The sequence below is a fragment of the Nomascus leucogenys genome, chromosome 7b, assembly GCF_006542625.1.
Source record: "Nomascus leucogenys isolate Asia chromosome 7b, Asia_NLE_v1, whole genome shotgun sequence".
Classification (NCBI taxonomy): Eukaryota; Metazoa; Chordata; class Mammalia; order Primates; family Hylobatidae; genus Nomascus; species Nomascus leucogenys.
Genome location: NC_044387.1, coordinates 30,621,826 through 30,910,183, shown reverse-complemented (window position 1 = coordinate 30,910,183; position 288,358 = coordinate 30,621,826). Strand labels below are relative to the sequence as shown.

The 288,358-nt window shown below is 34.9% G+C and overlaps 1 protein-coding gene across 3 annotated transcripts; it reads left to right on the top strand.

Annotated features, from left to right (window-relative positions):
- The first annotated feature begins 80,352 nt into the window (after positions 1–80,352).
- FAT4 (FAT atypical cadherin 4) lies at positions 80,353–255,422 on the top strand. Of its 3 annotated transcripts, none has more exons than XM_030815731.1 (17): positions 80,353–85,707; positions 162,632–162,763; positions 171,009–171,270; positions 172,570–172,920; positions 178,993–179,915; positions 180,556–180,730; positions 198,283–198,463; positions 210,361–210,605; positions 212,519–216,868; positions 227,607–227,711; positions 232,470–232,777; positions 240,442–240,527; positions 241,423–241,602; positions 242,219–242,343; positions 243,999–244,216; positions 249,843–250,104; positions 252,400–255,422. In XM_030815731.1, exons 1-17 carry the CDS (start codon positions 80,533–80,535, stop codon positions 254,265–254,267), a joined length of 14,946 nt encoding a protein of 4,981 aa, XP_030671591.1. In that variant the 5' UTR covers positions 80,353–80,532; the 3' UTR covers positions 254,268–255,422. The 3 variants fall into 3 exon arrangements, with proteins under 3 accessions (XP_030671591.1, XP_012363096.2, XP_030671590.1); XM_012507642.2 differs by having other exon boundaries at positions 210,355–210,605; positions 252,403–255,422; XM_030815730.1 differs by having other exon boundaries at positions 210,355–210,605.
- Positions 255,423–288,358: the final 32,936 nt, after the last annotated feature.

The following is a 288,358-nucleotide window of genomic DNA, read 5'->3' as shown; positions in this document are numbered from 1 at the left end:
TGCTACGATTCAGTTTAATTCTGCAACTTCCTACCTGGAGTTGGAATCAGATCACCCAAGGGCTCAGTCCCACAAGATTGCCCTCACAAGATGCCCATTGCAAGTCTCAGGTTATGGCTTGTACTTCTGACCAAAAATGTGCATGATTTTAGAGACAGGAAGAGACACATTTCTAATTGCCATTTATTTACCTATGTCTATTTGCAACAAATTGTTCCTAAAACACTATCATCTTCACATTTAGTATCAAGGTGTTCCAGTTATCTATTTTGTATAATAAACCATCCCAAACTTAGAAGCTTGCATGACAATTTCCCACTTAAATGAAAGGGCAGTGCTGAAGTGCCAGACAATGAAATCCCTCTTAGTTGACCACACCACTTTCTAAAATGAGAAAACTATGTTTATATATTACCAAATGTGTCAAATAGAGAATGGCGAATGGTTCACTTGGTGCATCAGTCATTCTGAAGTAAGAATATTAAGTTTTTAATGACCAGAGTAAGTGGTAGAATTAGTCCTTTTTTCTCCTTCTTTGGGAAATGAGAGGTTATCAATGATACTTAAGTGAAAAGCATGTAAGTTTCCATTCATGTTCATGTTGTGAAGGGTAGAAAATTTTGGAAGCTTTTTCTAATGCCTCTTAATCCTTGGATTTGGACCCTTCTGAAAGAGAGTGATAAACTCTACAGTTGAACAGCATGGAATGCACCAGGAGGAATGTAACAGTTCACTCACCATGACCCTAGGATAATTACATGGTCAGTGGCTTGTTCAGAGATGAGAATGGTGAACACTGTGAAACTTTATGGCATTATGAAACCGCTTTCCCAATTCAACTCTAGAACGTTACGAACTTGGCCTCTCAAAGTTTCGATTTATTTACTTTTATAAATGGAGATAGAAATAATAATATAGTTGATGACACAGAGCATGTAAAAGAGCTTGATGTAATGGCTAGAAAAGAGTTTACACTAAATAAGTAGTTATAGGAGTAACTAACTAGATCTTCTTAAAAAGGTCTTTCTCTTAAAGAAATACTTATATTAACAGGTTGTGAGTTGAAGACCTAGCAAATATCCACCAAGGTACACCAAAGGAAATAAATTAATTTTTTTAAAGTTTCTTACTAAGCTAACATTTATTGAATGCTTTTTTTATGCCAAACGGTGCACTCAGTGAATAAAACAAATATCTTGCCCTTTTGTAGCTTTCAATTAGAAAGAAGATAATAAGTAACCAATAAATGAGTTATAAATGCCCAAATTCTAGGAAGGCCGCTGATACTCCTGAAAGCATAATAGAAGGAGGCTATATTTACTATCTTTACTTTCCTCATTCAATGAGGAAAAAGTAAATAAGTAATCAATAAATTGCTTATAAATGCCCAAATGCACTGAAAGACACTGATACTCCTGAAAGAGTAATAGAAAGAGGCTATTCTACTAATCAAGATTATTCTTGGTTACTAAGCATAATCAAGGAATATCTCTGAAGAGGTGATATTTAAGCTGTGTCCAGCAATATAACAATCGCCTAACTGTAGTTAGTTAAATAAAAGCCCTTAAAATAACAGCAATTATATATACAAAGTCCCCAAAAAGAGACACAGCTAGGACATTCAAGAAGTAAATGAGGCCCATGTAGCTGGAAGGTGGAGAGAGGGAAACTGATATGAGACTGGGCAAATGAGAATGGGTCAGGCCATACAGGTTCCTATACGCCAATATTATAAATTCAGATTTTCTCTGAAAGAAAATAGGAAGCCACTGAAAAATTTTAATAGAGTATGCTGTCTCCAATTTCTGTATATTTGTGTGTGTATGGGTGTGAGTGTGTGAATATTATTTTATAATTGTTTAAAGATCGACTTGAATAAGTAATAGAGGAAGAAGGTGGAGACAAGAAGAAGTAACTAGGGTCACCCTGGAGAAGACAGAAAGAAATGTACAGATGTGAGATATATTTTAGCGAAAGAATTGACAGACTTGATGGATTAGATGTGGGGGTTAAAATAAAAAGAAGAACTAAACAGAGAGGATGATAGTAATATATCCTCAAGTACACTTGATGAGGATTTATGGGAAAAGCAGAAATTCTGTTTTAGGATTTTAATTTTGAGACCTTAGCCTGACATCCAAGTGAAAATTTCTAGTGCACAATGATCTGAATCCGGACTGCAGATATACATTTGGAATCATCAAACCACAGACAGTGTCCAAAAGCACGGAATTAGGAGAGCTCCCCACAGGACAGGGTATGCAGTGGAGTAGAGAGACCTGGAACTGAGTCCTGAGAAACTGCTGTATTGGGCCAAGGGGAAAGGCTCACAGGAGGAGTGGCCAGAGAGTTGGAAGAAAAACTGGAAGGAAATGGTGTCATGGAATCTGAAAGAGGATTTTGTGTTCCAGTAGGACAGTATGGTGAATCTGGCCAAATGCTGTCAGGAGACCAAGAAGCATGAGGATGAAAGAGAAACATACTCTGGCAGCATGCAAAGCAGTCGTGACAAATTCAAGTCATGGAGGAATCCAGATGGACTCTCATGTGGCTCAGGCTCATGTTAGTGACCCAATTAAAGATATAATCAAGCTGCCAAAAGCCATTAATTACAAGTCTTGAAATACATTTATATAAGAATATTAAAGGATATCCAAGTCATAACCCCAAAGTAAAAAGTCCTTAACCTCTCATATTCTCTCCTTTTTCATCCTCTCACACATCAGAACTTTCTTACGTCCTCCAAATCCCCACATTTGCTCCTTACTTTCTATCTCCATTATTTTCTGAATTCTAAAGTATAAAATTAAAAATCTCAGATTTTTTGTTGGATTTTTTAGTGGTTTTGTTTGTTTTACTTTTCCTACGCTTTGATTTTATTCTCTTTTTTTTTTTTTTTGTAATAAGCAAAGGTCTGGGAAATAACCCAGCAAACAAAAATACCACAGTCTTTCAAATGATCTCTATGGCATTATCTTTCTCTGCCTACATTTTCTACTTTCTGTCACCAAAATCTTGAGACTTAGGCTGGCAAGAGCAGACCTTTCCTTACAAAACAATGAGAGGATGGTGGAATGAAGAGCTAGGGTGCAAAGCAAAAATTAACATCAGAATGCAGAAGGTGGAAGATGGGAAATGGAAAAGGTGTAAATATGTGTATGTTAATAAATGTTGTTCCTTGTCACAGACCATCACAGAGATTTATCATTCATAGTGATCCACCTAGCAAAAAGCACCAATGTCAACGTGTCTTAAAAGAGCCACCTTATTTGCCAAATTCAATGAGAGAGAAGAAATATATGACATTTTTAAAATAACTCATTCCAATGGAGATCAAAAAATAGCTTGTTACAAGAATACTTGTACAGTTAAGAAAGAGGGGTACATTTAGGCAGTGTTGCACCAACTCAAAAGTTAGATATAAAGCATTTAAAATATACTACCAAAGAAAAGCATCCTGAGATTTGGTTTTTGCTTTCAGGTATGCTCAAGAATGTTAAAATTCTCAGAGGCAATGAGAAGCCACGCTTCCTTGGAATGTGATCCACTGCCATAAAAAAATGAGGTTTACTCACAGGACTCCAGAACACCAGCCTCTAAACACCAACTAATTATCAAAAATAGTAAGTGGAGTAAACAGTGCATAATTATTAACTTAAACTCACATTGTATTAAATTTCCTATTTTGACACTTCATTAGAAATATCATATTGGCCAAACCACAGATCTAAAATATTTATAGTTTGACTTTTCTCATTCTAAAAATAGGACAATTAAGACATTACAAATCAGTGTCTTGACTAAGGAAATGAATTTGTTAGACTGGAAAACTGTTGCAAATGTTCAGCTATTCCTTAATGTAATAAAACAAAATTGACTGGTGAAAAAGAAAAGCTGAAACACTGAAATTTTAGATGATGATTACATTCATATAGTTTTTATAAATAGTCCTCTGGAAAGTCGGGGAGGTCTGGATTTGATATTCTTCTCCACATTATGAGAAAAATAGAAAATAAAGCAGCCCTATGGATAATCCAGATATTGAATTAGACAGTCAAACAGTTTTAAATATTTATCACTGATATATTTCATAAATATATTTTCTAAGATATTACAGAGAAAAAGATGTACAAAACAGATGGAAAGATTAAGAATTTCAACAAAGAATTAAAATCTATAAAAATAAATAAATGAGCATCGTAGAACAGAAAAATACAGGCCGGGTGCAGTGGCTCATGCCTGTAATCCCAGCCCTTTGGGAGGCCGGGGCGGGCGGATCACAAGGAGATCGAGACCATCCTGGCTAACACGGTGAAACCCCGTCTCCACTAAAAAATACAAAAAAATTAGCTGGGAGTGGTGGCAGGGGCCTGTAGTCCCAGCTACTCGGGAGGATGAGGTAGGAGAATGGCGTGAACCCGGGAGGCGGAGCTTGCAGTGAGCCGAGATTGCGCCACTGCACTCCAGCCTGGGCGACAGAGCGAGACTCCGAGGCTCCGTCTCAAAACAAACAAACAAACAAACAAACAAAAAAAGCAACAACAACAACAAAAGGAACTGAAAAAGAAAATTAACAACAACGGAGGAGTTTAAAAGAAGACTAAACAAACGGAAGACAGAATTAGCAAACCTATTAACACGTTGTAAGAAAAGGTTTAAAGCATGGAGAAAAAGTTAGAAATGATTAATCTTAAGAGAAGTAATATGGGACTCAGTCAAATGATCTAAAAACATTTAATTGGAATTCCAGGAGACGAGAAGAAAGAAAAATGGGAAAGAAACAATACTTGAAGGAATAAATGCAAAAATGTTTCAAAATTGATGTAAGACATTTGGTAAACGTGAATGTGACATTTGGTCGATATGAATCCAGAAGTTCTGCAAATACCAAACACCAAACAAAAAAAATACATAGAAAGCAAGTCCTGGTATATTATAGTCAAACTTATAAAGTTAATTGAAAAGAAAAGAAAATTAAAAGAGCTTTGAGAAAAAAAATCAAATTCAAAGGATCAATAGTAAGAGTGACAATTGATTTTTCCAGAAACAGTGTGAAAGCTTAAGAAAATGTAATATTGGTATTAAAGTGCTGAGAGAAAAGAAAATAACTAGTCTTAAAATCTATAGCCAGCAAAAATAGCCCTCAAAATTTAGGCAAAATAAAGATGTCTTCAGGCAAGCACAAGGTCAGGCAATTCATCAGCCAAAGACCTGCAGCAGTAGTAGTAAGGGAAGTTGTTCAGGCTGCATGCCAATGAACCCAGAAGAAAACACAAAACTTCAAGAGGGCAATGGTGAGCTGGTGCACATGAGTCATGGCTAAAGAACGATTGAAGATGGAGGAAAAGGGTCAAGAGCTAGGAATCTGGATGACCTCTGAAAAAGGCAAAGAAATAGATTGTATCTTGCATACTCCCAAAAGAAATGAAGTCCAGTCCACAACCCTGGCAGACTTCTAATCCACAAAATTGTGTGATAATGATTTGTGGATTTTTTAAATGAATTCTGTGGTAATTGGTTAGAGCAGCAAATAAAAAGTAATATGGAAATGCAAATTAAAATAAGATGAGATATTAAATACCTATCAGAACTGCTATAACAAAGTTTTAGCAAAACTGTGCACCTAAAACTGTTACAATGTTGGTAAGAGTATAAAAATGATACTTTTGTTATTGAAAACAGCTTGGCATTGATATTCTAAAGCTAACGTACATCCACCTTATGACTTAGCATTTCATTAATGAGCATATATATACCCATGAAAATAAATAAATGTGCTCACAAAAAGATACATATATGAATGTCTGTATGAATTGTTTATAATAGCCTCAAACTGAGGACAACTTAAAGCTCATCAACAGAAGAATGATTAGGAAGGGAGGTATGCTCACACAGTGGAAAACTGTGGAAAACGAATGAACTTCTGATGTACACAATAGTATAATCACACAGATACTATATTGAGAAAGAAATCAGACAATAATGGTTACATGCTATATCAGAAGTTAGAATAGTGGTTCATTCTGAGGTGGTTAAATACCGGGAAGGTGCATACTAGAAACTTATGAATTCTTTATCTTTCAATAAGTGAAGTTTACACCATTACTCTGTGTGTGTGTGTGTGTCTTTATCCATATGTGTGCAGTAAAATCAAGGTGAAAACCTAAGATCAGAGTACTTTATGCTCCTTTATGTATTTTATTCTTCAATGAAAATACAATAGTACATTTCCTGTGGAATTTTAAGTTATGTAGAAATAAAATAAATGACCACAATAGCACAAAACATGAAAGACATGAACCTAAGTATGTAATTATTAAGTTGAGTACAAATAAGCTAAACAATTGAATAATATTAAGCATTTTTTAATGTTTAGAACATTTAATTGGAATTTCAGAAGAAGAGAAAAGTTATATATAAACACATATCACATAAAAACTACTTACAGCCAAAAAATTCTCATCATCATTACAAAGTTGAAGATTAGTGCTTTATTTTAGTAGTTTAGCAGGAAAATGTTAAATGGTATTCTCCCAGACAAAGAATACAGAATTAAAACAAGAAGACAGAGTTTTGCTTCAAAAGGATCATTGAAGTGGAAATCAAAGTTCTATAAAGTGGTAATTTTAGCTAGGCTTCCATTATACTTCTATGCCTTAAAATACTTTTGCATATCCGATCTGGCTTAAGTGAATTGTTTTCATTGGCCTAACTTTTGAAATATTAATTTTTCTTAAATTAATCTTATTAGGATATGACAAAATTACCCCCACCTAATTTCAAATATCTCTCCTGAATGAATATTAAGTTTATCGTAAATTACTTTGAGAGAATTATACTTTTGACATATAAAGTCAGGCTACATGCTTGGCTATAAGAAGGGGCTTTTTTTCCTGTCAGTCAACCATGGAAATGACAAGTATTCAGACAGCAACTGAAAGATACAAGTCAGGTTTTATACTGGTGTGAAGGGAACCCATTTTTCATTCATGGCTTTGTCTCTGGTATCTAGATTTTGAGGGTATGATCAGCACAAAGTGCAAGAGGAAAGGCATAAAATTAAATCATCTTAATGTTCTTGCATATTTCAGAAACTGGTAAAAATACTAATATAAGATAACGCTTGATTAATCCAACCCTAGAGAATTCCTATCTGCTCCTCCCACCCTTGCCATATGACTCTTCCATCCCAGCATTATGCTCAGCAACACTTTCTACTTCCCACTGATTTTATCTCAGCTTGATGATGCTCACTCTTGTTCCTCCCAACACTGGAACCTAAAACCCAAATACGTCGGTGTTTCATCTCCTCTCCACAAATTTTTCTCCCAGACTCTTCAGTTGGCTTTTTGGATTCCAGTTTTCTCACAGGCGTCTTTGACTCAGGGCTTTAACTCTGGCATCACTGCTTTTCTCAGTTCAGGACTCCCAATTTCAGCCCAGCAAGCCCCTATGGATTCCTGATAAAACTCCAATCTTTGGAGCAAAAAAAAAAAAAGTTATTGATAGCAGGAAGTAGCTGTTTAATGACTTAATATGGTGCATGCAACCTCAAACAGGTGAGAATTTATTTTTGATAATTTGTCTTTTCCACTTCAATGGAAGCCTCTTCAGGGCAGCACCCTCGTCTGTGTTTTTTGCTGTTATATCTTCAGTTAGTAGAACAAGGCCTGGCACAGAGTAAGCACTTGAAATCTTATTTGATGCAAAACTTCAGAATGATTATTTCCACGTTATACTTACTATCCACAGACAAGTTCAATAGCTGGCTTGAGTCCTCAAAGCAAAGTTTGGACTAGAAATCATATTTCCCAGGTCACCTATGGAGCAGCCCCTATATCCTTCCAGGAATGTCCTTCTAGTTCTAGGATCAGAATATGTGGTGGAAAATAAGACAAAATCCCCATCATTGCTGAGCTTGCATAAGCAGTTGGTGGACAAATACGTATACAATAAACTGTCAGGTAGTCACATGTTTTGGGAAGAAAAACAACATGGGAAAGACAATAACAGAACCAAGGCTGTGTTATTATAGGGTGGTTAGGGAAGCAATGGGCCAGGGCTCTCTGTATTTGTTCCCAAACTGGCCAAATATCAGTACCTGTAGCCGATGTCAACCAGTTAACAATTAAACTATTATTTTTAATTGAATCTGAAATATAATGACTTCATTAAGAAATCTGTTCTATCTTAAGGCATATGCCAGTAGAACTGGGTTTTAGCTTTGACCTCATTTATACAAATCCAAATGTACATGAATAAAAGTTAAAAGTGGTAATTAATAAGCTTCACTAAAAATATTAATTTTAAAAAATATTTATATAGCATTTTATATAGAATGATTGGTGAATGAAGTTTAAATCTACAAAAATTATGTACATGTAAGAACCATTATATTGTGAAAGAAAAATGCATAATACTGTAGTGGCTTTTTAGATACCATTCAGTTTGCACTAAAAAAGATGATTTATTTAAAGCATCTTTTACAAAATTAAGGGTAAGTAGCAGAAAATTATTGACCATAAAGCTAAAAGGGACCTCAAGAGATTAAATGGCGGGTCCATTGTTGTAAAGGTCTGAAAGGCTTAGCAACATGCTCAAGGTGACAGATGGCCTGTAAGTTGGTGAATCATTGAAAGAAGAGGGACATAGAACCCACATCTCCTCCTTTTTACTGCAGTCTTAGAACATGGGTAATTCAATGCCAGCTGCATCCGTTGGCTGAAAATTTTAATTTGAGATGTAATGAAAATTACTGCAAATGGCTAAGAAATGTGCATTCCTAAAGGTTTTTCATTTGTTTTGTTGTGTAGTGTTGTGTTTTTGTATTGTTTTGGCTTTGTCTGAATAATTATAAGAAGTTCTGCTTCTTCGTCTCTTCAAGGGCATGATGTTCAGGTGGTGCCTGCTTTAGATTCACATCCTTTTTTCTCCTTGTATTGTTCAAATTCAATTCAATTCAAGTCTGCATCTTTTCATGAGTAAGCAGCCTTGCTTATCAAAATAGCTCAGTGCTATACTGAAAAAATGCTAATGCACATTACTCATAGAGAATTAGTATGTTTATTGTTTTAAAATCAAACTGATCTTTTAAAAATAGGATTCTATTCTTTTTTTAAAGCAAAAGTAAAAAGTTTAGGAGTTAAAATGAAGTTAGACTACACTTTTAGATGTTATAACATTTCCATGGATGCTTTATTGTGTTAATATGTGGAATTTTTTCAAACAAAAATAATTTTTGTAGCACTGTTTGTGAACTAGAATATACAAATGCAAAAGATCTTCACTTACTTAAAATATTAGACATTTTTTTTAAATTTACAAAATCTCGGAAGTTAACTAAGTGTACACTAAAAATATTCCTAAATTTTGCTTTGACAGAATATTTGCATACCATGTGAAACATTTCCTGTCAAGCTACTCTTACTGAAAACTCAGAGATCCATTTTCTGCCTCTGAAATAGTCACTTGGCTCTGCCTTGTGGCAGAGAAAGAAGGGGTTTCAGATGGAATGGCTGAGTACGCATCAACTCCTCCCCTCCACTGGCCCCATCTCTGAGTGTCACGTCTCAGAGCTTTGAGAAAATAATGCACCATTGTCCACAGTTAGAAAATTGAGGATCTAGCCCAGTGAAGGAGCAGGGCATTAGAGCTTAAGGAATTGTGCTCACACATATGAGCACCCTATTAATTAAATGCCTCTATGATGAGATTCAGGAAGGGGAAGGGAAAAGTGGGTCAAACAAATCTCTCCTGAGGAGCTACTCTCCTGTGAATTTTGTTACTTTCTTTGTTATTTAGCATAGTAATAAAAATTATTCAATATCATACAAGGCAGCTAATAAATATCTTTAATTTGTTTAATTAGGCAATTTTTCCAATATTTATAGAGTAATTTAACAAGCACAATCTTTAAGAGTGATCAAAACTAACTTTTTCTTTGTTCATTCTACTTTTCTATATAGCTAGTGTTTCACACCTGATCACCACCAAATTGATAGCTGCAAGATTACGTCTCCTATCCTTTTAAGAGTGGAATGTTAGCTGTTGATAAGTTAGCTGGCAGACCTTATCAATTTGACCTAAAAGTATCTGTAACCATATGACAGGAACTCCAGCTGACTGATAGCTGACTGACTATATGGTTTTAGAAGCAAGTGCTTCAATTATTTCTTTTGTTTTCAGAAGCTCATGCAAAATTTGATATTCACAGCTGTTAGGCATCAATTTGGTTAAGCAATTTCACCACACACACAAAAAAGCGAACTGATTTCAGATTATTGCCAGATCATGCTTGGTAGTGTTGAAAAGGAGTCAAGTGTAAGTGCTACAGAAGTAGCCATGGCCCAGGTGGGCTATAAGGTTTCAGTAAGTCAGGCCAGACTCCTGTCTGCTGGTACAGCTTGATAGCATCTAGGAATTCCCACTAGTGGAGTAAGTATGGTATCCATGGATTTTTTTCCTCCATCGGTATGACTATCCTGAAGCAGACAGCTGATAAAAGAATTACAAGATTGAAACTAATACATGTTTACTGAGAAACTAAATCAAAATTCTATTTACAATATAAATAAAGTCAAGACTGTATTGCACTGATGTGATTATTAGGCATTTTATGCCTGTTTCAAAATATCTAATGTACTCCATAAATATATACACCTACTATGTACCCATAAAATTAAAAATTAATTTACAAAAACAAATAATGAGAAAAAATTAAAAGAATGTGCATTGTAATATAAAACATATATATAAGCATTGTTTTTACAGATGGGGGGAAAAAAGCCATGTATATGGAGAAGCCATGTATATAGAGAGCCTGGATACAAAGCAAGATTATTGAGAAAGCAATTTTTATTATTTTAATTGCATCACTTTAAATATCACTCTTGGAGTATTAGTTAGAACTACAGAAATGGAATAATTGTACGAGAAAATCATCCTAGCCACATAAAAGGGTAGAAAGTCATAATGACAGACAACAAAAAGCAGGGGAATTGTAACACATTCTTTTGTGTTACAATGAGAATTCTTGTCAATAACTCTTCAAGAATTAGGTCAGTTTTGGGAATTCATCTCTGTTCAACTATATGTGTGGTAGATTTGTTCTATAAAAGATTTATTGCTGTAATTAGATTAAATATGCTTAAAGCAATCAGTATAACTCAAATTCAAAACATTGCATCTTTTTAAAGTTGAAACATGAATTTAGATGAAAGCTTTACCAAAAAGATTTCTACAAACACATTGTTTTGCTTTTCTTTAGCATGTGTTCTATACCCTTAGGAGACAAGATTTCCCTTTTCATTATTTTCTGTCGTGTTGTTACACAGAAATTTTCATGCGCTATCACCACCATTCCCACATGTTTATGGACATAAATGTTTTTCTTGTGATTTCACTCCTATCCCATTTTAAACATATATGATGCTGGTTGTATTTTATTTTATTTTATTTTATTTATTTATTTTGAGACGGAGTCTCGCTCTGTTCCCCGGGCTGGAGTGCGGTGGTGCGATCTCGGCTCACTGCGAACTCCGCCTCCTGGGTTCACGCCATTCTCCTGCCTCGGTCTCCCGAGTAGCTGGGACTACAGGCGTCCATGCCTGGCTAATTTTTTGTATTTTTAGTAGAGACAGGGTTTCAACGTGTTAGCCAGGATGGTCTCAATCTCCTGACCTCGTGATCCACTCACCTCGGCCTCCCAAAGTGCTGGGATTACAGGCGTGAGCCACTGCGCCTGGCCAATGCTGGTTATATTTTAATATTAGCTTACACTTGTTTGCTTTTACCTCTGCCAACAACTTTTCTGTTTTAGCAAAGTGAGCATTTTCTAGTTCTCTATATTGCTTTTCTTCAGCTACGTACCTACTATCGTAAGGCGAAGTAAGACTATTCAGAAACCTCACAGAATATAGACTCCCATACTTCTATTTGGTGAGTCACATGTTTTGAAGGCAGAGTAATAATCATAAAAAATAAAAGAGTACCTAGCTGGACTTCAAGGAACCGAAAATTAGGAGAGTAAGTTATGTGAGCATTTCAGTTTTCTAACTGTGAATCTTACATGACTTACATGTAAAATGAGGAAGAGTAAAAGATAATTTCTAAAGCCTTTTCCACATCTAAATTGTTGGCTATCATTAACTCAACGAACATTTATTTGTACACAGCATGATTATGAGCTACAGAATTTAAAGAGAAATAAGATATGGTCCTGCCTTCACTAGTATAGATGAAATAGATACAGATATATATATCAATATATATATGGTTTTGCCTTCTCCCTACTAGTATTCTAACGGATATACACTCTCTTTTTTCTTTATTAACAGATAAATAATTATCTTCAACGTTGCAATGTGTATTGCCAATTTGTTTTGTTTCGTTTTGAGACAGGGTCTTAATCTGTTGCACAGGCTGGAGTGCAGTGATGCAAACATGGCTCACTGAAGCCTTGACCTCCTGGGCTCAGATGATTCTCTCACCTTAGCCTCCCAGGTAGCTGGGACTATAGGTGTGCACCACCATGCCTGGCTAACTTTTAGTATTTTTAGTAGGGATGGGGTTTTACCATGTTGCCAGGCTTGTCTTGAACTCCTAGGTTCAAGTGATCTACCCAAAGCAGCCTCCCAAAGTTCTGGGATTACAGGTGCCAAAAATTCTTAATTCCCAAATCCTTCTTTCTCCTATTGATGACTTTATGGCATGATTCTGAGCAATAAGATCTAAGGTGAAGTCTCCCAGCTGCATTATTTTTGTAAGAAATATATATATTTTTCATGTTAAAGAGTGACAGGTCCAACTAGCAAATACTGCAACTTGGAATCCACTTGCAGGAAGATGGAATTGATGTTTGGAGATAAAGCATTTATCTTGTGACCATGAATAGGGAGTTAGATGGAGTCTGACTTTACTAGAAGCTGACCCAGCACTGATCTACCTATATTTGAGACTTCTTGTTATGTATAAAATATAAGCTTACATATGGTAAGGACACTATAGATTCTATTTCTGTTATTTTTAGATTAAGCAATCATAACTGATATATTTCCTGTTATATATTTGTCAAGTAGTAGTTCATGTTCAGTGTTGAACACCATATTGGTATCAGTAGATTATTTAGAAACTTAAAGTCAAAATATGTGTTCATAATTTTTATGCTCTCACTGAGTTAATAGCTTTTTATCTCTTTAGTATTCTCTCCTGATTTTGTTCTAGTTGCTGTCATATTATTTCTGATACTGTTTTTCATTCAATATTCATTTTAGAATTTCTAATTATTTTATCAAAGAACTTTCAAAGGCTCTTTCTTATCAAATAACTCTCTTAACAAAATTTGGTTTAACTCTACATTAGAGAGTTCTTTGTTATTGAAGAACTCTTCAGAGAGAATCGTTATGTTATTTACATGTTTATCAAATACTATGTCTGTTTTTCAAGGGACAGATGACACTGTAATCTCTTGCACTTTATGTTGCCAATCCCTTTTTGATTTTATGATTTAGTACTATTTACCTCACAAATCCACTTGTTTTGTTTAGCATTTCAATTTACTCTTCATTCTAATCAAGGAATTATTCATATATTTTGACTTTTATTTCCTTGTACTTTATTTCCAGCCTTTGTAATCTTTGGTTTTTATTTTTCTGTATTGCTATTCCTTCTTTGTGTAACTGTCATCTGTGTTCTCATTGCCCTTTGAAATGATCTTTATTAACTGATTGTCTGCATGTGTGGTCTCATTTTTCAATTTGACATTTGGTATTATTCTTACTATGCATGTTGTGTTTTAAGACAACAGACAAGCAGAATGCACATGAACGTTCTCCATGGTTTATGTGCTAGGGAGGGCACTCTTCTCCACTAAGTACTCTTGGTGGGTAGCACATATGCTAAAAAGAATTGTGGTTTTCTATTTTAGAAATATCCCTAAGAAGTATTTATAAGACAGATGATCTATGTTACATGTGGCTAATAAGCTAGGGATTATGTTAAATATTGGGATGCATATAACTTTTCTGAGAACTATAATAAAATTCACTGAAATTTCTTAGTATATTTCTAAAGTATAGCTATTGATACAAACTGAGTATGAAGCAACAATTTAGAAAATTATTAAAACTTATTTTATACTGTATACACATTAACTTTTTAATTTAACAAAATTTATTTACAAATTTTAGTGTGTTTTGTAATACAATTTAGTACATCTCTGGTACTATGTGAAACTCTGCAGGTCAAAGGGCAAGCAAGACAGACGAGGTCCCAGTCTTTATGACACTTAAGTTTGTGTGTTATGCCTAAAGTAATATGTTGTGACTGGTCTAATTCAAGAATTGCAAGCTACAATTCACATGCTAAATCCCACATGTCATTTGCTATTTTGTAAATAAGTTTAATTGAAACACAGCCATGCCAATTAATTGATAAATTGTCCATAACTGCTTTGATGCTATAATGGCAGAGTTGACCACTGGGACAGATACCTTACAGTTGAAAAATATTTAGTATCTGATCCTTTAATGAGAAAGTTTGCTGATCTCGGTCTAATTGATCATATTAGTAATTAAATGACAATAGCAGTAACTTTTTAGCTGTTTGTAGCACGCTGTTTGCATGTGTGGAAGCAATGGATATTGACAAGTGTAGTCAATCAAAAGTCATGCCAGTTTGTAGAGAGTCTTTATTTGACTCTGCCACTACTGCATTAATATGCTCATAACCCTCCATCAAACATACAATATCATAACCCCAAGAATCAAAGATTCATATCATCAATTTTATTATCTTCCCATTTCAGTAGAGACATAATACCATAACTAACATAATATCTTATAGTTATTACATCCAGTACTCAAAAGAAATACTCAGTAAGGTACGTGCCTCAGTGAACCACATTAGAATTCATTCTCTTAAATGCTGCAATGACTTTGAGGAGTCCTACTTGTAAAGGTAAGAATACTTGAAGATCTATTCCAATGTTTTTGGCTGAGCAAATTTGCTCATGTTTATGAGACCTTATAGATTCTAGTTGTAAACTATGATTGACAGAAAACAGCTCATTTACAGAATAAATTCTAAATTCCCCCACATTCTTAGGAAATTCATAGTCTAAAGCATCTTCTCCCTTCTGCTAGTGATTAGATATTTGAATAGTGCTGGTAAATCCTCACAGTTGTTCTATCAACTGCTAATTTATTTTTAAGGCTGAATTTTTTTGATCAGAAGCATAAAGAAAATAATCAATTATTCCCCATTGTGAATTAATTATAGATGTAGCAGTGGTAGAGAATAAAGATTCATTGTGACATATCAATATCTGCTTTCAAAGGAAAGTATGCTTCTACCATTATTTAATCTTTTTTTCACATCAGAATTCCAGGTAAATCAACATGCAATTGTAAAAAACAAAAAAACAAAAAACTCACAAAACAAAACAAAACTTGCCCAGGATTAAAAAAGGATACAGTTTCATCATTAAATAACAATTGAAAAAGAGCTGTCCCAAAGCAACAGATCTGAAGTTTACCCACACTTCTTTAAAAGAAAGAAATGCCTGGTAAAATACTTCTGAATATATTTGCGAATACAAAGAGACATTAACTCTGCACAAATATGTTGGAATAGCTTAAAGTGAAATATGAAAAATGTCTTCTTTAAGTCAGAATGTTGCAATTGTTTTTTATTATTTAAAAGTCTACATTCTTCCTGTGCATAAGATAGTGTGTGTGAATGCTGTATAATTACTCTGAACCACAAAAGCATCATAAAAATTGATATAAGGAGAATGACGAAAAGAGTAGATAATGTTGACTGACTTTTCCAAGCAGACTTCTAGATGTCTAACCTATGTAATAATTTATGTTGTTAAGACAGTATTATTTGTCTAACACTTTCATCTTGACATTTTTAACATCAGAAAAAAATTAAAGGAATGGATATTCAGAAAGAATAAATACAAATATTTGTGGTTAGTATATAGTAGACCCAATGATAGAATATGTCTAATTCTAATACCCATATCTTTCCTTCATAGCGTGATGTTTCTTTAAGTTAATTTAACATTTTTGAATTAATACATACCTCTGTACCTATATGAATGAAAAATAAATTTGTCTCCATGTACTTGCATAAATACATGGGCAATGTTCATGAAAAGAATGATGGCCACATCTGAAGTGTATTTTCAGATACATCTTCCTCTCTGAATGAGGTAGACAAGTGTAATCTTCAAAGTTTCTGACAATTACAAAGGTCTACAGTTTCCCAAAAAATTAAATTGAAAAGTTGAAATTGTTAATTCAAGAAGTAGAATTTTGGAATTTTTACTAAACGTAGAAACTCTGTACAAATATATAGTGATAAATTTGTATAATCAAATATACATTCTGTTTACCAGTATGTGTTAATTCTACCTATAATTTCAGGAAAGCTTCTCAATAATAGTTTTTAACTTTTTTTTTCAAAATGAATGAAGGTAAGAAGCTTGACATGAACAGCCCAATGTCATGTAACTAATATTTGAAATGTGGTATTAGATCCTATGATATACTCTCACCAGAAAAAATGATAAATTGGTTTGGATTCAGACAATAACTTAGAGTTATCAATTCCAGTATTAGAGTCATTCTCTAAAGTTTATTTTTAAACTTTTTGTCCTAATGAAATGTATTATGCATGTGATTTCCTGTATTACATGAAAAAAAAACATAAGAAATAAAATATAGTGCCAGTCTTTGAGGATTTCGAATCCATAGTGTGATGGAAAATGAATTCTTATACTTTCATGGTGATAAAGACCCATGTCTCATACTAAAATTTATTTTTAAATTATATTCATTGACTTCTGGGTTTTATAGACACTTAGAAATCCAGTTGTGAAGTTAGCTTTCTAAATCTGTAATTTCTGGTAAAGGGTGATGCTATAAATACTAAAGAAGATTGTAAGATAAATAGTAAGGTAAATAAAGCATTTTTTTCGGAATGCCATTATTATAAGTAATAATTTTAAATCATCTTCTGTTGAAAAAAATGAGTATTGTGAATAAAATAGTTTTAAGAAACTACTACTAGCTTTCAACAAAGGAATACCTAAGAGAAAAATTGAAGATATATCACAAATTAAAACAAGAAACAATTTAAGTGGCAGTATAGCTTATAACATATATAAAATCATGGATAGAGTTTATAAATGCAATTTATTTTTGACACATAGTATTAGATATAATTTTAAAAATCAAAATATAACATTCTTATATATTAGAGACTTTGAAAGACCACTAAATTTTAAAATAATTATATTTAATAAAATTTATATTTTGAGGTTGTGAGCCAAATTTGTTCACAAATTGGGCACTGGGTAAAAGCTTATTAAATGAATGAAAATGTAATGGGACAGACTGGAAAAACAAAAACAAAAATAAACCGAGTCTGCCAAACAAACTTAATATTGCCTACAAGAAATTAGAAGAAACGCAATCAGAGGAAATATAAAGAGTTTTCTTTATCTTGCTTTTACAGCATTGCCATCTGTCATCCATTCTTCTTGTCCTTTGGAGGTTGAGGAATGAGCCATAAAAATATTAAATTAAATTAAAACCACTTCATATTAAAATCAATGGATGACTGTTTGAACAGGCACTCTGCCATTGAGCCTAAACATTCCTGCATGTTCTTGCTGGGTATTCTAAAAATGCAAAGTCCTAACTGCTATTTGAGCCATCTTCCAGGGTTGTGATGATGGTGACCAACCTTGAGAAGAAGTAGCATCTGCCCCTGGACAGAAAGCAGGCTTGTTCCCACTTGCTATAAAAGCAATACATTCACCAACCTCAATGTTTCTCTGCTGCGGTACAATCCATTGCATGTATAAACACCCTGGGTCTGGAGGACAGAGGAAACTGGTATAAACATGAAGCTCTGGCTACTACATTTGCTGCGAGTAATATAGTCCTTTGTCTCCATTATAGGAGTTTTTTTGTTTTTTATGAGCATATATAAAACAGTTCCAGGCTAATTTTTTAACTTACAAGTAGGGTAAAATCTCAGACGCTGTGTAGATCTAAACAATGACATCACTATCAAAATGTGTGTGTGCATGTGTGTACACACATAATTCTCTATATATTTTTATATGTACATACACAAACATATATCCTATATCTACTACTTTTTTTAGTCAACTGTTGTAACATTATGCTAATGGTATGAAATCTTGTGCCATTTACTTAAGCCCTCTGTGCCCCCCACTATACGTTGAGAATATCATTGATAGATAACTCATAGGGTTGTTATATGAATTAAATGCTATAATGAGTGGGGTTTTCTTGGAACAATGTTTGGCACGCAATAGCTTTAATTATTCTTTCTTATCTTTGATTACTATTAACATATTTTATAATTCATCATTTTGCAAAGACATTTCACTGACAGTAGGTTTGTGATCTTTCTATAACTATAAACAGAGACTTTGAGCAAAATAAATATCAATCTGTAGAATAACATCTACATTTGTATATAAATATAGTGACTCAATTTTTAAAAGAAAATTTCACTTTGTTTTAAGATTACTCAAAAATCATTTTAAAACATTTCAAGTAGGCAGACTGCCTAAAAAACAATACATGACCTCCTTCTATTTCTAAAATTGATCAGTTTTGAAGTTACTCAGATATAGTATTTAAAGACTTTCATAATTGTGAAATATATTTAAAAGACAACAGTGGCCTCTAGTGATGCAAAAACTAAAATAACAGGATGGAGACAATCCAAAGAAAAATAAACTTAAATGGTTTACTGACATTTTTAGCTCCATTGATGAGAGATTAATATTGTCTTTCACAGAAAGCACCCCTTTTTCAAAAATGACTTTGTAAACACTTAACATTAACATGCATGCTATTTAAGCCAAACAGAAACTGACACCTTGACTTTTATGGTTTATAAGGAACTACAGATGCATAGATAGCCAAATCATACATCATCACAAGAATGGTAATTTACTTTTCAAACATGTTTAATGAGCAATGAATTAGAACTTTCTTATAAATACTAGTACAGACGGTCCTCAATTTGTGATAGTTTAATTTACGGTTTTTGAATTTATGTTGGTGCCAAAGAAATATACAGTCAGTAGAAGCCACACTTTGTTTGAATTTTGAAATTTGATCTTTTCCTGGGTTAGTGATAAGAGTGATATGTTCTTGAGGTGCTGGGTCAGATCATCTAACATAAAGCCTATTTTATAATAAAGTGTTGAATATCTTGAAATTTTCTTTCTTTCTCATGTGAGTTTGACTGATATGAGAGCTCTTACATTCAGCTAACAGATTCGTGAATTCTGACTTCCAAGCACCTAATCTAATTGTATTGTGAATTCTAAACATTATCACAAATTTTGAAACAAGACGAGAATCTGTTGCACCCACAGAATTTAAAAAGATAATATAAAACAAAAGAGAAGTCCCAATTTACTTTGAATACTGTGGAAATAATTCTTACATAAGAAAGAAATTGGACTACTTAAAATTTGAAGGAACTATTTCTAATCCAGTAATTCAAACTGAAATCATTTTCCGTCAATAATGTTTTATTTGATGGAAACAAGTAATGTTTTAATGATGATTCAAGTAACCATCACAAAATGTCGTCACAAGAATTAATACGAATTACTAGATAAATGCATTTAGATAGATGTGATGCTGTCTTTTGAAAAAATGTAAAATCTGAAAAGCAATTCTGAAGAACAATTATCAATGTATGAGCAAGTAAGTATCAGTTAACATAGACGTTAATGAAGCATAAATTTACATTATGCTCCAAAGACAGGTTGGTAGGCAAGTTAGTAAACAGAAACGCTATATTGCATCTAGAATGAAGTTGAAGAATTTGTCGTTTCTGAATTATCAATGATTTTTTCATGAATCAGAAAGGATGTCTAGAAATATTTTTCAAATTACATATATATATTTAAAAACTATGTATACAAAGTAAGTGTTTAGTTGTAGTTGGAAGATAAACTCTAAACTCAGATTGCTTAAATTTTGTGTGTGTGTGAACATAAGATTTTATTTCTCTTGAATAAATACTTACGTGTACAGTACTAGGATGTGTGGAAAGCATATTCTTAATTAGAAACTATCAAACTGTTTTCTAAAATGACTTACCATACTTCTTTCCCATCAACAAGTTAATGAAATGAAATATTGTTATTTCTTTTTTTTTTCTAGCTCATTGAGAAATGTGGTTTATTTTGTCATTTACTTTGCTTCTTAATGCCCTGTTTTCTCCCCCACTCCGCTTTACTGAGGTATGATTGGTATATTAAAAACTGCACATAAATAATGTATATAGTTTGATGAGTTTGGATATATGTATATGCTAGTGCTGCCATCACCACAATCAAGGAAATAATGGGTATAAAGTTACAACTACACAAGATGAGTGAAATCCAGGTTGCTTGATTTTGAATCCTTGTTCTGCCACTTGGTAATTTTGGTATATTACCATCATTGTCTCAAATTCTTCACCTATAAAATGAGAATACAGATAATAGATTTTTAGTGAGGATTAAATGGGTTTATAAAAGAATCAGCCTATGTAAATATTAACTATGATCATATTACTATAGAGAAGATTAATGAGAAAGAAAAGCAAAGGGATTACCTCTAACTAAAAAAAACTCTTACGCAGCAAAAGGAACCGAATAAAGAGACAACTCATATAACAGGAGAAAATACTTGCAAACCATGCATCTGAAAAGAGGTTAATATTTAAAATATATGAGAATTAACTCAATAGCAAGAAAACTAATAAGCTGATTTAAAAATGGGCAAATAACCTGAATAGGCATTTTTCAAAAGAAGATACATAAATGGCCAGCAAGTATATAAAAAATGTTCATTATCACTAATCATCAGGGCAGTGCAAATTAAAGTCCTAATGAGATATCACCTCATACTTGTTAGGATGGATATTATCAAAAAGATAAGTGATAACAAGTGTTGGTGAAGATGTGGAGAAAACGGAAACCTTGTGCACTTTTGGTAGGAATGTAAATCAGTACAGTCATTATGAAAACAGTGTGAAGGTTCCTCAAAAAACTAAAAATAAAATTACCTTATGATCCAGCAATCCAACTCTGAGTACGTATCCAAAACAAAGGAAAGTTGTATGCACCCTCACATTCATTGCAGCATAAATCGTCAAAATAGCCAAGATATGAAAATCAAAGTGTCCATTAATAGATAAATAAAGAAAACGTGATATGTACAAATACTGGAGTATTATTCAGCCTTTTAGAAAATCCTGTTATTTTCAAGAACATGGATTAATCTGGAGGGCATTCTGTTAAGTGTAATAAACCAGGCACAGAAAGAGAAATACCACATGATCTTACTTATATGTGGAATCTAAAAAAAAAAATATTGAACTCATATAAGTAGAGAGTAAAAAGGTAGTTACCAGGGCCTAGGAGAGGGGTTAGTGAATTGGGAATATATTGGTCAAAGGATATAAAATTTCAGCTAGAAAGGAGAGATAAGTTTAAGAGACCTATTGTACAGCATGATGACAATAGTTAATAACAATCTATTATATAGTTGAAAATCACTGACAGAGTAGATTTTACATGCTCTTACCACATGAAAAAGTATGTGAGTATAATTAATTAGCTTGATTTAGTCATTCCACAATGTATACATATTTTGAAGCATCCTGTTTTGCACAATAAATATATACAATTTGTATTTGCCAATTTGAAATAAATAAATAGCAAAGGAAACACATCCACAACTTTTAGGTGGAAAATAACTAGACTAAACAATAGTTAGCCTCATTAATGATTTTTTTTTATTTTTTTCAAAAACAAATAAAATTTACTTTTCACTCACTATTTTTTCAAAAACAAATTCTTCAATTTTTATCAATTATTTTTAAGAGAGTAAAAATAATTTTTTTCTGTAACACTATTTTTAGCTAGACGTAAGTTTATATAGCCTAAACTTTTTTTGGTAGTTGTTATAATAAATATTTATTGGAGATGTTCTATGAGCCAATCAATACTGTGCTAGGAGCTAAATAGGTAAATGAAATATTAAATAGAATATGTTTAGTGCATTGGTCTTCATTCACCTGGAATGCGTGAATACAGACTGCTGACTCTTAGCCCCAGAATTTCTAACGTCTGTGGGGAAGTTCAAGATTTTCCATTGCTAGCAAGTTATGAGGTAATCCTGATTCTGTTGTTCTTGGGAAAACAGTTTGAGAACAGCTAGTTGAGTACACTACAGTGTTGGAGTTTAGCAAGGATGCTGTAAGATAGACTCCAAACCCAGGCTTGATGGACAAGTTAGGAAAGGATCCCTAATAGATTAGGACCTGTACACTGAATCTTGAAGAATGGTGAACGAAGCCAAGTAAAGTCAGACAAATTTTACTGTTGCAGGAGATGAACTTTAATAGACCACTAATCCAGATCGAACCAAGTCTTTCACTAAGCTGGGGATTTTATTCACTTAAAAAATAGCATTTACCCTTTTCGGTTTCAATGAAGTTGAAAGAATGCATTATAGACTTAAGTAGAAATTTGACCTCATAAACCTCCACTAAGCTGGGATAATTTTGCTCTCAAGGAAAATTTAGTGCTCAACTATTCTTAAGAGTTGTAGTTCCAAAGGGGTTTAAAAAAGGGTTTTAAAAGACACTTAGGTAGAAATTTGATCTTTTTTTTCTTTTTTCTGAGAAGGAGTCTTGCTCTGTGGCCAACGCTGGAGTGCAGTGGCGCAATTTTGGCTCACTGCAACCTCCGCCTCCCCGATTCAAGCAGTTCTCTGCCTCAGCCTCCTGAGTAGCTGGGATTACAGGCACCCACCACCATGCATGGCCAATTTTTTGTGTTTTTAGTAGAGACGGGGTTTCACTATCTTGGCCAGGATGGTCTTGAACTCCTGACCTCGTGATCCACCTGCCTAGGCCTCCCAAAGTGCTGGGATTACAGGCGTGAGTCACCTATAATCCCAGACCATATCGCCGGACTATAATTTGATCTTAAAAGCGGATTTTATGTTTTCAAATAATAATTTACTGTACTTCCTTAAACCAAAACAATATTCAACACAGTATTATTAATAAATTAATTAAATCAACCATTTTCCTATATGTTTCAGCAATAGAATGTGTAGCCCATGTGCAAATCACTAAGGCAAAATATACAGTGATAACTTTGCAAGATACCTGAGAACTGGAAATTATAAAGAAGAAAATCAAGATTGGCAAACATTTTAAAAATTTCTTAAATAAGTTAAGAATATCTGGAGCAGTTTGTATGAAGACCTCCCAACAGGAAGAACAATTACATATTTTTCATGAGATCAGAGGCAGGAAATAATAAAGAAAATGTGCTTGTATTAGAGTACACATGGTGGAGAACTGAGGAAGATAAGTTCAAACATGTCATTAGGAACAGTATCTTTTCTTCCTATCTGGCTTCTACTCATCCTTCAAGACCAAATTTAAATCTGACTTTATGAAGTCTGCAATTATTTAAAACTCAGAGTTAAGGATGTTATAAAATACATACATATAATTCACTCAAAAAGTATTTATTGGGGATTTCTATAGGTAAAGCATGACTCTGGGTGCTTAGATATGTGAAAAAACAGAGCAAACAAAATCCCCTCCTTCCAGGAAATTATGTGCTATTTGGTGAGAAAAGTTAACAAACAATAAATATTTTAAAAAGTAAATTAATCTAGGTGTGGTAGCTCATGCCTGCAATCCCAATGCTTTGGGAGGCAAAGGTGGGAGGGTAACTTGAGGCCATGAGTTTGGGACCAGCCTGAGCAACATATCAAGACCTGTTTCTACAACAACAAAAATGTAATTTATGTAGTTGGACATTTATAAGTTTAAGAAATAATAAATGTAAAACAAATAGAATAAGTATGGAATGTCAAAAATAGAGTGGGATAGGCTAAGGGAAAAGTGTAGACAAACCATCTGGCCGTATTCTATTTTGTGCTTGAATCTCTGAGGAATTCATCTCAAATATTTTATTTAAAAATGAATGACTAAATGGATATAGTATTATATTCCATTTCTGGAACATGCCTGATTCTGTCCCAGGTTTACTCCTTTAACTGTTCTTTGCTCTAATCTAAATTGTTCTCTCCTCTCATCTAAGTATCTGCCCAATAATATCATTATTTTGCTCCATCAAGTTCAAGTTAAGACATGGAGCTTATACTTGTTATAACATGAAGCAAACCCTTTCTCTCTGAACATTCATACTTCATTGTCTGTGGGAGTTGTTTTCAACACTTTTCCTCATGTATCTTAAATGCAAATGTTTTCAAATGACCCAATTGCATATTATTTATTGTGTTTGAGGCTTTAATATGCTAAAATCTTGAAGGTGCATATTTGATCATCAAATTTGTGGAAAACGTTTGCTACATAATGTAATTGGTAGAGCCACTTCTCACTTTCAAACTAATCAACCAAATTAGAGTTACATTCTGTAAAAGAAAAATAGATTCTTTTTTTTTTCTTCAATTAGGAGATATTTTAACAGGCTCCCCCTCCCTCCTATCTGCACAGCATTCTCATTTTACTTCAACTTTCTCATATAGGAAATAGAAACCATATTATCTACTCATGAGTTTGCCACCTAAGTGAAATATATTTCTGCCTTACTCAATATTCTTTGGTTATGTCTCTATAAACACTCCCTCGAGAAAAAAAAAAATATACCCTTTTGTTTGTTTTTTGATGTCTGAGGAAATGTACCCTGGTAAGAGTCTAGATCAATGAATGGTATGTTTTTATTATGCAGAAAGGAAGATCTACTTTTCTGAAAGGGATAATGAGGTGAAAGAAAGCAAAGTATAGGCAAGTTCTTTTAAATAAATATATTTTAAGGAGGACAGATAGAAATTGAAAAAACACTTACTTGCTCAAGTACTCCTTAGAATATCTTTGTGTAGCACTAAAGGTACCACCTTGCGAAGAGCACTGATTTATGGCATTCCTAATAAATGACAACATAATTTGTAATCCAGAACTTGCCTGAGAAAGAGTCAGAATTGATTGTACTAGGAGAACTGGTGTAAGCCAGGACTGCCTCCTGTAAACTAGGGCATATGGTCACCCTGTGTATTTATGTACACTCTCTTTAACGGTAGCTCTATAAATGGTATATTTTATCTCTACAACTAAATTATAAATTGCGGAGGACAATATATTACTTTGTATTTTTAAATATAATATAATATACGATATATTATATAATATTACATAAATATTATCATATATAATTATATTATAATATAATATAATTACTTATATATGAGTTGTTTATATGCAACATTATGTCATATAATTTATTATGTTATAATTACTTATATATAACATAATTTTATTTATATATAATATATAATAAAATACTGTACCTAATAGTTGCAAGGTTGTAGCTTTATAACATACTAACCTTTCCAGATAATATGAGGCCTAACCATATTTAAAATATCTAAAAAGATGTGTAAAGACCTATAGGAGGGAATGTCAGATGCCATAGCCATGTACATAATCAGGGCAACATTCTTGTTCCTAAAATGATAAGAAATGTCTCTTCTGATGTGATTTCTAAAATGTTATTAAGTTTGTGTGATACCTATCTTAAATCATTAAGTCCCTATAGGTTCCCTGAGATAGTGCAATGTAGCATACAGTATTAAATAGGAATATTTAATGGTCAGTAATGTCCATAGCAGTTCCATGTGTTAAAAATGCTAGAAACACAATAAGAGATGTCATACAAACAAAAGAGGTTATAATGATAATCATTCATTATAGCAAATTGTCATTGTTGGGCACAGGTTTTCAAAAATCTTTTAATTACTTGGTTTTAAATAACACTTTTTAAATGTTGTATATGTGAACATATTTTAATGGATATATCATTTGTCTTTGATCATATTTTTCAACTCTTTGAGCCTGCTATTCAAAGAAATTAGAACAGAGAAGAGCCTACATATTCATAGGAATATATTCTTTTTGCAAATTATGTCATAGTTATTTAAGTATATTTATAAGATTACTTTATAACCAATAATTATTTTAAGCAAGACATACTAATGAAGTATTAATCACTTTTATACATTTTATACATGCAATTCATAATCAATAATTTATTCTATAATCAAGTAAAGAATATATTCTTGAATTTACTCTTAAATTATATGATATAACGTTGCATATAAAGAACTCATATATATTTAAAAATATATTCAGGAAGACTGGATTAATGAGAATTCTTTATATTTGGGGATTATGTTTTAATTTTATGTTTACATATGTATATTTATAAAGATATACTATTAAGAAAACTATATCTATAAAAAGGATATGTTTATGACCATTTTCTTGAAATGTATTCTTGTAAATACATTATTGAGCACACTCTGGGACATTTTCAAAACCAGGGCCGTGAATGTCAACTCAAAAATGATATTCCAAACTGTAATTTTTGAGGATTAAAAAAAAATTGTGTAGGAAATCTTCATGATCAATAAAATATTCTTCAGTTAATATTTTTGTCCCTCAGTCTCTACCTCTCTCTGCTCCACAGTCTCCATTATCTCCTATTCCCCGGCTAACAGGAGTTGTAGAGATATGGGACACAGGCAGGTTGAATATATTTTTCCTATTGACATATTTTAAAAATATGTTCTTTAAGGACATATCATTATTCTTAAATGAAGCATGGTTAAGAATATGAAGAATATTATGGAATATGAAAGAATCTTATAAATACATTTTCCTCTTAAACAATAATATAATAATGAATTACATATTTACAAAAGCATCATATTTAATTTTCTAGGGTTCAGTTTTGCATTTTCAGTCTCTAAATTTCTTCTCTTTGTTCTCAGTTTTCAGTTTCAGCATTAAAGAACTGGGGCAGAGGAAAATATTTCATCAAATGCTGATCGAAAAATAAAATGGAAATATTCAAAGGACTTAAATAATTAGAGGATTCAAAAATTAGAGGATTCAACTAAATAATTAGAGGCTTTGGTAAAGTGGTCATTGGTTAATTTGATTTGGGGGACTTGGTTATTTGCATTATAGTATATGTTTAACTAGATTAATTCAACACTACCCGAGGTAGCCTTGATAACCTCATTTAGTTCTAGGGTCCAATTCTTAGTTTCATAAAAATGACTTCCCAAAAAGAGAGGAGAAGGCCAAGAACTGAGCTTTAACAATGGCCCAGAAGAATCCGTATGTCAAAAGGAACTTGCGTTTATTCTTACAGATTCTGTCCAACACTAAGAGTCTCTGATTCTATCACAATTTTCTTATTTTCTATCAAACACAAATTTTTATTTTTAAATGATCCAAAAATTCCCTATTTATTTGATTAATATGTCTTCCTTTTATTAATATAAAGGTGTTATATTACACGTGTATAATGTGTATATTACGCATATTATACATGGTCAATATTAAAGAAAAAATATTCTCGACATGTCAAAAAGATTTCTTCACTAAAAGTAAAATCTTCCAAGTGTTAGAATGACTCTGAACAAACTATGCTAGATAAAAACAAAAGTTTCAGCATGAATTGTTCATAAATCTGAATTAAAAAATGGTTAAATAGGGTAATAAGTGTACTAAATACCCAAGATTAATATCTGTTAATTAATATCTACCAATCTTTTTACTTGGGAATCTGAGATGCTTACATTTTTCTTGATTTTTATGCAGTGATTAGTCTAAGGCTTTCTAAAAGATTTATACAAATTCACTTGAAATATGTCTGAAATTTAAAAAGTTATCAAAATAATGTCCTCAAAAAACAGTAGGGACTATATTCTTTCTTTTCACTGAGCAAGTCTAGTGCTGTCATAGCAAATGATTATTCTCTTTGCTAAAAGATACTCTTGAGACCACTATTGCCGGTTTACAATTTTGTCATGTGTTAACCTTTCTAAAAGAACTGGAGCAAGAATTTTCTCTTTAGAGTGAAAAAGAAAACAAACAAACACATACATACTTCATATTACAAACATGCCCTGATTTGACTCATTCTTTTTTTAAAATATGTTGTCTAGAAGCCTGAGCAGGCAAAATGTAGGCATTATTCATAAACAGTTGTCTCATAAATTTTTATAACCTTTTGTTTTAATCTCCAGAAACTCATTTCTTTTAATACTTAAATGAAACAATTAACACTCATTTTAAAAAAAAACCTTATTGGCATGTAAATTCTTATCTATTAAAAGGATGATCTGATATTTTACACATCAGTATTATGAAAAAAAAGAATAAATATTTTATATCTATTTTTAAGTCCATAATTTAGACATGTGATACTAATATACAAGCTGCAACTAGTTTCTCCACAGAATAAAGAAAATCAGCACATACTTCTTGATTGACCTAAAGAAAAAGAGAGTTTTTATTAAAGTATTTTGTCAAAATATTATTGCTGTTAAGTCTTTGCTACAGTATTAAAACCATACTTCTTAAAACTCTAGGGAAATATAATGCAGAAAGGCTTTAGTATATTTCATAGCAGAAGTTGAGTTTGTCTTTAGAGTTGTAGCTGCAGTTGTTATTTACATAGTATGTTCTGGTTTGAGGTTTTCCGTTTTTACTTCTAATATTTTATCCTTTGCTGTAGGTCAGCTTGATTTCTAGGCAGTTGCTCTGATTTTCTGGTATTTAACAGATATAAAATATCTTGTTATCTCTTCATGAATGCCAACATTTGTCTACACAATTGTTTGAACATCTTTATTACGTAAAATACATTTCCCTGGACATAGTAGTCAGATAACAGAAGTTTGGCAGATATAAACACTACCCCTAAGGAACATATTCATCTGAAGGAAAAAGAAACATACATACATAAATTTAGTTCTGTAAAAAGCAGAACTTCTGATGTACTATTGTGTACATCAGAAGTTCATTTGTGGATGACATAAATGGGTGCTGGCAGCAGTGGTGGTGGATGAAGCACAACTGTCTTCAGGCCCCTGGATGGTGCACATAGGCACCAGTGGAGGTGGGTGGGGCAAATCTATTCCCAGGCCCATAGATAACATCCACAGGTGCTGGCAATGGCAGCAGCAGGTGGGGAAACCCTTTTAGTTGCTCAGGTGGTATGCACAGGCAATGGCGGTGGTGGGCAGGATGTGTCAATCTCCAAGCCTCCAGACCACGTGCACCAGGGCCAGTGGTGACTAAGGCAGGATTGTCCTCCAAAAGGTTACTTTTAAAACATTAATTATGATACGAAGAACCTTGTTCTAATCATTTTTAACATTGATTATACTGGAATATCCTATAGGAATTTTATACTCCATTTGTTTCTCACTGTCTGCCTTCTAAAAATGCCCATGTTAAACCTTATGTAGGTACCCCATTAACTGGCAATGCCTGCCAGTTAATGGACTCACTAAAGATTTGATAAATTCGTGAATAAAAAAATAATAGTGTTTTAAATTTCTGTAAGACATTTTTACAGTCATTTTCTGAGATTAAAACACAATCACAATAACTCTTTGATAACAATAGGAAAGTTTCAAATAAGTTAAGCAGCTTGAAAAAAAAATAACACTCAAATGTGGCAGAATTTGGAATAAAATAAAGTTTTCTTGTTTCAAAGCTATGCTTTTAACTATTTCATCATTTATATTAAAACATGAATGTTAACAGATAACCCCTTCATTTATTCATTTAGAAAGCATAACTTGATTTTTTGTTGCTTGTTAGCTTAAATACAATGTAAAAATCTAAAACCATGCTGAAACACTACATAGACTGATGAATTAGAATGGGCAAAAATGTGAAACATTCACTTGAAATTATTACATATAATAGATAAATACCAAATGCATGTACATACATGAGCATGAACTCTAAATTCCATCTTTCTTGACTTATAGCCATTTTCACAGGAAATCAAAGGCAATGACAGATCCCTTTGAGCCAGAAGTTGACATCTTTGGTTTTAGTCTCCCATGTAGTATTTAATGATAATGTGGACAAAAATAGATGGATTTGATTTTTCACAGAGAAATTATTTCACTGTACACAGTAGGATAATGCAAAGAACTACTGCTTTATTTTCATGACTAGTACATATGAATCATAATCAGTTCTTTGACTTCCTTCAAAGAGGCTGAAATCAATCCAAGGATGCAAACTTCCCTTATTTCACAATATTCGTGATAGATGTGTGACCAGCAGACACCCCTGTGCTTGTTTCTACATGTGGGAAGACTGCAGCACATCCATTAGCCAGTCGTTTCTTCTTGCTACTTCCATATATTGGCAGAACAGAATATTCCCACGCTGGTTTTCTTCAGATGACCCGGTAAATCTTTCAGCTCATCTTTAAAGCTCCCTCACACCACCTGGGTGTATAGAATGCCTGCTTGTGGTGCGTACATGTCAGGATTTGATAAAGAAGCTGAATGTGGCTCTGTGCCTGGTTTGCATCATAGAGTCACAAAAAAGGTTGCATAAAATCACCCATCTGCAGACTGTTTACTTGCCTGAAGTGTCATGCCACTTCCGAGATTCCGGGGTTCCAGAGAGCTCCATGGCATTTTGAACTGACTTCCTCTCTGCTTCATCCAAGACAGCATTTTTTTGTGCATTTTTTACATATATTTTATATTAACACACTTTTTAAAAGCCAGGAAATTATAAATATCTATAATCTCTTCTGCAAATCTAACATTAACTAATTTGGAGATAAAACCTAGCCTGGCCAGACATGAGACTTTACAAAATCTCTATTTATTTTATTTGGTGTGACTATGCATTCAGGTCCCTGTGCAAATATTAATGTGTTTGATTAGGCTGTGCCACCAAAGACATAGTTGGAAATGCTATAACAACATGCAGCACACGCATCATATTATCATTCAAAAAACCCTGAATTTCAAAACATCTAGTCCCAAGAGTTTCTGGTAAGGTCATGTAAACCTATAAATATATCCTGAGTTGTATCTTTATGTACTGAACTGGAAAATTACTGCTATATTAGATTTTTAAAAATTTTTTTAAAGCATGGCATAATTCCATTTAAAATTAATACATATATGAGTTTGTGTGCATAGGGTGTGTGTTTACATGTAAGTATCAATGTAGAGATAACTAGAAATATGTGCTATTTTCTTGTATAGTCAATTTTACATTATTTTATGCAAATCAGCATCTTCATATGTAAACATATAAACTTTTCTTGAGAATTTGTATTAGGTAGGGAGGACACAGGGGGAGGAGGTAGTTACATAACATTCTTTTCTTTTTCTTTTTTTTTTTTTTTGAGACAGGATCTCACTCTGTCACCCAGGCTGCAGTGCAGTGACATGATAACGGATCACTGAAGCTTCAGTTTCCCAGGCTCAAGCAATCTTCCCCCCTCAGCCTCACAAGCAGCTGGGACTACAGGTGAGCACCATCACATCTGGCTACAAAAAATTTTTGCATTTTTACATTCTTTACTACAAATATAATTATGTCTAATTCTGCTACTTCTTGTGAAAAAAGGCAAGGCCTTTGTCTCTCCAGCGTGCTTGAGCTGGGCTGCCTTCTCAACTGCTTTGTCCCCTTGGCTCCAGGAGGCCCCAGGTGGTTGAGAATAACAAATGAGGATGAAAAGAGACTCTATTCAGTAAATGTTGCTGAGATAACTGACTAGCCATATGCAGAAGATTGATACTTGACCCATTTCTGTCGCCATATACAAAAATTAATTCAAGATGGATTAAATACTTAAATGATAGACCTGAAACTGTAAGAACCCTGGAAGAAAATCTGGGAAATATCATTCTGGACATTGGCCTTAGCAAAGAATTTATGACTAAGCCCCCAAAAGCAATTGCAACAAAAACGAAAATTAAGCAGTCAGACCTAATTAAACTAAAGGGTTTCTGCCCAGAAAAATAAACTACCAACAGAGTAAACAGACAACCTACAGAAAGGAAAAAATATTCCCAAACTTTGCATCTGACAAAGGTCTAATATCCAGAATCTATAAGGTACTTAAGCACTTCAATAACCAAAAGACAAATAATCCCATTAAAAATAAGGACAAATTATATTAACAGACATTTCTCAAAAGAGGACATATATGTGGCTAAGAAATATATGAAAAAATGCTTATCATCACTAGTTGATATGGTTTGGCTCTGTGTCCCCAACCAAATATCATGTGGAATTATAAATCCCAATGTTGGTGGAGGGACATGGTGGGAGGTCAGCAAGGGCAGATTTCCCCTTACTGTTCTTGTGATAGTTATCACAAGATCTGGTTGTTTAAAAGTATGTAGCACTTCCCCCTTTGCTGTCTCTTTCCTGCTCTGCCATGTTAAGACGTGCTTGCTTCCCTTTCACCTTCCACCATGATTAAAAGTTTCCTGAGGTCTCCTGTACAGCCTGCGGAACTGTGAGTCAATTAAACCTCTTTTCTTCATAAATCACCTAGTCTCAGGTAGTGCTTTATAGCAGTGTGAGAACAGACTGATACACTAATCATCAAAACCACAATGAGATAACATCTCACATCAGTCAGAATGGCCATTATTAAAAGATCAAAAAATAACAGATGCTGGTGAGGTAGCAGAGAAAAGAGAAGACTTATACACTGCTGGTGGGGATGTAAATTAGTTTAGCCACCATGGAAAGCAGTGTGAAGATTTCCCAAAGAGCTTAAAACAGAACTACTATTCAACCCAGAAATTCCACTATTGGTTATACAACCAAAGGAGAATAAATTGTTCTACCAAAAAAATACATGCATTTCTATGTTCATTGCAACACTATTCACAATAGCAAAGACATAGAATTAACCAAGATGCACGTCCATGCTGGACTCAATAAAGAAAATGTGGTACATATACACCATAGAATACTATGCTGCCATAATCACGTCCTTTGCAGCAATATGGATACAACTAGAGGCCATTATTCTAAGGTAACTAAAGCAGGAACAGCAAACGAAATATCACGTTTTCACTTATAAAAGGGAACTAAACATTTAATACACATGGACACAAAGATGGGAAAAATAGACACTGGGGACTGCTTGAGAAAGGAGGGTAAGAGTGGGGCATGAGTTGAAAGGCGATTAGGTACTATGCTCACTACCTTGGTAATGAGATTATTTATACATCAAGCCTTAGTGGCAGGCAATTTATCCATGTAAGAAACTTGCAAACATACCCCCGAACCTAAAATAAAATTAGAAAAGAAAAATATAAATAAATAAAAATTTAAAAGTTAAAATAAATTGTTAAAAAATTATTAAGCATTTACTATAAGGCACACATTAGAATAATCATTTGCAATGATATATGTATTTAATAGAAATGCAATCCCTTGAATTGAATTTAATACACTTTTTCTTTCTGAATTTTTTAAAGGTGATCAAAAAGCATAGGACTTAATACACATGCTAGAAATTTCCATTTTTACTGCTTAAAATTATAAAATTGATTATTTTACGCTATACTAAAAAGATTCTATTTTAAATGTAACCAATTTTCTTTAGTTTATTTAGTACAAAGTATGCTTAAATAAATATAATATGTAGCAATTTTTAAGAATCAGCTTTTGTGGTATAGGAGGAGCCCTAATTTGTTACATTTGTCCATTGTTTCTGTATAAATACTCCCACTGTGGCTGATTTCAACTGACCAGCATGATACCCTAAACACAGGATTGCAATGAAATATGCACAATTGCTCTTGGGAGCCATTGTCAGTTGGCTCTAGTGCCCCTCCAAGGGAACTCAGTAATCCAAGATATAGCGAAGTTAATTTTGAATATTTTAATTTTAAAATTTTTATTTATTATATTTTTCTTTTCTAATTTATACTAAGGCTTGATGGATAAATAATCTCATCACTAAGGTAGTGAGCATAGTACCTAATAGCCTTCCAACTCATGCCCCACTCTTACCCTCCTTTCTCAAGCAGTCACCAGTGTCTGTTGTTCCCATCTCCCTTACTAAAGAGTGAACTCAGACCCTTCTTGCTCTCTGGCTTTTTCATGCTCTATTGGCCTTTCAGCTTTTGCCATGGGATAATGCACCAAGAAGACCCTTAGAAGATACAGAACTTCTTCAGCCTTGAACTTCTCAGCCTCCAGAACTTTAATTAATAAATTTCTTTTCTTTATAAATTACCTAGGGATTCCAGCTTTTTGGCTGCAGATCCTCGGAACTGTCAGTCTGTATAATTGCACTGGCAAACTCATTATTATCTGTCTATCTATTTATCTATCTATCTATCCATCTATCTATCTCTATCCATTCATTCTATTGGCTATTGGCTCTGTTTTTTCACTGGAGAACCTAATAATAAAATGTTAGTAATATTTATTTTGTTTGAAGGACATTAATCTAAAAGATTAAAATGAAGATGAAATCCAAAGTCCTTACTATGAACTGCAAGGTCCTATACGATTCATCTCCTATCACTCCATTAGCTCTCTGACTTCATCTCTACTCCTTTTCCTCCTGTTGACTACATTCCAGTCACACTGGCTTCTTTGTTGTTCCTTGAACATGCCAGACACACTCCAGCTTCAGGACCTTTGCACTTTTACCAGATATTGACAGATCAGATATCTGATATTCCCCCAGATAACTACAGGAGAAACTCTCTTGACTGCTTCTTCAGGTAATTTTTCAAATGTCCTTTCTTTAGTAAGGCCCTTTCTGACCCATCTATTAATTATTCAAATAGACTAACTGAAAGCCAACTTATTTAAGTGTAATACCCCACCAACACTTTCTATCATTTTCACTGCTTTGGGTTTTTTCTCCTTAGCAATTAGTTGTGTCTAATATATTAGAATCATATATATATATATATATATATCCTTTATAATATAGTCATACTTATATTCATATATATATATATAATATATAATCTATATATCCTTTATAATATATGACATATAATCGTATATATATCCTTTAGTAGGTGAATGAATTAGTAAACTGTGGTAGATCTAGAAAATAAAATATCATGCAGTGCTCTAAAGAAATGAGCTAATAAGTCATGAAAGAACATAGAAAAAACTTAAATGCATATTACTGAATGAAAGAAGACAATCTGAAAAGGTTACATACAGTATGATTCTAACTATATGACATTTGGTAAAGTCAAAACTATGGAGACAGTGAAAAAGTCTGCGGTTGTCAAGAATTAGGGGGAGGAGAGGAACACATAGGCAGAGCACAGAGAATATTCGGGGTAGTAAAAGTATTCTGTATGATGCTACAGTGGGGAAGACATGCCATTATACATTTTTCAAAACCCATAGACTCTACAACACTGTACAATACAGAGATTGAACCCTAATGTGAACTATAGACTCTGGGTGACCCTGTTGTGTCAATATAGGCTCCCTGATTGTAACAAGTGTAGTACTGTGGGGCAGAATGTTTATGCAGGGAGGTTGTGAGTGTGTAGGGGCAGTGAGTACATGGAAATTTTCTGTAATTTCTGTTTAATATTTCTGCAAACCTGAAACTGTTCTATTAAATATAATTTATTAATTATAGAGACCATTGAGAAGCTGTCAACTGAGATATCATTCTAATTTCAAATATACTGTTACAAAGATTGTTCTCTATTTTTTCTTTTCATCTCATTTTCTATTCTAACAAATCAAAATTATTTCTAAGCCTCTGGTATAGTCTTTTAGTATATTGATAGTAACATTATAGGTAGAACCATTCAGTTCTCTTCAAATTTTCCCATAATTTTTTCACAACTCATCTATGTGGTATATAGCTCAGTAATTTAAACAGAGTAAATATTTATTAAACTACTGATTGATTTTATAAGACACTATATACATAACATATTCACTAAATTTATTGCTTGAAACTAAATTACAAGTTAATATCCAAGAGTATTCCATATCTTGTGGTGATCTTGCCTTAGGAAGTACACCTTTCAAATATTAAATTTAAAAATAAATGTTTATCATTATAATCATTTATCTAAAGAGTTCCTTATTGTTTTAAAACAGACTCTAAGGAGGGTATTTGTTTACATTTTCTAGGTCTCACTTGTAAAATTTAGTATCACCAACTCCAAATTTGCATTACATGATTTTTAAAGATACTGCTAGTTATAAAATGATATAATGATACAATAATGGAGCATATAATATTCATTTAATTTTAATTAAACAGTTGTGAAATAATGATGTAGTTTAAGGACACTGTACCAAAATTCAGAATTTGTAAATTCCAGAGTCAGTTCTTCCACTTACTAGATTTAAGGTTTTGAGGTACCACTTTCCTTTTCTTTGTTAAAGGTGCCTCCTGTGTGGGTTAAATTAGGTTATTTCTCAGATGTCTCCTAAGGTTAATACTTAATTATTATAGTTTAAGAGTATCAACATTTCTAAATAGTCACCTGCAAACTGTCAAAATATCAACTGCCCAACACAATAATGTGTATTCACTAAGTTCATACAATCCCAAAGTTTTATACAAGGCTTTTTTCTTTTTCTTTTACACCTTTCCAGAATTTACAAAGTCAGCCTGCAACAATGTAAAAACAATACCACAAATGTTTAAAGTGCCTTATAGTTTGCTTGCTTGCTTTATTTGCCTTGCTATGGGTCTCATTTTTCAATCACAGATGAAACCTAAGCCTTCTATTCCTGGTTTACTATCATTATTTGCTAAATGTTACCTTTGAAGATTTTGCTGATTCATTTTGGAAACCCTGAGGAATTAAGAATTAGGGAAATAAAAACATGGTTTATATGAAGATGTTTTCTTTTGTTTTTAAGAACATTTGATCTTTAAAAATCTATAATAATTTTAAATCTATAAACAAAGAGAAATAACTCCTTGACAGTGAAATAAAATGTTTATAGAAAATGTTCTATGTCTAACATGAAATATAACTGAATGGACGTAAACAGGGTCTCTTACTCATGTATTTCTTATCAAAAGCCTATAGTTGGCATCCTTATTGGACATAATGTTACTAGACAATAGACTAAAAAAATAAAAGGATATGGACTCTTGTCATAAATAAGACATCATCTAACTGGTTTATGGAGGCATTTTAAAAAGTTTAATAACAATACTATGAGATCAAAGAAAAAATGAATATTAAGTGCTGAATGAGTATTGTAGATATTGTATAATTTTAGGCATTATGTGGAAAAAGAAACTTTTCAGATGTCTAGGCCTAGGTCCTTTAGAAAGGAAACCAGGAGGTTTAGATTAAATGACGACCTTTTATTTGGGAGGCACAGTCCCAGAAAATTAAGGATGATGAAAAAAATTTAAAAAAAGAACAAGGCATAGAAAGATGAAATGCTGTATACTGTGATATGAAGCATTACTGTACCAGCCCCTTCTTCAAGGCAACCCCTGAAGGGACACTGCAGGTAGCTCACAGGCAGATTCATGCAGCACAAGTAACATTGCTAAAAGGGTCATGAGGTGTATCCTCTTCAGAGGAGTATACAAGCAAGAGAAAAGTTGTGGGATGTATCTCCTATTTCCCAGTGGTCAAGGTACCTCAGAAAACAACTTCCCATAATTCTGTGTTCATCATGGCTCTCCTGAGGCTGCTCCACTCATAGGAGTGTATTTCATCCAAGTCTGCAAGAAAGGTATGAGCCAACTGGGATGGCCTGCCAATCAAAAGAGAGGAAAAAGTATGTCATTAAAGAAAGAAGTTTAAGAATACAACAGGTTTGAAAGATCAGATAAAATTTATGGGCTTCAATTTGGGCTTTAAAAAGGGGTAGAATTTTAATGATTAAAGAGAAGAAAGAATGATCTTGGTAAGAAAAACACTGTAAGTAAAGTCAGAAAGAAAGAAATGTAGAGTGGACCCTTCAACAACACAGAGGTTAGGAGCATGGACTCCCCTCACAGTCAAAAAATCTGAGAATAAGTTTTGACTTCCCCAAAACTTAACTACTTATGGTCTGTTGTTTACCAGAAGCCTTATTTATACCATAAATAGTCTATTAACACATATGTTGTATATTATATGCTGTATTCTTACAATGAAGTAAGCTAGAGAAATGAAATTCTTTAAAGAAAACCATAAATAAGACAAAATGTATTTCCTCCTTATTAAGTGGAAGTGGATTGTCACTATTTTCAGTTGAGTGGGCTGAGAAGGAGGAGAAGGAGGGGTTGATCTTGCTGTCTCAGGGGTGGCAGAGGCATAAGGAATATCTGTATATAAGTTGACCTGCATAATATGAACCTATGGTGTTTGTGAGTGAGCTGTACATGGTTGTAAAAAGACAGGCTAGAGTAGACAGCTTTTGGAGAAAAATATAATTAGGTGGAGGATTTGATAGAAATTTTGGACAGTACTGATTGTTAGAACAAAAACATTTGCTCTTGACTTAGGCCAGGGAGGCATTGCTAATTCCTAAGGAAGCTAGGCATGTGACAAATGTAGGATATTTGGAGTATCAATTTGACCTCAATTGGATGTGACCAGGTTGAGGAATGACAGCATGGTTGCAGAAGAATAATGAAATGTGATGTTTTTAACTACTGTTTATTAAATGTACTTATTGTGATAGTGTATTAAGCACTTAATGATAACATTATATGTTTTCTCATTTAATCCTATACAATTTAATATGTGAGACAATTTTGTTATTATTCTTTCATAAAGGAAATGAAAATTAAACTTAAAAAATTATGTAACTTGCCCAAGGTCACACAGATAATACTGGTCCCATCATTACAGGGGATCAGATAATACTAATCCCATCCTGAATTCAAACCTAGACCTACTATAAGATTTATATTTTAACTCTGACATTAGTGATCTAAAATTTGTTTTATTGCACATCACTTCCATTTTGATAAAATGCAAATATGTATTGCGTTAGGTTTAGATATGACATTTCCATAGTAATAGAATTTCACCATAGTTCCAAATGCTGAGATCAATGTAATTAACCCTCAAAATGAAACTTTCCTGTTCTAATGTGAGATAGTAGACTACCTACTCAGAACATTGTGAATCTGTTTCTGTCAGCATTAGCCCATTACCCACACCGAGCCTAGGAAGAGAAGACAAGGGGTGAATCTAAAGTTGAATTCTGACAAGCCCTTTATGGAATGCCTTGCCCAGTTTCCTACCTACTCCACAGTGGAAAGAAGTGTGGTATTCCTCTTCACCGAAGACAGAGTAAGATGCAGAGACTGATGTGTGTGCTCTGAAATTTCATTAAGAGGCAAATAAAGAGGTTGTTTCTATAGTGAGTGTTCCCTAGAGTGAGCTGCACTTCCACCTACAGAGGGCCAAATTTATGCTCTCATCTCCATGCATTATCTATGGACACCTGGATGAAAGCAAGCATCCTTGAATAGGATGCATAAACACATTTTCCTGACCTGAAGGAAGTGACCTCAGCAGAGACAGTGTGAAAGTGAACATTGAGTGCAATAGTGGGCTGGGGGGTTCTAAGTGGACAGCTGGCAAAGGCAGCACCACAGAGAGGACCTAAGCTGGAAGCCCAAAGCACAGGGTCTCTTGGGAACTCAGAGAAGGAGGAGGCTTTGGCCATCAGTCACCTTTGATTACATTTGGGCCACTCAGGACTTTTTCTGTCCTTCACTGCTGCTCCTTCACATTCTCCAAACCTGAAGGAGATGGAGTAGCACAAATAGGGTAGAATGAAGGAAAGAGAAGTTGAACCACAATCTGTTCACTGCACTGTCAGTATGCACATTTGAGGCAGCCCCAAGGTGAAGACTGAGAAATGCTTTAAATTAGAAGAACTCCAATATTAGACTGGAGTAGACCTGAAACTACCCAAACCTCTACAACTCATCAAGCTTGTATCCAAATTACTGAGGAGATAGTAGACTGCATATGGTGTTAGGAAATGAGCAGATGTGAAAAAGAATAAAGCTGCTTTCTGCTAGCACTCCTCAGACATAAGTGCTTTTATACAGTAACTAATATGTTTATTTGCTTAAGTTGCAGTTGCTTCTCTAGTGACTTTAATACCTAAAAACATATTATAAAACAAATCATACACATCTTCAAAGGATAAAATTAAAATTAATAGAAGTTCTAACACTGTACTCCCAACTTTCAAAGTTAACTTCTTGTAATAATCACTGTATAAGACAATGAGTTTGAATTGGGTGGGTGAGTGCAATGAGAGAGAAAGACGTGATTGTTCGACACACATGTATGGAAGAAGTGACAGCTGGTTAGAGAAAATAAATTTGATTAGCAAATGGCCAAATCTAGACTAGCAGTAGACTACCACAACATATTAGGAGATCTAATCACATGATATTTGATACTTGAATAAATATTAAAAGAAAGCAACATATTTTTAAAAATACATAAAAGTGAATTTTTAGTAAAGTATGTTAACGGAAAGAAGACAAACATTTTACATTCTAGGGCAGATGTCGCCAATCCCCAGGCCACAGACCACTATCCATCCATGGCCTGTTAGGAACCGGGACACACAGAAGGAGGTGAGCCATGAGTGAGTGAGCAAAGCTTCATCTGTGTTTACAGCCACTCCCCATTGCTCGCATTACCACCTAAGCTACATCTTCTGTCAGATCAGTGGCGGCATTAGGTTCTCATAAGACTGTGGACACTATTGTGAACTGTGCATGTGAGGGATCTAGGTTGCACACTCCTTATGAGAATCTGCTGCCTGGTGACCTGAGGCAGAACTGAGGAAGTGATGCCAGTGCTGGGGAGCGGCTGCAAATAGAAGTTAACATTGGCAGAGAGGTTTGACTGCACAGAGACCATAATAAATCAACTGCCGTTAGACTCATACCAAAACCCTCTCAGTGAGTGACAAGTGACAATTAAGCTGCCTCTGGTGCAGGCTTTAAGTCAGAATCCGACACTTATTTTAGTCAGCATGTGGCCCACCCATTATTTTATTTACCATTTTCTCCTGCACCTCTTTACTGCACTGCGCACTTGTCTCAGACACAGCTTTGGTAAGCCCACAAGCTACCCATAGCTAAAATGAGTAAAAAATAAATGTCACTGGAGAGCTTGTTTGAAAAATGGCAAAGACCCAATGAGGAGACAGCAGAAGACTGTAAGACTGCCAACAATGACAACAAAAAAGTTTCATGTAAAGGAAAATACCAAGAGTTCTACTTAAATTACAGGTTCATTGCAACAGGTGATTCACGTTCTCCAAGTTCACTTTGTATAATATATAGTGACAGGCTATCCAACGAAGCCATGAAAGCTTCAAAACTGCTTTGCCACAAGAAGACCAAGCACCCTGCACTTAAACACAAGCCTTTGGAGTTTTTCAGAAGAGAAAAAAACATGGACACAAAGAACAGAAGCAATTATTGAAGGACACTGCTCCATCCAATGTGTCTGCCCTGACAGCATCATTCTTAGCTGCATTGCTAAAGCTAATAAGTCCTCTACTGTTGGTCAAGAGTTGATCCTGCCGCTGCTAAGAACATTTGTTGTGAACTTTTAAAAGAAGCTCCAATTTAAAAGGTGGCATATGTTCAAATGTTCCTCTTTTGGCTGGCACCATAACTAGACAAATTGATTAAATAGCAGAGGATACTGAGGCACAATTGTTAGAGAGGACTAAGTCACCATGGTACACCATCCAGGTTGGCAAGTCTACCAATGTTGACAAAAGGCAACAATGCTTGTTTTTGTGGGATACCTTTTTCAGAAGGATGTGCATGAGGATATATTATGTGCACTTTTATTGCCAACAAACACCACAGATGAAGAACTGTTCACGTCTTTGAATGATTACACATCAGGAAAACTGAATTGGTCATTTTGTATTGGTATATGCATGGATGGAGTAGTTGCCATGACTGGACGGCTTTCTGGTTTCACTACTCGGGTCAAAGAGGTCACTTCTGAATGTGAATCCACACACTGTGTCATCTATAGAGAAATGCTGGCTAACTGAAAAATGTCACCTGAACTTAACAACGTTTTGCAAGATGTGATTTAAATTATCAACCACATTAAAGTACATGCCCTTAACTCATATCTGTTCACACAGTTCTGTGCAGAACATACACACCTATTATACACAGAAGGGAGACAGCTTTCTAAAGGTAGATCACCAGCCAGAATTTTTCAGTTATGAAAGCCACTTCAGAGATTTCTTTTAGAAAAACAGTCAGCACTGGTAGCACATTTTAGTGGCACAGAATAAGCTGCAAAATTTGCTTACTCATGTGACATATTCAACCTGCTCAACAAACTCAATGTGTCACTTCAGGGGAGAATGACAACTGTGTTCAAGTTGGCAGATAAAGTGGCTGCATGCAAAGCCAAACTGGAATTATGTGGGCAATGAGTGAACATCAGGATTTCTGAAATGTCTCAAACTTTAGCAGAGATTTGGAAAGAGAATGAGCCAGGGTCGTCTTCTTTCTTCCAGCTGGTGCGTGATCACCTATCTCAACTTTCAAAAGAATTTGAGCATTACTTTGCAAGCACAAAAGACCCCGGAACGGGAAGGAATGGATCTGCGACCCAGTTGTGAATAAGCCAGGTGAATCAACTTTGACCCTGCTAGAAGAGGATCAACTGCTGGAGATCACAAATGATGGTGGCCTTAAAAGTATGTTTAAGACAACTTCAAATCTCTATACTCTCTGGTTTAAAGTCAAGGTGGAATGTCCTGAGATTGCCACAAAACGACTGAAAGGCCTGCTTTCATTTCCAGCATCCTATCTTTGTGAAGAAGGGTTTTCAGCAGTGACAGCAACCAAAACGAAATTACAGAATAGACAAGACATAAACAACACACTTCGGGTGACACTATCTCCCATCACCCCCAGATGGGACCTTCTAGTTGTAGCAAAATAAGCTCAAGTCTCCCACTGATTCTATATTATGGTGAGTTGTATAATTTCATTATATATTACAATGTAATAATAATAAAGTGCACGATAAATGTAATGTGCTTGAAACATCCCCAAACCATTTCTCACCAACCTCTGGTCCTTGGAAAAATTCTCTTCTATGAAACCAGTCCCTGGTGCCAATAAGGTTGGGGACTGCTACTCTAGGCTATTTTATTTTCAGTTTTCAGTGATAATTTGTTAAATGCTAGAACCATAGGTAAAATGATGTGGTCTTTATACATACACCTTAATTCATCTGTGCCACATAATTAGTTTTTAGAGTTTCACTTATAGGAGATATTTTTCTTATTTTATATAATTATTTGAAATATAGGAATTGTTATATTTTGTTTCATTGTGCTGTAGATAACATGTATGAAAGTGCTATATCAACTTCTGCCATATCTCCTGTTTTCAATCTCTCATATTTTCTAGTAACTTTCCCTAAATGGTACTGAGAGGTGACAACGTGCTAGCAGCCCTGGCTCGCTCTCTGTGCCTGCTCGCCTCAGCATCCACTCAGGCCATGCTCAAGGAGCCCTGCAGCTCACCACTGCGCTGTGGGGGCCCCCCTCTGGGCTGGCTGAGGCTGGAGCCGGCTCCCTCTGCTTGCAGGGAGGTGTGGAGGGAGAGGCACGGGCGGAACCGGGGCTGCGCGCCAGGCTCACGGGCCAGCATGAGTTCCAGGTGGGCGTGGCTCAGTGGGTCCCGCACTTGGAGCAGCCTGCTGGTGTCGCCGGCCTGGGGCAGTGAGGGGCTTAATACTCGCCTGGGCAGGGCTCGGGACCTGCAGCCCTCCATGCCCGCCCCGGCCCCCTAAACCCCCCCAAACCACCTCTTTCCCCCACTGTGGGCTCCCACGCCCCCGAAGCCTCTCCAACATGCGCTGCCCCCTGCTCCACGGTCCCTGGTCCCAGCGATGCCCAAGGGCTGAGGAGTGCAGGCCGGCGGCACAGGACTGGTGGGCAGCTCCGCCAGACGCCCTGGAGGGCGTGAGATCCATTAGGAGAAGCCAGCTGGGCTCCTAAGTCAGGTGGGGACTTGGAGAACTTTTATGTCTAGCTAAAGGTTTGTAAATGCACCAATCAGCACTTTGTGTCTAGCTCAAGGTTTGTAAATGCACCAGTCAGCACCCTGTGACTAGCTCAAGGTTTGTAAACACACCAATCAGTGCTCTGTGTCTAGCTAATCTAGTGGGGACTTGGAGAACTTTTCTGTCTAGCTAAAGGATTGTAAATGCACCAATCAGCACTCTGTGTCTAGCTAAATGATTGTAAATGCACCAATCAGTGCTCTATGTCTAGCTAATCTAGTGGGGACTTGGAAAACTTTTCTGTCTAGCTAAAGGATTGTAAACGCACCAATCATCACTCTGTCTAGCTAAATGTTTGTAAATGCACCAATCAGCACTCTGTCAAAACGGACCAATCAGCTCTCTGCAAAATGGGCCAATCAGCTCTCTGTAAAATGGACCAATCAGCAGGATGTGGGTGAGGTCAGATAGGGGAATAAAAGCAACTCCCCAGCCCACAGCGCCTGCTGGGGTCACCTTCCACACTGTGGAGGCTTTGTTGTTTTGCTCTTAGCAGTAAATTTTGTTGCTGCTGACTCTTTGGGTCCCTGCTGCCTTTATGAGTTGTAACACTCACTGTGAAGGTCTGTGGCTTTATTCTTGAACTCAGTGAGACCAAGAATCCACAAATTCCGGACACAATGCTATTATCACTAGACCGTAATTTGTGTATTTTTTCAAGTTACACACATAGACACACATTCACAGCACTTCCTAGTTACTAAAATGTAATATAGTCTTACAGATGTTTTTTGTATGAATAAATGGATAAGTAAATGTATGAAGAAGGGAAGAAATAAACAAATCTATTTATATTCAACTCTGTAATGAGCTAGTAACCATTTTAATTTGAATTACTTGACTTTCGTTCATGTCCTTCTCTGGTTCAATAAGAAAAGCTGAAGAAGATGTGTAATTTCAACTGGTAGTCTCGTTTCTTTTTTTTTTTTTTTTTCCGAGACGGAGTCTCTGTTACCCAGGCTGGAGTGCAGTGGCGCAATCGCAGCTTACTGCAAGCTCTGTCTCCCAGGTTCAAGTGATTCTCCTGCCTCAGCCTCCCAAGTAGCTGGGACTACAGACAGGCACCACTACACCCAGCTAATTTTTTGTATTTTTAGTAGAGATGGGGTTTCACCATGTTAGCCAGGATGGTCTTGATCTCCTGACCTTGTGATCCCACGCCTCGGCCTCCCAAAGTGTTGCTATTACAGGTGTGAGCCACTGTGCCCGGCCCTAAATGGTCATTCTTTTTGTGGCTCTTTCCTCCATAACTTCTCACCCCAACAACTATCATCTTTTACCCCTTATATTCAATTCTGAGAAAAATAATTTTAAATACTAGTTCCATGTGCAAATATTCCTCTGCATCTCTCTTTCTGCCCTGGGAGCATTGTGTGGAAGTGGAGAATAGTGAGAATTTGATACAGTGATATTTTTTCAACCTTTTTTCTTTTTTTTTTTTACCCTGGACACATGACTATCTGTATGCTACAACTCTCTGTTTGAAGAATTCTCACAGTGCCATGCTCATTCCTTGTTGTTTCCAGATGTAGTATTACCCAGATCACTCTTCTTTCAGCTGCTGTGAGTGTGTGTGTATGAATGTGTGTGTTCATGGAGATTTCCCTGCGGAAGGCGTATGAACAAAGAAAAGAAGGATGGAAGGACACCTAGGAAGCGAAAGGAATATGTGCTGGTTTACAGTTTCCAGGTATACTGCACTATTCCCAAAATTTTGCAAATTAAATTTACTCTGTGCTTATGTTTTCCCCAGTTTTCAAATATAAAGGATAAGCTTAATGACCATTGTTTACATTTCTTTTGTTAATGATAAGGGATAGTAATCATAACAACAGTGCGTGTTGCATGTTTCTTATGTGCAAGTCCTCTGCCACGTGCTCTGCAGGCATATTCAGTTCTCACAGGAAACCTCTGGAGGAACTGGTTTTATTATTTGCACCTTACAGAAAAGAAAATAGAGGCAACGAACATTAAGAATTGCCCAAGTCATTCAAGAAAGTAAGTAGTGAAGCCAACAAAGAAGCTACAAACTTTTACCCGTGGGACCACGATATTCATGTTCTTAATAGATTTTTCCAGTTACTAAGAACTTTTTTTCACTTAGTCAAAAAGAAGAGGTTCAGAAGAGAAAAGCTATCCAGTGGGAAGAAAGTTGTGTCCTCTTCCACCCTATAGAGCAATCTTTGAGGCATAAGAAAGAGCTCTTCATTGATGTCAAAATAGAATTCTTAGTACATAAAATTCTAAGTTTATGTTTTGAGACTATAAACGTGTAAAATATAGTGCCTATCCTGGATTTAATTTTGTAAACTTTTGGCTTTTACAAATCGCTTAAAATAAAATGACGAAGAGTTTTTAAGAAACACTGTCCTTGTTTGGTTGAAGTCTGCCACCATGTGGCCACTTTGGAAAATAACATTTTTAGAAGTGACTTCGTAAGAATTTAGATCTAGAAGGATATACAATATGCAAATATTGTATTGTATTATTTCATAATAGCCGAATTTAATCAATGTAGACAGCCTGTTTGTGGTAACGGTATTATTACACAAAGCATTGCACATGAGTCATTTATTTTCACTACCAGCTTTTGAGGTAGAAATGTAAGATCTCTCAGTCTACAAGTACTATTTTTTAACCTTTCATGAAGTACTGACCTGAACAGGAATCTTTAGATTCTAGGTGGGATTCCAATGTCAACTAGCTGTATCTCTACAACATCATATGACTATGATATGATAGTGAGAGGTGACAGCTTGCTGGCATTCCTCACAGCCCTCCCTCGCTCTCGGCGCCTCCTCTGCCTGGGCTCCCACTTTGGCGGCACTTGAGGAGCCCTTCAGCCCACCGCTGCCCTGTGAGAGCCCCTTTCTGGGCTGGCCAAGGCCGGAGCCGGCTCCCTCAGCTTGCAGGGAGATGTGGAGGGAGAAGCGCGAGCGGGAACCGGGGCTGCGCGGGGCGCAGCTGGAGTTCCGGGTGGGCGTGGACTTGGCGGGCGCCGCACTCAGAGCAGCCTGCCCGCCAGCCCTGTCGGCCCCGGGCAATGAAGGGCTTAGCACCTGGGCCAGAGGCTGCGGAGGGTGTACTGGGTCCCCCAGCAGTGCCAGCCCACCGGCGCTGCGCTCGATTTCTCGCCGGACCTTAGCTGCCTAACTGCGGGGCAGGGCTTGGGACCTGCAGCCCGCCATACCTGAGCCTCCCACTCCCTCCGTGGACTCCTGTGCGGCCGAGCCTCCCCCATGAGCGCAGCCCCCTGCTCCACGGCACCCAGTACCATCGACCACCCAAGGGCTGAGGAGTGCGGGCACACGGTGAGAGACTGGCAGGCAGCTCCACCTGCAGCCCCCGTGCGGGATCCACTGGGTGAAGCCAGCTGGGCTCTTGAGTCTGGTGGGGACGTGGAGAACCTTTATCTCTAGCTCAGGGATTGTAAATACACCAATCAGCACCCTGTGTCTAGGTCAGGGTTTGTGAATGCACCAATCGACACTCTGTATCTAGCTAATCTGGTGGGGACGTGGAGAACCTTTGTGTCTAGCTCAGGGGTTGTAAACGCACCAATCAGTTCCCTGTCAAAACAGACCACTCGGCTCTACCAATCAGCAGGATGTGGGTGGGGCCAGATAAGAGAATAACAGCAGGCTGCCCGAGCCAGCAGTGGCAACCTGCTAGGGTCCCCTTCCCCACTGTGGAAGCTTTGTTCTTTAGCTCTTTGCAATAAATCTTGCTACTGCTCACTGTTTGGGTCCACGCTGCCTTTATGAGCTGTAACACTCACCGGGAAGGTCTGCAGCTTCACTCCTGAAGCCAATGAGACCACAAACCCACCGGGAGGAACGAACAACTCCAGACGCACCGCCTTAAGAGCTGTAACACTCACCTCGAAGGTCTGCAGCTTCACTCCTGAGCCAGCGAGACCACGAACCCACCAGAAGGAAGAAACTCCGAACACATCTGAACATCAGAAGAAACAAGCTCTGGACATGCTGCCTTTAAGAACTGTAACACTCACCGCGAGGGTATGCAGCTTCATTCTTGAAGTCAGTGAGACCAAGAACCCACCAATTCCGGACACAGTAAGTTTGGATTTTAAGCCCAGTTCAGTCTGCCACTGCAACTGGACATATTAGGACGTAAACATGTTTTCCTTGCTTGAAGTTTGTAAGCTATTTTAGTATATCAATTATATTTGTCAAACAACTAAAATCTAAGCTTAACTTTGCACTAAGTTGACATCAAATTAATAGTAGAACTAGTAGTGGTATAGTATAGACTTGGTAGTGACAGGCAAATATTCTTGTGATAGTTAATTTTAGGTGTCAACTTGACTGGATTAGATAATTCCTGGAGGGAAGGTATTTCCAGAAGAAATTAGCATGTTAATCTGAGTGGATTAAGTGGCAAAGATCTGCTGTCAATGTGGGCAGACACTATTCAATCAGCTGGGGGCTTAGCTAAAACAAAACCAGAAAAGGCAATTAGGTCTCTCTTTCAAAGAGCTGAGATATAGTCTTCTTCTCCTGTCTTGGACATCAAAACTTTAGGTTCACCAGCCGTGGGATTCTAGGACTTACACCAATATCCACGCCCCCTGCCACCTCCAGATTCTCAGGCTTTCGGTCTTAAACAGAGAGCTCACCATCAGGTTCCTTAGCTCTGAGGCCTTCAGACTTGTACTGAGCCATGATACTAGCATCCCAGGGTCTCCATACCAGGGCTGGTCATGGGACTTCTCAATCCCCATAATTGCACGAGCTAATTCCTTTAATAAAATCCCCCTCATGTATCTATGTCTATACCTATATCTATTAATATCTCTCTCTATATCTGTATCCTATTGATTCTGTCTCTTTGGAAAACCCTGGATTGATAGAATTAATATCTTGTTAAGAATTGGTGCCTAAGGATTTCAAAATTGTTTTTTCCACATTATGTGAAAGGAAACAAAACAAAACAAAAAATAACACCTTTGATACAGTTTGGCTCTGTGTCTCCACTGAAATATCATTTCCAATTGTAATTCTCACCTGTCAGGGGAGAGGTCTGGTGGGAGGTGATTGAATCATGGGGGTGGACATCCCCCTTGCTGGTCTCCTGATAGTGAGTGAGTTCTCACAGGATCTGGTGGTTTAAAAGTGTGTGGTAGTTTCTCTCTCTCTCTCTCTCTCTCCTGTCAATATGTAAGATGTGCCTTGCTTTCCCTTCCGCCATCTGTGTAAGTTTCCTGAGGCCTCTCCAGTCATGTGAACTGTGAATCAATTAGACCTCTTTGTAAATCTCCCAGTCTCAGGTAGTTCTTTATAGCAGTGTGAAAACTGACAAATACAATCTTCTATAAATTTGTCAACAAATATGTAATGTATGCCTGTTTGTTTTATAAACTTCCTACTGTAAGGAGATGAGAAATTATCCCTACGTACTAAAGTACCACTAATTTTATGAAATAGCAGTCTATAACAACACACTTTGATTAAACTTTATTACTATTAAGATTGATATTTTTGGCCAGGAGCAGTGGCTCACGCCTGTAATCCCAGCACTTTGGGAGGCTGAGGCGGTTGGATCACGAGGTCAGGAGATCGAGACTATCCTGGCTAACACGGTGAAACCCTGCCTCTACTAAAAATACAAAAAATTAGCCGGGCATGGTGGTGGGCGTCTGTAGTCCCAGCTACTCGGGAGGCTGAGGTAGGAGAATGTCGTGAAACCAGGAGGCAGAGCTTGCAGTGAGGCGAGATGGCGCCACTGCACTCCAGCCTGGGCGACAGAGTGAGACTCCATCTCAAAAAAAAAAAAAAGGTTTATATTTTTGATCCCCATCAAGTTTTATAAGATGTGGTTGCCAATTTCTTTTATTATTATTATTATTATTATTATTGTACTTTAAGTTTTAGGGTACATGTGCACAATGTGCAGGTTTGTTACATATGTATCCATGTGCCATGTTGGTGTGCCACACCCATTAACTCGGCATTTAGCATTAGGTGTATCTCCTAATGCTACCCCAACCCCCTCCCCACAACAGTCCCCGGAGTGTGATGTTCCCCTTCCTGTGTCCATGTGTTCTCATTGTTCAATTCCCACCTATGAGTGAGAACATGCGGTGTTTGGTTTTTTGACCTTGCGATAGTTTACTGAGAATGATGATTTCCAGTTTCATTCATGTCCCTACAAAGGACATGAACTCATCATTTTTTATGGCTGCATAGTATTCCATGGTGTATATGTGCCACATTTTCTTAATCCATTCTATCATTGTTGGACATTTGGGTTGGTTCCAAGTCTCTGCTATTGTGAATAGTGCTGTAATAGACATACGTGTGCATGTGTCTTTATAGCAACATGATTTATAATCCTTTGGGTATATACCCAGTAATGGGATGGCTGGATCAAATGGTATTTCTAGTTCTAGATCCCTGTCAATAAATTAGGTATTGATGTAAGCTCACTGCAACCTCCGCCTGCTGGGTTCAAGTAGTTCTCCTGCCTCAGCCTCCTGAGTAGCTGGGCTTACAAGCATCCACCACCACGCCCAGCTAATGTTTTGTATTTTTAGTAGAGATGGGGTTTCACCATGTTGGCCAGGCTAGTGTCAAACTCCTGACCTCAGGTGTTTCATCCAACGTGGCCTCCCAAAGTGCTGGGATTATAGGCGTGAGCCACCACACCCGGCCATATTATTCACTTTTCATTGCAAAATCATTTCAATTGTCAGATAATTTAGGTAAAGTATCAGTTAGGGGAAAGCAATTTACTATTCCACATAATTCTTCTTACTTCTTTTTCATAATGTTATATAAGAAAGAAAGAATGAACAACCACCATCTTTCACTTCCCCTAAAAATTATAGGTAGAGGAAAGTCGAAAACTTTTAAAATAAGAGTCTAGAGATGTTTTGTGTAATCCTGTCCTAAAAACATTGCTGCAATAACTGTGGACTATATCTGCAAAGCAAAAACAAGGAAACTTTGTTACATAATTTTCACAAGTCAAAACAAATCACTAAATTTGAGCCTGCTCTTCTGATTTTATCTTTCTCTAATATTTTAAAAGTCTATGATATACAGCAATCCCCCCTTATGTGTGATTTTGCTTTCTGTGGCTTCAGTTATCCATGTTCAACTCTGGTTTGAAAATATTAAATAAAAAACTCCAGAAATAAACAATTCATCAGTTTTAAACTGCATGCTTTTCTGAGTAGTGCGATGGAATCTCACACTGTCCTGCTTCATCCCACTCTGTCCAGCCCAGGTCCGGAATCATCCCTTTGTCCAGCATATTCATACTACACTACCCACCTGTTAGTCATTTAGCAGCAACTTTTCACTATCATATATATATATATATATATATATATATATATATATTTAGCAGCAACTTTTCACTATCATATATATATATATATATAAAGATGGTATACATAGGGTTGGATACTTTCCAAGGTTTCAGACATGCATCAGGAATCTTGGAACTTGCCTCTGTAGATAAGGGGGAAACTACTGTACCTTCAAAAGTTTAAGGTACAGCGCTACATGTGCTGTACTCAGGATTTAAGTCAATTTGGCACTAAAGAGATCCATTACTCGAACTTTTTAAAATTAAAAATATCTATTAATGTTGCATCTCTGCTTCTATTTAGTATATACTGCAATCTTCTGTAACTATTTGCAGCCATCTTAGGAAAGAGATCTTGACAGCTGCTTAAAACTGCAGGTAAAGTAGGCTTTAGATAATTTAGGTGTAGAAAATACAACCAGTAATAATGTTCCTTGAGTTTTTTCAGTTGACAAATGTTTGTTGAATATTTACTACCAGGTAGGTTTTTTTCTAAGAACACATAGAACTTCAGTGAGTCAAGGGTTCTTACACACATGAAGCTTACATTCTAGAGGATCAGACACTTTATGATCAAGTAAACAAATAACCAGCATAGCTTCAGGTAGTGACTAGTGCACTGAAGAAAATTAAGCAAAATACTCTAATAGTGAGTGACTGTTGGAAGGCAACATTAAATATAGAAATTGGACAAGAAATTTCTGAGAAGGGGACATCTAGCTGGGCTTATATAAGAAAGAATGAGCCATGCAAACACCTGAAAAAAGATCATTGAACCAAAAAGAATTAGAAAGTGAGGAGGTCCCATGGGGAAATCTAATTTGAATTTTTTTTAGAAGGCAGGGTAATGGAATCGAGTAAGTGATAATGACAGAGTTGGCTTAATGTAAAACATTTTTGTTTGCTTTAACAAAAAAAAAATGGCGTTTTTTGTTTTTGTTCTGTTTTTGTTTGTTTGTTTGTTTTGTCTTTACTGGTCACTTGGTCAGTTGTTCTAAGAAATTTGGTGCTGAAAAACTGGACTGTAACTTATTAAAGATGATGTAGATCAGTAAATCTCAAAGTGCTTCTCAAAGTATTTCTGAAACTTGAATTTACATAGTATTATGTAAAAAATGAAGTTTCCAGTTCAGTAATACCAATATTCAAGAGGTGGGTCCAGAATTTTCTTTTTTAAAAAATTTTGGGTCAGGGGGTACATGTGCAGGTTTGATACGTGGATATATTGTATAGTGCTGAGGTTTGGACTTTGATTGAACATAACATCCAAATAGTGCACATAGTACCCAATTGGTAGTTTTTCAACCCTTGCTTATCTCCTTCCCTCCCCTCTTTGGGAGTATCCAGTGTCTATTATTGACATTTTTATGTCTGTATGTAACCATTGTTTAGCTCCTCCATATAAATGAGAACATGAAGTATTTAAATTTCTGTTTCTGCATTAATTCACTTTGGATAATGCCCTCCAGGGGTACCCGTGCTGCTGCAAAGGGCATAATTTTATTCTTTTTGTGACTGCATAGTATTCCATGGTATATAAGTAGCTTCTTTTCTTTATCCAGTCCACCATTGATGGACACCTATGTTGATTCCATGTCATTACTATTGTGAATAGTGCTGTGATAAACATATGAGTGCAGGTGTCTTTTTGGTAGAATGATTTATTTTCCTTAGTAATAATCATAGTAATGAGATGGATAGGTCAAATGGTAGTTCTGTTTTTAGGTCTTTGGGGAATCTCCAAACTGCTTTCCTCAGGGGCTGAAGCAGTTTACATTCCCCCCAACAATGTATAAGTGTTCCTGTTTCTCCACATCCTTACAAACGTGTTATTTTTTCACTTTTTAATAATAGCCATTCTGACTGATATGAGATGGTATTTCACTGTTGTTTTAATTTGCATTTCTGTAATGATTAGCGATATTGAGCATATTTTTATACGTTTGTTGGCTGAGTGTATGCCTTTTGAGAAGTGCCTATTTTTGTCATTTGCCTACATTTTAATTTTTTTTTTAATTTAAGTTCCTTATAGATTCTGGATAGTTGTCCTTTGTCAGATGCAGTTTTCAAATATTTTCTCCCATTCTGTAGGTTGTCTGTTTATTCTGTTGATAGTTTCTTTTGCTGTGCAAAAGCTCTTTAGTGTAATGAGATCCCACTTGTCTATTATTGTTCTTGTTGCCATTGCTTTTGAGGTCTGGAAGAAGGAAGAAAAATCTTCCAAACATTGGCCTAGGCAAATAACTTATGACTAAGTTTTCTTCTAAGATTTTTGTCTTAAAAGGAAACTTATAACTAAGTTTCTTTCTATGATTTTTATTTTTCTTCTAAGATTATAACTAGGTTTTCTTCTAAGATTTTTATCATTTGAAGTCTTACATTTATGTCTTTGATCCATCTTGAGTTAATTTTTGTATATGGTGACAGGTAAGAGTTCAGTTTCATTCCTCTACAAATGGCTAGCCATCTATCCAAGCACCATTTATTAAATAGGATGTCCTTTCCTCATTGTTTATTTTTGTTGACTTTGTCAAAGATCAGTTGGCTGTAGGTGTGGAGCATGGTTTCTGGGTTCTCCATTATGCTCCATTGATTATGTGTCTATTTTTATACCAGTACCCTGCTGTTTTGTTTCCTATAGCCTTATAGTATAGTTTGAAGTCAAATAATAGTACCTCTAGCTTTGTTCTTTTTGCTCAGGGTTGCTTTGGCTATTTGGGCTCTTTTATGGTTCCGTATGAATTTTTTAATAGTTTTTTTCTAATTCTGTGAAAAATGACATTGGTAATTTCATAAGGATTGTGTTGAATCTGGGGACAATGGACATTCTAATGACATTGATTCTTCCAATCCATGAGCATGGAATGTTTTGCCATTTGTTTGTGTTATCTATAATACTTTTCAGCAGTGTTTTATAGTTCTCCTTGAAGAGACCTTTTGCTTCCTTGAAAAGACCTTTCACTTCCTTGATTAGATATATTCTTAGGTAGTTTATTATTTTTTTGTGTGGCTATTGTACATAGGATTACATTCTTGATTTTGTTCTCAGCTTGAACATTATTGATGTATAGAAAATGCTACTGATTTTTGTGCATTTGTTTCGCATCTTGAAACTTTACTAAAGTCATATATTAGATTTAGGAGTGTGTTGGAGGAATCCTCATGGCTTTCCGTGTATAGAAACACATAATCAACAAACAGAGATAATTTGACTTGCTTTTTCCTATTTGGACGCCTTTTGTTTCTTTCTCTTTGCTGATTGCTCTGGATAGGTCATCCATTATTATGTTGAATAGGAGTGTTGAAAGTGAACACTCTTGTCATATTTCACTTCTTAGGAGGAATTCTTCCAACTTCTGTCCATTTAGCACAATGTTGGCTGTGGGTTTGTCATAGATAGCTCTTATTATTTTGAAGTATGTTCTTTTAATGCCTATATGGTTGAAGGTTTTTAATCACGAAGGAATATTGGATTTGATTACATACTTTTCCTGTGTCTATTGAGATGATCATATGGTTTTTGTTTTTAATTTTGTTTACATGATGAATCACATTTATTGATATGCATATGTTGAACTAACCTTGCATCCCAAGAATAAAGACTGCTTGATTTTGGTGAATTATCTTTTCGATATGCTGCTGGATTTGCTTTGCTGGTATTTTATTGAGGATATTTTCATCTATGCTCATCAGATATATAGGCTTGTAGGTTTTTGTTGTTGTTGTTGTTGTTGTTGTTGTTGTTGTTGTGTCCTTGCCAGATTTGGGTATCAAAGTAATACTGGTTTGTAGAAAGAGTTAGGGAGGAATCCCTACTCCTTGATTTTTTGGAATAGTTTCAGTAGTATTGGTACCAGGTTTTCTTTGTAGGTCTGGTAGAATTTGGCTGTGAAGCTTTCTGGTCCAGGGCTTTCTGTGATTGGTAACTTTTTTTTATTACTGATTCAATTTTGTAACTTATTGTTGGTCTGTTCAGAGTTTCATTTTCTTTCTGGTTCAATCTTGGGAGGTTGTATGTTTCCAGAAATTTATTCATTTCCTCTAGATTTTCTAGTTTGTTTGTATACAGATGTTCACAGTAGTCTCTGAGAATTTTTTATATTTCTGTGTGATCAGTTGTAATGTCACCTTTGTCATTTCTGATTGTGATTGTTTGTAACTTCTTTCTTTTTTCTTTGTGAATGCAGCTAATGGTCTATTGATCTTGTTTATCCTTTCAAAGAAACCAACTTTGTTTCATTGATCCTTTGTATGTTTTTTTTCCCAATTTCCTTTAGTTCTGCTCTAATTTTAGTTATTTCTTTTTTTCTGCTAGCTTTGAGTTTCATTTGTCTTGTTTTTGTAGTTTGTTATGTTGTTAGCTTGATATGTTTCTAACTTCTTGATGTAGGCTTTTAGCTCTATAAACTCTCCTCTTAACATTGATTTGGCCATATCCCAATATCCCAAAGGTTTTGGTATGTTGTGTTTTTATTTTCATTTGTTTCAAATTTTTTTGATTTCTGTGTTAATTTTGTTGTTTACCCAAAAGTCATTCAGGAGTGAGTTATTTAGTTTCCATGTATTTGTGTAGTTTTGAGAGTTCCTCTTGGTATTGACTTCTATTTTTATTCCACTCTTATATGACAAGATGATTCGTAAGATTTTTATTTTCTTGAATTTATTGAGACTTGCTTTATGACTGAACGTGTGGTCAGTCTTAGAGTATGTTCCATGGGCAGATGAGAAGAAAGTATTTTCTGTGGTCTTTGGGTGGAGTATTCTGTAGATGTCTATTATGTTCCCTTGGTAAAATATCAAATTTAAGTCCAGAATTTGTTTTGAACTTTTCTGCCTCTGTCTAATGTTGTCAGGGGGGTGTTGAAGTCACCCACTATTATTGTATGGCTGTCTGTCTCATCTCTTAAGTCTAGTAGTAATTGTTTTATAAATCTGGGTACTCCAGTGTTGGCTGCATGTGTATTTAGGATAATTAAATCTTATCGTTTAATTGAGCCATTTATGCTCAACTTTAATATTGATGTGTGAGGTTTTCATTCAGTAATAGTGTTGTTCTCTAGTTGCTTTGTAGTCTCAATTGTGTAGTTGTTCTATGAGATCTATGGGCTTTTTACCTATATCATGGGAGTGGGTTAGTCATCTCACAAGTGGGCTGCTGATAAAAGTATAAAGATTAGGCCTCTTTCTCTCTGTCTCAAGCACACATTTCCTCATCATGTGGTGTCATCTGCCATATTATGATGCATCAAGAAGGCCCTCACCACAAATGTATACCCTCAACTTTGGACTTTCTAGCCTCTAGAACAACTAGCTAAATAAATCTTATTTCATAAATTACCCAGTCTGTGGTATTCTATGATAGCAGTAGGAAACAGACTAAGACACTGGTATAAATGCAATTATGGTACAGATATTTTGGAATACAATTTGATAATTTAGTATACAAGCAAACACACTCTTCTAATACAATCCAGCAATCATACTCCCTGAGTTTATACAAAAGAGTTAAAACTTATCTCCACATAAAAACCTGTGCATGATGTCTGTAACAGCTTTTTTTTCATAATTTCCAAAACTTGGAAGCAACCAATATGTCCTTCAGTAGGTGAATGGATAAGTAAACTGTGGTACATCCAGACAATGGAATATTATTCAATGCTAAAAAGAGATGATCTATTAAGCCATGAAAAGACAACCAGAAAATGGAACATCATTTAATTATAAAAATATATGAGATAATAAGCCATGAAAGAACGTAGAAAAAATTTAAAAGCATGTTACTGAGTGACATACCCTGAAAACGTATATACTGTATGACTATGATTCCAACTGTTTGACATTCTAGGAAAAACGAGAGAGACAGTAAAAAGATTTGTGATTGTCAGGTGTTAAGGGGAAAGGGAGGATGAGTAGGCAGAACATAAAGGAATTTGGGGACAGTGAAACTATTCTGTATGATACTATAATGGTGGATGTATGTCAAAACCCATAGAATATATAACACCAAGAGTGAACCCTACTGTAACCTACACACTTTGGTGGACAATGGTATGTCAATGTAGATTCATGGGTTGTAACCAATTTACCACTCTGGTGGAGGATATTAATAATGGAGGAGGCTATGCATGTGTGAGGGCAGGGAGTATATGTGAGATCTGTTTCTTTCTGATTTGCTGTGAACCTAAAACTGCTCTAAAAGGTTGTTTATTTAAAAGAAAAAAAAAGCTCAAAAAACAACAGATGCTGGCAAAGTTAGGGAGAAATAGGAACACCTTTACACTGTTGGTGGAAATGTAAATTAGTTCAACCATTGTGGAAGACAGTGTGGTGATTAGTTAATGATCTAGAACCAGAAATACCATTTGCTCCAGCAATCTCATTACTGGGTATATATGCAAAGGAATGTAAATCATTCTGTTATAAAGATACATGCACGTGTATATTCATTGCAGCACCACTGTTCACAACAGCAAAGACATGGAATCAACCACAATGCTCATCAATGATAGACTCTATAAACAAAATGTGGTGCGTATACACCGTGGAATACTATGCAGCCTTAAAAAGGAATGAGGTCATGTCCTTTGCAGGGACATGGATGGAGCTGGAAGCTCTTATCCTCAACAAACTAACACAGGAGCAGAAAACCAAACACATCTTCTCATTTATAAGTGACAGCTGAACAATGAGAACGCATAGACAGAGGGAAGGGAACAACACACACTGGGGCTTGTTGGGAGGTGAGGCAGAGGGAGAGCATTAGGAAAATTAGCTAATGCATGCTTGGCTTAATACCTAGGTGATGTGTTGATAGATGTAGCAAACCACTGTGGCACACATTTCGCTGTGTAACAAACCTGCACATCTTGCACATGTACCCCAGAACATTAAAAAAAAAAAAGTCAATGACTTGAAAAGCACATTAAAGAGTTAGATGAGTGGCCAGACATGGTGGCTTATGCCTGTAATCCCAGCACTTTGGGAAGCCTAGGTGGGCAGATCATCTGAGGTCAGGAGTTCGAGACCAGCCTGGCCAACATAGTGAAACCCCCAACTCTAGTAAAATAGAAAAAAAAATTGCTGAGTGTGGTGGTGAGCGCCTATAAACCCAGCTACTTGGGAGGCTGAGGTAGGAGAATCGCTTGAACCCAGGAGGAGGAGCTTGCAGTGAGCGGAGATAGTGCCACTGCACTCCAGCCTGGGCAACAAGAGTGAAACTCTGTCTCACTAAATTTTAAAAATTAAAACGATACAACTGAATTCAAGTGCGAACATTTTTTGATATGAAAATAAAACATTTGTAATAGAAATTTGAGGAACAATTTCAATATTAACTATAAACTAGTTGATAGGAAATTATTAATATTTTTGGTCTGAAAATATATTTTGGTTATGTATGAGAATACCCTACATAGACATTTAGGCATTTGCTCTTAATTCAAAGAATTAAAGTTTTAAGATGTTTCCAAGTTATTTGCAACTAAATCAGATAAATTATAACATATTCATAAATGGAATGCAAATATTTTAAAATATCAAGAATTATTGAATGTCAGTAAGTGAGGAGTAAACAGATATTCATCGTGTGAAATTGTTTATAGTAAGAACTTGGAAAAAAACAAACAATAAGATGAAGCATTAATATGGAACAGTTATTTTTAGTGGTGGAATTTATTTTTACTTTTCAGCACTGTTCATTTTTATCATACTTTTAAATTAGCATTCAATCACTTTAAATTTAGTTTATCTTCATTCAACATATTAGTCATTCAACATTTTAATACTTTTTCCCTTCTACCATAAATACACAATAAATAATTTGCTTTGAAACGATGATGAATCAGTGCTCTCATTTTTTCTCATGCAACTAAAATATGCTTCAGTGATACTAATTTGTAAATCAATATGACAGGAGACTACAGGTAGATCCTAAAATAATTCTCCCCTTCAACATGGGTTTCTATTCTTTGGAATGTTAGCTAGATAATGACCTTAAAGACCTTCTAACAAAAATTATGCATTACTTACAGAGATGTTACCAAAACCTGTTGTTAGAATTAAAAAACAAACATGGAAAAAAATGATTCTAATAATTGTCTGCATAGTTTGACTCTTCAGGCAGACCTTTGTCAGGTCAGCTTTAATTAGACCAGAATCCAGCAGGAAATTACGTGGTGCACCAGGTTTATCATTGCTTAAGTTGCTGTTGTCATCTTTATTTGAGGCTGTCTTCAGCCAGGCTTTCCCCATAACAAGCCAGCAACAAAAGCATCTTTTAAAATAACTTTTTAAACATTTTGAAGTTGTTTCAGATTTTCAGAAAAATTGTGACACTAGTTCAGATTGTTCAAATGCAGCCTACACCCAGCTTCTGATATTTTTAACATTTACGTTACTATGGTATATTTGTTGCAATTAATGAAACGATATTGATATATTATCATTAACTGAAGTCCATACTTTATTCAGTTTTCCTAAGATTTAATCTAAAGTCCTTTTCTGTTCCAGGATCCCACACAGAATATCATGTTACATTTAGTCATCATCATGTTTCTTTATATTTCTTTGACTGTAACAGTTTATCAGAATTTTCTTATTTTTCATGAGCTTGGCAAAAGTACTGGTGAATTACTTTGCAGAATGTTTCTGGATTTGGAATTGTCTAATGTTGTTCCTATTATTAGAGTGGGGTTATGGGTTTTTTGGCAGAAGACCACAGAGGTCAGGTGTTATTTTATCACATCTTATCAAGAACAAATGCCATCGACATGAGTTTTTGGTTAACTCTTTTGGATTTTTCACATATTCATGTCAATTATAAAGAATGATGATTTCATTTTTTTCTTCCCAATCTGTATATCTTTTATTTCCTTTTCTTACGTTATTAAATAAGTTAGGGCTTATATAATATATTGAATATGAAGTAGGGAGAGAGGACATTCTGGTTTTGCTCCTGATCTCAGAGACATATCCAGTTTCTTATACTTAAATATAATACAGTCTGTAGGCTTTTTATCTTTATTCTTTATCAAACTAAGGAAGTTCTTCTTCATTAGTTTGCTGGGACTTTTTATCATTAATGGGTGATGCATTCTGTCAATTACTTTATCTGCATCAATTGATAGGAATATATAATTTTCCTTCTTTATCCTGTTGATATGTTGGATTACATTGAGGGATTTTTTTTGTAGATCAAGCGTTGCTAGTACTATTTTAGTAGGAATAAGTCTTACTTGGTAATAGTGTATAAATCACATTGTTGGATTTGATTTGATAATATTTTGTTGAGGATTTTTGTGTTTGAGCTTATTAAAAATATTGGTTTGGAGCTTTTTCTGCCTTGCAATGTCTTTATCCAGTTTCATGGGTGCCTAACAACTCACAGTGTCAATTAAAATGCTAGTGTGAAATTAAATAACAAAGAGGTGCTCTCTGAATGAAAAATACATTTATTTGGGAGTAGAACATTTCAATGGAAATAACTTCTGCTGTAGTATACTATGTGCACATTTAGGTAAGTAAATTGAAACCTTTACCTTAATCAACAACTATAAAAAAGACTCATATCCCAATTATGTAAAATCATCTATCACATGCGCCTTTACCATCAACATTTTTTTATTATTTATGGTTATTATTTTTATAATTTCAGCATTTATTTTAGGTTCAGGGGTACATATGCAGGTTTGTTATCTTGGTGTGTTGCATGATGTTGAGGTTTAAGGTACAATTGATCCTGTCATCCAGGTAGTGAGCATAGTGACCAGTAGGCAGGTTTTCAATCCTTGCCTGCCCCTGCCCTCTGGTAGTCCTCAGTGTCTATTGCTGCCAACTTCATGTCTCCGTGTATTGAATGTTTAGCTCCTACATGTAATTGACAGCATGTGGTATTTGGTTTTCTGTTTCTGTGTTAATTTTCTGAGAAAAATGACCTCCAGCTGCATCCATGTTGTTGCAAAGGACATGATTTCGTTTTTTGTCATGGGTAGTATTCCATGGTATATATGTACCGCATTTTCTTTATGCAGTCCACTCCTGATGGGCACTTTGGTTGATTCCATGTCTTTACTATTGTGAAAAGTGTTGTGATAAACGTACAAGTATATGTGTCTTTTTGGTAGAATTATTTATTTTCCTTTGGATATATTCCCAGTAACAGGATTTCTGGCTCATTTTGCTTTAAGTTATTTGAGAAGTCTCCAAACTGCTTTCCACAATGGCTAAACTAATTTACATTTCCACCAACAGTACATTAGTGTTCTCTTTTCTCGGCAGCCTTGCCAGTATCTGATGTTTTTTGACTTTTTAATAGCCATTCTGACTGGTGTGAGACGGTATCTAGCAGGTTTTTTTTGTTTTTATTTTTGTTTTTTTCTTTGAGACAGAATCTGGCTCTGTTGCCCAGGCTGGAGTGCAGTAGTGCATTTCAGCTCACTGCAACCTCTGCCTCCTGGGTTCAAGTAATTCTCGTGCCTCAGCCTCCCAAGTGGCTGAGATTACAGATACGCACCACCATACCCGGCTAGTGTTTTGTATTTTTAGTAGAGACAGGGTTTCGCCATGTTGGCCTGGCTAGTCTCAAACTTCTGACCTCATGAGATCCACCTGCCTTGGCCTCCTAAAGTGCTGGGATTACAGGCACGAGCCACTGTGCCCAGCCTAGTATCTAGTAGTTTTGATTTGCATTTCTGTGATAATTCACGATGACAAGCGTGTCTTTCATTTGTGTTTTGCCACTTGTATGTCTTCTTTTGAAAAGTATATGTTCATGTATTTTGCCCACTTTTTAATAGGGTTGATTTTTGTTTGTTGAATTGTGTAAGTTCCTTTCATATCCTAGATATTAGACCTTTGTCAGTTTATAGTTTACAAATATTTTCTCCTATTCTGTAGGTTATCTGTTTACTTAGTTGATGATTTCCTTTGCTGTGCAGAAGCACAGAAGCAGACATGCTTACAGTGGTATTTTTTTGTGAAAGGCTGCAGTGGCCTCTGTGCAAAGTTAAGATTTTTGCAGAGTCTTTTACAATACTTTTTGTTAATAGGCATATAAGCATAAGAATCTTCTCTTCATAACCTTTCCTGGCTCTGTCAGGTTTTTAAAAATTCCATGTTGATTCTGAAAATTTTCACACTAGAAAGACTCAAATAACTTAGAATAACTGTCATACTCACACTTAATGGTTTATTACAGTAAAAAGGATACAGATTAAAATCAGCAAAGGAAAAACATGAATGGAAGAAGTCCAGGAGAAACAAGGTAGAAGCTTCCATGTTTCCTCTCCCAATGAAGTCATGTAGAGAATACTTAATTCTCCCAACGATGATGTTTGATAACACATGAAATTTTGTCAACAAGGTAGTTCACTTGAGCCTTGATGTCCAGGGATTTTATTGGAAGGTGAGATATGTAGGCATGCAGCCCCTGTATGACTACTTAGTCTCCAGCCCCTGAGAGGCCAGTCTTATACAATGTGGCCCTGGACATCAGGCATATAAAAACAAACATTTACCATAAATTATAATAGTAAAATAAACCATCTGCCCAAACTCATACAGCATAGCCCAGGACTTCTACATCCAATCATACTCTTATCAGACAGGCTCAGAAATTATCTCCCAGTATCTGACAACAACCTGTCCTCCTGAAGACAATCCTTTCTTTGGAATGTGCAAGGTTTGGGCAGTTCTGGCTTGCTGAGTTAACCCTTTACTGAACAGATGTTAGGGTAATACTGTTCTCATTGAATGTGTTAGTGTTCCTCTGCTTTTATCTTGTAAAAGATACTATGGAGAATTAATATTGTTTCTTTTAAAAATATTTCTTATAATTGACCAATAAAATTGTCTGGCTGTAGTGACTTCTTTTTTTGGAAGAATATCGATTATCAATTTTATTTCTTTAATAGATATAGGCCTATTCAGATTATTATTTTCCTTTTATAAATTCTAGTACTTTGTGTCTTTCAGGGAGTTGTTCTATTTTATCTAAGTTGTTGAATGCATGGACATAGAGAGGCCAGGTATTATTTAATTATCCTTTAATGTCCACTGGATCAATATTAGTGAACTCTATTTTATTTCTGATATTGGCAATTTGTGTTCTCCCTTTTTTACTTGTTTATTGTGATTTATCAGTTTTATCTTTTCCAAAATAACAACTTTTGATTATGTTGATATTCTCTATTGCCTTTCTTTTTTCAATTTTGCTGATTACTGTGCTAAATTATATTATTTATTTCCTTCTACTTTCTTTAGTTATGAGTTGGTTCTCTTTAGTTTCTTAAAGTGGAAACTTAAGTTACTGGTTATAACTTTCTTATTTTCTTTTTTGTTGTTGTGCTCAACTTTTATTTTTTTAATTTTATTTATTTATTTTTTAATTTTTTATTATCATGCTTTATGTTCTGGAGTACATGTGCAGAATGTGCAGTTTTGTTACATAGGTATACATGTGCCATGGTGGTTTGCTGCACCCATCAACCCATCACCTACATGATGTTAATGTTATAATATATTGTTTGTTATATAATGTTATATACATTATTCTCTAAGAAGTTATTTTACTGCATCCCACAAATTATGTTTAGTTAAATTTTTATTTCTTTCAAAATGCTTTGAGTTTCTTCTGAGACACTTCTTTTATCTATCTCTTATTTTAAAAGTATTGTTCAATTACCAAATATTTGAAGATTTTCCAGCTATCTTTCTGTTATTGATTTCTAGCTTAATTCCATTGTGGTCAGAAAACAAACTTTGTATAACTTATATTATTTTAAATATGTTAAGGTGTATTTAACAACCAAGAATAAGGTCTATTTTTTGTTCAAAGTGAGCTTGGGAAGAATGTTTTGCAACTGTTGTTGAATAGATTTTGTAAATATCAACTAGAGTAAGTTGAATGTGTTGTTCAAGCAAACTATCCTTAGTGTTATTATGCTTCTCAGATTTATCAATCAGTAAAAGAGGACTATTAAAGTCTCTAATTACAATTGTTTTAGCAACAGTTTGTCTATTGTTCCTTTCAATTTGTCAGTTTTTGCTTAGGATTGTTACATCTTCTTAAAGAATTAATCCCTTTATTGTTATATAATGTCTCTCATAATTCTTCCTAATTTTCTTTGTTTTGAAGTCAGCTCCCTCTGAAATTAATGTAGCTGCTCTGTTTTAAAACAATTAGTATCAGCATTGTATACATTTCTCCAGTCTTTTAAACTTTCTGAGTATTTACTATTTTAAGGTTTTCTATTAAAAACACATAATTTTATGTGTTCTCTCTGTCTTTCAACTGGTGCATTTTGATGACTCTTGCTTGGAGATTACTGATAAGTTGAATTAATATCTACTATATATAACTTTTAAATAATTCTTGCATGTTGTTTTTTCTCTCATTTTTTTTCTGATTTCTCTTGATTTCCTTAGGCATTTTATATGATTTAGTTTTCTCTCCTCTATTAGCATATCAATTATACTACTTTTTAAAATGTTAGTGGGTTCCACAGTGTTTGTAATATATATTTTAAACTGATGTAAGTCACTTTCAAGTAACTCATTACCACTTCCTGTGTAGTATAGGTTTGTTTAATATTCTCAATTCCTTAATGCATCCTTTATGACATTTTCTTTACTCGTTTCACATATCCTTATGCTATACTTATCCAATACACTATTACTATTATCACAGCTCTATATCACCATCCATTGAATAAATGAATATATATGTGTGTGTATATATATATGAATCTGAAAAGAAGCCTATATCCAATGTACCTCCAGTACAGATAGCAAAAGAAAGCACTTAATTCTAAGAGCTCTTTAGTGGAATTAGGATTAGAATTTATCAAGCACAAAACTGGGTTATCAATGATAACAAAATATTGAAATCAAGCAAGATTGTCACAAACTTTAGCAAAATTATTAAAGACATAAAAATTGGCTTTAAATCTGTATAATATATCATCTCAATCAACCTTCTTAATAGCATCAATTTAGTGTCTTGAATTATGTAATTGTATGATAAATGTAATCATCAAAAAGCGATTAAAAACTAAGGACAGACTTATCATTTGCGAGAAGTAGTCTACCATGAGGCATTAACCATCATATCTATGAAGCAAAGATGAAGCACAGATTATCAAAGCAAAGATGGTTATTTTAAACCATATTGTTATTATAAAGAAAATCCTTAAAAAAGAAAAAACAAGTCCTAGACCTACTGGGGATAAGAGAGATAGTTTGGTCTATTCCCTTAAAATGTGTGATGTAAACCTGTTACTATCAATCTGCTGATGAAGTAGCAACAGAAACATTTTTATAAAATTAAATTCATTTTTTTCTTTTTGAGTCAGAGTTTCTCTCTGTGGCCCAGGCTGGAGTGCAGTGGCATGATCTCAGCTCACAACAACTTCTGCCTCCTGGGTTCAAGCGATTCTTCTGCCTCAGCCTCCGCAGTAGCTGGGACTACAGGCATGCGCCACTATGCCCAGCTAACTTTTTTGTATTTTTAGTAGAGACTGGGTTTTGCCATGTTGGCCAGGCTGGTCTCTAACGCTTGATGTCTAGTGATCTGCCAGTCTCGGACTCCTAAAGTGCTGGATGAGCCACAGCGATTCAAACGTAATGTATATATTCCCAAAAGAATCAGGTGATATAACAATAAGTACAGTAGTATTTAATGCCTATAGTAATGTTCAGTGACGTATTTGCTTTTACTAAGAGTACATGACATTAGAATTTCCTGAAGTGAATTATTGAATTTAAGATGATAAAACCTTTATTAGCTGTGACTATCTATACAGGCTTATATTCAACTTTATATGATTTTGCTGTTTTCTTAGCACTTAATTTTATTAATGTATTGTCCTGTTTGAATCTACTCCATGGGAATTTATTTAAACTTAGTTTAAAATAAATGCACTATTCATCCTTTCTTTTATATAACCATATTATCGCATTTAACTTTACCTATAAATATATATTTACTTTATATTATTTTTCTTGTTTTCCTCCAAAGTTTGTAGGAAATTACTATTTATCTCAAAATTCTATCTATCCAACTATTCAGTGTTGCTTTTACATGAATACAGTTATGTTTCCTTCCATAAAAATTGAAACTATATTTTCAAAATTTCCTCTCTCTCTCTCTCTATATATATATGTTTATACACAATTAACAGCATTTAACTTTTATCTAGAACTTTTTCTAATTAAATTAAGATGTGTCTCATACACTGGCAGGCAGCAATCAACTCAGTTAACATGTGAGTTGATTTCTCTCATTTTACAAATGAAGAAAAATTCATTACAAATTTATTCATGGAATACTGAAATTACTTTCATGTAACCTTATAGAGAATAGGAAACAGGGTCAGGTTTAGATCCAAAGACTGTCAGATTCCAAAACTGATCTTTGTTTAATAGCGTAAATTAAGAGTCTTAACTACAATAATATCCTATCTGTGATTTCTTATACTATTTTAGTTCAGCATTTTTTCATAAATATTGTCACTTTTTTTTTCCTGAGATGGATTCTCACTCTGTTGCCCAAGCTGAAGTGCAATGGCACAATCTCAGCTCACTGCAACCTCTGCCTTCCGGGTCCGAGCAATTCTCCTGCCTCAGCCTCCTGAGTAGCTAGGATTACAGGCGGGTGCCACCACGCCTGGCTAGTTTTTTTTATTTTTAGTAGAAATGGGATTTCACCATGTTGGCCAGGCTGGTCTTGAACTCCTGACCTCGTGATCCACCTGCCTTGGCCTTCCAAAGTACTGGGATTACAGGCGTGAGCCACCGTACCCAGCCATCACTTTTTGTTTGTTTATTCAGAAACATCTCCTTGTACAAACAGCATTTGAACTGAAAACTGTTCTATTTTTCTATGCTTTACTTTGTGTTTACTGTTTACCTGTACATTTCTGGGAGTTCATAAGCAAGGTGGAGAGGAAGGGGTTAATATGTTCTGCCTCTCAGGAATTACTACCCACAACCAAAATCATAGCTTAGTTTCTTCTCAAAACACATGTTTGCCATTTTTAATCACAGACTTGGTGATTAAGAATGGAATGAAAAAGAGACATGACTAAGGAGCAATTCAAATAAACAAAGAATTAAGATGCTGTGATATGTTTACAAAGACTAGAAACATTGCACTATTCCAACTAAGTAGTACAGATAATGCACTCTTTCTTTTAACAAGGGTTATGAGCACCATAAAATATCAAAAAATGTTTAAGTACTACAGAGATCCTCTGCTAGTTTTCCTTTGTCTTCCAGCATATGCTACGTTAAGGTTTTTCTTTATTTCAGTGTGTGTGTGTTCACTATTTCTGACTCAGATGCTTGTCTTTACTAAAGAGAATCTATCTTGTGTTCGAACAGTGTCATGTTAATCAAATCTTGATGAATTATACTTGTCATATAGGACTATTCACTTACATCACTTTCTATTCAAAAGGAAAATATGCAATGTAATAGAGTCTGATACCAATCACAAAATTTCTCCTTTATTTGAAAGAGAAATGAAAATGGAATAACTGTCTTCACCTATGATTGTATCAGTCAAGATCCAGTTGCAGAAACTATAAGGCAGTATAGTTGTTTCAAAAAGGACACTTACTACAGGTAATCAAGTGATTTCTAAATTATTGGAAATGCTATAGAAATAGTAATACCTCACCGTGGGCACTGTGACTTCTGCCATAGTCAGCAAGGTGAAAAAATTGGAGGCCTTCACTGGAATAATTAACTTCACTGACACACCAGAGTAACTGATCCAGGGATGAGGAATTTGCTGTAGCTGCAAATGGTGTGACTGTGGCTTCTCAACACGTGGACAGGCCACTGGCATACCAGGATGGACATGCATCCATGGCTCTGTCGGCCAGCAGAGAAACAGCTAACACAATAGGAAGTCAGCCTCCGCAGTATGTTTGCCTGAGAAGTTCTAAGCAGAGGAACATTACATGAAGAAACATGGATGAGAGAGTGTTTCGGAAAAACAAACAAACAAACACCTCTAAAATGCACATTAAAAGAGAGCTGTAAGATTTCAATGGAGGTTGAACGTCAAGGCACAGTATTGAATATTTTAAAAGTTCTCATTTCTTGTACCATTCAAAATCCTCTTCTGAGCCCCCTGAAATCAACACCATTACATTTCAAATGCTGTTTCAGACTATGGAGTCTAAGTCATCTGTTATTGCTGTTTTTTTCTAATACGTTTTTTAAATTTTAGGCAACTTATAAGGTATGACATTGAGTAAACATTCATTGAATACTATCTGAGTGCCAAGAAACACGCTAGACACAGAAAAAAACAAAATTAATCATTTATTTTCCTGGCTCCTGTGGTGTTATGTCAATTGTTACAAGGTATGTACAAATTTAAAAGAAAGAGAGATATTCACAAAGGAAACCAAATAGATTTAACAACAATGCAGCAATGACCAAAAAAAAAAAATCTCTGAGACTTCAAATGATTAAAAGGGCAAAGACATGAATAATTTATGAGAAAAAGAAATACCAGTAGCTAATATAAAAAATATAGTAGAAATTCATGTTAAAAGAAGGCACCTCTTTTAGCTCCCTTAAATGGGTCAGGATTTAAGACATTTTACACTTAAATGTGTGTGTCTCTCCTTTTTGCTGAAAAAAGAACCCTGATATACTTCTGTTTCTATTATATATTGGTACATCATTTATGGAAAGCAGCTTAACACTGTGTAATAAGGGTGATTAAATGTTTACATTCTTTTCCAAATTTCTGTAATCTGACTAAATATTATACAAGTTATATCTTTTGTTCACCCCTCTATTCTCTGTAATATTAAAGTACTGGACATATATTTACCTTTCAATACATTTTGTTGAATGATTGAATGACGATTATCAAAGCATTATCTATAATAGCAAAATAACCTAGAAAAATCCTGAATGTCAGCATCAAAGGAACAATTACTTTTTGGCTTATTTTTGTGGCAAAATGTTACATAGCCAATAAAAGAATATTGATGTCAAATTATTATAATGACAAGAGAATGCTCATTAAATACTAATACAAAATAGTCTTACAGTAGTCTATACTTCATTATATCAAGTAAGTTTAAAATTAAAAATTAAAAAAGATAAAATGTTAGCTGTCAGTAAAGGTGATTACAGTTCCTAGATGCAGCTCTTCTGGTAGAAACTCTCCCATTGATAATGAAAGTTGTAGTACAAATAGTTCTGTATTTTCAAAATTTGTTTATAAATTAAAAATCTGGTGAACCTAGACTATTCTCCTTAACACTCCTCTGGCATGACAGATACACATATTGCATATAAGTTAAAGCCATTTATTGTTCCTTTTCTCTTTATATTCTAGCATGAAATGCAATGTCAGGTTTATTTTATGTTTTGAATAGGATATACACAGTCTTTGATCACTACTCTTGTTAGTATATTTTAAGTTTGAGATAAGCAGGATACATATATCTAATAAAGATTAAAATATGACTAACTCGACATATATTTCAACAAAATGTTAGCTTGTCACAAAACAGTTGTTGGACTGAGAAGTTCCTCCAAATTATAGTAGGTAATTACTAGTTTGTGGCAAATGCCACAATATTCAGAGACCTAGTCTCACATGTACTATTGCAATTTCCATTCCAGTGGGTTTGCTCACATACTCACATGTACTATATTATGAAGGACTTTAAAGCAAACCCTTCATTTTGTTTCTGCCATAAGTGTGATGTTAAAAAATATGATTCTAGTTTCCATCATGTAGTTTTAGGCTTATTTACATCCACACAGGTTTCACATAATCTTTGGAAATTAAATACTAGTCAGAAAAAATTATGTATATATGAATTATGAAAATTATGTATATATAATGAGTAATGGATAATGCAGGAAGAAAGCTAAGTATGAAATAATGAAATCCAGATAGTTTGTGTCAAAGGCTAGAAAGGATGAATATTTAGGAAAAGAAAAGCTTTTCTCACTACACTGTGTTGCCTTGAGGCAAATATTGCTTGCCTTTCTACAGATTTCAGCAGCAGCAACTAAGACACCAGTGCCCTCATTAAATAGGTGCAAACTGGCCAGCTGCCCTTAGGCACTGACTATCCTAGTCCTACTGTCCTCTAAAAAATCCCCAAGGCTGTATATTGCAATTTAGGGAGACTGTCTCCTTCTAATCATGCTTCACCTCCCAGTTTAAAATTCAAGGATACAAATGGGTGTGATTAACAGAAGTTCCTGGTAGGTTTTCCATACGAGGCTTGTTTCCTATGCTCTAAAACGGAGTCAGCCTATGATAATCTGTGGGACAAACTGGCCTTGCTTCTTGTTTTTATAAATAATGTTTTACTGGAACACTGCCATACCCAACCCATTATTTCTGTAGTATCTAAAGCTGCTGTTATAGTACAAGAGCAGGAATCACTAGTGTGACAGGGATTGTCTGGCTCTCAGCACCCACAATATTTACTATCTTGTGTTTAGAGAAAAAGTTTGTTAACCCCTGCTCTAAACTCAGAGACTAACTCCTGGCCTTTGGTCCCTCCTCAACACACATTACCAACAATGTGTAATGAGCTCATGAACCAAAATAACTAAACACATAAAGAAAGCCATTCTTCAGAGAAAAACAAACTGGATAATACAGGCCATAAGAAGCTAAGCATTTTAACATATGAACAAGAATATACAATTAATAAGTGTGCTAAAGATAAACAAATGATTGGTATTGCCAATACAAAATAAAATAAAAATTTCTTTTTGAATAAAGTAGAAATATTAGGCATGAAAAAGTATGAGTTGAAATAAAGAAAACAAAACATTGTTCACTGGTAGTGTACCTAAGGGATGAATTAATAAGTTGGAGCATCAGATTCTGGAATTTTCCTGAAAGATAGCAAGAAAAGCCAAAGAGACATGGATGACAGATAACGATCAAATAAGATTTCCCAAAGGAGAGAAGAAAATTGAAGAGAGGAAAATATTCGAAAAAATAATGAAGATAGCGTTCCTATTCTGGTGATATATCAGGATATTATTTTACCACTAAAACAACTAAAATTACTGAATTTTAAAGTATTTTCTTAGGAGATCAAATAGCTGACATGATAGCAATTACCATATGATCTAGAGAAAATTGAGAACCCACATAAATAAACTCAATGATGAATTAGTTTCTGCCCTGAGAACATTTACCAAAGTTTACAAATCTGAGCTCTGACTATCAAGGTGTGGTAAGATGTGAAAGCTGAGAGAAAAAGGTCAGCTATCTCTGGAGGTATGAAGTCTAATAGGAAATTTTTCCTATTAAAGCTGGAGCCCTCAAACCCCAATTCTCCAGTAAGAGTTAACTAGATATATATATATATATATATATATATATATATACACACACACACACACACACACTTTGTCACCCTGCCTTCTGCAAAAGACTGTAAATAAAGTTGCCTTGACACTGATTAGACAAGGGTTGTAGGAGTGGATAAATCTGAGAAGTTTAAGCTATAAAGCAGCTCTCAAAATCATATTACTAGGTAGGTACAGAAAAAACTAACACAAAACAAAACCTTATGTTGCGAATTATCATATTTTATTGTTTTAATATTCACTTTTTTGAGTCCCATTTTAATATTTCACAAAGTAATATTTAATAGCTGGAAATGTGTACTGATTTGTTAAAGGCTGGAAAGCAGTTGTGACTTAATTACTATTGAATGTACATGAGCTTCGAAGAGGCAGTGTCAGTACGTTAACACACAAACACAGTCAATGATACAGCACTCTTCCTTTCAATAAATGCTGCACCCCTTTCAGATGGATTTTCAATATGAAGATGATCTAAGGGTGCCTTGCCCAATTTATTTTTCTTATAGTTTCCTTTTAATACATACAGAAAATGACATATAACATCAACTTAGATGAGTGTAAAATAAATTTTTAAATAAAAATTCAAAGAAAAGAGAGTATTTTATTATTTATTAAGCAGCATTACTTAGCAATTCATAAAATATTGTTGCTTTTTTATTGTTGGCATCTTTGCTTCAATGAAAACAGTAGTGGTTGCAGATGAGTAGTATCTCACATGCACCTAATAGAAACATAATCAGATTTTCTTTATAGGGGCACACCTACCTTAAGCCTCAAAGAACACCCACAAATAATTTTTCAATTAAAATAAGTAGCTTACATTCAAGCATAACTAATCACACAACAAAAAAATTTATGATCAGCTAAAATTAGTAATAACAATACAAAGCAGAAACAGACCATTAAATATTTCTGATATTGAAATTGTCAGACACAAATATAAAACAACAGTAAAACTATATTTAACATTCTTGAAGAAGTAGAAGATAAGTTTGAATATAACTGCAAAGGGTAGTTAACTATGAAACAACATAGGATAACGTTTATGTATAAGAATTCATTCATTAAATTGAAAATCAAATGGATGAGTTTAAAAGCAGATCAAAACAGCAGAATAAAGAACTTGGGAACTGGAAGACAAGTCAGAAGTTAATCAGAAGTATGTACAGAGAAAACTTAAAAAAAATCAAAGTGACATTCGATACATGGAAGACATGAGAAGTCCTGGCAAATGTCAGATTTCTTCTGAAAGAAGAATTATATTCACAGTTAAAGCCGAATTACCATGTAAAAAAAAACTGTGCTAATAAATATGGATAGTAATGATTTGAGCCAAAAATTCATATGAATTGAACTATGTGTAGTATTAAAAATACCCAACTAAGCTATTTCCTTTGTATTTCCTTTTTATGTATGTGCACAAGAATGGCACATGGCAAAAAAATTCTGTCTAAATTAGTCTAAAATTATTTTGAATTTAGAAATGTATTCTTAAAGGAAAAAAATATTTTGAGAGTAAGGGTGCAATAAAATGTTCCTAACACCTGCGATTCTAAAGGAAATTCAGAAAGAGATATATATATACACACACACATATATATGACTGTTTGTGTATATATATATATATGCCTTAAAATATGTAATTGCCTTTCAATGTATAATGTAATTATAATCATATCTTATAATGTAATTAAAACCATACATTACAATTATAATGTAATTATAATTATACATTATAATATATAATGTAAGGAATGACTTTACATATATACATATATACACACACATATGTATATATACATACTTATATATAGCTCTTCTTCCTTTACATTGTAAGGCAATTATACATGTGTGTGTACATATATAATTGCCTTACAACATAAAGCAAGAATAGCTACATAACTCTATAAGGAGAATTAAAACTGCAATCATAAATGCAGCTTGAACATACCTTTTTTAGTCATCAATATATGAAGCTAACAGAAAATCAGTAATGATACATAAGATTGGAATAGCATAATTAACAAACAATCTAATGGATATGGATAGAATATTACACCCAAGAACCACATAATTAATATTTTTTCTGAGTTTTCTCAACTTATTGGAAGTCTTGAGACAGAATAAGGTGACCATGGGACTGAGTGGGCATGGAAAAGAGAAGACGGCAATTCCTCTCTTTAGCCCTGAGGCACGATATTATAAAATGCCTCAGACTGAAAAGCAGTGGTCCATGAATTAGGAGGATGTCCTGGAGAGTAAATGAGGAAAAGTGAATCAAGGAGAAGGAAGTAATCAGCTGTGACTTTGATAAGAAAAATTTTGGTGTAGTGCTTTGGGTACAACTCTGATTGGAGTGGATTAAAAAAACATGAGAGCAGAGAATTTGGAGACTTCTTTCTATCACAGATTACCTGCTTTTAATATAACACAATAAATAATTAGTAACAAAGGGATGTAGATTCTACGTATCAAGGAAGGTGGTGAAAGGCGGCAGGTTTTGCTGAAGGAGAGAGCTCTTAGACTACACATATTTTGAACTGTAATCATATATTAATAAATAATCTTGTGCTATAGAGAAAACCAAAAGATAGATTTTTTGTTTGTTTTTGTTTTTTTTGTTTGTTTGTTTGTTTTCTGAGACAGAGTCTGGCACTGTCGCCCAGCCTGGAGTGCAGTGGTGCGATCTAGGCTCACTGCAAGCTCCGCCTCACAGGTTCACGCCCTTCTCCTGCCTCGGCATCCCAACTAGCTGTGACTACAGGTGCCCACCACCATACCTGGCTAACTTTTGGAATTTTCAGTAGAGACAGGGTTTCACCATGTTAGCCAGGATGGTCTCGATCTCCTGACCTCGTGATCCTCCCGCCTCGGCCTCCCAAAGTGCTGGGATTACAGGCGTGAGCCACCGCTCCCAGCCCCAAACATAAATATTTAAAAGTGAATGTGTAATACTTTGTGGGACTAGGTTAATGTTGTATTTTGAGGAATATTTATAGCTTTTAAGATACTTACCAGGAAATAAGAAAATAAAATACTGAATTAAATATTTATCACAAGAAATTGGAAAATAGAGCTAGATCAAAGAAATAAAAGAGAGAAATAATGAAAACAGATGAAGAAGACAAAAATAACGAAAACATATTTAGATGACAAAAATCTGATCCACTTGTACTTACCAAACCAGTTTTAGAACCATTCCAAATCAAGGTTGAATTTACATCAGTAACCAAACTTCTGAAATTCAGCCAATCTACAAAAACTGCACTCTACATAAGTTAACCTATCTCTAACCCCTCCTACTTCTGAAAATTTGCCATCTATTAACTCCACGCTTCCCCAAATCTAAATAAGATGAGTTCTCTGTTTTGCTCAGAAAGACAGTCCTACAAACACAGCTCCCTCTTGTTTAGCAAGCAGTCCATTCGGCTATTTGTTTCAGATACTGTGTAAAGTCTTTTTCCATTTACACTATATATCTGAAAGATATTTCTATTCCTTTCCATATGGGGACAGTTGCAAGGATGTTCAGTTCAGACTTACTGTGATGACAAAGGTTTGGAGGGAAACTGGATGTCTATAACTGTGTAAGTGGATATTTTGAAATTAATGGTTATACACATTAAACTGCAAAAGTCAGAAACAACAGTTCAGATATACACATAGCGATATGTATAAATCTTAAAAATGTAGTGCTTGGTGAAAAGATAAGAAATAGGATGAGCTATATACACAATGTAATGCAATATAATTTATTTCAAAAATACAACATAACTACATAATACACATTTTGTAAGAACACATAGAAACAAAAAGATACACATTTCACTCAGAATGTTTGCCTCTGGGGATGAGGTAATGAGAGTGAAGAACAATAAGGAAGTACAGTAGAGTACAGGAAGGTAAAGTGAGCAAAAGAGAGTCCAGTGTAAAATATAGTATAAGGTGAAAATTATAGGGGAAAGTGAGGGGAGAGAAGTGGAAGGGAGGACAGAAGAGTCTAGAGGAGGGAAGGGGAGAGAAGGGTGTAAAGAAGAAGGAATTGGAAGGAAAGAGAAAAAAAGGAGAGGGAGAGAGGAAAGGAGAGGAAATGAGGGGAAGAAATGGAGGAAAAGGGAGAGGGAGAGGAAGAGAAGGGAGTACAAGGGATGGAAAAGGAAGGGAAGGGAAGAAGAGAAGAAAGGAGAAGAGGGAAGGAAAGCAGGAAGTTGAGAGAATACCCTTTTCTGGAATAATGTTGCTAATGCCTTACGAATTGAGGAATATAATTAACCTAGCCTTTGTCACCTGGAGTCTAAAACATAACAAAAACATAATTTCATACATTTAATTAAATAATGATGGCAAATATGTATAGATCATAACAAATTGTTACAAAGCTATTTGTTTTAACGTATGTTCTAAGGTTCAAATGAGGTATTCTCTGGTTTCTTTTATATTTGGACATAAAAATATGTCCCCCACAGTCTATTAACATCGGGGAATATCTTCCTCTTCAGAAACTTTACTAAAAGCTTTGACTAAACAACACTTTTCACACAAGGCTTTGGTAGAAAAGCACAGATAAACTTAACTTGTTTTTTTTTTGAAAGGCAATTAATTAAAGAAGATATACAATGAGAAATGATTCTTACATGAACTGTTTATTAATGTGTTCCATTATAATATCTACCTAGTAATGTATTCCATGACTTTTTTGCATATTTCATGCATACAATGATCTCTATATGTCTTTACTTTCTTTCATTTACTTTTGGAGAGGGATCCATATTTTTTATCATGCATGATTTACTTTTTGGGAGGGCATCCACATTTTTTAACATGCATGATATTACAGGTTGAAATGCAAAGGAGAAAAATAACAACAAAATACCTTTGTCTTTTATTAAAACCATGCACTATATCTTACCTTAAATTGTGTACCTATCTATACGTAGATTGTAAATTCATGTATAGGTTTTATCTATAAATGAATATGTTACTTTAAAGTAGTCATCATGGGCAAAATTTCTACTTGCTAAAATAACCATACTATTGGCTAAATAATTTTCGATAATCCTCTTGAAATTGTCCAAAAATTTTTTATGTACTCTCTCTATATATATATTTTCTGTATTACTTTATTTTGCCATATCTTGTTTTGTAAAACTAAAATGTATACATATTGCACTGATTGAATACTTTTCATCTCACAGAATGAATGATTTTCACCTGTTTTCCAAATTAAATTCACTCATATATAATACAAATGTAATACTATTGACACTAAATCTGAAGATTATCCCACAGGCAAAAAAAAAAAAAACAAGCAAACCAACAAAAGTCCATGATCTCCTACGACAAGTATCTGAATGATTTCTTTCTGTTTATTTCTCTATAAATACTTGAATAATAGTGCATTAGCAAACAAAATAAAACAAAACAGTAATATTCTCTTAAAATCACACATAGTCATGATTCGTAAAAATTTGTAAAAATTTAGTTGCCACTTTAGTTAATCTACAAATTTTTTTGGCTAAATTATACCAAAAATAATGGTGTTAGGATTGTAACTTAAGAAAAATATGATTTTTGAAAAAAGGCTTAAATGTCTCTAAAAAGTCTAGAGTCTAATGTTTTCAAGTCTTAAAATACATAAATGGTTAAATTTAACTTTTTTGTCTGTTTCCAATTAACTCATTACATTACAGTAGAGGAATATGTAGAAGTTAGCTTTTTAACTTAAACAGAGGAATTGGTGATAGCTTTAGAAATCATGTTTCCATAAATCAGTTTTGAGTTACAGGCTGCCTGCATCATCAAGACTTGAATTTGCTGTCTGTCCTACTACGCTTGATTTTTTTTTTTTATTTACTCTAAATAAGAAAGGCACTAGGAGATTCGTAAAGATCGTTTTCTTTGCTGCTATCCCTAGGCAAGAAGGAGGAATTAGCCTTGTAATCAGATCCTTTTAGTCTCTGCATTTAATTTTAAGCAAGAAACCAGACTAAAGATGTAAGACTGACATAGAACAGCAGAGGGCAGTATTTACTCATGACTGAACCCTCTCTGAGCGCAGAAAAGTTTTATGATTGTGAGGGATCCTTGTGGCAGAAATGTATGACATATGCCCTGTATTTGCATTGTTTGGCTTGAATTCTTATTTTCTAAGTTGGTTCCCTTAAAGGGGAAAAATATCGATATGATTCCTAGTAACGTTTTTCTTCTTTTAAAGAAACGATGCATGCCACCACAAAAATTAGCTGCAGTGAATAGTGGGTGAGCTGATCTGAGTGCATTAAGTGGCATGTGGGTATTTTTAAAAACTTAAGCTTAAATATTATTTTATTTATTTCTACTTTCTCGTATCTATTTCTCCCAGACTGAAAAGCAAAATAAAACTTTATTAGGATTCCTTTGACTAAAAAATGTGGAGGTGGAAATACTCCATCAGGGATCAAAATTCCAAACTAACTTTGCAACAGGAAAACATCTCCCTCTTTTCAAAGGGCTGCCATTATTATTGTTGTTGAAACCCTAAGGTTTGGGCTGCTGGCACCTGGAGTCCAGTTGGGAAAGAAAACAAAACAAACACTGAGTTCCCCTGGCCTTTCCTATAGGAGGAAGTCCGAAGTGCCCTTGGTACAGAGGCCTCCTGCCCCCTAGTCACCTGGAAGGTGGGGGAGAGGGGCAAGTGAGTGAAGATTTAGAGTTTAGCTCGCCCTAGACAGCAGGAAGCCCACTGTGTAGAAAGAGGGGAGGATTTGATTTGGATTCTGTGGGATTACATTGTATGGCAGCTCTATCCCTTGCACAAAGAGAGAAGGGGCAGGAAATGGTTAAAGCAAATCTGCACTGTGCATTCCCAGACAGGCTTTGCTTAATCCTTCCTCCCCGCTTTAACAGACCCTCACCCTCCGCCTTTCTTTTATTTCTCTCGACCCCCTTACCCCTGAGTTATTACTAGCATAACAATCTAACGGTCTTCCCCCAGACTCTGCCACTAAAGTTATTTATCTGCAAACCTGACCCCACCCCCATCTATTCTGCGGCAGCCTTTTGCTGTTATTGCTCTGACGCCGGCCAAGATTTGGCCGAAAAGGAAAAAAAAAGAAAAAAGAAAAAAAAATCACCCCCCTTCTTAGCGCCTCCGCCTCGCTGTGCTCCCACACCAGACCGCCTACAGCCCTCCGGGAGGCTGAAGTGATTAGCATCCCGAGAAGCCAGTCGGAGGCCAGGCAAGGCGGAGGGCGCTCGCGGTAGGAGTGCCGGGCGGGGCTGCTTCAGCTCCGGCCCAATGGGGCTGGGGCGAGGGAGGGGCAGAAGGTGACAGGACTGGGAGCTAGGGGGAGTCCGGGCGAACTAAAGTGCGGGGATCAATGAGTGTGGAGCAAAGTTTCTGAGTGCTGCTCTAGCTCGCGGTCTTCCCTCCCCCTCTGTTTGTGTTTCGGCGACGCGCTGTGTGTGTGTGTGTGTACGTGTGTGTGTGTGCATGCCTGTGCGGCGGAGAAGGGGCGGGGAGAGTGTGAGGGACCAGGCAGGAGGTGGAGAGGGGCTCGCGGAGCCTTAGCTCCACCGCGGTCCAACCTTCGGCCCCGGCCGGCGAGAGGGAGAGCGCTGACAGGCGCCGTCCGGAGCTGCGGAGGGCGTCACTACAGCCTAGCGCCGACTTCGCCGTCTCCACTGCCAACGGTGAAGGAGAGAGAGGCACCAACCACCCCCCGCCCCAAACAAAAAGCCTTGTGGATTACAAAGTGAAACTGACACGGGACAATAAAGGCAGAGATAGCGAGGGCAGGGGCGAGGCGCGCTAGAGTGGGCTTCTGACTGGGGCCGCTGGAGAACGACCCCCCTGGCATGGTGAGGGGAGGGCGACTCGGGGACCGCACGCTGTTTCTGCCCGACCCCTGCGAGGCCGAGAAGAAAGGGGAAACTGCGTTCGATTTGGATGTACAAATAATGGGTCGCCAGGCGCCCCGGCAGAGGTGAAAAATGCCGAGGAGCCCTGGCTGTTGTTTGTGCCGGACCACGGGCTTGAAGCCGCAACAGGGGCGGCGGCGGCGGCGGCGGCTGCAGGAGGGGAAGGGGCAGAGTTGAGCGCTCCCGGGTACCGGAGCCAGAGCGCGAACGCTAGAGCTTGGAACGCAGTTCCCGAACTGCCTGCGCGCAGACGCCGCCGCCTGGGCCTCAGCGGCCACTGCCGGAGCCCTGTTGGAGGGGCGTTGCAGCCTGGTTTTTGAGGAGTGGGGACTCCAGGAATTCAATCGCCTCCAGCTTTTGGGAAAGGAATTCGATTCTCCCGGTTCCCCACCACTCCTTCCCCGGTGCGCAGTTGTGCTTGGACATTTGTTCCTCCCTCTTCACGTTCTTCGCTGCGGGTAAGTTCTAAAGTTTCTGAAGACCGTTCTTTGCAATGATTCCTCATATACCTTAGATACAGGCAACTTCTCCCAACTCTCATCCACCCGGGTGAAAACGCTCAGACTATCTGGATTCAAAAACAAAGTAAAGGGGGGCATATATAAGAGGCTTGAGAAACTTTTCTGGGAACTCAGCTCACAGGAGTGTCCCGCGGAATGCCCTACCGCTTTTCGCCACAGCATCTCTCTTGCACTCCGCGTCCAACTGGCTACCTAGAGCCTCTTGCTGATGCTACTTGCTTTTGCTGGACTGGAGGTTCTTTGAAATAGCAGAGGTCTCAGACCAAGCCGTCAGCTGAATCTTTGCTGGTGCTCCTTAATCCCTGTAAATATCATTGCGTTTGCTTCACCCCTTCCTTCTCTTTATCACATCGTTTTAGGGAGCCAGGACCATGGACTTAGCACCAGACAGGGCTACTGGCCGCCCGTGGCTCCCGTTGCACACTCTATCAGTATCTCAGCTCCTTCGAGTGTTTTGGCTACTGTCATTGCTTCCGGGGCAGGCCTGGGTCTACGGGGCCGAGCAGCGCCAGGTGTTCCAAGTGCTGGAAGAGCAACCTCCAGGCACTCTGGTAGGCACCATCCAGACGCGCCCGGGCTTCACCTACAGGCTCAGCGAAAGCCACGCCCTGTTTGCCATAAACAGTAGCACCGGAGCCCTGTACACCACCTCCACCATCGACCGCGAGAGCCTGCCCAGCGACGTGATCAACCTGGTGGTCCTTTCCAGCGCTCCCACCTACCCCACCGAAGTGCGAGTGCTGGTGCGGGACCTCAATGACAACGCCCCTGTTTTCCCGGACCCCTCTATCGTGGTCACTTTCAAGGAAGACAGTAGCAGCGGACGCCAAGTCATCTTAGACACCGCCACCGACTCGGACATCGGCTCAAACGGTGTGGACCACCGCTCCTACCGCATCATCCGTGGCAATGAGGCGGGCCGCTTCCGTCTGGACATCACCCTGAACCCGAGCGGCGAGGGAGCGTTCCTGCATCTGGTGTCCAAGGGCGGGCTGGACCGTGAGGTCACGCCGCAGTACCAGCTCCTGGTTGAGGTGGAGGACAAGGGTGAGCCTAAGCGGCGGGGCTACCTTCAGGTAAACGTGACTGTGCAAGACATTAATGACAACCCCCCGGTTTTTGGCAGTTCTCACTACCAGGCGGGGGTGCCTGAGGACGCGGTGGTGGGCTCCAGCGTCCTCCAGGTGGCGGCGGCGGACGCGGACGAGGGCACCAACGCGGACATCCGCTATCGCCTGCAGGACGAGGGGACCCCCTTCCAAATGGACCCTGAGACGGGAATTATCACGGTGCGGGAGCCCCTGGACTTCGAAGCCCGGCGCCAGTACTCGCTTACGGTGCAGGCGATGGACAGAGGCGTGCCTTCCCTCACTGGGCGCGCCGAGGCGCTGATTCAGCTGCTGGACGTGAATGACAATGACCCGGTAGTGAAGTTCCGCTACTTCCCGGCCACCTCGCGCTACGCCTCGGTAGATGAGAACGCTCAGGTGGGCACCGTGGTGGCTCTGCTCACCGTGACGGACGCAGATTCTCCCGCGGCCAACGGGAACATCTCCGTGCAGATTCTCGGGGGCAATGAGCAGCGCCACTTTGAAGTCCAAAGCAGCAAAGTGCCGAACCTGAGCCTAATCAAGGTGGCCAGTGCCTTGGACCGCGAGCGCATCCCTTCCTACAACCTCACAGTTTCCGTCTCTGATAACTACGGGGCGCCCCCTGGCGCAGCAGTCCAGGCGCGCTCTTCTGTGGCAAGCCTGGTGATTTTTGTTAATGACATCAATGACCATCCTCCTGTCTTTTCACAGCAAGTGTACAGAGTGAACCTGAGCGAGGAGGCGCCTCCGGGAAGCTATGTGAGTGGGATATCTGCCACTGATGGCGACTCTGGTCTCAATGCTAATCTGCGTTACAGCATCGTCTCTGGCAATGGACTGGGATGGTTCCATATCAGTGAACATAGTGGCCTCGTGACCACTGGGTCCTCTGGGGGCCTGGACCGTGAACTTGCTTCCCAGATTGTTCTGAATATAAGTGCCCGGGACCAGGGAGTTCACCCCAAGGTGTCCTATGCCCAGCTTGTAGTAACTCTCCTAGATGTGAATGATGAAAAGCCACTATTTAGCCAGCCAGAAGGGTATGATGTGTCTGTGGTTGAGAATGCCCCAACAGGGACAGAACTGCTGATGCTCAGGGCAACTGATGGGGACCTGGGTGACAACGGAACAGTGCACTTCTCCTTACAAGAGGCAGAGACTGACCGGAGGTCCTTCCGTCTGGATCCTGTGTCTGGGAGGTTGAGCACTATTTCCTCCTTAGACAGAGAAGAGCAAGCCTTCTACTCTCTGTTGGTTCTGGCCACAGATCTGGGCTCCCCTCCCCAGTCATCGATGGCTCGCATAAATGTGAGTCTTCTGGATATAAATGATAACAGCCCTGTGTTCTACCCGGTCCAATACTTTGCTCATATTAAGGAGAATGAGCCTGGAGGTAGCTACATCACCACTGTGTCTGCCACTGACCCAGACTTGGGTACCAATGGTACTGTCAAATATAGTATATCTGCTGGGGACAGGTCTCGGTTTCAGGTCAATGCTCAGAGTGGGGTTATTTCTACAAGAATGGCCCTAGACAGAGAAGAAAAAACAGCTTATCAGTTGCAAATAGTAGCTACTGATGGTGGCAATTTACAATCTCCCAACCAGGCAATAGTAACCATCACTGTATTGGACACTCAAGACAACCCACCTGTATTCAGTCAGGTTGCCTACAGCTTTGTGGTTTTTGAGAACGTGGCGCTGGGATATCATGTGGGTAGTGTGTCTGCATCCACCATGGATCTCAATTCCAACATCAGTTATCTCATTACTACTGGGGATCAGAAAGGTATGTTTGCTATCAACCAGGTCACTGGGCAGCTTACCACAGCAAATGTGATTGATAGAGAAGAGCAATCCTTTTATCAGCTGAAGGTAGTGGCCAGTGGGGGCACAGTGACTGGAGACACTATGGTTAACATAACAGTTAAGGATTTGAATGACAACTCTCCCCATTTCCTTCAGGCAATAGAGAGTGTAAATGTGGTGGAGAATTGGCAGGCAGGTCACAGCATTTTCCAGGCCAAAGCTGTGGACCCTGATGAAGGTGTCAATGGCATGGTACTCTATAGTCTGAAGCAAAACCCCAAGAACCTGTTTGCTATCAATGAAAAGAATGGCACTATTAGTCTGCTTGGGCCCCTGGATGTTCATGCTGGCTCCTACCAAATAGAGATCTTGGCATCTGATATGGGTGTCCCACAGCTCTCCTCTAGTGTCATCCTAACAGTTTATGTCCATGATGTAAATGACAATTCACCAGTGTTTGACCAACTCTCTTATGAAGTCACCCTTTCTGAGTCAGAACCTGTGAATTCTCGATTCTTTAAAGTACAAGCTTCTGATAAGGATTCAGGAGCAAATGGTGAAATTGCATACACCATTGCTGAAGGAAATACAGGGGATGCTTTTGGCATATTCCCAGATGGTCAATTGTATATAAAAAGTGAACTGGACCGTGAACTTCAAGACAGATATGTTTTAATGGTTGTTGCTTCTGACAGAGCAGTGGAACCCCTTAGTGCTACTGTGAATGTTACTGTAATTTTAGAAGATGTAAATGATAACAGACCTCTTTTTAACAGCACCAATTACACATTTTACTTCGAAGAAGAGCAGAGGGCTGGGTCGTTTGTGGGCAAAGTAAGTGCTGTAGATAAAGACTTTGGGCCAAATGGAGAAGTAAGGTATTCTTTTGAAATGGTGCAGCCGGATTTTGAGTTGCATGCTATCAGTGGGGAAATTACAAATACCCATCAGTTTGACAGGGAGTCTCTTATGAGGCGGAGAGGGACTGCTGTGTTTAGCTTTACAGTCATAGCAACAGATCAGGGGCTCCCTCAGCCTCTCAAGGATCAGGCCACTGTACATGTTTACATGAAGGATATAAATGATAATGCTCCCAAATTTTTAAAAGACTTTTACCAAGCTACAATATCAGAGTCAGCAGCCAATCTGACACAAGTGTTAAGAGTATCTGCCTCAGATGTTGATGAAGGTAATAATGGACTTATTCACTATTCTATAATAAAAGGAAATGAAGAAAGACAGTTTGCTATAGACAGTACCTCTGGTCAGGTAGCACTAACTGGCAAATTAGACTATGAAGCAACACCTGCCTATTCCCTTGTAATTCAAGCAGTGGATTCAGGGACAATACCCCTCAATTCAACGTGTACTTTAAATATTGATATTTTAGATGAAAATGACAATACCCCTTCTTTCCCTAAATCAACACTCTTTGTTGATGTTTTGGAAAACATGAGAATTGGTGAACTCGTGTCCTCTGTTACTGCAACTGATTCCGATTCAGGTGACAATGCTGATTTATATTACAGTATTACTGGGACTAACAACCACGGAACTTTTAGCATTAGCCCAAACACTGGGAGTATTTTTCTTGCCAAAAAATTGGACTTTGAAACACAGTCTTTGTATAAATTAAATATAACAGCAAAAGACCAAGGAAGACCTCCTCGTTCATCTACAATGTCAGTGGTTATTCATGTGAGGGACTTTAATGACAATCCTCCTAGCTTTCCTCCTGGAGATATTTTCAAGTCTGTTGTTGAGAACATTCCCATTGGTACATCTGTCATTTCAGTGACTGCACATGACCCTGATGCAGACATTAATGGACAACTATCCTACACAATCATTCAACAGATGCCAAGAGGCAACCACTTTACCATAGATGAAGTCAAAGGGACTATATATACTAATGCTGAAATAGATCGGGAATTTGCTAATCTCTTTGAGTTAACTGTAAAAGCCAATGATCAAGCTGTGCCAATAGAAACTAGACGGTATGCTTTGAAGAACGTGACCATTTTGGTAACAGACCTCAATGACAATGTCCCAATGTTTATATCACAAAACGCCCTTGCTGCAGACCCATCAGCTGTGATTGGTTCTGTTCTGACAACAATTATGGCTGCTGACCCAGATGAAGGTGCTAATGGAGAAATAGAGTATGAGATCATCAATGGGGACACAGACACCTTCATTGTTGATCGTTATAGTGGAGACCTGAGAGTGGCTTCAGCATTGGTGCCTTCACAGTTGATCTACAATCTCATAGTTTCAGCAACAGACCTTGGGCCTGAAAGGAGGAAATCAACCACTGAATTGACCATCATTCTTCAGGGCCTTGATGGACCTGTTTTTACTCAACCCAAATATATAACTATTTTGAAGGAAGGAGAACCCATTGGCACAAACGTGATATCAATAGAAGCAGCCAGCCCCAGAGGATCTGAGGCCCCAGTGGAGTATTATATTGTTTCAGTTCGTTGTGAAGAAAAAACTGTTGGACGCCTCTTTACTATTGGACGACATACTGGTATAATTCAGACTGCAGCCATTCTGGACCGGGAGCAAGGAGCATGTCTTTACCTGGTGGATGTTTATGCCATAGAAAAATCAACTGCTTTTCCCAGAACACAGAGAGCAGAGGTAATGATTTTGTAGTCATTTATTATTTGTTGATTTGCTTTTTAGAAAGATCATTCTCTTTATATGTACTCTCTATAATTGTTTACCTTCATTGTTTATTGTTAAATTTATGAACGGAAACACCTAAAAATGTTCTGTCAAAGGCTAACAGAGAGTTACATAAACTTTAGTTTTAATCTTGGTTGCAACTAAACAACAAACTTTCTTTTCACTTTATATTTTACTTTATAGCAATCAAATATATAAGGCTAAGGAGAAATCTTTAGCCATCTCAGAGTGGAAAAAATCCATATATCTAAGCTAAATTGCTGAGGTAATCTAAATACCACTCAGTAAGGAAGTCTACTAGAAGATGGGCACTTTCAGAATTAAGAAGACCTATTCCAAAATGAAGAGCTTTGGTAGGAATCAGCACTGTACCATAGCTCTTCAGGAAGAGTGGCCATGGAGGATGGGCTGACAGTGTACACCAGGACAGTATTAACTTTCACATCCTCAGCAGTCTTGGCAGTTTCTTTATAGACAGTGACTAATTTTAATGTGCTCAGCCAAGTTTTGGAAGATTCCTGATTTCATCTGCCTTAACATTTTAGACACTGTCTTCTGACTTAGGATAATCCTTCCTTTTCCCTCTTAAACTAAGGCATGCAATGTGCTGTGAATAATCAGAGACTAGGGATTGTTTCTTGACAATACTGAGTTCAATGCCATGGGATAGATACATGTTGTTCTGTATGTTGGTGAGTAAGAAATGAGTGTTTCATAGCATAAGCCAAAAGAATTTCAAGCTCAGCCTTCCCTGGAGTGTATTTTAGGCTACTGCCTCCTTGTATCGTTGATTTGCTTTTTAATTGAACTAGTTTCAATGTTATTTTGATAATCAACTAGAAATGATATAGCTATACTCCAGAAAACTCTTGTTTGCTGTTTCTAAGTTCATTCTTTCCCTCCCCAGGCCCCTCAAAGACATTCTAGTGTCACTCAGCCAAAAACACAAACATCAAATGTGGTTTGTGATATTTGGCAGTGACCCAGACACAACATGCAAGTGAATTGAGGCTCATGTGCTTGTTTTCTTGCTTCTTTTCTTTTTTGGGGGGAGGAGGTGGGGATTTTTTTTATTTTAAATGATAATTTATTATTATTATTATTATATATTTTTGTATCCTCTGTGATTTTTTTCATAATAGTTGGTTATGTCTGTCTATGGATGGGGAAGAATATTTCTGGCTTAAAGGACCATATTAATTAGAGATATAATTCTAAGGGGAATTCAATTTTATCTTTACATACATAGCACTGAAAGGATTTCTAAGCCAAATATCCTCTTTTACATAATTATTTAAAAAATATTTTAATATAGGGCTTGTATGTTGAGCTATTTGGTGTAGCTCAGGCCATGATTTATATGTAATTGAATTTTGATTTGAAGTTATCCATTTTCTAAACCCACAATCCTGTCTCTAACTTTCTTCTGTGGAATTAATACTTACATGAAAATATTTGATTAGTTTGAAAACCAAAATATTGATTGAAGGCATGCAATTAAGTCATTCCAGACTTTAGATGAATTTGTTAAACTGTAAAACAGATTATGTTATTAGATGCTGTTGTTTGGTTCAGTGTAGTACATTTTATTAGAATACTATGGAGAATGAGAATAAATATTCAGTTTTATCATTAGATTTATTGTGTCTTTTTTATTTACCCATTAGCTATGCAAAGATTGGCTTAGCAAGAAAGCATTAAATAGTGCTGCCTCTGCAACAGGCAAGAAGATTAAAAATATTTATAAGTAATTTTGTTATTAATAGGGGATGATCTGTTTATTACTTTTTATAAGTCAAATAACACCAATATGAAAAGTTATCATTTATATTTACTATATTCCATTCATTTAAAAATCTGGGGAGAATTCAATGTCATGATTTTTTTAATTAAAAAAATTCAGCATATCTTCTGTGAACTTAAGTGCTGAAATTGTAAACCCAATTTGAGTTCTCAAGATCCAACCACTTTGAAAATGAAAAGCAAATGTGTTTCTCCAAAGAATATTGAAAGCAGTGGTTGTGAGCTAGAATTTCATATTATTATTGGTTGGATTTTTCAAGTGTATACAATAAAGTGCTTTTTTCCTTCTGCTCAAACAATTAATTTACTGTGATTCTGCAAAAATAAGTTATACATTTCCTCTTGTTATCAAAGGTGATTTTTAAATTGTTTGTTTAATTGGACTTTGTCCAGTGCATTTTAAAAAATTATTCATGTACACTGATAAGAGTCTGGGTTGCTTACTCAGGTTTCTGGCAGAGTCATGCTGATCACATTCCATGGGCAGGCAGAGAGTCAGCGGGTAAAAGAGAAACAATTTCATCTGCATTCTTTTCCTAGCTCTGACATTTGGGGTAAGAGGCTAATGACTATGACTCTGATATTGTTCATTCCAAAGATTTGTCCAGTTATACACCTTCACTTATGCTACTTGTTATATCCAAAGATTTGGCATTGGTAGTAATGTCATTGAAAGACTGTGTTTGGGTTTCAGACACAAGATTAATTACCTTTTTATTTTGTCTCTTAATGTTCTCAGAAGAGCTTAGATAGTCTTGATTATGTTAGAATAGGTCATGTAAAGTTTGTGCCATTTTTCTAGCTTCACCAAAAAATAGATATATGTACTTCAGTAAGCATTTATCTTTTAATGTGTATTACATAGGAATATGCAACTTAGGAACTTGGTTGGACCTCATGATGGTCAGGGGCTTTGTTTTATTGGTCTTTGTTATTTCAGACCCTGGCATATTACCTGATGTATAGTAGGTGCTCCATACATGTTTGCTGAATGAGATGGTAGAAGACCTAAGATCAGAACATATGTCTTTATAACTTGGGAATAAATCACCAGAGAAAAGCTGAGGAAATGAAGGGAGTTAATAAATCTGATGCTGCTCATTAACTGAACTCAGGTCAGAACATAATAATTATCTCTGCTCTACAAATGAATTGATAACTGTTAGGAAACTCAACAAGGAAAGAGGAATTTAGGTGGGTGTTCTGATATGGAGCTTAGTGTTTAAATGGAAGGAAGCAATCTTATACATTCAGGTAGTCACCAGGCCATAATTCTCAAACTTGCTACACTCAGGACCCCTTTATGCTCTTAAGAATTGTCAAGGACACCCCTGGAGACTTTGTGTAAGCGTGTCTTATCTATTGATGTTTACCATTTTTAGCAGTAAAACTGAGGAAATTAAAAATATTTGTTAATTCATTTTAAAACTATATTTTAAACATATAACATTTTTATTTTATTTTTAAAAAGTTTATTTTTCTAACTAAAAATTAAAGAGTGGCATTATTTTATGTCTTTACAAATCTCTTTAATATCTAGCTCAGTAGAATACAGCTGGATTCTCAAATCTTCTTGGGCAATATATTGCAATATGTTGTGTTTTTGGCTAAAATATACAAGCAGAATCCATCCTTGCACAGATTTTTTGAGTGGGTTAATAGAGAAATTGTTTGCCTACTACACCAGAAGTCCACAGTGGCAGTTTCTTAAGACTTACTTGCAGTGTGGAATGTGAAACCCTATCGGCAAACTTTTCATACTGTGTTACATAAAAATACATTTATCTTGCATTCGTAATGAATTTTTTTACCTATTCCTGATTTAGAAATATCAGCACTGATCATTTCAAAATTATTGGTGTAACTGATAAGGAATTTATCATAAAAGTCTTTAATATATGACTCTCAACCTGTTCGTGATGGTTAGAAGTTTTCCAAATTTGAATTTTTACTCGAAAGCTCAAATTTTACTATTAGTAACATATATTGTTGTTTTCCTGGAAGTGTCAGGCTTCCTTTGTTCATGATAAAAAGAAATGATTATGCATACTCAAATATTTAAAAAGAAACAGTTGTTCTTTCGAGTAAAAGTCATATTCCACAAATCAAGTGGCTAGTTCAGCTTACAATTCAATTACACACATGCATTTCTTTGAGAAAACCACAATACGTAGGTACAGAGTAATGGGTCTTTGTGCACATATTGCTTTGTGTCACACAGGATATTGAAAAGACATCAAAGTTGAGTCTAGATTTGATAAAATTAATACGTTTTCTGTTTTCTCAAGAAAATTTATTTACTTTTTTAAATGAAATTGTTTTGTTTGTTTGTTTTACTGTGAGTATGTGATGGTGAAGAACACAATTACTGCTAAAGTACTTTGGATCTACTGCTTTGATTTGTGCTAAAGTGCCACCAGTTTTACCCACCATTGCTTTTGCACCTCTAGCATAAATGCCAACAGAGTGAACAAAAGCAGAGGATGGTTTGCATTATCATGTAAACAGTTTGATTTCCCAGGACTCCTTAAACGGGTCTCTGGTTTGCATGGAGGTCCATGCATACTCCACAGTGAGAGAACCATTGGTGTGGGTAGTGAGATTTTGGCAATTCAGTTAACAACCAGCAAAAAAAGAGCCACTTGAAATAATATATTAAAAGTATGTTTGGAATATTAGGTAAATGGACTATGATTCATTAATGATTACAAATGAGTTTCAGCAATCTGATAATAAATTAATTTATTTTCACAAGAAACTATTAAGATTTCCAAGAGAAATGATTGAGCCATTTGTGAGGTCAGTTTTGGATACAAACATTAGAAATGATTTTCTTTCACAGGGTTTTGAATCACAGTAGTGCACCTTAGATTAAATGTCTGTATATCTTGTGTATTGAACCTCACAAGCAGAATACAGGCAAGAGAGCTGGATATATAATAACTGTTATTATTATAAAATTTGTTGAATATTGCTATGTTTAGACATAATGATAAGTGCATAGTGGTAAGTGCATTTTTAGGGATTTTATTTAACCCATACAATACTAATATCATTTGCATTTTATAGCTATGGAAACTGAGTCTCAGATAAGTTAAATAAGTTGCTTAACTTCATATCGATAGAAAACCATATCCAGACTTGAATAACTTCACAATGCATCCTCATAACTACTATTCTGTCAAGCTGGATCAGTCTGTGGTTTTGGTTAAGAGAAAAGCTCTTTGCCCTGTAGCTATGATGATATATGTATGCTTTTTAATAACTTTGTTTTCACTCTCTGATTTGTTGTTTAAAAAGCATTTAAGGCCAGGCAAAGCGGCCTTAAATGGGAGGCCTTAAACACCTTAAATGGGAGGCCAAGGCAGACGATTCCTTGAGACCAGGATTTTGAGACCAGCCTGAGCAACATGGTAAAACCCCATCTCTACTAAAAATATAAAAGTTTGCTGGGCATGGTGGTGCATGCCTGTAGTCCCAGCTACTTGGGAGGCTGAGATATGAGAACCACTCGAACCCTGGGAGCAGAGGCTGCAGTGAGCTGAGATCATGCCATTGTACTCCAGGCTGGGTGACAGAACTAGACTTTATCTCAAAAAAAAAAATGCATAAGTATTTTTATGTATTGTGTAAAATAAAGGGAAACAATTTTTGCCTACCACAGCTAAGGCCCTCAGCAGATCAGTTACATCCCTAGGCATCAGTTAGTGGTGGTAGCAAGGAGCCTAAATTGAATTAGGAAGACTTCCAAGGGTTTCTAGAGCAGGGAAGAAGATGAGAATTTGAGAGAAGGGAGCTGAAGGCAAATGGAGGGCAAAGGTAGATGAGGGACCTCTTCTAACCTACAGCACTATTCACTTTGGAAGCAGTCACTGCAGTTTAAGAAGGTGGATAATTATTTTTGAATTTTTAGGTGATAAATCATCTTCTTTGGAATAATGATGGGGTTGGAGTGGATGGAGTGTGAAGATTATTTTAAATACGAAAACATTTTACTGCTTCCTATGTGTTTGAAGTCAAGAGTGTTTCTTTAAAAAACAGCCTGGGATAAATTTTTCGATTTTGTTTCTTCCCTATTGGTATGTTTTTAATAGTATTGAACAAACTGCTGTGAATTAAAGGGCTTTATAAATTTTTAAGATGGGTACAAATGTGTATGACAAACAGGATTATTGATGGCTAATTATGTTCATGCTGCATATTTTATATATATCTTCGGGATGCTTGATTTACTCCTGCTGCTAGATGTCTATAGACATAACTCATCTTCCAATGAATTTACTATTTATTACTTTTTTGTCTTTATTAAAACCCTAATGATTTTAATTCTTTTTTTAATTCAATTTTGAGGAAACTGCTCTAGGAATAGTTTTGAAAAATAGTTATTTACTTAGAATTTTGTGGAATCAATTTTTCATTGCATTGTCTGCAGCTTGCACTTTGTCATCATTAGAGTGAAAAACTGCCTAAGAACCTCATTAGTTGTGAGGGACTGTTGCATTAGTGACTGTAGCGAACTGCATAGGCCCTGAGGTGGGTTCTGTGTTTCAAGAATTAATAAATCTAGGCCCAACTCTTTATAAAACCCATAAAAGTAGGTGGTATTCTGAATTAGGCACTCATGAGTGGAAATAGGAAAAGAATAACTGGCAGGTGATATGGGTCAAGATGAATATAAAGTGTCCAGTATAGAATATGGTAAATATTTTCTAATGATTTCAAGCTTTATGTAGTCTGTGACAAAAGTAGCCATTTTAATAGTATGTTGACTGAGAAGGAGAGTATAGGGAATGCAGACAGGTGAAAATATTCTATTAAACAAACATTCTGTATAAAATACACACACGTAATTATATATTAACATGTATGCCCCCATTGTACAAAGACTGTTGGCTTTTCTTTGCTCTTAATATCCTGAGACAAAATTGGACAATTAAGTCATGAAGAGGAAACAATCTAATTGGCAGATAATTTATATGTGGTAATTAAAAAGTGATTATAGGAACACAATTTTCTTCAGTTTCCAGACGTGTATGCATTTTTAAGAAACAATCAGTGAGTAAAAACCAAAGAATTTTAAGGCTTGGAAGAAGTGTTGAAAGACATTTAGAAACATGCTTTGCTACTGGCAGGTGGGAGCAAATGACATTTTTGGTGATTGTTACAGATTATTTGACATTTCTCTAAGGCTTTTTATCATTCATAGATTCTAACATATATAAAGCGCTTATGTTATTGTTAGACACTGGTAAACAGTCTTGCCAGGTGCTGTCTTGCCTTTGCAATGGTTCCGGAGGTAGATACAACATATCATCATTTGACAAATGAGAATACTGAGGCTTATGGAGGCTGCTTACGGAGTTGGTTTATGGTGGAAGCAGGATTTAAACCCAGCAGTCTGCCTCTAAAGTCTGTGCATTTAGTTCCAACACAGCACTAACTAATGCTACTTATAAGAATGATAATTTCTATACATTTGTAGACATAATTCTCACCATGTAAAAAGTTGTTTTCATATTTCTATACTTTTTCATGTTAATGATTGAAAAAATGTAAGATAAAATGAAATTTTGGTGATGAACCAGTAGTAGGATTACTTTAGGTCCCTATCAATCTTTGTTTAGGTCCCTATTAACCTTTATAATCTTTATTAACCTATAATCTGTTATTTCTTCATTTCGCTTTCTAAAACCCAAGGCAGCAATATATTTCCATTCTTTCAGTTGCTCATTTATTTTCTTCCCTTTTCAGCAAAACTTTTTGAAAGAGTTGCCTGTACCTGCATTTTTTCTTCTCATAATCTATTAAATCTACTCCCATCAGACTTGGCCCCTGCCACTCCAGTGAAATTGCTCTTACTGAGGCCACTATGATGGACACATTGCTAGATCCAATGGCCTTTCTCAATGCTCATTGTAGCTAATCTAAAGAATATTTGACCTAGTGGATTTTACTTCCGTTAAATGCTTTATTCAGTTGGCTTCCAAGTCATCATATTCTGTGACTTTTTACCCCTTTTTATTTCTTGGACCAATCACTTCTCAGCCTCCTTCGCAAGCATCTCACCATGTCCTCAAACTCTAAGTGTCGGAACATCCTTCAAACCAGTTCTTGTAGTTTTTTCTCGTTTTACTCTATACTCATTCCCTTGAGGATCTCAATCTCATAGCATTAAATGACATATATACACTGATGACTCCAAAATTTTATCTCCAGCCCATATGTCTTTTCTGAACCCTATATTCATATAACCAATCACTTATTCATTGATTAGCTTCCTAATATTTTAAATTAACGTTTTTAAATCTGAGCTGCTGATACTCTCCCCAATAAAAACATATTCCATCTTCACCCATCTTCTTTTCAGTTGATGGCAATTCCAACCTTCTGATTGCTCAGGTCAAAAATCTTAGAGTTATCTTTGACTCCTAACTTTCTTTCTCACCCTACATACAACCTTTCAGTTGATCTTGTTGGCTCTGTCTTCAAAATATTTCATTTCAATAAGATCATTTCATGATAATTTCTCATCATGCTCACTGTTACTAACTTGGTCTAAGACACCATCATTCTTCTCTTGGATTATTGAAGACAACTTCTTGTTGATTTCTGACAGTGTTCCTACTGTTCTCTTCTCTTACTTGGCTTTACCGACGCTGGCTTCTTTCTATTCTCGGAACTTGCTAGGCACACATTAGCCTTCAGGCTTTTGCCTTGGCTCTTCCTTCTGCATAGAACACCCCTTCTCCAGACATCAGCCTGGACAACAACCTCCCATACTTCAAGTATTTTTTTCTATCTCACATTGCAAATTAGGCTAAATATTCCTTTAATAACTTATTATCGTAACTATCCCCTCATGCTGCCTGATTTCCATTGCCTTGTGGCATTTCTTCATCTTCCTCTCCCATAAGGCTTACCAGCCTCCTTCACCAATTTCTACTTATCTTCTCACATGTTAAATGTTGGAATGCCCCTGGAACTAGTTGTTGAATTTTTTCTCTTTTTAATCCATTTCAGTGAGGAGCTCAACCAATCTCATTCCTTTATATAAAATATGAACACTATATATGTATAGGGGTGGGTGTGAGTGATATAATTTATTGATTTATAATGTTGATTACTGTTTGATCTGTCTTCTTCCCACTGGAATTAATTTCTACAAGGGCAGATATATTTATCTGCTATGTTCCCTAACATATCTCAAGAGTCTAGAACATCACTTGGAACAAACATAGTAGACACAATATAAGTTTCTGTTGAATGACTAAGTGAATGAATGAACGAACTGGCATCTCAGCCTTTGTCCTTGTCCCCTTCAGTTTAGTCTAGCAACCAGAGTGAGAGTGATCTTTTAGATCATTTCATTTGCCCCAAAACTTCCCATTTCACTTATAGTAAATGTAAAATTCTTACAATGACCCTGAAGACCCTAGTTTACTGCTCTTAGTAGTTACTGTTTGGACCTCTTTTTTCCTGACTCCCCTTGCCTGAACTTGTTCAGCAACCATCAGAGCTCCAGGCCCCAGCCTCAGGCGCCCCTCCTTAGGGTCTCTGTGGCAGCTCTGGCCTGGACTGCTCCCTTCCTCACTTTCCCCACATCATTTCTGAGAGTCACCTTGCAAATTCCTTCTTCCCTCCAATCTTCGTTTTTCTCTTTCCTTCCTTTTGTTTCTGCTTATTTCTTATCATCACCCAACATAACACATATGTTACTTGTTTATTCTGTTTATGGTGTGCCTTCCCTTTAGAATATATGTTTCATGAGGGGAAAGGTTTTCATCTGTTTTTGCTATATGCACAGCACCTACAGTGTGGCTGGCTCTAGGCAGATGCTCAGTAAATCATTGATAAACTAAAGATTTACTGTTGATAATGCTGCAAATATGCTGCTTAAGCTCCAGGAGCTCAACCAGCGATGCATGCTGAAGTAAGGGAGTCATTTTTCATCTCTTAAGCCAAGACTTTAGAGCCTCTTCTGAAATTAGGGAAGTTAACTGATTGGAAAAGACTGATCTTCCTTGATAAAAAGACAGTGGCTACATGGCTTGATTGGCTAAGAGCCTGTAATCCAAACTTCAGAAACATTTATGGTGTCTGTGAAGGAAAGTGGGACCACTAATGCTATAGATGTTTTGGTAAAGTAGAACATTTTAGCAAATATATGTCACAGTGTATGCTACACCATCTCAAGTCTTCTCATTTCCTTCAAATTTACCTAATTTTGCTTTAGAGAGCAGATCTTAAGTTATTGTAAACCATGTTATTCATCAGCAAAAAGATGAATACATGGAAACTTTGAAAACATTACTACTTTTAATATTGATAACTTTAATTACTGTCATTCCTTTTTTCTAATTTACCATCCTTGTTCAACATTTCACATCAATAATATCAGTAAACTTGATTTTAACACGCAGCAAAGAAAATACTGCTGAACAATCCCTCTTGCCTTAAGTTTAGTTGAAAGAATGCAGGCTTTTGATTTAATAGAAGCTTTATTCAGATGTTGTCACAGCTACTCTCAGAATCTTATTTTCCTCATTTGTAAAATGGTGATGATAGTGCCTACTTCATAGCTTCTTGTGAGAAAAACAATGGCACTCAATAAAGCTTATTAGTGCTCTTCCTCTTTTTCCCCAAAATATAGATCTGCACAGTACTATTAACATTTAAGAAAATGCCTTTCTATTTCTAAAGTATTTCAGAGTTCCATTGTTTTTTTTTTTTTTCTTTCTCAATTTCCTCAACAAGTCTGTAAGGAATTCAAGCATTTTTATGTTCACTTTAAGGAAAAGACACAAGGAATTTCATTATTTCTGTGTGGTCACAAATCTAGACTAGCACCCAGGTTTATATGACTTCGGTTAACATGCCTGACATTAAACAGTACTGCCCAGTCTGGTGTTAATGCTATTTTTTATCCACTATTTTATTGTTGTTGACATAATTTAGTAATAGTTATAACCCCTTAAGTGAAGTTATTTATGAATTGTGAAACTTTTTGAAAGGCTTAGTTGCTCAGAAAACAAACAAGTTAGAATATTTGAATATTCAGTGTTCGTTTCATTTTCATTTGATTTGATTTGATTTCATTTCATTTCATTCAGTGTTTTGTTTCATTCAGAGAGAAGCCTTATCTCTGATTTAGATGAGGGATATTCCTTTCTCAATTTTTAGTGATAGTAGTAAAATATTGACTATCATGGAATTGTGTGTGTTTATTTGTGAGCCTATTTAGAAATAGTTTTTTGTCCATGACTTAATGCAGTTTTCTTAATTGAGGTCAACATGGCTTGTCCAGTCCAAAAAAGGGAAAACTATCTATCTTTCAAAACTACTCTTTAATAAAACATATAAATTCTGGTAACTTTTTAAGTGAAGGTTTTCTAATTAATGATTAAAACATTTTCCTGGACAGAAAAGTATTGTCTTACTTCATAAAATATTCAAAATAAGCAAATACACAAAGAAGGTGGGCTTCCTTCTGCTTGGGGTAGTGTTTTATAGTATACACATTTTTGTTCTTTAGTTAAAACACTTACTCTTATTTTTATTTATACATTGGCTTCATTCTACAATAGATTTGAAGCAGTTTACAAAGGTATATATACAACAAAGAGATACAATAGTTAAATGAATCTCTAAGTAGTAAAAATAAGTGTTACTAAAAATAATCCTGAAATATATAAGATTAGCATACAGATATATGTAATTTAGGTAACTCATTGAGTTTATATTTAGCTTTCTAAAGGCCAAGTCAAGCAGAGAAGCAAGATCAGATATATAAGTCATGGTGCTCTTATACTAAACAAACACACAGAGAGTAAACAAAGGAAATACAGATAGATTTTCTAAACCCAAGGAACTTAATAGAATTCGTCCCACAGATGCTCAAAACAGACCTATTTTAAAGTGATGATTTTCTTAATGGCATCTTCACTAGTTCAATGGCAGATTTTCAACATCATTTTAATGTGACGTCTTTTCGTGTGGATTTGTGGCAAATTGTAAAAGTGCAGTTCTGGCAAATTATTTATTTATGGATCGAAAGAGATTCTCCATTGATAAGTGCTTTTGTTTAGCTTTATTTCATGAAGTGGATTAATATTTTATAATCACAGCAAGAATATCCCTATTGGGGTTTTTCACATTAACGTATCTGTAGCACATCACAGGGAAAATCTAACTGCAGAGGTTTTCTGTAAAACTTTAGCTTAATCCTTAAGGAGACTTTATTTTAAGCTATGCTGCAGTGATTAAAATACTTAGCACAAATTTCTAGTAATCTGTGTCTTAGATTGTTTCCATTTTTCAAGAAATAGAAACAATCATCCTGTGAGATAACAAAACTTGCTATTGAAAACATTGATGCTATTTAAAAATGTCATATATTTTCAAATATTAAAAATATAAAAGAATAACTATCACATACACTCTAACTTTTCCTCTGGTAGAGTCACTAATATCCTAAGGCTAGGAAGGTGAGGAATCAATACCAAGTAAAGGTCAGAGCTCTAGGATGGGAATGGGAGTCTCAGGTTTTTAATTCTAGGACAGTCATTTGACACCTCATTTTCAAATGATAAAGTGAAACAATATGATTTATGTGGCCCACTCATATAACACACTTCATTGGCAGAGGAGTCCCAGATTAGAATTTCTTACTTACTGAGTATAGTCAACCTACACTCAGTGTTGACTCCAGTCCTTAAACACAGAGTGAGAAAAGGAGGCTACAGCTTCCTCATGATCTTCACGTCTCCATCAGCATCCTCCCAAAGACATCCCCCAAAAACATGGAATTTAAAGTAAAACAAGGATTTTTTGTTATGCAAATGCAGCTTCAAGATGAAGCCTTTGGACCCCGATTCTTGCTCTTTCCCACATGCCCCCTCACCTCTTCCCATGCACCTGTCCCCATCCCATCCATATTGTTGTCCCTAAATCCCATTTACAAAGATCCCGGATCCCCCAACAGCTATAACCTTTCTTTTTCATGACACTGCTTCTAAATCCTTTACACAATTCTGAGAAATTGCTTCCTATCAGGTGCTAATAGCATTTAACCTTTTAGGCATCTCCTGTCTTCAAATTAAAAAATAATAAAATGTATTCAATTCTATTGTCCTGTTAATTTCAATTTTTTTTAATAATTTTGAGATGTTTTACAGTTTCCGGAGATTTGTTTAAAACAAGACATGTATTTCATGTATTACTTTAATACCAATACCAATTGTGATTATGTCTATCTAATGGCAAATTTGAAACATAATTCAGTGTTATTAAATGTTACTTGAATTGATTATATTATATGGTCATAGAATTTTCCTCACCAGTAGCTGTATGGCAATCCTTTAATTGCACAAAATTTAACCCATAGTCTCTTTTTTTAAGATAGTACTTTAAAATTTCCACTAAAAACATTAAAATACTAATTCATGTATAGTATAGCTATGTGGAACAGAACAGCCTGTGTTGCAACGCCAGCTTAATATTTTATTACTTCACGTAATAAAATAGGGAACATATTTATCCACTGAGGTTGTAATTAGTTACAAGTAATGAACCTTTAGTGTTCTAATTCCAGAGCCTGGCAGATTTAGAACACCAGTTGACCCTGTCTTGCTGGAAAATGAAGAAAGTGGGAGTAGAATTTTCTCTGTAGGACAAGACGGCTTTGGATGGGAGGGACAATAGAAGCTTGCCAAAAACATGGGTCAAACTGAACACAGATGGCTGTAGCTGATAGAGGTGTCTATTATTGTATTTTCTTCTCAGCAGTTTTCTCTTTGTTTGTCAGTATTTTTATACTTACATGAAGAAATTTTGTTGCTCAGCAACCAAGAGAAAATATACTAATAGAATCCATTTTTGTTGGAAAACAAATGGTGGTGGTAGATGTTGATGATGGGGTTGGGGTGGTGTTGTGATTGAGCAGTATTAACGTAGGAGTAGAGGTGATTTTCTCGGAGTGCTGTTTATTATATGTGTCTAAAATTAAATATATATCAGTAAATAAATTATCCATTTACTGCTTAGCTTGCCTCTGTCTTACATCTCCAATACTATTTGGGAAAAAATGGCCTAAGTAAATGTATTCCATTAGTTAATAATATAATTTATAATACACAGAGGAAACATTTGAAGAAATAAAACTATAATTTACATTTTTTTATAAGTTCAGTGTTTCCTAAAGTCAATTTTTTAACCTTCATTAAAGGATTTCATGTGTATTTCATTTTTTTTTTCTGGAGGAGTTCTATTTATTATTCCTAATATTGAGTACATCTGTGTTCTGCATGGTGAAATATTAAAATAAATATATATTTGAAAGTCAGAATAGTTTTGTTCAAATACTGGCTTAACTTTTCATGCTGTGTGATTTTCAGGGAGAAGCCAAACTTCTCTGAACCACAGTACCTGTATCTGTTAAAAAAAGAGAATTCCAATCCCTTAATAAGTGTTGTGAGGAAAATGTGCAGTACACATAGCACTGCATATTTTGTTAAAGACTGTTTGATTTACTTTTGTTGATGCTACATTCAGTTATTTACTCCTTGTGTGGTCCAGAAGGCAATGATAAAAAAATGTAAACAACTCCTGGTCATGTAAATAGCTACTGTTCATACAAAAATTGTGATGACATTTTTAATGATACCACATAGAGGGAAATCAAAACCAATCTTACAAATTCTGTTTCTTGGTTTTAAGGAAATTATTAAGGAACTGCATTAAAAATACCTCTGTGGTAATTTTCTTCATTGTACTGTATCAGGTAGAAAAATAATTTTTATATGAGTGACTAGTGAGCCGCAAGACATAACCAAGAACAGAAGGGTTATTAGCTAACAAAGGGAAGCAGATGTAATTTTTTAAACATTGATTTTGCATATATTTATTTTAAGTAAATTACAGAATTTTTAAATTTTAATATAATGCAAAGCTAGAGTAGCATTTTCCAATTTATACACTATGTTTTGATAAGTGTCAGATACTGAAGTTATATTCTAAATATAATCCACCTGCCTAAGGAAACAAATAAAAATATAACCTTTGTTAAAAGATAGGGTAAGTGAATTGTTAATGACTATTCCAGAAATGAGACTTCAGAACATAGTTTGGCTCTAAAAGACCTTTCTTTCATTTTAATATCATATTTGAAACACTTAGTAAAGATAAATTTTTAAATGTTCAATGTCTGATCATTGTAAGCAATGTCATTTTGTGAGCTCTATTTCTGGAACTAGAAAAATTACTTTGAAAACTGTCCATTCTGGTTGTGTTGTTTTGAGTAAGTGGTCTTAGTTGTATTTTAATAGAGGAAATGAAACAAGGTACCACTCTTTTAATGTATTTATTCTGATGTTGAGGCAATATGTTAGAACAAATTTAATTGTACTATGACTATGAAAACAAAATTAGGCAGAACTAGAGTGATAGGCGGGAACTCATTGTTGATTTTCAACTTAAATGTCATATAGTTATTAATATATGCATTACAAATATATCATTTAATTATCTCAACAATTCTAGAAGGTAAGTAATGGTATTTCCATTTTGTAGATGGAGTATCAAGGATCATGAAATTGTCAGTATATTGTTTTGTGGTAGAGCGCCATTTGAGTTCATTTGGTTCCAAGGCTTTAGTTCTTTCCAGTATACTTCACTGGTCTTTAATTGTTATAAATCATAGCCTGCTAATTTCATAGAAAGGAGATTAAAAGTAAAAGCCATAAATATAAATACAAAGTATTTGAATGCTGATCTGTATCATAACTAGATCTTTCTTTTTTGTTTGGATTATAGTGAATTTTTAAACTAGAAAATATAAGCAAACAGTGTTTTTTGAAGGATGTAATAACCACACTCCAAAGGACATCAGTGGATCATATTAAATTAACCATTAATTAATCACATTAAAAGGAAAAGCATACTTAGGAAACACAGAAAATTTATTTTTTAAGGGTTGAACTTATGATTAACTGAATTAAATGAGATGTTAAACTAACTTTGAAAGGAACATTTCTATCACTGATATACCTAAACTTGCCTCCTAATTAAATACTTAAAAATAAATGAATCAACATTTGCTTTTAATAATGACCCCGAGAGAAGGAAAATATAGAATATTTAACTACAAGTTAATAACTAATAATTAATATAGATTTAGTAGTAGAAGAAAAGGTAAGATGGAGCCAATACTGTAACTACATTATATGTTAAAACACTTACATAAACACAGCCAGATATAATTATATGGAGGTTGCTTTAAGGATTACTGTTATTACATGTAAAATTTTCCTTACAAGAGTAGGTGAGCATAAAAAGACTATTGAATTCAAATCTAGGGGACTTGGGAATAAAAATAAAACTCTTTTAAAGAGTTTATGTAATACATGGGAAGAGTAAGGACTTTTGATTCAAACACACTTGGGTACAATCATGACTTGGGGAAGCTGTCTTCCCCAAGAGTATCACAGTATCAGTTGCCTCTTTTATGAAATCTATTTCACAGAGCAGCTTTGAGAAACAAAACTTAAAAATGCACCCATGATACTCACCCAAAATAAGTATCCATTCACTTCTCTCTCATTTTCTTCATTTGCATAGATGCTGGTTTTGTCATTGATCAGACAAGACTGCCAGGATATAACATTGAGAACTATGTAAATTACACCTCATCTTTTCGTCCCTGCTCTTAGATGAAGATAAGTTTGAGAATTTTATTGGGGTGTTTCAGCAGAGAATTAAACTTTCTTAGGATTTCTGGTTTTGTTCTGAAATGCAAGGTGGACATGGAAACAGAAGGGACATTAACCTTTTTCTCTGCCGTTTGCCTGGATGTATATATTTACATTGCTAAGATCTTGGTTCTGCACATTGTCATTTAGACAATAACTAAGGATTTCTGAATTAGAAGGGATAAGTATTAACTAGGACCTTGTTCTTATTTTTTATTGTGGATAATTTGTTGGCCTTTGTACTACCTTCCCATCCTTAGCTATCATTCCAATATTTAATATGCAAGATGCAGTGTTTCTTACTGGGGATTTAAATATGCATAGTTCAGGTCAGATACACATAGTTCAAATATGCATGGTTCAAAGGTAAGCAGTTACCTTTAACAGGATAGCTTTTATTTATAGCTTTTATCCATGCCCTCAAGAGACTAACAATCTAATAGGAAGACAAACATCACATAAACTATTATCAGAAAATCTAAAAGATTGCTGAGAAGAAAAAGTTTCACCAACTGATTACAGTAACTGGTTTCTGTAATCTCAACACAATTGAGATTATTTATCCTGTCTGAGCTTTTGGTTTTTGTATTTCATAAGGCTTTGTCTGCATATTTTAAACTATTGGAAATGAAATATTTTTTTAATCTACATGCAGAAAAAATATCAGGCAAATTATACCCACCTTTATTCTTCTGTTTTAAAAATACTGAATATGAAATATTACATTCCTATGTAATTAAATAGTGTTTGATTTAAAGCATGTGCACCTTGGGCCTCATCCAAAGGATACTCTAGTGTACCTTGGTCTGAGGCTGCTTATCAGTCCTAATGTGCTTTCCCTTTCCTTCCTGTTTGAATACAGGTCCATTCTGTGCTGTTACCATCTCTATCCTTAAGAGCTTCCTTTGCCCTAAGATGCCCCAATGCATGTTTGTATTTGATGACATATTTTTACATCCTGGTCAGGAAATATAATTATTCATCTCTCTACAACATTATCAACATTATCACCTTTTTTTTTTTTGAGACGGAGTCTCACCCTGTCTCCCAGGCTGGAGTACAGTGGCACGATCTTGGCTCACTACAACCTCTGCCTCCCGGGTTCAAGCGATTCTCCTGCCTCAGCCTCCCGAGTAGCTGGGATTACAGGCTCATGCCACCATGCCTGGCTAATTTTTTTGTATTTTTAGTAGAGACAGGATTTCACCATGTTAACCAGGATGGTCTCGATCTTCAGACCTCGTGATCCGCCTGCCTCGGCCTCCCAAAGTGCTGGGATTATAGGAGTGAACCACCGTGTCCGGCCTCCAACATTATTTCTATGGTAATAGTTATTAAACAATAATAGCATCATTATTAATAATTATGGAACATTAACAGCAACTACCTCTAAAACAACTAAAACTAACATTTATTTAAAACAAATGGCTATTTATGCCATTTTATTCAAACCTCAAAATAACGCTGTGAAATAGTTATCGTTGTTATTACCATTTCACTGATGAGAAAACTGAGGCTCAGGGAAGATTAATTAACTCCCTTTGGATTATACAATTAGGAAGACCTAGAGCCAAGATTTCAGCCTAAGCAAAATTCATCTTTAGCAATAGCACATCCTGACCTGGTCATATATAAGAATTTAATAGTAGTTTCTGATAAAGATATCAGTTTGGAAAATTTTAAAAAATAATATTTTATTGTATATCTATAATTGTATAGTTAATTGTATAATTTTATATGTGTATATGACATAGACAGTTTAAAAAATATTTAAGTCCTTTTTGAAATGAATCGTGAATAAAAATAGTTTGAATATAGAAGCAGGATTTTAATCAAATGAATATAGAAAATATTCTTTAAAATCACTAACAGAAAATACAAGAATTTCAGAAAATGAAACTTCAACATATTTTTTCAAGGGCTCTTATTTCTATTTTGTGGATATTCAATATAAGCAAAATTTTAAATTCAAAAAATATTTAATTTTATATGTTGATATATTTTAGTTTGATTGATTCTCAAAACTTAATGTACATGAGAATCTCTTAGGTGGATATGTATTTAAAATGCAGATTACTTTTCAGAAGATTTCATGAAAGTTCTTGAAACATATTTTAACAAGTCCCTCAAGGGATTCTGATGCAAATGTCTCGTAGAGCACATTGTAAGAAACAACTCTTTTTTTTTTTTTTTTGGAAACGGAGCCTCGCTCTGTCCCCCAGGCTGGGGTGCAGTGGCGTGATCTCGGCTCACTGCAAGCTCCGCCTCCTGGGTTCACGCCATTCTCCTGCCTCAGCCTCTCGAGTAGCTGGGACTACGGGCGCCCGCCACCACGCCCGGCTAATTTTTTGTGTTTTTAGTAGAGACGGGGTTTCACCGTGTTAGCCAGGATGGTCTCAATCTCTTTTAAATAGGTTAGGTCATATATAAAAATTTAATTACACATTTGCAAATTTAGAAGCTCTTCTCTAAAGTTTTCCAGTTTCACTAGTTCTTTGAAGTAGTAGTAGTGTAGCAGTTGCGGTGGCAATAGTAGTAGCAGCAGCAGTAGTAGTATTAACAGTAACAGTATTTAGTAACAGCATAGTAACAGTAGAAATAGTAGGATAATCAACACATGGAACACTAAGGGATAGTTATCTTTTCTAATGTGGTTGCTACTCAAACACATTACAAGATTTTGGCATTAGTTGACAAGCTATTGCAAGCAATCATTGAGATAATAAACTATAACAAGTAAAAATGTACACTGTCCTGTTTATTAAGTTTGTGTAAATGTGTTATGTGTTGTTATGTAGCTTTAGAATACCTTCAGTGACTTTTCAGCAATTACCTTTAACAGAATAGTTTTTATTTATTTTTACATTTATTATACATTCAGAAAGAAGATGAGAGCAATAGTTTTTTATGAGTATAAGGCAAACTTTAACTGATTAAACCTTCGTAGGAAAAGCAATAGTTCTGAAAGATATGCAAGAAAAAAATGACAAATGCGGAAGAACTCTGTATTGTTTCAAGAACAAGGAATGGCTCTATGAGCTATCCCTAGGAAAGCATATTTAAAATGAACTAAAATAAGGATCTTTTGCTTAGCACAGAATGTATAAGGTGTTTTTAAAAGAGGTGGCCTGAGGCAGTGGTTATATGGGAATTTATACAAATATTAGAGATTTGTTAGTTTTTACATTATACTTCTATTAACTGTAGAATTACTGTTAGTATAGAGACCCCAAGTGTTTCTTATTTCTGAAGTCTTCTTAGTAGTGAAATGATGAGGGGTATAGTAATGTCCATTTGTAATAAAAATGATTAATAAAAATAGAATTCTTTATTTTTTAACTTTTAGGATTCATCATATGCTGAATATCTTTTTAAAGTTCTGACTAGTGTATTGTCCAATGTCTTTTAATTCATGCGTGTTCTTCCTTATCTAAAAATCATTTACATTTACAAATAAGAATATTTTTACCTGCACCAATCAAGATACAATTAGTAGCTATAAATGTAACATTCTATATGTAACAGAATAAGAAAACAAGAGAAAAAAATTGTAATTTAGCATAATTGAAACATGTGCCTAGCCATCTGGAGCACTTCTGCGTAATATAAAGACATTTGACATTTTAAATAAAGGATTTTGAATTAAACAAGAATTCTTTTGTGTCTTCCAAAGACATTGATTTATTGAGACTATGTGTGGCTTTTCATCATATACAAAAGATTAATGATTTCCTAAAAGTCCTTTCATTTCTTCATTTTATAAAATGTATACACACAGTTAAAAAAAATGAATCCTTGAGGTCCTGTGAAGAAAGGTGACAGGAAATAGTTCAAAGTATTTCATTTTAAATAACATCAAATGCTGTAAAATATAAATTTTCTCAAAGTAAAAAAACGAGCTTGGCATTATTGAATGTTGGGTGAATGATAAATGCGTAAGTTTATGATTATCCCAATACTATATATGTGATTTTTATCAAACATATTAAAGAGTACTATAAAATAATTTTAACTTTTGATCTATCAATTTCTAAAATTTCAGCATGGTGATTGGTGTTGATAAATTTAAAGCAGCAAACAGATCTTGTCTTATCAATAAGAAGTAGTTTAAAGATATTTTTGAAAGCAAAATTTTTATCAAGCTCAAATAATTTCAAAGCATAGTTCAAGAGATTAGAAAGCTTTTATGGTATAAAATATGAAATTGATACTGGTTTTGTTCAGAATCCCTTCATTGACTTTTCAGCACTTACCTTTAACAGGATAGTTTTATTTACATATTTTTACATTTATTATACATTTAGAAAGAAGATGAGAGCAATAGCTTTTTATTAGTATATGGCAAACTTAAACTGATTAAAGCTTCAGTTAAACTTTGCCTTATACACTCATATTTCATGTTAAAAATACAATTTAAATTTAGATATATTTACATTAGAACACTCAGCACATTATAAACTTAACTATTAACTTAAAAATTTTGTAGACGTCATCATATACATTTGAATTTTACTTTTTATTGCAATAACAATATGGTCAAGAACAATATGGTCAAAGAAACACAATTTTATATTACTTTATAGCTAAGAATATTAAAATGAGATATAAAAATTCAGGTGTAAAATTTTGGTTCATTCTTTTTCACTACGACTTTTATTTCTTAGCTATTGCATTAAATCAGGTTTTTAGAGAAATATTCCATCTAATGTACAGTTCTTTTGAGTAAATATTCCAATGCAAATAAATCAATGCAATATAATTTTGAAATTATAAATTGGGTTATAATTAACTATATTGGCTAATACTAGTTTTATAAGTGTTTTAATAACTATATAGCAAAAGTTCTGCCCAATTTTAATGTAATTTAATTTAGAAGCTATGTAAATTTTAATTACTTAACATTTGCACTTTTAAAATCATATTAATATTCATATATTTTGGTTTCCAAAATAGTGGTTTTTATAAGACCTCAATTTTTTTCCCATGAAAACTGAGGTATGCTATTGAATTCTCTGAATCTGCTCTTGTCCGTAAAGATAGCTTATTCTCCTTCAGACAGGGCAGATGATATTTCCAGAAGCAAGTCAGTGTATTAACCTAGTTACATTAAACCATATCTCTGCTATTTTAGAAACAATGATGAATTAAGCAGCTTCAGTTCTTGGGGCAGCATCCAGGGCTGGAATCCATAGCACCAAGTCCATGGGCTCCTCCCACTTCACCTCCTGTGCATGTTACCAGCCATTTAATCTGTTTTGGCCCCTAAATCAGTCAAGAATTTCCATATGATTTACAACTCCATTTGGTAAGAAGAAAAAAAAAATGAAGAAACTTAAATTTCATCTCTTAATATAGCTTTAATAGCGCTTAATAATTTTATCTTAGAATTTTGAACATATTTTTAAAACTCTGAGTTCGAGTATTGACTACCTACTATGTGAAGAACTTTACTGCTCAAGAATATAAGTTAAAAATACATATTGACCCAGCTCTGAGAGAAAATTTGAGAAGCCACACTACAGAATAAAAGAAATACAGTAGAAATTGTGGAAGAGGATACAAAGTAAATTAGTTAAGCATATTATTAGGTAGGTTGATTTGAAAGGGCTTTCTGAAAAAAAGTTTGATCTTAGATTTACAGGAATTGCTAAATATAAATAAAAAGAGATAAAGCGTGAGATATTTCCAAAAGCACATTTAATCCAGGCCTGTGCAAAAGGAGGGTGAAGAACAGTAATGAATTGGTCTCTGGATCATGTTGTGTTCTAATAGATGATTTGATAAAGACTTGGTATGTGATGTGAGTTAGAGGAATTGAGCAGGAGGAGTGTATTAGGAGAGAGAGACTTTATTGCTAGGTTAAGTAATTTACATTTTTGAAGTTGTGGGAACACCTCATAACTCAATTACTAGAATGCAAAAAGTTGCTGATGAATGTTGACCAATGCTGTAAGTTTTCCAAAGCATATCCAAGAGAGATTGCATGTGGATTTCGAATAAGATTATCTCCTTTATACATCTATTCTTTTAATGTATTCTACTATATTATACTCTTGATTCCCCTTTTCTGTAGTGTATGGATTTCCCAACTACCTTGAAAAATTGAGAAGCAAATTTATTAGGTGAATTATTCCGATTTCATAGTAATTAAACAGCACGAACATAGTTAGTCTAGGAGGCCTGGTGTTATTTTAATTCACTTTTCCTTGTGAGTTTACTCATGTGGAGATTATCTATTACAGCCAGAGGTTTTAACGACCAGAAAATTCTTCAGCATACCTTAAACACCAATTCCCCATATCGGAATACTTAATCACCACTCTTGCTTCTTTGGATGCTGAAAAGAAGTTTGATCTTAGATTACATGAATTGCTAAATATAAATAAAAAGAGAGAAAACGAGATATTTTCAAAACCAAATAGTATCTGTGTTGCCAATCTGCATTATTCTGCTTTCCTATGTGGAAGATTCCTTCTCATCATTCACTGTTTTGGTCAAGAACACCCTGATGAAAAAATCTTTGGTTGCCTTCCAGGTAAAGTTAGTCTCTTCTAAATTCCACCATTTTTATTCACACCATAATTGTAATGCTTACCCCATTGATAAATTACTTGCATTTCTAACTGTCCCCCCTACCCCCCACCACCATGACTATGATCTCTTTGTGCCTGGTGTATTTCTCACTCATCCCTGGGTCCTCCATGTCTTACAGTGGTGCCTGGCACGTGGCAATAATCAATAAATGCCAAGAGAATGAATACATCGAATTTGTGAATGGATGAGTTTTGCTTTCTTTGGTACTGTAGTGATTGTCATTTGCAGATTATTTCTGTTTTTACCTAATTTAGAAGGTCCACGTGTAATTTGGTCATGGTTTGAACTGCTAGTAAAAACAAAGGTCATCCTTTATTTAAATTCCCATAGTAGCTGCTGCTTCCATTTACACATTGTAGATGGTCAACAATTGTTTAAAATTTGTGAGCGGATGAATATCCAGGTGCTTCCTGGAGGAAAAGTGAATGGAGCAGATCATCCTCCAACTTAATCACTGCAGTGTAATTTTTCATATGGAAATAGAACAGCAAAAATATTCTCTGCAAAGGAAAAATATTGGACAATTAAGGTGCTAAGATTGCCTTTTTTGTGTTTTTGATTTGGGGACTCTGTTTGAAATGACACTAGTGTGATTCAGGTTTCTTTCCTTGTTAACTTTTGCTGAAGGCCAAAGAGGAATGATTAAGGACTTCTAAAGAAGTATTGGGAAAAAAAACAAAAACACAAAAAGTGGTGACAAAAATACATATTATTTTCCTTTAATTTTTTTCTGCAATTTTGTTGATGTTGTTATTACTACCATTTAAATATAGTTAATATTAATGATTACTTTTAGTAGCATTTAAGGATTTTCATCTTTCAAATTACTACTCTGGCATGCATTATTTATGCACTTTGAATTGCTTTGCATGTTGAAATTTTCTTTTGGCCTCTAATTCAATTAGAATGCCCTTAGAGTTTTGAAGGTTGCAGTTTATATAACTTACCTTATTAGCTATAAATGGAATACAGATTTACCCTTAAAATGATCTAGTTTTCTATATTTTAATCACATATATACATATAGTGCTATAAATGTTAACCAGGTAGATTTTTCCCAGCTGCCTAGCCAAAGACCACTGTATTCAGTGTCACAGTTCAATTCAGCTGTTGTTATCTGTATGAGATCAATCTTTTGGAGAAGGCAGTGAAGGTTTTCTTATTTAATTTGCTTTCAATAAGTTCTCCCCCTCTTTTTTTTTATATAATTTTAAGTACTGCTCTTAGTGGGTCGTTAGACTTTGAGAATTACTCACTTTGTTAGCCCAAACACTAAAACCTTGTGTCTTTTAACTCTGATTAGTGACACTTTAATAAAGTCATTTGAAGTTCAGTGGACTGAATTTTCCAACTTTTCTGATGTTTCTATGGTCACGGTAGAGCAACCTGTATTGAGCTTGTACACAATCTTTTAAATGCAAATCTTGGAAAGCTGTGTGTAATTTTGTATATCTGACTTCAACAGGGACTGCAAAATGTGAGGGATTAAAAATAAAAGCGGTAGCAGTGTTTTCCTTCTTTTTGTTTTTCAAGTTGGGGTACAGTAAGCTTTGGGAAATAGAGAAGTTGTCACTTGACTAAACTTGATTCTTTGAGAAAAAAAAACTTGCAGATTAAAACTTTTATGGCCATACTTTTTTTTTTTGACAAACCAGTGAGCCCAAAACCTCATTTTCTTCCACATGATTAGACAATAAGGGTAATGCAAACTATTGAATCATAAATTTCTTAGAGATAGAGCCTTGAATTTTTTTTTGAAAAAGTAAAGAAAAAGTATATTCAATGGCTACAATTAAATCATGCACGGTGAACCCACTTTGGAGGAATTAATGCATTTTGTATTGCATTGCGACTTGAGTGAACATTTACAACACGTGAGAATGGAAAGGATGAAAAATTATGGTTGTTTTTGGTTCACAAGAATTCAAGGAGGCAGGTCATTGAGTTAATTTTCATGGGAAGACTGACTCTGGCCTGCTCGCATATTCAGAGGCCAAACAACCTGGTATTGACAGCCTCAATTTGGGAGGGGAACATGCAGCAGCATTGTGCCATGGTTTGTTGAGGAAAAACAAGGGAAGATTTAAAACAAAGCTGTGAATAGGAACAGTAGCCCTTGTGTCTTGAAGCTGACTGACTTTTCCTCTTTAGAGCTTCGTGAAAGTGTTACCCTCTCCTTTAAATAAGGGCTATATTGTGGTAAGAGAAATATTTAAGATATAATTCAGTGACTCCAGGAGTGGAAGCATTTACACTTCTTGAAAGAAATCAGGTGGGAGCTATTAATTGCAAATACCATATGAAAGCATCAGCCTAAGAGGTAGGCTCAGTGCTAGGCAAGGCATATATAAGAATACTAATACTAATAGGCATTTTTTCCAAACCATAGATATATATTACCAATCATATGTTATAAATTATATATTATCATAATATATAATATATGGCATATATTATGTCTATGTATTTCAATCATATAACTTATTTACATATTTTATATACAAAAACATACACATGTAGATAAAAAGACCAATCAATTAATGGTACTAACAAAAGAAAGAAGATAAGAAAAATCTGTATAGTCACATTTACAGATATTTTTAGAAGTAAAAATAAATGTCAACAGTACATCCAGTGGAAAAACAGTTTTCTAGAACTGCCCTTCTTTTTCCAGCACCTCTTCAGTTTATTGACCTTTGAAGAGATGGCTGCTAACACTTAACCAAAAACATTTGTTTAAAAAAGAAAAATTAATTTGTACTTTTGAATATATATTTGATATATAATTTGAATATTATATTTTAAATATAAAGCATAAATATAAATCATAAATAAAAATTACTAATAAATTATAATTTGTAAGTATGCTCACTGTGTTATATTTCCATTTGGATTTGAATCAATTTATCAGACCACAATAGAAATTACATTTATTTTTAAAAATTAATACAGATTACATAAAATACTAAGATGATTTCAGTACATACTTATAAAATTTTAAGAAGACCCAAGACTTTATAACAGGACCTATGAGTTATATGTCTGAAAATTAATTGAGTTTTGGATTTGAATGTATTACTAATTCACTTAGCCAGTTTAATTGGATCTATCAGTTGTTAAGAGTTAGCAGTTTATCATAATAATCATATTGATACTTAATACCCTCTGCCTCTATTATTTGGGATGTCTGGAGTTGAAAAACTCCAGACACAATTTAAATGAACTAGAAAAAATAATGAGGTTTAGGATCAGAAGGCCCAGAGTTCAAATTTCACATCACTCAGTCCCTGAACTAGCTCATGATGCTGTAAAGATTGCACAATATTTCTGAACCTCGATTTGTTTATCCATAAAACAATGATGTTAATATTTACTTTGTTTCGTTATTGTGTGTCCTAATTAGTTAATGTACCAAAACACCTAACATCGTAGTTTCTATACCAAGCATATTTAAGGAAATAATGTTTATCACATAAATTGGAACATATTCTTTTATATATAAAATGCCCAATTAATATACAACTTTAGAGTTCAGAGAACACATCAAAATAGTAGGGTGCCCACATCTGCAATATGAAGAACAATGAAGTTTTTTACGTAGGGTGTACACTTCAGAAAGTTGAAGTATCCTTTCTGATCTCATGTGTCCTGCTCATCCGTGTATCCCCAGCGCTGATCCTGATGCCTGATACCTAGAGAGCAATCAATAATTAATGCTATATTGAGGAAGTGAACCAACACCCAGGATTAGAGTGGAGAAAACTAATTTTTCTCCACTCTAGGTACGATCACTCAAGGTAGTACACTAGAGTAGTTCTTCTTTTTGTAATATGAATACACAAATTAATGATCCTGGAAAATATGTTCAGATTAAGTAAATATTCAAACTTGGAGCAATTATCCAAGACAGCCATATAAGGCTGTCTGCATGGATGATAGCCATAATAATGTTGATGATTCTATGTTTCCTTGTGATCGAAGCCGACATCTTTTTCCTAAAAGGATGTGCTGAGTTTATTATGAAATTAAATTTAGGATAATTTATATTTTAGTGATCACATCTTAGAGAAAACTGCAGGAATATTTTATGATGCTAAGGTTGGAGAAATCTAAGTGTTCTCTATAGTTAATTTCCGAAAATAGAAGTTAGTTTTCAAAAGTCCAAACAAATCAGGAAGATTAGAAACTAAAATAAATTGTCATATAAGGAATAATGAATCTATGCGTTGGGAATGTTGTAGTTAGTTTTGGTTACTACGATTAGGAAAGATTCTGAAAAAGGATTAAATTATCCAGAGGGGTTTAGAAGAGTATACTAAAAATATGAAAATTAGGACTCTTAAGTCTATGGAAGAAAATATAAAAGACATTTTTGTTGAAGTTTATTAAATGATGTAAATTATTACTGAAACTGCATTTGTTTTGAATTTTCCAGTATATTAAAACAATGGCTAACACTTGTAGTTGAGAGAAATGTATTTAGGAAAAGTAATACATTATTCAGCATTCTATTATCTATAGTATATTAACACATGTGTTATGGGCTGAAATTACACCAGTATCACATGAGGGTAAATGGGTTGAAAGTGTAAGTTTAAAAGAGTTTCAAATGAGTTTGTGAATGGATATCATACCCTTCCACAAATGACAGAGATGGAATATTAAATCAGAGTTGGTAGTTTTTGCTTTTGTTTCCTGTGTTTCTCATTCACCCTAAATGGTCCTATCTATAACAAGCTTTGGAAAAGCACCATGCACCTGAAATTCTTGCATTCTAACGTTCATACCTAGAGAGATTTATGGTGACATAAGCAGCCAAATAGCACAAGTGAAATTTTATATGAAGTATATGACATGCGTGATTCAATATATATGCCCACTTTTAAATATACCAATAGTATATTTGTACTATAATAATGAATTCATTTCACATATTGTCATTTTACTTGACATTCGTATCATCACATAAACTAGATTCCTGTTATATAAAGATGCACAAAGGCTCATTTCAGAAATAAAAACAAATAACTGTTATTATTTTTTACCAAGGTGAAGGACAATAAAAACTGATTAAAATCCTGCAAAAACAATTCAAATTGCTTCAATTGGGCCCTAAACTCAATGCGCAATCTTGACACATATATTGAATTTATAATTACTTACTACATTATATTTATTTTGTAACTGTGGTCAGTTTTTTATGTATGGATCTATTAATTTCAATGAAATTTGGATCCAGAAAATTTCTGTACAATGGAGTTGGTTATTTGGCACTTCATAAAAATGTACCTTTCACATAATGAATGAATAATTGATATTATGATTTCTCTTGTGTAGGACAGTTCTTGCAGGAATACAAAGAAATGGTGAATTTTGATTTAAAGTGCAGCAATTCATGCACTTTAGAGACAGTTGGATGCCAAAGTAACTTGGTTGGTGTTTATTTCTAGTTACAGTCAGTGTTTTCTTTCTTTCTGCCAATGAGATGAGATATTTGAAGGCTTTTTTTCTTCTTAGGCCATATCAATTCAAAGAAAATGAGAAACCGTAGATTTTGGGTTGGCATTACAATGTGCTGTCATTTCATCTTTCCAAGTATAAAAATCAAAACTTTATCCTACTTCACTTAATCTTTTCAAAGCTGTGTTCCTTAATGCTGATTTTTTAAAATCAATTTCAATGACTTCGTTTCTTGTATACAGCAGAAAGAATCCAGTTTGGTCTTTGTAAGGAGTGAAAGACTAGGAAGGAAGTATGTGTTGTATAGTCAATGCTTCAGAGTTGGTAGATTTTGCTTTTGTTTACTGAGTTTCTCATTCAGTCCAAATGTTCCTATCTATAACAAGCTTTGGAGAAGCACCTTTGTCCCCAGAGCTGGCCTCCAGGAAGGCTTGGATCCTTACAAGTTTGGAAAAATGGGTACTGGCGGTCATCCATAGGGAAACAGAGCAAGTTTACAGAGCTCCTGCTGATTTCCTTGAAAGTACTCCCTCCTCATTCTCTACAGTAAGCCATTGAATGTTACTAGGGATGGACACTAAGCAGAAAGATTTCTGAGTATCTATTCATCTTCCCCAGTCAGACAGTCCTTTAAATTTAAAGAAGAATGCCTGACCCTTAAGGCAGGGAGGTTCATCATATTTCCCATTCTGACAGTTTGGAATGAAAGGACACATAAATTATTATTATTATTATTGAATTAGAGGTATGGGTATGATTACTGAGGTTTCTCAGCAGAAGGTTTCTGATTCCATGCTTTGCATCATTAGACAGCCACAGAAGCTGCACTTAGTGGCCGCATGATGTGATTGATTGGTTAGATTGGAATAAAACATTTTTTTGTTTTTTAAATCCAATATTACTTTATTTTTATTTAATTAACTTACATTCAAATGCAATTGATCATATGATTTTCTAATTTTAGGATTAAGAAATATATAAAGATAAGTTTGGTGCCACCAATTTGAAATTAAATATACAGATAAAATAATAGAACAATTACTGACACAGGCCATCACTGATACAGTAACTACTTTAGAATGCATCATAAATTTCATTTTCATGTGGATTAGGTAAATTTGCTTTTAGTTACAGAATTATTAGTCATAAATCAACTAGCAAAACAGAATTTCAAATTTTTGAGAAACCGTGGACCATGTGATGCATGTTATTTTGTTATCTTCTGCTGTCTCTTAAGAAATTATTTTTTTCTAGTCACATTATTTGTATCAGCCTGTCTGCAAAACAGAGTCTGTGCATTTCTCTCTGTCTTCAGAATAAATTCAGTTCCGTTGTATGTGCCAGAATTCTTGTTCATACCATAAGCTTTTTAGCTGTTTCATGATAGCTTAGTTTTGTTAATATATAGAACCAAACTCCCATATGAAGTGAAGAAATAAATGTGTAATGAGTAAGAAGGCAGAATTTTGTTTTGATTTTTCAAAACTTGTTACTGAAAGTCAGAAACGTTTGTACACATTTCCTCCTGCTTATGACCAGTGATTAAACTTTTGTATTAAGAACTCTTCCTACCAGAAATATTCATCCTAAGAAGGATGAATTCTTCAGAATTTTCCCATTTATTACTAAATTCTAGACACTTCCAACTCAGAATAAACTTGGTTTTGAGGAATACCAAGTAGGCACAGGATTTAAGGCAGAAATTCAACTAATTCCAGAAAGGATGATGCTACCTGTTGAAGCATTTTATAGTGGAATTTCAATAAACAGTAGATATATTATGCCCTTTGATTTATTGTAGTATAACTTTTATTTTCCCCAACAAATAGTTTTTTTAAAAAGGGATTCAGGTTGTTTCAAGTATATACTAATTATATTGTCATGATTTGTCTAGCTTATAGAATACTATTTATGAAGACTATCATACATTGAAGTTCTGTGCTTAAATAGAATATAGCTCTAAGTAATTACATGAGTGGTAATTAAAATATTCTAGAAACATTTTTTGGTCACCTGGTGCTGTGATTTTCAAACTAGAGCTGAAAAAAACCTCAAGGGCCAAGGAAAACTTTGTCACTAGTACTTCTCACCCTCTTCACCATTTCAATCAGTGAAGCTCCAAGTGTAACAGTTTTAAATGATTTCTTCCATGTAACATCAGTTATTTTTAATATAATAATTTATTGTTCTCAAAAAAATGTTTACACAGAATAGGTAATCACTAAATGTTTTGTCTGAAAATGCACTAGCATGCAGGCCACCAACATATTTGGGAAACACATCTCCTGTGCTTGACTGTTCCTCTTTTAAGTAAAAACTTCTTTTTCCGTTGTTACTTTTTAAGCCTATCGATCAGTATTTTCTGCACTTCATTTGTGTACATCACAATGAGGACATTTAAAAAATGGGGTTCCCTAATTTCAAAGACAAGTTCTTCAGATTGCTTCCCCATATGTGCAATACTTTCCTGAGAGCTGCCAGTCTTCTTTGTAAGGCTAACACGCATACGTTGCCCTTTTCTGAAATGAAACTAGGGCTTTCTTTGCTTCTTCAGCATATTGCAGCCTTGGCTTTAAAAGAAAAAATGCCAGAGTCAACTGTATAAGCCATAAGACTACACTGAATTCTACTGGATGCAGTGATGTATTAAAAAAATGATTTATTTCCGTATTGCTGTTTCCTCAGCAGAATGCCTTGGACATAATAGGACCTTGATGAATGTTTTTAATTCCTGCTTAGCCCTCTTCCGTATGAAAATCTTAAAAATATTATTTCACTCTAATTTGAAGATATTGTCAAATCTTTGTGAAATTTTAGCAGATTGTACATTTTAGAAAGATGCAAAGGAAACATTGTTAATACTAATAAAGATTTCATATGATCCAAATCAGATCTTATTTTTCAAGAAATACTCAGTTCTATAGAAAGTTTGGCTTTCAGTCAGAATGACTTCTTCATTCCATCAGTTTTATAATAATTTGAAAATGAAAACCAGCCAGCATTTAGTGATGATAGTTTACAGAAGTTTCACTAAAACATTACTTCATCACAAACAAAGAAACTATTCATTGCCTGTTAGGCCTCATCTCAACATCTGTCCATTATTGGCTTGTCCATTTTTATATTGTTTTAGAATATGAAATAAATAATTTTTTATTATATTCTCTTTAGTTTAAAATTGTACTGTGCCCCAAATTGGTATTGGCTCAGAAATGAGATAAATATGTTTTAAAGTAAGTCCTTTTCGTAATATGTTTAGTATTCTTTGTCAATCTTTTAGCTGGCTTAGAGCTTGATATTATCTTTAAAAACAGAAATTAATACTTGTCATTAGAGTAAAACAGTGCTGTAGCAGAGCTCATGGTTACCTTGATAAACTATACATACATATATGTATTATATATTTATTTTAATTAGAAACTATCAGTGCTGGTATTGTTATAAGGGAGATCTGTGGTTTCTATAATATGACTTATATGCATGCATATTTACTTTATTAAAAGTGAACATTTCTTACATTTTAATCGTTAGAGTAAAATATTTAGTGACTGAAAAATTCCAAATGAAGGCTAAGTAAAATATGTTTTGGCTGAATTGTGAAGTTTGAGAATTTGCAAAGCCATAATTATAGAATCAACCCAAAGGTCCCAGAAATTTTCAATAATCTATCATCCTTATTTAAAATTATTATACAATTAAAAATTGTGTTTTAATTGCATGAGTAGATAGATGTTTATGCTGTTATTCAGCAAATCTTTCAAAAGTGAGTGTAATTCATAGAATAAAAAAATGCTGGAAATATACTTTCTTAAATGAAATAGCAGTTGAAGTCTATGTATCAAAGACAAAGGTGGGAAATTGTATTGCATTTTATAATATCCTGGAAAAATTCTATAAACTGCTATTACTAAGATTATTTTATAAGATTTTACCCCAGATTTTCATAGGTAATAAATGGGCAAATAACTTACTATTTTCCCTAATCAGCTCACTGGTGTTAAATTAATATAAAGTTTTAATATAAGGGATTTTTATTAATAAAGTCTTTTGGTAACACTCAACATGTAGTTTATTTGCTTTTGGATATGTTTTTGATTCAAATATAGAAAAGAATAACTAAGATACTTTGGTGTTATATATGGATATAGTCAACTTAAAAAATTATACACATTGGATCTTTTTATTGTGCTTACTCAAAAATGAATTGGTTTCATTTCTTTGCTGATGGAATATTTAACAAATTCTCACTGTGATGTACAGTTATAGTGTATATCAGGTAAGAAAAGAGAGTCCCGGGCCAATTTAAACAATGATAGGGTTTGCTTTTCTGAATTCCAAGAAGCTAGTCCAGGGAAAGAAATGAAACCACAGTGTAGAGGGTCAAATGGTGAAGCTGAGAAATTAGTGTCAAGCCTCAGTTCAACAGGAAAATGTGTGTGGAAATGGAAGAATGAAGGTAATATTGGTAGATGGGAGAATAGTAAACAAGCCTTTCAGAGTTTAATGAAAAAAAAACTTGTTAGAACAGTTAGGTAAGAAGGAAAATAAATCTAAAGTTTAGTTTTTAACTTGATCAGAGTCCTGGATCAAACAGTGGACCTCAAAGGAACCGTTCAAAGCAGTACTCCTAGTATGGTTTCTGAGACTTTCTGAATTTTATGATTCAGAAATATGGGAGGAAGTCATACTAGCTTAGCTTCAACTGCACATTTATATTATGACAGTTTTTCCCGTTATCCACATATTTTTTAAATTTAGACATGAATATAAAGAAATTTAGTATAGCCTCTACTTATTAAAATGTTAGTACTTTACTTTTTCCAAATAATTCCCTGCATATCATCAAAAATTTATATTTTTAGCCAATTTAATTTTAGAGAACCTTCATATGAGGTATTAACACCGGATAGAAAATTAAAGGGATTTTAAAATATATATTTCTTTCCAAGAAAATGATTTATACATTCATGTAATAATTTGTATTACCCTGAAACATATTTACATCTCTAAAGTAAAATTAGTTTCTAAGGTGGATATGAGAGTTGGCTAGTTATAACAGAAAATTTGGATATCCTCCACATATTTTAATGTAACAAAAATACAAATTCTTTTGATCCATCTCATTACAGAATGTGTTCCAGATATAATTCCAAATGCATGTAGGTAAATGGAAAGAAAAATTAGATCCTGGAGTTGTACTGATTTGATGGAAATAATATTACAAACTTGGTTTGAGTCTCAGCTCTTTTTACTAGCTTTGTGCCTTTGGTCAAGTTACTTGATTTTTGTTAACTTACGCTTTCTTATCTGTGAATGAGGAAACACCTATGTTTGGGGTTTTGTAAAGATTAGAGAATGTAATTTATGCATGGCACACATGCCTTTTATGATACAGGTAAAATATTTCACATCTTCATCTCATTTGTTTCTGGTGATGTAGAGGTGGTAGGTCAATCTTTTTTTTTTTTTTTCTCCAATAATCAGTGGACTCAATTGAATTGGAGAAGGGGTTGCTTGGTGGAAGAGAAAAAATATATGGCAATGATGATGATGATGATGACAAAGTTGATTTTCAATTTTTTAACAGATTATCTTTCTACAGGGCCAGAAGCCATATTGTCTCTTCCTTCCCCAGATATTCTTACATTAGAGGATTTTTTCTATCATAGTTGCACCCCTTGATTGACATAGCAATATCCTATAAGTAGCAGCCCTGCTGTTTGGATCATGTTTTGTTTTCTGTCGGCAGTGTATCACAAGTATTTTCCTCAGTGGCCTAAAAAGACCCTGAGTGGAAGGCTGGTAAAAGCAACCTCGTCTGCATGCATCACTTTGAATGATTTCAAAGAGGAAAGAAGCAGCTGTGACAGTGTTCACATGAACCACTCAGGGTGGTCTTATCTTTGTAGTCTAACAATAATAGTACACCCTGGCTGCATTCCTGTGCTTGAGAAGAGCAAAGTTGCCTAAGAGCCATACATTTGTATTCCTTGACATGTCTTAAAGTTGGAGGTATGATAAAGCTAATGACATCTTTACATCCCTGGGTAATTTGTCTTGAAAGTAAATGTAGAGAAATGCTCTTTATAGATTTATTGCATGTGTGGTCAATATTTATTTTATGCAGGTATATGAACTAATATGTAACAGATTGTTATTTACAAAAGAAATTTGAAGTTTTATTTATTTGACTAGCTAAAGAAATATAAAAAGAAGTTTTCTACATATGCAGATCATTACAGAAATAATATTCTTCTCTAAATTTGTAGATATAGGGTGATTTTTTTTTTTGCCATTTATAGGTTACAAGCCATGTTTAGGTATTTCAAAGTGCCCCATATATGAGTTATTTTTAAAAAGTGACAATATTACAGGTGACAAGACTAATATAAGTAGAATATAGTTGAGTTACAGAATATGTTATAATAGTCTTTACAATGCACATCCAATGAACATCATATAGACAGATACTAATATCAATATATCTACATATAATTGATATATATTATATATTATAATAAATATAATGAGATATGATAATATAACAGATAATATAATAGAAATCATAGATATCTGTATATCAATAGATACAGACTATAAGTCAATGGTGGGATATTGCACATTGCATTAAATCTCCAGTAGTTCTTTGTTGAACATTCATGAATCTAAAAATGTAAAAATTAAGTCCCCTGAGGGTGTAACTATGTCTTTGCATGCCTTCTATTTTAATATCTCAGTATAGCTCCCCCAACACTTCCCATTATGTGCTTTTATACAAAGTAGCCAGTAATAAGGCTGAATGAATAAAAGTGAACATACCATATAATGTATTCCATATGTATAAAACGATATTCACATGAATGAAATTGATCTATCAATGTGTTCAACTGTGAGTCTGTGTTTCTGAGTACCTGTAAACAAAAAGGAGCGTGGAAACCTTTTAGGGAGTTATGAGAAATAATCGAGTAAAATGATAAATACATTTTTACTGAATAAATATACCTGAATGAGTTGTTCCAGTTTTTTCATGAATTTAGGCAAATGTACAGTCTCTTGATTGATAATACAATTTGTCATTTTCTCACTTAAATTGATACAGATTCTTGCAGAGCAAAAAGACCTAAAGATAAGATTTGGGATAGATTTATACCTTAACCCGGGTAATAAGTAGATTATTCTGGTCCTTTAATAGTAACAAAACAAAGGAATCAAATGGAATTTTAATTGAAATGATTTTACTAATATGGTCATTAGCATTAACTAAATGAGATACATTTGCCATTTCAGCTGTATTTGTTAACATTAGATTTTCATACAAAGACAAGAGATGTTAACTGCTCATTCTTATGGATTTTACTGCTTTCACTAAAGAGAAACAAAATATTTTATCTCCTCATTGCAATTTAGGCTTAGAGAGTAACAACTAAGCATATACATTGTTGAACACTGCTGGCATGTGCTCTGTGAATATGTTTGAATCAAGGGCCTTTACAAAGGGCTCAGACCCTCCTCCTAGGGGGTTGTCATTTACCATGGATGCTCTCGTTTGTTGTGGTAAACAGCCTCAGAAAACGTCTTGACATTGTCAATTCCAACAGATTAATGAAGTAAGTGGGCCATACATCCCTTCCACTTTACATATGAAAGGAAAAGCTAACTACTTCATAGAGCTGTAAGATTGTTTCCTTTTGCCCCTTGGTATTAGTTTCCTTTGTAGTCAGTTAAGTATGGTTCTTTTAAGTAAGCCAGACCAGAACTCTTTTAAGTAAGCCAGCTTGGGCAGGGGAACTCCAGTGTGATTATAAGTGAGTATACAGGAAAAAAAGAAATGAAATCAGCCTTTTTTTCTTTAGAAATCTTGTGTTTAATTTTATGTTTCAATGTTTTAAATAACTGAAACCTTACTTACTATGGACAAATTTACCTGTTATGTTAGGAGAAATGAGTTTCATTTACCATCTTCATCAGCGATACCCAACCTTTTTGGCACCAGGGACAGGTTTCATGGAAGAAAATTTTTCCATGGACCCGGGTGGGGGGATAGTTTCAGGATGATTCAAGTGCATTACATTTATTGTGCACTTTATTTCTATTATTATTATATTGTAATATCTAATGAAATAGTATACAACTCATCATAATGTAGAATTAGTGGGAGCCCTGAGCTTGTTTCCCTGCAACTAGATGTTCCTATCTGGGTATAAAGGGATACAGTGACAGATCATCACCATTGGATTCTCATAAGCAGCGTGCAACTTAAATCCCTCACATGCGCACTTCACAATAGGGTTTGTGCTCCTATGAGAATCTAATGCTGTGGCTGATCTGACAGGAGGCAGAGCTCAGGTGGTAAAGTGAGTGATGGGAAGATGGGAAGCGGCCATAGAGATGAAGCTTAATTCCCTCGCTCACTGCTCACCGCTCACCTCCTGCTGTGTGGCCCAGTTCATATCAGGCAGGTTTCCTATCAGGTAATGGTCTGTGGCCCAGGGGTTGCGGACCCCTTATCTACATCCACGTTTTCTATGTTTGTGAAGATTTGGTGTGGGGTTATGGGTTTGAGGAGCTAAAAATTATATTTAGTAGAAGGAAAGGCAGCTAGAAGTGGAAAGTAAAACCACTTACATTGTACTTTTATTAGGACCTATATCGTAGGTATTATAGATCTTACAAACAAGTTTGTTATACAAAACATGATTACCTTATCATTGTTTTATTTAGTAAGTATTTAATTGTGCATGAGTAATCATTGCCATTATTGATTTGCCCATATTAAATTTATGATCAGACTTAGTGGACAAATTTTCAACAAATAATAGAAGCAGCAGCATAAATATCTGTATAGAATTAGCCAGGTTCTACTCTGGCACATCATCACATAGTAGCACATTTAATGCCCCCAATTATTCTACGACGTAGATACTACTAGTTTCCCCATTTTCCTAATAAGAAAAGTGAGTTGTAGTCAGGTGAAGATAATTAACCCCACATCTTAAGGCCAAATGCAAAAAATCTTCTTACTCTGGAATTAGGTGGTTAAGTATCTTGATTTTAATGGATGTTGTTGTTTTCCTAATAATTGAGTTATTTGTATTAAAATGCTAAACTGGCAATATATGCAGAAGGCCAATTTACCTCCAAATATATTGAGTTCATACATATTCATTAAGTGGGATATTTTGGAGAATATACTGCTTATACATTCAAATGCAAATAATTTAATTCGCTGTGACTTACAATACTGTTACTCAATAAATGGACTAAAGGCAGGGTAAGATTTATCAGTCTTAAAAATGTAACTAGGAGATCATTATTTATAATCCTATTATCTTCTAATTATCCTTTTAAATCAAAAACATACTTTTATGTTGGTATGAGTATCATAAACAAAAGAAAAGAGAAACTTCAAAAAGAAAACTGAACTAGTGGAGAGTAACTTAATTTCAGAAGAAAATTGTACTTTCATATAAATTCATATTGAAAGGTAACTATGTGATACCAGCATTCAGGGAACAAATGCCCTTATGTTTTTGCCTGTGTGTTTGTGGGGAGGGAGGTTGTTTCATTTTGTTTTTATTTCTTGCCTGTTTAAATTTCTTTTACTCACAGGCTCCAGCCCGGATCCCTGGGAGGGAGAAGTAGTTCCAAAGATTACAGTGCTTAATCTTAACTCTGAAAACACTACTTATTGACTCTCCACTGGATTCCACTCACCCAAATTCCCTAGATGGATTTTCCCTCAGGATGAAACAACCTAAATTCAAGTGTCCTAAACTGTCTTCCTCTTCCTCCTGCCATTGCCTTTCCTTGTTTCTCTAGTCTAATCCAGCTTATCTTTTGTTCTTTTCTGTTAATCAGGTCTCTGACATTCTGAAAGCTCTCATGCCCCTTAGCAATATTTCCTCCTTTACGCATTGCTAACACCAACACTTCCACTACTCTAGGAATTTACACCTCTTTCTCTCTTTCCTCAATGGCTAAGAGATCTGGAGTCATCATGTCTGGGTTCATATTCCACTTTCCCCATTTACTGGCTTCGTGACCTTACCAAGTCAGTTAACTTCATTAAATTTTCATTTCTTCATTTTCAAAACATTTTCATCACGTTTCCCACACAGGCCTGTAAGGAGGACACAATTATGTCATGAATATAAAGTTCTTAGCAGGGAGTTTGGCACATAGATCACAGATTAGCTGTTCTTATTATTGCTCCCTCGGTAGAGTCCCACTGTGAAGTCATTATTTCTCACATAACTCACTAATTCAGGAACTATTTAATCAAACCTATTATGTCCAAGGACCTGAGTAAACAGTTACTGTTCTCAAGGAACTCACTGTCTAGAAGAAGAAGACTGACCAGCAAAGTGATAATTACAATAAACCTATACTATTTGTATTGAACAATAATACATATGCACTTAATTGTAGTCATCCCCCTGACTATACTCACAAAACTTAACATGTCTTTAGGGGAGGAGGATAGATTGCAGATCTACTATTAGAGACATAGCCATCTTTACTTCATTAAAAGTTTAGTTTACTAGAATAAGCAAATGTATAAAATATGGTCTTGCTTAATTTCACAAATTCTGGGATAAATATTTAAGGATTTGAGTGCACTGATGTGTATTGTTTCAAATACTTTTTATTAAATTTAGTGTCAAATTGCTAGCTACTGTATGGCTAAATATTACATTTTTCCCCAGTGGGGCAAAGTTCAATTCAATTAGCTGCAATGAATATGTATTAGATCTCAGTTCTCTCCTGTGACAAGCGTTGGAGGGAATTCAAAAATAATAAAAATATATCTCTGTTCTTTGGGATTTCAGTCTATTATTAACTAAGCATCTGGAGCAGTTACACCTATGAAACAGTTTGGTATGGCATGACAGTGAAAGCAGTAACAAGGTACAAGGGGAATAAAAAGAATGAGATCCATCAAATTGTTAATCTGGAAGGCACAGGGAGTGAGATGGCATGTGATCAGTCAAAGGTTAGTGATGGGGTAGAGGCCCATATGCTCATGAGAGGTTTGGGAAATATAAAGTCATTGTCTTTGTTTAAAAGAATGGTGTGCAGGTGGTAAATAGTGAGAGGTGATCTGACAAATGTTCATTCAAACTCTGCAACCTTGATTGAGACTGTGCTAGATGATATAAAAATACATATGCCCTAACAGGGAGGATAGGCAACCAAAAAATTAATTTTAAAATTGTGATTTTACAAACTGTGGGTTATTATATGCTACAGAAGCCACACAGAGAAAGAGTTTCAGAAAATAGAATAGAGGAGATGTGGGAAGGCAAGATTGTCCTTATAGAAAAGTGGTCGTTTTATTACCTGCAACCATTCTGACCTGCTTGTCGTTCTATGTCTTCCTACGTCAGTCATGAGCTCTATTTGTTCTCATGTGCAAATCCCAGCCTCACTAGGATGTACTCCAGTTACCCATGAAGCACGGAGATTCCCATGAGCAATGGGACAAAATGACTATTGGATTTCTATCTCAACTGCTTGTGTAGAATGTTGCCTTGTTTATTTTGAGTTCCAGATTCTATTATTTTCCTTACTAACCATGAGGAGACTCTGGATCAGACTTCTCATTGAAAGACCTTTGAAATTTGCTTATACTCAATTGCCATTTCAGTCCCCGCTCTGACTAGATGTTCTTGAGTGCTGTACCAGTCTTCAGATTCATGATGTGCTGATAATACAATGTTTCCTTCCATTTACCCTTATATTGTCATGGTTCTTGACTCAAAGTGTATGTGTGTGTTTACACATACACATTTTTTTTCCTTTCTCAACTTTTTAGGGATATGCAGACTATATATTTCTTTTCAAGAGGGCAAGACTGTAAATAGATTGAGGGCAGGCATCATGTTCTGTCTAGTGTAAGAGAACATTCTGAGAACCTAGCTGGCCATCAGGTATACATTGAAAGATACTAGTTGAAATTACAGGTGGAGATGACATGAGTAGGTAATATTTTCAGAAGTTTGGTGGTATGATATTAGAAGAGAAATGATTCTTCTCTTCTGATACAGGGAAAAAGATTCCCAAAATCTGCAAGTGAAGAATTGGTTAGAGGAATCATTCAGTTTAGGATCTGGTCTGGAGATATACAGATTTACATTTACTCTTTGGCCTTTTTTACATGGTTGAATACCATATGAATTTTAAATATTAGTAAAATATCCAAAATTACTTTTGATAGAGGAAAATGTATTGCACTATATATTCTTCTTTGAATAGAGAACTTTGTCAAGTAAGAGAATAAAAAATACAGGAGAATTTCTATTAAACATACAGTATTCAAAAGCTATGTGAGGGAATCCAGCTAGTATAATTATGTCAAAAGGGAAGATAGCTGATCTGAAGGTAATGAGTTATCTCAACTGATTGGTCATGGCCAATTACAGACAGATCTCCTTATTTTACTTCCCCATCCTCCGACTACTGCACTTGACTAGTCAAAAAATAAAACAAACACCAAAACCAAACTAAAGGGAAGATAATCTTTTCCTAGCTTGGCATTAGTTGGATGGTTTATATAAGTGTTGTGAAACTTTTAGAACTCATTTGAAAAAAAAATTTAGTAAAGCAAAAAGAAGTTCTTCTAATAGTTAAAAAATTGAAAAGACTGAAATTATCAAATCAGTTTTCACAACAATAAAAATTGTATACAAGGCAAACTATGTACATATATGTGGGTGTCCTTAGGAATAAATGCATACTTTCAAAGACATGCAATTTGTAAGTGTTGGTCATGTTCTCACCTGTAATAAAGCAATATGTTAATGACATTGTGTGCTTATATATATTTATATATAATTCCTTAGTTTGAGAGAAGCAAATAGAAGTAATATATGTAGCTACTTTTTAATATTTGTATTCAGCTATAATTCCTTCTGATTTGCTCCTCGTTTTAGAGTGATGTACTGGGAATGGAATCCTAAAATTAAACTTAATTTTAGATTAAATCATACCATGTTACTTAGTTTAATTTTTTTATTTTTTCAATTCGATATCAATATAGCTTTTTTTTAATTTATGTATTTTTTTTTTGAGAAAGAATCTTGCTCTGTTGCCAGCCTGGAGTGCAGTGGCATGATCTCGGTCACTAAAACCTCCACCTCCTGGATTCAAGCGATTCCCCTGCCTCAGCCTCCCAAATAGCTGGGACAACAGGCACATGCCACCACTCCTGGCTAATTTTTTGTGTTTTAGTAGAGGCGGGGTTTCACTATGTTGGCCAGGATGGGCTTGATCTCCTGACCTCGTGATCCTTCTGCCTTGGCCTCTCAAAGTACTGGGATTGCAGGTGTGAGCCACTGTGCCTGACCTATAGCTTATTTTTTTAAAACTAGATTTGATTTTGGAATTGCAACGATTATGGATTATTATATTCACTACTTATTATCTCATCACTGTTTAGTTTGCAGAAAGGCTTACTTAATATTTCATTTATATGTTCCCCAATTGATAGTTCCTGGAAAACTTTTAATGCTGGCCATTAATTTAATTTAACATATATTTCTTTAGTGTCTACTGTGCATCACAATCATTCTAGATTTCAAGGATGCAAAAGTGAGCAGAAACAGTTGTCCATTGTTGATGGACTGATGGATGTTCTTGAAACTTGCTTATTTTTTGCTTACTTTTGTGGATGTTCCTATTCCTTCTCTCTCTTTCTCTCTCTCTCTTTCTCTCTTCTCTCCACCCCATGTGTGCCCTCACTCTAGCTTCCACTCTTCCATCCTCCCTCTTGCTACAAATTAAACGTAATTTTTTTCAAATACCTTTTCTTAGACTTTTTTCTCTCTATAGTGATTCTTGTAGTAATCTTATAGCATCATCTGTCACATTTATGTTGATCTCTCTTTACTTCTGTCTCTTCCTCAGCATCACAGTCTGTTTATGTGCTGGAAATTTCTACCTGGAAATTTAGCCCTCCGTGAATTTCAAATTCACCCTATTAAGAAAGCCAGTTGTTAGTAAGGTATTTTAATAAATTATTATAAGCATATGATAAGGAGAAAAAATAGGAGACTTTCAGAATATATTAGAAGGGAACCCAAACTAGACTGTGGATCACCAGAGCAGTTACTACAGGAGTCTCTGTGGAAGTGATATTTAAACTGAGATACGAAGAATCGCTTGAATTAACTAGGCAAGCTTCAGTGGTCAGGAGTCAGTGTTCTGAGCAGAAAGAGTAGCATGCATAAATGTCGTGAACTGGAAAAGCATATAACTGAAGGAAATGAGGTTTCTTGAGCTGGTGCATGGAGTGCTGAAAGGAAAGTGAGAAGAGACCCTGGAAGGGCAGCCTGGGTGTGAGAGTGAAGAGCACCCAAAGTAAGACTAAAAGTTTGGTATTTCTCATACCAACATGATAAGCCATCGAGAGTTTTTATCAAATTATTGATTTTATCTTATTTGGGTTTCATAAAAAGATTTCTGGCTACATGAAAAGAAAACAGTTAGAGGATGGGGGCATTGCGAATTTACAAGTTGAGCAAGGAGAACTTGGGGCCCTGGACTAACAGTTGATAGTAGAGTTGGAGGTACATGCATTGAGTGGAGATGTGTTGAAGATGTGGTCCTGGTATTTCTTGATGATGAATTAAATGTAGATGTGGAGGATGATGGAAGAACCAAGGATGATGGCTCAGTTTCTGCCTTGAGCAGCTAAGTGGATGATGAGTTAGGGAACACCAGATGAGGAGTCATAAGAAGAAGACAATAAATTAGTTCAGGGCCTGTTAAATGTGAGGTCACTCTGATATACCAATGGTAATATCCAGCAGGCAGATGGATATGTGACCTGGAGCAAAACAGACTAGTCTAGATTAAAATTTGCATTTGAAGTGTAGTATCCATGAGCTTGGATATGTTGTCCAAAAGAAAGTGGACTCTCTTCTCATCATTCAAGCTGAAAACCTCAACTTTATTCCTTGGCTCCTCTTTCTCTTTTTTTCTTGCTTCCTATATGTAAATAAATGGTCAAGTCTTATCAGTTTTACCCTTTATTGTCTTTCCTATTCATACCACCATTTCTGTTTCCAATAGTCTAATTCGGTTCTTGTTATTTCTGACGAGAGAGCTATTATTTACTTGAGGATAGCAAGACTGGTTGCCAGGAGATTCATAGACTATTGCAGTAAGCTGGAGAGCTATGACTGTTGTTTACACAAGATTATTAGCTGTAGGAAAGGAGGAAAGTATATTTGAAAAATAAAGTATATGATAAAGTAATAGAAAATGCATATTTGACTAAAACTAGTATGGGAAACATTAGAAATGCCTTGAATATAACTAAATTAGAATTTTTCCCCTTTATAGATTTAACTTTTATTTTAAGTTCAGGGGTAAATGTACAGGTTCATTATATAGGTCAGGAGTTCCCAACCCCAGGGCCACTGACCAGTACGGGTCTGTGGTCTGTTAGGAACTGGGACGCACAGCAGGAGGTGAGTGGCAGGCTAGCGAGCATTACCATCTGAGCTCTGCCTTCTGTCAGATCAGCCCCTGCTTTGGATTCTCGTGGGAGCATGAACCCTATTGTGAAGTGAGCATGTGAGAGATCTAGATTGCGTGCTCCTTATGAGACCTGCCCCACCCTGCTCTGTGGAACAATTGTCTTCCACAAAACTGGTCCCTGGTGCCAAAAAGGTTGGGGACTGCTGATATAGGTAAACTTCTGTCATGGGGGTTTGTTGTACAGATTATTTCATCACCCAGGTATTAATTAAGTCTAGTACCCATTAGTTATTTTTCCTGATGCTCTCCCTCCACCCATCCTCTGCCGTCTAATAGACCCCAGTATGTGTTGTTCCCTTCTATGTGTTTATATGTTCTCATCATTTAGCTCCCGCTTATTAGTAAGAACATGGAATATTTGGTTTTCTGTTCCCAGGTTAGTAGGGTAAGGAAATGGTCTCCAGCTCCATCCATGTTCCTGCAAAGGACATGATCTTGTTCTTTTAATGGCTGCGTAGTATTCCATGGTGTGTAGGTACCATATATATTTTTTAATCTAGTCTACCATTGATGGGTATTTGTGTTGATTCGACATCTTTGCCATTGTGAATAGTGTTGCAATGAACATAACGAGTGTCTTTGCAATAGAATGATGTATATTCCTTTGGGTATATACCCAGTAATGGGATTGCTGGGTTGAATGGTATTTCTGTTTTAGGTCTTGGAGGAATTGCCACACTGTCTTTTCACAATGGTTGAACTAATTTACAGTCCCACCTGCAGTGTACACATGTTATTTTTTCTCTACAAGCTTGCCAGCATCTGTTATTTTTTTGACTTTTTAGGAATAGCCATTCTGCTTGTATGAGATGGTATCTCATTGTGGTTTTGACTTGCATTTCTCTAATGATCAGTGATATTGAGCTTTTGTCATATGCTTGTTGGCCATATGTATGTCTTTTTTTTGAAAAGCGTCTGTTCATGTCCTTTGCCCACTTTTTAATGGTGTTTGCTATTTTTATGTGTAAATGTGTTTAAGTTCCTTGTAGATGCTGGATATTAGACCTTTGTCAGATGCATAGTTTGCAAATCTTTTTTTGCATTCTGTAGGATGTTTGTTCACTCTGTTGATAGTTTCTTTTGCCATACAGAAGCTTTTCTTTAGTTTAGTTAGAATATAAATAAACCAGAAGTTTCCCCTTTAATTTTAACATCGCAAATATGCATCAAATGATATCAATTTATTTTACCACATTGCTCCACAAAGTCTCATCTACCAATTATAATTCTTCCAGGTAAAATTTACTGGAAGCAATTATTGGTAGAGCTGGAAATAGCATTTGCCAGACATTTTTCTACACACTGTACATATATTAAACCATTTAATATTTATAAACATTCTATGAAACATCACATTTTACAGGTGAGGAAATGAAGAACACAAAGGTTATAGAGAGTATTTTTCAAGGTCATGCAATTTGTAACTGTCAGCAATAGGCTTGAACCCAAGTATTCTGGTTCCAGAATCTACACACTAATCCAGGAAAGTAAAGGACTGCGTGTGTTTTAAGCACCTATTAACGTGCCAAGAACTGTGGAATATATGAAAAATACATAGGAGTCATTATGTAAATACACATAGTTTAAATATCAGATTGGGGGAAAAATAACATACTCTGTAACTAGTTTTTTCAACCATATATCATAGAAAGGTAAGTTATTCAGTTGTTCAAAGTCAGTCAATTTCCATGAGAGATGGTTAAAATGAAAAACGTTCCTTGTAGGGGAAATTTAGGGTGACCATTGCCATTTTTAATCAGATATCTCCGAAATTCACCTTTCCTTGACTAGCATGTAAGAAACTACTGCAAAATAGTATATGCGAACATTGGCTTTGGTAACTTTTGCCAACTAACTTACCATAGTTTTAATCAGGGAAAATGGTGAGTTCATGTGTGGAAGTTCTACTCTGACTCAGGTAGGTAGAGATTATGAACAAAAAGGGAAAAGGCAATTTCCTACCTGATGGTGTGGAACTCTCTAAATCTGCCAGTCCAGTTTTTTTCCCCCTTCCGTTTAAGGTTTTATAAGACTTTCTAAATAGGCAATTTAGTGTTTGTTACTAGTTTGGAAATTATTTTTCTGGAGCCATATGAAGTGCTAAGTATTTATAGACAAAAATGTTGGCAAAGAATATAGAGGTTCTTGAAATGGCCTTTCACTGTGGCAGAAGAACTTGAATACCTTCAAGTGCAAATCCAGATTTGTAGAGAGTAGTGTGGGTTTATGGAAAGAAAGCATATGATTGAAAAAGTCATTTTTTCCAGTATGACTTAGTGATTATTAAATAACCGTGTTTTTAATCTGACTCACTGGAGGGAAGCTCCATAGTATTAGTGGTAAACAGTTTATGCAGTTAGGTAGAATATGAAAAAGACAAAGAAAAGCAAACTAAAAAGACATTTTAGAGTAGAGTGGGAATTGAGCCAATGCGCCTGACTGGTAAAGTCTTTGGAGGGAAGCCAGGAAGTCTGTGATATTTCTCTAGTTAGGATATATATATAATCATATTGGATAAAAAATGTTAACCCTTTCTATCAAATTTGAGACTTTCCTGATTCTGAAACTCAAAATGGAATGCAAATTAAGATTTTTAAAAAGTATGATTAAAAAAAATACCGCATACACACATGACATCTGGCAATGCCTTAGATCTCTCTAAAATGTCAAGATAGGAAAATATCCAAAACCTTTTTTTTTTTTGAGAGAGAGAGAGAAAGAGAAAGTTGGCTTCTAGCCATATGCCTGCCGAGGAATTCTTATGAGAATTTCTGGAAACTGTACTTTTTAAGGCAATCATGTTCTCCATGCTTTCGTGGCCTCAGATGTTACTTGAATGAATTTAAAGTTTCATCTATTTGTGCTTTGTTGCTGTACACCCTTTTAGACTTCAGTGGTCAAGTTTCACTTTGGAGAACTGACAAAAGAAAAATATTGTGTTTGGCACTACACAATCTTAGAATACTTTAAGAATGAATATGCCAAGGGAGAGTCATATTATATAGCTTGAATTGTATTTTTCATGCATGATATGTGCATCACCTTATGTCAGACAAATCTCTATCAGCCTTTTGCTTTTCCATTAAAATAAGTACCCATCAGATACTTGATATACATATTCTGTGGTTGGAGGGCATAAGTGAGATGCAGTTTCAGGTAAATAACATAAAAACAGCAGACCTCTAATCTGAATTGAATGTGTTAAATCTTATCAACATAGAGTTTTAAGGAAGAGGGAACAACTGTCTTCAATGAGAAATGGCGCATGCATTAATACCAGTTACTCAGGAGGCTGAGGCAGGAGAATCGGTTTAACCCAGGAGATGGAGGTTGCAGTGAGCTGAGATTGCCTCATTGCACTCCATCCTGCCTGGGTGATACAGTGAGACTCCACCTCACAAAACAAGCAAACAAACAAATAAAAAAACAAAAGAAATTGCCAAGAAGAAAAATACCTAGCTTTCCTGTAACAATTTGGGAGATTACCATCATCTGTATTCATTCATTCATTCTGTTGTTTAATGAAAATTGCTAAAGTCTGGCCTTGCCATTGAGGTTTTTAAAAATTCTGGTAAAATACGCATAACATATAATTTGCCATTTTAATCATTTTTAAGTGTATAATTCTGGGTCATTGAGTAATTTCAAATTGCTCTGCAACTGTAGCCGTCATCTATCTCCGGAATGTTTTTGTTTCCCAAACTGAAACTCTCTACCCATTAAACACTAACTTTCCATTTCCTCCAATCGGCAAGCTCCAGGCCACCACTGTTCTGCTTTCTGTTCCCATGAAGTTGACTACTTTTGTTAACTTACATAAATGGAATCATACATATTTGTTTTTCTGTGTCTGGCTTATTTTGCTCAGCATAATGTCCTCCAGGTAGATCCAAGTTGTAGTAAATGTCAGAATTTCCTTTTTTTTTTAAAGACCGAATAGTATTCCATTGTATGTATATACTACATTTTGCTTATCAAAAATGGACACTTGGGTTCCTTTCTCCTTTTTCCACTGGGTGTATTGGGTTTTAATATTACATGTTTGTTATAAAGGCAGATATAGGGTGATAGAATTCATACTAGATTTGGAAATAATCAAACTAGGCTTTGTTCTGCCACAACTAGGTAAAAATGTTATTTCTTTCTGACTTTTCATAAAATCAGGATGGAAATATATTTCATATCATTGTTATAGCTGATAGCTATTAAGCACTTGTATGTTGCATACTGTGTTAAGGGTTTTTATATATTCTCATTGCATTCCAACAGGAACCCTACAAAGCAGAGACAGTTCCAAATTTCCAGAATGAATGTGAGATTGTAACACATATGACAAACTGCTTATTAAACTGTACAGCACCTAACAACATGAGGGATTATGCCTACCTCCCTGCACAGTGCATGGCATACACAAGGACTCATGAGATGCTGTTGAGGAATAAAAGCAGCTCTACTTTACAGCCATAGGAAGCACGCACATATTCAGCCATTTGAAAACAGTATGTCTTGAGGAAAGAGGATTGCAGTTGGATTAATATGAACAGCCATTAAAAAATAAATGAAAACCAAACCTCTAAATCACATATACAGACAATATTCACAATACTGGTAATATTCAAACTGTGTAAGGTAAACCTGATTACTCAGCAGAATTAAAGTTGCAATGGCGGTATGGGGGGGCAGTGTCATCTCTCTGACAAAATTTTTCAAATTTTCAAAATTTTCAAATTTTGAAAATTTCAAATTGACAAAAATTTTCAAAAAATTTCAAAATTTTATGGAAATCATCACAGTTCCCTTTATTAATCAGAATTTAAATGTTAGGCCGGGCCAGGTGGCTCATGCCTGTAATCCCAGCACTTTGGGAGGCCGAGGCGGGCAGATCACCTGAGGTCAGGAGTTTGAAACCAGCCTGGCCAACATGGTGAAACCTTGTCTCTACTAAAACTACAAAAAAATTAGCCGGGAGTGGTGGTGCATGCCTGTAATCCCAGCTACTTGGGAGATTAAGGCAGGCAAATCGCTTAAATCTGGGAGGCAGAGGTTGTAGTGAGCTGAGATCACGCCATTGCATTTCAGCCTGGGCAATGAGAGCTAAACTCCATCTCAAAAAAAAAAAAATGAAGAAATTTAAATGTCTACTGATAGGCATTATTTTATAGGGACTTAAAAATCTCTACATATCAAATATTTAACATAAATATTGGATCACATGGATATATATTAATTCTGCAAATAATTATACAAATAATATTAAATATACAAATAATTAGTTATACAAATAATATACTGTGTATGCCTTTTTAGAGAATTTCTTCCAAAAAGCAACAGTGGATAAGTTGGAGAGAGCCATGAAATTCCCCAGGAGAGTGGCTGTGAAGGGTGGCCTGGGATTGAGACATAGGGTATCTTCCTAGAGTCTATCCAGCTGAGAAACTGACATGATTTCATGCCATCTGCTATAAGTGCTATAAGTAATAATATAGAAATAGTTGACCTCACAGTTAATTTATTAAGCAAATAGTGGAGAAGACGCTAGTAATTTCTAGACCTTGTCTCGGGGGCTGTGAATATAGGAGGGGATAAGATAAAAAGTGGCTCTTTCATTGGAGTACCAATTGTGGGGAGAGATTGAATATACTAAATAATATCTTAATTAATATATAAATATATGTAAGAAATATATAAATTGGATAATTACAGATAGAGTTTTTATGAATAAAACTGAACAAAGTGATGTAATGGAGAATGATAGCGGTATATGGGGCATATTCTTTAGATGGGGTAATTTAGGGAATGTCTTCCTGTGACAGGGGCATCATAAACAACAATTGTTCAGCTGCTCTACTCCATCAGAGTGGGAATCACATACTCATTGTTGGCTAGCATGTCTGCAGTGCCTAGGACAGAACCTGGCACTTGGTAGGCATTTAATGAATATTTTTCGAATAAAAGAAGAACGAAATGGGTGACAGTAAATAAGTCTTTTAAAAATGTTGAATCAAGGCTGGGAATGGTGGTTCATACCTGTAATCCCAACACTTTGGGAGGCAGAGGTGGGAGGATCGCATGTGCTTAGGAGTTCAAAACCATCCTGGGCAATATAGTGAGACCTCGTCTCCACCAAAAAAAAGAAAAAAGAAAAAAACAAAAAGGAAAATTATCCAGGTGTGGTGCTACACACCTGCAGTTCCAGATAATCAGGAGGCTGAGGTGGGAGGATTGCTTGAGCCCAGAAGATTCAGAATGCAGTGAGTTATGCTTATGCCACTGCCCTCCAGCCTGGATGACACAGAGTGAGACCCTGTTTAAAAAAAAAAAAGATGGATCAACAAAAGTGATATCAATAGTAATGACACTAATAACAAAAAAATAGTGAAATCATGCCTTGCAAGTATAAATCACTTTAAAAGATTATTTTAATAGAAAACATGCTAATCTTTAGAACTACGTGAGGTAGTGTGATAGGAACTAGTAACTACATTTGATGAATTTGAGGTACTTAGAATGCGGAAGCTGGCTTAAAAAAAAGGGAGGGTCTTCTCAGACAGTTCTCTTTTTACATACATGGCACAATGATTCATGATTTGTTATGTTGTGAATGTTGAATGTGGAATATTTATAGGAATGCAAATCACATTTACTTTACTCAATAGTATTGAACTGATTTCAAAGTATTTTGATATATGCTTCTATCCTTACAATGGTCCAGTGAGAAAGAAAATATAATATTCATCATTATAGACATGGAAATAGAAGTTAAGTTGTCTTGATCAATATCATATGCAATAGCAAGTGGAAACCCCATGTTTTTAATTTAGAATTTAATACTAATAGTCTATGGTCTCATGGATGTTTTATGTAGTCTAATGTTTTTAAAAAACTCTAAGCCTGACAACTTTGCTATTTAAAATATTCAAAATAAAAATAGCTTTGCCATTTTTTAAATAAAACATTACCTTTTATTATAACAAAATTCAGAAAATACACAAAATAACAAAACAGGAATGACCACCAGTAATCATTTAACATGAATCATTGAACTCCTTTCTTTCTATAAAGTTACAAAGTTGAAATATGTTTTAAAATTTATGTAAAAGTTAGATGATAATTTGATTTAAATCTATTATTTAAATTTATTTTAGTCAAGTAATAATAATTCAGTGGATCGTTCAAATCAGAATTGCCATGATGCAGGTTTCACATACATGAAACAAGTTAATATGAGGAATATTCTTTCCTATACTTTCCTTTTTATGTTGTTTTTATCTTAATTACTCTAACAGAGACAAATTTCATCTAAAGAGATTATATCTAAAGGAAATGTAGAGGTCTGAATATAGGAAGGATTGTTTTAAAAAGTTTGATATTTATTATTAGGTGCCTAATAAATGCTCCTTTTAGTTGATGAAGCTTTATTTCTAAAACTATAATCAATGTTTATGTGTGTTTATTGAATATTTGTGTTCTGTTGGTAACAAATGAAATTTAAGTGTACTATTAAGCAATACTAATACTAGTATCAGTTCTATTTTGACAAACACTGTGCTGGCCACTATTCCATGTGCCTCACACACTTTTATCTCATTTAAATTTCATAAAAACCCTATGACTGAGGTACTTTTATTATCTAGAGATTACTTGATTGAAGAAACAGGGGCACAGGGAGGCAAAACAATTTTCCGGGGTCATACAGGTGAACATGAAAAAGCCAGAAGTAACACCCATCAATAGGACTACAGCATTCATGCCTTCCTTTAAAAATTAATTGAGGGCAAGAAACCGTTGTTTAATATGTAATTTCAAACATCTAGATGAAGAAAATATATATGTTAGAAAATAATAAGGACTATGTATATATGATTTCAGACTATTTCCTATTTAAATAAATTAGGATAAATGACATATTTGTTATAGGGTGAAATGTTAGGGAAAATCTCAGTTCTAGTCACAGATCTCTATTAACTTTGAAATCAGAGATACCAATTTAACTCTTTGGCTTGGGATTTTTTATTCAAAGGCATCAGATGAAATGAGCTCAATAGTCTGCCAGTTCTAAAGTTCTTTGTTACCTTCTGTGTTATCACTTGGTGGTCTGTGAATCTTACAGAGATTGATGGCTTCAGTCTTCTCCAAATGTTTCTCCAACATGCCTCGTTGTAAAGGGAAACTGAGTGTAAGGAAAGAATGTAAACCCATAATCACATTTGGATATCTTTGAAGTTGCGACACTCCAGAAATTTGGTGACAAGCAAATGCCCCTATTTTTAAAATGATGAAGCATCAGTGTATTAGTGTAAGTTGATAAGCTTGGAAATATTCCATAAGAGATTATTATAAATATTCTTTGGAAAAAACTCAGAAAGAGAGGTGTTATCAGTAAGAAGCCATCTTGGCTTCAATACAAATAAATTATTTGGATAGGATTCACTTCCTTATTCTACAGACATTAATTGCAAAACGACCCTTACGTATTTTTAAAGAAATTTGAAAAATATAATTCACATGCCGCAAAGTTTTCCCTTTAAAGGGTATAATGCAGTGGTTCTACGTATATTCACAGAGCTGTTCAGATTGTCCCTTATTGGATCATTTTGCTTATTCAAGAGCATCTAACCCAGTGAAGTATGCAGTGATAGTATTGCATCAATATTTGCTGAATTCTCCACTTAATGAATACAAGGATATAGCAAAAGAGACCAGATAATTCTAGCTACACTCAGATGAAATAATTGTGAAATCCAGAATAATTAAGTATTCAGATATATTCAGATAAATATTCCAGAAGGATACAAGTAAATGATTAAAAGAACACATTTATTTCTAGTATTAGCTGTCATACTGACACATAGAAAAAAATGTAGGCTTGTTAGCATCAAGTAAGTTGCCAAATATGATATTGCCCCTTATATAACTTGAATAACTTTATGTGTTAAATTTGTAGGCACATCTTGGCATCTTCAGAGCAAGATGAATTAACACTCTGGAGTTTTTATTTTATTTATTTAAAAAATAGATTATCACTTGAGAAAAGACAGCATCATAACATTTCGTGACAAAGTGTGAAATTTTCCTGTAGGCCTTAGTGATTTGGCAACCATAAAACCAAAGAAAAGAGAGTTTAATCATTATTTTAGGTTCCCTCATGGTGACTCTAAATTGCAAGTAAGAATAGCAAGAACATTTTCACTGGCAACCTTCTTTATCTTAAAATTTAATGTCATAACACGTTTGGTAAAGCAGCTAAATTATTTCTCATGTATATGTTTGGCTGAGGCAGTTAATACAAAGTAAAAGACAGAAAGTCATGAAGCTTTTATTTTCTATCCTGTTTCACTTGTGCCTCCAATGAGCATTGGCTTGGAATGCTTATCGTCATGTCACTGACATTCTTGCCCAGGCCTTGGCAAACTACTTGGATACCCTGGTGAGAGAGGTTTCTGGGACTTTGGCCTGGAAATAGGTATTTTGTAAATTATATCCAGTGATTCTAATTTGTAACTAGTTAGACATCACTGCACTAGGAGTAAACTTTCAGCTCCCTGGCCTAGTTCAGTAATTTTCTTTATCACAAACACGTCTTTCATAACTTGGCTCAAAAGGCATTCATGACTTTTGATGTCATCCATAAATGCATTTTAGGGAACTGATTTCTGCTTTTAACCAATTACAAGATTTTATTAACAATCCATTTACTGTTTGACAAGTATTAGTCAGCTTTTATTTTATGTCATTACTGAGATTTGAAGTCACCTGCACTACGTTTAAACAAAACCTATTCTTATGATTACAATATATTTACCTGACGTTATGCAAAACTGCATTTTTTTTTGCATTTGGGAACACCATTTTATATATGAAGTTGTTGAGGCTTATAAAAGGTCACAAGTAACTGACTAATAGCATCAAGACTAGAACCCATGTAGTGTTGGCATCTGTTTAGGAACCTGTGTCAGATCCCACACTTGTAATGGAGAGCTTAATTTCAGAGCCATATCTAGCTATTGCTATGAATTTAAATTGTTTTGAGTGTGCATTTAATTTGAAAATTTGTACTGGTTTGTTATTTGTGTAAGAATTATACACCTACAAAAATTTTACCAAGTTTATATTTTTACATTTTAAAGTAGTGTTTTAAAACAAATTAAATTGACACTTGGTGATGCAAGATTTTATTTTTCCTTTTAGAAAAGGTCTTTACAATATTTAAATTTAAATCAAACAGTTCTCACTGAAATAATTAGGGGTAAAATGGACCTCTGTTGATGTATTTGAAAAAACTATTTGAACAATGAGAACACTTGGACACAGGATGGGAAACATCACACACCTGGGCCTGTCGTGGGGTAGGGGAAGGGGGTAGGGATGGCATTAGGAGAAATACCTAATGTAAATGACGAGTTAATGGGTGCAGCAAACCAGCATGGCACATGTATACATATGTAACAAACCTGCACGTTGTGCACGTGAACCCTAGATCTTAAAGTATAATTAAAAATAAATAAATAAATAAATAAATAGGCCTGGCATGGTGGCTTATGCCTGCAATCCCAGCACTTTGGGAGGCTGAGGTAGGCGAATCACCTGAGGTTGGGAGTTCGAAACCAGACTGACCAACATGGAGAAACCCCGTCTCTACTAAAAATACAAAATTAGCGGGGTGTGGTGGCGCATGCCTGCAATGGACTGAGGCAGGAGAATCACTTGAACCCAGGAGGTGGAGGTTGCGGTGAGCCGAGATCATGCCATTGCACTCCAGCCTGGGCAACAAGAGCGAAACTCTATCTCAAAAATAAATAAATAAATAACACTAAAATAGCAAAATAGAAAAAATTGATTGGATGCCACGATTAAATATAGATTTGTTTTTGCATTTGTAGGCAGTCAGAGCAAAATGGGAACATAGTAAATTTTCTCTTATCATAAGGGGAGAAAAATCCGGCTCCCGAGGTGGTTGTTATTTTCTTTGTGTTTTTCTCCTTCTAAATTCTAAAAGAAAGTGTCATGTGGGGTTTCATATAAATGACACAGATGTCATAGCCCTTTTTTTCAATATTTTTATGGTAATTACAGGCACAAATTACCAATGACTATTTGTTATAGAACTTTTTGATCAAAAACTTACTTCATATTTATAAATATGTGTATGCACACACATGTTTTGGGTTAAAAACAGTTTTTTTTCTCTAGAGGATTTTCAATGAGGAAAAAAAGCCTTTACTATTTACTTTTATATTTCATATGTAGCTACAAAGTTGCTTAAATAAAATGAGCATTCTTTATCAAAAAAAAGAAAAATCCATTCACTGAAACTTTGGGGATACTCATCTTCATGTACAGTTTCCAACTCTGATTAGACCACTGCTCCTCCCTATATTTATGATTTGCTTGCTTTATAATCAACATTATTTCTGAAACTAGACCCCAAACAAGTCAGTTTTGGTTTGCTAAGATTTTCTTAAATATAAACCTTTAGAAAATCTTAAGTATATTATTTTATGACTCTTAACTGAGTACATACTTGAGTGGTTATTCTGCTGTTGGATTTATTATGAAGAATCATGCACATTTTAATAGGCAAGTCATTAATGCAACCAAACCTTTAAGTTTTGGAGTTTTATAGATAAAATATGTTTTTCTAGAGGTCTGTTTCTAAAGTTAAAAGCTGTTCTAATAAATAATAAACAGATTCAAAAATCTTGGCAAATTCTCACAAACCAAAGCAAAATTAGGACATTTTGGTTGATTTTAATATTACTTTAGCAAATAAAAAATAAGTTAGATGTTATAAAAAATATTTTTAAATGTGGAGGTAATTTAGTTCAGTTATCACACAAACATTCTCTCCAATATACACTTGAGTGTATATTATATGTTGTTATTTACTTTAATAACAGTTTGCTCAAGCAGAAAACCTGAAAAAACTATTGCACGTATGCCCAGGGTTGTACTGCTTATTCACACCTGCAAAATAAGGCACAATTACCTTTCTATTTAGACAATTAAAAACTTCGATAACATAAGCATAGTTATTGCCAGATAAAAAATATGCCAATCCTGCTCCAAATTAACAGATGTATTATTGATTCTATGTAGGTACCAAGTTAGACATATAAACCAATGGGTTTAGGAATGGTTAGTCTTTTAAAATCTAAACTGTTTGTAGCAAAATGTCATTGTAAAAGCCCAATATAAAGAATAGCTTTAAGAATTCATTAAAATGTAAGGTATATGAAAGCAGAGTACGTGGTTGGTTTTGTTCATTGCTATATATTTATCACCTACAACAGACACATAGTAACTCCTATATAAATATTTATGGGATAAGTTAATGAAGCATAATTATGGAGGCATAGTTATTTTTCAGAAAAGTAACTATACATCACATATCAACCACTGTTTATATAAAAATCAGATGGAATTTCATATGATTTGGTGAGCTAAGTATGGTCAAGAAGCATGTGTTCTTATCACAGATAATCATAAAACTAATTTGAAAATTATAGAAAATCTCAAATTATATCCCAAAATGGACAATTATTACTTGTACTGTATTTTCTCTTAGTAAGATAATATTTGTTTTGTTATAGAATATTTGTTGTCATTCCTACTCATCAATGTTAGTACAATTTCTCAAATAGATGTAAGCATAACTTCTAAATTTAACAATCAAAATATGGTCTAATAAACTAAGATGAATTCCATATTCAATATTTGTCTTTATAACATAGAATATTTTCTCAATTGCTACTATGAAAATTAAAAAGAAAAAGAAAATTTTAAATGTAGGAAGTGCACTGAACTGAGAAGATTATTTTCCTAAAGGGAAATTCCATTGGCTATCAAGTAACTGGGAACTCTGTCCTTTATTGTAAAACATTTATGAAAATTGCTTGACTTGCAACTTCATTGGTTGCCTTCGAGAGTTTATTCTATAAAAAAAAGGTGCATCATGTGAATAAGAAATGTATCTACACAATGCTCAACAGAAAACCCTTGATTAAATGAAGTATAGTAAATGGTTATTGGTCCATTCCAATTTCCTTTAATTTGCAGTTGCTTGGAAGCATAAAGCTTCTTAATGTCTTTGTTTTGACAAAGAATTCACTTAAAAATGAGAACAAATTTAATTTATTAATATAATTTAAAAACATGTTAAAGCAAATTAAAAAATTAACATGTGGAACAATCTTTTAAAAAGTTTTTCTTTTTAAAGTAGGAAGTACACTGAACTGAGAAGATTATTTTCCTAAAGGGAAATTCCATTGGCTATTGAGTAACTGGGAACTCTGTCATTTATTGTAACACATTTATAAAAATATGAAAATTGCTTGACTTGCAACTTCATTGGTTGTCTTGGAGAGTTTATAAAAAAGTTATTTATTAAGTTAGAACCTTAATAAAAGACATTGATTTTTTTTTTTTTTTGGAGATGAAGTCTTGCTCTGTCAACCAGGCTGGAGTGCAGTGGTGCAATCTCAGCTCACTGTAACCTTGGCCTCCTGGCTTCAAGCAATTCTTTTGCCTCAGACTACCCAGTAGCTGGGATTACAGGCTCACGCCGCCATGTCCAGCTAATTTTTGTATTTTTAGTAGAGACATGGTTTTACCATGTTGGCCGGGCTGGTCTTGAACTCCTGACCTCAGGTGATCTACCCACCTCGGCCTCCCAAAGTGCTGGGATTACAGGTGTGAGCCACTGCGCCTGGCCAGACATTGATATTTAACCGTTCTCTTAATCAAATTTTGAACTTATTTCATACCTTGTATATTCTAATATATATATATATATATATACACACACACATTGCTAGCTTGTGTGCCCACGTGTTTATGGAGTTCACCTTTTGTTTTGTTTTGAGACGGAGTTTTGCTCTTGTTGCCCAGGCTGGAGTGCAGTGGCACAATCTGGGCTCACCGCAACCTCCACCTCCGGAGTACAAGCAATTCTCCTGCCTCAGCCTCCTGAGTAGCTGAGATTACAGGCATATGCCACCACACCCGGCTAATTTTGTATTTTTAGTAGAGACAGGGTTTCTCCATGTTGGTCAGGATGGTCTTGAACTCCCAACATCAGGTGATCCACCTGCCTCGGCCTCCCAAAGTGCTGGGATTACAGGTGTGTAATTACTTTACCCAGATTACTTTACCCAGATCAAACACGCCTGGTGTTTACTCTTACGGAATTTAGGTGAATGCAGATAGTTACCTATTAAAAAGATATAAATTGAAAGAGATAAACTTTGGCTATTGTGAACATGGTTAAATCAATCAAGCAGCAATATTAACCTACGAAGGGCAAGTCACTTTTGTCACAATAAAAAGGCTATGTTGAGGTTCTTACAGAAAATACTTTTAAAAATAGGGACCTACACAATGTAATGTACAGATGTTTTGGCAGTTTAAGGGAAATGTAAGTAAAAATTTGCGTAATGCTTTTACATATATAATCCATACAATATTAAAAACCATCAATAAAAACATGTTGAAAGTCCTTAATCTCTCTTTAGTATTAGTTTAAAAGTTAACAGAGACTATTAAAATTGTAATTTATTCCCTTATTAAAAACTATTATCTGATTTACTGAAAAAACAATCACAGGTTTTGAATATCTAAAGACAACCACTAGAGGAAAGCAATAGATTTCCTGTAACATTTATTAATGTAAGCAGACCGCGAGAATTCTATTAATCTAGACAGGAGAACTGTAATGTTTCTGTTGTCTTCTTTATTAAATTTGACAAATTTGAAGTGCTTGCAATTCTGCACTAACAGGATTTCATAAATACCCTATGCTGACACATTTTAATTTTTGTGTATTTACTGGATATTCTTAAAATGCAATCATTTATTATATTTCAGGGCAGGAAAACCTAATTAGTAGTAAACGATTATATGAAACATTTGCTTTTTTAATAAACGTGGCTTTATATTACCTTATTTAGATATCATGAATTCATATTAGTACTGACTTCTGATTACCTATTACAGAAACATTCCAATTTCAATAAAACTAATGTTAGTAGTCAAATAGTTTCTCTAAGCAACTGAAATAAATTTGCAAGTGATGGACTATGCATTCTTAGTATTAACTGCAGTCATGTAAGGCCATCGGTAACATGATATTAAGAGAAAACCAATAAATTTACCCAGTTATCAGTCTCTTGGTATGTGAGTAGAAGAGACAAAAAGAAAAAACTAATAATACAGTTGTCACATATTATTGACCATTTTCTGCCCTTCTATGCTTTTCTAAGCCCATAGGCTGTGGTTATATTGCTATGATCAGTTTGGGTAGCTACTTGAATTTTTGATCTTTAAATGCAGGTATACCTCTGAGACATTTCAGATTTAGTTCTAGACAACTGCGATAAAGTGAATATCACAATAAAGCAAGTCATACAGTTTTTTTTTAGTTTTTCATTGCATATATTATTATGTTTATGCTATACTGTAGTCTGTTAAGTGTGCAATAACATTATATTTTTAAAAAACAATGCATATACCTTAATTTAAAAATACTTTATTGCTAATACATGCTAACAGTTACCTGAGCCTTCAGCAAGTTGTCCTCTTCTTGCTGGTGGAGGATGCTACCTTAGTGTTGATGGCTGCTGACTGATCAGGGTGGTGATTGCTGAAGGCTGTGGTGGCTGTGGCAATTTTGTGAAATAAGACAACAATGAAGTTTGTTGCTTTGATTGAGTCTGACTGTCATGAAAGATTTCTCTGTAGTATTCAATGCTGTTTGATAGCATTTTACACATAGTAGAATGTCATTCAAAACTAGAGTCAATCCTCTCAAACCCTGCCACTCTTTTATCAGCTAAGTTGATTTATTATTCTAAATATTTTGTTGTCATTTCAACAGTATTTACAACATCTTCACCAGGAATAGGTTCCATCTCAAGAAACCACTTTCTTTGCTAATCCATAAGAAGTAAATCTTCATCTGTTCTAGTTTTATCTTGTGACTGTGGAAATTCAGTCACATCTTTTGGCTCTACTTCTAATTCTAGTTTTCTTGCTATGTCTACCACATCCTTGGTTACTTTCAGCACTGAAGTTTTGAACCCCTCAGTCATCCTTAAGGGTGACACCAAACTCCTGTTGATGTTGATATTTTTACCTCCTCCCATGAATCACAAATGTCTTTAATGACATCTAGAATGGTGAGTTCTTTCCAAGTTTTCAATTACTTTACCCAGATTCATCAGAGAAATCACTATCTATGGCAGCTGTAGCCTTACAAGATGTATTTCTTCAATCATAAGACTTGAAAGTTTAGATTACTCCTTGATCCATTGGCTGCAGAATGGATGCTGTGTTACCAGGCATGTAAACATTAATCTCTTTGAACATCTTTTTCAGAGCTCTTGGATGACCAGGTAGATTGTCAATGAGCAGTAATATTTTGAAAAGAATCTTTTTTACTGAGTAGTAATTGTCAACAGCGGGCTTAAGATATTCAGCAAATCATGCTGTAAACATTTGCTGTCATCCAGACTTTGTTGTTCCATTGGTAGGGAGCAGGTAGAGTAGACATAGCATACTTCTGAGGGGCTTCAGGATTTTCAGAATGGTAAAAGATCAGTGGCTTCAGCTCGAAGTCACCAACTGTACTAGTCCCTGACAAGAAACTCAGCCTGTCCTTTGAAGCTTCAAAGCCAGGCATTGATTTCTCCTCTATAGCTATGAATGTTTCATGTGGCATCTACCAGTAGAAGGCTGTTCATCTACGCTGAAAATCTGTTTTTTAATGAAGCCACCTTTATCAATTATCTTTGCTAGATCTTCTGGATAACTTCTTGCAGCTTGTACATCAGCATTTGCTGCTTCACCTTGTGCCTTTATGTTATGGAGATGCCTTCTTCCCTTAAACCTTATGAACCAAGCCCTGCTAGCTTCCAACTTTTCTTCTGTAGCTTCCTCAACTCTCTCGGCCTTCAAAGAATTGCAGAGTTAGGGTCTTGCTCTGTATTAGGCTTTGCTTTAAGGGAATGTTGTGGTTAGTTTTCTTCGTGTCAGCAATAAGGCTGTTTTGTTTTCTTATCTTTTGTGTGTTCTCTGGAGCAGCACTTTTAATTTCCTTCAGTATCATTTCCTTTGCATTTACAACTTGGCTAGCTATTTGGCACAAGAGACCTAGCTTTTGATTTACCTTGGCTTTCAACTGATCTACTTCACTAAGCTTAATTATTTATAGTTTTTGATTTAAAATAAGAGATGTGCAGCTACTCCTTTCACATGAACACTTAGAGGCCATTGGAGGGTTATTTCAATATTGTGCTTCAGGCCTTGTTTCCATATTGTTGTTCTCAGGAATAGGGAGGCCCTAGGAGAAAGTGAGAAATGGAAGAATGGCTGGCCAGTAGAGGACTCTGAACACACACAATATTTATCCATCCAGTTCACTGTCTTATATGGGTGCAGCTTGTAATTCTCTCAAGAAAATAGTAACCTCAGTAATCACTGATCATAGATCACCTTAATTATGAAAAAGTTTGATGTATTGTAAGAATTACCAAAATGTGACACAGAGACACAAAGGGAGCACATGCTACTGGAAAAATGATGCTGATAGAAACTTCCTCAATGCAGGGATGTCACAAACCTCTAATTTGTAACAATATGCAAATATCTGTGAAGCATGATAAAGGCATGTGCAATGAAACATGGTTTTCCAGTACGTGATGTTAAACCATATCATGAAATTCTAGACTCTGAGATTTACAAGGGACTGAAAGCTCAATCAGTTCAGCTTCTCATTTCCACTCTTAAGAGGTACCTTTTTAAATAGAAAAGCCTATTATGATCATGAAAATAAATCCATGGAAATCCTTTTTATTAAGCAAAATGTGATAAAATTATTGGAATAACCAGAATGAAAAAGTCTATCATTGTCACTGCCCTATCAGACTGACATATTTCATTGAGCATAAGAGGGATACTGTAAACTGTACTAATATGACTTTATTTCTTTTTACTGCTGAATATGATTCCATTGTGTGAATATATCACATTTTGTGGATTCATGCATCAGCTGATGGACATTTGGGTTGTTTTCACCTTTTGAATATTATAAATAATGCTGCTTTGAACATTTGTGTACAAGTTTTTGTGCAAACATGTTTCATTTCTCTATGGTAGAATTCCTATGACTGGAATTACAAGTCATGTGGTAGCTATATTTAACAAATTGAGGAACTGCCAAAGTATTTTCCAAAGTGGTTGCACCATCTTATATTCTTACCAACAACATATGAGTGTTTTGATTTTTTTATATACTCACCAACACTTGTTATTTTCTGTTGTTTTTAATATAGCCATTTTTATGTGTGACATATTTTATTGTATTTTTAATTTTCATATCTCAATTGACTAATGAATTTAACATCTTTTTATGTGTTTTTAAACTATTCTCACATTTTCTTTGGAGGATTTTATATTCAAATTCTTTTCCCATTTTAAATTGGGTTATTTATTTTTATTATTGAATTGTATTAGTTCTTTATATATTTTGGATATAAGTCCCTTTCAGATATATGATTTGCAAATGTTTTCTCCCATTCTGTGAGGTTTTCTTTCACTTAATAATGTCGTTCAAAGCAAAAAAGGTTTAAATTGTGATGAAGTCTAACTTTCCAGTCTTTTATCACTTGTGCTTTTCCTTTAGACTCTCTGTAATTTTTTACTTACAGCAACATGTAGTGTAATTTTGGTTTAGGTGACTGTGCTTCTACTAGACAGTAAATGTGAACACCTGGGTATTTTGTATCCTAAGCAACAAGCAAAGGGCCTGAGCTCTAGTAAGATATCAATGAATGTTTGTTGGATTCATTAATGGATTTTTTGATACTCCTTTTCAATAAGTAAATTTAACACTACTCAGTAACAAAATAATTTTTACTAAGGAATGACAATATTTGATCTTTGAATAATTAATTTTAGAAACATGTATATATATATATATATATATATATATATATATTTTTTTTTTTTTTTTTGAGATGGAGTTTTGTTCTTGATGCCCAGGCTGGAGTGCAATGGCATGATCTCCGCTCACTGCAACCTCTGCTTCCCGGGTTCAAGCGATTCTTCTGCCTCAGCCTCCTGAATAGCTGGAACTACAGGCTCCCGCCACCATACCTGGCTAATTTTTTGTATATTTAGTAGACATGGGGTTTCACCATGTTGGCCAGGCTGGTCTCAAATTCCTGACCTCAGGTGATCTACCTGCCTCGGCCTCCCAAAGTGCTGGGATTACAGGCATGAGCCACTGTGCCCTGCCAATTTTAGAAACTTCTTGGTCATCCTCACACAAAATTCAGATATTGATTCCTTAAATTAAATTTTAGTGTGCATATTTAAAAGCATGTTTCAATGATAATATTAAGTAGTTAGTTGCCTTATTTTATCTTGGAAAAAGCAGAATGAGTGACGAAGTGCCATCTGTTTTATTTTTCCAGTTTTTTTCGTAGAACATACCTTTTTTTGAAAACTAAAATCAAAGTATCCTTTGATGTCATAGGATACTTTGAAATTATAGATAATCATAGTTATATAGTCATAAGTTGAGGAAGAGTGAGAGAGTATTAGAAAAAAATCATCAAACCATATTATTTCATGGAGATGGTTAGTTGTAGTCAGTATTTATAATTGATGGCTTTTTCCATTACTCTGGAGTCTAATTTCAAATCTTTCATAAGTGTACAGATGTTTTATCCAATGTTGCACATTATTTTCTTTCTGTATTTCTATAGTAGCTCAGACTTCTTAAAAGTCAATTTTAAAAAAATATATTCAGCTTTTCTTCCAGCTTTTTGTCATACTCTTATTCCACTAAAAATGTTGGTACTTTGGTTTTGACAATGAAAAATAGAAAACAAATAGCCTTTTATGCTGAAACATCTTATTAAAGAAAATTTATTTTGTCATTTATTTCTTTATTTTTCATATTAAAAAATTTTCCCTCCTGTTAATTAGTTTTAACTCTGATGATCATATGGGGATAATTCTTAGGACTTTCATTACTCAATGTAATTGTAATAGTTGGTGGTTCACCTACTTCTTAATTTGCATGTGTGTGTAACAATAAAATATACTAGTGCAATGAACAAACTGGTTTTTACATCATTGAATAAACATACATTAAATGCCTTCTGTACCCTAGGCATTATATTAGAAACTGATCTAAATCTTTCACTGTTTGAACCTTAGAAAAGAAGCAGGCTTTCTGAGCTTTGTTTTGTTTTGTTTTGTTTTGTTTTGATTTTTTCGAGGCGTATTCTCACTCTGTTGCCCAGGCTTGAGTGCAGTGGCACCATCTCGGCTCACTGCAACCTCCGCCTCCGGGGTTCAAGTGATTCTCCTGCCTCAGCCTCCTGAGTAGCTGGGACTACAGGCGCATGCTGGCTAATTTTTGTATTTTTAGTAGAGACGGGGTTTCATCATGTTGGCCTGGCTGGTCTCAGACTCCTGACCTCAAGTAATCCACCTGCCTTGGCATCCCAAAGTGCTGGGATTATAGGTGTGAGCCACTGCACCCGGCCCTAAGTTTAGAAAAATAGGATTTCTAAATAGAATTAAAGAAAAATGCACTTCCAAAAAATTTATTTTGATAAGTTGAATTTCTTTAGAACATATACTTTACAATTTATATCACGCAAAATGTTATTCATTACTGTTTATTAGTGAGCTAAAGCTGTTTCATATAAATTAAATTTGTTATTGTTTTGAAGTAAAAATAGAACACAAGACTCTAGAAAGAGACTTTAATTTTATAGTTTAAGATAGTTGTTTAAAAGACATAAGGACATATAAATATTACAGACCAGCGGTCCCCAAACTTTTTGGTACCAGGGACCAGTTTGGTGAAAGACATTTTTCCACATACTGGGTGGGAGGGTGGTTTTGGGATGAAAGTGTTCCACCTCAGGCCATCAGGCGTTAGATTCTCATAAAGAGCGTGCAACCTAGATCCTTTGCATGCACAGTTCACAATAGGGTCCACCCTTCTTTGAGAATCTAATGCCGCAGCTGATCTGACAGGAGGCAGAGCTCAGGCAGTAATGCTCACTTGCCCGCCCCTCACCTCCTGCTATGGGCCAGGTTCCTAACAGGCCACAAACCAGTACCGATCTGTGCCCAGGGGTTGGAGACCCCTCTTATAGACTGATAACCAACTGAAATAGAATAGCTTAGCCATGAGTCAAAAGTTTGTGTCTTTTGCATCAAATAACAGAAATGTCTGCAAAGGTGAAGACTACTATGCAAATGTGAAATGAGGAAGAGGGATTATTTTGACATTGCAGTCATTCCATAAAAGAACTATAGCCAAGTCTTGTTGGGTTCTAGAAAACTACTAAAGATGGCGACCATGTTATCGTGGGGGCTGCATTGTTTCTTATTGTACTTGTGCCATTATTTTGTTCTTGCAGTGTTCTTTGTGTTTTTGTTTGTTTAAATTTTCTATTCTTAAAAAAAACACAATCTGATGAACTCTCCCCAATCTATGATTTGTTCCTCTTGGATCATGTATTCCCACCACTCCTCTAACCTTTGGATTGTTGCAGGGGGAGGAAGAACTTGATATGTCTTATTTTGAGTTGCTCCTGACAGATAGCAGTATGGCGTGGTAAGTGAGAATATGTAGCTATATGGGGTAGGAAAAGGTATTAATAGATTCAGAGAAATAAAACTCCCAGTACAAGCCATACCACAGATCAATATACATTAGCTTTTTACTCTTCTTCATGCTGCTCATGTTAGACCAGTAATTATTTAGAACATGAAAACAAAGTAAAATAACCAGTTAATGAACTCATTGTTTTAGCTTTTGTATCTGTTAGCTACTGCCAGAATAATGTTGCATAATAAAGAGCCACAAAAATCTCAAAGGCCTACAAAAATTCACGTTTATCCTCGCACATTGCTGGATAACTGCAATTGGGCTTCTCTAGGCTAGACTCAACTAGGAAGCTTGGCTTCAGTCTAAAAACCTTTCAGCTGAGCTTCCTCTACTCAGTATCTGTAGTCTTTCTGGTAGTAGTGGGCTAGCAGAAACATATTGTTCTAGTGACCATGGCAGGGGTAAAAAAGAAGAAGTGTATTTTAAGCCACTTCTCGTGCTGTTTTTATAAATAGCCCATTGTCCAATCCAAATATTATGAAAGAGCCCAAAAAACGCAAGGAGAGAAATCTCACCTTTAGTGGGAGAGACTGCAAAGTTGTTTATGGGGAGGGGTATTGGGACCAATAATTTAGTCTACCATAGCTTGTACCTTTAATAGAAATCAAACCACTTCTTTATTTTTCAGTAGTTTGAATAGAAGCCTTCTTTATTTCATAGTATCCAGTATACATTAGGCAAAAAAAGAGAAGAAAAAATTTAGTGGCATTTTTTGTTTGTTTGTTTTATACTAAAATTTCCCTTTGATATGTGTCTACCACATTCAGATTAACATCTATTGAAAAATATACTACGGGATGCTTTTGCAGGGTGTTTGTTTTGAAGAATAGTATAAAAATTTCCATAAGTTTCTTATGCAACCACACATATTTTAACTTGATCTTTTATTCTGCATTTACTTTTGAACATCCTTAAGAATTTGTTAAAATGCAGAAATTATGCAGTATTGATTTCAGGAAAAATTGAAGTGGTTACACATGGTTGCCTTTGCCTTAAAATAAATCCTTATTTGGTTCTAACTTGAACAATATTGAAAGCACAACAAAACTAGCTTTTTATTACGTCACCACACATTTAGTGAGTTATGGAAAGCATTTTGTTTTAAGAATGGAGTTAACTATGTGTTATCCACGCTTCTAGCCATTCTTGTCACTCATGGCTACTCTCCAAGCCTGCCTGTTATTCATACATATTTCTTCTTAGTAAGAAATGCATCAAAATCCCAGGAACGTGTGTTGCTGACTGTTAGAAGAGTTTTAGTGGTGAGAGATTAATGTAATTGCTTTTGTTTGAGAAATATAATTGGTCACAGTTATATACATGTAGCTTATATGAGAAGTACATTCAGTTTTACAACTCATTATGATTAATTTTACTTTCCTTAAAAAATGAAACTAAAGAGAATCTAAAATGTGTATGCTTCCTTCATTCCTAATATTCCAGAATACTTAGATATTTTTATGTGAAGTAAATGCTCAGATATCTAAATAGATATATTATTTACATTTAAGGTATAAACTTTTACATGGCAAAATGCTTAATAGCCTATAATCTTAAAAACAGAAGTATCCCAATTCCCATGTTGTATGTTACTTCATCAAATATTACCATTATATCATGTTTCTTGTACTAAAGTGTTTCCTGTGAAACAATGTAATAAAATAGCCTTTAGTATGCATGATAATATTTAAATACTCATTTTCTAGTAAAATATAATGCTTATTCATTTTTTTCTTCTAGTTCTAAAGAAAAAGATGCACCAAATGCATACACTTACTTTATGATAATTTCTGAAACTGAAGTAGAGTTTGGGCCTGCAACAGACTTGTGTTTTCTAGTAGTTATGTTTCATTCATGCAGATGGTAGTGGTCCTATCAGTTTTCCTTAATAAGTCCCACATAGCCCTGGCCAGTCTTTCATAGAATGAGATAGTAGGTCTTTCCTCCAAAGTTTGATTTCTCCCATTTTTTTCACATTTCAATTTCAAACTTTCAGTAATACCATCAAGATGAGATAGTAAACTATTATTAGAGTTACCACAAGTTTGAACAAGATTGATTATACATCACAAACAAATAAATACTTAAAACCTTGTTCATAGAGATCAGGCCTTGCATACCTACATAGTCCAAACATTACATTCCTGACATTTAAAACATTTAAATGCAAACCGTTCTTTGTTAGGGCGTTCTCATAACTGAAATATGAGTCACTTGCAAACCATAATAGATTTTGGCTCTGCTACATGATGAAGTGTTCTGGATGTCGTGAAACATTTCACCCAGACTTATGGCAGTAGAATTCCCAGTGGTCACCCAAAATAGGGAAAAAAATGAAGACCAAACTTAAAGGAAATATGCAGACTCTGGCACCATCCTTTCGTGGCAATACAGCTCTTTATTGTTGTTAAGAAATGAAAGCATTTAGAGCCTAAACCCATAAACTATAGTACAACTAGGCGTTGAATTTTTGTTGTTGTTGTTCCTGATTACTAAATTTAACTCTATACTTGATTCTCATGTTTAAGGTCAGGTCACAGAGTGCTTCTTTACACATCACCCCGATGCAGTCATACTGAGTTGTGCCCCAGCACTGAGCCGCCTCTCACTGCATTGTGGGCAAACTCATGTTCCACACTCAACGCTCATCTCAGGCAGGAAAGGTGGAGTTTTCCTTTTCAGGGCCAAAGGAAGCGACAGCTGAGGCGTGATGGTTGTACTGATACTGGTGTGGGTTTCAATTTGGTTAATTTGCTTTCAATTTCAACTCCTCACTTGAGATTCCATACAGAAAAGTAAATGGTAGGCTTCCAGCATCTTGTTTCACTCTGGTGAATAAAAATTTTTTTGAATGTAAGATTAGACTTTTTCCTTGCTTAATTTCAGTAGTACCTACACAACATAAACTGAGGCATCATTTAGCAAAATGTTATTGAGATGACATTATAATGACCTATTAAGGGCAATACACATTTGAATGAGCTCAGTTATTCTTACAGGTTTACATGTGCCTTTCATGGTGTTTAGTGTAGCAGCTTTTGAAGCAGAGATGGGCACTGTGTAGGACCTTTTATTCCAGTCTCCTAAGTGGGAGATATTCTGAACAAAACATATTAAAGATATTTTTTCTGAAGTTTTTAAAATTTTAAGTCATGATTCACTTTTCCAAAGAAGATATTTATGTGGCCAACAGACATATGAAAAAAAGCTCAACATCACTGATAATCAGAGAAATGCAAATCAAAACCACATTGAGATACCATCTCATGCCAGTCAGAATGGCGATTATTACAAAGTCAGGAAACAATAGATGCTGGTGAGGCTGTGAAGAAATAAGATCACTTTTACACTGTTGGGGGTAATGTAAATAAGTTCGACCATTGTGGAAGACAATGGCAATTCCTCAAGGATCTAGAACCAGAAGTACCATTTGACCCAGCAATCCCATTACTGGGTATATACCCAAAGGAGTATAAATCATTCTACTGTAAAGACACATGCACATGTATGTTTATTGCAGCTCTATTTACAATAGCAAAGAAATGGATCCAACCCAAATGCCCATCAATGATAGACTAGACAAAGAAAATGTGGTACATACACACCATGGAATACTATGCAGCCATAAAAAGGAATGAGATCATGTCCTTTGCAGGGAAATGGATGAAGCTGGAAGCTGTCATCCTCAGCAAACTAACACAGGAACAGAAAACCATATACTGCATGTTCTCACTCATAAGTGGGAGTTGAACAATGAGAACACATGGACACAGAGAAGGGAACAACACACACCAAGGCTTGTTGGGGGCAGTGGGAGGCGAGGGGAGGGAAGTTAGAGGTTGAGTCAATCAGTGCAGCAAACCACCATGGCACATGTATACCTATGCAACAAACCTACACATTCTGCACATGTATCCTGTTTTTCTTTTTTAGAAGAAATGTTTTGTTTTAAAAGAAAAAATAGTAAGTCATTATTATGAGTAGTTATTGAATTATCATAAAATATCATTTCATAACATAAAAATTATATATGATAGCACGTTCCCACACAAAAACTAGGAGATCAGTAGGATTGAATTGCTTTAAAATATCATTGTAATAGTGGATAACTTTGATTAATACATCTTTATATGCCAGTAGAGTGCCTATGTTATTATTACATTTGCTGAATATGAGAATTTAATAAAAATGTAAAAATGACCTGGATTTGCTTAAAAACAGAAATATCTGTAGAGAAGAATTTACATGCTAGACATGGATAAGTTGTCAGAATGAGCAGGACACATTATTGCTCTTGGAATCTCAGAATATAGAAGTCTCTAATTTAAGTAATATAAATGATCTTCAGTATCCTGAAGATATTTGCAATTACCTATTTTGGTAATATATAAACTTAAATCAGAGCTACAAAATACTATTATTGAAATAAGTATTTCTGACAAAACTGTTAATTGTATTTAAAAGCAATCTTGATGGCATTATCTTAATATCTTTAGAGATAACACTTGTGAACTCTAAACATTACTTTTAGTGCAAAGTTTGTCATAATTTATGTGGTTTAAGTGACAATATTACATGAGACAATTAATTTTGGAGTGTCAGTTCCACAAATCCAAAAAGTCAATAAAGTAAATAATTATTTTTGCCACTAAACAAAACAAAAAATTAAGCACTATTTGCCTTGATGCGTCAGGTCTTACTATTTTATAGTTTGTATACTTTGTGTCTACTCTGCCAACTATTTAAATGTAAGCCATTCTGAAAATGGGTATTTATATGTTGCATCTTTTAAGAAAAAGAAACAGGTTTTCATATACATTTTAATAGTAATCACTTTCACTGATATTTACAGAGAATTTAACTATAGTTTCTTTAGTTGTAATACATACCTATTGTCTTTCTGCTGAATGTCTAATAGTTTTCCAGTGGCATTGATAAGACAAACTCTCACAGATTATTTTATCTTTATATAAATATAAAAGAACCTAAAAATAGGAAAGAAGTGAATAAAATGGTTTTTAAAGTAGCTCATCAAATATTATTTTCATCAGAAATTATTTTCTTGTTGACATACAATGCGTATTTTATATGAAAGATCATTCTCTCTGTGCAAAGATCAGAGGCATTTGTCTTAGGCACATCATTCAGCTTGCTCCACAGCCCTGGCTCTCTCCACAACTCCGGAAAAATCAGTGCCCTCCAGTAGGAGGCTTAACGTTGTTTTTCTTAGATAAATCACTTGACATTTCAGTTCCTTAATTTTGACTCTCTGTAAAATAACAGAAATGGAACGGAAATGGACTTGATGATATTTAAGATTCCTACAAAAAGTATTAATATGTTGACTTGCAAATGAATGGATTTCTGAACTTTCAGTGTACTACAAATCCTACAGTCTCCCAAAAGAAAACAAAAGATTGTTTTTCTTCTTTATCTGAGAACTATTTTATGTAGATTGCAAGAAGGTTGTGAATTAAAATATGTTTAGATTTTTTCATCCCGTTCATTAAGAACCATTTGATTTAAGCTGCAGAGAGGATATGCATTTAAGAATATGTTTAGAATTGTGGTTGAGGTGGCAACCACCATGCAATTATCAGTTTATTAACTGGGGAATGAGCTCATAATGGACTTTGCTGTTTTAGTCATTTCCTTTAACTTGAATATAATCTTCTACTTTCATAATATCAATTTAAATCAGGGAAATAGCATGTTTTATCATTAGATCCACAAATATATAATGATTTGATATTAGCTATTGTTAGGTAATGATTGTTCTTTAGTTATGTAGTTGTATGCTGAAACATTTAAAAAATTAACCCCCATGTATAATAACATTCTTGATGCACAGCAAAATAAAATGATAGACTGCATATTATAAAAAAAGAGAAAAGCATTATATTATTTTATGCACTATTCCCACAGAAATATTTTTTAGTTTTAAAATATCCATTTGACTCTTCAGCAAGCTGAATACCAGGGATTTTATTCCTTCAGCATAAAGTAATTTGGTAACAATATTTAAAGGCATATTTCTAACTTAAATTTTACTTTTATAAAATTACCAAAAGACAGACCATTTGTGAACTAATTGGTTATTAGCTCCTTTAATCTCAGTCATGTGTTTGTCTCTAAATAAAATTATTTCATTTACCAGAGTTTCACTGCTCAGGGCTCAGGTGACTCAGTCAAGAAAGTCATTCTTGTGAAGCTACCTAAACGGTAACAACGGTAGTGGCAGTGGGTGATACCTTGCCTCAACCATTAGCTGCAGCTGAGGTATTTATTGTAAGTCAAGCACAGATCCACCAACTACATTCCTTCTAATTGTAGCAGGTGAAACCACACACATTTTTAAAGGACCAAATATCTAAGCACAAAGGTCAACACTTGGTAGGCATGCAGAAAGCATGAAAGTGCCTTATCTTAACAGGGTCATGAGTCTTTCATCTTTAAAGGTCAGTTTTTACAAACTTTCAGAATTGATACCTTAAGTTGTTCTGAACTTCAATTACAAAAGCTATTGCCAGATTTTGTTTTGTTTTTATTCAAAATGTAGCCACTCATGAAGAGAAACTTCTGAGTTTGAAATGTGATTTGTGTTTTTGCAAAATGTTTATTTGAATGAAATTTTACCTCCAGTCTAAACAAATGTAAAGATAAATGGAAAACACTAAGAGGGGCAATGCTGATACTGAAAGCTTAACTATGTGGTAGTATTGGGTTTGTCCTTTAATTTTTACAACATATGCTTTTTTAGTTTAGAAATAATATTGTAGACTTAAGATCTCGGAATTTTAAGCTAAACCACTAATAACCACTGTCTTCATTATTTAAAGTGATCTGAATTGTATAGAAATAAAAGGGTTTTAAGAATTATAAAAATGTAGTTATTGTTTCCTGCTTTTTTCTCTAAACTTCTAATGTTCAATTCTTGTGTTTTATATAATATTTTAAAATAAATCACACCAAACCTTAGTCTAAAGAAGGTATAGTAATGGTTCGTGTCAGATCTGAGAGTGAACCAAGCACATGTTAGGATTTAGAATCATCAAGATAAATAGTAACACCAATGGCAACAAGTAAGCAATTTAAAGACAAACTTCTGGAATCAAGATGTCAACAGTGTATTTCCCCAGGGATGACTGCTTCTGTTTGTAAATATTGCTATTAAAGTACATCACCTATTTTCTACAAGGGATGGTGACATGTCTTATTTTCTTTTATATATTTTGGTGACTAACACATACTTGTTATGTGGCAGATTCTAAAATATTCTATGAATAAATGTTAGATTTAGTGACCACATCACATGTAAATGGGTTCAGAATCTTGCAATTCTTGGTAGATAGAACCATGGCACTAAGGATCTGGGTAAGTGAAGAAATGGCAGGATAACACTTATCTATGCTAATGAGTTCAGATCTTCTCTCCTAGATAATGAAAACCCCAGGCTACTGAGAGAACTTTGCCAAGCCATGCTGAAAGCTTTTCAGTTATATCTGAGGAACTGTGGAGTAGAGAAAAGGGAATGGGCAATTAAGGAAAAATATCTAGATTTTCAAGAAATGGAATATGAAGTTATTCACTTTTCTTTTTTATTCTTTTTTGAGACAGAGTCTCACTCTGTCGCTGAGGCTGGAGTGCAGTGGCGCCATCTCAGCTCACTGCAACCTCTGCCTCCTGGGTTCAAGCGATTCTCCTGTCTCAGCCTCCTGAGTAGCTGGGATTACAGGTGCACACCACTATGCCCAGCTAATTTTTGTATTTTCAGTAGTGACAGGGTTTCACGTTGGCCAGGCTGGTCTTGAACTCAGGCTCTTCCTGACCTCAGGTGATTCCCCTGCCTAGGCCTCCCAAAGTGTTGGGATTACAGGTGTGAGCCACTGCGCCTGGCCGTTATTCACTTTTAGAATGGCAAGATGACACTGATTTTGGGAAAGAGGATAGCCTGATTTATTAAAGAAATGACCTATGGAATTCTTACTAAAAATATAAACTTTGCATATATCAGAAGATAATGATGATGAAATGGTCTAGATCTGTATATACAACTGGTCTATATAGATTCATTCAAAAAGGTGTAGTTTTGAACTCAATAGTATTTAACTAAATTTACTATCTCTACTAAAGCAAAAAGAAAGACTTTTCCGCATCTGAAATGACCAAAATCTCACAGAGCATACAGGATCAAAGACTTCTAGAGCACTATGTAGTGATCCCCTAGTTTAGTTTTTTTTAAAAATTTTGACAGAAAGAGATTGATTAATAGTTAGTTCTTATGTAAGTGATCCAGATTCCGGATGTGAATGAAATGCACATTTATGAAAATATATTTGTATAGCTGTAGCATATATTTTAAAAACATGATTCATTATGTTTTTTAAACATACACGCATGAGAGTGTGTAAGTTTTCTTTACTGACTGATTACCTCTGTGACACTGGGTAGTTCCTTACCACTGGACTTTCATTAACTCATCTATCCAATGGGAGATAAAGTTCTTAGGTCAAAAGGCTCTGCTGAGGTTTTTATATGTATATATGTGTGTGTAGATGTGTATGTATGTACACACACATATAACCTAAAACAATGTCAGGCATGTTTATTAGTTATTTTTTTAAAACTATTAAAATATAGAATTGGCTTGCTAAATTCATGGACCTCCCAGTTACACTGAGACATCTTTTAGGTATACTCAACTTGTTTCTAGTGTGTGACTCTGTTCCCTGATGTGCCTTTGATGGTCATATTTAATTGGTGTCAATCTAGTCCTTCCTTATGCTCAGTTTAATGTTCTTCCCTGCACATACACACTTACATGCACACATTTACACACACCCACACATACTTACATAAACACACGTACATTTTTCACAAAGACATTTACAAAATCATACATGCACACGCATGCATGCGAGCACGTGCTTGCACACACACACACACACACACCCCTAGCATGCACAAGGGTGGCTTGTTGCTTTCCCAATAAAGTCATAAGATTACAGATGAAAGACAATTTAGAATTTTTTAAAATTCTATGAATCTAAAAGTTCAGAGTTGAATTATGATGCATTCAGTTACCTTTTGTCTTTTTTTTGTTTTAAGCACTGTGCATATATATACAAAAAATTTACGTGTATGAAGTGAAGATATTTAGTAATTTCTGAAGAACATTAATTACATATATGTATGTGTGTGTATATATATATATATATATAATATGTATGTGTGTGTGTATTTCAAAGCTCCTCCCATATGAAAACTCAGTGTACATTCAGTATGTGCCAGTTGAACCTGTATGTGGGACTAGAATTCTGATTTTTAAAATACCTTTTCTCAAAGCCTTTCTCTGGCTCTAAGAAGCTTCCAGATCTGTCCTAACAGCTTGAAAACCAAGATCTTGACTTTTTATAGAATACTTCACTCTGTGCCAGAAACTGTGTTAAGCATTTTCTTTACCTATATCATCAGGATTTAGTCTACACAAAATACTCTAGGACACATATTATTATACTGATTTTAAAAGGATGGACTGAGGCTAAGAGAAGTTAAGTGCCCGAGTTCATCTAGCTAATAAGTGTCAGACAGGAATTTGAAGTCTGGTCTCTCTAATTCTAAAACCGATGATATTTACAACCCTGCAAGGAAGTTGGAAATGCATCTTCCAGGCTGCAGTTGTAGTTATTGTGGGCATTTCCTTAAAGGAAATGGTGTCGAGAATGGTTGCTGCTAGCCAAAATCAGAAGTGTCAGATTTCTAACTGCTGAGACTTGCCTGTCTTCACCATTCTCTGGACTCATTTGAGCCATTTGTTTTATGATCCACTCTTCTACTAAAAGGTAGAACTAGAGGTATAACAATTATTTAGTACTTAATTTTATATATTGTTTTCTGGGGTTTTCTATTTTTATCAATTGCTCATTTATTTATTTGTCTAGCTCTCGTATATTTCCCATTCATTCCTTTTCAGAGAATGATGACAGTCCTACTTACTGCCTCTCCCCTTCCCACAGCTTCCATTCTTCCTGGGAAAGGGGAAATCAGAATTATTTTGCTCTCCCCACTTCCTTCAGATTCATCCTCATCACTCATCACTGATGGAGTTTTTACAGCATAACTATAAAAGATGACATTTTATCCTATGACAAACATGCCCTGGTTATATTCTAGCTAAATGGATGGGTGGGTTTTTCTCCATGACTTAATTTTGTGATCCAACTGGGAAGATTTCAGTTTTATTAGCAGCTGTATTTCCCCTTTTCTTACCAGAACTTGAGCTATTAGCACCTAACTAAAAAGAGAAAATACAGAGTTTGAAGTTATTATTTTATACTTCACAAATCCTTTCTTCTAAACATTTTTTCTTAGGTGAGGAAACAAACAAATAACTCTGGCTAAGATCTTTTAAACAAAGCTGTTAATATTTGCAACCTATATCCACATGACATCTGAAAGAAATGATGGCTTAGCTTTAGTCACAAATAGAGAGTGCTGATACGAGTGGAAATAGAAAGAAAAGATGTATTTTTCTTCCCATTAAAGGTTGAGCGTGGACTTTAAAGGGGGAAATTCTGAGTGATTCTTAAAACAACATGTGAACTTCTTTATTTCCCCCAGACATTAGTTGCCAATATGTAAACATTTCAGCAAGAAATTTTACACCACCTCCTCTGTGTGTCAGGCAGCATTTAATGGTTGAATGACAGACAGTGCTGAGCCTTGGCAGTTCCATAGTGAGGTGCAAATCTGGGGATTAAAATGACAGTTAATCAGTGGACCTTTTCTAGTATAAACTCCATGGCCACTATTTAAAATCAGTTACTTATCAACAAGGCAGACGATTTTTATTTCGACTTTATGTTTTCCTATAAAGATTTCACAACTTTTCCCTAGGGGTAGTTTCTGTTGTTTGGATGTTAGATGCAAAGGTTCCAATTCATTTTGGCAGTCTTGATTGCGTGGATTCCTGGTAATCATTTTAATTGGTATCTTGCAGACACGTGGAGTCATTCACACATTGTTTCCTTTTTCTTTGTAGGTAGAAATAACACTTCAGGATATCAATGACAATCCACCAGTATTTCCAACGGACATGCTGGATCTCACTGTAGAGGAGAACATTGGAGATGGCTCTAAGATTATGCAGCTGACAGCCATGGATGCTGATGAGGTAGCTCAAGCATGTCTCCAAATTTGTGAAACTTAGTAGTGCAGTGATTTATCAAATTTCTAGGATATGTTGACTACTTTTATTACCCAATAATTAAGGTTAAGCATGTGTGCTCCTTTCCAAAGAACATTAATTCTTGAAATGTAACATTAAAATGTTAAAAAAAGAGATTACTATCAAGAGGTAATTTTCCTCTGATCAGCAATCCACAACTCATTTGCTGCTTGCACTTTAGGTTACTTAGTCAAATTATTTTTTTCTTTAATAATAAAAATGTCTAAAGACGTATCTCTATTTTATGCCATTATTATTCCCCTTTGCTATCTTATAGCAGCTAAGGATTGATTTTTATTTTATTTGTAATTGTTAAAAGAAAATAATTTAAAACTACAGAATTTGAAGGTTTAGATTACTATTTTCTATATTTATATATTAAGTTCAGCTATGTAATTATTATGTTTCAAATGGCATGGAAACAAATAATTTGTGATTTATATTTTTTCTAATGAAACAAACTCCATAGCTTATTTTCTCCTTACTGGGTAAGGAGTTTAAGTAATGTTCTGGAGTTTAAGAAAGAGGAATAACTTTCCAAACACCAGTATCTCCTTATCTCTTTCCCCTTAAGCCAAGCCGAACACAGAACAGAGAATTTAATTTTCTTCCTCTCATCTAAACTCAGAAATATTAGAAACTTGATTCCTGGCATATGAATAAGTGCTTTATAAATGTATTTCTGTAACCTTAAGAATGTAAATAAATAAATAATAAAATAATTTTAACTGCCAGTACAGAAATGTAATGACTTAGTCATTTATAAATTTTGCCAAAATCTAACTATTACAGATGAACAAAATAAAGCATAGACATTTAGGTAATTGCAATTTGCTATTAGAAAAGATATGATGTTTTATGTTTAGTACATTCTACTCAATTTTACAATGTGAAGTTCACACTTATTTCAAATTTAGCTAGCTTTAAAAGAGTTATCTGACTTAATATTTCTATTGTTGATAGATATGTGATATCATTAGCCATAATTCAGTAAATATTTCATTTTCTTAAAGTTTATCATTGATAATATACATTTTGACTTATCAATTCATAAAATTTCATTAGCTCCCATTTGAAAGTAGCAGCAATAACAAAAAAAACTAATGTAATTGGCATAGGACACTTGACATCAAATAATTGAAATTGTAATGACTATTTCGTTGGTTATACTCTCTCTAAGAATAGAGCAAATTAAACTCATTTATTGGAAGTGATTTATTCTAATCACTTTAAAAGAATGAAGTAATAATCATGTTAATTATAATAGATATTCTAATGGGATGGCTATTTACTCCATGGAATATTGTAATTAGAGTGGGATTATTTAATAGGAATTACAGGAATCACAGGTAGAATTGTATTTGGCAATTTAGTTGTTTTAATCATCATACTGCTCTCTTAAGAAATGGTTATTTCAGAGATTCCAACACTCAACCCTTTTAATACTATTCTCTTGACACTGTTATAATTTTATTTCCCTCCCAATATTTTCTCTTTAAGAATATTTCATGTGAGTATTAGTATAAATGCAATACTGCCAGCATTCTTATTTTTCTCCATCTGACTTCCGTGTGTGTGTTGGTGTATGTGTGCACACACTTGCATTGCCTCCAAATTCATCTTTTAAGCTATGTTTACATTTATGATGAGACTAGAGGAAGCCTAAGAAAGTCCTTATACATCTAGGTATTTAGACCAATGCTTGTTTTTGTGAATTTTTATTTTATTTCTACTGAGCTTTGTTTTTTAAGTTTAAAAAAAAAATGTAAGTAACCATGCAGGTGTTATCACTTAGACATGCTAGTTAAGAAAAATACAGAATGTAAAGTGATGATAGCTAGGATATATAAGAAGTACTTTTGAGATGAGACAGAGTGGGGAATTAGGGCCAGAAGAGTATAAGGCTGTAACGCTGGAATAAACAAGAGAATTGGAGAGAAGGCTGTTAGCAATTCAAGGGTAGAGAGGGATGCTGACAATATGTATGAGGTGTGACTGTGCCTGAAGGCATAAAAATCACCACATTCTTGTAACTAGATTTGTTTGTGTGTGAGTGTAGAAAGGCAAAGAGGATGGAAGGGAGTAACTAGGTGTACCTACAACATTAAAGGAAAGGGGGGCATTTCAGTAAAACTACAACCGTTGTTTTTTAAAGAAAAAGCTTACAAAGTTGTTTATCTTCTTAAATGCATTTTTCTCTTAAACAACTTAATAACGTTTTAATAACTGCTGACTGACTATAACTCTTGACATGGGGAACTCACATGTCTTTGGTTTCATGTTAAGTAGAATGGCTGCCTATGGCATTTAGAATTTTGGGCTGTTTTCTTTTTGTTGTTGTTTTTAGTTGCTTATAATAAATATTAATGCTTTTAGATAAACCTTTGTTTTATTTTCTACTTTATTCTCAGCTCCTTACCTCTTAGCCAAATTTTGGGAAAAATATTTTTAAAATTTTCTCTCTTTTCAAATCCTGGCTCTGTTTTCTTTCTTCATCTAGTTTGAGTAAGACTCAAGATTATGTAGGTCATCAGCCAATTGTGTAGATTTTTAAAAATTATTTATATACTTTTCATTCATTACTTTACCTAACATATAAGTGTTAGTATGCTATAGGAACTTTTGTAGGGCACTGTAGAACAAAGCCTGGGTAAAGGAATTACAATTTTATAAAACAAAATGTATACGTTGAACTTAATTTACATATCATTTGAAATGTGTTGGAGCAAGATTTACATGTTTCAGAAGCACATGACTCTGTTTGTCTCTTGTTCCCTTTTATAAACAGAATTATACTAGTAATGGGCCAGGATACTCAAACTTTGCTTCGTGGTACCATATATGTTTTTGAAAATACTATTTAAGGTTCTAATATGCATTTGAAATTTATAGCTATTTACTTTTAGAATTCCTTCCATGTGCTTTTGTCTCTGTGGTTCATCAGGAGAGCAGAATGTTTTTAACCAGCATTATTTCCACTGCAGTGCAGCTGAAACATGATATTTGTTTCTTGTTTTGTTGCTGATATGGCATATTCTGAATATTAAGTAAATAGACTTTTCAAAAGACCTAATTAAATCATTACTCGTGGCCAGATATTTTCAGACATTCACTAATATTATGAATTCACCACATCAGCTGATTTTGAATATGAAAAAGATTGTTTTTTATCAACACAGCCTGATGTGTTTACCTCTTTTCAGAAAAATTATTACAACTTTAGGAATATTATTATTTATTACAGCCGGTAGACAGGGCATTTCTAAATATCAAACCATTTTTGTAATAGCATTAAATAGGTTTTTGTTTCTTTTCTTTACCTGAATTTCCAAGTACTTATTATTTTCTTTTTTTTTCTTTTTTTTTTTTTTTCGCAAGGACCACAGTACTTTACTTTTTGTCTTAACAGAGGAGATAACTTGAGGGACAGCCTCCAAGGCGCCATGCAGCCTTCAGGGGCGGGCAGGGTTGTAGGGAGGTAGGAGACTCGGACCGGCAGCCCTGGCTCCAGCTTCATCGTCTGTGTCTTCCCTCTCTGGCCAGGCTCTTCGAGGGCATGCAGGAAGCTGTACTTACTGTTTTCATGGGTCAGAATTGAATGTAGCTACTTCCATACCTCACCCACTTTACTAAAGTAATGGAATTCCTAGTGAAACAGAACAAATGTACAGAGTGTGGTCAGATTAGAAGTCTCACATGCTTATTGAATGTTTGTGTTAAACCATAAAATTACAATAAATATGTTAGATATTCAATGTACACCTGAATATACAAGGTAAATGTGGGTAATGTCTTAGACTCAGCTGTTCCATTATTAAATTTAAGTGTGCTTTGAGGCATTCATTTTACTAAATGTTAAGACTGGCCTGAAGAATGCAGTACAAACTAACACTAAATATAGCGGCAATATTTTTGCTTTAGACTGTTAGAAATCATCTCCTTATATGTTTGACCATGAAGGAAAAAATGTATGTAAGTTATGATGGAAAAGATGTATGGAAACTGTGGATGCTGTAATCCCCCACTATGTCAGCTTTACATGCCTATACACTCCAAACTTACCTTCTTCCTAATATTCTCCTTGAGAGCTCTGTGTCTTTATATTTTAATAAATACATTCTTGGAGGTTAATTACAATAAATGGTATATTTGTTTTAGGTAAGTATATTAAATTAAAGAGTAATTTTTGAAGTCAACATTTCTAGCACTACTTATACCTAGTGTCAAGGTCAATAATAACGTATAATAGGAAATCCGGTACTGTATTTTCCCATGGATATATAGCAACTCTAGTTACATTTTGATTTAAATTATTCATTTGCAGAAGTCTAAGTCATCAAATACATTTAAGCCATCATGTTTCTCTTATAAGAAAATAGTAAGAATAAGAATAAAATAACAACTATCATTTTCCTGTGCTTACTATTTGTCAAGGGTTGTTCTAGGTTTTTAAAATATATATTCACTAAATTAACCTCCAAAACAATCCTTTTTGGCAGGTAATATTATCATCCCAGTGTACAGATGAGGAAACATGGGCTTGGAGAGGTTAAGTATGTGGTCCAATGCCACATGACTAACACATGGAGCACAAATTCAACCCCAAAAGTATGGCCCCAGACCATCATATCTCAATCAGCACAGGGTATATTAAACTCAGTATTTTGATTATAATATACAGAATTAAGAAATATCCCTCTTCCTTCTTCCTCTGCCAATCCTTGCTTCTCTTCTTTCTTCTCATTCCTTCACCATCCTTATTCAGTCCTTATATGAGTGTTCCTATCTCTATTCTAATTTAATTTCTGAACAACTCTTGTGGCTTCAACTGACACCCACATAAAATGACCTTCAGATATTTATCTTAAACCTCATTCCCAAATCTCTAATTGCCAGATAACCATTTCTATGAAGCTGTTCTTTAATCCCTAAATACACCGCAAATAAAATTTCACTTCCTATTTATCCTGCATCAAAGCAGGTCCTATTCTTGAAATGTCCTCAGTAAGAGTACTCTCTTAATTCCCAGCCAAAGTAACTTGAAATTTAAAAAGACTTTTTTTTCTTTTTTGCTTTTACTTTGCACATGGGGTTGTTAAAAAAGTGAGAATATATATGGAAATGTTGAGCAAATGAGAGAGCTATTAGTATTATTTCTATTTTCAATAATCTGTCAAATTTTACTAATTTGTCCCATGTATTATAATAGTAAAATTTGTCCCATGTATTGATTCAGAGTAAGTTCTGGAGCAAGATGGCCAGGATTCCAATCCCTTAATTTCTTTTAAAATGGGCATTCTAATAGTACTTATGTTGCTAGTTTGCCTTTAACAAATTAATTAGTGCCCTGGAATTGATGTGCTCAAGGTGGCATTCAGCAGCTAGCAAACACTATGAATATTCTATTTTTCTCTCTGCCATCTCTCTAGTTCAGAATTTTGAGGGTCACAGCTCAAAGACCTGAGAGTACATAGGAAATCACCCCCATTTTCATTTTCCAGAACAGGGACTTTCATTTTACAGAACAGTTTCACCAACTTGGGGGAAATGAAGCCTCAGTCTCTTGGGCCCCAACTGTATTCACACTCTGCCTTCTCTGGCCTCTCCCTTCACTAGTCTATACTGCAATGTCAATATCCTTAAAATATTGCTTCCAATTAAAACAATATCGGGGTTCCTTGGCTGTAGAATTGAGGCAAAGTTGTGTTATATTTGAGGTTCTCAAAAAATATACGGATACTCTAACATTTTAGCTTGACTTTCTTCTTTTGTTCTATATTAAAATTGTCCACTCTAACACACTGTTCAACAGTAAGCCAAATCCGTGAATAGTGAACGACTGTAAAATATTGTATTCATTTGATTCGCTTTTATTTTTATTTTATTGTGATAAGAACATTAATGTGAGATCTGCCCTTTTAAAAGATTTCTAAATGTACAATACAGTATTGTTAACTATAGGCACAATGTTGTACTGTAGATCTAGAAATTATTCCTCTTGCGTAAGTGAAGATGTATACCCATGGCTTATAAGCTCCTGATTTCTCCCTACTGTCTGCCCTGGAAAACCATCATTCTACTCCCTGCTTCTATGTGTTTGACCATTTTGGATACTTCATATATATAAATACCTATCAAGCAGTATTTGTCCTTCTGTGACTATCTAGTATAACATCCTTAAGGCTCATCCATGTAGTCACATATGGCAGGATTTCCTTTTGTTTTTGAGCCGAATAATATTCCTTTGTATGTACAAACAGGTTGAGTATTTCTTATCCGAAATACTTGGGACCAGAAGTGTCTCAAATTCCTTTTTTTTTTTGATTTTGGAAGTTGCATTATACATGCTGATTTAGCATCCCTAATCTGAAATGTCAAAATCTGAAATGTTCCAATAAGCATTTCCTTTGAACATCATATTGGAAATGTTTGGATTTTGGGGCATTTGGATTTTGGATTTGTTTTGATTAGGGATACTAAACCTATATCACCTTTTTTTATCTATTCATTTGTTAATGGCTATTTAGTTTGTTTCCAAATCATGACCGTTGTGAAAAAAGGATTGCTCGATCATAAGGTGATTCTATTTGTTATTTTTTTTGAGGACCTCCATACCATTTTCCACAACAGCTGCATCATTTTGCGTTCCCACCAATAGTGTGCAAGGGGTCCAATTTCTCCACTTCTTCACCAACACTTATTTTGGTTTATTTGTTATTATAGCCATGCCAACAGGTGTGAGGTGATTTCTCATTGTGGCTTTGATTTGCATTTCCCTGATGATTAGTAACACTGAGTATTTTTTATATACTTACTGGCTGGCCTTTTTTTTTTTTTTTTTTTGAGACAAGAATCTTGCTCTGTTACCTAGGCTAGAGTACAGTGGTGCGATCTTGGCTCACTGCAAGCTCTGCCTCCCGAGTTCATGCCATTCTCCTGCATCAGCCTCCTGAGTAGCTGGGACTACAGGCGCCTGCCACCACGCCCGGCTAATTTTTTGAATTTTTTTTTTAGTAGAGACAGGGTTTCACCATGTTGGCCAGGATGGTCTCAATCTCCTGACCCCGTGATCCGCCCACCTTGGCCTCCCAAAGTGCTGGGATTACAGGCGTGAGCCACCGCGCCTGGCCACTTGTTGGCCATTTTTATGTATTCTTTTAAAGAAACATTTATATAAGACCTTAACCAATTTTTTATTGGATTACCAAACTTACAGCTATTATGTTGTAGGACTTATTTATATATTTTGAAAATTAACCTTCTATCAGATATACAGTTTGCAAATATTTTCTCACATCCCATAGATTGCCTTTTCATTTTCTCGACTGTTTACTGTAGAGAAACTTTAGTTTGATATACTTTCACTTGTCTGCTTTTGCTTATGTTGCTTGTTTTGGGAGTCATATACATGAAATGTATATGACTGTCTTTTAGGAATTTTCTTCTAGGAGTTCTATAGTTTCAGGTCTTAATTTTAAGTCTTTAATCCATTTTAAATTGATATTTGTGTATAATGTATATTTGCATTCTTTTGCATATGGATATCCAGTTTTCCCAACACCACTTGTTGAAGTGACTATCCTTTCCCCATTATATATCCTTGGCACCCTTATGGAATATCAATTGACTGTCATGCATGGATTTATTTATAGGCTTTCTGGTCTGTTCGGTTTGTCTATATGTGTGTCTTTATGCCAGCACCATACTTTATTCATTACTGTAACTTTGTAGTATATTTTAAAATCACAAAGTACAATACCTCTAACTTTGTTTATCTTTCTCAAGATTGTTTTGGCTATTTAGGCTCCTTTGTGATTTCATATGAATTTTGGAATTGCTTTACCTCTTTCTATAAAAAATGCTGTTAGGATTTTGATATAAATTGTATTGAATTTGTAAATTGCATAGATAACATGGACATTTTAACAATGTTAAGTCTTCCAATGCATGAACTTGGGATGTCTTTCCATTTGTTTGTATCTTTGTTGATTTCTTCCAGCAATGTTTTGTAATTTGGGACATACAAAGCTTTTACCGCCTCAGTTATCTCTCATTACCTGTTTAAGTCTTATAATATCATATGAACTTAAAGCCAAAAAGCCTTCCTTTGTCAAATATGTGTTCAAAAGAAAATATAAGGAGCAATGCTTTTCTACTTCCAATAGCTCAGATGCTTGGTCTCTTTTTTTAGGGTGCAAATGCTCTTGTCACATACACTATCATTAGTGGAGCTGATGATAGTTTTCGCATTGACCCAGAATCCGGAGATCTGATAGCAACCAGGCGGTTGGACAGGGAACGCCGTTCCAAATATTCGTTGCTAGTTCGTGCTGATGATGGTCTTCAGTCCTCGGATATGAGAATTAATATTACTGTCAGTGATGTGAATGACCATACACCCAAGTTTTCCAGACCCGTGTACTCTTTTGACATTCCTGAGGACACAATCCCTGGTAGGTGATGGGTCTCTTATGTGTATTTTGCAAGAATCGCTTTTGAACCAAAATTACATACTATGTTTTGGCTGCTCTTAATCAATGATCAGTTTTTAATCATATACTACTAGTTATAAAATATATATGCCGGATTGTTGGATTTTTTCATTAATGATCTTTGGTAAAATTCTCAAGCAAATGGCTAAATTTTTTAGGATGAATGAGGTTAGCCATTTATATGTCTGAAAGTATTTGTGACATGGGTTATTAATTTTCTGTCAACCACACTTTTGGTACTCTTTCTGCTTTAAAAATGTCTAATGTGATTTTGGGGCTATGTATAAAAAGAACAGCAAAAAAAATACATGAAAAACTGTGAATATCGATTCTAACGCTCACTAGCTGTGTGACCAACGGCAAGTTAATTCATTTCTCTTAGTTTCAATTCTCTATCCCGTAAATGGAAACAGTAATTCCTGTTAGAGTTAAGGTAAAGGATAATTTAGAAAGTACATTGAGTTTGCTAACACAGGGCTTGGGTATTAGCAAATGCCCATTAGGTGTTATGAGAAACTGAATCTTTAATTATAATCTTGCTTCTTTGAACATATTATATTGTGATTTTTTTTAGTCTGAGTACTCAATATCCATGTTTCTGGTGTGTGTGTGTATGCTTCATTCCCATTATTGGAAATTTGTATGTAAAATTGAAATTTTATTCTGAATTACATTTGGAATGATTATTTATGATAAACCATACATTTTAGAAACTCCATTTGGCAAAGGAATTAAACATCTACAGGGGACTCCTTCTACCTGCAGTTTTTTCTTCACTCCTCAAGATACCTTGTGCAAGTCCTTTATGGAAATCCTATCACACTTATTTCTTGACTTAGTTATTGCAATGACCACATAAGTTCTAGAGTAGTATCACCAGGGCATAAGTCTATATATTTTTTGGAATCCTCAGTTCCTGACACTAGCAATATGCTACCTTAAATGTTGGTTGAATTCATCAATATATTTATGGATAAGTACTGCTAGATGGAAACACAACATCAGATGTATTATTAATTCCTCAGGAAATTTATGCTGAAACCTGAGGTCCACTGGATATCTGATATGTCACATACTGTATTCAAATAGGGAAATGGTAATATCGAAATCTGCAGAATGTTATGTTCACTGTATTTTCATAGCAGTTCTCAGTTAAGATATTTTACTGTACAAATACATTTTTTGGTCTCTTTCTATATGTTCTCTTAGTAATACTTCTTGCTTCCTTGATTTTATACTATTGCTTTATTCTTTTGATAGGTTCTTTGGTAGCAGCCATTTTAGCCACGGATGATGACTCTGGTGTGAATGGAGAAATTACATATATTGTGAATGAAGATGATGAAGATGGCATCTTTTTCCTGAATCCCATTACTGGGGTCTTTAATTTGACTCGATTATTAGATTATGAAGTACAGCAATATTATATCCTCACTGTTCGAGCAGAAGATGGTGGGGGACAATTTACTACCATCAGAGTTTATTTCAATATTCTAGATGTAAATGATAATCCACCTATTTTCAGCTTGAATTCATACAGCACATCTTTAATGGAGAATCTACCTGTAGGATCTACTGTTCTTGTGTTTAATGTTACTGATGCAGATGATGGTATGTATTTTATTTAATATGGTTTTTAAAACATCTATAAACTGTCATCAGATTTATATTACATTTATTTATTGTGTTGAGCTGTCACAGAAATGCATTTTGTGAATATAGGTCCGAAGTTGAGGAATAGAATTATAACTGAACTATAGAGGATTTTAAAAATTGAGTACTTTATTGGTTAAATTCTTATTTATAACAGAAAACATACCCTGTATTGTTTTATAAACCTTATCTTATTTTTCCCCCTAAGTGTGGGGTCATGTTTCAATTTAGCAATGTAGAAGTCATAAGACCACTTTTTTTGAATAATTTTGTTAGATAAATAAAAATATTAAGTTTACATATGTTATTTTAACTTGAAAAGGATAGAATTTCAAAGCAAAATGAAACCAAATAAAAATGCTTATGAATGCAAAAACTAAGTTTCATATTTTTGACTGACAAATGGCTAATAATTTTTTTTTTTTTTTTTTTGAGACAGAGTTTCACTCTTGTTGCCCAGGCTGGAGTGCAATGATGCAATCTTGGCTCACTGCAACCTCCACCTCCCAGGTTCAAGCAATTCTCCTGCCTCAGCCTCCCGAGTAGCTAGGATTACAGGCATGCACCACCACGCCCAGCTAATTTTGTATTTTTAGTAGAGACGGGGTTTCTCCATGTTGGTCAGGCTAATCTCGAACTCCTGACCTCAGGTGACCCGCCTGCCTTGGCCTCCCAAAGTAGTGGGATTGCAGGCATGAGCCACTGCACCCAGCCCAGCTAATAATATTTTAACTAGGTTTCATTTTAGCTCGAACAGTCTCAGATCTGTTTAATTTATGTTAAATGATCAAGTTAAAATTTTGCATTAAATTTATACTTTACATGTGTTTGATTTGTATTTATTGCAAAAGCAATTGGCAAACTTTATTTTAATAGCTGATTCTTTTGGCCTTTCTTCTAACACTTGTTTTGTAAGTACACATATCATATAATACAGCATTAGAGAAAACATTGTATGGATTATCAATCTTAACTGAATTGTCTGGAAAATTAGTACGTGTTTTTCCCTTACATGGGATGCAACTAAATTGTCTCATCAATATATAAAACAAGGGACAGTACTTTGAAGAGGAAATAGGTCTCTAGTGACAGGCATATCTATCTCAATTTAGAATTTCCTTATTCTTATGACTTGGATGATTTGTGAAATCTCAGAATACTATTTTAACATTCTATTCTATACTTAGTTTCCTTTTCATAGTGTCTATAAATGGCACTTGGAACGATATGACAAGCAAAAAGCACAGTATTTTATATATGTTTCAATAAGTAAAATGGGAAATACTTTCTTTAGAATTCGTTGAGTAAGAGCATTTTGATGTTTCCTCCTCTAATTTAAGTGCAGTTAAAATTGGGCACAAAGATATATCTAAAATAGATACAGCTGTAATGCTAGTACTACTACTATTACTACTACTATTGCTAGTAACAATACTTTAATGTTAACGATGTTAATAATAATCTCAAGAACTGACATCTGTCAAGTGTTTTGCGTGTACCCAGTCCTGGCCTAAGAACATTGCATGCTCTATTTCATGTACCTGATCCCAGGTCTGTGGATTGGCTCCAATTAGATATCTGTATATAATTGAGGTTAATCCCTATTTTGGAGATTGATTTCTCTGCTATAACTTTTAGTTAGTTTACCTATTCCGTAGATACGAATATTTTCAAAGCTAACCATATATTCTTATTTGTCCTGTGACTGTGCTCAACTTTTCTACAGTGAAGAATTTTTCACCATGTTTCTTTGTGATTTATTAGTTATGTATTAGAGAGAGCCCATTGTTTCATAGAATTGTATGTTTCCTGGAATAAGTTTTATTTACCATCATAACTTAAAATATAGGGAAACTGAGAAGATACCAAAAAATTAAAAAGAAAAAAAAAGAACTTTGTCAAAAACCTGCTGGAATATTCCATGCACATGTAAGCACAGAAATACATTGACCATTGACTCTAAGTAAGTTTTTGTGATATTTTTCCTTTAATTTGCATTGAGTAAAAGTTTCAAGCTATATTTATTCATTGTTTTAGTTTTGAATACGTTTATCAGTGTAATTTCCTGCACCTTGACATAAAATATATGACACAATTCCTATTCTTTCTGAATTTCAAGGACAGTGATAAGGCTGTACAAGGGTAAGTTTGTTTGTAAAAATTTCCAGCTCAGTTACACAAAAGGGTCTCAAGTATTTCACAGACAATATTAGTCAGACATTTTTAAAGAATAACAAATTAACAAATAAATCTCAATCTCTGATCAGAAGGTTCCAGTGAGGTAATATTGTCATCTTTTTAGGTGAAGGAATTTTATATGAAAATAAATGTCACAATCTGTTATCTGTCTATGGATTCTGTCAGAGTTTAAAATTTAGCTTACATGATGATTTCATAAAAATAAATCAGATGTTTTACTGTTTTCACAAGAAGGGTAATACCTCTGTTAGTATCAAGAATACTATGCATACGGTATTACATTGAGGAAAACTATTTAAATAGGAGCATTACAGAAATATTCTGGCTTTGATGGTTATTTTATTATCCTATAAATTATTTACACTTTAAATATTGAGAAGTCATATTAAAATGTTTTGCTAATAATACAATTGGAATTTTTGCTGAATAAATGTAGCTATATAATATTGGTGTACAATACAGACCATTGAGTTTCATATATTCCAGTGACCTGATGACCTTGTCGAAACTGCTTTATAAAGATGGATGTTATTCAAAACACTTCTATGTGTTACAGCTATGTGAAAAGTTGACAAATATTAGTTCTTTATAGAAATTAGAAGATAGCATTTATAGATTGTGAGTAAATATACATATTTTATAGCATGAAACTATACACCTGTACTTTTAAAATATATTTTACTATTTATATATATTTTTATATATTTATAATATATATTTTGTGTGCTGTGCTTCTTAGAATGAAATTATTCATGAGACTGAAATACTATCTATAGATATGTACATATCTATATATAGTGTGTGTGTATGTGTGTATATATATATGACAAAACCATAAAACCATACGTATGCAATAAAACTGCCAGGAAGAATCATGTAACTAAATGACTTGGAGAACATTGAACACAAATGGTTCACAGTGGGCTGTTTGAAGTTTAAAGATCTGGTGGGCCATTAAAGCCCACTAAATTTAAATTGCAACACTTATGGATAAGCTTAGAATTTGAAACAATGTAAAAATAATAATTTTAAAATAATGTGTTTACTGTCTCATGGTTCAGATATTTGTTGCAAAAACAGAAAAAAATGGTCTGAGCTTAGTATTTTTCAGTATACTTCAAATATTCAGGGAGAAATTTGAGTTTTGCTATGTCTGCATGTATTTTTTAGATGTAGTGTATATGGCCAAAGTCACTTTTTAGACTTTTCAGAAAAGAAAAGTTATTTTCTTTACAGTAAAGTAAATGCAGACAGATTCCATGACCTGTAATTGCAGCAATTAATTTTCAGTTCCTGAGATGAGAGCTACTTGTTGTATAATATGGCAATATTTTATGTAAAAATAGTTATATTTTTTGTTTCATCAACAATAATAATTATCTTCAGTTTATTTTTAATGTTGTTACTTAATATATTTGTCATTATGTATTTGAATATAAAAGCAAATTTTTCTTTTGTTATACTTTTAGTTAGCTTAAAATTTATTACTTCCCTTACCTATTCATCTACCAAACTTTTTGCCTTTATAAAAGAGGCTGTTCTGCTGTCTACAACAATGCTATGAAATTCTGGGATCATGTTCTCTTTTTGCCTCTGCAATTTAGATGTTTACTCAAAGAAGTAGCATACATGATGGACTAAGGATGATCAGATACTTGATTTAACTGCTCCCATTCCTGTTGATTTATGTAGAAATGTTAGGCCATGTAAAATGTCAGTATTTTTAACGTATTTTGATCTTAGATATGAAAGATTTTATATGCTTCTCTAGAATTAAATTTTATATCTTTGCTTGTTGGTATTTATTTTCATTCATGTGTTTTCATAACTGCATTTCTCAATAATAGTCATGTCCCCTAAAGAATGGGGATTCAATATTTACTGATGAACTTTTTCATAGGAAATGCAGAAAATCTTCTTAAAAAGTAATTAAACGTAACTATATATGTAGACATTAATAGAAACACACGTATACGCATAATTAAAAATAAATTGTATGTGTGTATGTATAGATACTCAAATATATATATGTTATAATGTTTGAGTAAATATATATACACGTACAATATAATGTATATACATATATTTATGTTGTAATGAAAGTCCTAAAAGCTTTATATATATATGTGAAGATAGTGGAAATTTTTATCCTCTAAAGCCTGTGGAATTTTAAGACAAGGGGTTGAAATAGGCTGTTAACCTTGTTCTAGTCAGATTCTACAATTCCGTTTCTTTCTTGTGGGTGAATTGACCTCTGACACCTATTAGCTTTATTTATTCATATTTTTCCTGATCTTCAGACTCCTAAGTATTCTGAACTTTATAACCTCTTCCTTGTTCAGTTGTGAGTTGTCTTAAATAAACTATAAATATTAAAAGTCACAACTCATAATGAAGGGGAAAAATAAACTACCCTTTCAACAATTTACTCAATCATTGTTTATCCTAGAAATTTTTGTTAATAAATCATTGTCTGAAAGTTATATTCATAAATATTTTTCCCATGGTTCAAATTAGGCAAAGGATATTAGAGACAGTAAAGTCACAGAATAAGAGTAAGTGTGGCGTTTTTAAAAACATTGAGTTCTACATGGTAGAAAAAAATCTCATACTCAAGTTAAATTTGACTTCTTAAAGAACTTGATGAAGTTCAAAAAAAGGCAAAAGTTAACTGAAGTATTCATAGAATAGTGAGAAATAACTTTTTTAAAGAAAAGAGTAAAAGGGTGATTAAATTGTTCTAGACGACTTTTGCCAAAAGTGGACATCACTTCTCATAGATAGAATTCAGAAACCTGGATAGTTGAAATTAATGTTAGAAATATAGAAGCTAATTGTAGGTAATTCAGGGTAGTCAGTAGATATTTGCTAGTCCCAGAGTATACATCTTTATTAAAGATAGATTACCTGGATGTACAGTATGTTTTTATCATAATATCCTGTATTTTTTCCAATGTCATTAGAATAAGATATAAAAATGCACATGTTGTTATAAGCCAGAGAAGAAAACACCACTCTGAGGCAGAAACTGACTTCTTTCTGTTTTCACTGCTTATTTGTTATTTACCTTTAGTTACTAAAATAGTAAGATGATGTATATGCTCCACATCATTTTTGTTATAAGAATCTCTGCAATCATTTTCTGAAGTGAGGATTTAGAAACAATTTTTAAACTAAAAATGACACATGATCCTAAGAAAAATCAACAGTATCTAAATACAGTCCAATAATAGCATGAGCATTTATATTTGGAAAGTTTTATGTATAATTTTAATGCTAACAATTTCTTTAAAAATACTTTTTAGAAACTTTAAATATGTTTAATAAAATCTGAAAGAGAAATATTGTTTCAAAGGTCATTACTTAGCTAGACAATAGGAATTAATAAGTATTTATTGATTTTGACACGAAATATAAAAGTACACTTACAGCATTCATGACTAATGCCATACATCAGAACATTTTATTACCCTTTCTTGAAAATTGGTGTCAGCCTCCCCAAATTACCAAAGTTACAAATGTTTGGCTAATAGTATAGCGTGTGGCACTGTTAGTGCTGGACCATCAGGAATTATGTGATAGAAACAAGGAAACATATAGAAAAATATCTGCTCTCTGGACTATTTTTCTCCTCTTTACTTTTGTAATTTAACATTTCAACACTCTAGTAAATAGCAAGCAGTATATAGATCATTTGTTCACAGGATTTCCTAAAGTGTGTTTGGATGCACGGCATATCAAACTTGCCAAATTACTTGCCAAAAGTTTTGCTATGGCTTGTTCTGCAATCAGCATATGTTTAAGAAAATTTTTTCTTCCCTTTAATTTCAGGCGTCAACTCTCAATTGACTTATAGCATTGCTTCAGGTGATAGCCTTGGGCAGTTTACTGTTGACAAGAATGGTATACTCAAAGTCCTAAAAGCTTTGGATCGGGAAAGTCAGTCCTTCTACAACTTGGTTGTTCAAGTGCATGACCTGCCACAGATTCCAGCCTCCAGATTCACAAGCACTGCTCAAGTCTCCATTATTTTGTTGGATGTAAATGATAACCCACCGACATTTCTTTCCCCTAAATTGACATACATTCCAGAAAATACACCTATTGATACTGTTGTTTTCAAAGCTCAAGCAACTGACCCAGATAGTGGCCCAAACAGCTATATTGAGTACACTCTGCTGAACCCTTTGGGAAACAAGTTCAGTATTGGGACCATTGATGGTGAAGTGAGGCTCACTGGAGAACTGGACAGAGAAGAAGTTTCTAATTATACTCTAACAGTGGTGGCTACAGACAAAGGTCAACCGTCTCTCTCTTCATCTACAGAGGTTGTAGTTATGGTACTTGACATCAATGATAACAACCCCATCTTTGCACAAGCTTTGTATAAAGTGGAGATTAATGAAAACACACTTACTGGAACAGATATAATACAAGTGTTCGCAGCAGACGGAGATGAAGGCACAAATGGACAGGTTCGCTATGGCATTGTTAATGGTAATACCAATCAGGAATTTCGGATAGACTCTGTCACAGGTGCCATCACTGTTGCTAAACCTTTGGATAGAGAAAAGACCCCTACCTACCATTTAACTGTTCAGGCAACCGATCGAGGCAGCACACCCAGAACTGATACCTCCACGGTCAGCATTGTTCTACTGGATATTAATGACTTTGTTCCTATATTTGAGCTATCTCCTTATTCTGTAAATGTCCCTGAGAATTTAGGGACACTACCCAGAACAATTCTTCAGGTCAGTATATTTAAATAAAGCAAGTGTTGTCTTAATTATAAGACATCTATTTGAAAACCTTCCCTCTTCTACAGCGTTTACGCTTCCCCTGTTCTCTCCTCATTCTCATCCATAAATGCTCAATTGCAGATACAGCAAATTTTGAAAAGGAAAAGTTTATAAATATCATACCTAAGAACCTCTTAATTTCCTTATCGATCAAACTATTGTATTTTACTAGCTTTCTTTTGTGTATACTCATGTTGCACACCTTTATGTATTTGTGTTTTTGAATTTTGTTCCACAAGGATAATATCTGCACATACTAAAACACTAAAATGATGGAAATGTTTGAAAAATTTGTTACAAATATTGTTCTACTCTTTTCCTTCATATATTTAACTACCTAGGTGAAACTGCTCTTAAAAATTTTTATGAAGCCTTCCAAAAATGCTGTGCATTAGCTTTACACATATTTTTACACAAATAGACTCGGGTGATACATACTATAGTGTGCCATTTTTATTTTTTACTTGAAAATCTAAAAATATATCTTTGGAATCTCTTAACATAGTTTTACCTCGTTTTTTTAATGGAGGCATTTCATTTCATGAGATGCATTATTTGCTTTACTCACATTGTGATATGTACTATTCTACAGGTGGTGGCAAGAGATGATGATCAAGGATCTAACAGCAAACTCTCATATGTTCTGTTTGGTGGTAATGAAGACAATGCATTTACTCTCTCAGCCAGTGGAGAACTTGGAGTAACACAGAGTCTGGATCGGGAAACAAAAGAGCACTTTGTCTTAATGATTACAGCTACAGATTCAGGTAAGTCCATTACATCCTTGTTCATTTGTAAATAATTTCTCGGCCAGGTGCGATGGCTCATGCCTGTATTTTGGGAGGCCGAGGTGGACGGATTACTTGAGGCCAGGAGTTCAAGACCAGCCTTACCAACATGGTGAAACCCCATCACTACTAAAAATACAAACATTAGCTGGACATGGTGGTGCGTGCCTGTAATCCCAGCTACTCAGAAGGCTGAGGCAGGAGAATCACTTGAACCCAGGAGGCGGAGGTTGCAGTGAGCTGAGATCACGCCACTGTTCTCCAGCCTGGGCAACAAGAACGAAACTCGTCTCAAAATAAACAAATAAATTAAATAATAATAATTTCTTCATAATATGAGTATGAAGTATTTTCTGTTTGCCATTAAATGAAATACTTGTTCACTTTTACTAATGCTTGAAATTCTGATTGCCTCTATATAATTGATGGCACATCATTCACTTTATGACATTTATATATAAGTGGCAAGGGCTTAAGGTCATCGCCACCTAAGCCCTATTCCCATAAAACAGAATGAATTGTTGCCCTATAAGCCGATTGAGTACCTCTGGATGTGACCTTAGAGCTAGGGGCATTTAAAGTACTTATCTTTGGAAACATGTAGATGGTTACAACCACTTCTCTTCTGATAGACATGGGTGAGTGAGTCTGTTAGGAGGAGGTTTCACTAGAAGGTGGGTCAGTATTCAGTGAAGCATTGGTCTAAATGTGCAGGCTGCTCAGAACCAAGTCCTGGTTCCAGAGAGCCAAACTATAAGTTCCTGATGCCATCAGCCTTGAAAATCAGGGTCACGGGTAAACCGGGACTTGGAATTATTAGTATAAAGATAAATAACATAAGTCTAACCCTAATTTCTATTAAATAAGAAATATGCAGATCAGATGTGTGAAGATTCTGCCCAATAGAGTTATGGAGGATCCTAAGTTATGGAGGGTGAGCAATCAGATTATCAGTAACATTATGATATGTGGAAGCCTGTCACTCAAAGCTTTAAAAATGATGCTGAAGACCATGATGGGAGGCACAAATGAGTTTCAGTGACATTAGTATCCTAAGTCATGGTGTTTTGACAGCTCTAAAAATGAAAGCATTAATTAAACCTTGTTTCAAAGCACAGCTCTCTATGGGCACTGTTTTTTGAATTGCTCTGAAATACACTGGCATTTCTGAGGCCACTGGTGGATAAATACTCAATTAGATGTCTGAAGTTCACTTTTATGAGTGATACAGAAAACAGAAGTTGTGAGGAAAGTTGAACTGGGTGATCTTGAAATTAATTCCATTGGATACTCTTGATACGAATAACCACTTTTTCAGGAGAATGTGAGTTTTAGACATCCGGTTTTAGAATCTACAGTTTAATCTTATTTTCCAAGAATGAGATCTCTGACAGAGGACTTAAATTACATATTCACTGTTTTCATTCGAAAGTCAAACTTGTAGATAACATGAGAAATTTCAGAAAAATACGGCAGCTATTAGATCCCAGATACGATGTTTTTCTCAAATCTGTAGTGTTCTAAGAGCCTGGAAAATATCAAAGTGTTTCAAAAAAAGTTTTGAGAGTTTAATTCTTTATCTCACAAATCACCTTTCCTTTGCATTTATTTTGAATTATTACCTTAGCCCAGAGATAGGTCAACTTCATCAATATGGCACAGATTGCAGTGGCAGTTTTTAATCATGCAAACCACTAAATGTTTCAGTGTGGGAGGGAGAAAACATTACCATTTAAAGTATCATCGTATTTTTATTTACTGACTGCATGGTTACAGAGTAGCATATTTGGAAACTCTATCTACTCCTGTCTACTAATCCAATAAGCTACAACCACACTATCATATGTGCGTGGTGCTAAAAGTTACATTACTAAATTACAAAACCGGAAGAGGGTGTAATAATTATATCTCATTTTTCCTGTAGATAATTAAGTTGCTAAACAGACTACAATTCCATTACTGATGATATGTTGCTTAGCTATAACAGAAAGTATGGATATTTGGCCTTCATTATGCATTACTTATAGTTGTTTCTTCTAGAAATATTTACTGTACCAAGTAGAAACTCATAGGAGGCTAACACATCCACCTGGTATAGTAATGCAGTTACTACTACATGGTTTAAAGAAGAATTTGCTCAAAAGCAGTTATGTCCTTCATATGGGTTAGGCGTTCTACTCCTAAGTAGCCTTTCTTACAAGAGTTTGCCTTACCATTTTCTCATATGTGCAATAAATAAAATAATGTTTTAAATGGAGCAAGTAGCAGGAAATTATCAGGGAAACTAGAAGAGTATACTTTAAAAAATGAATTCAGATAATTAATTTAGAAATGGAAGTATATCCTGTAGTTAAATACATAGACTTTATAGTTAAACCCCAGTTCACATCCTACCTCTGAAATTCCCAGCTATATGACCTTCAACAACTTTCCTATTCCTTCGTGTTTGTATCTATGATTGGAAATACTAATATCTATAAGAAAGTTTATTGATCAAATAGATAAAAAGAATTGCTTATTTTAGCTATTAATGTCAGTCAACATATTTGCTAGACATTTCAAGCTTAGTAAGGCCAAAGTAACACTTTTGACTTCTGTTCACCCCCCACCTTTAACAAATTGCTCCGTAGACCATTTCACAATTGCTGAAGGCAAACCTTGTTATTATTCTTCATTCCTCTTCCTCTGTACACCATATCCAACAAATTCATTAACAAGAAGACTCAGCTTCAAAAATGTCCAAAAGTGTCCTGAATTTATCCACTTTTCTTTACCTCCAAAACTACCTCCTTAGTCTAAGCTGGGGTAGTATGATAGCTTGCTAACTGCCTATCTTTTCTCCTTCATGGTGCATTATCCAACAGGCAACCCATGAACATTTAAATCTATAAATTAGATCATCGTACCCTATCTCTTGCATAGAGACCCTGCAATGATTTCTAAGAATAAAATGTAAATGTCTTGCCATTGACTACATGGGATTAAATAATCTCATCTCTGTCCATTTATCTGAACCCCTCCACCACCAGCAGCTGCCACCTTTATTTTGAGCCAGAGTCGTGCACTGGCCCCATCTCACCCTTTGTCTCCTCTCAGTTCTGCATTTAGTGTCATCACATTATTAGATTGTAATTGGCCAACATGGAAGTATTTACACCATGGAAATCAGTAAATGCTTTGAATGTAGTTGGCCTGTTTCTTGAAACCAGTTGCTAAACATTTACTGAATACTGCCAATGCCAGCCAATCAATCAGGCTTCCTTAAAAATGCCAACCTTTCTGCCATGTTGGCCTTTTGCACTTGTAGTTCTCTCTGCCTGGAATTTTCTACTCTACAGCCAGCTGTTTGGTTTGGTTTGGCGGGGGAGAAGGGCATTCATGTCATGGTTATTTTGTCATTATTTTAGATAAAATGTCAACTTCTCAGAGAGGACTTGTCTGACCAGCAATGTTATGTTTGCCCTTTCCCTCTCCCCAGTGTCACTCTATCAACTTACCTCTTTGTGATTTCTTAACACAAATTCGTATCTAAAATTGTATTCTTCTACATAAAATATATGAGTATATAGAGTTTGTTTACCTTATCCTTCTCTATCGGATTTCCAGAGAAAGTAAACTTCCTAAGTCTTATTCAAAATGGGATTCTCAGAAACACTTAGAAAAGGACCTGCAACATAATAGGTGCTTAATAAATATTTGTTGAATGAATAAGTTATATTTGTTGAATAATGATAGTTATCATTTGAAAGACAACCTATTATTTTAATATGCAACTGTTACTAATATTTATTTAACATACTCATATTTAGTTTATTGTTATATATTCATCGTTTGCAGATTTTTTTAAAGAAACTTCCAAAAGAAAAAAGTGCAAATCATTTTTAACTCATGGCTGAAATTTCTTTGCTACATTGACTGTGGTCACTCAAATTGACCTCTCTTTTCAAAAGCAGCACTAGTGTTTAAGGCTTTGTGGTGTTTAGTGTGATGTGACAAATTGCAGTCATATGTAAGGACCCAGTGAAGCGTTTTATGGCTTTAATTCAGTTTCAAGTGCTTAAAATACTGCTTGAGCTATATTCTCATGACTTTCCCCTGAACCTTCTGGCTCTGATTCAGTTCTGTTATCTATTAGACGTTTCTAGACAGGTCTTATTGCTACTCTGTGCTTTACTATCCACCTTTTCTTACTCTGGTTCATAAGATTTAATTCAAAACCTGCATGAGCAGAAACTACATGCTTCTGAATAGTTTTTGTTTGTTTGTTTGTTTGTTTTGGAGAGGGAGTCTCACTCTGTTGCCCAGGCTGGTGTGTAGTGGCATGATCTTGGCTCACTGCAACCTTCGCCTCCCGAGTTCAAACAATTCTCCTGCCTCAGCCTCCCGAGTAACTGGGACTACAGGCACATGCCTGGCTAATTTTTTGTATTTTAGTAGAGACGGGGTTTCGCCATGTTGCCCAGGCTGGTCTCGAACTCCTGAGCACAGACAATCCACCCCCCTCGCCCTCCCAAAGTACTAGGCTCGAGCCACTGCGCCTGGCCTGAATAGTTTCACCATTCGACCATTCTTTTATACCTGGGCTTCCCAGAGCAAACAATTGTGAATCTTCCATATCTCCCAAATATCTAAGCACCTTCTAAGCACATATGGCCATTGGTTTCACGTAGCTTAAATATAAGAGCCCATCATTTCACAACAACTTAATATGAAAAATTTGCTTGTTTTAAATTATATTATGGAAATTTTGGTGTTCACATAAATTATTCCAACAGATATATATTTATGCAAGTAATTTGTCCAGACCTTTTAGAATTTTTTTAACTCAAGATGAGATTATGCCCTCTAAAATAAATTTAAATGCTGTGAGGCATTAATATCTGCCACCATTCTTTCAGGGAACTGAATTAATGTGCGAGAAAGCAGTAAAACAAACTGATATGACAGTTTGGGGATGCTACAGTTATAATCAGTGTATATTTTGGAGGAGTTTTTAAAGAAAGCTACGTGTGAAAAAATTCTAAGTTAGAGAAATCTGACATTAAGTGATGATTTTTTTTTCGGCCAGGAGGTTTCTTGGAGATGAATCAGTCCACTTCCTTTATTTTCCAGATAAGAAAATTGAAGGCTGGGATAGATAAGTAATGTGCTAGAACCTGTAGACCCAGGTAGTGGCAAAGTCAAGTATAATATTTAGAATTTCTGCGTTTCAACTAAATTCTTGCTCATCCATATCATGTTTATTAAATTTTTTTAAGGAAATCAGGATATTCCTTAAAATATATTGCTGACTCTCTCCATGAAATAAACTTATAAATATGCAATTTAAAAAATATTTTCTTTTTATACTTTTTTCATTTCACTTTAATAAATGAAACACTCAACTGCTATTTTTCTTTCCCCAGATAAATAAATGTTTGAAAACATTTTTAAATGAAGCCAAATTAAGTGGAATCAGTAATTTCAATATTGGTATTTTGAAAATAAGCTTAAATTTAGACATTGTTTAAATTTAATTGTTAAATAGATATAAAGAATTTGTTAGGCTTTATGCCTAGAAGATGATAATATTGGTAATTATCACTGCCAATTATCATTTTGCATTAATTAAAATCAAACTATAATGCTAATTTAATGCACTTTATAAATGAGTTCTGATTACAGTAGTGATACGGTTTGCCTGTGTCCCCACCAAATCACATCTTGAATTGTGGTTCCCATAATCCCCATGTGTCATGGGAGGGACCTGGTGGAAAGTTATTGAATCCTGGGGGCAGTTACCTCCATGCTGTTCTCCTGATAGTGAGTGAGTTCTTATGAGTTCTAATGGTTTTATAAGGGGATTTTCCCCCGTTGCTCAGCACTTCTCTCTCCTGCCACCATGTGAAGAAAGACGTGATTGCTTCCCCCTCCACTGTGATTGTAAGTTTCTTGAGGCCTTCCCAGCCATGCTGAACTGTGGGTCAATTAAACCTCTTTCCTTTATAAATTACCCAGTCTTGGGTATGTCTTTATTAGCTGCATGAGAGCAGACTAATACAGGTTACTGATATCATAGAGAGTGGGGCACTGCTGTAAAAATACCAAAGTGACTTTGGAACCGGGTAACTGGCAGAGATTGGAACAGTTTGGAGGGTTCAGAATAAGAGAGAAAAATGTTGGAAAGTTTGGAACTTCCTACAGACTTTTTGAATGGCTTTGACCAAAATGCTGAGGTGGTATGGAAAATGAAGTCCAGGCTGAGGTGGTCACAGATGGAGATGAGGAACTTCTTGGAAACTGGAGCAAAGGTCACTCTTGCTATGCAAAGAGACTGGCAACATTTTGCCCCTGCCCTAGAGATCTGTGGAACTTTGAACTTGAAAGAGATGATTTAACGTATCTGGCAGACGAAATTTCTAAATGACAAAGGATTTAAGATGAAGCAGAGCATAAAAGTTTGGAAAATTTGCAGCCTGACATTGCAATATAAAAGAAAAACCCATTTTCTGGGGAGAAATTCCAGCCCACTGCAGAAATTTGCATAAGTAACGAGGAGCTGAATGATATTCACCAAGACAGTGGGGAAAATGTCTCCAAGGCATGTCAGAGACCTTCTCGACAGCCTCTCCCATCACAGGCCTGGAAGCCCAGGAGGAAAAAATCGTTTCCTTGGGTGGGCCCAGGGCACCCCTGCTGTGTATAACCTAGGGATATGGTGCCCCGCATCCCAGTCACTCTAGCCATGGCTAAAAGGGGCCAAGGTTCAGCTCAGACTGTTGCTTCAGAGGGTACAAACCCCAGGCCTTGGAAGTTTCCACATGGTGTTGAGCCTGCAGGTGCACAGAGGTCAAGAAGTGAGGTTTGGGAACCTCCGCCTAAATTTCAGAGGATGAAAATAAGCTTAAATTTAGACATTGTTTAAATTTAATTGTTAAATAAAGAAGATATATGCCTGCTGGGGCATTGCCTCATGGAGCTGTGAGAAGAAGGCCAGCATCCTCCAGACCCTAGAATGGTAGCTCCACTGACAGCTTGCAGCTGTGCACCTGGCAAAGCTGCAGGCACTCACCACCAGCCTGTGAAGGCAGCTGGGAGTGAAGGCACCGTGGGAGCCCACGTCTTGCATCAGCGTGCCCTGGATGTGAGATGTGGAGTCAAAGGAGATCAATTTGGAACTTTAAGATTTAACTGCCCTGCTGGATTTTGGACTTTTGGGGGCCTGTAGCCCCTTCATTTTGGCCAATTTCTCCCATTTGGAATGGGTGTATTTACCTAATGCCTGTACCCTATTATGTCTATGAAGTAACTACTTTGCTTTTGATTTTATTTTACAGGCTCATAGGTGGAAGGGATATACCTTTTCTCAGATGAGACTTTGGACTTAGACTTTTGAGTTAATGCTGAAATAAGTTAAGACTTTGGGAGACTGTTGGGAAGGCATGATTGTGTTTTGAAATGTGAGGACATGAGATTTGAGAGGGGCCAGGGACAGAATGATATGATTTGGCTGTGTGCCCACCAAAATCTCATCTTGAATTGTAGTTCCCTTAATTCCCACGTGTCCTGAGAGGGACCTAGTGGGTGGTAATTAAATCATGGGGGCAGTTACCTCCATGCTGTTCTCCTAATAGTGAGTTCTCAGGAGATGTGATGGTTTTATAAGGGCTTCACCCCACTTCATTCTGCACATCTCATTTTTCTCTCTTCTGCTGCCTTGTGAATAAGGACATGTTTGCTTCTGATTCTGCCATGATTATAAGTTTCTTGAGGCCTCCCAGCTCTGGGTTAATTGTGAGCCAATTAAGCCTCTTTCCTTTATAAATTGCCCAGTCCTGGTTATGTCCTTATAGCAGTGTGAGAAGGGATTAACACAGTCAGTGAGACTGTTACACTTCTATGGGTTTATTGATATTTGAGAAGTCTCTTAATATTGCTTTTTCACAAAATGTTTATAGAGCACTCTACTCCAGATATTCTTCTAGGTCCTGAAGATATGCTGGTGAAGAGGTCTCTGGCTTTATAAGCTTACATTACAATCACAAAAATAGACAGTAAAAAATGAACAATATAGTATATAGATTGGGAGTGTTATGAAACATGAGGCAGTTAAATAAAGCAGATTAACTGGCTAGAGAGTGTTAAGTAGTTACATATTTTACCCATTTTGAAAGTTGAATCTTTGGACTTGATGGTAGAATTGGAAGTATAGGAAGCTACAAAAAGGCACGAATCAGGCATGAGTCCTAGAATATTGGGATGAGCAATTTGGAGATGGGGGAAAAAAAAGATTTTAGGACAAATTACCAAGACTTAGTTTTTGGACATACTACATTTGAAATATTATAACTAATTGAGATGTCACGTAGAAAGTTAAATATAAAAGTTTAGTTCTCAGGGAAGACATTCAAGTAGAGATACATCTCAGAAAGTCATAAACATTAGATGATATTCATTGTATGCACACTTAGTGCTTGTAAGTTCCAGAATATGTACTATATTATCTCATTTAATCTCACAATAGCCCTGAAAGTTAGGCAATAGTATTTCAATTTTATGGATTTATAAAACAACCAACAAAAATTTGTGTTATAAAAGCGAAACGACTTGTACTGCCCATTCAGCTGTTTGTCAGTGACTACAGGATTTGAGGCCAAGTCACTTAACGGGATGATTTCTTAACAATTATTTACCAATTCTCAAATGTCAGCCTGTCTACCATATTCTGTTTTATATAGACTATGTTTACACGAATTTCTTCTCTTTGGATTAAATTTTATTTTTATGTTAAAGAGAACATTGGTTTAGGAAGCAGAAAATCTTGTGGTTCTCTATAAGTGAAATAGCTGGTAAAGTCATAATATTCATGAATTAGAAACCACAGCATTATTCCCCTCAATAAATAAAAAATATGTATCCAAGGGTTTTATTAAGTATAAAGTACAAAGCAAATCTTAGATATTCTACTATGAACATACAATACATACGATATGCTCATACCTGCATAGACAATGCAGCCAGTTGGGCTGTATGTTTGCATTGAATTTGGGGGTAGGAGATTAATCTGTGCACAAATTAAATATGTTATCCTTTATCCTTTATAGATAATTCACAGTCTGTTATACTAAAGGGATATAGAGATTCTGTCTCTAGATTTGGCACAAAAGTTTAGTTATGAAGTATTTGTGTGTCAGCATAAATAGTAGGTCTTCAGGGAACAGTTCAGTTATTACCATTTCTAATTAAGGGCATTTATCATCCAACTGAAAGGGAATAAATTTCATTCTTATGCAGGGATTGAAAATTGCTTTTTAATGGAGGGAAACATGCTGTTTTTGCAAAGTTAATGCTAAAAGCTAAAAGGACTGATCATCATGCATTATTTTATTGCTGAGCACCTGACAACATTTTGAATTGTTGTCTGTCACATTATTTAGTTGAAGCTGGTCATTGCATTATAAATGGCTCTGTAATCAAAAGAGAGGTCAGAATTGTGTAATATGACATTTTACATCTGAAGATAATTGTTTTTTAGATATTCCAGAAAGATCACATTTTGTCAATATTATTTGTGGGAATGTGTGATAGAAAAGTTTGCCTTGTCTGTTATGATGAACATTTTTAATAATGAAAATTGCTTGAAAACTTTTAAGGCCCCAATAATTCTGTAAATCAAACCGTGCTAGAGTTGCGCTCAATTACCAGACATGAAATGCATTTGACTTAATTTTATTTTTGAGTCTAGGGCAGCTTTTGTTTTTTCCATTGGCATATTTGTCATAGATGGGAATCTTGTTTCCAAAGTTGATAATTGGTTATTGTTTTAATTCCTCTTGTTTGTAGCAAACTTTATATGAAGATTGTTAGTGATCTAAGTATTATTGTAAATCATTTATTTAAATAGCATTCTTTTGAATCAGCTACTCTTTAGTCAGAAAAAAAATATTTCTACATAGAATTTTATTTGTGTTTTCTTAAGATAAAACTCCAAAAACATTTAATTTCCAAAATTCTATTGAATAAGAGCTAAAGTTGCCATTAGGTTCCATAGAATTGAAATTTGATAAAACGGTTTCAATCTATTATTCATTTACTCCGTGTAAACTATAAATCTGAGTATACAAAGTAAATTAAACTTTGAAATGGCAATAAACTATGATTAATATTTATGATAAAATTTATATAAACTGAATGATAAAGATTATATAAAATCAAAACCAACATGATTTCATTATGAGGATTTCATTATTTTCAAAAAAGTTTTCTAATTTTATCTTTTTAAAACAATCTTTTTTTAAAGCTCATTTTGATAAGTATTCTTAAATATATAATTTGGTATTTTCACTCAGAAGGCAGGCAGAGGTAGGTTGAGCTTAAAATTAGGTGGTAGCCTCTAGTGTTTCAGAGTTTCAATAACTGTGTTGAGATTTTTGGGTTTGTTTAATGTCCTCCAAATAGTAATTCCTCATAATGTGCTTTTTGTAGGCATAAAATATTTGGTTATTATTTTTTATTTTATATTTTTTTAAAAATTGTGATAAGATGTACTTATCATTACATTTCTCATTTTAACGATTTTTTAAGTACCTGGTTTAGTGATTAAGTATATTCACTTTGTTGTGCAATTTTTCAGTGACATTGTCATAACTTTACTAAGTTGATTATTTTAGTTTTACTTCATGCCTTTATTTAGTATGTAATTTATCTTAAGGAAATATGGTGTTTTTGATAGATTCCTATGCAAAAATAATGAAAAAAATATTAAGTGTGTATATATCTAATTTATATAAGCATATATAGAACTAATTAGCAGCAATACATTATTTTATAAAATATAATTTTTAAAATACAGAGGTGTTGGTAATATTTAAAATGTTACATACTTTCTGTTTTGTGTATTTGTTTGTATTCAAATTTAAATCTAACCACATAATCTTCAATGCTAACATAGGATGACTGAATTTCAATACATTTTTTAGTGGATGGCTTACTTACTGTGAGAAAAATGAATTTACTTCATGGGGAAAAAAGAAGTTAATACTTTATTACAGAAAACACACCCCTAGTCAGGGGACCCATTCACCAAATATTTGATGTCAAGAAAGAAAATGGCTTTGTTGCAAAGCAACAGAATTAAGTTAAGCAGAATTCTATTTCTGCTGAATAGCTTTTTATGTTTCAGAGAAGTATTTTTAATTTATAGTTGCTAACATAAAAAATATAATCTTCCTAACATTTGAACTTCAATCATTTAAACTCATTCATTACACATATTATCATGTGTATTCTAATAGAGCAGTGACCTGAAACTTTTTTCTTTTTTCAAATCTTATTTTAAGTTTTAGGCTGGGTGCAGTGGCTCCCACCTGTAATCCCAGCACTTTTGGAGGCTGAGGCAGGAGATCACTTGAGGTCAAGAGTTCGAGACTAGCCTAACCAACAAGGTGAAACCCCATCTCTACTAAAAATACAAAAATTAGCCAGGTGTGGTGGCATGTGCCTGTAATCCCAGCTACTTGGAAGGCTGAGCCAGGAGAATCGCTTGAACCTGGGAGGCGGAGGTTGCAGTGAGCCGAGATCACACCACTGCACTTCAGCCTGGGCAACAAGAGCGAAACTCCGTCTCAAAAAAAAAAAGTCTTATTTTAAATTTTCTTGAACTTCATTTGATATATTTGAGCTGACTAAGCTACCAGTCTTAAAGGCAATGCTAGTTATTAGTTTAATAGTTTTTCGTACTTGAGTATAAAATGTGACTCACACAAGGCCCAGGTTTAACTGTGGTGTCATGAATAATTGGAAGATTAATCTGTGTACAGTCTCTCTCCCTCTGTCTCTCTCCCCATGAGTGTGTGCATGTGCACAATTTGGTTTGTGTAAACTTTCAGATATGCCATTCAGAATTTGGGTTTTCTTTTTTGGCTATTTTCTATAAAAAATGAAGATTTTTATCACTATATCCATGTTTATCTTATATTTATGTTTATATGAATACATATATGCATACATATGTACGCACATGACATACAACTTTACAAATTTAAATTTGAAATTATTTTCATCTGACTACTAATTGTAATTAGGCTTTTGACTTTTAACTGGAGTCCTGACTTCTAATTCAAATATCCACTGCATCTTCCTAACCTCTACAATTACAAGTTTCTGAGACCTTGACTTTTAATTTTATTCGTATATTTTACCCCTTTCATTGGCTCACTGTCCTCTTTCAGGAGCCCGTGTCATTATATCCTGCCTCTTTGTGATCGCATCTGGTTTTCATAAATCAATCCCAGGTGGAATTGAACAATTTTGCCCTATTACGCCACTACCTATATAATTCATCATTATCAGATCTATTTGAGCTAAACATTGGCCCTAGTATTCTTCTGACTCTTCTCATGGGATTCATGTTTAATTGGGACCTTCTGTTTCTAAGTAGTACACTATCTGCAAAACTTTGACCTTTGTCTGTGGTCTTGTTCTCTGACCCCAGCCTTAGGCTAAGTCCCAGACTATAAGACTATAGTCCTAGATTGTATATTTCTAGAAGTGTTCAATTATGTGAACTTTCATCCATGTAGACCAGGTTTTCATATACAAAATGGGAGAAAGAGTTAATACAGACAGAGCACAAGACCTAATGGTATGCATTATGGGTTAATATAAAAATTAATTAAACATAATTATTCCTGTTTTCAATTAACTTAAAACTTAATAGGACGTGACTGGAGTACATTGATAATTATAATAATATAGAGCAAAACATCTGTAATAAGAGTGGCAGAGTTTTATCTGAGCTTAATTAACTTAGAAAAGATACTTTTTTAAGAATTCAAAACTGGCTCTCTGTCTATTCTGGCTAAATGGAAATGGGTTAAGTTCTTTGGGTCTTAGGTTGTTTAAGAAAATCAAACAAGAATACCTACTTTATTGAATCTGTGCATTAAATGAGCAATACATGTATAAAATATGTATAGATCTGGTATCAAATGTGTTCAATGAAATATGTATAACACATGCATGCATATATATGCACCTATATTTCAATTTACATGTAAATATATGAGCAAGGTTTACAGATAATGACTCTGATTTCGGTTTTTGACACACTAATGTTGAGGTTCTTCAGTAACTTGCAGGAGCAGACCAATAAATAGGCAGTTGGATCTGACAGCCCGGAGGCAGCAGAAAGCTTTGGAAGGAAGATAAAGTAATAGTAGACATTATGCAGCACTTCAAATAGAATGTATCCACTACATGGTGGGAAACAGTAATACTCCAGAGAACCTCTCCACACAGTTAAAAGGAAGGGTTACATCATACACCGGGGCCTGTCCTGGGGGGGGGTGAGGGGAGAGGGAGACATACATAATACATACATAATGTAAATGATGAGTTAATGGGTGCAGTACACCAACATGGCACATGTATACATATGTAACAAACCTGCACGTTGTGCACATGTAACCTAGAACTTAAAGTATAAAAAAAAAAAAGCAAACACACAGATACAGAAAAGCAACAACAAAAACACAGTGTCTTCATTCATTTAGCACATAAAAGAAGTGCCAAGATCTGTGGTCGCCAAGGACTAGGGAGTTTGTGTCACTCATCTGGCACAAATGCAGTGAAAATAAGATTCACTTGAAATTAAGGGACATTCCATTTTTCTCCCTTGGTTTCGTTTTTCTGCGTAAAGCTGATTTGGAGGTTATGCTACCAGTCAACAAGCAGGAGGTTGTAGTAGGGTGGAGGGTTGGTAAGCCCCATTCACAAGAATAATAGTCAAACATACTGGAGGCACGATTCAAATTTCAGGTTAGTTAAATCTCAGTAAAAGACTTAGAAATGTAGCACAAAATTTCTGTAAGGTTTCCTATGAAAAAAATTTTTAAAACTAACAAGACTTGTGTGCACATTTCCTGGGACAACAAGAAAGTTGAGACAGTTGCAGAAATTGTACTTCACTTTTCTTGAGGTGGGAAAAAAAAATAAGAAGAGAACTCCAAGTGCTTATGAAGTGGGTTGTGGCTGATAATAAGGGGAGAAAAGGGGTACTCTGGAGAAAGTTCTTGGCTTGAAAACAGACTCATGTAGATGTAGAATCACCTATGGGGCTGATCGCGGCTTAAGGATCATCTGCCAGTCTTGAGAATCATTTACCAATCTTGAGGATCAACAAATGATCCTCAAGCCAGAATTGTCTGTTGTCACTTGAGTGCTTTGAAAATCATCTGGAAAAATAAGTTGATATTCTTTGGTTATGAACACAGTGAGATTGAACTTGCTGTAAGTTTTCTTTGATAAACCAGGGTCGTTTTTTACTCCCCCCAGCACTTGCTTTCTAACTCAGAAAATGTATCTACAGTAATACATGGCTTACAGACAAAGAAAGAAATCACAGATTATTGTCCAAATTAGTCAGTCATAATTTAGTGTGGTTTTCCATATGTGTATCACCAGACACTTTAGAATACCAAATATTAATATAAAGACCTTGTCTGGCAGTTACTTATTTTCTAATTGTGAATCATAGCACAATGTGTATATAAGAAATATTCAGATCTTTCTTGAAATCTGTGAGTCTTAAAATATCACATTTAAAAATGTCCAATTTACTATGTCTTCCATAAAGCTGTGAATTTTTAGAGAGCTAAATGTCTCATGTATTTTTACCACAAGCGAATCATTGAGATGAATTATGATTCAAAATATTTTCTTGAATAATATGAGACTGAATTGAAAGGTTTGGGGAGGGGGCAGAATCCTGAGAGCTGTAATACAGAAAACTATATACTAAAAAATAGACTTTTTATATGTCAATTTCTTTGAGTTTTTTGGTCTCTAAAACAAGTACAAGAAGAACAATGGGTAACATGGAATATAATTTATGTGCTAGGTAGTGTCCTAAGCACATTACATTCTTCTCAATACCCCTTTGGGGTAGAGTCTATTATTATTCTCATTTTATGGATGAAGATTGATTTTTAGTGAGTAGAGTGAAATATCAGTAAAAGAGATTAAAGAACCCTGCATCTCCTCCCATCCTTTGCCTCCCTGGAACCTTGATTAATGTATCCCCTCTTTCCGTTTCTTTCTCTCTTCCATGACACCCCCTTTTGCTCACATAAATGCACACATATTCCCTAGGTAATTTTTTTTTAATGCGACTGGTGGGAACTCTACTAACATTATTCAGAGCATTAACTTCCATTTCATAAAATTGTATATAGTGAAATACACATTCAAGAAATTTAAGCCAAACATTGGTACTCAACAATACACTCCAAACTATTTATTTTCGCCTTAATATATTGCTCTTGAGAAATTTAAAATCTATGCCAAGATTATTGTGCTCAAATGTCCCACAAACTTAAGCTGGCCAATAGTGAAGGTCCCTCCCTGTTGGGCCTTTTCTCCACCTCCTGCCTGGCATGCTTCTAGGCTCAGCGACAGCACTGCTTGTCCAGACCCCCAAAGCAGCACAGGAAGCAGCACTGTTCCCCCTACTGGCAGTACCTTCCAGCTTCTTGTCAGTGGTAAAGACTCCAGGGCTGCTTTACATGGGTCACATCTCAGTGACATTCCTCACTAGGTCTGTGGCCTTGAAAAAGCTACTTAAACTTTCTAAACTTGAGCTTACTCATATACCAAATGGAGATGACAGCAGTGCTGATTTATGGGGATTAGATAAGACAGTTTATGTAAACTTCTTAAACCAGTGCGTGCATATCTAAGGACTAAACAATATTTACTGTTATTGATATTTCTTTTAATATGTTGCATGGAATTTTTACAGTCTTATTTGATGTGTTTCTCCGTCGTATCCTTCATTCATATCTATTTTGTTGTGTGTGTGAAATATTTGTTGCATAATTTTACCATTGCTTACAGTAAGCAAGTACTAAAAAGGCATTTACATTTTTTTTAGTTTATAGTTCATTATGCATATTACCAATAGATTGAGGGCTATTTTTCCCTTTAGTGTAAAATCAAACACTAATAGGTAAGATTTGTGCAGTCATAAACTTTATGTTAAATTTTTAGATATTTCTTAGACGTCAAATTTTTTTGACAATTTGTATGTTAATTTAAATGAAATACTTAATATAAAATATGATATATATATATGGCAACAATGATCAGTGTGCAGTCTAAATTTAATTGCATCATTTTCTGGGAGGTATCATGCTTCTTTATTGTGTTCTGCTCAACTGGGTATACACATTCTTTCATCTAACCTAGAATTCACAAAAATAACAGATCTCCAAAACCATTTCATTCCATAATTTCCCTATCTGTTGATTTTGGTTCCTATACACACATCTGAGCATAAAAGCTCATTGGTACTAGGCCACAAGTAATTACAATCTAAGAACATAGAAAAATGATTGAATAGTGGTAAAGGAAATACCAGCAAGTCACATGACTATTAGAAAATAATATTGTAAGGTTGTGAATCTCAATACCATTCTATGATAATGAGGGCATTCCATAAACATTTTACAAACGAATGAATGAATGGCTTTATTTACAGAATATTGAGTGGTAAAGTTAAGTAGAATTTAAATGTTATATTAAGGGAAATAACTTTATTGAAGGTAAAGTAGTATCTTAAGCAGAAAAGGAGAGTATCTGGGGCTTTATTTTATTTTACATAAATGCAGTTAAATGGATCTCCATTGTTTCTATTTAGAAGAGTTTGAGTTTGAAAAACGGTTTTGAAAACACAACCAACAGCAGATAATTTGTCTTTCAGTTATGGGGACAACCCACAGAATTCCAACCCATATGGCATCTAGCCTTCACCACAAAATTAGTCTAGTACAGATAGTGTGGCCCAAGTGTTTGGCAAATGTTGGGTTTTCACCGTATATTGATAACAGCTGGAACAGAAAATAAAAATGAATCATTTCACATTACATTGAATTTTAAATAGAAGCAGCACAAATGATTCTGAGTTAGCTCATCATTATAAAGTTATTCTAGCACGTGGAAGATAACATTTTTGAGATATAACTTGAAGCTTTTTTTTTTCTCCCACAGACCGGTGTTGATTAGTATGAGAAAGGGATTTAAATACCTCAGAGACTCTGGAATTTGTGATAGTAACAATGATAGTCACAGCTGGGAGTACAGTTTTTAACATTGCCTTGTTAGTTGGCCAGCACTTCCATGCCTGTGGGTATTCTTCAAATCTGGTTTTGCGCTATTTTAATGCAATTTCAGAGAAATTACCGGCAGTGCCTCTTTTGTGGCATTCAAATGATATTGTTGTGTTCTACATTGTCGAATCAGCACCTTTAAAATAGAATAAGAGCATGACATATACTTTTCGTGCAGAGTTACTAGGAAAGAGTTGAAATTCTAGTTCACAAATGAAAATATTTTTCTTGTAACAAAATTAAAAATCACTCAATCACTTATGTGTTCAGAAATTTTACTTTGATATTTCCTAAATTCTCTTTAGTAATTCTGTCTACAGCTAATTTTTGTTAAATTTGTTATTTTTTGTTTATAAACATTGAGACTTTATTTTCTTTTCTTTTTAGGATCCCCTGCCTTGACTGGAACTGGAACAATCAACGTCATAGTAGATGATGTCAATGACAATGTCCCCACATTTGCCAGTAAAGCATATTTCACAACAATTCCTGAGGATGCACCAACTGGAACAGATGTTTTATTGGTAAATGCCTCAGATGCTGATGCTTCAACGAATGCAGTTATAAGGTCAGTACATTTTCCTTTGTAAAGTTTGGCTGTTTTCTCATTAAACATTAGTTTTTGAACTACATGAATATAATGTTTAATTTAAATGAACGTCATATTAACACATGTCCTATTCTTGTTATCTATTGCTGATAGCCAACAATTCATAAAATGAGGATTCAAACAGTAAACATTTTACTTATTACTCTAAGATTTTATTTAATTTTTATTTTATTTAAATTTTTATCATATCTCATGGTTTTGTGGTTTGGGACTACACTGGGTGCTTCTGTCTCATGAGGTTGACTGGTGGCAGTTCACAGTATTTACATGGTGACTGGATGATCTGGAGGGCCCAAGATGACTTTGCATGCCTGCTGCCTTGGCAGGATTGGTTGGAAGGTTTAGGATCATCTAGGCCCCCTGTGTCCTCAAGTAGTCTCAGAACTTCCTGATGTGGTTCCTTAGCAAAGTAGTTGGACTTTTTACTTGGTGGTTCTCAACTCCAACAGCCACAAGTGAAAGCTCCCAGAACTCTCAAAGGTCAGACCCAGATGTGCCATAGCAGCACTTCTATAATACTCTGTTGGTCAAAGCAGTGATGACCAGCCCAGATTCACTGTGAGGAGAAACATTCATCACTCATTGATTGGAGAAATGTCAAAGAATTTTTATTCCACTACTAGCCCCAATAAGAATATCTGGGTATTCTTCATTTAGTAAATGTATTTTACTTTGCTTAAATCCTCTTAAAATTGAGAACACAAATATGATAACTTGTTCAGAGAGGATGTGAAAGAAATTTGAGTTGCAACATTTTATTGACCTAGCTTGTCCCCTTCTTCCATATCTATTCTAAACTACAAGAAATGAAGATTTCCAAATGTTCTAGAGAAAAACTCACACACATATATATTTTATACCCCTCCTCCACTTTCTGTAGGCTGGTATTATGTAAATTAGAGTTGGTTAGATGGTTATGAAAGTAATAGAGCAGAAGATAAAATTTGAGACATTAAGAATTATCAGCTATGGGTACCAGATATACAGATATGGTAATGAGTTGATTCATGTCTTATTTTGTTGTTTGTTACCAATTTTCTTTTAACGAAATCATTTTGGAAAACTGGCTTTCAACACACAAATTTTAAGAAACACATTCAGACCACAATACTTGGTCTCTCTAAGAAATGACCTTTAAGCTGAAAGGACTGAGCTGTGGGATGGAATTAAGCTTGTTGTTTTATATAAGAAGGTCAGCATGTCTGGACCAGAGTGAGAAAGGAGTCAGAGAGGTAGGCAGGGGCTAAATCATGCAGGCCATATGCAGGCCATATACGTCATGATACAGAATTGGGGTTTTCCAATTTACCTTTAGGTGAGAAACTACTGGGGAGTTTTAAACAGAAGAGACACATAAACTGGTCTACATTTGGATAGAATCTGATGAGAGAGGATTTATGGAGAGAAACCAGTGCACCATTTAGGCACTAATTAATATAGTTATCCAAGTAGAGTAACTTTGTACTTATGTGGAGAAATGAAAATTGAGCAAATAGATTTGGGGCATGCCTTTGAAATTGGATGTGAGACAGGAAGGGGAACATCACACACCGGGGCCTGTCATGGGGTGGGGGCAGGGGGGAGGGATTGCATTAGGAGATATACCTAATGTAAATGATGAGTTAATGGGTGCAGCACACCAACATGGCACATGTATACATATGTAACAAACCTGCACGTTGTGCACATGTACCCTAGAAATTAAAGTATAATAATAAAAAAAAACAAAGAAATTGGACATGAGATCAAACGAAAGAAAGAAATCAGAATCATCTAAGTTTTCCACTCAAACACCAAGGCAGATCATGATATGATATCATTTACTGAAATGGGTAGCATTGAAGGAGGAACAGTTTTGTGAGAAATCAGAAGTATTTTATTTGAATACAGTTTCAAATAACTGTTACTCACTCATTTAGAGACACCAGTTAGGAAGCTGGAGATATGAGTGTGGAGCTTAGGGTTGGGGTTAGGGCTGGATATACACATTTGAGAGTCATCAGTGTTTAGAGGACATTTAAAACCAATAAACTGAATGAGAACACTTTTGTGGAGTGTATAAGAATGTTCTCATGCTGCTAATAAAGACATACCCGAGACTGGGTAATTTATAAAGAAAAAGAAGTTTAATGGACATACAGTTCCACATTGGCTGGGGAAGCCTCAAAATCATGGCAGAAGGTGAGGAGGAGCAAAATCACATCTTACATGGCAACAGGCAAGAGAGCTTGTACAGGAGAACTCCCATTTATAAAACCATCAGTTCTTGTGAGACTTATTCACTACCACAAGAACAGTACGAGTGAAACTGCCCCATGATTCAATTATCTCCACCTGACCCTGCCCTTGACACGTGGGGATTATTTTCATTTATTTATTTATTTATTTATTTATTTATTTATTTATTTATTTTGAGATGGAGTCTTGCTTTGTCGCCCAGGCTGGAGTGCAGTGGCGCAATCTCAGCTCACTGCAGTCTCTGCTTCCCAGGTTCCAGCAATTCTCCTGCCTCAGCCTCCTGGGTAGCTGGGATTACAGGTGCACGCCACCACACTCGGCTAATTTTTGTATTTTTAGTAGAGACGGGGTTTCACCATGTTGGCCACAGTGGTCTGGAACTCCTGATCTCAGGTGATCTGCCTGCTTCTGCCTTCCAAAGTGCTGGGATTACAGGCATAAGCCACCATGCCTGGCCAACACATGGGGATTATTACAATTCAATTTGAGATTTGAGTGAGGACACAGGCAAACCATATCAGAGAGAGTATAGCAGGATAAGGAAAGAGGTACTAGAACCAGTCACTGGGAATTCTCCAACACTTAAAAGGTAGGTTTAGGAGGAAAGGTCTCCAAGGAGACTAGGCGTTAAGGTAGGAGTTAAGAAGGTCTGAAGTTAAGGAAGCCTGGCTAGAAACAACAGAGGAAATCCAGGACAGAATGGATTATTTGCATGCATTGCAAAAGGATGGAAACCTACATACAAATTTCTTTCAGTGGACCAAGACTTACTTTCAGGAGAAGAGTTGAGTTCTCAGAGTCCTGTAAAGTCAAATCATAGAGGACTGAGAAATTTCTGTCCAGGGTCATAACCTGTTTGAGTCATTGTACTTAGCACCTACCAGAGAGAAGCAGGTACAACTGAACTTCTTCCAGGTTATGAGCTTCAAAAGGCCACTAAATACCCTTTCTTTTACTTGTCTTATACCAAAGCATAGAAATAATAAAAATCATATCATAAGATTCAATCCAAAGTCTTTAGCTTAACATTAAGAGTTGAACCTTGGGAATTAAGTTGTGTGGAATTGAATCCTGACTCTACTATTACTATTGCCGGAGTATGGGCAAATTAACATTTCTGGACCTGGTTTTCAGTGGATTAGGCAGAGTAATAATGAAACTGACTTTAAAGAGGGTAAGTAAAATAATTTAAGTGAGCTGGTTAGAATAGTGCCAGGAACAAAAAACAATGCTCAATAAATGTCAACCCATATTGTTCTAATCATGCAAAGCACCTAGCCCTCTACCTGTCTATCATTTGTTAGTGCTAAATAAGTTTCTGATAATGATTTTGGAAGAGATGCCTTATCTATTGTAATGTTATAATCTAATAATTCTTTATCTGCCATGCAGATGTTCTGTATGCTGTTTCTTAGACAGCATACAGAATATTACCAATCAGATATAGGGAAATTCCCTTGTATGAGATGTATAAATTCCTGAATATGAAGTTGAATGTTTACAAACCTGATCCTGTCTTCCACTGAGTCATTCATTTATTCCTAGAATAAAGTAAATGCTGTGATGACATGCTGTGTTTTTCTAGTGTACGTTAAAGATTCATTGCAAATTGCTATCCTATGCTTGTGAATTATGCTTGTAAATTTGGTCTAGAAAAATTGTATTCATACTCTCAAACTGTTTTACAAAGCTGTACTGGTAGGTCTGATGGGATTGTTTTGGTTTGATAGTATGTATTTTGGTTATTTGATTGGTTGATTAAATTTTCTTCTTTTAATATGAGAATTAACATTACACTTTTACATACATTGAAATCCAAAAACCCCATCAGTGAAAATCTTAAAATGACTCTACGGACTATCATATATTCAGTTAAAATGAAAATTGAAGCTATTTTTATCTTGTGAGTAAAAAACGTTTGATTGACTTGAAAATTAACTCAGGGCAAACAATTATTGCAGCTTAAATAAAAAATATTTTCACAGACAAAGTAAATAGTTATTATAACCTCAACTTTATTTACTCTGGTTTGATAAAATCTTATTGGAATATAATGTATTTTATGGTTGGTGATAATAACTCCTTGCTATTCATGGTATCCTGAAGAAAATCTATTCTTTCTTCAGATTAAAAGAGCTATTGGTTTAATTATTTATCTCCCATTTAAATTTTACATGGTTTCGGTTATTTACTGAACTACTGATGGGATCTCCAGGAGCATAAACTTTTATGTGTCTTATAAGTTAATTTTTTTCCAATGATCTAGCATGATTTTGCATATAGCATCCAGCCGACAGATGTTTCTTTTTTACTTCTACCTATTTGATCAAACTTTGTATTTCTACAAATGGTGTACTTACTTTAAGTTATACATTTTACTTCACCTTTAGTATTTTCCCTTATAGAAAATCAGCCTATTATTAATTCTTAGTCTTTCTCTATCCAGATTATGTCTTTGCCTTCCACATATCTATTCCAGAGCCTAGCTTTTACAGATATGTATCCCCTTTTCTCCCAGCTGGACCAAATCTCTATTCAAGCCTCACTTCTAATTCTTCTGTATCACAACCCCAGAGACAGTCACAAACTCCACTGACAAAGTCAACATTCTAAGGAAGATTTCTTTTCTTTTCTTTTCTTTTTTGAGATGGAATCTCGCTCTGTCACCCAGGCTGGCATGCTGTGGCGTGATCTCAGCTCACTGCAACCTCCACCTTCCAGGTTCACGCCATTCTCCTGCCTCAGCCTCCTGAGAAGCTGGGACTACAGGCACCCACCACCATGCCCGGCTAATTTTTTTTTTTTTTTTTTTTTGTATTTTTAGTAGAGATGGGGTTTCACCATGTCAGCCAGGATGGTCTCGATCTTCTGACCTCGTGATCCGCCTGCCTTGGCCTCCTAAAGTGCTGGGATTACAGGCATGAGCCACCGTGCCCCGGCCAGGAAAATTTCTTAATATGTGCTATTAATCTCTTCCCATTCAATTTCCTCCAACTCTTTAATTCAAAAGTTACTCATTTTTCTCGTGTGTCTTCAAGTTCTCTCTCTTCCTTGAACCATGTAGATATCTATATAAATGCTCATTTACATAAGTTAGCGTATCTACAGAAATGCTCAGAATTTCTGTTGAATTCTGGTTCTTTTATTTGCCTACCATGGCCTAGGAAAGTCACTTTAGTGCCTCAAAGACTTAGTTTCTGCATCAATAAAAATGAACATAAAAATTTATATTTTACAGTTTGTGAGACAAACATTTACTAACCACCTACTATGTATCAAACAATATGTATAGAATCAGTTAATATCCATAAATGTCTCTGGCATAATTATTAGGACATAGAAGTCACTAAATTAATTTAAGGTTTTTTTTTTCTTTTTATTCTTCTCATATCATCTTTTTTACTCCTAATATATTCTTTCTTTTACAATATCTGGTACATAACAGTGGTTGTCACTTAAAGAAATGCATTGAATGAACGATTTTAATATTCTCTAGAATGCCTGCTTTTACTCATTCTATTTTTACTATAACATTCTTGAAAGCTTCACAACCTGTTTTCTCTGACCATGTATTCCTGAAAATCTTTAGTCTGATTTTTTTTCCTTCATTGCTTTACTAAAAAAAGACCCTGTCAGAAGACTACTGAAATTTTTCAAGTCCAGTGACTTTTCTAAGTCCTTATTCTCCTTTACTTTTTGCAATGTTCACACTACAGGCCAGGCTATCTTTTCTTTTTGGCATTTTTTCCTCCTCAATGTCTATATAAATATTATTTCCTATCATCCTGCATCTCTGATCACACAGTTTGTTTACTGTTTCTCTTTTCTCTCTCTAGAAAGTAATTTGAATACTTCTCACTGCATTATTTTCTCAGTACTTTCGTGTGTGTGTGTGTGTGTGTGAGAGAGAGAGAGAGAGAGAGGGAGAGAGAGAGAGAGAAAGAGAGAGAGATTTATTCCATTGCTGCAAGCATCAATTCTGTAAACAAAACCTCCAAATCTGTGCTATCAGCTCTGATTCCACTCCAAAACTTTGCACCCACATTTATAACTCGCTGATAGGCATATTACACTGGAGGTTGTGTTGGCATCATAAACACAATGTACCTAAAATTCCTTACTTTTCCTGTTTCTCATTTTGGTTTTCTGCTTTGTTTTAATAATATTGTCTTGGTTTGTGTTTTACCACACCTTGAGGCTAAGGGTCATCCCCTCTCTTATACTCAATCAGTAGACAAATTCTCATGTTTCTTCTTTTCTAATGCATCTGGCACCCATTCTTTTCAGTGCATCCCTTCTGCCAAGATCCTAGTTCAGTCCATAATTACATCATGCCTGTACTATTGTAATAAAAATTAACTCACTTCCACAACTCTAGTTTCTAATCCTTCCAATCTATGTAGTACACTGTCCTGTAAAATTATGAAGCCCTGACTATGCACCAAAAACTTTATTAAACTCTTAGGAGTTTGGAACCCTAGGGCCCATAAGAAGTACAATTTAATGGAAGAGATAATTTTGTAATTTCTTAAGTATAGTATTGTATAACAAGTATAGTTTAAGCACAGAATAGGTGGAAAGAATAGTATGGTCAATGATACTTCAATGATACTAAGTAGAAGTAGTTTATGGAGAAATAAAGGAATGAAAGATATTCTAGGCAAAGACAGTATCAGGGACTAAGGCAAAGAGCTATGCAAAAGCATGACATTACAGAAAGAATTTCCATATGGTTGGTATGGGTTAGGAATGGACTTTGTATACCATATAAAAAATTCAAAATTTCTTTCTGCATCTAAGGAGAGAAACAATGGAAATGTTTTAAGCAGCAAGCACAAAAACATGACTAGTTTATATTTCATAATTATGTCTCTCTCAGCATTATAGGAAATAATTTGTACAAAGCAAAGCTGGAGTCAGTGAATTAAAGGGCAATGGCAGAAGTGTGCATCAACATGAGCATCTCTTGGCTCTGCTTTAACAATTATACTTCCTTCCTAGAATCTTTCAATTCCAGTTTGCCTATGGTATAACCCCCAGTCTTCAAATTCTAGTCACCCCATAAATGGCCCCAGCTAATTCTGCAAAACTCTGCAACATATGGCCAAAAGTTCAGCATTACTGGATCATTTTCTGCTCATGGGACAAGGATCTGTGCCTTCCCAAGCCTTATAGGTTTGTTCAATTTATTCTATATCTTTGACCAGGGCTTGGCAAACTGCTACCTGCAGGCCAAATTGGGCCTAGTGCCTGTTTTTGTAAATAAAAGTGTTATTGGAACACAGCCATGCCCATTCATGTACCTATTGTCTATGGCTGCTCTTGCCATGTAATGGTAAGCTGAGTATTGCAACAGAGAATATATGACCTGTAAAGCTGGATATGTTTACAATCTGGCCCATTATATAAAAGGTTTGCTGACCACTAGCCTAGACCGTCTTTTTTTTCTGCCTTTTTGAACACTATTGAAAGATGGGTAGCCCCTTTACAACTTATGTTAAATTTACCCTTCTCTGAGGAGGCTTTATTTTAATCATTCCAGTCAAGGGTGTTCTGTCTTCTGAATACCTACAGTGACACCTCTTTACTGCTTCATAGCACTTTACTGTTTTGTAATTACCTTTTTTTTTTATATCTTTCTGTTATGAAGGATATAAACTTGAAACCAGGATTTTTTTTAACCTACTTAACCGTGTCTCTGTTTTGGATTTTTAGTCCCTTTATCCATTTAACTATCTAAATATAGGTTGAGCATCCCTCATCTGAAAGTCCAAAATCTAAAATGCACCAAAATGCTAAACTTTTTGAGCATCAACATGATGCCACAGGTGGAAAATTCCACACCTGATACCTTTGCTTTCTGATGTTTCAATGTTCACAAACCTTGTTTCAAGCAATTATCAAAATATTAGATAAAATTATCTTCTGGCTATGTATATGAGGCATATGAAACGTAAATGAATTTTGTGTTCAGACTTCAGATCCATCCCCTAGATCTCTCATTATGTATATGCAAATATTCTAAGATCCAGAGAAATCCAAAACACACCTGGTTCCAAGAATTTTGGATAATGGATACTCAACCTATATATAGATAGATTTGGATAGATTGTATGTAATATACTATTACGTTATACATATATATTATATAGGTCTTATTATGTTGGTAAACTTAGACTTTTGAAGGCTCACCATTTATCAGTTACAATGCCAAGTGCTCTTTATACAAAATATTTTTAGTACTCAAAACTATCAAATAAAAAGAGTAAAATGTGATCTCCACTTTACAGATAAAGAAAGAAGGCTTAAAAATGTTAAGAAATTTTTGTGAATTTAAATGCTATTAATGGGGTTTAAATTTATGTCCAAGTGAACTGTGTTCTAAAGTCCAGCCTCTTAACCGTTACTAAATGATCGTGTTCTCCCAGCAGACAGTATAATGCCTATAACCCTAGTAGATCTCAGGAAGAGGCCAAGAAGTTTTAAAAAATCAAATGGGGATATTTTAAGTTTACAAAAGCAATAGTTGATTTAGGGTTCAGATCGCAGTGGTCTCTGTTTATGCGAATGATTTGGAATAGTAATGTATTCTCAAATTAGAAAATAATTTAACATATTTATTGATTTTCATTGAACTAAATGTGAACAAATTCTATATTGACACAACTTGAGCAAGAGTCCATGTTGGCCTTAGCAATCGGTACATTTTCTGTCTTCACTACATTCCCTCAGTTGAGTTTTACTTTCCTTCTATGGTGGTATAATGGGAAAAGTGCATGTTGAAGTCATAAAGACAGAAATTCAAACTCTAGATCTGCTATTTATAGATTGTATGTTTCTTTGTGCAACTACTTTAGTCTCTGTTAGATTCAGATTCATTATCCCTAAACAGTCAAAGCTAAAACTAAACTGTAAGGATTGGTTTTGGATTTAAATAAGAGCATATATAAATTGCCCGGTAGTGTGCTTGATATGCACTAAGAAATCAGTACGTTCCTGGAAATATTTAAATAACAGCATAAATGTTTAACTGTTAAGATACCACAAGACACAATCTAATAAAGTTTTTAACTTTACAACAGTTAATGCAGGCCAGAGAAGCAAGAGAGGTCATCAGGAGGGATGAGAATAGAACAAAGCCTCAAGTAAGAGATGTGGCAAAAATCTAGACATATTATCTTAACTGTCAATCTAGGTACAGAGCTTATTGTGTTTCTTCTATTTTTAAAAAACTTAGAAGTATAAATCTGCATCCAACTGGTGTTATAGAATATCTCATATTTAAAATATACTTTTATATGCTTTAGAATCTAGTGAAGTCTAGAAAAAATTAATTAGATATTAATGACAATTTGCTCATTCATTTTAAAAAATACTAAATATATTACCTACTTTAAAATAGACAATCATATGGGCAATAACATGTGCAATAGCATAAAATAAAAAAAAATCAGAATTTATAACATGGGTTTCTTTGTCTGTTTTCTGCTGCTATAGCTACAGACTGGGTAATTTATAAAGAATAGAAGTTTATTTGGCTCACAGTTCTGGAGGCTGGGAAGTCTAAGGGCATGGGGCCTGCATTTGGTGAGTGCTTCCTGTGTGTTATTTCATGGCAGAAGGGCAGAAAGCATCACATGGTGAGCAATCATGTGAGACAGAGAGAGGAAATCAGGATGAACTCATTCTTTTATCAGAAGCTCACTCCCTCAATAACTAACTCCCACTTCCGTGATAATGGCATTAATCCACTCATAATGATGGAACCCTGATGGTCTAATCACCTCTTAAAGGCCCTACTTCTCAACATTGTTACAACGCCATTACAATGACTAATTTCAAGGAACATTTAAATCATAGCAAGTCTTTCTGAATGGATCATTTAGTGAAACTGGACTAAAGGCCACACCATTTGCCTATCAACACATTATGCTTAATAATACACCATGGTCTTGACATATACAAAACATCCAGATGAAAATTTACGTTTTTTATCAATCTCATTTTATTTTTATTTGTGAATATTTATAGGAATAAATATTTGATTGAACCTTGATCCTTGCCATTATAAAACTAAAAAAGTTTATGGCAGTATGGCTTACTTTTTCTTCCTATTAAATTATTTGATTATTTCTACATCCACTGACAGCAACAAGGTTCCAAAAATAAAACTACACAATTCTTAAATCTGGTTTTCTACACTTTGTAAAATGGTAAGGTATTTTGATTATTTTGTGAGTCCTCAATTTTAAAGTTTTAGGAATTCATGTATAAAACTTGATATTCATATTTTGATAAAGAGAATAGATATTATCTACTGTAAAGGGCAATAATTATACCTAATAGTCACTTCTGGCCCAATAACTGTAGTTAATGCTATTTTCACACGTGCCTGATTCTGTCGTGTGATTTGCCAAACGTATTAAAACTCTGAGTGATGCAAAGTACTTTATCAATACTGAAGCCATTTCTCAACCAAACTACTTCTCTATTCTTTCCCTGTTTTGCTATCATTTTATAAGACTTCTAATAGTTTTGAATATAAGGACTTCAACAGTTGATTATTTCACTAAAGCAGGATAAAAAGTGCTGAAATATTTGTTTTAAGCTGTTAGCATAATAGGAGAATGGACATACTACTGGCTGCAATATAGTTTTTTCCCCTGCAGTTTATATTAGATATATGCTGTTGCTATGTTTATATAGACACAAAGCAAACTGTAGAAACATGCAGCGAACTCCAACAAGGGTATCCCTTTGTTGGTATAAAAGAAGAAAACTTTTAAAGATACCTATTTCCATGCTATCTTTCAAGTTTAAAAATTATGGACCATAACCAATTTCTGAACCTTCAAGCTTAGCTACTTCTTTCCTGGCTGATCTCTGGGACCCCACCTTATACACAAAATCTGGAGTATATGCAGACAACTGTATTCTTCAGAAAGAAGAGAGAAGCTTTTCTCAGTGGAAACTCCTGCCCGTTAACCTATCTGGTTAGCATCAAAACATCCATGAAGATGTCATACCTCTCCTGACAAGAAAGCAACAAAACCATATGAGGAATGACAAAGACAGAATTAATCACTAGAAAGGTCTTTGTATAAATAATCAGTCCTTGAGTTGTTCTGAGAAGCAGATACATGTCAAATACAGGTTTTGTCTTAAAAGAATACAATTTTCAACTGATCTTCTCTGGTTTATTATGGTATACAACAGAAAAATAATTTTTAGTTTCATTTAAAAGATATTCATTTGTAATCCTGGCCACTAACCACAATATTAGAGCAAGTCCCTTGATTTATGCTTTTAGGCTCATTTATTTAAAGCCTTAGGGGTTTGTCTGGTGGCCTTGCACAACCTCAGAGTCATAAAAACCTTGTGAAGACTTCCTTGACATCACTGGACATCTCACGATAAAGACTGTCAATGTGATGTTCACAGAAAAATTGAAATATTTATTAGCTAGATCTAGTTGTATTCTTTCCAACATTGTTGTATGATCTTTCTTGTAATGTTTCCTTGCATTTCTACCTGAGTTTTTTAATTATAGTAAATAGAAGTTACGATATTAAAACTATTTGACTTGTCCCTATTTCTGCTTTCTGCTTTAGTTATAGGATCATCGGTGGAAACTCTCAGTTCACGATCAACCCATCGACAGGACAAATCATCACCAGCGCATTGTTAGATAGGGAAACAAAAGATAATTATACTTTGGTAGTGGTCTGCAGTGATGCGGGATCCCCAGAGCCTCTTTCCAGTTCCACCAGTGTGCTTGTCACTGTGACTGATGTCAATGACAATCCACCAAGATTTCAGCATCATCCATATGTCACTCACATCCCATCTCCTACTCTTCCAGGTAATCAACCAAATTCTGAGGCCACATGGATATAAGGAAACTATGTATCAGACATTTCTATAAAAATATTTATGATATTTTACATACATATTTCTGATATAGCCTAATTTTGCAAATCCTCTGAAATTCAGGTTGTTTTGTCTAGTGGAAATGAAGAAATGCTTGAAACTTGAAAATTAACCCTTTCTTGCTAGACTAATTGTGTATAATGTTTTATAATTGTTATGTATTATTATTTCTTAATATTACTTGAATATTATAAATAATTAACATATATATTACGTCGTTGTTAACGATGTTTATGGTCTGAGGTCTAATTTTGTGTAAGTTTGCTAAGAGGAGGGGCATTGTCTCTATTCTGCATGCCATACCCTATTACCTGATACGTGATCTGGGAGATAATAGGCATTCAAGTATGTTTGTAAGTGGAAAATGAATATTTTACTTCAGTTTTTCATAGATATGTTTTCAAAAAGTTTAATAAATGGATAATTCTTGTTAATATTTATTTTATTCCAGGTTTTACAAATGAAAATTATTCTGTTAGTAAGTTTATGGATCCATTTATGAATCATTTTCATATTGACAATGTGCATTTATCTTTCTGTATCTCTTTAAATTTAGTTTGACATTTGCTAAGAAAGGCATATTTTCTTAACTGCACAAATCTGCCATTTTTAATTTTTAGAATGAGTTTTCAAAGAGGAAAATATAGAAATATAGCTCATTATTTATTTAATCTTCCTTGCTTGGAAATATTTTTAATTAGAAGAAAAACAACAGATCAAGCGAACAGATCCTCCTTTCAGTGATCTTTCGTCTTCTATTAATCTGAGAATGATACCAACCTAAAATATAAGATTCATAAATGTATGTGCCAACTTTCTGTCAAAAGGAAATGTCAATATCAAAATGATAAATACCTGCTAAAGGTCTTCAGATGAAATGATGTTGGCAGGCGTGGTTCTAATTACATCCAATGTGTGGTGGTGCAAGATAAAATTTCCTATGTAAAATGAGGTATGCTTAAGCATCTTTTCCTCATTGGACTTATAATCACTGGCCTTTTTAAAATTAAAGATATTTTACTTTTGTTACCATTTCTTCTGTAGGGGTGAGAGTGCAGGTTTGGGAATGGTTTTTGAATGAGTAGATTGAAAATATGTCCTTTTGGCAGCTTTTCTGCATATTTTTACTACAATCTGTTTCATTGGCACTAAGTCTAAGCACTAACTTTTGGAGTCGAAATTGAGTCCATTATCCATCAATTCTTATTTCTTACTCCTTTACAATTATTTTAATTGGCTTATGTATATATCTGTGCATGTGCATACACACATATATACACATACACATATGCACTTTTTCTTCATCTGATAATAGTTCACATATAAAGGAATTTTGTCATAAAATAGTGGGGACAAGGAATCAATGGTAATGAACGTGATTTTTGTTGACAAGATTACATATAAAGTGATTGGAAGATATTTTAAGACATACTAGAGCAACGGTATCATTGCATTGGGTAGAGGCATAGCGCTTTGCAGAGCTCGCATATTATTTTTCTTGGAATGTTGTTTTATGTGCAGATTTTTCTCCTAGAAACTATGATTTTTGAACGATTAGCAAGTTCTTTTCCTTAGGCTTCTCTCAAAGGCATACTGAAAAGTATTAAATCCAACAGACTGTATAAATTTTAGTTAGAAAATGACAGGTTAGTCTCTGAAGACAATCATAAAGCAGATTTGACTTGTGAACTTCAGAGAAAATATAGGAGATACTGTTCTCCCCAGTAATCATGAGAAAATAAGGTCACATCAAGCAGCAATAGTGTGTCTTATATGCACTTATCTGCTACCAAATATTTTATTTAAATTCCACATGATTATAACTGCACGCCTTCTCTTTTATAGGTTCCTTTGTCTTTGCGGTTACAGTCACAGATGCTGATATTGGACCAAATTCTGAACTGCATTATTCTCTTTCGGGTAGAAATTCTGAAAAATTTCACATTGACCCACTGAGGGGAGCCATTATGGCCGCCGGACCACTAAACGGAGCTTCAGAAGTGACATTTTCTGTGCATGTAAAAGATGGTGGCTCATTTCCAAAGACAGATTCTACAACAGTGACTGTTAGATTCGTGAATAAGGCCGATTTCCCTAAAGTCAGAGCCAAAGAACAAACATTCATGTTTCCTGAAAACCAACCAGTCAGCTCTCTTGTCACCACCATCACAGGATCCTCTTTGAGAGGAGAACCTATGTCATATTATATTGCAAGTGGGAATCTTGGCAATACTTTCCAGATTGATCAGTTAACAGGGCAGGTGTCTATTAGTCAACCTCTGGATTTTGAAAAGATACAAAAATATGTTGTATGGATAGAGGCCAGAGACGGTGGTTTCCCTCCTTTCTCCTCTTATGAGAAACTTGATATAACAGTATTAGATGTCAATGATAATGCCCCAATTTTTAAGGAAGACCCATTTATATCTGAAATATTGGAAAACCTTTCCCCTCGAAAAATACTTACTGTTTCAGCAATGGACAAGGACAGTGGACCCAATGGACAGTTAGATTATGAAATTGTTAATGGCAACATGGAAAATAGTTTCAGTATCAATCACGCTACTGGTGAAATTAGAAGTGTTAGACCTTTGGACAGGGAAAAAGTATCTCATTATGTCCTAACCATAAAATCGTCAGACAAAGGGTCCCCGTCTCAGAGTACTTCAGTAAAAGTCATGATTAACATTTTAGATGAAAATGATAATGCCCCTAGGTTTTCTCAGATATTTAGTGCCCATGTTCCTGAAAATTCCCCCTTAGGATACACAGTTACCCGTGTCACAACTTCTGATGAAGACATTGGGATTAATGCAATTAGCAGATATTCTATAATGGACACAAGTCTTCCATTTACAATTAATCCCAGCACAGGGGATATTGTCATAAGCAGACCTTTAAATAGGGAAGATACAGACCGTTACAGAATTCGAGTTTCTGCACATGATTCTGGGTGGACTGTAAGTACAGATGTCACAATATTTGTGACAGACGTCAATGACAATGCTCCAAGATTTAGCAGACCTTCCTATTATTTAGATTGCCCTGAACTTACTGAGATTGGCTCCAAAGTAACTCAGGTATTTGCAGCAGATCCTGATGAGGGATCAAATGGACAAGTATTTTATTTCATAAAATCTCAATCAGAATATTTCAGGATTAATGCCACCACCGGAGAGATTTTCAATAAACAGATCTTGAAATACCAAAATGTCACTGGCTTCAGTAATGTGAATATCAACAGGCATAGTTTTATAGTGACATCTTCAGATCGAGGTAAACCTTCCTTAATTAGTGAGACAACAGTTACCATCAACATAGTGGACAGTAATGACAATGCACCTCAATTTCTTAAAAGTAAATATTTCACTCCAGTCACCAAAAATGTTAAGGTTGGTACGAAGTTAATCAAAGTTACAGCAATAGATGACAAAGATTTTGGACTGAATTCAGAAGTGGAGTATTTCATTTCTAATGATAACCATTTAGGAAAATTTAAGTTGGACAATGATACGGGGTGGATTTCAGTAGCATCGTCCCTGATTTCTGACTTGAACCAAAACTTTTTTATCACAGTCACTGCAAAGGATAAGGGAAACCCTCCACTTTCTTCCCAAGCAACTGTTCACATAACTGTCACTGAGGAAAACTACCATACGCCTGAATTCTCTCAAAGCCACATGAGTGCAACCATCCCTGAGAGCCATAGCGTTGGGTCCATTGTCAGAACTGTTTCTGCGAGAGATAGAGACGCAGCGATGAATGGCTTGATTAAGTACAGCATTTCTTCAGGAAATGAAGAAGGCATTTTTGCAATCAATTCTTCTACAGGTATATTAACACTAGCCAAAGCTCTTGATTATGAGCTATGCCAGAAACATGAAATGACGATTAGTGCTATAGATGGAGGATGGGTTGCAAGAACTGGTTACTGCAGTGTGACTGTAAATGTGATTGATGTGAATGATAATTCTCCAGTATTCCTCTCTGATGACTATTTCCCTACTGTTTTGGAAAATGCCCCAAGTGGAACAACAGTTATCCACCTAAATGCAACAGATGCTGACTCTGGAACAAATGCTGTGATTGCGTATACTGTACAGTCATCTGACAGTGACCTCTTTGTCATTGACCCTAACACAGGAGTCATAACCACTCAAGGCTTCTTGGATTTCGAAACCAAGCAGAGCTACCATCTTACTGTGAAAGCCTTCAATGTCCCCGATGAGGAAAGGTGCAGCTTTGCCACTGTTAATGTACAGTTAAAAGGGACAAATGAATATGTGCCCCGTTTTGTTTCCAAACTTTACTATTTTGAAATCTCAGAAGCAGCTCCTAAAGGTACTATTGTTGGAGAAGTGTTTGCGAGCGACCGTGATTTGGGCACTGATGGGGAGGTACACTATTTGATTTTTGGTAATAGTCGAAAGAAGGGTTTCCAGATCAATGAGAAGACTGGACAGATTTATGTTTCTGGAATTCTTGATCGAGAAAAAGAAGAAAGGGTGTCTTTGAAGGTATTGGCCAAGAACTTTGGCAGCATTAGAGGTGCAGATATAGATGAGGTCACTGTAAATGTCACCGTGCTTGATGCAAATGACCCACCCGTTTTTACTCTAAACATCTACAGTGTGCAGATCAGTGAAGGGGTCCCAATAGGAACTCATGTGACCTTTGTCAGTGCCTTTGACTCAGACTCCATCCCCAGCTGGAGCAGGTTTTCTTACTTCATCGGATCAGGGAATGAAAATGGTGCCTTTTCTATTAATCCACAGACAGGACAGATCACCGTTACTGCAGAATTAGATCGAGAAACCCTTCCCATCTATAATCTCTCAGTTTTGGCTGTTGATTCAGGGACCCCCTCAGCTACAGGTAGTGCCTCTTTATTAGTCACCTTGGAAGATATAAATGATAACGGGCCCATGCTGACTGTCAGTGAAGGAGAAGTCATGGAAAACAAACGGCCAGGCACTTTGGTGATGACCCTTCAGTCCACTGACCCTGATCTACCTCCAAATCAAGGTCCCTTTACTTATTACTTGCTGAGCACAGGTCCTGCCACCAGTTATTTCAGTCTGAGCACTGCTGGAGTTCTGAGCACAACCAGAGAGATTGACAGAGAGCAGATTGCAGACTTCTATCTGTCTGTGGTTACCAAGGATTCTGGTGTTCCTCAAATGTCTTCCACAGGAACTGTGCATATCACAGTTATAGACCAAAATGACAACCCTTCGCAGTCTCGGACGGTGGAGATATTTGTTAATTATTATGGCAACTTGTTTCCCGGTGGGATTTTAGGCTCTGTGAAGCCACAGGATCCAGATGTGTTAGACAGCTTCCACTGCTCCCTTACTTCAGGAGTTACCAGCCTCTTCAGTATTCCAGGGGGTACGTGTGATCTGAATTCCCAGCCAAGGTCCACAGATGGCACGTTTGATCTGACTGTCCTTAGCAATGATGGAGTTCACAGCACAGTCACGAGCAACATCCGAGTTTTCTTTGCTGGATTTTCCAATGCCACAGTGGATAACAGCATCTTACTTCGTCTCGGCGTACCAACAGTAAAGGACTTCTTGACCAACCACTACCTTCATTTTTTACGCATTGCCAGCTCACAGCTGACAGGCTTAGGGACTGCTGTGCAACTGTACAGTACATATGAAGAGAACAATAGAACGTTTCTTTTGGCAGCTGTGAAACGAAATCATAATCAGTATGTGAATCCCAGTGGCGTAGCCACCTTCTTTGAAAGCATCAAAGAGATCCTTCTCCGGCAGAGTGGAGTAAAGGTGGAATCTGTGGATCATGACTCCTGTGTGCATGGCCCATGTCAGAATGGAGGGAGCTGTCTAAGAAGATTGGCTGTGAGCTCCCTATTAAAAAGCCGTGAGAGTCTTCCAGTCATCGTCGTGGCAAATGAACCTCTGCAGCCTTTCTTATGCAAGTGTCTGCCAGGATATGCGGGTAGCTGGTGTGAAATAGATATAGATGAATGTCTTCCATCACCTTGCCACAATGGTGGAACCTGTCACAATTTAGTGGGAGGATTTTCCTGCAGCTGCCCAGATGGCTTCACTGGTAGGGCCTGTGAGAGAGATATCAACGAGTGCCTGCAGAGTCCTTGCAAGAATGCTGCCGTCTGCCAGAATTTTCCAGGAAGCTTCAACTGTGTTTGCAAAACTGGATACACAGGTATGACAATGTTTGTACTTTTCTCGCTAAGACTTTAGCCACGTCAAGTATATTGAAAGGAAATAATTTTATCATTTTCCAATGATTTTCATATAAATGAACATAATAGTAACAAATGTTTTTAAACATTTACTGTTGGTCAAATACTGTTCTAAGCACTTTTTATGTATTTACTTTGTTTACTTCTTACAAGAAAACTTATGAGGTAGGAATATTTTCCAGTTTCTATAGGCAAGGAAGTTGAAGTAGAGAGTAAGTAATTAGGTTTTCTCAGGTGATTCAATTACTTTGCTGTAATGTCACCGCTATTCAAGTCTACACAGTTAAATCCAGAACTTAAGCCCTTAATCTCGTAGCGTCTCTTACAAGAGCAAAAAAGAGAATAATATCTTCTTAAAAGAGTATTCTAGATATTAAAGGATAAAATATATACAAAACATAAGATTTGGACCATTTTATGTGTTAAATAATTGTTAACAATGATTGTTGTTGATTCTTTATCATCATCCTTTTTGTGACCTTTTAAAATCATAGTCGTCATTATTATTGAAATGTGATCCACATCGTGAGAAGAGCAAGAATCATATTTTCAGATTTAGATTAAAATGGTGTCTTACTGGGCCAGGCAAGGTGGCTCACGCCTGTAATCCCAGCACTTTGGAAGGCCAAGGCGGGCAGATCACGAGGTCCAGAGATCGAGACCATCCTGGGCAACATGTGAAACCCCATCTCTACTAAAAATACAAAAATTAACTGGGCATGGTGTTGTGTGCCTGTAGTCCCAGTTACTCAGGAGGCTGAGCAGAAGAATCACTTAAATTCGGGAGGCAGAGGTTGCAGTGGGCCGAGATCGCACCACTGCACTCCAGCCTGGCAACAGAGCAAGACTCTGTCTTAAAAAAAAAAAAAAAAAGTTGTGTTATTTCTAATGGTTGGGTAGAAAGCACAATAGGCTTATTTCTCAAGAAAGCTAGAACACAACTGAGCCACAGCTTATCTTGACAGACTAGAAAGCAGCATTAAACATAGCAGAAAAAATTTTGAACTGGTCTTTGGCACCCTAGTGGGATACGATGTCCATATATAGGTATACATGTCTGTATCATTATTATCTATCAACCTATCTATTAGTAGATCAGTGGTTGATGTTCCTTCAAATGTGAATAAATGTTATGTTATTGATAAGTTTGAGGAGAGCAAAATTCTATCTTATAACTTGCACACTATACGTTTGTAAAGCATGCATATTACATTGAGTTGCTCTGCAGTATTTATAAACATAATTTACAGGGCTAGTAGTATAGGTAGAATCGAGATAGATTGCTTTAGTTTTGTAGATGTATTACAGAATAATATTTTAAGCAAATGCATTTGTATGTTATATTTTTAAAAGTGTCCATTATGTGTATACTGATGGTTTTATATTTGGAGAATTGAATCACTTGAGGAAAATATAGAGCAAGTTTGAAAATGTTGAAACAGAACATGCAGTCTTTGCCTTCTAATGAAATAACTTTGAAATGTGAATGAAGAAAAAGTGGCAGAAAGCATGTGTAATAGAAAAAGTAATAGATTTCATAGAATCTGATTTAGCTATAGCCTTTGAGAAGTCACCTAACGTTAGCTGATTCTTCATTTCTCTGTCTGTAAAACGGGAATAATCATAATTACGTTTAGGGTTTTTGTAATGAGTAAATATAATGTTTGTAAAACACCTCGTACAGGCCAGGTACAGTGGCTCACGCCTGTAATCCCAGGACTTTGGGAAGCGGAGGTGGGTGGATCACCTGAGGTCAGGAGTTCAAGACCAGCCTAACATGGTGAAACCCATCTCTACTAAAAATACATGAATTAGCTGGGCATGGTGGCCGGTGCCTGTAATCTTAGCTTCTCAGGAGACTGAGGCAGGGGAATTGCTGGAACCCGGGAGATGGAGGTTGCAGTGAGCTGAGGTCGTGCCGTTGCACTCCAGCCCAGGCCGACAACAGCGAGACTCCATTTCTAAACAAACAAAACGCACCTGGTACACTGTGCAGTATTCAGTAACTGCAGTCTAATTAGTAGTAGTAATAATAGTATTAGTATAGTGGTAGTAATAGAGGAGTACCACAGAATTTTTAAAAAGACATAAAACCTGTGTAGCAGAAGTTAACTGTGAGTCTTATGAGAGTTATATCCTAAGATCATGAATAATAGAGCTATATACGTGCGAGGTCAGGATTTCTAGAACCCTTCCCTCACTCTTTCTTACCTATCCCCAAAATTACTTTATCGTCTGGGAATTCAACAATAAGAGTTTTTATGTTCTACATTAGTGTAATGCATTTATTCACACTTAGGTTTAGCGTGAGTTTACATTTAGTCCTAGAATGAAGAAAGTGCAAATTTATTAGGTATTGATAAGAAACATGGAAAGTACTACTGGTGTGAACAAAGGCACCATTTGCTGATTTTAGCATAAATGATGAGTACGTTACTTCTGTCTGGCTTGTTTATTTCTTTGTTTCATTTCATTTAAATATACATTGCATACTTTTCTAAACGTGATACCTGAAACTCTTAAAAATGCGTTTCTTTACATCATAAAATATTAATAACATTTATCAAGTAGTTATGTAAAGCACTTTTTAAAGCTCCTTGCATTATAGACATTATTACATTTAGTTCGTACAACTCCGTAAGATGGATATTATGATGATTATTCCAATTTTGAAGACCAAAAAATTAAGTCTTCGAGTCATTAAAAGAGACTAGACAACTTGCCTCCAGCCATGGCACAGAAAGTGTTCTAACTAGTTTTTTACTAGAAATTTGGCTCTGGAGCCTCTGCTCTTTCTATACATGTCACACTCATCACACTTTGATTTGCACTTGCTATAGAATGTTATGGTGAGTTCTATGGTGATATTATTTAAGAATGTTTTGTCCATTATTCTGTTAATACTTAATCCTCACAGAAAGCCTATAAGACAGTGTATTGTCTGAGACTGATCAGAAATTGGAATTACTCTCAGACTTTGAGGCAGGAAAATATTTGCTACAAGGAAACAGCTTACAAAACCTTCAATCTGGCTAAGAATACAGGTCAGGAACATTCACCAATGGGCGCAGCAATAAAGACATGGCAGGCATTGCAAGACACCGCTGCTGATCCTCTTGCCCACCCGCAGTGCTGCGCCAAGTGATCTGAGGAGAATGGTTCCTGCATTGCTTTTACCATTCAGATATCATCACAGTCTTTTTTGCTGGAAGAATATAAACCTGAATGCCACTGGAATGGAGTCTGGAAAAGGTAGTTTTCAGACTTCCAGCCCTTGCAATATGGAAAGGTAGGAACGATGCTGAATGTCAGCAGATGATATGTGGCTTAGGAAGATGTTATTATTCTTCCTGTTTTTCACTGTAGGAAATTGAGCCTACAGTCTGGTGACTCCAGGGCCAGAGCTGCCAAAGTTTATATCATAACTCTTTCTAGGGAAGGTTGTTTGAAGTTATACATTAACGTTACTTACTTCTCAGAGTTCACGTCAGTCTCCATTTGCATAGTAGGAGATAATCCAACTGATTGGGAATGATATAAACAAACATAAAATTGAATGATAAAGATGAATCTTACATTTTTTAAATCAAGTTTCAAATTCTGTATGAAAAAACCATCCAGTAAAACTGGCAGATAATTAACGTCTGACAGTTTTATTTCCTTTTTGTATTTTGTAGGAAACAATATGAAAAAAACATAGTGAGTGGCAAATGTTAATCCATGCTTTAAATTAGAAATGTTTTGCTTAAATTTCTATAGTTTGTTAATTTTTTTTGTAGAGGTACTCTCTGAAGGATCGTTCTGAGTTATTCTTTTTACCTAGTCTCTGCCAGATAGCCTGACTCAGGAAGACAGAGCTAATATACCAAAACGTCTTAACATCTAACCTAGTCAGAGCTAATAAACATAAGACAACATTTACACATAACTGTATGTGTGCCTCATAGAACGATTTTTTAAAAAAATAGCTAGATTTTACTTCAGTTAATTAAATTCTAGTGCCTTAGTAAAGCTTCACTTCTTCAAGGTCTGTATATAATTTTTGGCCATCAGAATTATTTTAAATTACTGTATTTTTTCATACTCTACTTTTGTGGACTTTCACCTGCATTTTATCAATAAGTTTCAAAGTCTGTGGAGTTACAAACTGGAGCTGCACAGTTTTCTGAACTTTCTGCTTAAAATGATCCTCAGCCACTACCCATACCCAGTTTCTCTCATACACCCACACAGACACACACACACACACACACACACCCCACTGCGTATTTTATGTGGATTTAGAAATTGTGTTAAGGATTAGAAGAGTAAGTGGCTTATGAGTTGATGCAAACTAAGAGACTTTATCCCCAGAATCCCCTAGAGTGTGATTAAATGTTAGCTGAGTGGAGATTTTATGTAGAGAACAACTTATAAGGATGCAAGTATGAAAATGAAAATCATGGAACAAAAAATATGAAGGGATATAGTTATTATCATACTGTCACCAGTTTATTTCTGAAATATTCTTAAAGTTTATTTTCAAGTCTGTAACCATGCACATCAGTATAAAACAACTATATTTTTTAATGAATGAGTGATTTAGAGGGAATGAATTTGTTTGTATAACATGTATTTCTTATTTCTTTTCCTTAGTTACTGGAAAAAGAACCAAAAGAAAATTGAAAAAAAGTAACATATTCAGTTATAATCACTTCATATGTTTCATTATTAAGAAAATTTTCTTATAATTTTTATATGAATATCACCATATGGAGCTTTGATTAACTGTAACATAAATTATTAGAAAAGATGGATAAAGTTTATTATAGTATAGGCCATGTGAAAAATTAATTTCTAAATTTTCACAAAATGTAATGTTACCAAAAATTACATCAGTTGTCATTATGCCTCAGTGAATAAAAACCATTATTCCTGCCTCAGAAGTCTAGGGGTTCCTAGAGGAAAACTTTAGCCTAATAACCACACATGTAGTATTTATTTTCCTGTACAAATGAAAATGTCTTGCACTTAATAGAACACTAATGAGAAGGCACAGTAATAGTAACCACATCAACATTTGTCTCCTGCTTCCAGGTTTTTGCTGTTTGCATCACATTCCTTGCATTAAATCCTTCATGGGAATGGATGGTGTTATAAAATGCAGCATTTTGATAGAGCTTATTTATAAATCTGTCTATCTTATAACATAATTAGTTCATAGTCTCCTTAACCTTTTCCATTCACTTTCACACATCTGGATGCATTTTAGGTGTAGTATTTGGAATAATACCAGGGGTTTGTTACCTGATGGAGAAGTTTTCCTGTGTTCTCAATTAAGTTCCGATATTTCAGGAAAGATGAGGTTTGTTCATTCATCACTTTTATATCATTTGACAGTATAAACAGTAAAATTTTTTGAGCCATACCAAGTATACAGAATATGCATAGTAATTTTACTATATATACAGAATATGCATAGTAATTTTGCTGAGAAACTTGCCAAACATTTGCTTTCATAAAGTTGGAAAGAGTAACTAAGAGTGATTCTTTTAAAATTACTACAGTCATATATTAGTGTTGTTGATGATCATGTGACCAGAAAACCATATAATATAAAAAGAATATATGAAATTAAACTTTCTTTGAGATAAAGAAGAGTGGCTCATGTAAGAGAGAACAAAGAGTGCAATTATTTTTATTTAATTTGATTCCTGAAAGCAGAATTAGGCAGTTTACATTAGGTAATACACTAACTTATAAAAGCATTAATAACTTATGTTTCTAAGAAGTAGCTTAAATGCTTATTTCTGTAGAAAATAAGCATATATTCATAAGCTTATGAATATTATGTGTGTAATCATATGTAATAATTTGTAGTCTCACTGAGGTTGTATTTGTGCTTGTTTTACAAGACAAAGGTAAAAACTTTTTTTGGTTGTTGCTTTTCTTACTGGCAGCCCTTGTTAAAACATTGTATTTTTGCTTTCGTTTCAATGTAAAAAAGCCATGAGGCTATTGAACAGGCTACTTAGACTATCTTCATAGCTCCTTAACAATAATGGGAAACATTTGCATACTGTGCAAAAGACAGCTACTTTTTGCTAAAATAATTTGGAAAATGTATAAGATAAATGCCTAGAATGAATAGCATATATTTATTATAGAATTTCTTTATTAATAACATAATCAATTTAGACCTAAAATGGATTTTTAGAGTTGCATGTATTCTCCCATCTCATCTGTGTAGAAATACAGGAGATTTAAAAATAATATTTATGGTAGCCTAATATGTATATATAATCTAAGATATTAAATTGAAGGCTACATGTATCATAGGGTATGAAAAATTATCGTATCTTCATGGGGTGGTCTAATTTAACAGTTGAGAATAAATTTAGCTCTATTTCACATAATCCAACATTAAAATGTGCTATTGGACAAGTGAAACTTGAATATACATTCTTGTTGAAAAGACTATAGGTGATTACAATAGATTCAGTTTATGTTCAACACGTCATCACATCTTCTGCCCCCAAACATGAAAATAGACACAAAATTTCTCCTGTAAGTTTAGGAAAGTCTGTGGATACCATGGATTCCTATCGTGCATTTATTTTCACCTTAAGCTATTCCCACTTTCCGTGTGCTAAGAATTTACACTTCTTCAAGCACATCTCCTTCTAGTTATGATAAATAGTGTATGGCAACACAATTAATTGATGGATGTCAAAGCAACGAGATCAATTTATTCTTCTAAACAGCTGCTATGGCAGTAAACATATCTTAATAGAAGGAGGCCTCTTGAGTTCAAGAGGCATAAATACCTGTCTTTGTGCAAGTCCTATCAGCATACTTCCAAGCCTGAAGGCGTTTGGCAAGTATTGTTAATTGACTTGCAGCATTAATTAAGTTAATGATCCAAGATTTTGTTTCACAGTGCTTCAACACATCAGATTATTGTACCAAGAGCATGTTAGAGTAATTCAAACTACTGCATTCTCTGATACTCATTATGCTATTAACGCTACAATTTAAGTAGATAGACTTGCACAAAACAATTCAGAATTTTGTTAATTTCTAATTGGGTAAAAAAGCATAAACTTTCCAAACCTGAGAGATATGCATTTAGAAGCTTTCTTTTGATTCTAAGTAAAGTCATGGCATCCTTCGCTCACACAAAAGACATAGGTGTTTTAAATAATAATTTAAATTTAAATATGTTTTCCTACTATGTCTTTGAATTCAAGTATCTAGTATGGCAACCTCTGAGTTCATGAATTGTAAAAAATTTTTACTCTTTAAATGGAGAACCCAAACTAAATTTTTAAATAGTAAATAATTTACATACTCTACCACCAAAAAATAAGACTATTTTTTCCAAACTCAACAACAAATTCCTTTATTTAACCCCTAACAAAGCCATTTTATTCATTTTTTTAACTTATATTTTAGGTTCTGGGTACATGTGAAAGTTTGGTACATGGGTAAACTCATGTCACAGGGTTCGTTGTACAGATTATTTCATCAACTAGGAATTAAGCCCAATACCAAATAGTTATCTTTCTGCTCCTCTCCCTTCTCCCACCCTCCACCCTCAAGTAGACCCCATTGTCGGTTGTTTCCTTCTCTGTGTCCATGTGTTCTCATCATTTAGCTCCCACTTATAAGTGAGAACAGGTGGTATTTGGTTTTCTGTTCCTATGTTAGTTTGTTGAGGATAATAGCCTCCAGCTCCATCCATGTTCCCACAAAAGACATAATCTTGTTCTTTTTTATGACTGCATAGTATTCCATGATGTGTATGTACCACATTTTCTTTATCCAATCTGTCATTTATCAGCATTTAGGTTAATTCCATGTCTTTGCTATTGTGAATAGTGCTGCATTGCACATTCATTTGTATGTGTCTGTATGGTAAAATGATTTATATTTCTCTGGGTATATACCCAGTAATGGGATTGCTGGGTCAAATAGTAGTTCTGCTTTTAGCTCTTGAGGAATAGCCATTATTAATTGTTTGTAATTATCCACTAAGACAAAGTAAAAAGGAAACAACATTATTTTTAAACTGAAATAATGAATGCAAGGTTGAATTTGTTTTTTCTTAACAATTTCTATTTCTATTTGTGTATACTTGAAGAATCAGATTCTATTGAGAATTTAAGTTTTATAGGAAATTCGTTCTCAAAACTAGTATTTTATTGGTTTGTAACATCTTCTGCCACTTTGTAATCACTGTATGTTTTAATAAATGAATAAGTCTTATTTATGTTAGGATATATTTCCACTCCTCACTCTGGAGTAACTGCAATAGCCTGTATTTTATATTTAAATTAAACTCAGATGTCTATGTTAAAATATTTTATACACGGTTAAATAAGATAATTGATTCATATAAATTATACACAAAAAGAACAACACATAAATTTCATTGGTTGCTATTTAAATCAAGATTTATAAAGGTAGTATTTGTAAATGAAATTCAAAAAAGATATAGTAGCTTTATAGGAACAATGACTTGGGATTTATACTCATATATTTTTCTCAGAGAGCACATATGTCCAGTTATTTGAGTAAGTATACATGGCAGTACCCTCTATATTTGTTACTTCTTATTTGTTCCTCATTTCCAGTCTTTAAGAAGTGAAGGTGGCAATTTTGTAACCCACTAACATGTTTTCATGATAACAAGGCTATATTGAACACACTTATAAATACATATATAAGTCTGTGTATTTTATACATGTTACTTTTAACACAACTCTAAAATAATTTTTTGGATAAAGAAAGGAATGAAAGAAAGTAAAACTGTACCTAGTCAAAAAGCACAAGTGAAAATTATGTATGCTTTTACAGTGAAAACCAAATGGAAAGAGTAGAATATTACTTTCTTGATGACAGCTAATCAAAAGTAATGGCCAGTAGATCTTATGTATTTGCAACTGGGAAATACTGTGCTATAAGAAAAAAAAAAATCTACATCACTAAAATGGCCTGTCACATAATCAGTTGAAAAACAAAATAGGAAAGAGTTCTATGAAACCACAACTCTCTGGTGAGAAATCAAGCACCATTTGAAGTTTTCCTGCCTATTTCTCAAATTTAGTACACCGCTACAATACTTAAAACCTGATTTCTGTGCCCATAAATTTGTAACTTGTTTATTTTCATGCCCTTGGCTTAACAATAGAAAGGTATTCTGAAATTGTTACCTCAATGTTTTGCCTTATAAGGAGGTTCCAAATTTATTTATAAGGGAAAAAATGTTGTGTTTATGATTCTATGATGTACAGAAATGGGCTTAGTTAGCATCATGAGATCTGACTCACACTTATAATTTCAGACCAGAATAAGTGTGGCTCCGTAATCAAGCCACAAAAACAGAACCAAGTTAAACAAAAGTTTGACTGTGTTTTAAGCAGAGTTAGTGTGATGAAATGAAGTATCTATGCTCAGCAGTAGGTCTTGTTGTGCATATACAATGCGTATCATTTCCTGAGCTATCTAATAAATGCATTAGTGAAATCGGGCTGGGAACTAGAAAGTAGCTTCCAGAAACAAATGCTATATAGTATTTATAATCCTACTGTCAATGAAAAGAAATTAACTAAGAATTCTGTAACATCTCACTGCATTATGAAATTTGAAAATTAGATCCTAACGAATATATCAAATAATTACAATACTTTAAAGTTATAGAACAGTGGTATTAGAACATGTTCAAGTTTAGGTAAAAATAAGTAAAAACAACAAAAACAAGTGGGACTTATATCCCAAGTTTTATACACCACGTGATCAATTGCCATAGTTTTCTGAAACCTGGATATGGGAGCAGAAGCCCTAAATTGGTCTGTGTCATAGTTTTACAGTTTCATAGACAATATATTAGCCTCCAAGAGGCTTTTCTTCTTCACTTTTGAAATGTAAATATTTCCTTTGTATGGATTAATACTCCTACTGAAATGGAAACACAGTCTGAAGACACTTGTTTGCTTTCTTCACTGCCATATCCCCCTCCATTATCATGTCTGGCCCATAATAAGCACTCAGTCAATATTAGTTGATTCAATTTAACAAGATCATGTATGAGAAAAGTCTTTATAAACTGAAAAATATGCTGTTTAGGTATTATCGCTTCAGACAAAAGATAAAGTATACATAATCTGTAGTCAAGAATAAATTTTCATAAGCATTTGAAAATATGATGGGTTTTCTTATTTCTTATTCTGCTTTACAACAGATATGTGTAATTTAAGTGATATTTCTTAGTAGTAAAAAGAGTGTAGTTTGATAAATAAGATAAATTATTATCTTTGAAATACCTAAGTCAAGAAAATCTCTGCAGTGAAAAGAATACTGTAAGCTTCAACTTTCTATCTATAAAATATAAAAGAAGGGACATTGACAAAGAAAATAAATTCAAGGAAAGCATTTAAATATGTTTATCATGTCATTTCTCTGCAAACAGTATTTTCTTCCAAGATGATTATGTAAATTATTTCCTAAATATTATAATGCACATTTTACAATAGGACAACTAAACAAGATTTTAAATTCTCAGATATTATTCTAATTTCCTTATGTCAAGTAAAATGTTTTTATATTTCTTTTCTCCGTGATATGCCTTAGGAAAGATTTTTACGTGTGGTAATGCTGTAACGGTGTTAATATATTCATGTATGAGATTTTAAAAAAACTGAATTTGATATATTTTAGGGAAAATGTGTGAATCTTCAGTCAATTACTGTGAATGCAACCCCTGCTTTAATGGTGGTTCCTGCCAAAGTGGTGTGGATTCTTATTATTGTCATTGTCCATTTGGTGAGTAAAACTTATTTGTTGATATGAAATATAAGTTTATTTTTGCACACAGTTTAGCAATTTTATTTTATTATGAGTATGACAGACCAAAAAACTATTGTTTTACATGGAAGGTTTTATTAAAATAAAATCTTAAATGTTTAACATTTGTAAAAGTTATGGAAATCCCATTGAATACATTGCATTGATCATTACTAGAAAAAGAGTCAACTCAAGATAATTGAATTAATATTGTTTCTGTAGGACATTTCCCCCCAAAGATTTATGGATATCTTCTTTTTAGCTGAGAAGTTATGAAATAAAAAAATTCTGTAAGCACTCTTTCACACCACTCTCTATTTCAAATCTTTAAGAGTAGTCAAAGTAAGGTTTTTTGTTTGTTTCATGTTTGTGAATTTTGCTTTGTTTTTTATTTTTGTTTTTTACGTTAGTTTTTAATTTTATTTTTTACATTAATTGAGCCACTTTTATTAGAAGGACTTAGTAACTATACATGAAGTTTTCATAATAGGCTTTTTGTAGCTGATACTACCTGACTAATAAAATTTCAGACTAATCTGTCTTTTGGGTAAGAAAAATTGTTAAAAAGAACTTTTTTGTGTACATACATATTTATTCACCCTAGTGGAATGAACTAAAATATTCCTTCCAGGTCTTATCCAACTGTTACCCATTACTGTGCCAGCCAAAAACCATGAGATTCAGAGGAAGCATTTGTATTAGCTTGGCTTGTTTCATAAGTTTGTGATTATTCCATTTTTTTAAAGGCTGCTTTACCCCACAACATAGAATCCATCTCCAAATGACTCTCTTTTCTTTTTATTTCCCCCTTTGTATATTTATTTATTTTTTTTTTATTATACTTTAAGTTCTAGGGTACTTGTGCACAACGTGCAGATTTGTTACATATGTATACATGTGCCATGTTGGTTTGCTGCACCCATCAACTCATCATTTACATTAGGTATATCTCCTAATGCTATCCCTCTCCCCTCCCCCCACCCCACAACAGGCCCCGGGGTGTGATGTTCCCCTTCCTGTGTCCAAGTGTTCTCATTGTTCAATTCCCACCTATGAGTGAGAACATGTGGTGTTTGGTTTTTTGTCCTTGTGATAGTTTGCTGAGAATGATGGTTTCCAGCTTCATCCATGTCTCTTTTCTTAAGCAAGAAAGAGCAAGGATATTTTTCTAGTCTTCCTTTGGGCATATAACTGTGCTATATGGACCTGAAAAGTAAAGCTCAACCTATTGTAGATAATAGAATTTAAAAGACATATGCAGTTCCTAATAACCTGTATAATTTACTAGGTATTTTTAATTTCCAAACAACTTCATGACTATCTGTTTTTATTAAGCACATCAATAGAATGATAAAGACAAACAAAATAGAAAAATATCTAATTTTGAGGAATGTATTTTACCAATGGTTTTGAGGCCCAGAAATTGAGTGATTTGCCCAAAGTCAAAAATGAAGTTGAAACAAAACTACCCCAAGACAATGTAGCAACTAGAACACAAATTTTTATTTTCAGTCCAATATGACATCACAGAACCCCTTTTTATACAATTTCTTTGAAATTCTAACAATTTCCGTGAAGTAATAAAAGGTATATCAAGGTCAAAATAACCACAACTTGAGATCTCCAAAAACTTTTTCTTTCTTTCAATGGTGTCTCATCATTTTAAATGGTACTGCTTTCTACAGATAACCACAGTCAAGTTTCATGGTTTAACTTAACATTTTGAGATAAAAGATAAAGGGATTAGAGTGTAAACTAGAAATGATTTTCAAGTGACTGAACAGAAATGTTCATATTTTTAGGGATTCCTTTACATTACAGTTGCAAATTTGAGGATTTAAGAAAATTGAAACACAATAAAAACAAGTGCTGCTGCAGTGTAGTGGTACAACTGTCATTGCCTAGTAAGTGGAACTATTTGAGGGGCCAAGTGTACCTTCTTGTCACTCTGCTAGACATCGCCAGGGGAAGAGGAATAGCACAATGTAAATTAAAATAGACACAAATCACACATAGCCGGCAGTGCAAATTTCTCCCCCTGTTCCTTCCAGGGGCAAAGACAAAAAACATTATCTAAACTTAGACATTGTCAGTTGACAACATAAGCACTTGGAAAAGAAAACAAAAATCACTGAAACACTACTATGTAATTTGAAATTAAAGAGATAGAATTAAAAACAAAAATGATTTTTGTTCTCAAATGGAATGTGGATGAAATGTACAAATAACAAAGTCAGACGGAATGCCTCAAATAGCCAGAGGTAGGTAGTTACACTTGCATCCTTTGAAGCAAAACTTCATCATTTTAAAGTTAGAAAAAAGTTTTTTGCACTATTTAGCTTCTCATCAATAAAAGATTGGCTATTTGGATTTCAAAAAAATTTTTTATCCTTAGATTTTTAAATTTAAATTACATCTTAGGAAAAACATAGTGCTTCAGACATTACAAAGGCGACATGTATAATTATAACTTCTTAGAATTAAGATGCAACCTTTCTGTGAAAACAGTACCAAAACCTTTTAAGAATAAATTTTTTTAATTCCATAAAAAAAATTTTCATGTTTGAAAATACAGTACAATTTGAATTAAAATGTAAGTATCTATATACTTTCTACATATATTTACACTCAAATATTCAGCACATTGTTATAGATGTAGTAAAGTTTGTTCAGAAGAGACCTAAGTGAATATATAACACAAATTTTTTCAGTAGTATTTTTATTTTGTTTATATGCTTCATTTTACCTTTTACTTTAACTTCACTTACTCTTTCTGCATAGATAACATATTTATATACAAATTAATACATATAAATTATAAATATTAAATGTAGATGCCACAGAAATGTATAAAATACGAATACAAATTCTACAGGATAGATATAATAAATATATAATGTATAAGACATATCATATATATCAATAAATATCATTTCTATAATTCCTTTGCCTTTTCTTCAACTTCAGTTAAAGATTAAAAATAAAAAATTATGTATAATTTCTTTTTTTTTTTTTTTTTGAGACGGAGTCTCGCTCTGTCGCCCAGGCTGGAGTGCAGTGGCATGTTCTTGGCTCACTGCAAGCTCCGGCTCCTGGGTTCACGCCATTCTCCTGCCTCAGCCTCCCGAGTAGCTGGGACTGCAAGCACCCACCACGACGCCCAGTTAATTTTTTTTTGTATTTTTAGTAGAGACGGGGTTTCACCGTATTAGCCAGGATGGTGTCAATCTCCTGACCTCGTGATCCGCCTGCCTCGGCCTCCCAAAGTGCTGGGATTGCAGGCGTGAGCCACCATGCCTGGCCAAAATTATGTATAATTTCTACTCATTTATAATAAATATTATTTCAACCTGGACAGAAAAGGAAAAGATAAATAACACAAATTTTATAGCAGCTTCTAGGCTATTTAATTTTAAAAATGTTCTGATATAAAATGTGGTATTCAAACAGCTAGACAATCAGTAGATCTGGCCTCAAATTTTGGCTGTTTCTCTTGGTTCTGTGACCTTAGGCAAGTTTTAAATACTCTATAAAATAATGGCATTGGTTCCTTCTAGCTGAACAATTCCCTCACTCTAAATTTTATGCATTTATGGGACATATAAAGCCAAAATTAAGAAATGAAGCCTTTGCAAGTTAGTAAGAATCATGAGGTATTGGCGTGGGTTAATTTTCCAATCATTTGCCACAGTCTACTAATATTTGTGGGAAAAGAATTTTGGCATAGCATTTTTGCATCAATAAAACTCATTTTTCAAGTTTGAAAAAGAACCAGCACAAACAAATGGGAATGCTGACTTTCAGAAAAACAGACAGCTATTTTAAAGTAGCCTGCTATAAATCATACCCACAGAGGGTATAAAACAAGAAAGAGATAAAAACTTAAAGACAGTTATTTCCTTTCCTAAACCAATGATTCCACTTGTCAGATTTTGTGGCCCTTGAAAATAACATGAATATAGGTACTGATTTTTAAAAAATCAAAACAAATGCATTTACATCTTCAATTGAGTTGAAATAGTTTTTAAGAACTATATATTATGAAGGAAGTATGTTGGCTGAAAATTGTAGCATAATACAACTTTTAAAAGATCAACAAATTTGGGCCGCTTGCGGTGGCTCATGCCTGTAATCCCAGCACTTTGGGAGGCTGAGGTGGGCGGAGCACCTGAGGTCAGGAGTTCAAGACCAGCCTGACCAACAAGGTGAAATCTCATCTCTATTAAAAATACAAAATTAGCCAGGCGTGGTTCCCAGCACCTATAATCCTAGCTTCTCGGGAGGCTGAGGCAGGAGAATCGCTTGAACCCAGTAGGCAGAGGTTGCAGTGAGCAGGCACTCTAGTCTGGGCAACAACAGCAAAACTCTGTCCCAAAATAATAAAAAATAAAAATAAAAATAAACGAATTTTGAAACGTTTCTGGGAAAGAAATCTCTTCAGACATACTCCATTCCACTAAGCCTTTCATTTTGAGAAACAAAACGTACTTAGATATGTTCCCTAATTAGACAATGAAAAATAATTACATCAGTTAATCATTTCTGCCATGTTTTAAAGATCATTCATTCATAAAGATCATTAACTATTTCAATTTTAGTTTAGATGAAGTTTTTTGGAAAGTAACAAAAAAGTTGTTAAAAGATATCTAATTTTATAATTCAAAAATATTTTAATCAAAATATATAATAAAATTTCCCTGAAATTTTATGCTAGTTTGTCAATTTTCCCTCCAACAGGTGTCTTTGGAAAACACTGCGAGTTGAACAGTTATGGATTTGAGGAGTTATCATACATGGAATTTCCAAGCTTGGACCCCAATAACAACTATATTTATGTCAAATTTGCCACTATTAAAAGTCATGCCTTATTGCTTTACAACTATGACAACCAGACAGGCAACTGGGCTGAGTTTTTGGCTCTTGAAATTGCTGAAGAAAGACTAAGATTCTCTTATAATTTAGGCAGTGGTACATATAAGCTTACCACCATGAAGAAGGTATCAGATGGACATTTTCACACTGTGATTGCCCGGAGAGCAGGAATGGTAAGATATTTCATTTTATTGTTGTTGTATATCCAACTGGATCTTCAAATAAAGTATGAATTGGGGCACAAATCATGTTAAATTAGGTTTATTCAATAAATGAACACTTTAGTTATGAAAAACTTAGGCATAATATTTTTCTTTTGCTCATGACAACTCTGTTCAAAAACAATAAAAAGGAGAACAATTGAGAAAATAGCCTAGTGCGTGAAAAAATTTCATTGATATTTTTGTATGTTTTTAAGGCCATGTCCGGACTATATTTAAAATAACTACCTTTCTTTCCTAAGTATTTCTGCCTTGACTGAAGAAACGATTTAGCAACAGAGGAGACTTTTCTACAAAATCTACATAACATAACTTAATCAAAACACTTTATTGTTTAAAAATGGTAACAATAGTCTTAGCTAGTCATAGTCTTTTCGCTGGTGGAGGGTCTTGCCTTGATATTTGTGGCTCCTGACTGAGCCAGGTAGTAGTGGCTGAAGATTCACGGTGGGGGCTGTGGAAATTTTTTAAAATAAAACGACAGGAAACTTTGTCACATTGATTAACTCCTTTTTCATGAAAGATTTCTCTGTAGCATTTGAGGCTATTTGATTGATACCATTTTACCCACAGATGAAATTGTTTCAAACTTGAAGTCAAGCCTCTCTCAAACCTTGATGCTAATTTATTAATTAAGCCTATGGAATATTCTAAATCCTCTGTTGTCATTCAACAATGTTCACAGCATCTTCACCTGGAGTAAGTTCTATCTTAATAAACCGCTTCCTTTGTTTATCCCTAAGAAGCAGCTTCTCATGTTTGTTTTGCAAGATTGTAGCAGCCCAATCACATCTTGAGGCTTCACTTCAAATTCTAGTTCTCCCGCTGTGTCTACCACATTGGCAATTACTTCCTCCACTGAAGTCTGGAAGCCCCCAAACTCATCCATGAGAGTCAAAAATCAACTTCCTCTGAACTCCTTTTAACATTTGATATTTTGACCTCCTTCCATTAATCATGAATGTTCTTCATGGCATCTAGAATGGTGACTCCTTTTCCAGAAGGTTTTTAATTTACTTTGCCCAGACCTATCAGAGGAATCATCATCTGTGGCAGCTATAGCCTTATGAAATGTATTTTTTAAATAATAGGACTTGAAAGTCGAAGTGACTCTTTGATCCATGGGCTGTAGTCTGGATGCTGTGTTAGCAAGCATGAAAACAACATTAATCTCCTTATACATCATCCTCAGAGCTTTTGGGTGACCAGGTGCATTGTCAGTGAGCAGTAATATTTTGAAAGGAATCTTTTTTTCTGAGTAGTAGATCTCAACAGTGGGCTAAAAAATATTCAGTAAACCATGCTGTAAACAGATGTGCTGTCATCCAGGCATTTCTGTTTACTGATAGAGCACAGGTGCAGTAGATTTAGCATAATTCTTAAAAACCCTAGGATTTTTAGAATGGAAAAGGAGCACTGGTTTCAATTTCAAGACACCAGCTATATTCACCCCTGATGAAAGAGTCAGCCTATCCTTTGAAGCTTTTTTTTTTTTTTTGAGACAGAGTCTCCCTCTGTTGCCCAGGCTGGAGTGCAGTGGTGCTATCTCGGCTCACTGCAAGCTCCACCTCTCGGGTTCACGCCATTCTCCTGCCTCAGCCTCCCGAGTAGCTGGGACTACAGGCCCCCGCCATCTCACCCAGCTAATTTTCTGTATTTTTAGTAGAGACGGGGTTTCACCATGTTAGCAAGGATGGTCTCAATCTCCTGACCTCATGATCCACCCACCTTGCCTCCCAAAGTGCTGGGATTACAGGTGTGAGCCACCACGCCCGGCCCCTTTGAAGCTTTTAACCCAGGCATTCACTTCTTTTCTCTAGCTATGAAAATCCTAGATGACATCTTCTAATAAAAGGCTGTTTTTTTACATTGAAAGTCTGTTCTTTAGTGTAACCACCTTCATCAATGACCTTAGCTAGATCTTCTGGATAACTTGCTGCAGCTTCTGTATCACCATTCACTGCTTTGCTTTGTACTTTTACGTTACGGAGATGACTTCTTTCCTTAAACCTCATGAGGCAACCTCTGCTACATTCCAACTTTTCTTCTGTAGTTTCCTCACCTCTCAGCCTTCATGCAATGGAAGAGAGTTAGTGCCTTTTTCTAGATTAGATGTTGGCTTACGGGAATGTTGCAACAGGTTTGATCTTCTATCCAGACTATCCAGACTGCTAAAACTTTCTCCATATCAGCAATAAGGTTATCTTGCTTTCTTATCATTTGTATATTCACTGGAGTAGCACTTTTAATTTCCTTCAAGAACTTTTACTTTGCATTTACAGCTCGGCTAACTATTTGGCACAAGAAGCCTATCTGGCCTATCTTGGCTCTCGACATGCCTTCCTCACTAAGCTTATTCATTTTTACATTTTGATATAAAGTGAGAGGAATGTAACTCTTCCTTTCACTTGAGCACTTAGAGGCCATTGTAGGGTTATTCGTTGGCATAATTTCGGTAGTGTTTTATCTCAGGGTACAAGGAAGCCTGAGGATAGCTAGAGAGACCAGAGATAGATAATTGCTGGAGCAGCCAGAACATAAATAACGTTTATCAATTAAGCTTGCCATCGTATATGGCACGGTTCACGTTGCCACAAAATAATTATAATAGTAACATCCAAGGACACTTCACTCATCACAGATCACCATACCACATAAAATAATAATGCAATATTTGAAATATTGTGAGAATTATTAAAATGTGACTCACAAAGTAAGCACATGCTGTTGGAAAAATGGTGCTGATAGACTTGCTGGATACAGGATTACCAGAAACCTTCAATTGGTAAAAAACAAAATATCTGCAAAGTGCAATGAAGTGAAGAGCAATAAAATGAGGCATGCATGTATTTATAGATTATATTGATTTTATTATGTGGCGTTCATGTTACAAGAATGACATATCTATTTAGGACTTGTGTTTATTAAATAAATACTTTTCTTTATAAGCGAAAATGCATCACATCTTTTCTTTATTAATGTTTGAAAATATTTGACATAGTGTAATAGAATGGAATGGCTTATTTATTTTTTATTCTTTATTTATCTTCACAACTATCTATCCGTATTTCCCCCATCTCTAATGGCTATCAAGGATTTTTTAAATAAGAAAATGCTAACAAATCTGTCTTAAAGTATTTTTGCACTTTAAGCCTTTAAAAGTGTAGTTACTGGTGGCCGGGCGCAGTGGCTCACGCTTGTAATCCCAGCACTTCGGAAGGCCGAGGCTGGCAGATCACGAGGTCAGGAGATCGAGACCATCATGGCTAACACAGTGAAACCCCATCTCTACTAAAAATACAAAAAAAAAAAAAAAAAAAAAAAATTAGCCCGGCATGGCGGTGTGAGCCTGTAGTCCCAGCTGCTGGAGATGCTGAGGCAGGAAAATGGCATGAACCTGGGAGGCGGAGCTTGCAGTGAGCCGTGATCTCGGCACTGCGCTCCAGCCTGGGTGACAGAGCAAGACTCTGTCTCAAAAAAAAAAAAAAAAAAAGTGTAGTTACTGGCAAGATTTATAATTCACCCTAGATAAAGGAATTGTGTGAAATGTTAAATTATCTATTAAAAAGAAAGCCTAGCCAAAACAACAAAATAAGTGCCCTTAAATCATTTTAAATGAAAAAACTTGGTATCTAAATGATTATAATTTTATTTCTGACTTCATGGCAATCTTTAAAATATATGGTAACTTATATAGTCCTTAGACTGATCATATGAATCATACATTTGTGTAACTACCGAGAAATTTTTGCCACTAAATGTATGGAATATGTTATATTGCTGAATGCATATAAGCAATATTCAGAAGTAATATTTAAAAGGTTTTTAACCAAGCTTTTGCTAGTTTTTTTCCCTATGACACATAGTTAATTTTAAAGGCTAAAATTTGTGCAATCTATAATTACCAATTCATAAGGGCATAAGACAGAAACTACCTTATAATGTTAATTATTTTTGACCAATACACATAACAGGCAATCTATTATCAAAGAACAAAATCTGTCATTTGATCTCAGGAATATTTTACAAATCCATGTTTATTTTGAATTGGCATCAGATACAATGACATTTCTCTCCTCCACTCTAATTTACTACAGCATTAAAGGAAATTTGAGCAAGTTTTAAAATACAGAAGTATTTCTAATTATGAGGGGGAAAAAGAATAATGATTAGCTTTAAATATAACCAAGTGATTGTGTCAACATGGTCAAGGGTAGCTGCTCAGACATGTCATTCACAGATATTGCCACATCCATCAAACTGCATTCAGGGTCCTACTGGGTTATTAAATGTATGTTACTTGAAATATTGGTGAGAAAAAAACAAAAGTATTGTATAGTTTTTATCAATCATTTTAGTTATAGATGCTTTTCCATTTCCTTTTGAACTTAGTGTTAATATTTTCCGGTTGGAACATTTTTCTAATATATTTAATTTATATAGTGTTTAGTTAATAAAATTACCCCCAACATTCCGAAAATGATGTCAAGACATAATGTTATATTTTAATTCTAATGTGCCCACATTTCCATATTATTGTAAGGGTTAATATGAATCATAATTAAAATTTTATTTCTGTGAATTAGGTGCTTAAACAGGTGTTGGTCACCCTGAATTATCACCAACACAACCCACATATAACCTTTTGAAGTATATATATATCTACTTGATCTTGGTCTCAATGAAGTTTAAATTATGAGTAGTGCCTAAAAATCCACCTGACTTTAATGAACATTAGTAGAGGTATAACAAACAAATCTTGGATAAAATATATTTTCTGATTAGTAATAGGTTATTGCACTGATTTTTGCTTGAGATTTTAAAAATCAGCATAATATCAAACTGGTATGCTCAGAAGAAGACCTCTGGAAGAATATAGATTTAATCAATTCTAGTATTCCTGATGATGGATGTAACCAGAAATATTGGGCCTTAAAGAATTAGAAAAACATTTAGAGATTGATATATATAGATTGGGCTCACATTAGCCACAATAATATCCTAAAACTGATGAGTAATAGTCGACATCACCTCACCCCCATTCTCCACACATATGTAAGACAGCCATATTTCTGATACGTTGTCAAGTATACTATAATGTAAAATAAACGATTTTACCTGATGACCTCCAAGGTCACATTAAACTTCATGAGCATTTGATTCTATCAAACAAGGACATGGGAGCAACAGGTGAGTGGAGAAGGATGCAGTTCATTGTATTATTGTGACCATAGTCATCAATTTTTAATAATACCAAATGTGAAAAAAAACTCTGTCATTATTACTTGAGTCATAGGAAAAATGTCTGCCTGTTTCAGAAAGCATCCAAAATAAGGCCCCTACTGGATTCTGAATTTGTCATTTTCTACATTTCAAAATAATTTTGGTTGGAAACTGGCAAAATCATTAACCTCTAAGCTTTAAATCATTGCATAGTTGGGATAAAACATTTTAATTTATGGTGGTAAAGCTATAAAAATTCAACAGTAAAAGAGAATTTAATTCTGAAGATTAAATTGCATAACCTTACCATTAAAATAAAACATCTCCTCCATTATTCTTTCTTTGAGTTGTATCAGCAAGCTTTTAGATGTATATGAAATATTAACAATGACTAAAATATAATTATGTTATCCAAGGTTATTTTTCTAGTTGAGGCATTTATAAATATCCATGTGGTACTTTCTAGTTTATGATACTTTTAGGGATCTCTACAAGGATACTTGCATAATATATGTAGAGAGATGTGTTCAATCAAATAGTCACCTAAGCAGCAGAAGTTGAATTATAAAAACCTAATACTGCTTTTGAGATTGGGTGTCACCCCATTTTACAGATAACTGGAAATAATCATAACTATCAACAGAGTTAACTAAATGGGGCATGAAAGTCTTGCCAGAGAACTGGAAGTATAAATTTTTCCTACAAATGTTAGTATTTATTATAATTTACTTGAAAAAAATGGCAAAAAAAATCCATGTTGCTCACAAGAGTTTATTGTATACGGCTTATACTAATTAACTCTTAGAAACATTTAAGAATATGTTAGCCAGTAATATTTGATAAACAATTAATAAATTGATTATACATTCACCTCAGTCTTTGTTTTTAAAATGTGAGATACTTCAGGTAAATTTTTATAAGTCTCCCATTTAAATATATATTTTATGGATACTGCCTAAAAATCATAAGCAATATTGATAAAAGTGGGATATTAAGGAAATTAATTAATCATTTTCGTTCCTGATGAAAGTGGCCTGATTTTTTAATACAGAAAATTTGATATCCAAAACTTTACATTTAAGTTTGGCATGTTATTAGTCAACTTGCTTAACTTCCTGCACTGTTTTCTACATTTGCTTTGCTCTTATTAAACTGAAATGATAAGCATCCTGATAAATGGATAGTTGCATTGTATTTATATTTCTCTTCTACATATGTAACAAATTTGGATTAACCCTGTCTGTGGCATTCGTAAACTTATAATAACGCTTTATTGTCTGCATTGGGAGAAACCTTTAAACCTCCTGTCCATTCAGATAATGAATTATTGCTATTCCTGTGATTTACTGGCACTACACTCCATCCTTCTTACAATTTCAGCAACTAAAATGTGCAAAGTTTGTCATTTGTCAAATTTTAATGCAATTTGGGGAACAAAGGAATTGCATCACAATAGCATTGGAGATTACACAATAATATGGATATACAACTTTGGTCTTAGACTGCACTGCAGCCATCCTCAGTTGCTGGTACTCATTATACAGGACTCTGACTTCTATGGTTATCATGTTCTTAGGCCTTTTAACCATAAATTTATGACTTTGTTTATCAATCAAAAGGAGTATTCATATGTTCTACTAAACAGAAGGCTTTTGTCTCAAGGGAATACACATCCCTTAGAATTGCAAAAATGACTACTTAGTCATTATTTAAATACTATTGGGGATTTTTTACTGTAAAGTGATCTACAGTAATACATCCTGATTATACAGAAATATGCTGTAATGTTATTTATAAATAATTATTCTTAACAAAAATGAGAAGAGCACTTACTTGATTTGTTTAACAAATTTCAAACTTTAATCTAAACATTTAAATTTTCATAGATTGCTATAATAGTATTTATGCTGTATTTTCATAATCTTTTTGTAAATATAGCTGAAATCGTATCAGAATAAGACTTTTGAAAATCAAAAATTAAGTGTCTTTTCTTTTGTTAGCATAACTTGACAGTACAATAAACACATTTCTTAAGATTGTAATCTACAGGAAGATGTTTCAGACCTGTTGTGTATTATTCTAAAAAAGATTAACAGCATTTTTGTCTTTTTTCACCTATAAAACAGGGGAGCAGGAGAGGATTTTTAAAGGTACCCTTTTACCTCTTATAGGTATAGATAGTCATAATTTTAGTTTGAGATATCAAAGAAACATGTGCCCATGATTCAATATTATAATTATGTGATTTATACATTAAATCAAGATGTTATCACAGTTTCCAAGTCATGTTCACATAGAAACAAGTCACGGGTAGTGTTGTCTGGAAAGGCTAATAGGGACAGTATTAGCCCTATCAACAACAAAGTTGAATGTTTCTTTCTCTTGCTTCGTAGGCAGCCTCCTTAACTGTGGACTCCTGTTCTGAGAACCAAGAGCCAGGATATTGTACTGTCAGTAATGTGGCAGTTTCAGATGACTGGTAAGGAGTATGATTAGTTTAATTTTTATTATTACTTAACATTTTTTAAAATAAATTTTATACCTAAAAATAATTATAGGATGGTAAGTAGTACATAAAGCTTAAGATATTTTATTTCCCTCTCCAAATTTTCATAAGATAAAATAGTCAATAATTACTGTGCAAAATATGTTAAAATGTGTGAAATGAAGTGGTAGAAATAAGGATAAAATTGGAGAAAAGGAAATTAAATATAGCCAGTAGTCTTTGGAAAGATTCATGAAATAATTGCATATGACCTTCATTCTGAAAAACATGTAGGATAAAGACCCCAGTTCTTTCAAATGCATTTCTAAAAGTTTATGTGAAAATTATTAACAGATATTTTTCCATAGCACTTAAAGCTGAGCACAGCAGTAATCTACAAGAAAATAAGTGATTTTAATAGAAAAAATGATAAACAGAGAAAAATAAGTAATCACGAATCATGATGCATCATTCATTGCCTCAATCAACTTATTGGCATCCCTTGCATTGATCAACTTACTGATATTCTTTATCATCTCTTCAGGGAAGGAGCAATGTAATCCAACGTAAATATTAGAGTTGCCACTAATTCTACAGCATTTTATTTTCCCTCTGAGAGTATGCTCCTTCTTGCTGACTCAGTATTGTGATGATATACATCTAACTTGACTAATTGAAAATATAATTTCCATAAGTATTTTTTTTCATAACTCAGAAGTCTAACAGCTCTGTGTGTTTATAGGACATACTTCTACGTATTTTCCATTGAAATTTATCACACTATAATAAATGTCAAAAAAAAGCTATATTCACTCTTTTTCGAACTAAACATTATACTAAAAATGTAATCTTTTGAGACTAATATTTATATCTTCCATTTTTTACTTAGGACTCTTGATGTTCAGCCAAATAGAGTCACAGTTGGAGGTATCAGATCACTAGAACCAATCCTTCAGAGGAGAGGACACGTGGAAAGCCATGATTTTGTTGGGTGTATAATGGAGTTTGCAGTCAATGGAAGGCCTCTGGAACCCAGCCAAGCTTTGGCAGCACAAGGCATCCTAGATCAGTATGGCAATTTTATTTCTTACTGTTTTAAAGAAAAAAATGCAAAAAAAGTATGCTTCAGTGAGCATCAAAAGATGAAATTATTATGCTCAAATCTCTAAAAATACCAAATGATTTACATTGTTTTGAATTTTAAATATTATACCTTTGAAATTTTGGCATAAAGTATGACATTTAATTAGAAAATTAATATGTTTCTAGAGTCTTATACATATATATATGCATGTGTGCATGTATATGTTTTATCCTCTTATAGAGAGTTGTGAAGATTAAATTAGTTAAGTTGGTAAATTATATAAAAAAGTGTTCCAGCACATAGAGATATGCAGATGTTAGCCATCATGGGCACATAGAACTTTATTTCACATTAAATAGTTTTACTTATAGACATACATATTCCTAAAAACTTTTTTTCTTGAATCTTCTTTAGTGTGAGGCAGACTATGTTTTCTAGGAAAACTTCTAGTTTGAGTAGTTTCTCCAAATATAGTTGTAACTTGAGCTTCAAATAATGGAGTGCTTGAAATTAAACAAGTTAATAAAAGTTTATATCGAGTTTTAGCAAACTTCTCCTCATCTTTTATGTGCGTTATCGTTTTCATTATGATTTATTTTAGATGCCCTAGGCTGGAAGGCGCTTGTACTCGCAGCCCATGCCAACATGGTGGCACATGTATGGATTACTGGTCATGGCAGCAGTGTCATTGCAAAGAGGGACTCACTGGGAAATACTGTGAGAAATGTATGTAAGATCTTCCATCTTCCCCTGGAAATTATGATAACTATGAAAAGTAAAATATATGCACCCAAGTATGTAACCAAATTAAAAATTACGCTTTCATTCTAAATATTAAAATATTAAATGGACAATAATTGGTAAAATACAGTGACATTTTAAAAATTATTTTTGTAATCTGAAGAAGAATAATATCCTTTTAAAGAATTGTTTACTAACTAAATCTCTAGCTTCCACTTTAAGGTATTTTATTCACTTATTTTTGTTTCTTGTATCTGTTAGAATGCTAGGCAATCTAAAAGATCAAAGGTTATAGTTAGGCTTTTTTTTTCATATTATCTCCCTTTAGGGGATATTTTTCTGGTGAATTTTTGTGCATAAAAAGGTATACACACTATATCACTCGACACTGTGTTCAAAACATCATACAGAGGCATCATAATATGTTAAAATTAATGTTGATACTTTCATTTTAATGTACAAGTAGTAGAATTAGTTTTGAATATTACTTTTTAAAATCCTTTCATCATTGTCTTCTAAGCCTAATGTTATTATTTAGACATTAATGATGTTCACATCATCATTAGAAAATGGTGCTGTCTAATTTCGAGCTGCATATTTCACTAACTAACCCTAATGGCTCCTCTTTTGTAAAAATTCTTCATTTTCAAACAAGTAGTTATTACTTAACTCCATTGCAGGTATCTGACTACATTTAAGGAGTCATTTGATTCAATTATATTATGAAAACAAATAGAAATGCATAATAAAATTGAGGATTTAATGTAATCTAAAAGGTCTTAGCAGAAGGTATAATTGTGTGTAATCATATTAGATATAATGAAAACAGAAAATATATATTGTCACGTGATTTTCAATGTACTAAATATTTAATAAGGAGCCTAATTATATCTGAAATATGAGTCATTGGCTAGATAAATACCAGAGACACTTTTTCTTAAATCATGATATAACTCACATACTATAAAATGTATCCTTTTAAAGTGTATCTTTCAGGGCTGAAATTCGTTTGAGCTAATTTCCTTAATATTCTTTCTTTAGCTATATTATTTGTTTCTATAACTTAAGCTTCAATATTTCTGGAATGTGGATTTTTTTCAGATTACGATAAACTATAATATACATACTGATTATACATGATGATAAATTATATGTGATGATTACTGAAAATAAAGTTAGTTACAGATGTAAATACTTGATTGAACACTTCTTTGTCCTAATTTATAGCATACTAGAGACTAAAGATTACAAATTACTTTAACCATGCAAACATATATTTTGGAAACACAGTGAAAATGATTACAAACAAATTTTTCAAGTACGTATTACCAACAAGTGGCTGTCTTTAGATATTCATAATTTATATAATGTGGCAAATAATTTAGTAAAATATTTCCCAAATGGTTAATGACTGTCATAGTGTATTTTACATTTCATGGTTCTGAAATGCATTTAAACATGTGAAATCAACTTATATAATGATTCATAAATGGAAATTATTTTTTAAGAGTAGAGTTGGGGGACATTAATTCCCAAAACAACATTTTCATTGTCCTTTTTATATTTTTGTCACTATAGAAAACGCTTCAAGAAATGCCAAATGAATGCATTCATTTTCCCTTTTTTCCTTTGACTTCCAGCTGTTACTCCTGACACTGCCTTATCATTAGAAGGCAAAGGGCGCTTGGACTACCACATGAGTCAGAATGAGAAGCGGGAATATTTGTTAAGGCAAAGCTTACAAGTTGCCATGTTGGAGCCTTTTGGTGTGAACAGTCTGGAAGTAAAATTTAGGACCAGAAGCGAGAATGGCATTTTAATCCATATCCAAGAAAGCAGCAATTACACTACTGTGAAGGTGAGATAAAAGCTAATGGTGACTTCATTTGATTAGACCGCCTGCCGTGTAGTGGTTTAAATCACTTCCCCCATAATTTCTGTCCTTTTCTTTACAACCCATTAGAGTTCCGACTAATGCTGGGCACTATTCCAATGTCATCTATCTTAACTATTCCCCAGGCATTGGCCAGAGTAACAAAGATCTGAATGGTTTGGTTTCTACACACTTTTGTGTTGCTTTAGAGTAGAGAACCCTGCCAGGTAGGCCAGCACACAAAGAATTAGTTGCAATCTGTTTTTCTGGTAAGAATTTATATTTCTTCATTTCTTACTTTTAGACAAAGCAAACCAAAAATATAATGTTTCTTTGAAATACAAAAATATTTTTCTCCAACAATTATTTCGAATACTGACATGTATATGTCAGTTGACAGGATTAGAATAAGGAAAAACATTTTGAAATAAGGAAAAACATTGTGAAATTATATGATTTCTGGAGCATATATGCAATTCTCTATGTATATAAACTCTGTGAAGTAAAGTATGTTTGGAATTTATTATAATTTTACTTAACCTTTCCAAATAATTTTTAAATAATCTTAAAAATTATACTCCATGAGAACAATGGATTAATTTATCATTAGGCTTTTACATAATTTGTTTTTTCTTATATGTAAATAAGATACTAAACTTATATACAGATGAATAATTTCATTAGATATCCATTTTTGCATCGGCCCTTAGCTTTCTGAAGTTTTAAATCTATATTCTGCTTTCTTTCCCACAAATAAGTCATCTCCTAGACCAACAGTTTCTTTAGTTTAGTTATATTTACTGCCTTCCATTAATATTACTTTGTATCATTCTACTGATAATTTTTTATATAAATTTTAGTAAATTCTTAAGATAACAAATCCAGACTTCCTGAATTATTTCCATCTATTAGTCAATATTTAATAATTACTTGAGGGATAGTTCACAAAGAAAAAGAGCAATATGTTCAGAAAAATTATTAGGTTTAATTCACATATAATACTAAAAATAAAAATAGATGTTCACTTCTACACTTTAGCCTCTTTCATCCTCAAAATTTTTCTCTGTGCAAGCCAACCATGATTACGTTGCATATAAATATATTTAATAAGTAGCACGAAAACCAATATTTCTTACCTTCTCAAATGATAATTCCTCTAGTCCAGGCATTTCCAACTAGGAAAGATTTTACCCCCACAGGACATTTGGCAATATCTGGAGACATTTTCAGTTGTCACAGTTAGGAGTTGGGAGAGTATTTCTGGCGTCTAGCGGTGGAGGTCCGGAATGCTGCTAAACAGCGGCACTTCACAACAAAGAGTTATCTGGCCCCAAATATCATTAGTGCCAAATGGCAGACACTCTACCCTTTTCCCCTATAAGAGAACATCTTCAGATTTTAACTTTACCTCTATTGAAACAAAGGGCCCAGTTCCAGAGTTAATAAAACAACTGTAAAAGAGAACACATAAGCCATTGTATTACATTATTATTTGGTACTTATAATTTTCATTGAAAATGGTATTAGAAGTAAACAAAGTAAAGAAGCAAAAAAAGAAATAGGTTCTCATCTTCTATAAGAAACATATTTTATATGGTTTGAGAGGCTTTGACATTGAGGTCTGTGTGTTATCTGTTAAGCTGCTTCCAAGTCTTCGTGCCATTTAAATGACATATGAAATGTTTCTGTACTAACGTACACTTTAAGCCAAGGAATTCAGTCAAAATACAATGTGGCTGAAAAAAATCAGAGACACATTTTTTTCTTCATTAAGGAAAAAGCTGAATGTCAAGATCCATTTTTGTCACCATAAATTCTTCTATTTCCAACAGGGCAGCAGCATACAACTCCAGACTTTGTTAGCTTGGTAGCAATAACTTAATTTTTTTTTTTCCTGAAAGGAAAGTAAATGCAAATTAACAAAAAAAATGAATAATACAGACCAAAATGCATTGTTTTGTATGAAAATTTTGGAAAGAAGCTTTTCAAAGATTAAGGGGCTTGGCAGGTAAAGAGAATAGGTAAGAAAAAATAACAACAGTGAATTAAGAATAAGTAAACTGAAAGAAAGTGGCTGTTGTAAGCAGGCAAATTATTTGGATGATAGGAATATCAAGTGCTTATACAGACTAGGAAGCTAGTTAGGATGGACTTTTAATTATCAATTAGCTTATTGGTCACCAAGATGCCAGGGTTTCTTTTTCTTTTTTCTTTTTTTGACTCCTTTTCTGACCCTTTCTTTAACTCTTTCTTATGGTTTGCATTCTCTGTCTTTCTGTCTCTCATTCTCTTTTCTATCATTCTTTCTCTCTCTCTCTCTCTACACACACACACACACACACACACGCAGACAGAAGATGAGGATATTTTGTGAAAAATGAGGAAGGGCGTTGGGTAAATTGGATTCCATGTGGCTAGAAGAGAGAGAGGGTGTCAGTGTCAGGTGTGGGCAGCAATAATGATGAGAGGAGAGAGAAGAATATGTAGAATCGATTGGGTCTATTCAGAAAAAGAAAAAATTAAGAAGAGAAAGTTTCAGAGAGAAAGGCAAAAGGAAAGCATACTTGTGTAAAACTTTGTAGGCCAATATTTAACTCATTTCACAAATCTCTCTTCATTCATGGCATACCCTATAGCTCCATATTTGATGTTCTGTAATAATAGTAATGTGATGGACTTTATTTCTACTCTAAATCAGTTCTTTTGTTTTGTGTTTGTCTGTTTTTTTAAGTGGGCAACATAGGTGACACAGAATAATTGGAATAAGGAATTTAGAGCTCTATAGATTCAAATTAAATAAATGAACAAATAAATGCAGTCATGAGTTGCATAATGACAGGAATACATTTCGATAAATGCATTGTTAGGTGATTTCGTTCTTGTGCAAACATCATAGAGTGAACTTACTCAAACCTAGATGCTACAACCTACTATACACCTAGGCCATATGGAATAGTCTATTGCTCCTGTGCTACAAACCTGTATGGCATGTTTACTTTACTAAATACTGTAGGCAATTGTGACACAGTGGAAAGTATTTGCGTATATAATCATATCCAAAAATAAAAAAGGTACAGTAAAAAGGCTGCATAGAAGATTTTTGGGGGGGATGGGGGACAGCCTGGGCAACAGGGTCTTGCTCTGTTGCCCAGGCTGGAGTACAGTGGCATGATCTCAGCTCACTGCAGCCTCCGCCTCCTGGGCTCAATTTATCCTCCCACCTCAGCCTCCCAAGTAGATGGGACTACAGGTGTGCATCACCATGCCCAGCTAATTTTTGTAGTTTTTCGTAGGGATGAGGTTTCACATGTTGCCTAAATTGTACTTACTGTGACTGAAGTTTGTAGGACTGAAAGTTGCTCTGAGTCAGTGAGTCACTAAGCAAGTGGTGGGTCAATATGAAGGCCTAAGACATTATTATACACTTCTGCAGACTTTATAAACACTGTATACTTAGGTTACATTAAATTTATCAAAAATATTTTCTCCAATAATAAATTAACATTAGCTTACTGTAACTCGTTTAGTTTATAAACTTTTAAAATTTTTAACTTTTTTCTCTTTTGTAATCATAATTAAAACACAAATACATTGTACAACTGTACAAAAATATTTTTTCCTTATACCCTTATTCCATAAGCTTTTTTTCTATTTTAAAAGTTTTTTATTTCATTTTATTTTTACTTTTAAACTTTTGCATTAGTAACTAAGAAACAAAAAAACACATTAGCCTTGGCCTACACAGGGTCAGTATCATCAATATCACTGTCTTCCACCTCCACATCTTGTCCCAGTGGAAGGTCTTCAGGGACAGTAACACACATGGAACTGTCATCTCCTATGATAACAATGCCTTCTTCTGGAATCCCACCTAAAGGACCTGGATGAGGCTGGTTTACAGCTATTTTTTAATATCATTAGAGGCAGTACCCTCTAAAATAATGATTAAAAAAACTTGGTGTAGTAAATACATAAACCACTAATATAGTCATTTATTATAATTATCAAGTATTATGTATTATGCATAATTGCATGTGATATACTTTTATACAACTGGCAGCGCAGTAGGCTTGCTTACACCTGTATCCCCGCAATGAGTAATTAGTTGTGCTATGACATTACAATGGCTACTGGGTCACTAGGTGATAATAATTTTTCAGCTCCTGTTTATTAATAAATAAAACCAAGCAAAAATTAGCATGATTTTTAAAAGTGAATAATTATATAAGTGTTAAGTACAGTACTGCCAGAGAGAAGGAAAACATTAAAAATGTTATAATGGGAACTTATATTCTTATCCACCCCAATTTGTGGTATATTCCAAGTGCTCTTTCATCAAAAATTTATTGAATAGAAGGATGACATGATGAAATCAATTGGGAGGAAAGAGCTGGGAGGAGCCTTTTCCTATCTTTTTTTTTTCATAAAGTACTCTAGCTATAACCAAAGAAAGTTGCTGTTTTTACTGTGTGTCATGAGATGCTGCCCATTTGATGAAATGTTATTGTCATTTAGCTAGAATTTTCTGTTTTTTTTTTAGTTTGGTACTGAAATATATTATTATGTGGAAAAATTGCTTTAATAAAATATTACTATATGAATAACATATGTAAATGTGTTAGACATCTTTTCGGTAAAGTACAAATGAACTGATTTTTAGTTTTACCAGATGTGTTTGTTGCATGTAGAAATAGCATTTGATCTGAGTGACAAAATAAACTGATCCATCTTTTCATTCCCGTTATTTGAGGAACAGTGCCACTGCATCCCCCTGCCAACACACCAGCTCTGTCTGGCAGTGGTAACGGGATTATGCTCCCTGAACCAAATGTTCATCTTGCCTCATAAATTATCTCACTTTCTAAAATGGTCTACTCAGCATACTGGAAACTCGGTAGCTGGAAACTGGAGTGGGAGCACCCTGTTACCCAATGTTCTCCTGGACAAAATAAAATAAACCAAATATCCTTTAGATAAATTGTAAAACACAGCCAAAGTGAAGCCTTGCCCAGACACCTCATTAAAGAATTCACTCTTTGTTCATCATAGTTTTTGATCTCAATAAATGGTATGAACAATAGGCATCATTTTTTCCTAAAATTTGTGTGTAAAAGATGAGAGGTAAAACCATTATTTTCATCTTTATTTTTAAACTATGCTTCCTTTTTAGCTGAGCATTTCTCTTTCTTTTTACAAGTGGTTTTCACCATTTTTTAGTGCTATGGGCCTTTTACTAAACGACCCAGCATAACACACTCCAATGGCAGGTTGCCATTGGAATACAAGTAATTTAAAAAGGTATAATTTAGTTATCTTAAGTGGGCATTCGCCCCTTTATTATTTCAATTGTGTTCTGGAAAATAATTCATCATGTTTTGAGAAATTAGGTATACATATAAGAATACGTTGAAAACCATTGAAACTTAAATGTAAAAGTATATGTTGCCTAAAATTGTAGAGACAAAGTGTGTAAGTATATTCTAATACAACCAGATTCTTCAGCTATTCTATCTGCTATAGACTGGTCAAAAATTTAAGTTTAGTTTTATTAATGATTTTTATTTAAGCATGCCATATTTTAATTGCATACTATTTTTAATATGTTTTACAGATTAAGAATGGCAAAGTACATTTTACATCCGATGCAGGAATCGCTGGGAAAGTGGAGAGAAATATTCCTGAAGTATATGTTGCAGACGGCCACTGGCACACTTTTCTAATTGGGAAAAATCGAACAGCCACAGTATTGTCTGTCGACAGAATATATAACAGAGATATTATCCACCCTACTCAGGACTTCGGTGGCCTTGATGTGCTTACTATATCGCTTGGAGGAATTCCACCCAATCAAGCACATCGAGATGCCCAAACAGGTAAATGCCTTTGTTAAGTACACAAGGGAAGTCAAATTGTTCTTCAAAAAGTAATTGTTTTTTCTTGTGGTAAGACTACACATTTAGCATGAATCTCATACACAGTACAATTTCATTCAATAAAATTTCTGTTTAAAAAAGTAGTTTGATGTCTGATAATATCAATTATAAATATCCTAAGAATGTCATAACTATCTTCAGAAAGTTTGTAATAAACTATTAGCCACCACTTTCTCGAGCAACTTGCATCTTTCTTACCAAGGTTGTAATTCAGTCCATAGTGTTCTGATGCTTTGCTTATCCACCAAGCATTTGTATACATTTGTTCATTTATTTATTCATTCACAGCCACTCTCTTCATAGACCATTAATGGAGACAAACATTAATCAAATTCTTACACAAGTAACTGCATTATTCTAATGTGTGATAAATAATACAAATGAAGAATGTAGAATTCTAAAATATAGTGAAAAAAGAGAAAGGAAGGGGAATTTTGCTGTGGAATTGACATGTATACATAAATCTGAATGATGAGGAGGAGGATGAAAGTGTATGAAAGGTTAATTTATGTTGATAGGAATTTTTTTAAAGAAATAGTTTAAGTCAAAGTTATAGAACACAGCACATTGGAGGCTAACATCATAGGCAAATGATGAAGTTGGAGAATGAAGCAACTTCCTGACCATGTTGCAGTTTAGGTCTTATTTACAGAGCAATGGGAAGTAATTAAAAACTTTAATCACAGTAGGATCAAGTTAGATATGCAGTAATAGTACAGATCATTCAGGCTACAACATGGAGAATGAATTGGAGAAGGATACGAGTGGATCTACAGAAATGAGTTGGGATCTGGGCAAGATGTCTTGTGAGCTCCTACTAGTGTGGTGGCTGAGGAGTTAGAAAGAAATGGATAGGCAAGAAGTATTCCAGGAACTAAAATCAACCAAACTGTTAGTGATTATGGTAAAATTCAAGGAGGTTTCTACTTCTCAACTCAAAGAAGGGTAGGTCAGCAAGAGAGGAAACTGCAGAACCCTCCAAAAGCAGCATATGTCTGAGAAATATTAGATTTGGTTTGGGACATTTGGGGTTTGAAGCATCTTTGAGAAAATCCTTTGGATGGATGGGCTGGAAATCAGAAATAGACTTTAGCTGGAAATATATATTTAAGAGTGGTCAGTGTCAAGCAGGTAACTGAAGTACTGGACATGGGTGTGATCGCCTAACATGAGGGCGTAGAGTGAAAAGAAAGCCTGGTACCTCATCTTGATTAACCGTAAGAGTTAATGGTTATGTAAAGGAGAATAAATCAGAAAAGGAGACTAAGTAATAGGGAGAAAATCAGCAGTATAGGAACAAAAAGAAAAGATGTCACAAAAGCGCACAGAAAAAAATATATCAAGAATGAGAATGTCACTATGGTAGAATGACGCATTAAATAGGAAAAAAAATGCATGTGAGAGTAATAGATTTAAGGCATAAAAGTTAAAGTCCAGGTCATAAGTCCTTTTTATATGTTTATTATAGAATGTTGTGAGAAAACAAGCCAATGGAAATTACGCTTTTTTGGTAGTGTCAAAATAGATCGCTGGGCCCTGAGACAGGAATATCAGCACTGTTAGCACACTCAAGTGTAATGAAGTGTTTCTTAACTTTGCATTTTATCTTTATCATTCCCCTAAGGAGACACTTAGTATAGTCTAAACTTTGCCATCCCCAAGTCATAAAATGTTAACACCAGAGGTATGTTTTTATCTGCCTTTTAGAGGACCACAAACCATTGTAATAGCTAAGATTTTTTTCTTTTGCTCCCCGAGAACCTATGTTCCACACCTTTGGTGCATTATCACCTTCAATGGGAATGCGTGATTTAGTAGTTGAAGCCATTGGCCTATTTCATGTTCTTTACAAGTTTAAAAATATATTTTATTTGTATGTATGCAATTTTTGGTATATGGGATGTAAAAAGGAAGGAAATTGATAAATAAATAAATGAGTAAGAAAAAGAAAATTCAGCCTGCCCAAGTCATTCATCAATCTTCAGAATGAGTGGGATTCAAGCAATCTGACCCATGTTTGGTCATGGTAATCTTACGTACCTTGCTAAGTTATGTTATAAGATGCACAGCTTAATTACCTTTCAGCTGGATGATGATTCTGAGACTGAGGTTTCTGTATTCATATGAGGTGATTGTGGAGCTTCTCTTTACAAGATCCCAGCAGTGTAGTATAAGCTCTTTTTTTTTTTTTTTTTTTTTTTTTGTAAAAAGCCTTACTCCTTCTTCTTCTCCCAGCAGGTTTTGATGGCTGCATTGCTTCTATATGGTATGGTGGAGAAAGTCTTCCTTTCAGCGGGAAGCATAGCTTGGCCTCCATCTCAAAAACAGATCCCTCAGTGAAGATTGGCTGCCGTGGCCCAAACATTTGTGCCAGCAACCCCTGCTGGGGTGATTTGCTGTGCATTAATCAGTGGTATGCCTACAGGTGTGTCCCTCCTGGGGACTGTGCCTCCCACCCATGCCAGAATGGTGGCAGCTGTGAGCCAGGCCTGCACTCCGGCTTCACCTGTAGCTGCCCAGACTCGCACACGGGAAGGACCTGTGAGATGGTGGTGGCCTGTCTTGGCGTCCTCTGTCCTCAGGGGAAGGTGTGCAAAGCTGGAAGTCCTGCGGGGCATGTCTGTGTTCTGAGTCAGGGCCCTGAAGAGATCTCTCTGCCTTTGTGGGCTGTGCCTGCCATCGTGGGCAGCTGTGCAACCGTCTTGGCCCTCCTGGTCCTGAGCCTGATCCTGTGTAACCAGTGCAGGGGGAAGAAGGCCAAAAGTCCCAAAGAGGAGAAGAAACCGAAGGAGAAGAAGAAAAAGGGAAGTGAGAATGTTGCTTTTGATGACCCCGACAATATCCCTCCCTATGGGGATGACATGACTGTGAGGAAGCAGCCTGAAGGGAACCCAAAACCAGATATCATTGAAAGGGAAAACCCCTACCTTATCTATGATGAAACTGATATTCCTCACAACTCAGAAACCATCCCCAGCGCCCCTTTGGCATCTCCAGAGCAGGAGATAGAGCACTATGACATTGATAACGCCAGCAGCATTGCCCCTTCGGATGCAGACATCATCCAACACTACAAGCAGTTCCGCAGCCACACACCAAAATTTTCAATCCAGAGGCACAGTCCCCTAGGCTTTGCAAGGCAATCCCCTATGCCCTTAGGCGCAAGCAGTTTGACTTACCAGCCTTCATATGGTCAAGGTTTGAGAACCAGCTCCCTAAGCCACTCAGCGTGCCCAACTCCCAACCCTCTGTCTCGACACAGTCCAGCCCCTTTCTCCAAATCTTCTACGTTCTATAGAAACAGCCCAGCAAGGGAATTGCATCTTCCTATAAGGGATGGTAATACTTTGGAAATGCATGGTGACACCTGCCAACCTGGCATTTTCAACTATGCCACAAGGCTGGGAAGGAGAAGCAAGAGTCCTCAGGCCATGGCATCACATGGTTCTAGACCAGGGAGTCGCCTAAAGCAGCCAATTGGGCAGATTCCGCTGGAATCTTCTCCTCCAGTCGGACTCTCTATTGAAGAAGTGGAGAGGCTCAACACACCTCGCCCTAGAAACCCAAGTATCTGCAGTGCAGACCATGGGAGGTCTTCTTCAGAGGAGGACTGCAGAAGGCCACTGTCTAGAACAAGGAATCCAGCCGATGGCATTCCAGCTCCAGAATCCTCTTCTGATAGTGATTCCCATGAATCTTTCACTTGCTCAGAAATGGAATATGACAGGGAGAAGCCAATGGTATATACTTCCAGGATGCCCAAATTATCTCAAGTCAATGAATCTGATGCAGATGATGAAGATAATTATGGAGCCAGACTGAAGCCTCGAAGGTACCACGGCCGCAGGGCCGAGGGAGGACCTGTGGGCACCCAGGCAGCAGCACCAGGCACTGCTGACAACACACTGCCCATGAAGCTAGGGCAGCAAGCAGGGACTTTCAACTGGGACAACCTTTTGAACTGGGGCCCTGGCTTTGGCCATTATGTAGATGTTTTTAAAGATTTGGCATCTCTTCCAGAAAAAGCAGCAGCAAATGAAGAAGGCAAAGCTGGGACAACTAAGCCAGTCCCCAAAGATGGGGAAGCAGAACAGTATGTGTGAAGTTTACGTACTGGCACTATAAAAATATCAAAACAAGAAATACTCAAACCATTGTAAAGTTGCTGACTAGGTTGGGTCACATTTGAAAAACAGGCCAGTATGGACTAGTGGTGGAGGGAAAACTTTAAAAATAATAACCGCAATGCTGCTGAAACAGACTCACAACAACTCTTAATTTAAACGTGTGGTTGAATTTATTTCCCTGCATGCATTGTGTTTTGTAACTAGTTATGTGGCATGCAGCATTTGGAAAATTTTTCTTATTTACCAGTGTTTGATTTGTGATTTTTAAAAATTGATACCTTTACCACTGCCGAAAAGAACTTGTGCTTTCCCAGTGGCGTATGTGTATTGTTTCCATTGTATTATTATAACTATATTTTGCATTGCAAGATTCTTGATGTTAAACCAATCCTTGTAAAGTGTAAAAAGGAACCCTCCTATCATGGAATGAAAGATTAAGTATATTAACACTTTTCAGAATGATAGTTTCCGTATTTGATGTTTCTCAGAAATGTCTGAGTATTTGAGTAAGTTTTACATGACAGTGGGTACTGAAATTAAGTCATTTTGTTCAGCACTTTAATGCTTTCTTATAGAATTGTCTTAAAACTTCTGGATCCTTGAGCAGATGATTATAGTCTCCTGACTTTCATGAGGCTTCCATTAGGAACAGAATGATTGCATGTTGTCCCCAGAACACTGCCACCTTGCTATGCGAATGATGTTCTCAGCAGCACTTCTAAGAAACACTCTTAAAAGTTATTTATTGAAAAATTTTCCTATGCTTTTAATATTTTAAAGAATTGACCTAAGAAAAGCTTATGATTGGACTTATTTTCCAACCAGATAACTTTACTCTAAGTACCCAGTTTTTATAATTTATATGAAATCAGATTTCAACACTTTCTGTCATTTTGTAGATCATTTTTTTAATACCGTGTAAAAACTTTTTTTACACCTAAGCTGTGTTTTTGATACTGATATTTTCCTATGCTGAATAGTTTTCTTACTTTCAGGGAAGGTAAGAAAATACTTTTTTTATATTTGTTACTTATGTAACATTCATATTTTTCACATTTTGATATTTGTAACATACTGTATGCTTTCTACTTGTAAATGTCAACAATAGAATTAAAATATTTATTTAAAATATTTTGTATTCATAGTGTAATATTAATTTTTATCTTTCTATACTCTTTGTATGCCCAACTGAGAATAGTCTCTACTTGTCAATAAGGTATGGCTACTTGAACTGTATATGAGCAGAATCATTTTCTTTTAAAAAATGTGAATATGGATCGTTGCCAGAACAGATATTTTAAATTCACTTCAGTGCATTCCTACCTGTCAAAGTTCTTGGGCTTCCCTGGAGTATAATGAGTCTAGACTAGGTTGATCTTAGGGGACTAACTTTGTTAGGAAGCTGGTTTAAGCATTCTGGCAAGAAATGTTTGGAAATTCCCAGTAGAATGTGTTCACTGAAGACCAGCTTTAGATCAGTCTTATAGCTATAGAAGCAGCGATGAATTAGAGCTAATTATGGAAAAATGTCTGGGACTAATCTTCTCCAAGGACCCAGCCCAAAATTCTCTAAGTCCAAGGGTGGGTAGAAAGAATGATAGTGAAAGCTCCACTCTACATATGTGTCTTCATTGATTACTCTGCTGCATAATTCTAAAGAAACTATACATGCTGTCTTAGCCAAGACAAACCTCTGTTTTCAGGAGTCATAGTTACATCTTAAATAACAGGACTTTAAAAAATTACCTCACAATCTCAGAACATTTGCAATTAAATATCTGCCCCAAACCTAATATTCATTGAGAATACTCTCCTTTAATACTGACTCTACCATATTGAATAGGAATTTTAACGATACGTAAATTAACACCCACAGATTGAGGCGTATGCCAGAATTATTTTGTCATTTAATAATGCTGACATTATTTTTTTGTTTCAGATTAGGAAATATAATGTGGATTTAATCTAAATCATGATATTCCTTTAGGTTTAAACACTGAATGTAAGATAATGATCTGATTTTCTCTTTTTTTGTCACCTGTGATGAGCCAACATGTTTTAGTATTTCTCTATGAATTTCATAAATTTCTTCTCCAAATACGGAAACATGTTCATTGCTTTGTGTAACTCAAAACAGAATACATTTTTTAAAAAAACTCTGAAGCATCTCAATGTCCTCAAGAATATAAACTCTATAATTTAGAACAGAGCTAAATGTAAGATGATAAACATGATTATAGTTAAGAATAAAGGGGAAGGAACTTGGTGCCAAGATTTTGTATTCTTATTCTTTAAGAATTCTTTGTGAGATAGAGAATTACTAATCCCTTGACTAATCAATCCCAGTTTAGGAACATGATAGGATTCTCATAGAACAATTTCTAGTCTTTGGTTCTTCTTGGAAATCTCTTCTACTGAAGCAAAGCCAATATTTATATCAAAATAAATCAGAAATCTGTGAAATGAAGGCCTCACTTTAAAATGGACAGTAATAATTTATTGAAATATTGAAGTGACATATGGTGTACTATGAGGAGGCGGATTATAGGCAAATTAACAGATTAACAATCCCCATAAATGAATGGTTGGTAGTGACTTGCATGTTCACACATAAAATTATGACCTGAGAATTTTAATCCATCCCCTGTGGAGTTTTATTGGATTTCCTGGAATACAGTTAGTCTACTCTGTAGAGGCCAGAGCAACTCCTTCTTGGATGCTCATCTTCCATGTTGACTTCTGATTAACCCCAGTTCTGGGAATGCCTCTAATATTTCCAGTTTATCTATAGTTCCTTGTGTAAGAGCTTGTACTAACTGCAAATCCTGACCTTACGCAAATTCACATAGCAGTCTTGCATTTCCATAAGGGGTCAACTTCAATTGTCCTACACCTTTCTTTCCTATGATATATAACGCCTGGGCTGGGGGTTAATGGTGCAGAGATCCGCCATTTTGTCTCTCCACTGCCTGAGGCACAAGCATGGCTTCTGTTCACAAGTCCCCATTGAATGATTGTTTCTGAGCAACTGGATATGTCAGCTTCTTTCTTCAACCTCTCAGATTTTGACGGTAGAGTTGCATAGACTGACTCACTGCAGAACAGACTCCTTTAGGCTCTTCTGCATCTGTGTTGTGGGGAAAATATTGCTTTATTTCTGGTGCATATTGAAACTACTATTGCAGTTATGCTGTCATAACTGCATGTGATCACCCAGCCACAAGTTCTGTGAACATGATGTGGCAGCATGACACAGGACTTTGCTTACTCAGTTCTAAGGAGTACATTTTTGTTGCTTTCAATGTTATCTCTAGAATTTTCTAAATTACTTGATTTTATTGATAGCTTAAGATAAATTAAAATCACTTTAAGAAAATGGAAGCTGCTCTGCCAGTGGATAGCCTTTTTATTTCTTATCAAATAAACTTGCTTTCACTTTACTGTAAAAAGGAAAAAGACAAATGAAAAAAAAATGGAGCAGCAGAAGGTTCTGGAGCACAACTCCCCATTGCATGTTGCTAACAAAATACTTACCAATATCAAGGCCGATGAGAAACAGACCTGGCTTACACTATTGAAAGTCATGTCCCTTATAGATATTTATAAGGGAAATATATCACCAAGTGACTTTATTACTTCAGGCATTGCATCTCAGAACAAATCACTATTGTCAAGCAAATGCATTTTTATTAACCTAAAATTTAATATTATGGTAAAATACAACTGAGAAAAGTGAAAATATTTTTAAATTGTGAATAAATAATACAGCAATGCAATTATTCTTTTTCTATTTTATGTCATAGATTCCATTTTAAAGGACTAACATTTCAAGATGACTGAACTTATCTTCACTTAGGAAAATAAACCTAGAAATAAAATACACTTTACACAATATTAGTCCATTCAGTGTGAAGTAAAATATTAAAGACTATGATGAATCTAGTATATGTCCCTTAAAATATTTAAAATTAAATGCCATATTATTAATAATTTACATGTCTATTACTACTGAGCCAACCAGCAGTTTTATGGGTTTGTCAGTCCAAGTGTTATAGGTCAGTGTTGCACATGAATTCTATATTTTTATTTGTTCTTAATGAGGGAAAAGGCAGTAGGATCTAATAAATTTGGGTGCATACAATTTTGGTACCTACAAATACGTACCAAGGATTGAATCCTAACAAAACCTATGCATCTCTGATAATCATTGCAAATAAATATATTCTGACCTAAAGACCATGAAGTAGAATAATCTTTTTTTTTTTTTTTTGAGACGGAGTCTCCGTCTGTCGCCCAGGCTGGAGTGCAGTGGCGCAATCTCGGCTCACTGCAAGCTCCGTCTCCTGGGTTCACGCCATTCTCCTGCCTCAGCCTCCGGAGTAGCTGGGACTACAGGCGCCCGTCACCATGCCCAGCTAATGTGTTTTTTTTTTTTTTGTATTTTTAGTAGAGACGGGGTTTCACCGTGTTAGCCAGGATGGTCTTGATCTCCTGACCTCGTGATCCACCCGCCTCAGCATCCCAAAGTGCTGGGATTACAGGCGTGAGCTACCGTGCCTGGCCGTGAAGTAGAATAATCTTTAACAGAGAAATATATTAATATACAAAAAAATTTAGTGTCCTGGGTTAAATTTGATCACAGACATAATTAATGCCCTTTACATGTCAAGTACTCCTCTAGGTCATGGAATAAAGTAGTGAAAAACAGGCATAACACTTGCATTAATAGAACTTACATTCTAGTAGGGGAGATAAATAAATATAATACTAATTATGTAGTGTAAGGAGGCAAGTGCTATCAAGCCAACTAAAAGAGGCTAAGGGTAAAATGTGTATGCTAGTTTGAATCAGAAAATCAGAAAGACCTTTCTGGGGAGGAAACATTTGAGCAGAGAGCTGAATGAGGCAGGGAGTGAGCCTTGGGCATATGTGTGACACTTCTGCAGGCAGAGAGAGTGACATGGGGAAGCCCAGATTCAAACAGGTCATGTTAGAGGAACAGCAAGAGAATCAATTAGGCTACATAATTATCAACACATTAGCAAAGACTGAACCACAAAAAGCTTAAGGATAAATGTATGTAAAGAATATTTCAAAAAGAATATTTCAAAACTGATCTAGAAACAGAATTACTGTTGAAGTAACTCTCCCAATGCAAAGTAAATCCTGAGAAGGTGGACATGCATTCACTTTGCCCTGATGGCTGAGATCCATGTATAATCAAGGCAACTAAAGGGTTGCCCATATAGCTGTTAATGAGGTTATTTTTGTTGTTGTTGTTTATAATGAGTATAGTTACCTAAATCTTTGCATCACCAATACACTTTTCAAAGTATGCTAGAATTTCAATGTGTCCAAGTGAAGTGTGCTGAAATAGAATTAATATATAAATACATATTTTTGGCACTGACCATGAAAACGCTTGGGTAAGTCTTTTTATTAACTGTATAATGTGTATATGTTGAACCCATAGTTGTATCATGATTCACACAATACTGAAAATGTGTAATTGACATCTATATATAATATAAAAACTGTTTATACTTATGAAAGGAATATGTTGAATTAATGACAGATTCATCAAATCCTCATATAGTGTATGATATATTCAAAATAGACATATTTGTGAGAGACTCTCCATATCTGTTGAAATGGAAAGACCCATGGAATGTTTTAAAACACACTGCCTAAAGGCAGATGTTTTTCAGGTGATCCATTTGAATACTTCTAACTTTATTAGTTTATGAATCAGTTTGCCAAACTCCCAAATCAGTTTGCAAACTACAAAATACAGTCATCATGGTATTCTGGCAAAAAGTTGGGATTTTAATCTGTGTACCATTCTAGCCCAAAGAAAATTACCTACAGTGTACAAAGTTCTTTGGCAAGGTCACTGAGTTCCTCATTTCAAATTGAAAACATATTTCATGTGGTACAAATGTTGATTAAAATAAGATTCTGTTTTGCCAGAGCAGTCTTCTCACTCAAACCATCGTTCCTCTACTCTATTTGCACAGTTCTGGGCCAGAATGTTGCTGAAAACAGTTGTTGATCCTTGATTTTTAAGTAAAAAATTAAAACATTCTAAGAAAATATCTTTTTAGAGAAATGGTATGATTGAGACAAAGAGCAGCATAACCTATGCCAAACATGTGTAAATTCTTTTATAGCTATGAATCTGAGAAAATAGAAAGATACCATATACTGAATCTGCAGTAATGCTATGCAGAATGTCAGATGACTCTTTATGGAAAACTGATGAATTTGAGAAATGGCTTTGTACAAAAAAAAGTGAGAAGAGAATTGTCCTCTTGGCAGAATCATCATGAAGAAACTTCAATTGACAGTCATATACTATTTAACAGAGAACCATGTCTTAAAAAAACCCACATAAAAAACCTGGGTTATCTAACCCAGGCAAAAAGCCTACTGTAGCACATGATGCAAAGACTGATACGTAGATCTTGGGAGTGAACCTAAATAAGATTTTTTTTTTCTTTTAAGCTTTATAGACAGTGAGCATTGGAGTGTTCTAAGAAAGAGGATGGTTTTGGTTTTCATTATTATAGGACAGAATTGGCTGGTATATTGTCATTTGAAATTATCTTATGCAGCTTCAGATCAAGGACAGAAAAAGCCCAAGAAATGCTCAATAGATTTTAAAGCAGCAAAGACAATTATTTATAATTCATAGTTTTCTATTCTAATTAGAGTACAATTCCTGGCTATTCAACATTTAATAGTCACTTTTAAACAGATATTTGTCGAACATTGCCTTAGAAAAAACACCTTATAAGTTAGCCTGTAAGTCTTGGCATTGCATCCACTTTTTAAATTTGCTCAACACCAGAGCTACTGTGTGCCAAGCACCGTAGAGATTTAGATAAGTGAGAGATGACTCTTGCCTTCAAGAAGTTTGCAGTTTTTGGTGAGTGGACTTTCCCTTTTCCAAAGTACTTTAAGATTTGCATAGCTCTGTTTTCAGAGAATTATTTAAATATGTCTAAGGTACTCATATGAATGTGTGCTCCACATGCAGACTTCTGAACAACCAATTACTTCCCATGCTTTGGTAATCTACTAAATTTTCAAAAGAAACAAAATAATAGGTTTAGTGTGATTTAAAGAACATTTTGGGAAATTTACTAATATTTTTCAGCAGTTCCTGCATTGTATAATTATGTAAGACAATTAAAATTCTTATATTTAAAGCTATTACCATGAACTAACTACTATCAGGTTTGTTCTACCATGTACTACTTACTTTGAACCTGGTCCAGTTGGTTTTGGAAATATACTTTTTCACAAAATTGGTGTCATCTCTAGTAAAAAGTATGTGAGGTTATCCAGATTGATCATGTTCTGCTGAGTTTGCAGTAAATAGAGCTGAAGCTTAGTTTGGGTAAAATTACTGAATAATTACTTCTGACAGTTGTCTAGCTATCCTCAGAGTTCCTTTGCCTTCCAATTCCAATGCTGTTAATTTTCCAGTTTAATTTCCTAGCCCTCATTCAAATGCTTATAGGACTCATTTGTGACTATATTTTGTGGAAAGGAGACATTCAAAACTGTGAAGGAAAAAAAAAAGACACAACAAAATGACACGTTTTTCTGAAATTTTTGTTTTTCTAACCATTTTTTTCTGATTATTCTGCTGAAACTGAATAAAATATCTCTATGTCCCCTAGTTTTGTTGTAAATTTCATCTATAGTATTCAACATAATTTCATATTACATCTTAAGACTTTCATTTAAGCAAATTACACAACTCCTAAAAGGTGCTGCATTGAGGCCAGGTGCAGTGGCTCATGCCTGTAATCCCAGCACTTTGGGAGGCCGAGGCAGGCGGATCACCTGAGGTCAGGAGTTTGAGACCAGCCTGGCTAACATGGTGAAACCCTGTTTGTACTAAAAATACAAAAAATTGGACAGGCATGGTGGCACACACCTGTAATCCCAGCTGCTCAGGAGGCTGAGGCAGGAGAATCCCTTGAACCCAGGAGGCGGCAGTTGCAGTGAGCCAAGATCACGCCATTGTGCTCCAGCTTGGGCAACAAGAGCAAAACTCCTTCTCAAAAACAAATAGAAGGTGCTGCATTGAGCAGCTGACAAAAATACTTTATGGACTCCATAATTATCATGAGATAATTGGAAATAGAATCCTATGTTATCATAATATACATATTATTATCATTAATGTCTAAACCAAATTAAATACACATTTAGATATTAAATTCTGCTAAATACACTTTAGAATATCAACTCATTGTTACAGTTTTTGATAGTATTAATCAGATAGCTTTATTTTATGGTAATACCATCCTTAAATTTTGTTTAGTAAGTAGCAAATTCTAATAACAAAGTCAAAAACTGTAATAGTTTTATTAATAACACTGTATAACAAAGACAATACACAAAATAGTGAATGGGGTATCCATGGCTGCCTGAAGAAAGGAAACATTTTGCCTGTAATATCAAACATGGAGGAATTTTTGAAAATACTAAAAATTTTGGCTTTCACAACATGTCCTAGTAAAGTTGTTCAACTTTTGGAATAATTGAGACTTGAGGGGAAATTTCAGAGACCAGTACCAAAAAAAAATGAATTTCAAATTTTATTAAGCTAAGATGACCTCTTTAACATTCCCTTAAGATTGTTTTTTAGAATGTCCGTATTCAAACAAGATTAGCTAATAAAAGAAAGTAAAGTTAACAGTATATCTAACAGTTTAGATTCATATCCTATGACGGCAACTCTTTGATATCACATATAGACAAATATACACATATAGACAAATATACACATATAAACAAAGCATATGATGACATTGTCTTTTAAATCGAAGCTTCTTGAGTATTTTTGACAATTTGATGGTATTGAAAGTTGTAAAAATATTCTAATATTCTTAAAACAAAGACAAAATGAATTTGCATTTAGTATACTAAGTGTTGTCTTAGTTCTAAAAGGATGCATTGTGATTCTGGGATTTGGCACAAGAGAAGAAAAAAGGAGGAAGTTACTGGATGGTTAAAGAAGTCCCCTCTGCAGAGCGAATATTGAAGCTGAGATTTAGAAGAGAGTCGACCAGGTAGACAGCTGGGAAAGAGCATCTTTCACAAAGGGAAGGGAATGACCAAAGCCACCACAGTGGGAAGAGTCACTATCTTCCAGAAACGAAAAGGGGCCAGGGGGTTTGAACATGGTGAGCAAATGGTAAAGCAGGTCAAAATTGGGACAGCTGTCTAACCCTCCCTGTCATCCATTCTCTACCCACATTGAATGCAATGAAATCGTGTCATGATAAACACAGTTTCATTCCCTATAGTTTCATAATTAAATCGTCATAGACTACAAGAGAATCTCCCTTTCATTTTTATTCTTAGACTCCAATAAATTTGTTACCTTTATATTCAAAAACCTAATTGAATCAGAGTAGGTGAGGACTAAAAGTAGCGTTTGAATCACACACACAATGTTCAAATGTGATGAGGCATGTGGATCTTATTCTTAACTATGATGAGTGTTCTCTACAAAACAGACCATTGAATCTCAACTACACTTTTAGTTGCTTCAAGTCACATTTAACAAAAATCTATGCAGATATAAGGTTTGTTAAGAGAGACTTGTGGCATTATACTTACAAAATATGTAACAGGCATAAATCAAGGTTATTTATGTATATCTGTTTTGAAGAATGAGCACTAAGAACTCTTACTGCAAGCATCTTTCTTTGACACACCCAGTGAATATTCATGAAGCATTTAATTTGTGTAATCTACAACACTATGAAATTCCCCATCTAAATAAGAAATTAGTATCTAACACTCGGTTCCTATTATAACATTTTATAGATGTGTGAAGTTAAAATATATCTATGAAATTATATTTTATTGTCAATTGGCATTTGTAATTTAATTTGTTTCAATAATTGAAATATATTATCTCTTAGCAATTGCAATAGACATACCAACATGGTAGCTAAAATCTGGGCAAATAACTCATACAATTCACTTTAAGCTATTTCTTTGATATGCAATTCTTAGCCATTACTCTTTGAGCCTGTCGTACTACTGTCATTATTATCATTATTTGTGACCCTGCCTTTTGCATTCCGCATCATTACACATGCTTTGGTTCAAAGTGGAGAACTAATGTCTTCCTGCTTCAAGTGAGGCTGTCTTGTCAGCTCTTTATACTTCTCTGCAGTCTAAAGCTAAGCCAATGTTTGATGCTTGCCCTCACTGCTGGCAGCTAACCTGTTTCTTCCCCTCTTATGACAGCTGTCTAACCCTCCCTGTCATCCATTCTCTACCCACATTGAATGCAATGAAATCGTGTCATGATAAACACAGTTTCATTCCCTATAGTTTCATAATTAAATCGTCATAGACTACAAGAGAATCTCCCTTTCATTTTTATTCTTAGACTCCAATAAATTTGTTACCTTTATATTCAAAAACCTAATTGAATCAGAGTAGGCGAGGACTAAAAGCATAAGGAATAATAATCACTAATCTTCGCTATTTTTCCTTGTTTGTGTTGCAAATATTGTATGTTGGCTGGTGTTAGGCATGGTGAAATATATGAAAATGATATTAATATAAAACAATGTCCAAGTCTTAGAGGCAACCTATAGGTTTATAGATAAGATAAACTTCCATCAAAAACCAAAGTAGCAATATTCAGCAGTAAGATTTTATTTTTTGAAAGTAAATATTATTCTTCCCAATTCTACTTATAAATACTGAGAATCAAAGAGTCAGTGACTTCCACAAGGCTGGTAAGGGCCAAGGGCAGAATTTAAACTGGTTTGTACTAGATTTCAAAGCTTATTCTTTTTCAATTGCTACCTAACACTTGTATATCTCTTCTTCAGCTTTCAAAGAGTTGTCAGGTGAGTTATCTAATTTGAACATTATATTACACCTGTGAGGTTGATTACAAAAAATAATTAACACATTTTAGAGAAAGGAAAACATAAACTGAAAGAGTCTTACTCAAAGTCACAAAGTAACAGTGAATAGCTGGTGAAGTTCTTAATGCTTCCCTTTAAATATACTCACTCACCCCACATGCAGTGTTCTTTCTGCTATATCACAATAAAATGTGAAAAAGATGGAATGCCAAGGTGATATATTTGATGTTAAACTGCAGGCATTTAAGGAATATTGAGCCAGGAATGATCATACACAAAACAACGGAATGTTAATCAGGCAATAGTGCATGTTATTAAAAATTAGGAACCAATATTAAAGAAGCTATAAAGAAAATATGACATTGTATTAGTTCGTTCTTATGAGGCTAATAAAGACATACCTGAGACTTGGTAATTTATAAAGGAAAGAGGTTTAATGGACTTACAGTTCCACATGGCTATGGAGGCCCCAAAATCATGGCGGAAGGCGACGGAAGGGCAAAGGGACATTCTGGTAGGCAGAAGAGAGCATGTGCAGGAGAACTCCCCTTTATAAAATCATCAGATCTCGTGATACTGAATTATTCAGTATCACGAGAACAACACAGGAAAGACACGCCCTCATGATTCAATTACCTCCCGCTTGGTCCCTTCCACAACACGTGGGAATTATGGGAGCTGCAATTCCAGATGAGAATTGGATGGGAACATAGCCAAACCATATCAGACATCAGAAAGCAGTGTATAGAGAAAATACTAAGACCATGCTAAGCGTCTTATGTACATTATTCTACTTAACTCAATTAGTTGGTTTTGTTTAAGTCTCAGAACCATAAGAAGTAATAATTTTACTCTATGATTTGCATATGAAGAAGTTTAGGGTCTTGTTCAAAGTCATATAACAAATGAAGAGTAAAACTGAAATTTAAACTCTGGTCTCTGAGTTCAGTCAACTTTTCTAATAAGTACATCAATAACTTTAAAGCTGTCACTGTTTTCTATTGCTTACTAGGTCCTTTAACTTTTGCCTACAGTGTATACCATGTTATATCTTTGCTATGTCTTCCCACAACACGTCTTCTATAGCTGGCTCTTATCCTCCACTTCTCTTTACTTAGAGTGTGGATTCTGAATCAATATGCTTATGTCATTACATTCTATTTGCTATTCCTTCATGAGCATAACGATGATGATAATATCAACCTCATAGGGCGGTATGAAGAATTAAATGGACTGATTTACATGAAGTTCTTAAAACATAATGTGCCTTCCACATAATCAGCTCTACTAGCAATAAGGAGGATGAAGCTGATCATTTTTCTTGAGACATTTAGTAAGCACCTGTAATGATTTTAATCCTGAGGCCAAGGATTCTATTTTCAGACTAGTAGAATGTGATTTGGCCTCTAGTCAAATGAATTGGAAAGATACCAAACTAATCCCTTAATACCCTTGGTATAACAGTATAAGAACTTTACTCCAGAGAAGAGGCAAATGAATTTGAAAGACCTTTCTGATATCATATGAGTGTCAAAGGCAGTTCATATATAAGGTTCTACATGGACAAGCTCAGGAATTTATAGAGTATAATATGAGTACCTGAGACATACTATTCACTGAACTTGAGGTAATGAATTCAAATTTTCAAGTATTTCTAATTGAAAGTATATGCTTTTCAGAAAGGCATTGCATTTGCATTGTTTTAACTTTTTAAAGCTAAGATTTCTCTGTATTGATTACTTTCCCTTGCCATTTGCAGCTAGAAAAGTTGCACTTCAGGCAGAAATGACAAGGCAGTTCTGTTAACACAGTGATTTCTAGGGCAGTCAATTTATTATCTTTATCATGTGCTAGGTTTATAAATCATCATATGGTCTCTGGGAGAATGATTGCTCCTGTGAAAGGGAATAATGTGCATATATTATTATTGCTTATCTATTTTCATTGTGAATAATAGAATGCTTAAAAAGAAGTCAGTTTATTACACAGCATAGCTTATTTAGAGAGCTGTATTGTTATAAAATCCTAAACTTTCTTGTGCCCAATATCTGATACTCTAAAAAGTCATCATTTATACTAACATCAGTGGAAGCTGAAATTTTTTTGATACAAAGAAGCATTTATCTTCTGTTAATTCTTATAATGATAGTAAAATATTATACTACAATTCTCCTTTCTCCCTTCATTATTTGATTGCATATGGAATTATTGTGTTTATTTCTTTTATTCTTATTTCCTACTGAGCATAGTTTAGTCCTTTGACATTTCAAAATAATTATAACTACACCTGAAAAACCCACTGACAGGAAAGAAAAAAGAGAACACTTGGTTCAAATGACATTTGAAACACAATATCTAAAACACATTAACAAAAAATGTCAGAGCTTCTACTGCTGAAGCTTCTCCGTTTTTTTTGTGTGTGTGTGCGTGTCTGTGTGTGTTCTGTGTGGGTGTGTGTTGTGTGTGTGTTCTGTGTGTGTGTGTTCTGTGTGGGTGTGTTTTGTGTGGGGGGAGTGTTGTGTGTGTGTGTGTGTGTGTGTGTGTATGTGCTCTATGTGTGGACTCGGGAGGCTGAAGGGGTGCCCTCTTGGCTAGGGTTAGAGTAAGCTCTCACCTTGAATTTCTGTCTTATTCGCATCTTCCTTTAAAAAGTTCTTTGCCATTACAGTAAGTTGTTCAGTTTTCTGAATTACTGTGCCTTCAATCCTCCCAAAGATTGAGAGGCACAGTTATATAGAATACATGAAAGCACATATGTAGCCAGTAAAGCAAAATACAAATAGATTTAAGATTAAGTCACAGGTGCCTTATTTTCAGCACTCAATTCTTGCATGTGTAGATTCTTTCTTCCAAATCTGTCTGAAGGCTATTTAAATTATTTCTTAGTTGAAAAGACAATAATTAAGACATCAAATTAGAATTTGCTTCAAAGTAATACATTATATTTTCCTAGTTTGAATTTCTGGTCCCAAAATACGTAAGGAAGAATATATTTTGAAGTGTAATTACTGTATTTTTCTCTCTCTCTTTTTGGCTAGGGACTATGGATCATTAGGGTCTAGTATCCTCAAACAAGAAATAAAGCAGATAGAGATAGGATAAGATACAGAGACAAAGATTTACTCAAGTATTAAACGTTGTTGCAAATGACATATCAGTTAAAACACACATACATTTTACTCTTTTCCTTCTGAGTTTAAAGACTCAAAAACATTTCCTTCAGGCCCTGGGAGTGAGCTTCTGGAGCCATGTCCTAACTTTAGCAATAGCCAGTTGCCAGCCCCAGTTCTCTATTTTGGAGCTTTGTTCCTAGTCTTCATTGTGTTGAGTGACAAATTTGCAGCCTCTATGGATGACTTCATAGTTGGAGCAATGTCTTTTTGTGCTAACACTGCTTTGGTATTTCGTAAACAGTGAGATGCTCTTAAAATATTGCCAATGATTCTAAAGGAGTCCATCCTAGAATTAAAACATGGGTTTAATACAAACATTTCTTATTACTACCTATTTATGTGCAATATTGGGTCAACTATACCATTTCCCCATTTCTGAAACTTTTCATTCGTTTATTCAAAGTTAAATATACTTATTTATATAATTTATCCATGTATTTATCAATGTGACTGAGTAAAAAATATCAGAATAGGAAGTGAACTGAGCTCATTACACTCTTCTAAATGTAGTCATATAAGTATTAGACCAGAGCTGCAAGCAGAGTAATAGTCTAACAAAAATATCTATTCTTACACTCAATCTTACGGAAATTATTAGAATGATAATGTCAGTTTCTTATGACTTTAAGCCAGATTAAGGGGCATAAATATATGACAGTATTTTTTCATAACCTACTGTAATATTTTCTAATTTTTTGCCGTATTTACTGAAAATTTTTCTGAGCTTCTTATGTACTTTGTTTCAAGACTGGGGGAAAAGTTTTATAAATTGGTTTTAGAAAAATGCTTATGGAATTGACCACATTATAATACCAATTTTTGCTGTACGTTCTTGCACGAACTATTCCTGAAGGGAAATGTTACTTCTCATCTCACTGACATCAAGTTTGGCCATGTATGGAAGTAATATGTGACACTTCTGAGCAAATATTTTCAGAGCATCCTCTAGACCCTCCATCATTACTTTCTCTCTGCCATCAGAACCACTTTAATAGAGGTTTCCCCCTTCCAGTGGGGTATTGCAATGATGAGGATGTGGAATAGAGCTGCAATGGGCTTGAACATGAGTGACAAAGAAATCTTCCTTGTTTAAGCCATTGAGATCTTGGAATGATTTGTTACTATAGCATGCTTATTGTAACCTGACTGATATAAATAAGCTAATAAAACAAAGATTTAATTAGCTCTGAATTTCAAGTTTAATACTACAAAATGGTGTTAGAACTATATCAAAATGGAAATGCTTTGTGGTATCAAAATTTTAGAATAATCCTTTATACTCTTTTATTAATTACTTCAGATTATTTCACTAAAATATCTTGGCATATAAATTATATAAATATATTGAGATAGAAACTAGTAATTCTACTTTTATCTCCCAATAGATGAGAGCAAGTGAGAATTAATTTATTTGCTTTTTTCAGTGGTACAATTAGCCATCTGTTGATTGGCTTATTAACACTCCCATTGAATCCATGAGTTTTTGTTAGGTTTCCTTTGGCAACAATTAAGAAACACCAGTGTGTAGATTCCCCTTCTTCCTGTAATATAAATTTAATTTATTCTCTATCATTAAAAATGTATTACAGAGGAACATATTAAAATATTCAACAGAGGATAATTAGCTGTCTATGTTGTATATGCAGTAATAATGCTTGACACTACTTCTAAATTTAGTAAGTAAACTCAGGCTAGAGCATCACAAACTGGTTGTCTGAAGGTAACAATTAATTCAGACAAACCAAGTGACTGATGGTCCCTTATAGACTTGAGTTTTCTCCTGTTTCTCATATTGCTCAGTTTTATAACAATAACAGAAGCAAAATTACAGAATTTTCTTTTGGTGAGATATAAATTTCCCCAGTGACTCTCACTGAAAGGCAGAGCAATCAGCAATGCACCAGATAATCTGATAGCAAGTATAAATTTGCTATATTTATATAACTATATACTTATATAAATTTATATTAATATAAATAAATAAAGTATAATTTAAGTTAGCTAATTTATTGTGTTAGTTAAAAAGTCAAGGACATTAAGTTATCAAAACTAAAAGACTCAGAACAAAACTTCTCCAAAAGAGTTACTTCATGATTAATCATTCTCTAAACAGATTTTTTTAAAGTGTACTTCTTGGGGTAAAAGACAATTTAATACTGATGTCAGCTGATCTTTTGATTCTCCTACTTTAATGGCTAATTAATCACCTATTTTATTTCCAAGGCACAGATATAATTTGAGTCTGTTTAAATTTTACAGGTTGGGAGCAAACTGGATAGTTTAAAAATGCATACATATACATTTGGTATAATCGTTGGAGGCTTCGAATTCTGCATTCTTCAACTAACCTGGACTTCTTCTACAGAAATGTAATCTTTTCTGCCTCTAAAAATTGACAAAGGGCAAGAGTTTCTAAGGAGGAAGAAAAGAAAGTTGAAGAAAACCTGACATTTTGCACAACACTGATTGATAACAGAAAAAAAAAAACACATTTAGAACAGAACTGAAAACCCATTAAGTGTTCTGGGTCCTAGGGGATACCCATTGCTAGCCTGCTCAGCAGAAGTTTTTCCATTACAATTTTTTGTAGATGAGTACTTTTCTTTAATAGTAAAATAGGTCTTTGTTTTCCTGTGACTCTCATTAAGCTATTCAAAGAAAACACGTATTCATTTTCCTTTATCATTACTCTCCTTAGTTTGAAAAGTCTGGATTTAAGTTTTTTTGGTTGCTTATTTATTTTTGATTTATCTTAATTTTCCCTTATGAAGAAATCAATATAAGTCCCCCATGATTTCTTGATAGAATATATCTAAAGACATAGCATTTTGTTTTTAGGTGGGAAGTTTCAGTAAAATTGTTTTGTTTGCAAAACTACATCAAGTAAAAAGAGGTTCTGGAATTTTACATTTCATAGCAGTTTTCCTAAATAATCTAGAAAAAATGATTCCTAACTTTTACTTCATTAATAAGAATTAGTCTCACTTTAAGAAATACAAAAGATTTTACAGCTAGACAAAAACAGATTTTTTAAAAAAAAACTCAAGTCAATATAAAAGCAATCCTTTCAAGAAATGAAATAATTTCATACATTATTGTGAAAAAAAAAACTTACACATTTAAACCAGGCATATGTATCACTCATTAAACAAAACAATGTAACTTCACTATATTTATACATTGCTGAAATATATTTAAATATTGAGATATTTTCTTTGAGCAAATATAACCCACATTTTAAAAATAACCAAATGAATCTATAAAATCATAGTTTAAAAAGTAACAACAAATGAAAATTAGAAGTCAAGTTATTTTTTAAGAAAAAAGCAACATCCTAAAGCTTGGCTCTTCCTAACGTATTGCACAGAAAAACATCGCATACATTTTTATATGGTGCTCATATTTGGATATGTTAACATGTGATCTGCAAAATAAGACAAGCTCAAATTTATTACCTTCTGATGGTACCTGCAAGCAACGTTGCTATGAACAATTTTGAATAAAAAAGTAATAAGACAGGCAGTAATATTGTTTGCTGAAACTAATTGAACAATAGGAAGTGATTGGATCAGATGTAATTAATCTAATTGAGTGTTGTAGAATTAAGTATAAGAGAAGACCCTTGGCACAAGTTGGTCAGTTGGTCAAAAAATGACACACTAAGATCAATTTGTAACACTTCCAAAAATATTAAATAATTCCCCCTTGTAATATTGTGTTAGTCTGTTCTCACACTGCTATGAAAAAATCCCAAAGATTGGGTAACTTATAAAGAAAAGAGGTTTAACTGACTGACACTTCTGCATGGCTGCGAAGGCCTCAGGAAACTTACAATCATGGCAGAAGGGGAATCAAACATGTTCTTCTCCACATGGCAGCAGGAGAGAGAAGTGTTGAGCAAAGGGGGAAAAGCCCCTTATAAAACAATCAGATCATGTGAGAACTCATTTATTATCAAGAGAGCAGCATGAGGGTAACCACCCCATGATTCAGTTACCTCCCACCTGGTCCCTCCCATGGCATGTGGGGATTATGGGAACTATAATTCAAGATGAGATTTGGATAGGGACACAGCCAAACCGTATCAAATATTTTTCCTCATCAAATGTATATCTGGTAGTATAATAATCACTCAGTCCCCTGAGAGTTCAGCAGTTGGTGATAACATAGTTAGTGGTATGGGTGGGTTGGTCATGTTTGAAGTAATCCATGACTTAATTAGCACTTACTAACAAAGGTGAATGATTTTATCCTTTTGTGTTCATCACTTCCTTTCTATATTCCTTCAGTAAAGGGCATTCGGTGTAAAAACAGAGAAAAGAGATAAAGCTGAAAAAGCCTGCAAGAATCATACACTGTAGGTAGTTCCTAGTTTCTTATTTATACATTAACAATCCTAAGTAAAACAAGAAGAGTCACACTCCTAAACCATTCCCCACGTAAATACATTCATCTTCCAATTCTAATCTGATCATTCATTTATTCAACAAATATTTATTCAGTGCCTCATTTATCCAGAAGACCAGGGTGAAGAAGACATAGAGACTCTATTTCACACATCTTAGAGTGTGGAGACACGGCAAATCTCTGAGTTATGCAGGAGTTTTGTGTATGCCAGCAAATGAAAGCAGTGTGTCTATCTACATTTCCTATTGCTGCTTTAACTGCTTACAATGAACTTAGGAGCCTAAAATGACAAAACTTTATTATTTTACATTTCCGCAGGTCGTAAGTCCAAAATCTGTTTTACTGAGCTAAAATCAAGGTATCAGCAGGCCTGCATTCCTTCTGAAGGCTCTAGGGGCGAATCCATCTCCCTGCCTTTTCCAGCTTCTAGAAACCACCTGTAATCCTGGGCTCAAGGTGCCTTACTCCATCTTCAGAGTAAGCAGAGATCAAACCTTCTCTGTGATCTCTGCTTCCATGTTTACATCTCTCTCTGACTCTAATCCTCCTCCATCTCTCTCATAAGGCTGCAGGTTTTTATATTAGATCTAACTGGATAATCCAGAATAATTTCCTATCTCAAGATCCTTAATCACATCTGCAAAATCCCTTTCACATGTAAGGTATTACACTCACAGGTCCCTGGGATTTGGATACAGACATCTTTGGGGACTATTATTCAGACTACTGTAATGGCCAGTGATCTGTGATTGAAGAGTGAACAGTGGCAGAGCCTCATGAGTGAGGCAGACATCAGTTCTAGCTTGTTCAGGCTCTTGTATTAAGAATCAGATTTTTACTAATGCAATGAAGAATCCTGGAAATGTTTGTTTGTTCTGCTTAAATTTAAGAAAGAGATTTACAGGACCTAATTTTTGACATAATTTATTGTTTTATTAACAATTGATTAAAGTGAAGCAAATTGAAGAAAAAGGCTTATTTGTTTTCTAGATTTTAATACATTCATTTGGGAATGAAAGTGTTTGGAAAGTGAAATAGGCAATTATTAAACTGGTGTTTGAGAGACAAAATATTTTACTAAGTATGCTGTAAAAAGGAGCATTGACTTTTTGCCTCTATACTAACTGTGAAGTTTGGAAAATTAAGGTCATAGTGCACATTAGATTTTTCTTGAGTTTAGAGTTCATGATAAACTCTAAAATTATAGGTTGCTGCAGACAGTTAATTAAAAAAAAGTTCCAACATTATATAACTAATACAAATTACTCTAAGACACAATAGTCACAGCAGTGGTTCTCTGCCATAATTTGAATTGCCTCTTGAATTTGAATATGATTGTCTCAATTCCTTTATTTAGCTAAATTCTCATAAAATTTTGAAATGCCCTTCTAACTCTTCTGCACTTGGTTTTATGATGAAAAATAATCATCACATAAGTTACAGGTTGACAATCCTAAATATCTAGGTCATACCTTTTCTTCATGTAATTGATTTGGAAAACATTGTGCCTAAAATTCTGGGATACAGTAAATCCCTGAGATGATTATCAATGGTTGTCAACGTCCTAAATCCAGCTACTGAGAAAGAGCACCACTAGGTAGTAGCAATATTTACTGAAAGATCCTGTGCTGCAAACTCAGTGTTATTCCTGCCATTTCAAAGAGCAATGCTCTCCACAGCTGTAAAGATTCTCTCACCTTTTAGCCCGCTGCCAGGTGATTTCTCACAGGAGAAGTTATGTTCACTTCTAGGGCATGGGTTCAGCTCTGATCTATGTTGACTAATTTGAACCATCTGAAGGCTGATTGTTGACCTCTGCTTAAAAGAAAATAAAAACTCAGTGGTTTCAAAACAATTTTACGCAACTGAAACTGAGGAAACTGGAAAAAAAAGGCAAGGCATGTTCTACCATAAAACTGTGGATGGTATCATGAATGCCACACACCTGCCTTCTAAAAATTCTTACCAGACTCTTATGGCTTGCAGTGTCTGATTAAATTCCTTAAGGGGCACAGCAATGGAAGTTCCTTTGCCTATCTTGAAGTACCTGAAGTAGCATTAATGTAGCTACTTAATGCAGATGACATAGTTAGATTGGGTATTCAGTCCTAGATGAATGTTCACCCACATTAAAAATCTATGTTTGAAATAAACACATGCTTAAAAATAATGCTTAGATATAATGATGCTTCAAAACAATCATAATGTTGGAAGTGTGCTGTGCCTTTCTGGCCACAGTCAACTTTTGTTTGCATTCCAAGTTACCCTCACTGCATTGAATACTTAGAGAGGAAAAGGGTGGGGCATGAGCAGAGGCATTTTCAAGCGTGTCAGGACAATTTTCCTTTGGTCGGCTTTTAAGAAAATCAAAACAATTAATAAGGAGACCCTGGAACAGTTTGACATTTTGAAACTTTCATGAATGTTAAGCCCCATGATGCAATTTCTTTTTTCTACCTCTCAACAAAATTTAAGGATCTCTTACAGAAAGAGAGTGCTTAAGAATATGCAGCTTCTCTGGGTAATCAGTCCTTACCTAGTGATTAAATAGTCTGGCTCCAAACCACCCAGCTCATTGTTTTTTTACCCACAGTGTGAAAGAAAAATCATCTTTGTGCCAACCCCACATCATAAAAAACCCTAACAATGTGTTGAATGTGACTTAAGAGCCCATAATGTATTTTTCATGAAGGTAAGGAAAATCCATTAAGGAGATTAATTTGTGTTTGGAGAGCCTACCCCTCCACAGCCAAAAATATTTGTTCTGTTAACTGCAGTTTGCTGATACACTATGATAGTGCTGCAGCTGAGTAAAGACATTGCTATCTATACCACTATATTTTCTGCAGATGGATTGTTTATGAATTATTAAATAGCTATTTCTTGAAGAAAACTGTAGGTTATAAAACTTTCTTTTTTCCTTTTGGTAATTATTATAGTTAATGGTTTTTAAAAGGCTAATTGAGGCCTAACGATTTCTTCAATAACATTTATGTTGTGGAAACCTCCTCTTTCATACCCAGGTAATGTTCTTTTGCTACTATTCAGAAAGAACTTTCTAGGAAAAAGAAATATACTGTCTATAATGCATTTTATAATTGGTTACCAACATTGTGCATTTAGCCATTTGATAACCTTGAAGAGAGGGACTTAAATGACTTGAGTTAAATTCTATAGTTAAACTTTTTGAAATAATAAGATAGACCTTTTATGTTATAAATAAATAACTTGAGTCACACAAACTCATTATGGTGAGATGTGATCCAAGGAAGGAAGAAGATTGTATAGTTTTATTCTTACACCACCTCCCAATGATTCAAATCGCCAGTGGTTCTCAGCTTTGCTCATGGCTATTACCTGAAGCCCTTAAAGAATACAGATGCTTAGGTTCTGTCCTCTTAGTTTCTGATTTCACTGGTCTGGGATAAAGCCTGATGATTAAGAGTTTTCAAGGTTCTCCAGGTAATTCCAGTATTCAACCAAAGTTGAGAACCATTACACTGGAAGAAGAATAAAAGATTATGTGGAATTTATTTTCTAGTAATGGACAGAGGGAATACAAAAAAAGCAAAGTCAGTTGTTTCTTTTTTCAACTATTTCTATCAACCAGCCTGGTTTCATAATTTTCTTCTTAAGGCTCTTCTAACTATGGATTATTAAGGAGGAATATTTTTGTTAACCAGGAATAGAAAGCATATGAGACCTGAGACTCTTAATTTTATAGCTGCTTTGTACCCCAGATCTCTGAGAAGGAATAAGGACTATTACAAACTTTTTGACCAAGATGTTTACTGTACAAAGACACACACCTGGTAATGAAATCTAACCTAAGCTCCCCTCTTCGGGCTATATTCTGATGCAGGGATTTTTCTCCCACAGGAAGGGTGACCTGTAATTCATGCCAAGGTGGCACAGAAGATAGTGATAGACCTGCATGAAAGGAAAGACTCGTGTTGTAGATTCAGTTATTAGGTTAGCCAAGAGAAGGTGCAGTTTCATCAACTTATATGCAGGAATACCTCAGAGATATTGTAGGTTCAGTTCCAGAGCACCACAATAAAACAAGTAACAGAAACTTTTTGACCCTCCAGTGCATATAAAAGTTATGTGTACACTATATTTTAGCCTATTGTGCAAAAGCATTATGTCTAAGAAAAAATAATTCACATGTTAGTTGAAAAATACTTTATTGCTATAAGATGCTAATGATCATCTGAGCCTTCAGTGAATGATAATCTTTTTGCCAGTGAAAGATCTTGCCTCCATGTAGATGGCTGCTGACTAATCAGAGTGATGACTCCTGAAGTTGGAGGGGCTGTGAAAAAATTTAAAAATAAGACAATGAAGTTTCTCACATCAATTGACTTTTCCTTTCATGGAAGATTTCTCTGTAGCGTTTGATGCTGTTTGATAGCTAGCATTTTATGCACAGTAGAAATTCTTTCAAAACTGGAATCAATCCTCTGAAACCTTGCTACTTTTTTTCAACAAAATTGATATAATACTCTAAATCCTTTGTCAGCATTTCAAAAATGTTCACACCATCTTCAGCGGGAGTAGATTTTATTTCAATAAACCAACTTCTTTGCTCATCCGTAAGAAGCAATTCTTTATCTGTTCAAGTTTTATAATGAAATTACAGCAACCCAATATCATCAGGTTCCACTTCTAATTCTACTTCTCTTGCTATTTCCACCGCATCTGCAGTTACTTCCTCCACTGAAGTCTTGAGCTCCTCAAAATAATCCATCAGGGTTGGAATAAACTTCTTCCAAACGCCTTTTAATATTGATATTTTGCCCTCCTCTAATGAATCATAAATGTTTTTCATAGAATCTAGAATGGTCAATCCTTTCCAGAAGATTTTTAATTTACTTTGTCCACATTCATCAGAGGTATCATTATCTATGGAATTTAGAGCTTTACAAAGTGTGCTTCTTAAATAAAAAAACTTGAATGTCAAAATTACTCATTGATCCATGGGCTGCAGAATAGATGTTGTGTTACCAGGCATGGAAACAATGTTAGTCTTCTTGTACAACATTTTCAGAACTCTTGAGTGTCTAGGCACATTGCCTATAATAATATTTTGAAAGGAATCTTTTTTTTCTGGCAGTAGGTCTCAACAGTGGGCTTAAAATAATCAGTAAACCACACTATAAACAATTGTGCTTTCATACAGTCTTTGTTATTGCATTTATAGAGCACAGGCACAGTCAATTTGGCATAATTCTTGAAGGCACTAGAGTTTTTGACAGGCACAGTCAATTTGGCATAGTTCTTGAAGGCACTAGAGTTTTTGAAATGATAAATGAGCATTGGCTTCAACTTCAAGTCACCAGCTGCATTAGCCCTAACAAGAGAGTCAGCCTGTCCTTTGAAGCATTGAACCCAGACATTGATTTCTCCTTTCTAGCTATGGAAGTCCTAGATGGCTTCCTCTTCCAAGTCAGTTTTTTCTATGTTAGAAATCCATTGTTTAGCATAGCTACATTTAACAATTACCTTATCTAGATGTTCTAAATAACTTATAGAAGCTACAGCTTCTATAACAGCACTTTCTTCTTCACCTTGCACTTTTATATTAAGATGGCTTTTTCTTAAACCTCATAAACCAAACTCTACTAGCTTTAAACTTTTATTTTGACATTTCTTACCTCTCTCAACGTTCACAGAATTGAAGAAAGTTGGGGCCTTGCACTAGATTAGGCTTTGGTTTAAGAGAACGTTATGCCCAATTTGGTCTTTTATCCAAATCGCTAAAACTTTCTCCATCAGCAATAAGGCTGTGTTGCTTTCTTATCACTTGTGTGTTCACTGGAGTAGTACTTTTACTTTTCTTTGGGAATGTTACTTTTGTATTCAGAACTTGGCTAACTGGCACAAGAGGTCTAGTTTTCAGCCTATTATGGCTTTTGACATGCCTTCCTCACTAAACTTAATATTTTCTAGCTTTTTATTTAAAGAGAGATATGTGGCTCTTCCTTTCATTTGAACACTTACAGGTCATTGCAGAGTTATTAATTGGCCTAATTTCAATAGTGTTGTGTCACAGGGAATAAGGAGGCCTGGAGAGAGAGAGAGAGATGGGGAATGGTCAGCCCAGGGTAGTCAGAACACACACAACATTCATCAATTAAGTTTGCCATCTTATTTGGGTGTGGTTCATGGTGACAGTTACCATATTAACATATTAATTAAAAGAGTTGCCATATTAACATCAAAGACCACTGATCGCAGATCACCATGACAGATATAATAATAAGAGTTTGAGATATTGTGAGTGTATTAGTCTTTTTCAAATTGCTGTAAAGAACTACCTGAGACTGGGTAATTTATGAAGAACAGAGGTTTAATTGACTCACAGTTCTGCAGGCTTAACAGGAAGCAGGACTGGGAGGCCTCAGGAAACTTACAATCACGGGAGAAGGTGAAGGGGAAGCAAGTACTTCTTACCATGGCAGCAAGAGAGAGAGTAAGCGAGGGTGGAAGTGCCACACTTTTAAACCATGAGATCTCCTGAGAACTCACTATCACAAGAACAGCATGGGGAAAATCTGCCCCCATGATCCAATCGCCTCTCACTAGGTCCCTCTCCTGACATGTGAGGATTACAATTAGACATGAGATTTAGGTGGGGACACAGGGCTGAACCATATCACTGAGAATTACTAAAGTGTGACACAGGGACACAAAATGAGCACATGCTATTGGAAAAATAGTGCAGATATACTTGCTAGACACAGGGTTGCCACAAACCTTCAATTTGTAAAAAGTGCAGTATCTGCAAAGCATAATAAAGCAAAGTGCAATAAAATGAGACTTGCCTGTAGTTTGGACTCCGAAGGAAAGATGCAACCCAAGCAAATAGCAGATGCAGCAAATTTAGTGTAGCCTTGGGCATCTGCATATAGTCATCACACCCATTCTGCAGCCATTCTTGACTGAACTCTGGAGGCCAGAAATAGGAATGCAGCAACAGCAAGAAAAAAATAAAAGAAGTTTAAGAAAGCACCCAGTGTTTTCTGACACAGCACAGGCTGAGATGTGATCTCACTAAATGGGATAGCTTTGTAATAATTATCATTTTATATATGAGGAATAAATTCCATGTTTAAGACACAGGTGTTTGAAGTGGCTACGTTTTTATTGGGTAAACTCATAAAGAAGAAATGTGATCCTACAGAGTCTTAATGGAAAGGATTACATTAGATATGTAGAATTCTTTAAGATTTATGGAAACACACACACATGCACTCTACAAAAACACACAATGTGTACTCAAACTCATACAAGTGTGTGTTTATTTTATTAGTATTTCTGGATGTTCCAACCATCTCATGTTTGTAATGTGGAAAAGTGAAGGAGATAATGCAACAAAATTATTAAGAACATGGAGTTTGGTGTCAGATTAAATAAAATTTTAATGTGTGTAACTTTGAGAAATTTACATAACTTTTGCATTCTGGTATTCCTATTAAGTAAGTAGGATGAGAATATCAAAGGTGCCTACAATATATGGTAGTTGTAAGGGCTAAATGAGATAATCCATGTGAGAAGCTGAGCTCAGAGTTTGGCACATAGTAAGTGCTTCATAAGAATTGTTTATGATACTTTTTATTAATCAGTCCTCAATCTAAGTTTTAAAAAGAATAATAACCCATTAACATTAATTCATTGCCAACATATTACAAAATACTCCAGAAGTGTCTGCATTACAAAGTAGCCTTCTCCACCAAGGGAGTGCTTCCTTTTCAATGTTTTGCAGTTAAATAAAATCATAAGGTTTGAGAGAGATGGTTTTTTTAAAATATTGGCAGGGGGCATGGAATTTTTTAAAAAATAATAATAATTCTTATCGTCCTTTCAATCATCTGAGCCTCTCCAATAACTGCCAAAACACTTCTTTGTTACCATAGAGACCCATAGCGATTATTCATATATTAAATAACAAAAGTTGTTCAACAAGAATAGAATTGAGGATAAGGCACTCCTGTTTAAATTCCTGAGTTAGATTTAGTTTTGCCAGAACATAGGCCTGAAGATTTGAACATATGGAGTCTTCTGCAAGTTTAATCAGAAAGCAAATTTTGGTCCTTGAAATACATTATAACCAGTATATTGCATAAATGGGACTCATCGGGTATAATTAGAAATTATATTTTCTTCTTTAATGATTGCCCCAGCATAGCCACTCTCTATTAGATAGTTCTTACTTACATTGGTGCATACAATCAAGAGATTTTTCTGGATGCTCTCAGATAATAAAATACTCTTTGGTGGTGTTAATCTCCCAGACAGTCTCAATTCATAATGTTCTTTTATTATGTTAATGTGTTTAGTACTATAAAGTAGTAAAAATTCTATACTCCTTTTAAAGGAAAATCTCCTGGTCTCTTACTGGCTTTCTGTGTGTATTTGTGGTGGATGAGTTTCCAGTATGCACAGTAAACCCACTCTAAAGAATTCCTCCGAATTCCAACATTCCTACCTCCTCAATTTTATCATCTAAACAGGTGAAAGGGTTAAGAGCCAAGACCCCAAAAGTGTTAACCCCCACCCTTGGCACACACCGCATAGGTGTTTTATTGAACTTTATTTTAAAATTAGGGAGAAACTGGGGTTTAATGTTTTGGAAACTTAGTTGAAATGCTTTGTTCTTTAATATTCTGTCGTATAGACTAATAAACTGTGCAGTATATTTTCTTATATTAGACAGGACAAGGGCCAGATATTTTAAGGCAGTTTTTTCTAGTTCTCCTGTTTAGTTTGGCTATACTAACTTTTGTTTGCATGTTTTCTAATTAGTAAATTATCATTTAATTCCATGCAGCCATTCTTTAAGACAGTAATGTGAGATGTTACCAGAAAAAAATTAATACAGCTTCTCTAAATTACTGAGTGCTGTAGATATTGTATTTCTTCTACTTTCCCGTCCTTCCTTTTTTTCTTTCTCTCCTTCTTCAACAAAAATAATAAGAGCAACTATTAACTTAAAACTTCCTCTTTCTCAGGCAAAGTATTGAAGTGTATATATTAACCCTTGAAATTTGACTTAAACATAATATTCAGCAACACTAAATATCCCACTATAATGTATGTCCAGAGAGTGAAGTCCAAGAAGCAAACATTGTAAGTTTCTGCCAATGCTTCAGAAAATTAATTCCTCTAAGCACAATTATTTATCAGTTTCTATTTTCTGATAAAACTCTGGACTACTTTTGCAAAGTTGCCATGGGTAATTCTTATTATTTTGAGAAGAGTGGAAAGGCATTTTGTTCATGTAAGAATCTGGGAAATTTGTTGTCCAAAGGAAAATATTCCATTCTTTCTTTACAAACTTCAACAGCAACACCTCCCACCTGTCAGAGCTATATATTCACCAACAAGAGAGTTTAATCATTTTCCCAAGCTTGTATGGTAGGCTCAGGCCCCTCCTCATGCAGCGTACAATGTGGAGGAAAGTACATATGCATGAGGAAGAGACTCATTAACTCTATGGCAAGTCTGTGGTTCAAAGTGCCTATTTTGTGGAGGATCAAAAAGGTTATGTAACTCTCATTTTAATCAACATTTCCAAAATTAGACTTGTTTTCTTTTAAAAGGGACAGGGGGAATAAAAGCAGAGATTATTCCTGCTAATAGTGTCAAATACACTTACAGGCAGACATTTGAAAATAAAAAATCTTATGTGCAGATTTTCAAGACCTTAAAGCTTTTCAAATAAATGTATGCATCATTAGCATTCACTCAGCTATACAGGCTTTGATCTTCCTTTAAAAGAAGTGAGGGGAAAAAAGAAGGAAATAAAATAAAGAAGTGAGAAGTGAAGCTGTCAGCAATTTGAATGCTGCCAATTATTACATTGCTTATAAAGAGCTAATTAAACTCAACTGCTTCCAAGAAGAATCATTTTTACTCTTTTTTGTGATCTTGTTTTATTTGCACTGTAAAGAAACTTGATTATTGATAAGACCCATGTTGCAAGCTGAAATGTTAATGTCTTTCTACAATAATGGTACCATTCCTTTAGTACACTCCAGTTCAGGCTATCTGGTATTTCTGGGTTAAGAATTCGAGTCTAATGACATAAGCCTTAAGCTCAGTTTCAACAGTTTGCAAATAAAATGCAGAGTTACTGAATTTATATCTGCTTCTCCAGTTCTCTCTCGGTATTCTTAGCAGGACATAAATATAACCCATTCATTAATATTTCCAGCAAATGAATAATTTTCCAGCAATAGACTCAAGACCTGTGAGTCATTCTAAATAAATTCTTTCCTCTACCTTATCTCCCCACTTTAATGGCCAAGCCGTGTTTATAACTTCATACTATCACTGAAATGGTTTCCTTTCTTCCTGTTTCTACTGGCTCTCTTTTTGTTCAGGCCCTCATTTCTTCTTGGAAATTAATGAAATTTACCCTCAATTGCTGGTTTTGATTTCCACATTGAAGAATCTCCTCAACGATTCTTTTATTACCAGAAGTGAAATAATCTTGCTTTTAAAACATTTAATAATTATAAGAAATAAAGTACAGAAAAATTTGCAAATCAAAATTGTGCAGATTTTGTACAGATGAATTCTTTCACACAATGAACATCTGTGGAACTGCGACTACCCAGGTCAAGAAGTCAACACTGACAGTTCACAGAATTTCCCTTCATGCCAACATAGATAGAACACAAAATTTCCCTTCATGCCACCAATTCCATACACCCAGTGCCTATCCAAATATCTCGTTCACTTCTATGGGATCATCTTTTTCTTACTTATAAGAGTTCCTTATATATCATGATAAGCTATTTGTTTGTCACAAGTGTGACAAATGCCTTATCCCTCTCCTTAGCTTGTCTGATTATCCTCTTTATACTCTTTTAATGAACAGAAATGTAAAATTTTGAGTGCATGACTTTTTAATGATCGCCATTCTAACTGGTGTGAGATGGTATCTCATTGTGGTTTTGATTTGCATTTCTCTGATGGCCAGTGATGATGAGCATTTTTTCATGTGTTTTTTGGCTGCATAAATGTCTTCTTTTGAGAAGTGTCTGTTCATATCCTTTGCCCACTTGTTGATGGGGTTGTTTGTTTTTTTCTTGTAAATTTGTTTGAGTTCTTTGTAGATTCTGGATATTAGCCCTTTGTCAGATGAGTAGGTTGCAAAAATTTTCTCCCATTCTGTAGGTTGCCTGTTCACTCTGATGGTAGTTTCTTTTGCTGTGAAGAAGCTGTTTAGTTTAATTAGATCCCATTTGTCAATTTTGGCTTTTGTTGTCATTGCTTTTGGTGTTTTAGACATGAAGCCCTTGCCCATGCCTATGTGCTGAATGGTATTGCCTAGGTTTTCTTATAGGATTTTTATGGTTTTAGGTCTAACATGTAAGTCTTTAATCCATCTTGAATTAATTTTTGTACAAGGTGTAAGGAAGGGGTCCAGTTTCAGCTTTCTACATATGGCTAGCCAGTTTTCCCAGCACCATGTGTTAAATAGGGAATCCTTTCCCCATTTCTTGTTTTTGTCAGGTTTGTCAAAGATCAGATAGTTGTAGATATGTGGCATTATTTCTGAGGGCTCTGCTCTGTTCCATTGGTCTATAACTCTGTTTTGGTACCAGTACCATGCTGTTTTGGTTACTTTAGCCTTGTAGTATAGCTTGAAGTCAGGTAGCGTGATGCCTCCAGCTTTGTTCTCTTGGCTTAGGATTGACTTGGCGATGCAGGCTCTTTTTTGGTTCCATATGAACTTTAAAGTAGTTTTTTTCCAATTCTGTGAAGAAAGTCATTGGTAGCTTGATGGGGATGGCATTCAATCTATAAATTTTCTTGGGCAGTATGGCCATTTTCATGATATTGATTCTTCCTATCCGTGAGCATGGAATGTTCTTCCATTTGTTTGTATCCTCTTTTATTTCGTTGAGCAGTGGTTTGTAGTTCTCCTTGAAGAGGTCCTTCACATCCCTCATAAGTTGGATTCCTAGGTATTTTATTCTCTTTGAAGCAATTGTGAATGGGAGTTCACTCATGATTTGGCTCCCTGTTTGTCTGTTATTGGTGTATAAGAATGCTTGTGATTTTCGTACATTGATTTTGTATCCAGAGACTAAGTGCAGTGTGGTGCTGAGAAGAATATATATTCTGTTGATTTGGGGTGGAGAGTTCTGTAGATGTGTATTAGGTCTGCTTGGTGCAGAGCTGAGTTCAATTCCTGGATATCCTTGTTAACTTTCTGTCTCATTGATCTGTCTAATGTTGACAGTGGGGTGTTAAAGTCTCCCATTATTATTGTGTGGGAGTCTAAGTCTCTTTGTAGGTCTCTAAGGACTTGCTTTATGAATCTGGGTGCTCCTGTATTGGGTGCATATATATTTAGGATAGTTAGCTCTTTTTGTTGAGTTGATCCCTTTACCATTATGTAATGGCCTTCTTTTTCTCTTTTGATCTTTGTTGATTTAAGACTAGGATTGTGACCCCTGCCTTTTTTTGTTTCCCATTTGCTTGGTAGATCTTCCTCCATCCCATTATTTTGAGCCTATGAGTGTCTCTGCACATGAGATTGGTTTCCTGAATACAGCACACTGATGGGTCTTGACTCTTTATCCAATTTGCCAGTCTGTGTCTTTTAATTGAAGCATTTAGCCCATTTATATTTAAGGTTAATATTATTATATGTGAATTTGATCCTGTCATTATGATGTTTGCTGGTTATTTTGCTTGTTAGTTGATGCAGTTTCTTCCTAGCCTTGATGGTCTTTACAATTTGGCATGTTTTTGTGGTGGCTGGTACCAGTCATTCCTTTCCATGTTTAGTGCTTCCTTCAGGAGCTCTTTTAGGGCAGGCCTGGTGGTGACAAAATCTCTCAGCATTTGCTTGTCTATAAAGGATTTTATTTCTCCTCCACTTATGAAGCTAAAGTCAGGAAACAACAGGTGCTAGAGAGGATGTGGAGAAATAGGAACACTTTTACACTGTTGGTGGGACTGTAAATTAGTTCAACCATTGTGGAAGTCAGTGTGGTGATTTCTCAGAGATCTAGAACTAGAAATACCATTTGACCCAGCCATCCCATTACTGGGTATCTACTCAAAGGATTATAAATCATGCTGCTATAAAGACACATGCACATGTATGTTTACTGCAGCACTCTTCACAATAACAAAGACTTGGAACCAACCCAAATGTCCAACAATGACAGACTGGATGAAAAAAGTGTGGCACATATACACCATGGAATACTATGCAGCCATAAAAAAGGATGAGTTCATGTCCTTTGTAGAGACATGGCTGAAGCTGGAAACCATCATTCTCAGCAAACTATCGCATGGACAAAAAAACAAACACCGCATGTTTTCACTCATAGGTGCGAAGTGAACAATGAGAACACTTGGACACAGGAAGGGGAACATCACACCCTGAGCCCTGTTGTGGGGTGGAGGAAGGGGGGGAAGGATAGCATTAGGAGATATACCTAATGTAATTGACAAGTTAGTGGGTGCAGCACACCAACATGGCCCATGTATACATATGCAACAAACCTGCACATTGTGCACATGTGCTAAAATTTAAAGTATAAAAAAAAAATAACTAAAATGGACAAATTTTATTAGTGTGCCAGGCACTCATTTAAGCACTGTAACTCAGTATTTCTCAAAATGTATATCTGGAATGGGTACTTTCCCATTTTGAAGATGTCTAAACTGAAGGAAAGTGGTTAGATCATATTGTAATAACGTGTTGGAATGTATATTCTCACTCATGCAGTCAAGTTCTGTTGCGGGAAGTCAGGGACCCTGAACGGAGGGACCGGCTGAAGCCATGGCAGAAGAACGTGGATTGTGAAGATTTCATGGACATGTATTAGTTCCCCAAATTAATACTTTTATAATTTCTTATGCCTGTCTTTACTGCAATCTCTGAACATAAATTGTGAAGATTTCATGGACACTTATCACTTCCCCAATCAATACCCTTGTGATTTCATATGCCTGTCTCTACTTTAATCTCTTAATCCCGTCAGCTTCGTAAGCTGAGGAGGATGTATGTCACCTCAGGACCCTGTGATGATTGCTGCATTAATTGCACAAATTGTAAAGCATGTGTGTTTGAACAGTATGAAACCTGAGCACCTTGAAAAAAAGAACAGGATAGCAGCAATGTTCAGGGAACAAGAGAGAAAACCTTAAACTCTGACCGCCAATGAGCCGGGCGGAACAGAGCCATATTTCTCTTCTTTTGAAAGCAAATGGGAGAAATATTGCTGAATTCTTTTCTCAGCAAGGAACATCCCTGAGAAAGAGAATGCATCCCTGTGGGTAGGCCTCTGAAATGGCCACTTCAGGGGTGGCTGTCTTTTATGGTCACAGCTGTAGGGATGAAATAAGCTCCAGTCTCCTGTAGTGCTCCCAGGCTTATTAGGATGAGGAAATTCCCGCCTAATAAATTTTAGTCAGACCAGTTGTCTGCTCTCAAACCCTGTCTCCTGATAAGATGTTATCAATGACAATGCCTGCCCGAAACTTCATTAGCAATTTTAATTTTGCCCTGGTCCTGTGGTCCTGTGATCTTGCCCTGCCTCCATTGACCTTGTGATATCTTATTACGTTGTGAAGCATGTACTCTCTGTGACACACACCCTATTCATACACTCTCTCCCCTTTTGAAAATCGCTAATAAAAACTTGCTGGTTTTACGGCTCAGGGGGCATCATCGAACCTGCTGACATGTGACGTCTCCCCCAGACACCCAGCTTTAAAATTTCAAAAAAAAAAAAAATTTTTTTTTTGAGTGCAATTTATTGGTTGGTTTCTTTATGTTAGGTTGGTGCAAAAGTAATTGCAGTTTTTGCCATTAAAAGTAATTGCAAAAATTGCATAGAAACTGCATCCTGCATCCTGTTTTAAACATTCTCCCGTACTCTAATAGCATGAAGACATTCTTGTATAGTATATTCCAGAAACTATATTATTATTTATATTACAATTAGTTCCATAATTTACCTAGATTGATTTTTATGTTCAAGTTTCTTCTACATGAATTTCCAATTGTCCCAGCATCATTTATTGAAAAGATGATCTTTTCCCCACTGCTGTGCAGTGCCGAATTCATTTTGCATCCTGTCTTTATATTTCTGCATCTGTGCCTGGGCACTCTATTTGTATCTATATTGTTGGATTCTTTTTTTAAAAAATACTTTAAGTTCTAGGGTGCATGTGCACAACGTGCAAGTTTGATACATAGGTATACATGTGCCATGTTGGTTTGCTGCACCCATTGACTCTGTCTTCCACAATGGTTGAACTAATTTATACTCCCACCAACAGTGTAAAAGCATTCCTATTTCTCCACATCCTCTCCAGGATCTGTTGTTTCCTGATTTTTTAATGATTGCCATCCTAACTGGCGTGAGATGGTATCTCATTGTGGTTTTGATTAGCATTTCTCTGATGACCTGTGATGATGAGCATTTTTTCATGTGTTTGTTGGCTGCATAGATGTCTTCTTTTGAGAAGTGTCTGTTCATATCCTTTGCCCACTTTTTGATGGGGTTGTTTTTTTCTTGTAAATTTGTTT

Bases quoted from the DNA above. Each gene is read 5' to 3' on its own strand.
- FAT4 (XM_030815730.1), top strand. From the start codon at position 80,533: ATGGACTTAGCACCAGACAGGGCTACTGGCCGCCCGTGGCTCCCGTTG. The intron at 179,916-180,555 runs GTCAGTATATTT...ACTATTCTACAG, and splicing joins TACCCAGAACAATTCTTCAG to GTGGTGGCAAGAGATGATGA. The intron at 227,712-232,469 runs GTGAGTAAAACT...TCCCTCCAACAG, and splicing joins TTATTGTCATTGTCCATTTG to GTGTCTTTGGAAAACACTGC.